Here is a 211,180-nt window from a genome sequence, read left to right on the forward strand (position 1 = left end):
AGGTTCAATGGACTCACAATTCCACGGGGCTGGGGAGGCCTCACAATCATGGTGGAAGGCGAATGAGAAGCAAAGTCACATCTTACATGTTGGCAGGCAAGAGAGCTTGTGCAGGGGAACTCTAAAGCCATCCGATCTCATGAGACTTATTCACTGCCATGAGAACAGTATGGGGGAGACCTCCCCCATGATTCAGTTATCTCCACCTGCCTCCACTCTTGACATGTGGGGATTATTACAATCCAAGGTGACATTTGGGTGGGGATGTAGCCAAATTATATCACCTGGTGTGGCAAATTCTAGATCCAAATTAGGTTCCACCATCCTGACGAGTAGCTTTCACATAGTACGAGTTCACCTTTTGTCCTGCAGGGCTGCCAGGGTGGCTCCATGGTCACCAGGGTCCCACGTTCCTCCCCACTTGTTGCTTGGCCATCCTCACATTCCAGCTAGCAGGAGAGAGGCAAGGGGAGGAGAAAAGCATGACCCCTTCCTGGAGGGGACTGCACCTGGGTATTGTACATCCTGTTGATCAGAACTTTGTCACAGGGCCATACCTACTGCAAGGAAGAAAGTAGAGGGAAGGTCATTTTTATTCCAGGAAACCATGTGCCTAACAAATTCAGGGCTTCTATCTCTGAGAAACGATAGGTTTGAGGGACAATTAGTGCTCTGCCAGCGCTCAACCCTTTGGTTGCCCTTCTACTGTGACATAGAGTCTGCTCTGTAGCCCAGGCTGGAGTGTAGTGGCACAATCACAGCCCACTGCAGCCTTGATTTCCTAGACTCAAGCAATCCTCCCACCTCAACCTCCCTAGTAGCTAAGACTATAGGTATGTGCCACCACACCCAGCTAATTTTTTTTTTTTTTTTTTTTTTGAGACAGAGTCTCGCTTTGTCACCCAGGCTGGAGTGCAGTGGCGTGGTCTCGGCTCATTGCAAGCTCCGCCTCCCAGGTTCACGCCATTCTCCTGCCTCAGCCTCCTGAGTAGCTGGGACTACAGGTGCCCGCCACCACGCCCAGCTAGTTTGTATTTTTAGTAGAGATGGGATTTCACCATGTTAGCCAGGATGGTCTCAATCTCCTGACCTCGTGATCCGCCTGCCTCGGCCTCCCAAAGTGCTGGGATTACAGGTGTGAGCCACCGCGCCCGGCCCACCCAGCTAATTTTTAAAAATTTTTGTGGAGACAGGATCTTGCTGTGTTGACCAGGTTGGTCCCAAACTCCTGAGCTCAAGTGATCCTCCCATGTTGGCATTCCCAAAGGGAGGGATTACAGGCGTAAGGCACCGCACCTGACCCACCACAGCTTCTATAGCCTGCTTACTCCTTGGGCAGTTTGTGGGGAGTCCCCAAGGTTACTTTCATGGTTCAGGAAGACCAGGCATGCAGTTTCTTAGATAATAGAATCCATCAGCTGCTCATAGCGGAAGATCTGCTCTGCTTCTGCCTCTTCGACTTAAACGTGGTTGCCTTGAGGCTGCCTGGAAGAGAAGCATTGGTGGGAGCAACACCCTTAGTCTGGTCTTTGAAGCAACCTAGTTTGCATTTTCTGGCAGAGAAGCCTTATCTGCACTAAGGCTGCAACTTCAAGGCCACTGCGCTTAATAGCTGCAGTTCGAAGGACAAAAGCAGTTGTCATTGTCAGCGCTTCAAGACTTTAATCAACTTTGAAGCTATTGACAGCACCTCTCTGAGCAAAGCAAGATTCCCTCCTGTCTTAGCCTACTTACTGTTGCTATACAGGAATACCTGAGGCTGGGCAATTTATAAAGCAAAAGAGGTTTATTTGCCTCACAGTTCTGCAGACTTTACAAAAAGCAATGCACCCACATCTGCATCTGGTGAGGGCCTCAGGCCTCATCCACTCATGGCAAAAGGTGAAGGGGAGTGAGTGTGTGCCGATCACATGATGAGAGAGGAAGCAAGAGAGAGTGGGCAGATGGGCCAGGCTTTTTTTAACAACCTGCTCTTACCGAAATGAAGAGTGAGAACTCACTTCATCCCCAGGAAGGACATTATTCACGAGGGATTTACCCCTGTGACCCAAACACCTCCCATTAGGCCCCACCTCCAACTTTGGGGAATGCATTTCAGCATGAGATTTGGAGAAGACAAACATCAACTATAACACCTCCCATCTCCGCTTGCAAGCTGGCTGGCTGTAGCCCCAGTTCATCTCACGTATACAGGACTGAGAAAAGCAATAAGGAGCAACATTCACACTTCTTGCATCCTCCCACCATTTTCTCTTGCTGTATGTGGCCTCAGTCCGAATGTAGTCCATCTTCCACATACCCAGTAGTAGATAACAATTTCATCAATGGTTAGCCATTACACAAAAGGCAATATGTGTACCTTTGCCATCTGCTGGCCCACCAATTCCACTAAGCCACTGCCACATTTTAGATGCTATTTGCAGCATTTTGTCTTCAGGTATCAAATTCTGACTCTGAAAGTCAAAGTAAAGGTGGTTCAAGCAAAACGGTTTATTTCTCTCTCACATAAACACCAGCAGCCCAGAGCTGGTACCACTCACTGGGGACCCAGGTTCCTCCAATCTGGTCACTCCACTGTCCTCAACACACAGTTTCCACATCATAGTTCAAAATGGCTGCTCCAGCTCCAACCATCACATCAACATTCCAGCAAGAAAAACAAAAGAATATCCTTTCCCTTTAAGTATACCTCCTCAAAATTGCATACACTACTCTGACTTACAAACAGTTGGCCAGAACTGAATCATATGGATACACTGTGCTGTGAGACAGGCTAGGAAAGGTAGTCTTTATCCTAGATGGCAGTACACAGCCAAAATTCAACAGGCTGAATTCAAGAGACTTTTATTGAAAAAGGAGAAATTATTATTAGGGCACAATTAGCAGCTTCCCCTGCATATTATTTGACTTCAGATCTACTAAAGGGCTGATTCATGAGGAGTTAACCTTACTCAAGACCCAGCACACAGGAACAAATGCAATTCTGTCATTTAAGCAAGACTGACCCACTTTTTTTTTTTAAGACAGAATCTCTGTCGCCCAGGCTGGTTGCAGTGGTGCAATCTTGGCTCACTGCAACCTCTGCTTCCCAGTTTCAAGTGATTCTCGTGCCTCAGCCTCCCGGGTAGCTGGGATTACAGGCATGCACCACAACACCCAGCTAATTTTTGTATTTTTAGTAGAGACAGGGTTTCACCATGTTGGCCAGGCTGGTCTTGAATTCCCTCCCTCAGGTGATCTGCCCACCTCGGCCTCCCAAAGTGCTGGGACTGCAGGTGTGAGCCACCGCACCTGGCTGTGACCCACCGTCTTGAAGTAAAGCACTGATAGCTTTTGACAGGATCAGCACCCATCCATTATGTACATGAACCATTTGAATAAGAATGGACAGATAACAAACTTCTAGAAACCCCAGAGCCCCAACCTTAATTATACAGGTCAATCCTCATCTGTGACTGCCCTTGTAACCTTTGGTGGTTAGTCTCTAAGCCTCTGGATTCCTTTTAGGGTCCGGGAAGTCTCCGGAATTTTCCTTGAGGCTGCACTGGGACTTTCAACATGATTATCCAAACCAGAGGAAGACCCAGATAAGACTTGTTGGGATGAAGCAGCAGAGGTCTCAGGAGAGATGGTGGCAGTGAGGATGGAGGTGAAGTGGTCACAACCCAGACATGATTAAAAAGAAAAGCAATGAGTTGAGACCTGGCAGGTGTGCAGGGGCAGAAACAGGCGATGAGGCCATTTCATAAGTTGGGCAACTGTGTGGATGTTGGTGCTACAAACTAGAACTAGAAATGGGGACAATGGTGAGATTGTTCTTTGGGCCTCTAACATTGGGGACATGTGTAACCAGTCTGAAGAGTCTCAGGCAGCTATGTCTGAACACAAACCTTCATTCTCAAAACGATGCAGACATTTCTGCGTCCTGAGCACTTCAATCAGCCACGGTAGATGCTTTTTCTTTTGTGCCATTCCTATTTACATTTTAATCCATTCAAATGATTTCTTTTTTTAATTAAAAAAAACAAGAGAGATGGAATTGTGCTTTGTTGTCCAGGCTGGTCTCCAACTCCTGGCTTCAAGCAATCCTCCTGTCTCAGCCTCCCAAAGTGCTGGAATTACAGGCGTGAGTCATTGCACTTGGCCTTATTCAAATGATTCTGTAATCAAATCCAGTTATTAAAATTGCCTCTCTGGGGATAAGCATGCAGTTGTCTTAATATGCTCAGGCTTCTATAACACCATAAACTAGGTGGCTTAAGAAATAGATATTAATTTCCCACAGTTCTGGAGGGAGGGAGTCCAAAGTCAATGTGCCAGTAAATTTGTTTCCTGGCCAGTACTCTCTTCCTAGATGGCAAATGGCCACGTTCCTGCTGTGTCCTCAAATGGTGACAAGAGGGACCCTGCATCTCTTCCTCTCTTTGTAAGGACGCTAATTCCATCATGAGAGCCACACCCTCCTGGCCTCATCTAACCTACCTCCAAAGCCCCACTGGGCGTCAGGGCTTCAGCATATGAATTTGGGAGGGGACATAATTCAGTCCATAGTGCAGTCGACGTCGTATTTTATCATAATTGTAAACAGAAGTCCAAGTCCTCTCTCTCGGAGGCCTTGTTGTCCCCCAGAGCCCCACAACAAGACAGGTGAGGAGGGGAGGACTGCTCATGTGGGGTCCCCAGTCTCGGACCTGTGTGGTCCTCTGCTGGCTGGTGGTCTTGGCACAGGCATTGTGTGCTTTTCTTCAGTAGTGTTCAGCTTTACCCTGGCCCTCTCCAACATGGATAAACAACCCTCTTCCTTCCTCTCAGGGGTGTGGGGAATCACGCCATCTTCCAGCCCCCACCCCAACCAGTTTCAGAGTCACGCAGCCCATCACTCAGCCAGGTGGTTCTGTGGACAACCTTATGTTCTTACCATCTCTGTTCCTCCATAGACGGCAATGTAAAGGAAGCCCCCAGAGCTATGCAAGGTAGCAGTATTGACCCTGCTTCCTCACATAGACCACAAGAACCCCTGTGCCAAATTCTACACTGCCCTGGAGCCACGCAGATATCACATCGCAGCCGATGGCTTTCTAGCCTAACCTGAAACCGGCTCCAGCTGGAACTCCATCCCCTTCCCATCTGTGCTTTCGGAAGTGGGTCCACACTTCCTGTTGTCCTTCATACTGCCCCTTTTACCACCCAACAGTCAGCCCAAGATTCTGATGGAACACTTGTTGCAAATAAGCCTCATGCCTTGGAGGCTTTAACTTGCATCTTTTCATTTAATGCCAAGTAGACAATTGTGAGTAAAGGAGGAATTCTCTCTCCCCTCCCCTCTCCCAGCTTCATACCCCAGGCAGAAATGGTGGTGCTTCGAAAGTGGTGTGGCAAAAGAACAAAAATAAAAATGAAAAATAAAGCGGTGTGGCCAGTAGCAATGTCAAAATCCCATCTCAGACCTGGTCCCTGAGAACCCCACTACCACAGCCCCTAAGCACAGAGCATGGCATGAACTGTTGACACCACTGAAGCCCACCCTGCCCTGGACCCTGACCAGATGGGGCCCTGTAACTACCACCCTCGCTATAATTAATCTACATCGTTCCTGTTTCTTGACTTCTCTGAATTGTGATTATGAGTTAGGGGCAGGCCAGATGCCGTGGCTCATACCCTGTAATCCCTTTGGGTGGGAGGTGGAAGACTGAGGCAGGAGGATCACTTAAGGCCAGGAATTCAAGACCAGTCTGGGTAACATAGCAAGTCCTCATCTCTGTTTAATAATAAAAAAAAAAAATAGAGATGATCTCTGGCAAAGCCGAGCCCGTGTGCACATGCTTAGCTGCAAGGGAGGCTGAAAGTACAAGAAGTTGGCATTTTCAGCCTCTGTAATTTGAGATGTGGGAATTGATCTCTGCCTTACATGGTGGAGATGTCTCCAACTGAGAAGCTGGATGATCAAAACAAATGTCTGCTATAGTCCACCCCTTTCAATCTCAATATTCTCCTCATACTTGTAAAATATAACAGCACCTGGCAAAGAATGACCATCCCTTATGTAAGTGAAAATGCTCACCCTTCCCCAAAAGCGGCCAAACAGAGCTCTCCGCAACTTCAGCTAGGGGCAAATCCCAGATCTCCATTTTTGTTCTATTTGGTCATGAGCCTATCTCATTTTCCCATACTCTATGGGCTAAATTGTGTATGATTTAACTATCAGCATTCCCTATAAAACAATAAAAGAAAAAGGAGGAGAGAAGTAAAATTAGGTATTTTAAATTATACATAACACAGCAAAAGAAAAAATACAATAGAACTCCCTGGTGTGACGGGGCATTGCCCACCAGGCAGGTGCTGTCTGGACTCCATCCAGAGTGTGAGTCATTCTGCCTTAGGCCTCTGGGGCTCCATCAAGAAACTGAGATTTCACTGAAGCCAGGGGTAGGGTTTTGGTTGCAGTAAGAGACCTACCCAGCAAACAAGGAAGGTGTGTGAGGGAGAACGTGCTTGATTGTGATCAAGGCCAGTAAGTCCAGTTTCTAAACAAAAGAGATGCTATTTATAAACCTCCATCAAAACTCAGTCACTTGAAACCAACAACTGAGAAAAGCCTAGAAATATACTTTCTAAAATAATGATTAAAGTTATAGTCCCTATCGTGGTCCATTTCTTGCACCAACTCCAGATTGTCCTCAATTACAGAGAGTTTGTAGGAATTCTATTTTTGCCTTGTATAGAATTGTCTGAAAGTGCAGGAGCCCGAGGGCCCAAAGAGCTGATATTTTCCTTCTAGACACCTCCCTGCAAACCTCTTTTACTTTCCTGTTTTCCTACTTTAGTAAATTGGCCTCAGGCAAATCCTCTCTGACAATTTTTTTTCAATCTTCATCTTTTCAAATCTACCTCATTCATTTCAGGAAAGCTCTCCTCTCCTTTTTCTTCATACCATCAAAAAGTGAAAAAGAAGTTCATAGCAGGATTCTTCATAATGGCCAAAAAATAGATAAAACTACAATGTCCATCAGCTAATGAATCAATAAACAAAACATGGTTGGCCAGGTGCAGTGGCTCACACCTGTCATCACAGCACTTTGGGAGGCTGAGGCAGATAGATCATTTTAGCCTAGGAGTTCAAGATCAGCCGGGGCAACATGGCCAAACCCCATCTCTACAAAAAAATACAAAAATAACCCAAAAAAATTTATCCAGGTATGGTGGTGTGCTCCTGTGGTCCCAGCTACTCTGGAGGCTGAGGTGGGAGGATCACTTGAGCCCAGAGGTCGAGACTGCAGTGAGCCATGATTGTGCCAGTGCACACCAGCCTAGGCACAAGAGTGAGACCCTGTCTCAAAAAAAACAAAGAAACACAAAGTGGTATATGTGCACAGTGGAATAATATTTGGCCGTAAAAAGGAGTGAAGTGCTGACACGTGGTAGAGCATAGATGACTTTGAAAACATTATGCTGAGCAAAGAAACCAGACACAAAAGGCCCCATATTATATAATTCCATTTGTAAGAAATGCCCAGAATAGGCAATTCCATAGAGACAGAAAGTGGATCAGTGGTTGCCAGGGGCTGGGAGGAAGAGGAATGGGAAGTGACTGCTGATGAGTTTCTTTTTGGAGTGATGAAAATATTCTGGAATTAGAGGGTGCTGATGGTGGTACAATGTTGTGAATATACTAAAAACCACTGAATTTTACACTGTGAATAGTGACTTTTATGTTATGTAAATTAAATCTCAACTTTTAACAATAGAAGGAAAAAAAAATTAAAAAGAGCCTTATCAGCCCCAGGAGAAAGAGCTTAAGTTGTTCTGAGTGGCAGTTTGTTTGCAGACATCAAAGCCCCATAACATATGGGAAACTGCCAACCCAGTAATTTCACCTCTGGGAATCTGACCTAAGAGAATAGCTTAAGGGCTTTGTTTTATGATATTAAGACAGTTTTTAATACGATTTTTACAGCAAGGTATCTTTATAATAGTGAAAATTTTGAAACCATCTCAATGCTCATTAGTCTGAATGTGGTTCAATAAACGTTGAGGTATCTTTATTATGAGATACCGTGCAACTCTGAAAGTGGATGTGGGAGCTGTAGGTGTCTATACACAGAAAATAACCATGATGGCCGAATGCAGTGACTCACACCTGTAATCCCAGCACTTTGGGAGGCCGAGGCAGCGGATCACGAAGTCAAGAAATTGAGACCATCCTGGTCAACATGGTGAAACCCTGTCTCTACTAAAAATACAAAAATTAGCTGGATGTGGTGGCGGGTGCCTGTAGTCTCAGCTACTCAGGAGGCTAAGGCAAGAGAATCGCTTGAACCTGGGAGGCAGAGGTTGCAGTAAGCCAAGATCGCACCACTGTACTCCAGCCTGGTGACAGAGTGAGACTGCATCTCAAAAAAGAAAGAAAGAAAGAAAGAAAGAAAGAAAGAAAGAAAGAAAGAAAGAAAGAAAGAAAGAAAGAAAGAAAGAAAGAGAGAGAGAGAGAGAGAGAGAGAGAGAGAGAGAAAGAAGCCACTATATTTTGATAAGTAAGAAATATAAGTTACAGAAAGGTATCACTATGTAATTCAAACTTTTTTTTGAAATAGAATCTCACTCTGTCATGCAGGTTGGAATGCAGTGGTGCTTAATCATGGCTCACTGCAACCTCGAATTCCTGGGCTCAAATGATCCTCCCACCTCAACCTCCCGAGTAGCTGGGACTACAGGTGTGAGTCACCATGTCCAGATAATTTTTAAATGTTGTGTAAAGATGGAGTCTTGCTATGTTGCCCAGGCCAGTCTCAAACTCCTGGGCTCAAGTGATCCTCCCTTGGCCTCCCTGGGATTAAAGGTCCGAGCCACCACACTTGGCTTGGATTCGAACTTTAGCTAAAGTCAGTATAGTGTGGGGGATAAGAATAGATATTATGGAGCCAAACAATCTAGATTCACATTCCAGCTTCTCACCATTTACCAGTTGTATGTCCTGGTAAGTTACCTAAAGTCTCTGGCCTGTTTTCTTTAACCCTTCGGAGCTTCAATTTTCTCATCTATAGACTGAGGATAATAATATCACCTATCTCATAGGGTTGTCATGAAAATTGAGTTGTTATGTGGCAAATTAGACCATTCGTGGTGCGTAAGTGTTCTGTTGTCCATTACTGTTTTAGATAAATAGATGATAGCTCAGTGATAGATAAATCAAAGATAGCTCATAGATTGACATGATAGATAGATCTAGATAGATAGATAGATAGATAGATAGATAGATAGATAGATAATAGCAAAAGTGGAGAAATGCCAATGTGTTAAGAATGGTGCTTGCACGCCTGTAATCCCAGAACTCTGGGAGGCCGAGGCAGGCGGATAGCTTGAGGCCAGGAGTTCGAGACCAGCCTGGGCAACATGGCAAAACCTTGTCTCTACCAAAAACACAAAAGTTAGCCAGGCATGGTGGTGCATGCCTGTATTCACAGCTATTCGGGAGGCTGAGGTGGAGGATGGTTTAAGCCCGGGAGGCAGAGGTTGCAGTGAGCCGAGATCGTGCCGCTACACTCCAGCCTGGGCAACAGAGCCAGACTCTGTCTGGAAGAAAAATAATGGTTGTCTAGTCTGGGCACAGTGGTTTACACCTGTGATCCCAGCACTTTGGGAAGCTGAGGCCAGAGGACTGCTTGAGCTCAGGAGTTCAAGAACAGCCTGGGCAACGTAGTAAGACCCTGTCTCTAAAAAAACCAAACTTGGCTGGGCGCAGTGGCTCCTGGCTGTAATCCCAGCATTTTTGGGGGCCAAGGTGGATGGATCACCTGAGGTCAGGAGTTTGAGACCAGCTGGCCAACATGGTGAAACCTTGTCTCTACTAAAAATACAAAAATTAGTCGAGTGTGGTGGCGTGCACCTATAATCCCAGCTACTTGGGAGACTGAGGCAGGAGAAACACTTGAACCCGGGAGACAGAGGTTGCAGTGAGCCAAGATTGCAGCACCGCACTCCAGCCTGGGCCACAGAGTGAGACTCCATCTCACAAAAAAAAAAAAAAAAAAAAAAAAAAAAAAAACTTGGGATGCCGGGTGGATCGCCTGAGGTCAGGAGTTCAAGACCAGCCTGACCAACATGGTGAAATCCCGTCTCCACTAAAAATATAAAAACTAGCCAAGCATGGTGGTGTGTGCCTGTAATCCCAGCTCCTCAGGAGGCTAAGGCAGGAGAATCACTTGAACCCGGAGGGCAGAGCAGTGAGCCAAGATTGTGCTACTGCACTCCAGTGTGGGTGACAGAGCAAAACTCCTTCTCAAAAAATAAATAAATACAAACAAATAAAGAATGGTTCTCTCTACAGATAGGGTTATAGATGAATTTCTTTTCCTTCTTTTTGCTAACTGGTATAGTCTGTTTCTGTAATGAACATGTGTCACTTGTATAATTTTTTAAAGGCTAAAATATGGCTACAGATACATATACATGGAAGAAGTGAAAAACATTAACCTTGGCAGTGAAATTAGATATAAGAGTCAGAGCCTCTCACTCCTTGTGATTGCAAATGACAATAACCCAACTCAGACTAGCTTAAGCCAAAAAGGGTGACTCCTGGGCAATACACGAGGGAGGTGCCAGGATGGAGGGAAGGTTTCAGGAAGTAGGGCGGCTCGATGGAAGAGTTGGATTCTTGGCTCCTTTTAATTCTGTTTCTCTCAGACTTCATTATCTTGGATGTCTTCAAATAGCCTAGTAGGTGGCTCTTCCTCACAGCTCCAAAGTCAAAAAGGAAAGAGAACATTATCTCCATTCCAATTCAGCCCTGCTTAGCAGAGCTCTCTGATTGGCCCAGCTCAGGGTATTTGCTCACCCTGAAGGCCAATTAGTGTTGACCACCCCAACAGAACTCAAGAGCAGCAGAAAGAAACATCTCCCCAGAGAGAGGAGGGGTCCATCGGGGTAGGCTAAGCTCTAAAAGGCCCCAATATTTTGGCTGGCCCCAAAATCAGCCCATCACTGACCCAAACACTTGACAAACTGGCTTCCTTCACAAGCCCCCGAAGAGAGTCCAGAGGCCACCTTCAAAGTTGCAAGGGTTACCTAGTCCCTGCCTCATGTTATTTGAATTAAAACTGTATTACTCCATAGAAATTGCGGATACGAAAGAAGAAAAGACAAAACAAAAATCAAACTGTATTACTTCAAGGACCAGCCTTTAAGAAGGAGAGAAAACCCATCATTCTGTTTCCACTTTGATTTACAACGGCACCATCCCCAAGGTATTCTAGTTAATATTGCACATATGGTGTGAACGAAGTCAATTTGGAATTCCAAACCTTCATATGAAGATGACTTGTTCTAACACAGCTCTCTTTCCACAAGCCAATCACTTTAAGGATAAGGTTTTTTTTGCCCAGTGCACACACAGTGCCTTCTTGCTCCCTCTGACAGGAATGTGACAATAACTGTTGTGTTTTTTAAAAATAGAGATGGGGGTCTCACTGCATTGCCCAGGCTGGTCTTGAACTCCTGGACTCAAGTGATCCTCCTGCCTTGGCCTCCCAAATTGCTGGGATTACAGGCACTGAGCCACTGTGTCCGGCCAGGAATATGACAATTTCTGTCCTCAGCAATTCCCTCAGCTCTGTCTTCTCCTTTCCTCATATCCACATGCCCCAGGCCTTCCCAGTTGCCCAGGTCCAGCTCAAATGCCCTCTCCTCCAGGAAGCCTTCCTTGTCTGCTCCTTTCTCAACTGGAGAGAATCATACATTGTCCATCTCTGTGTCTCTACACAGACGCACACACAGTGTTAAGTAGACATTAATAAATGCTTTTTGAATGAATATAGGCTAGTACTCTTTCCCTTACACTACCAATCTTCTTTTTTTACATGATTTAATGCCCCATCCTCATGGCAAGAAGTATTTAAGAGCCATGGGGGAGACAAAATAAAAAGATTTCTAGATCTGACCACACAAAAATTCAGAACACCAGAAACATAATAAAAAAGCAGTCAAGAAACTGAGAAAAATATTTGGAACAAATATGACAAAATAAAAAATGTGGTTTTTTTTTTTTTTTTTGTTTAAACTTGGCAAAAACTAAAAATCATGTTTTTGAAGCATATGTAGTGATCATTTTGTGAAAAATATTTAAATATAGAAAATCCTGGAAAGTCAACAACATTTTAATAGTAATTAGACCAAGATCATGAGCTTATGGGTGAGATTTATTTTTTTTTTAATTTTGCTTTATTCAAATTTTTAAATAATAAACAAGCATTACATACATAATCAGAAGAAGACAGCAATAGATGGCACCTTTTGCTGAATTTCCTACAAGACTCAATGTTGGTAAGGAAGTGGTGAGATGAAAGACTGGAGCAACTTTCTAGGGGGGCAGTTTAAGAACTTCTGGCTGGGCACGGTGGCTTACACCTGTAATCCCAGCACTTTGGGAGGCCGAGGCGAGCAGATCACAAGGCAGAAGATCAAGAATATCTTGGCCAATATGGTGAAATCCCATCTCTTCTAAAAATACAAAAATTAGCTGGGCATGGTGGCGCGTGCCTGTAATCCCTGCTACTCGGGAGGTTGAGGCAGGAGAATCACTTGAACCCGGGAGGCTAAGGTTGCAATGAGCCAAGATCATGCCATTGTACTCCAGCCTGGGTGACGAGAGTGAAACTCTGTCTCAAAAAAAAAAAAAAAAGAACTTGGAAAATATTTATGTTCTGTAACACAACTTCTGGTCATTGTTTCTAATGACTGGAATAAAAGGACTATAGAAAACTTCCAGTCATTGATTCCAATGACTAGAATACAAAATGACTAGGAAATAAAACAGAAATTGGAATGATAATTTCTGTACAGCAATATTCATTGCTGAGATGTCTAACATACAGCAATATTAGAAACTTAAGTATCTAATATTTAAGATGTGGGTTAAAATTATGGTATGGTCATATGGAATACTATGCAATCACAAAAATGCCACTTGTAAAGAATATTTAAATAACATGAAAAGGGCTATGACATATTATTCAGGGTGAAAGTCTGGATTTTTAAAAACTAGGTAACAGCATGATGTCCAAGATGTGTATGTGTACGTGTATAAAAAAAAAAAGGCTCAGATTACACCAATATATTCACAATTAATATCTCTAGGTTTATGAATTATGGGGGATCTTAGGGTTTTTCCACTGTCACCATGTGTTTTTTAATAATAAGAAAAAACTATTTTAAAATATCACAAATGCACATTACTTTGACCCAGCAATTCAACTGTCAGGAACGCATAGCCCTCACCCGTGTGAAGCAGACCACGTATCCAGTTATTCACTGTTACTCACTGCAGCACTATAATGGCAGAAGATTGAAAACGGCACGAATGCCCCTCCGAGAGATCTATCAATAACATGATTTACACATACACTGGAATATTCTGCAGTCATAGACAAGAATGAAGACACTTTTTATTACTTTATTATCATTCTATATTAATTTTTTTTTTTTGAGACAGTCTCGCTCTGTTGCCCAGGCTGGAGTGCAGTGGCACAATCTCGGCTCACTGCAACCTCCACCTCCCGGATTCAAGCCATTCTCCTGCCTCAGCCTCCCGAGTAGCTGGGACTACAGGTATGTGCCATCCACACCTGCCTAATTTTTGCATTTTTAGTAGAGACGGAGTTTCACCATGTTGGCCAGGCTGGTCACAAACTCCTGACCTCAGGTGATCCACTCGCCTCGGCTTCCCAAAGTGCTGGGATTACAGGCATGAGCCACCATGCCCAGCCAATTGTTTATTAGTAATAGTAATAGTAAATGTTCTTTTTTAAAAAATAAGTTTGGAGTGTAGTGGCACAATCACGGCTCATTGCAGCTTCAGCAAAAGCAATCCTTTTGCCCTCCTGGGCAAAAGCAATCCTCCTTGAGGTAGCTGGGACTACAGGAACATGCTACCATGATAGGGTAATTCTCCTTTTTTTTTTTTTTTTTTTTTTCTGAGACGGAGTCTCGCTCCTCTGTCGCCCAGGCTGGAGTGCAGTGGCGCGATCTCGGCTCACTGCAGCCTCTGCCTCATGGGTTCAAGCCATTCTCCTGCCTCAGCCTCCTGAGTACCTGGGATTACAGACGCCCGCTACCACACCAGGCTAACTTTTGTATTTTTAGTAGAGATGCGGTTTCACCATGTTGGCCAGGCTGGTCTCCAACTCCTAACTTTGTGATCCGCCCACCTTGACCTCCCAAAGTGCTGGGATTACAAGCATGAGCCACTGCGCCCAGCCGATAGGTTAACTCTTAAAAATTTTTTTTTGTAGAGATGGGGTGCGGGGACGTGGAGGGGGATCTTGCATTGTTACCTAGGCTGGTCTCGAACTCTTGGCTTCAAGCAATCCTCCCACCTCAGCCTCTCAAAGTGCTAGGATTATAAATGTGAGCCACTATGCCCCACCAGTAATAGTAAATATTTCACATGATTTTTATCATGATTTACTAACATACAATGCTCTCCATACTAACATACAGTGCTCTCCAAGCTAGAGTGCTAAATAAAAACAGCAAAATAGGCTGGGTGCCGTGGCTGGCGGCTGTAGTCTCAGCACTTTGGGAGGCCAAGGCGGGTGGATCACTTGAGGTCAGGAGTTTGAGCTCAGCCCGGCTAACATGTTGAAACCCCATCTCTACTAAAAATACAAAAATTAGCCGGGCATGGCAGTGGGCATCTGTAATCCCAGCTACTCGGGAGGCTGAGGCAGGAGAATGGCTCAAACCCAGGAGGCAGAGGTTGCAGTGAGCTGAGATCATACCACTGCACTCCAGCCTGGGCAACAGAATGACACTCCGTCTCAAAAAAAAAAAAAAAAAACCCAGCAAGACACAGAACAAGTTATGTGGAAGCTTTCAATTATGTAAGAAGGGAGGAAAGAATATCCATCTATGTAGACAGATGTATATAGATACTTGCATCTGTAGGCATAACAAACCTGGAAGGTTACACAAGAAACTGGGAACACAGGTTGCCTCTAGAGGCAAAGACAGTGGCAGAAGTGAAATGTCTTACTATATGCCGTTTGGAACCTCTTGAATCAGTGAATGTATTACCTATTCGGTAATATGCAATGCATGAAATTCAAATCAAAATGAATAATCACTGGTTCCTTAACATCATCGTTAAGGTGAATTCAACTTGCCCTTATTTAAATCCCAACTAAACTGCTTGGTGTTTGTGTAAACATTAAGGAACTGTCCTCATCTGCAAAGTGGAGGAGTTAATGACACCTCCCTTGAGGGTTTGTTATAAGGATTAATGAGATTATTAAACACAGATTAAACGAGATAATCCATGTTCAGTGTTTTATTTTATACGTAATAATGTATACATTTTATTATTATTCCTTGACTGTCCTGGGGATGGCCACTCCACAGGTCCATTAGAATGTCCCCTGCCCCCCCAGTAAGGAGCAATGTCACCCACTTCATTAGCTCGTGAAGACGAAACAAGTTAATACATGTTTGAAATGCCTGAAACAGTGCCTGGTTCACAGGAAAGTTACCATTCACAGAAATATCCCCTAAAAAGCCATGCCCATTTTTTTCTCACTTCTCTGAATCCACAAGTTCCCTTTATTTTAATCACTGTATTATATCATCCCTAACATTTCTGTGTAGATGTTATTCAAACCTGCCTATTCTTTTCTCATACTGCTCTGCTCTTGCCTTAAGGCCTAAAGCATCTGTTCCTTTATCTCTTAAAATTTTTTTGTTTGTTTGTGTTTGACAGTTGAGTCTCGCTCTGTTGCCCAGGCTGGAGTGCAGTAGTGTCATCTCAGCTCACTACAATCTCCACCACCAAGGTTCAAGCAGTTCTCCTGTCTCAGCCTCCCAGGTAGCTGGGATTACACGTGTATGTCACCACGATCAGCTAATTTTTTTTGTATTTTTAGTAGAGACGGGGTTTCACCATGTTGGCCAGGATGGTCTTGAACTCCTGGCCTCAAGTGACCCTCCCGCCTCAGCCTCCCAAAGTGCTGGGATGACAGGCATGAGTCACTGTGCCCAGCCAAGAAAAAAATAATTTTTAAGACAGCATCTCACTGCTGTCACCCATGCTGGAGTAACCCAATCACAGTTCGCTGCAGCCTCAACTACCTGTGCTCAAGCAATCCTCCCACCTCAGCCTCCGAGTAGCTGGGACTACAAGTGTGTGCCACCATGCCTGGAAAATCTTCAAAAATATTAACTCTGGCTGGGCATGGTGGCTCACACCTGTAATCCCAGCACTTTACGAGGCCGAGGCAGGGGGATCATTTGAGGTCAGGAGTTTGAGACCAGCCTGGCCAACATGGCAAAACCCTGTCTCTGCTGAAAATACGAAAAAACTAGCCTGGCATGGTGGCATGTGCCTGTAGTCCCAGCTACTCGGGAGGCTGAGGCAGGAGAATCACCTGAACCCGGGAGGTAGAGGTTGCAGTGAGCTGAGATCTCATCACTGCATTCCAGCCAGGGCAACAGAGTGAGAACGTCTCAAAAAAAAAAAAAAAAAAAAAAAAAAAAAAAAAAAAAAAAAAAATTAACCCTGCTTGTTTCAAAGTTTTAGTCTGTTGTATTATCTTTGGTTTGTAGGGTGCAAAGTCTCCTGTTTGTTGCAGCTGCTGACTATGTGTGGCTTATTTCCTTGTGGGTTTGTAAGCATATTTTAAGCTCATCTTCATCAGATTTCTGAGAGTCCATGATTTCAAAGACTCTCAAGTCCCCCAGTTTTACTAGTTCTGGACAAGTCTTTCTATGATTTTCTCCACTTGGAATTCTCATACCACACAGATATGAACTCAGACCCCAAATCTGCACATGGCCTAGAGCAAAGAGGTGGAGTTTTTCTGGTCCTGCTTCCACGGGGAAGCAGCCCTTTGTGACTCTTAGCTTTTTTTTTTTTTTTTTTTTTTTAGACAGAGTTTCGCTCTTATCTCCCAGGCTGGAGTGCAATGGTGCAATCCCAGCTCACTGCAGCCACCACCTCCTGGGTTCAAGCAATTCTCATGCCTCAGCCTGCGAGTAGCTGAGATTACAGGCACCTGCCACCATGCCTGGCTAATTTTTATATTTTTAGTAGAGAAGGGGTTTCACCGTGTTGGTCAGGCTAGTCTCGAACTCCTGACCTCACGTGATCCACCTGCCTTGGCCTCCCAAAGTGCTGGGATTACAGGCGTGAGCCACCGTGCCTGGCTGACTCCTAGCTTTTTTAGGCAGGCAACTCACTTTCGTCTCTGTAAGCACAGAGCCTGTGGCTGGCCTCCCTTCACAGGCAGGTATGAAATATTCCACCCTAATCACCTAGTTATAATACCCTATCAGTCCCTGCCTGTCTTAGTCCATTTGGACTCCTATAACAAAATAGCATAAACTGGGTGGCTTATAAACAACAGAAATGTATGCTTCACAGTTCTGGAGGCTGGGAAGTACAAGATCAAGGCACTGGCAGATTCAGTGTCTGGTGAGGCCCCCATAGTTGGCCACCATTTCACTGTGTCCTCATATGGTGGAAGGGAATAATTCTGGTCTCTAGCCCCTTAAATGGGCACTAATCCTATTAATGAGGACTCCAACCCCATTATTTAATCATCCCCAAAGGCCCCCACCTTCCATTGCCATCACATTGGGGGGTAGGTTTCAACATATGAATTTTGGAAGGACACAAACATTCAGACCATAGCATGGCCTTTACTTCTTCGATATTATGTGTAGTACATGATATGGAAAAAATATCCATGAATTCTGGACTATGCTGATATCTAAAGACAGAAATGGCCAGTGCAGTGGCTCACAGGTATAAACCCAGGAATTTGGGAGGCCAAGACAGGCAGGTTGCTTGAGCCCAGGAGGTCGAGACCAACCTGGCCAACATGGTGAAACCCCATCTCTATACAAAATACAAAAATTAGCTGGGCATGGTGGTATGCACCTGTAGTCCCACCTACTCAGGAGGCTGAGGCAGGAGGATCACTGGAGCCCGGGAGGTCAAGGCTACAATGAGCTGTGTTCATGCCACTGCACTTAAACCTGGGCAACAAAACAAGACCTTGTTTCAAAAAAAAAAAAAAAAAAAAGATACAGAAATGGGCCCAGAAGCATCAAGACGAGACTGGGAGAAGAAAGCCGAAAGTATCTGGCCTAAGTAACCTACTAGAAAATCAATTTCTCTCTCTTTTTTTTTTTTTTTTTTTTTTGACAGAGTCGTGTTCTGTCACCCAGGCTGGAGTGCAGTGGTGCGATCTCAGCTCACTGTAACCTGTGCCTCCCGGGTTCAAGTGATTCTTGTGCCTCAGCCTCCCAAGCAACTGGTACTACAGATATGCACCACCACACCCAGCTCATTTTTGCGTTTTTAATAGAGACAGGGCTTCACCATGTTGGGCAGGCTGGTCTCAAACTCCACATCAGGTGATCCATCCGCCTCGGCCTCCAAAGTGCTGAGATTACAGGCATGAGCCACCATGCCTGACTCTAGAAAATCAATTTTTCAAAAGCCTCTGTATCGCAAAGAGATTGTGAAGAAACATACCAAAATGTTAACTGAGCTGATTTGAGTGTTGGAGGAAAGAATGACTTTTCCTTTTCTAATTTTCTGCATTTTACACATTTTCTATCCCTTTTACCTTGGGGGACAGCGGAAATTATAAGTCATTTTGTAAAGTAGTTTTCCAATCACCCAGCAGGAGGTTGCTGTGGTGACAGGTGAGAACCATTTCCTCCTGTCAGAGGTTGGTGGCAAATCAAGGCAGCTGCAGAGAGGGGCTAAAACAAGGCCTGGCTGTGGAGGTGGAGGCTTGAGTTGGAGTCCTAGTTCTGCCAACATATTTGTTGGCACACCCACGGAATTAACTGAACCTCTCCTAACCACCTTTTCCTCCTCTGTAAATGGAGATCCAGTCATCGGTTCATTCCTTCCACAGCTGTTTATTCAACACATGCGATGTGCTCGGCAAGGTGGCAGGGGTTGGGACCACCAGAAAGAACAAGACAGACCCACACTCGAAGTTCGAGTTCTGAGGCAGCACTGTCTGACAGAACTTTCTAGATGACAAAAATGTACTGTATCTGTGATATCCAATACAGTAGCCACCAGCCACACATGGCCACTGAACATTTAAAATGCAGCTCATGTGACTGAGGAACAGAACTTTTAATTTTCAGTGTAATTTAATTAATTAATTTATTTATTTATTTGAGACAGAGTCTCGCTCTGTTGCCCAGGCTGGAGTGCAGTGGCACAATCTTGGCTCACTGCAACCTCCGCCTGCCGGGTTCAAGCGACTTTCCTGCCTCAGCCTCACGAGTCTCTTGAATAGCTGGGACTACAGGTGCGGGCCACCACACCTTGCTAATTTTTGTATTTTTAGTAGAGACAGGGTTTCTCCATGTTGGCCAGGCTGGTCTCAAACTTCTGACCTCAAGTGATCCGCTCACCTCGGCCTCCCAAAGTGCTGAGATTACAGGCATGAGCCACCGCTCCTGGCCAGTGTCATTAAATTTAAATTACCACATGAGGTTGGTGGTTACTGTGTTGGACAGTATCCTAAATAGCAGACAACGCCTCTGGGCCCACCTCAGACAGGGTGTGGGAAGATCCAAGCCATGCAAAAACAGAACTGTGAGGGGGTATAAGGATGTATCATGCCTCCCTCAGACAGAACAAGCTGTGGGAGGAAACAAGGCTGTGGGGACGTTTAAGACCCGGTGACTGTTGTAAGTGGGCACGGGGAGATGGAAGAAAACACTTGAAGTGGCGGAGCACAAAAGCTGCGGTGACTAATTCCTGGCACATGGTCTGGGAGCACCCGCCCCTCGGGCAAGCAGGGGACTCCCTGCGGAGCCCACCATGTGCAGTAGAGAACAATATCTAACTAAAGCAGGTCCAGTGACACCTGGCTGTGGACTGGCTCTCTCCTCTCCACTGTGGTCGGCTCTGATCCTTCTGCTGCTTCCTTCCCATGATCCTTCTTCTGTGATACCTGGAGTTCAAGTTCTTTTGAAACTGGGCAGGGCCGCCCCACGTGGTTTCATTCCGCACATACCCACTCCTCCCTCTGCCTCCTTGAATCCTTCATTCCAAATCAAGCCAGCTTTCTCCTTAATTAAGAACATAGGGGCCAGGTGTGGTGGCTCACACCTGTAATCCCAACACCTAGGAAGGACAAGGCAGGTGGATCACTTGAGACTAGGAGTTCAAGACCAGCCTGGCCAACATGGTGAAACCCTGTCTCTACTAAAAATAAAAATAAAAATTAGCTAGGCATGGTGGTGCATGCCTGTAGTCCCAGCTACTGGGGAGACTGAGGCAGGAGGATCAGTTGAACACAGGAGGCAGAAGTTGCAGTGAGCCAAGATCGCACCACTAAACTCCAGCCTGGGGGACAGAGCAAAATTCTGTCTTAAATAAATAAAAAACAAAACAAAACAAAAAACACAGGGCAGCAGCCCTGCCTCCTGCTGTGCCTGACATGGTGTTCTCATTACTTCCTTTCCTTTTACCTGCGTGCTCTGAAAGCATCTATAATATATGCTAGAGTCCTTGCAACAACTCCCCCACCCTGCTGAAGGTGAAACCCTAGGGCCATGAACCTCTTCCCCACTCCTTATACCCCACAGCTACTGCTGATTGGCCCAGAGGTAAACTTCTGACCCAAAGTCACCCAATCTGTAGGATCACTGGCAACCTACAAGGTGGCTTGACTTGAAAAGATGAGCTAAGCCCCTGAGATACTCTCTTACAGAAACCAGTTCAGAAATCCCCAGAGAAGGAGGGAATTAGCAATGGTAGAAAACATTGAAAAGCCTTGGCTGGGCACGGTGGCTCACTCCTGTAATCCCAGCACTTTGGGAAGTCGAGGCGGGTGGATCACTTGAGGTCAGGAGTTCAAGACCAGCCTGACCAACATGGTGAAACGCCCTCTCTATTAAAAATATAAAAATTAGCCAGGTGTGGTGGCAGGCGCCTGTAGTCCCAGCTACTTGGGAGGCCAAGGCAGAATTGCTCGAACCCAGGAGGGTGAGGTTGTAGTGAGCCAAGATCATGCCAAAGCACTCCAGCCTGGGCAACAGAGCAAAACTCCATCTCAAAAAAAAAAAAAAAAAAAAAAAAAGGAAAAGAAGTCTTAAGATGGCATCAGGGTTGCCAGAGGCCACGAAAGCTGGACTTGTCAGGAAGCACTCATGCAGAGAGGCAGAGGAGTAATGAGGGATGGAGAACAGCTGGTCTTGTTGCTCTAGTTCTGCTTCCCAGCCCTGGTGGCTGAAGACACCTGAGAATCACTTGTGAATTAATTTAGCTTGGGCTTCCTGGAAATGGCCTCTGAGATGGAGGGTTGCATGCAGAAGGTTTATTGGGGAGTGCTTTGGGGAGATACACCCTTAAGAAGGTGAGAAAGGAAGGGGTGATTTGGGGAAGAAAAATGAAATGTAGGTGCAACTGCGCCTCAGTTGATCGTTCAGGGCTCTCTGGAGCCATGGTGGGCTCTCAGAGTTGTCCTAAAATTAGGGCAAGGGAGCTGGGCTTTTTTCCCACTCATTAACCAATCCCTGGCCATGGGTCACCCTGGGAGGGGGCATAACCTTGGGGTAGGCAGTTCCCTGTTGCTGAAGGCAGTTCCTATTGAGGTGCATGGCTAGGGCTAGCAGCAGCCACACTCCCCGACATCTGGGTGTGGGTGCGGGGGCACTGAAGGGGGCCTGGGTGGAGCACCACACTACCCATGTGACACATCTCAACACACACTGAGCTCCTTGAGGGCAGACATTATGCCCTTGCCTGGGCAATATGAGGAAGCCCCATCTCAACAACAAAAAAAACACAAAAATTAGGCAAGCATGGTGGCATATGCCTGTAGTCCCAGCTACTCGGAAGACCGAGGTGAGAGGATTGCCTAAGCCCAGGAGGTTGAGGCTGCAGTGAGCCAAAATTACACCACTGCACTCCAGCCTGGGCAACAGAGCAAGACCCTGTCTCAAAAAAAAAAAAAACCAAACAACAACAACAACAACAACAAAAAGATATTATGTCCCGTGGTGTTGGAGGCCTGAGTTGGAGTCCTAGTTCTGCCAACATATGTGTTGGAACACCCACGGGATTAACCTACCTCTCCTGATCACTTTTTCATCCTCTGTAAATGGAGATTCATTCATCAGTTCATTCCTTCCACAGCTGTTTATTCAACACATGCTATGTGCTCAGCAAGGTAGCAGGGGCTGGGGCCACCAGAAAGAACAAGACAGACCCACACTCGAAGTTCAAGTTCTGAGGCAGCCTAGCATCTGGCATAGAATTCTGTTAGATTTAAATTCCACAGATTGAGAATCTATGTTGTACCAGGCATGCTGCTAGGCACATCATATAGATTATCTCACAGAATCCTCAAAATGGTTCTGTAAAGGGCAAACTTTGTAAAGTACAAATTTTTAGCACCATTTTACAGGTGCAGAAATTGAATCTCAGAAAGTGACTTGCCCAATGAGCAAGAAGGGCTAAAGTAGAATTTACATCCCAATTTCATCCGGGGCTCTTTCCATGACACTATTTATGGCCAAGACAGTTCATTGTCTACCAGATACCTATTTTCTTCTTTCTCACTAAGGGAGCCCTGATTTCATTGGAGGATGACTTGTGCCCAACTAAAAGACTATATTTCTGAGCTCTTTGTGCTTAAAATGTGGCCAGTAGAAATCATTTGACGAGAATTCCAGAAAGTTCTATGGGAGGGGGGATATTGACTCAACTTGAAGATTCACCCTCTTCCTTTCCCACTTTCTTCCTCCTACTACTTTGAAGTTGACATGATGTCTGAAGGTGCCATTTGGGGGACTTTGAAGATGGAAGACACAGTCTCAGATTGGCAGAGCAGAAAGAAGCCTAAGACACACAGAGTTTCCATACCAATCTTAGAAGGCCCACTTGTATCAGTTAAGCCCCTTGTTAGTTTAGAATCTTCAATGCCTTACATATAGAGTTTGTTTATTATTATCTTATAGATTCCGCTGAATATTGCACTTGGATTCCTTGGTCCATGAAATTGTATGCTGACAATGTATTTTTGCCACAACTGGAAATTCTAGTAGGGAAATATGATATTTTTTCTTAGGTATTATAATGCTTAGTTCCCACACTAACATATAATGTACTAAAGATTAAAGTAATGGGGCCTGGCGCGGTGGCTCAAGCCTGTAATCCCAGCACTTTGGGAGGCCGAGACGGGTGGATCACGAGGTCAGGAGATCGAGACCATCCTGGCTAACACGGTGAAACCCCGTCTTCACTAAAAAATACAAAAAAAAAAACTAGCCGGGAGAAGTGGCGGGCGCCTGTAGTCCCAGCTACTCGGGAGGCTGAGGCGGGAGAATGGCGTAAACCTGGGAGGCGGAGCTTGCAGTGAGCTGAGATCCGGCCACGGCACTCCAGCCTGGGCGACAGAGCGAGACTCCGTCTCAAAAAAAAATAAAAATAAAAATAAAGTAATGGTAGTAGCACCCTACATTTATTTAGCTCTTTGTGGAATGTGCATGATCTAATTTCGTCTTTACAAGTGTGTGAAGTAGAAAGGGAAGTGCTACTATTTCCAATTTATTAATGACAGAAACCAAAATTCGAGGAAGTCAATAGAATCATAGCATCCTCAAATCTTGGGACAATAAAGACCTTAAAGAGTTTGATCATGTTAATCTCATACTCATCAGTCTCATGTTCTCATACTCTGTAGGGAAGTTCTTCTTCCCTACAGAATAGAATCCAAACTTCCTAGATGGCATTTAAGGCTTTTAAAAATGGGATCCTAGGCTGAGCGTGGTGGCTCACGCCTGTAATCCCAGCGCTTTGGGAAGCCGAGGAGGGTGGATCATCTGAGGTCAGGAGTTTGAGACCAGCCTGACCAACATGGAGAAATCTCATCTCTACTAAAAATACAAAATTAGCGAGGCATGGTGGCGCATGCCTGTAATCCCAACTACTTGGGAGGCTGAAGCAGGAGAATTTCTTGAATCCAGGAGACGGAGGTTGCGGTGAGCCAAGATAGCGCCATTGCATTCCAGCCTGGGCAACAAGAGCAAAACTCCATCTCAAAAAAAAAAAAACAAAACAAAAAAAAAACAAAAAACAAAGGATCCTAACCTAGCTCTTCTACTTTATCCTCTCCCAACAAGGACCTTAATCAGATAGTATTACTCCCAGGTCCCAGAAAGAGAAAATATGACTGACAGTTGAGTCTTAGCCTGGGTTTCCTCCAAAAATGGAGACTGAGACAAGAACTTGAGTGCAGACGCCAGGTGCAGTGGCTTATGCCTGTAATCCCAGCACTTTGGAAGGTCTAGGAGGGTGATCTCTTGGCCCCAGGAGTTCAAGACCAGCCTGAGCAACATGGTGAAACCCCCAACTGTATGGAAAAAAAAATACAAAAACTAGCTGGGGATGGTGGCACATACCTGCAGTCCCAGCTACTTGGCAGGCGGGAGGTGGGAGAATTGCTTGAACCCAGGAGTCCGAGGCTGGAGTGAGCTCTGACCATGCCTGTGAATAGCCACTGCACTCCGGCCTGGGCAACAGAGCAAAACTCCGACTCTATAATATGTATATGTATAAAGGAGTGAGATACAAAAGCAAGTAAAACAAGGAAAGAGGAAAGGCCGGTTAAAGAGTATGTTATTATGTTAGTCATCATTGGGATAATTGGGGCTTAAGCCTACGATTCTGAGAACCCCTCTCAGAATTGTTAGTCAGGTGTGGTGGTGTGTGCCTGCAGTCCTAGCTACTTGAAAGGATTGCTTGAGTTCGGGTGCTTGAGACTAGACTGGGCAACATACCAAGACATTGTCTCTTAAAAACAAAACAAAACAACAACAACAACAACAACAAAAACTTGTCTACACTAAAAGCAATCAGAGATATTTATCCGTTGACTCCCCTTGACTCCCATTGACTCCCAGTATTTCATCGTTGCTCCCAGAAGGCTGTAACTCCCCTGGCTGTTCTGGGGGGCACCTGTGCAAACGCCTAGCATCCCACATGGCAGCATTGGAGACGTCTTGGCGCATAAAATGAAAGGTGTGTGGCTTGTCCTTGAGGTGAGATGCTGTAAGGCCAAAGCAAATTAAAAGCCCACACAGAGTTCTGTTTCCAATTCTGACTAATCTACGATCCTACTAGATGGATTATCTGACAGACAACAGCTATAACATCCTGACTTGCTATGAATAGTAAGGAGTTCCCTGAAGGCACTAGAAGGGGAACAGAAGCAGGCCAATTAAAGGAGGGAAGCTGCACAGAGTGACCTCCCGTGTTCCTGTCCAGCTGGCAGTGTAAAATGGTCCCATGTGTGATGAACCAGGAAAATAAAACATGGACTTAAGAGAAAAGAAAATCGCTGGGCACAATGGTTCACGCCTGTAATCCCAACTCTTTGGGAGGCTAAGGCAGGAGGATCACCTGAGTCCAGGATTTCAAGACCTGCCTGGGCAACACAGCAAGACCCCAACTCTACACTTTTTTTTTTTTTAATTAGCCAGGTGTGATGGTGCATGCCTGTAGTCCCAGCTACTCAGCAGGCTGAGGTGGGAGAATCGTTTGAACCTGGGACGTTGAGGCTGCAGTAAGCTGAGATCACGCCACTGCACTTTAGTCTGAGTGACAGAGTGAGACCCAGCCTCAACAACAACAACAAAAAACAAAACAAAACAGAAAAAAGAGAGAGAGAGAGAGAGAAAAGAAAATCAACTGAAAACAACTCCAAGGTAATCCAGATATTGAAACCAGAAGACAAGGGTTTTAAAATGGCTATTCTCAACATACTTTCAATACATTTTTTAAAATAGAAAATATCAACAGAGAAAGAAAAATCAAATGATTTAAAAATGAACTTGAAATTCTAGAAATGAAAGACACAATATCCAAAAAATTGTTAAATGTAGCAGATGGACTTAGGAGCCAAATGAAAGTAACCAAGGAAAGAGTAAGTAAACTTGAAGATAGTGCTATAGAAATTATATAACATGAAGAAAAAGATAAATGTTTTTTAAAAAAGGAACACAGAGTGTAACAATCTGACTCTACCAGACTATTAGATAATATCATCATGATATGTCTATCATATATGTAATTATAATATCAACATATATGTCTTACACATTTGTAATTGGAATCCCAAAAAGAAAATAAAGATAATTGAGCAGAAAAATAATTGAATAAATAATGACTGAAATATTCCTAAATTTGATTTAAAACATGAATTTACAAAGCTGGGCATGGTGGCCCATACCTACAGTCCCAACTACTCGGGAGGCTGAAGTGGGAGGATCTCTTGAGGCCAGGAATTCAAGGCTGCAGTGAGCTATGATCACGCCTGTGAGTATCCACTGCACTCCAGCTGGGACAACATAGTAAGATTCTGTCCCAAAAAAATAAATAAATGAAAACAGGCATTTACAGAGTCATAATTAATACACTACCCTTGCTCACTCTTACCACAGCTTTACCCATGGGGCAGAGATAGGATAGTTAGTGCTCACCAGGTACTTATGAGCTTCCCTGGATTTCCCAGCTTCTGCTGAAGTTAGCTTTGGCTGACTGTGTGGTCAGTTCTACTCAATGGACTATGAGCAGGAGTGATGGGTGCTACTTCTGGGTCAAGGCAGTTAATAGCCAATGTACTTCCTCCATCTCTCCTTACCCCACTGTGACTGCACTGTGTTCCGTATGGCGTGGTTATAAGAAGGAAGAAATCCTCCTAACCTATACTGGAGTTTGCACTAGCAAAGAAACAAAATAAAACAAAAATATCTTTTTTTGTGAAAAGCCACTGAGACTTAGAGATGGCGGTTTTCTGTTGCAGCACCTGCCGTTAATTACACTACTATGCCCATTCAATTGTAGGTCTATGTGGCTAATCTCTTTCATTAGAATATGATCTATTTGAGGTCACTGGCAGGTGTTCATCTAATAACTCCAGCACCAGTCCCTGTAGAGCCTGGAATATGAAGTGTGCTTATTAAATGTGTGTTGAGTGAATTACAAGTGAATGAATCATTCCGCCTAATGTTTCAAGACCTCAAGTAAACACTTACTAGAAACCCAAAGAGTTCAAAAATTTCTAGAGCTGGAATATGAACCCAGAATCTTCCAACTCCAAGCCAAGGGCTTTTTGCACATTATCATTGTGGATAAATGATGGGAACTGTGAATCACCTCCAATGTGTGGCAATTCAGCAGACAGGCAGCCTGTGTGTAGCTTTCTAGGACAATTATTCTGGAAAGTCATTTCTGGGAAAGGGCCCAAGAATCTACACACAGCAGAGGAGAAAGACTTCTTTAAACATTGACTGCTGCTGTTGATCTGGTCTTGAAACTCTGAAAGCAACGCAAGTCAGAATCCTCCTTGGGGACAGAAGAGCATCTGTCTCTTCAAAAATTTAGACATTCCTGTTAAACAATTTCTTGGGAATTAACAAAGAGGAAATTGAGCAGGGAAATTCTTAAAATCCCACAATTGGACTTGAAAAGTCAATGCGAGTTCAGAGCGGGGAAACATTTTGTGAGAGCTTATGCGAATGTCTGAATTGATAGAAAACTCAGGAATAATACAGATAAATTGCTCTGCTATCATCAGTGAGAGGAGTCTACTGCATGCCAGGCACAGAACTATATATATATTATCCTTTCCTGCTCCTTGTAATAAAGTGGTAAAGTATGTAATTCTGTTCCCACTTGGCAGGTAAAGAAAATGGGTTCAGGTGAGGCCAGGTGGCTTACACCTGTAATCCCAGAGCTTTGGCAGGTGGAGGCAGGAGGATTGCTCGAGGCCAGGAGTTTAAGACCAGCCTGGGCAACATAGAAAGACCCCATCTCTATGAAATATTTTTTTCTAATTAGGGAAAAAAAGAAAATGGATTCAGAGTAGTTGTGAAACATGCTAAAGGTCATTCAACGAGAAAATGGTTGCTAGAGGATTCAAACTCAGGCGTCTTGGACTCCAGAGCCCACGCTCTAGGCTTTTAAATGTGGTCAATACTGTGGCCAATGCAATTCTTTTATTTGAAAGTCTCAGAAACCCATGAACTGGTTTAGACAATGGGACTTTATTGGTTCGCAGAATCCAAGAAGGACTGAATGACAATCCACTGGAAAGGCCGTACTATCCTGAGCTTTTGGAAGAACTGCCACCACATGCCTGAACGCTGCAGCAGTCCCTCATCCCCCATCTCTCTGCTCCTCTCATCTGCACATTGCTCACCTCCTACCAGGAAAGAGTGTTTGATTTGCTTCCTTCCAGTTTCAGAACTCCCCAGGCAGACATTTAATTGGCCAGCTTTGGTCAGGTGCCTCCTCTATAGAAATCCATCTGGCTGGGGTGATGGGTCATCTAAGGACAAGTCCTCTCCCTGTTTTGTTTTGTTATTTTGTTTTTGAGACAGGGTGTCGTTCTGTCACCCAGGCTGGAGTGCAGTAGCACCAACACAGCTCTCAGCAGCCTCGACCTACTGGGCTCAAGCAATCCTCCTGCCTCAGCCTCCTAAGTAGCTGGGACCATAGGCACATGCCAACATTCCCAGCTAAATAAAAAAAAAAATTGTACAGACAGGGTCTCACCGTGTTGCCCAGGCTGGCCTCCAACTCCTGGGCTCAAGCAACTCTCCCACCTTAGCCTCCCAAAGTGCTGGGATTTCCGGCATGAACCACCTTGTACAGCCTGGAACAGGATAAGTGTTTAAAAAACCAAAATGATCAAAGGAACTAGAAACACTTAGCTTGAAGGAGAGGATACTCAGGGGGACATGCCTGTTATCTTCAAACATTTGAAGGACCAGCGTGAGGAAGACAGAGAATGTGCTCTGGGGTCACTATGGGACCAATAGCAAGAAGTTTCCAAGAGACAGATTTCAGGTCCACATCCAACATCCACTGAGTGCTTCCCATGTGTGGCATATTATACTGAGTTCCTTCACAGATAATCTCTCTTCATCCTCACAACAAATCTGTCATAAATGTCTTTTCTTTTTTTTTTTTTTTTTTTGAGACGGAGTCTCACTCTGTCACCCAGGCTGGAGTGCAGTGGCGCGATCTCTGCTCACTGCAAGCTCCGCCTCCCAGGTTCACGCCATTCTCCTGCCTCAGCCTCCCGAGTAGCTGGGACTACAGGTGCCCGCCACCACGCCCGGCTAATTTTTTTTGTATTTTTAGTAGAGACAGGGTTTCACCGTGTTAACCAGAATGGTCTCGATCTCCTGACCTCATGATCCTCCCATCTTGGCCTCCCAAAGTGCTGGGATTACAGGTGTGAGCCACCGCGCCCGGCCATCTGTCATAAATTTCATTACGCCTATTTCACATGTGAGAAAAGAGACCAAGACAAATAAATTGCCCAAGTGGCAGGGATCTGATTCAGGTGTTCTGTCACTTTTCCCATTACATCATTCTGCTTCTTCACATACAACTCTCTAACAATCATTTCGGTTCAAAGAGAGTTGGTATTTTTCAGGAGCAAAAGGCTGCCCATGCCTAAAGGTGCCCCTGCAAAAGTCCAGTGGCATCTTCCCAGGACTTGATCAAGGTGTGTTGCAAAATGAGAGCAACGGTTGGTCTAGAAAACCCCTAAAATCCATTCCGACTTTCATTTAATAAATTCTTTAAGCTTTTACAAACTCTTTTTAAAACTCTGTTGGGTTGGGCACAGTGGCATACACCTATGATCCCAGCTACTTGGAAGGCCGGGGCAAGAGGATTGCTTGAGCCCAAGAATTCAAGTCCAGCCTGGGCAACATAGCGAGACCCTGTTTCTAAAGACAAAACAAAACAACATCAAAAATATCTCTGCTGGATATCTTTCATATGAACACCTCCTGCCCCTAAATCACTCTCTACCCTTTTGTATTCTGCTCTGAGCCTCATAATGTGGGTCTGTATGGTTTGTATCATGATCTTCCTGCCTGCTGGCTTCAGCTGATTCTGTCTAGCGGGGATCTCCAGCAGATCAGAGAAGGGAGGCAAGTGACTCTATGAGGTCATCTTTGGTTGAGTCTTCCCCCAACCGAAGGTCATTGCTCCTCTCACTGTGGCCAGCTGTGTATCTCTTGCTCCTTCTAGGTTCTGTTAACTCCTTCCTTGTCTCTTCTCTTTAGCCTAGCAATGGTAACAGCTCTGTAGCTCCATACGAAAGACCCTGCAGCATCCCTTGTGATTTCCCCACACTCCCACACCTTTGTAATTAATCCCCTTATCAACGAACCATCCTCAAACCGTTCTGATTTTAGTGTACCATCTGTTTCCTATTGAGGCCCCGACTGATAGAATAACTTTTTCCAGATTATAAATTCCTGTATCCTAATTACACTTTCCTACAAACTCAGTGTGGGACTTGCAGATAGAGACTCAAGAAGAAAATTTAAATAACCTATAATCCCACCCCTAGAAATAGCTAACAATTGGGGACATTTCTTTCCAACATTTTTCTATGCACATATTACATACTTGTTTACATTGTGTCTATCTCAACGTACCTACAATTTCCTTAACACGATAATGTCACAAGCATTTTCCCATGTCATTAAAAAGTCTTCACAAACATCAGTGTTTCAAAGTTGCATGCCATACTGTGCCATGATTATTTTTCCACTTCCCTATTTGCGTTACTTATATTTTTTACTATAAATATTACTGGGCCGGGCACAGTGGCTCACGCCTGTAATCCCAACACTTTGGGAGGCCTAGGCGGGAGGATCACAAGGTCAGGAGCTCGAGACCAGCCTGACCAACGTGGTGAAACCCTGTCTCTACTAAAAATACAAAAATTAGCAGGGCGTGGTGGTGCGTGCCTGTAATCCCAGCTACTCAGGAGGCTGAGGCAGGAGAATGGCTTGAACCCAGGAGGCGGAGGTTGCAGTGAGCCGAGATCGTGCCACTGCACTCCAGTCTGGGTGACAGAGCGATACTCCATCTCAATAAATAAATAAACAAACAAACATCACTGATATGATGATCTCCATTCATTCATAAGTCTTAGTCCAAACATCTGGTTATTTCCTTAGGTCCCTCAAAATGTTGATGCTCAAGTAATGCCCAATATATTGAATACACTAGAGGGAGCTTGAGAGTTCCCTGAAACAATCGTTTTCTGTGCCCTGGTGAAGAATGAAAATAACCTGCCAGGACTGGCAGAGTATTAAAGGCATCTGAGGGTTTCCCTTTACCACTGGGAAAGCTATGCCTGATCTCACAGTAAAACAATGTGGGCATTCTCTTCCCAGGCCGGGTTCCCTCGTGGGTCGGGAGAGAGCTTGGTTTGTCATTTCGCTGACAACAAGTGTGGTCAGGAATCTTTAGATCTGTGGATGACCAAGAGGGTGACTGCAAAGGCCACATTCAGCTTATAAAGAAAGTCAATCTGAGACGGTTCTGAAAAAAGGCTCCACCCCAGCCTCAGGGAGCCGCAGTCCTGGGGTGAGTTCAACAGGCCAGACCTTGCTGTAGAACTCGCTGGGCAAGTTCTAAGAAGCTACTTGAGAGACTGTGGTGGTTAATTGTCCCTAACCAAGGCTCAGGGTCACCAACAAATGAGTGGGTGGCAACCCATGTGATCTGGGCTGTGCTGAGGAGGAGGAGGTGGGGCAGGGACCTGAGCTCCTGAGTCTTTAGCTCCTCTTCTGTTTCCCCTTCCACCCCTTTTGAGAGGGTTCTCACTGTGGAAGACTCTGACATGGGAACGCCTGCCAGAGCCCTAGCAGCCCATGGTAGTTGGATAAGTGCAGCTGAAAAGAGATGGAAAAACCCCTCAGCAGGTGACCCGAGAACCCTCAAGGATGAAGATGGCACCAGCTGTTCCCCTTGGGATAAGCATTCTGCCTCTTCCCCCTGGATCTGTCTTCCCAGGTATTGGCCCCTCCTGGCCCACCATACTTGACTTGCTCATTTATGCAGGAGACAAATTAAGACCCTCTTTCCTCAAAGCCATAATTACAGGAATAACTTAGACTATATGCAGAGCACTCTCATGACCTCGGAAGTCAATGAGGTTTCACAGTTAACAAAGTTGGTAAGCTTTGGAAATACCGGGTCTCAGCAGGCTCAAGGTCCATACTTTCAAATACTAAAAGCAACTCAGATAGAGTTACTGTAAGACCCGTAAGAGTTGCCCTTCAAACCCATGCACAATCTTAGTTGTGCAAAAAAAATTACTTGGGGAATTTTTTAGAGTCCTCATGCCTGGGGCAATCACAACAAAATCTCTGAGGATGGGACCCAGACTTTAGTGTCTCTTAAAACTCTACAGGTGATTTCACCGTGAGTCAAGATTGAGAACCACTGGTCTTAAAAGGATAATGAAAGAAGGCCAAGACTTTTAATACCTCAACAGGCATATACATTTTATTTATTTATTTATTTTTATTTTATTTTATTTATTATTTATTATTTATTTATTTACTTATTTATTTTGACATGGAGTCTCGCTCTTTCGCAGGATGGAGTGCAGTGGTGCTATCTCGGCTCGCTACAAGCTCCACCTCCTGGGTTCACGCCATTCTCCTGCCTCAGCCTCCCAAGTAGCTGGAACTACAGGTGCCCGCCACCACGCACGGCTAATTTTTTGTATTTTTAGTAGAGACGGGGTTTCACCGTGTTAGCCAGGATGGTCTCGATCACCTGACCTCATGATCCACTCGCTTCGGCCTCCCAAAGTGCTGGGATTACAGGCGTGAGCCACCATGCCTGGCCTAATTTATTTTTGAGACAGATTCCTGCTCTGTCACCCAGGGTGGAGTGCAGTGGCACAATCCTGGCTCACTGCAGCCTATGCCTCCCAAGTTCAAGTGATTTCTTGTGTCCCGGCCTGCCCCGTAGCTGGGATCACAGGCGTGCACCACCACAGCTGGCTAATTTTTGTATTTTTAATAAAGATTAATTTTCGCCATGTTGGCCAGGCTGGTTTCAAACTCCTGACCTCAAGTGATCCACCCACCTCAGCCTTCCAAAGTGTTGGGATTACAGGCATGAGCCACCGCATCCAGCCTCAATAGGCATATAAATGTAATGGCCATATTTCCAGTCTGTACTCAGATGTTCTCTTTCTTTGATTCTTGCTTTACGATGCATTCTGGCCTTCATTTACAAAGCCAATTAGAGATCTATAAATAAGTTACAATTTTAGTAGTTAAATTTAAGAAGAAAAAAATCTTGTGTCACTTGTACTCTGTGAGTTACCCTTGCCTGAGGAAAATGTCATTGGTTGGCAAACCCAAGGCCACCTTTTTTCACTGAGCAGGCAGAATGACTTGGCAGAATGAGAGGAAAAGTCAGAGTTCATCAAAGCGAAATCTTAAAGTGAGCAGGTGGAGAAGTTTGGGACAATGAGATATGCATCTAAGGGGCTGGGCGCAGTGGCTCACACCTGTAATCCCAGCACTTTAGGAGGGCGAGGCAGGCTGATCACTTAAGGTCAGAAGTTCGAGGTCAGCCTGGCCAACATGGCAAAACCCCATCTCTACTAAAAATACAAAAATTAGCCGGGTGTAGTGGTGGGCACCTGTAATCTCAGCTACTTGGGTGGCTGAGGCAGAAGAATCCCTTGAACCTGAGAGGCAGAGGCTGCCGTGAGCCAAGACCAGGCCACTGCACTCCAACCTAGGAAATAGAGTGAGACTTGAGGGGAGAATCTTGGAAGTTTTTTTTTCTTTTTTTTTTTTTTTAAGAGACTGTCTCACTAGGTTGCCTAGGCTGGTTCTGAAACTCTTAGGCTCAAGCTATCCTCCCATGTCAGCCTCCCAAAGTGCTGGGATTACAGACAAGAATCTTGCATTTTAAGTGCAGGAGTATGGCCTGCTGGGGCTAGAGGGTGGCAATCAGTCAGGAGCTTACCTGGGTATCCAACTGACATTCAGAAGCCGCTTGGACTGGACTTTGGTTTGTGTTGTAGTCAGGAAAGATAAGATTCGTCAAATCCTAAAGACTCAGCCCTCTAATTTCTGCATCCTCTTTTCTTTTCAGCCTCAGCCACCCTCCTCTATGGTTTTTCATGGAGTAATAAGGAATATAGAAAGAGCAGGGATCTTGGAATCAGACAGGTGTGAGTTCACAGCATAGCTCTGTCACTGCCTGGCTATGTGATGGTCATGAGACGTTTAGCATCTGAGCATTCTGTTTCACATCCATGAACTCAGCAAGTGACCTGAGAATGTGTAGTACTGGTGTTTCAGCCCTCCATCACCCATGGATTAACATGGCACCAGCTGTTCTCTTTGGATTAAGGACATTGCCTCTTCTCCCTGGGTTCATTGTCCTAAGCATTGGCCTCTCCTGGCAACACTGTTTGATTAGCTCATTTGTGCAGGAAATGAAGTCAGTAAAACCTTTAGGCTCAGGCAAGAGGGGGCCCTGCTACCATCAACCCTTATCAACCCATCAACTATAAAGCCCTATTCTGGTGTTCTTTTGCCTATACTCACCCTGCTGGGCAGGGGTTTCATGGGGCCAAAGGGACCTGCCTCTTAGAACAATTGCTTCCCTTTCTTCATTTTTTTTTTTTTTTGATAGAGTTTTGCTCTAGGCTGGAGTGCAGTAGCGCTATCTTGGCTCACTGCAACCTCCACCTCCCAGGTTCAAGCAATTCTTCTGCCTCAGCCTCCTGAGTAGCTGGGATTACAGGTGCCCGCCACCATGTTTAGCTGATTTTTTGTATTTTTAGTAGAGATGGGGTTTCACCATGTTAGCCAGGCTGGTCTTGAATTCCTGACCTCACGTGATCCACCCACTTTGGCCTCCCAAAGTGCTGGGATTACAGTCGTGAGCCACTGCACCTCGCCCAGTTGCTCCCCTTTCTAGACCACATTACAAGAGCCAGGACCCTGAAATTTCCTGTCCAAATGAGGCTGAGCCCACTTCTGGGTTCTCTGAAGGTTACTCCCCAGATCTTTCCCCTTGAGGTTGGACTATACAGCCCCTCCTAGGCCCCAAAGGAGATCAAGGGCAGTTGATGTGAAGGGGGTGATCAGAATGGAGGTGGACAGACCTGGGGCATCCTACTTCTATATGGATGTGTCCTCATTGTGGTTCAAGACAGAGTCAGGGTTGAGAAAAGAAGTGGGCAGCTCTCCCTGCCCAGCTACAGTTCAGCACAGAACACTGATGAGCCTAAGAATTCTAAATGTGAACTTGGCCTTCCAGGTCATTAAGAAGATATGTGTTAAGTTAGGAGGTCAGCGCATATTTTCGTTAATAGCTTATTAGCATAATTTTTAACTTTGAAAAATTGAGGCATATGGTATGTGGACCTCACCCCGGCCCCACAGATGTTACAGGCAGGCCTGGGGAAAATAATACAAGCATTTAGGTTGTTGTGAGAATTAAAAAAAAAAAAAAAAAGTATGAATGCAGAGTATGCAGAGAAGGTGCTCAGTAAGGATTATTCTCCTTTCTTTCTGGCTTGCCAATGTCTCTCTTTAAAAATGCAGTTGCAAAAGAGAATTCTTCTCTAGGTAGGGCCATCACCTTCCTCCCTTTTTTCTAGGGTACAGCTTCATGCTATGTTAACACTGGGGCTGGCTAACATGCCTTCAGGCCTTCCCACTAAGAGGCTGATTCAAGTTTGACAGCTAAGTCAGGAACATTTAGTTAACTGTGGCCAAAATTTTTAAAATGGCTCTTATGCCAACCAGGAAGGCCTCTGCTCCGTGTGAAGTACCTCTCCAGTGAGGCAGCCTTAGGATAGACAGGGCTTCAGGAACCCCAGGCCTTCTGGCAAGACCCATGAAAAGAGATTTCTGGGTGTGGGAAGCAGGGAGACTTAGCAGCTACTTTGGGGGCTCTGAGAGCTGCCTGCAGAAGCACACTGTCCTGAACTCAGGAACTGCACCTAGAAAACTAGCCATGCTTCTTCAAGGGCCAAGGAAAGGGTTGTTGGGGTGGGACTGATCATGGGATCAAAAACGCAACAGTTAGGAGAAGCCAGACTTCTCTGATAAGTTGAAACTAGCAGCTGGGCACAGTGGCTCACACCTGTAATCCAAGCACTTTGGGAGGCAGAGGTGGGCGGATCACTTGAGATCAGGAATTTGAAAACAGCCTGACCAACATGGTGAAACCCCATCTCCAGTAAAAATACAAAATTAGCCAGGTATGGCGGCACATGCCTGTAATCCCAGCTACTTGGGAGACTGAGGCAGGAGAATCACTTGAACCCGGGAGGTGGAGTTTGCAGTGAGCCAAGATCACGCCACCACGCTCCAGCCCAGGCAACGGAGTCAGACTCCATCTCAAAACAAAACAAACAAACAAACAGAAACCTAGCAGAACTGGTTCACTGTGCTAAGTATCTCAAATTTGGTGTTCTGTATCTACTTTTTACTTTGAAAATATCCATTTATTTATTTATTATTTTTTTATTTATTTTTTTTTTGAGATGGAGTCTCGCTTTATCACCCGGGCTGGAGTGCAGTGGCGCCATCTCGGCTCACTGCAAACTCCGCCCCCTGGGTTCAAGCGATTCTCCTTCCTCAGCCTCCCGAGTAGCTGGAATTACAGGTGTGTGCCACCACACCCAGCTAATTTTTGTATTTTCAGTAGAGATAGGGTTTCACCATATCGGCCAGGGTGGTCTCGAACTCCTGACCTCAGGTGATCCACCCACCTCTGCTTCCCAAAGTGCTGGGATTGCAGGCATGAGCCACCGCACCTGGTCGAAAATATCCATTTAATTTCTGCATTCTAAACAGCAAGTAAGAGTATGCTAAGCCGTTAGATATTGGGGCCCAGGGAAAGGAAGACACGGCAGTTTAGGTGGAGGAAACAGTATATGTAAACAGCTATAGGCGGAAGAGGTAGGATATCAAAAGACACTGAAGCATGGTCGGGCGCAGTGGCTCACACCTGTAATCCCAACTCCTCGGGAGGCTGAGACAGGAGAATTGCTTGAACCCAGGAGGCGGAGGTTCCAGTGAGCCGAGATGGTGCCACGGCACTCCAACCTGGGTGACAGAGCAAGACTCCGTCTCAAAAAAAGAAAAAAGAAAAGACAGTAAAGCATGGACCACAAAGTGTGTGGAGGGGGATGGAAGGAGAGGAGGATGGAAAGGTGATCCAGCCTTATTGAAATGACCTTGAAGCATTCTGATGTTGCTCTTGGATCATAGAGAAATATGTGCTCAAGACTCTATAAAATGATTTCCTCCTCATTAGAAAAAGGCTTCTATAAATTTTGAGAAATTAAAAAATTTTGGTTACTAAGTGTCAAGGAACGTTTAACCCATATAAACATTGGACCTCTTGTGGCTAAATTTCAAATTAATCTATTTATCTCTCATCTATCTATGTTTTTAAATCACCAGAAATAGAAACGTATTTCATATATTTAAATCAAAGACAAATTTGTTTGATAATTTAGGTATCCCACTTAGCCCTAAAAAACAGATCCCCTGAAAAAAATCACTACGAAAAATACGTTCTGGCCAAGAGGGGTGGCTCACTAGCTGTAATCTCAAGACTTTAGGAGGTCTAGGTAGGAGGATCACTTGAGCCCAGGAGTTTAACACTGGGCTGGACAACACAGACAGACCCTGTCTCTACAAAAAAAATTTAAAAATTAGCCAAGCATGATGGCATATGCCTATAATCCCAGCTACTTGGGAGGCTGAAGTGGAAGGATCAGAAGAGCCTGGGAGGTTGAGGCTGCAGTGAGCTCAGATCACATTATTGCACTTCAGCCTGGGTGACAAAGCAAGACCCTGTCAAAAACAAACAAACAAAATTCCTGAAGCCCTCCCTCAAGACCTGAAAAACAAATGTTACAAATATTTTCAACTTATTCAAATGCTAAAGAAGGCTGTCACTCTCAGAAACAAGATCTATTCAGTTATGCATCTAGGGTAGCATTGGCCCTAAAGATCAATAAATGTATACTCACATTGAGTATACATTTGTACTCTTTTGTTTCAATTTGTACTCTTTACCAGATTTTGTCTGAAGGGCCTAGTGGTTAGGGATGCAGTAAATTCACCTCCACACCGGTAGTCCCCTCCCCACAACATACATACTTTATATTAACTCCTTCTTGCCTCTCACTTTAAACCCAGGTTGGCTAACTTTGATGATGAAACAGTAGTCCTTTATACTTAAGGTTGGTATAAATGCAACATTGTTTATTTGCCAAATCCCAGAGAGGCAAGACCTAATTAATCTATTAAGGCTTCTCTTGGAAAAAAGTCAAACCTTTCAGATGGGAAACCTAGGTGACTATCATCAGGATGTTTTGCAACAGGGCTGGCTGGATTGCTCCAGACAATTCAGATGGCCTCTGCTCATGGAAGCTGTGGGTAGCTGGCAGGGAATGCAAATGAGGGGGCAACTCTGTTTGGGGATGTTCAGCTGTAAGGAGGTCCACAGCATCTGCCAGACCAATGGCCATTGCCCTCTGCAGTGGAACAACTGTCCTGTTCCTGTGCCTCCAGAACTGGGATCAGAATAAGGGAAGGTGCAGATCCAATGGGGCCTCAGGAACCCCTAGGGCATGTCCTTGGAATCTTCCAAACAGTAAACTTGAGAGTGGGGGCTCAGCTCTACTGAGTGAAGCCCTCCTCTGAGGCTTTTGTTGATGGGCATGGCCACTCTTGGTACAGAGTGAATGTGATTTCCTCAGAAAAGCTCCCAGGGAAGCCACTGTATTGCATGGTACTACTAGTTGGCCTAATGAGAGTAAGCAGAGGGAGGGAAGGTTGGTTGGTTTGTTTATGTTTAAGCTGCCCCCTTTTATATTTTCCCCAAACCTAATGACATTGAAATCCTGGAATGATTTCCCATTTCAAGACTTCTCTCCAGCCAGGTGTGGTGGCTTATGCCTGTAATCCCAGTAATTTGGGAGGCTGAGGCAGGAAGATTGCTTGAAGCCAGGAGTCTGAGACCAACTTGGGCAACAAATTAAGACCACATCTCTACAAAATATTTTAAAAATTAGCCAGGTGTTGTGGTGTGCACTTGTGGTCCCCACTGCTTGGGAGGCTGAGGCAGGAGGATCATTGGAGCCCAGGAGTTCGAGGCTTCAGCGAGCTATGATCGTGCCACTGCACTCCAGTCTGGGCAACAGAGTGAGAACTTCATCTCTAAAAAAAGAAAACAAAGACAGAAAAGGCTTCTCTCCCTTTAGGAGCATAGAAGCAGATAGCCAGCTCATTGAAATGAAGACTATGGCTGCATTGATAGAAAGGACCAAAAAGGGGGACCAATGAACCCCCCCTCCCCCGCACAGGGAGAGAAAACCGTGAGAGTTCTCCATTGAAAAGACTAGAGCCATGCAACCCTCCTCAGAGGATTTTTATTACATGGTTTTTGTGTCAGTAGATATCCAAACTGCCTGGGTGTCATTGCTCATGCCTGTAATTCCAGCGCTTTGGGAGGCCAAGGTGGGAGAATTGCTTGAGACCAGGAGTTCAAGACCAGCCTGGGCAAAAAGGCAAGATCCCAACTCTATTAAAAAAGAAAAAATCTCCAAGCACAAATACTAAACTCTCAAGAGATTTCCAAACTGGCTTTGTGACATCTGTACCCACAGGGTGGGCACAGTATGACCGACATTTAGCAGATGGGGAGCAGGGAGGGAACACAGGGACAGAGCTCTGTCCGACAGAACTCTCTGCACTGATGGAAATGGTTTTCCTCTGCACTGTCTAAAACGGTAGCGGCTAGACACATGTGGCTCTGAAACACTTGAACGTTGCTAGGGCAACTGAGGAACAGAATTTTCAAATTTTGTTTCATTAAATTTAAATAGCCACAGGTGGCTAGTGGCTGTCATATTAGATAGCACAGCAAGACGTTCGCTGGCCTTGAGATGCTGAGGGAAAGAGGGCATCTTTACCTCTGCCTGGGTTCTTCTTTTATCTTGCATCCCTGGACATTCAGGCTTCTTGTTCATCAGTCTGGCAGCTCCAATCCTGAGGTCTCTCCTTAGTTAACCCTACTGCACTGGCCAAACTTCAGCAAGAGGAAACATTACACGATCCGCTTTGAAAAGACTGTGCCTGGCCCAGTGCGGTGGCTCACACCTGTAATCCCAGCACTTTGGGAGGCCGAGGTGGGTAGATCACCTGAGGTCAGGAGTTCGAGTCCAGCCTGGCCAACATAATGAAACCCCATCTCTACTAAAAATACAAAAAATTAGCTGGGCATGGTGGTGGGCGCCTGTAATCCCAGCTACTCAGGAGGCTGAGGCAGGAGAATTGCTTGAATCTGGGAGGCAAAGGTTGCAGTGAACCAAAATCGTGCCATTGCACTCCAGCCTGGGCAAAACTCTGTCTCGAGGAAAAAAATAATAATAAGAAAAGACTGTGCATGGCTGAGGATGAGGTTGGCAAGGATCTCTGAAGCTGAGCATGATATTCCAAAGTGCTAATTTGCTGACATAATTTGGGAAAGTGCTACTTAAAACCCTGACCTGAGTGAAGGCAACATTTCTGAAATTTGTGGGAGGCCAAAGCCCATGCTACTGGCGGTTATATTTGCTAATTGTCTCAGTGGCTGTTTATTACATGGCTATGCAGTATTTATTTCTATTAGAATACTTGGTCCAGTAAGGCAGGCTGGTTCACCTAGATTTTCTACTGTGACCTAAGTTAATGAGTCAGTTGGATTTCTCATCAACTGGAAATGTGGGATGACATAATCTGCTTTTCCCCCCCCAAAGAGCTACACGATGATTTTCTGATTGCCTTTGCAACCAGAGCAAATTGTCTCTTCCATTGACCCTGCTGAGAAGACAGAGGCAGAGAGGTATAGGGGACTGTTTTGTACGAGCCTGCTCAACCATCTACAGTGGGTGGGATCAGGGCTGGGCACTGACCACAAGGCAAGCCGATTTCATAGGCTGGCCGGTGACCTGTCACTTGGCACATAAGAATATCTTCCAATCAGATTCTCCCTTTCTGGACTCTAAACTGGGAGCAGAGAGAATCTGACACTGGAAATGGCAGGTAGGGAATGGGAAGAGAGAAGCCAAATGTAGCCATTTAGGTAGAGAGCCAAAGCCTGATTTTGCACAAATGGGATACCAGCCTTGGACTCTGTGTTTTTAAAATTCCTCAGGGAATTCAAACGCACGAATACCCGCTTATTAATATTTCCCAGTGTACTTAGTCACCTCCAACAGGACCTTTCTACCTCATCTCATGCCTCTTATGTGAAACTTTAGCAAAAGAGACAGCCAGTATTTTACTATTGTCAGTGGTACTTCAGTGTAAGCTTTCTGTTCAATATTTTCTTAGGATAGACTGCTAGCAGTGGGATTACTATGTCAAAGAGATAATTATCTTTGTGATTCTTGCTACATACTCCCTTCCGATAGCTTGCGTAAATTTACACTGTCATTGTAACCACTGAAACAGACTATGTCAGTTTTACCACAACCTTTCCAGCACTAGGAATACCATTTTGCATTTCCCTCCCAACTCCCCATGTTTTTTTTTTTTTTTTAGTAAATGTCAGAAAGTGCCCCAAATGTGTTTTAATTTTCATTAACTTTGATTATTAGTGAAGAAGAACTATTTCCCATTGGCGTTTACTATCTATGTCTTTTCCCTGAGTTTCCCGAAAATAATATCTTTTAGACAGCCCCTTTTTCTGCTATTAAGTCTTTTATTCCCAATATTTTCAGAAATACAACAGAGGTTTCAACATCTCTAGTGACAGCATCCTAAAACCCCACCGGTCAAAAACGCAGCCCTTTTCCATTTTAGTAAATGCCTGACTGTGGTGTTTCCCATGGGTGTTTTATGCACAATGACTGACACACGTGCTTATCAAATATCCACATCACTCTGGTTACGTGGCCACAGTGTTCAGTGTTCATATAAAGAAGAGACAACTGGATGAAACAAAATTAAACCGATTTCTTTACTGCAAGACTGATGAGAGGCTTCAATGTTCCTTTAACAAATTCTCAGTGAAGCCTTAAGAGGAGAATGTTTGAGGCATCTTTCTGGAATCTATTCTGCTTGCCAAAGGAGTCTCATAGGCTGAAGCATGCTGAAGAAATGGTGTCGTGAAGAAGGTACTTTGAGAATTCCTGCTGTGGCATTACAGTCACCAGCACACTAAATTCAGTGTGTGGCCTACAGCAAGAAAAAACAGAGCATCCAGTTACTCCACTGCAGAAACCCACACACGGTGTCAAAATGCAAACGCGTCTTAAGAAGTACTTTAAATAATACATTTGAAAAGTCAATAAGGATGTTGGAATGGTATTTTTTATGGACTGAAAGGGAAAGCTACAACATAGCATGTGGAAAGCATCTCGTTTTTTGTTTTGAAAAAAATGTATCTGCTGTGCTCCCCAACTCCCCCATACTACTAGAATGTAAATTTCCAAGATCAGGAATGTGAAATCATACAGACTATTCTAAATTTTCCTAAAATGTTAGGATGTGTTTATATTGGTAGACTATTGCATTTGTTTATTGCACTGTCATGTTCTGTTTTATATTTTATTTAAAAATATTACACTTTTTTTCTTTACCTAAAGAATGCTGTTTACCTAATATAAAGTTATGTCTGTGTGTATGCACGTGTATGGAAATAGAAAAAAATGTCTGAAAAGGTGTATATCAAAATGATATCTGGTTTTCTTTAAACAATGGGATAGTGTTATTGCTTGTTTTTTGTTTGTTAATTTTTTAATTTTTATATTTTAGAGACATGGCTGGGCACGGTGGCTCACGCCTGTAATCCCAGCACTTTGGGAGGCTGAGGTGGGCAGATCACCTGAGGTCAGGAGTTCGAGACCAGCCTGGCCAACATGATGAAACCCCATTTCTACTAAAAATACAAAAATTCGCTGTGTGTGGTGGCAGGTGCCTGTAGTCCCAGCTACTCGAGAGGCTGAGGTAGGAAAATTGCTTGAACCCAGGAGGCAGAGGTTGCAGTGAACTGAGATCACACCACTGTACTCCAGCCTGCGTGACAGAGCAAGACTCCATCTCCAAAAAATAATAATAATAACAAATAAATAAATAAATAAAACTGTTTTAGAGACAGGGTCTCACTCTGTCACCCAGGCTGAAGTGCAATGGCACTATCATGGCTCACTGCAGCCTCCAACTCCTGGGCTCAAGCCATCCTCCCACCTCAGCCTCTCAAGTACAGGCAGCTGAGACTACAGGCCCATGCCACCTTGCCTGGCCAATGTTATGTTTTTTAAAACTTGTTTCTCTATATTAGATATTGCCTGAGAAGAATGTTTTCACAAGGAGTATGTTCATTTTACAGTCGAGCAGAGAAATAAAGCTATTTCTGTTTTGGGGAAAAAAAGGCAATAAGGGAAAAAATACTTGAGCAACTATTGTGGCCCAGGCATTTCAACTATGGGGTATCTTTAATCCTCTCAATTGTTATTCCCCTTTTAAAGTTAAGGAAACTGAGGCATAGATCACTTAATTGACTTGCTCAAGATCACACTGTAAGTGGTAGAGTAGATTTTCTTTTAACTGTGAATACAAAATTAGGCATGGTGGGGTGCACCTGTAGTCCCAGCTACTTTGGAGGCTGAGCTAGGAGGATTGATTGAGCCCAGGAAGTCAAGGTTAGTGGGCCATGATTGAGCCACTGCACTCCAGCCTGGGTGACAAAGTGAGACTCTGTCCCCCCACAAAAAAAAATTGTGGTAAAATATACATAACGTAAAAACATTACCATTTTAACCAGCTTAAGTCTAGTATTATTGGCATTAAATACATTCACAATGTTATACAACCATCATTACTATGTCCAGCAAGTTTTCATCCTCTCAAGCTGAAACTCTGTACCCACTAAACATTAACTTCCCATTCAGTCTTTCCCTATCCTCTGAGAACCTTTATTCTGCTTTCTGTGCCTATGAATTTGCCTATCTAGATACCTCACATAACTGGAATCATATAATATTTGTCCCGTTGTGTCTGATTTCATTTAGCATAATGTTTCCAAGTTTCATCCATAACACAACATGGATCAGTACTTCATTCCTTTTTATAGCCAAATAATATTCCATTATGTTAACATACCACGTTTTGTTTATCCATTATCTGTTGGTGGACATTTGAATATTTATTTCTACCTTTTAGTTATTGTGGATAATGTTGCTATGAACATTGGTATACACATCTGTTTGAGTCTCTCCTTCATTTGTGGGTATATAAACATAGGAGTGGAATTGTTGAATCACAAGATAATTCTATTACAACTTTTGGAGAAACTGCCAGACTGTTTTCCAGAGTAGCTGCGCCACTTTCTATTCCCACCAGGAATGCCTGAGGGTTCCAGCTTCTCTGCATCCTGGTCAACACTGGGTCTTTTCTGTTTGTTTGTTTGTTTGTTTTGTTTTTTTGTTTGTTTGTTTTAATAATAGTTGTCCTAATTGATGTGAAGTGGTAGAAATCACGGTTTTGATTTGCATTTTCCTAATGCCTTGTGGTGTTGAGCAACATTTCATATGTTTGTTGACCATTTGTATATTCTCTGGAGAAATGGTTACTCAAATCTGCCCATTTTTGAATTGAGTTGCTTTTTGTTGTTTAATTTTAAATTTTCTTTCTCTGTGTGTGTGTGAAAGAGAGAGAGAGAGAGAGACAGAGTCTCGCATTGTTGCTGGGGCTGGAGTGCAGTGGCTCAATCTCGGCTCACTGTAACCTTCGCCTCCTGGGTTCAAGCAATTCTCCTGCCTCAGCGTCCCGAGTAGCTGGGATTACAGGTGCCTGCCACCATGCCCAGTTAATTTTTTGTATTTTTAGTAAAGATGGGGTTTCACTATATTGGCCAGGCTGGTCTCGAACTCCTGACCTCGTGATCCACCCGCCTTGGCCTCCCAAAGTGCTTGGAATACAGGCGTGAGCCACCATGCTGTAAATGTTCTTTATATAGTCTGGATATTAATCCTTTATCATATATATATGATTTGCAAATACTTTATCTCATTCTGTAGGTTGTCTTCACTTTGTTGATAGTGTCTTTTGATGCACAAAAGTTTCTCATTTAGTTGAAGTCCAATTTATCTATGTTTTCTTTTTTTTGCCTGTGCCTTTGGCATTATATGCAATAAATTACTGTCAAATTAAATGTCATGAAGATTTTCCCCTATATTTTCTTCTAAGAGTTTTATAGCATTAGTTCTTAGGTTTATGTCTTTGATCTATTTTGAGTTAATTTTTTATATGATAGAAGGTAAGGGTCCAACTTCACTCTTTTGTATGTGGATATCCAGTTTTTCCCAGCACCACTTATTGAAAATACTATCCTTTGGCCATTGAATGATGTTGTTACACTTGTAGGAGTGGGGTTTGAAATTCAGCTCTGTTGGACTTTAAGTGGTGTGGTATGGCTTTTAGTAGTAGAGTGTATGCCCCAGATTTCCCTAAAGCAGCCTTTCTCTCTCAGACCCGGAAGGGCTGTCATAGGCCAGGCCTGGAGAGTCTCTGACAGTGCTTCCTAGGCAGGAGAGGAGGTCTCGGGCAGTGCCCAAGGGCAGTTGTACTATGGGCAGCCTTCTCCCTGCCAGATGCCAGCCTGTACCAGCTAACCCAGCCTGGCTCTGGGACTGCCCAGACCGGTTTGCAGACTTTCTGTTCCCTGGGAGCTTGTTCCCTGGCCACAGCCAAAGCTTGCTTTCTCTCTCTCCCCACCCACCACCACCCCCACCGACCCACAGCTCTTCTGCACGGTCCTTGCCAACTCCCAGACCAAAGGCTCTGGGTTGCTGACCTTACTGCTACCCTCCTACCCGAGGTTTGGGGCCCCTTTCCTCCCTGGGCCCCCTGCCAGGCTAGCCAGGCTCTGACCCAGAAAGTTTCTGTTTTTTTAGTGGAAGTAAAATTATCGATAATAACATGACCACTAATGTGAACAATAACAATTCACGCTTATTGGGTACTTACCCGTCAGAGTTGACATACTTTACATGGTTCACTCCCTACAACAGACCTAGGAGGTCACTACTATTATTATGGCCTTGTAACAGATGAGAAACTAAGGTGTGAGGACTCAAATTCTGTGCCCAAGGTCACACAGCCAAGAAGTGACACAGCCAGGATTCAAATGCCACCTCCGGACAATGCTTCTGGACTAGATTGTCTGATGTCCACTCTCTCGTGGTGACCATGGCTATGTAATGAACAGCTAGCTATATGTGCCATCCACTCTGTGTGTGTATGTGTGTGTGTGTGTGTGTGCGCGCACGTGTGTGAAGGGTTGCAGGGTGCAGGGTTGGGGGGTAGAGCTCTACCAGGGCATGAAGGCCCACAGAGAAGTGACTTAACTAAGGTCAAGGGTGGTGGGCATGGGTAGAATTAGATCTCAAAGATAGTTTTTCAAACCTCAGACTTTTTTGGGGGGGCTGGGAACAGAGTCTCTCTCTGTTGCCCAGGCTGGAGTGCAGTGGCGTAATCTCCACTCACTGCAACCTCCACCCTCTGGGTTCAAGTGATTCTCCTGCCTCAGCCTCCCGAGTAGTTGGGATTATGGGCGCCAGCCACCATGCCTGGCTAATTTTTGTATTTTTAGTAGAGACAGGATTTCACCATGTTGGCCAGGCTGGTCTTGAATTCTTGACCTCAGGTGATCCACCTGCCTTGGCCTCCCAAAGTGCTGGGATTACAGGGGTCAGCCACTGCGCCTGACCACTTTTTTGTTTGTTTGTTTGAGACAGAGTCTCACTCTGTCACCTGGGCTAGTATGGGTGTGATCATACCTCACTGCAGACTCGAAATCCTGGGCTCAAGCAATCCTCCCTCATCAACCTCCTGAGTATCTGGGACTATAGTCACGTGCCACCGTATCCCGCTAATTAAAAAAAATTTTTTGTAGAGATGGGGTCTCACTTTGAACTCCTAGCTTCAAAGGGCCCGCCTACCTGGGCCTCCCAAAGCACTAGGATTAGAGACGTGAGACAGTGCTTGGTCAAACCTCAGACTTTCTGGTGTCCACTGGGCATTGGCTCACCTATAGAAAGAGGGTGGTGGGAGGTGGGGGAGCAGGTTAGAAGCTGAGAGCCAACAACAGGAGGCAACTTGTAATGAAAGTTCTAGAACACAGCATTCACTACCCCTTGCCAGGCCTGGCTTAATTGTCTGCCTGTATTCCCCAAACCCTCCTGGCTGGACTCACTGATACTACTTTCTAGCAGGTTCAGGCCTGCCCCAGTGTTGAAGGAATTCCCTCACCCAGGTCTGCAGGGGATGAAGAAGTAAACAGACATGCTTCCACCTTCCAGGAGCTCTCAGTTTGGGAGGGAGGGAGACTCAACAGCCAGAAACCCAGGAGTCACCTGACACTAGCCTCCCACACCACCCACAGTCCCATCACCGCATCCTGTGGAGTTCCCTCCTCATTTCCTGTCAGTCCTGTCCACTGTCCTCCACTCTAGTCCACGCTGCCATTGTCTGTCAGCAGGAAGCTCTGCCACCCTTTAGCACCGAGGGGCTGCCATCTGTGAAGCAGAGGAGATGAGTGTGCATATGGCACTGTGAGAGGACAGAGAATGGAAATGACCACGTCTGTCCAGACAGTCCGAAAGGGCTTCACAAAGGAGGCTGACCTGGGTTCTGAAGGGTAAATAGGAGTTTGCAGGTGGGAAGATGGAAAAATATTTTTGAAGGGGATGGATTTTGCATATCAAGACTGGAAGGGCATCTCAGGGTGTCCAAAGAATGGCAATAACTTAGAATTTAGGATGGGAGTGAAATGACAAAACCAAGGACTTTCCCTATAGTTAATGAGTAACCCCTGAAAGATGTGCCCTCCAAGAGTGAGGGGGAGTTCTGTTTTAAAATTTGTTCAGTGGCCAGCCGTGCTGGCTCACATCTGTAATCCTAATAGTTTGTGGGGCTGAGGAGGTAGATCGCTTGAACCTAGGAGTTCAAGACCAGTACGTAGGGAAACCCTGTCTCCACCAAAAAAGACACAAAAGTTAACTGGGCATGATGGTGTGCGCCTGTAGTCCCAGCTACTCAGGAGGATTGCTTGAGCCGGGAAGTGGAGGTTGCAGTGAGCCATGATCATGCCACTGCACTCCGGCTGGGCAACAGAGCAAGATCCTATCTCAAAAAAAAAAAAAAAAAAAAAAAGAAAAGGGAAAAAAAAAAAAGTTCAGTCTCCCCAGCCTACAAATCCCTTTTTGAGACGGAATCTCACTCTGTCGCCTAGGCTGGAGTGCAGTGGTGCGATCTCGGCTCACTGTGACCTCCTCCTCCTGGGTTCAAGCGATTCTTCTGCCTCAGCCTCCTGAGTAGCTGGAATTACAGGCACAAACCACCATGCTGGCTAATTTTTGTATTTTTAGTAAAGACAGGGTTTCACCATGTTGGTAAAGCTGGTCTCGAACTCCTGACCTCGTGATCCACCCACCTCGGCCTCCCAAAGTGCTGGGATTACAGGTGTGGGCCACCACGCCCGGCCTGATCTATAAATCTTTTAAGTGAAATTTGTCCATTTAGGCAACAAAGACCACCCAGGGCCCCTTTCAGACTCCTAGAACTCTGTGTCATTTTTGCTGGCGTCCCTTGTCATCAGTCATGCTGCAAGATTGTCACTAGGGGAACTACAGGGTACATCTCCCTTTCAGGAAGGTTGTCCTGGGTGCTTCAGAGAGGCTGCAGGAGGAGGCCGGTGCAGTGGTCCAGGGGCCCAAGGGATGGCTGCGGACAAGTTTGGGGATTGGGGGTGTAGATGTTGGGTGGTGAAGGAGAGGAAGAGATGGATGTTTCTAGCTTCAACTGCTATAATGGGCAGAGAGGTCCTGCCCAACTCCCCACACTGAGCAAGTCTCCTTCCTCAGCTCTTCAGAGCAGGGAAAGCTAATCTGATTGGTCAGGTTCCAGGACAACGGTTAGGCCAAGTTTACTTGCAAGTAGGGTCACTGAGTGTAAAAAAAAAAACCTGACACACAAGAATGTGGCCTTCTCCTCCTTCCACCCACACCTAAACACACTCGCCTTTGCTTCTCCATCGAGTCTGCTACTGAACAGAAGGAGGAAACACCTCTCACAAGAGGGATCGGGCAGAAGCAGAAACCCTGTTAGGCCTGCAGATGGCCTCAGGCTCCATTCCAGTCTTAGTGGAGAGCCCTGAGCCCTGGGCAGGCCCCGCAGATAACAAAGTGCGGCCTGTATCCTGTTGCTATGGTCGGTGGCGTCTGGTCCCTTGAGAATCCCACGGGCGGAATGGGGAGTGGCAGAGCAGGATGGTCCTGTCGTGGACCCCATCTTACTATCATCAAAATGCCTGCCTTCATTTCTAACAGCTTAATCAAAAGAGAAAAAAGGCCTGGGGGAGGGCAAGATGAAGGGAGGGAGGGTATCTCAGAGCAGGAATTGAAGAGAGGGTGGAGACATCAAGGTCAGAAACTGGCTCTGAGGAGTTCAGAACAGGGGCCCCCTCCCAGTGAGTCAGTCAGGGCGGGAGCCCATGTGGCCGCCGGGCAGGGCCAGGTTTCAGTTTGAAGAGGACTTCAGTGAGGGAAGGAGGCCCAGCCAAACAGCTGTGGGATCCAGGGGTTCCGATCCATCGCAGCCCGCACTGCTGCTTCCCAGCTGTGTCACCTGGGGCATGTCCCAGGACTTCTCTGAGCCCTAGTTTCCTCGGTATAAACCGGGGATAAAACACCTCCCTGCCAGGGTTGTCATAAAGAGTAATTAAATGTGGTAATGTCTGTGACAGCACTTAATAAACCATAAATCTCTGCACAGCATAAAGAGGTGCTATCCTTTTTATTATTCCCTTGGGAATGAAAAGCAGAGCGCCTTTGATAAGCATTTGTCAATTCTCAGCTCCTCCCAGCTTCCCGGCCTCATCTTCCCTCCAGCTTCAGAAAATGCCATCTATCTAAAGCAGAAATCACCAGTTAAAAGAAAAGAAAGAAAATGCCATGTATTCCTTCTCCGTAAACCTCCTCTTTGTTCTCTGCTGCTCCTCATCCCTTTGGTCTCTCCCTCTCCACAGGCTTCTTCCTTTTTTTTTCTTTTCTTTTTTTTTTGCTCCTTATGTACATCAGCCTCCTCAATATTAAAATAAGAACCATGCCCCAGCCAGGTGCGGTGGTTCACATCTGGAATACCAGCATTTTGGGAGGTTGAGGTGGTTGGATCACTTGAGGTCAGGAGTTCAAGACCAACCTGGCCAGCTTAGTGAAACCCTGTCTCTACTAAAAATACAAAAAAATTAGCCAGGCATGGTGGTGCATGCCTGTAGTCCCAGCTACTCAGGAGGCTGAGGCAGGAGAGTCATTTGAGCCTGGGAGGTGGAGGTTGCAGTGAGTCAAGATTGAGCCACTGCACTCCAGCCTGGGCAACAGAGTGAGACTCTGTCTCAAAAAAGAAAAAAAAGAAAAAAAAAAGAACCATGCCCCTAAAACCTTTATCTAATCCCCTTACCCCTTTTAGCTACTCCATGTTTCCTTCTTCCATTCTTATATTGTTATATGATTTTACAGTTTGTAAAGTTTTTTATGCATCAGTTATGTTTTGTCATATAGTGAATGTCATACAGTAATGAAATTTTGAGGTGAGTAGTATTTGCCCATTTTACAGATGAGAAAAGTGAATGTCAGATTAGAATTCAGTCCCATGTCTTTTTTTTTTTTAAGTTATTTTTATTTTTATTTGAGACCCATGCTAAGGGTCTCACTGTGTTGCCTAGACAGGTCTTGCCCCAGTGTTGAAGGAATTCCCTCACCCAGGTCTGCAGGGGATGAAGAAGTAAACAAGACATGCTTCCACCTTCCAGGAGCTCTCAGTTTGGGAGAGAGGGAGACTCAACAGCCAGAAACCCAGGAGTCACCTGACACTGGCCTCCCACACCACCCACAGTCCCATCACCGCATCCTGTGGAGTTCCCTCCTCATTTCCTGTCAGTCCTGTCCACTGTCCTCCACTCTAGTCCACGCTGCCATTGTCTGTCAGCAGGAAGCTCTGCCACCCTTTAGCACCGAGGGGCTGCCATCTGTGAAGCAGAGGAGATGAGTGTGCATATGGCACTGTGAGAGGACAGAGAATGGAAATGACCACGTCTGTCCAGACAGTCCGAAAGGGCTTCACAAAGGAGGCTGACCTGGGTTCTGAAGGGTAAATAAGAGTTTGCAGGTGGGAAGATGGAAAAATATTTTTGAGGGGGATGGATTTTGCATATCAAGACCGGAAGGGCATCTCAGGGTGTCCAAAGAATGGCAATGACTTAGAATTTAGGATGGGAGTGAAATGACAAAACTAAGGACTTTCCTTGTAGTTAATGAGTAACCCCTGAAAGATGTGCCCTCCAAGAGTGATCCTCCTGCCTTGGCCTCCCAAGTAGCTGGGATTACAGGCATGAACGACTGTGCCTCCCCATGTTCTTTCTTTCAGAGACACCTTGCTGCCTCCCTTTGATGCTAAACTTTCTTTTCTTAAAGACAAAATCTTGCTCTGTTGCCCAGGCTGGAGTATAGTGGTATAATCATAGCTCACTGCAGCCTCAACTTCCTGCGGTCAAGCAGTCCTCCCACCTCAGCCTCCTGAGTAGCTGGGACTACAGGCACATGCCACCATGCCACATGAATTTAAAAAAATTTTTGTAGTGACAGGATCTTGCTATGTTGCCCAGGCTGGTCTTGAACTCCTTGACTCAAGCAACCCTCCTGCCATAGCCTCTGAAAGCAGTGGGATTATGGGCATGAATGACTATACCTGGTCTGATGCTAAATTTCTAAAATGATGGTCAGGATCTACCATCTGTATTGCCCTGCGTCTATTTTCTGTTAAGCCCATATAAGTCCATTCCTTCCTTGCACCACTGTACCTTCCTCAAGACCACCAGGATCACTAGCTTCAGGCCAGCTGGCTCACTTCAGAGGCCCCTCGTGGCTCTCACTCCTATCAACACTTCACTGGCAAGGCTCTGATTCTACTCATGACATTCTTCTCCAAATTTTCTTTCCTTGGCTTGAACCAGGACTTGAAGTCTCCCAAAAGAGAAGGAGGATATGGGGAGGGTTCCTTTTGTGTCTGTGGTTCCTGTATCTTGGTTGTGTAATGTTAACACAGGTGAGTCACAGGACCCCTACTTTGGAATGCTGCTTCCATGGTGAGCTCTGAGTGGCAGCAGGATTTCAACAGCACATTCCACCACCACCAGCAGCCCAGCTGCCAAGGGCTTTCCCTGAAAGAACAATTTACCTTGGTTTTGACCAGCTTGGCAGGAGCTGGGTTTTTGATTTGATGGCAAAAAGGATTGGAGGTGTCATAGCTTGTGATTTGGCCAGGCATGGGAAAGTTAGTGTCAGCAGTCTAGGACAGGGCAAAAGTTGGAACTAGACCTTCCCAAGGGGATTGGACAGGGGCAAGGGAGAGGAACCCAATTATATGTGAGGGGGTGGGAGTGATGTGTAGTCCTGCATTGTACAGTATGGTAGTCACTAGTTACATGAGATTCTTTAAATTTAAATTTTGTGAATTTAAATTTAAGTGAAATAAAATTAAATATTTAGTTCTTCAGTCTCACTAGCCATCTTTCAAGTGTGCAATGGTCCCATGTGGCTAGTGGCTGCCATATTGGGTAGAACAGATGTAAAGTGTTTCTATCATTGCAGGAAGTTCTATAGGACAGGACTGATTTTCGTCCATCAAACAGAGAAGAACAAAGGTAAAGCCGTTGGCTAAAAGAGAGTAAGGGACAGGCAAGCACATCAGGGATGTCCAGGAAGAGGGCTCATGGCATGGGCAATCCAAAGGTAAGTAATAATGGGGATCGAAGCGGCAGGGTGGGCAAGTGCTATAATAAGTACCCCCCTTCCACTCTCTGTATGCATCTTCCATATGGAAATTAGGATTATTTTATCAGAGTCACATGTGTTTCCCAAACCAGGATGCACATCCTCTGGGGAAGAAATGGGTCCTCAGATAGGAACCCATGCTAAGGCTGCCATCAGGTAAGGAGTGGACACTCCTGTTTCTCTCCAGATACTGATCTCTTGGGGTCTCAATGGAAGACCAGATAGTGGATGTTTGGAATGGAGAACTAAGGATTAGATGTTGAGGAGGAAGTCAGAAATTCCATCTGGAGCAGAGAGAAAGGATTAGCTAAGAATGTAAATTTGGGACTCAGTTGTAGTCACCAAAGAGTCCTTCCATGATTGCCACTTCTGGATCTAAAAGCTTAGATGACTCATTAATTGTCCATTTATTTCTGTACAATTCAGTGATAAGCATTGCATTCTAATTATTTGCCTGGAGATGAGTCCTTTAAATAATAAATAAAGTGAGCACCTATTCAAAATAATGTTTATGTCCTGTACTCAAGAAAGAGAACAAGAGAACAAAGAGAAGATCTGGGACCTGAACAACCATTCTAATTCTCTTGAAGTTGTAAATTCCAGGAGGTAGGTCTGGCTTCAGGAATGGCTGAATCCAGGTAGTCAAAATCAACTTGTCCTCTATGTCTCTCCATGTCTTAACTCTGCTTCTGTTTGTGTTGGTGTCTTCCTCAGGCTTTCTCCAAATTATGTCAAAGTCGGTCTTCGGCAGGCAGTTCCAGGCTTACACACTTTTCATTCTCCAATTCCAATGGAAAGAAATGGCCTAGTCCCAAGAATTTCAGCCAGAGTTAAAGGGCTGACCTTCATTGGCCTGGCATGGGTTATTGTCCATTCTTGAGCCAGTAGCAGGTCTTTGGGAAATGCAATTTTCTGATTGGCCAGGCCTGATCATGTGTCCACACCTGTGGCACAGTGCGGGGTCAGCTTCACCTAGACTGTTAGGCCTAGGTGAAATGGCTACACAAAGTAACCCATGCTCTGTAACCAAAAGAAAGAAAATGGATGCCAGCCTGGCAGAAACCACAGCTGCCTATTATATGGTCTTTAATTAACGATAGCTATTATCTTTGTGAAATGATAGAGGAAGGTTAAGCTGACATTAAACACCTATGGCAGTAGGGATGGCTTTGTGGCACATAGTAAGTTCTCAATAAATGTTTATTAAAAGAATACATTTATAAGGGAATAAATAGGAACATACATTAAAGTGTAATCCTGCTCTATGGGGAAAAAAAAATGGAGCCCAACAAAATGAGGGCACGATTTTGTTGAGTCTAGGAAATGAGCCAGGAAACAAGGGATAGAGACAAATGGCACATTTCTGAAAAGGAGTTCCTTAGAGACAGGGCTGAGGGCTGTTTAATTAACATGTAAAGTTACTGTGGAGGAAGGGAGTGCATAAGGAACTCTCCAAGGTTTGTTGATGACAAAAAACTGAGTAGTGATGAGAAGGATAATGGAAAGTTCTCCTGGAGGAAGTGGGCGAAGAGGTGGCAATTGAGCTCTAACAAGAAGGCAAGAAGGTGATTCTAGCAATCAAATTCCAATAGATGCCTATCAGACTAAGGAAGTCAAGCTACAGCTTATGACCAAGAAAAGGATCTAGAAGTTAACGTAGACTGTTTGCTGAGAACTTCGCCCCGAGATAGTTCCAGACAGAAAGGCAGGAGAAATCCTGGGTGTCTTATTCCTTCAAGCTATTCTAACAGAATACCATGAACTTGTATTATAAACAACAGAAATTATTTCTTATCGTTCTGGAGGCTGGGAAATCCAACACCAAGTTGCTGACAGATTCAGAGCTTGGTGAGGGCCTGTTTCCTGGTTCATAGAGGGTACCTTCTCACTGTGCCCTCACATGGTGGAAGTGGCAAGGAGTTTCTGGGGTCTCTCTCTCTCTCTCTCTTTTCTTTTTAAAGATTAGTCAAGTGCAGCAGTGAGAAGGGGAGAAAGAGTGGAACAGGAGTTTGATCTGTAACTGACTATGAACACTCAACTGAGATAACTCTCTACCTTTGGACTAGCCTCTGCAGTCTCTTATTTTTTAAAAATTTTTTAGAGATGGGGTCTCACTATGTCATCCAGGTTAGGCCCCAACTCCTGAGCTCAAGCTATCCTTCCCACCAGCCTCCCGAAGTGCTGGGATTACAGGCATCAGTCACTACGCTCTTTCATAAGGGCACAAATTCCATTCCTAAGGGCTCTGTCTTCATGACCTAATAAACCCCCACCTCCTACTCCCTGGGGGTTGGGATTTCAGCATATGCATTTTTGGGGGATACAGACATTCAGGCCATAGCACTGGGGGTTCTGAATAACCATTTGAAGTCAAAAAGCCCATAAAAGAGCAATGCATTGATAAACAGAAGATACGTGCAGCTCTGGCCCATTCACACTGGGCATAAAAGAAGTCCAAGAAGGAGCAATTAAAATCTTTGAAGGGCTGGTTATAGAGTTCAGATAATAAGAATAGGGAACTTTAGGTTCGAAAGACAAAGATTAAGAAAGAGCAAGAATTATTATATCTACACTATTCATTTTCGGGGCCTCAGATCTACTCTGCTTCTCAGTAATTTTCAGCTTCACTAGCCTTCTCTGTTATTTATGCAGCCTTTATCTCAATACTGGACCTGAGATCTTGAGGAAAGGTGTTTTCCTGCGTAGCATATTGGAAAAATACTTCCTCTCCTCGCCGGGCCTCAACTTCCTTATGTGGAATGAGTCCACTGGACTGGAATGACAAAGAGTCCTTCCAGCTCTGAGATTTTAAATTGACAAAACTTAAGTAGCAATTCACAAAGTTCATAATACTGTGAACAGACAAAATGCAAACTTACTCATCAAATATTGAAATTCTAAGGTTGAAACTTGACATAAAATATAGTCAAAGGAATGCCTGAGCCTTGGTTTTTCCTGTGTGGTGGAGAGAGTAGTGCTTAAATCACTATTGTGATAAGGATGGAATGAGACCATGAGGTGACAGTGCCTGACACAGGAGGTAGAGGTAAAACTAAAGCAATCTGGAGTTCCGGTGTGATTCACGATGACACAGTATTGCCAGTAGCACATGGCATCTTGAGTTAGGAGACATGAATGTGAGAGGCTCCATTCCAATCTTCATTTTCCCCATCTCTAAAAGGCAATAATAGTATCTACCCCACAGGGCTGTTATGAAGATGAAATGAGATCTTGCTACAAACATTTATTGACTGCATACTACTTATCAGACAGCAGGCTAGGTGCTGGGCGGGGATATAATGATGAATAAGAAAAAGTCCTCCAGGCCGGGCGCGGTGGCTCACGCCTGTAATCCCAGCACTTTGGGAGGCCGAGGCAGGCGGATCACAAGGTCAGGAGATCGAGACCACGGTGAAACCCCATCTCTACTAAAAATACAAAAAAAAAATTAGCCGGGCGCGGTGGCGGGCGCCTGTAGTCCCAGCTACTCAGGAGGCTGAGGCAGGAGAATGGCGTAAACCCAGGAGGCGGAGCTTGCAGTGAGCCGAGATCGCGCCACTGCACTCCAGCCTGGGCGACAGAGCGGGACTCCGTCTCAAAAAAAAAAAAAAAAGAAAAAGAAAAAGTCCTCCAGTATGGGCAATGTGGTGAAACCCCATCTCTACAAAAAATTAGCTGAGTGTGATGGCAAGAACCTGTGGTCCCATTTACTCAGGAGGCTGAGGTGGAGGATTGCCTGAGCCTGGAAGATTGAGGTTGCAGTGAGCCATGATTGCAGTACTGCACTCCAGCCTGGGGGACAGAGCAAGACCCTGTCTCAAAAGGAAGGAAGGAAGGAAGGAAGGAAGGAAGGAAGGAAGGAAGGAAGGAAGGAAGGAAGGAAGGAAGGAAGGAAGGAAGGAAGGAAGGAAGGAAGGAAGGAAGGAAGGAAGGAAGGAAGGAAGCGAGGGAGGGAGCGAGGGAGGGAGCGAGCAAGGGAGGGAGATGAAAAACCCTTGTCCTCATGTAGCTTAGAGTCTAGTGGGAGAGAATGATCATGGATAAATCACAAACCTGAATGATACCTACTAGGAGAGTGATGGCACTATGAGACTTACAAAGGAGATTATGGGAGTAGAGGAGTTTGAAATCCATAATGTACCAAACTAATATTATTCATCTTTTTTGAAACAGAGTCTCATTCTGTCGCCCTAGCTGGAGTGCAGTAGCATGACTTTGGTGCAATGCAGTGCACTGCAACTTCAAACTTCTGGGCTCAAGCAATCCTCCTGCCTCAGCCTTCCAAGCAGCAGCTGGAAACACAGGATTGTGCCACCATGTGTGGCTAATTTTTTTTTTTTTTTTTTTTTTTTTTTTAGAGACAGGGTTGCATTCCTTCTGGAATCTCTAAGGGTCAATTTGTTCCTTATCTTTTCTAGCTTCTTTCAGCTACCCAAATTCCTTGTCTCCTGGTACCGTTATGCTGACTTCTGCTGCCATTGTTGTGACACCTTCTCTGACTCTGACCCTCCTGCTTCCCTCTTATAAGGACCCTCGTGATTACATTAATACAAGATAATCTCCCTACTTCAAACTTCTTAACTTAATCACAAAGTCTTTTTGGCCACATAAAGGGACATATTCACAGATTCTAGCAATTGGTCTGTGGACATCTTTGGGTGGCTATTAGTCAGTGTGCCACAGCACTCCTGGGCTATATAGTAGGAAATGGGCTATCCTTAGAAACCAGTAAGCAGAATTGGGCTACCTGTGAACATCAGCTTGCGGCTGTATTCTATTAGATACAGTCTGGGGTGGAGTGGAGGGAGAGGAGCAGATTGGGTATCTGAAGGCCGATTGTAGATGCTCTCTCAGAGAACACTGTCACATGGGAGACCTCCGTAGTATTATAAAAGGAACATTAGACAATGAGTGAGGATACTGGCTGCTGCCACTCAAGAGCTCTGAGACCTCGGACAAGGATATTACTTAAGACCCGAACTCCACCTATGTGACTGGGGGTACATAGAATACCTGGAAAGATTGGAGTGTGGACTAATGAAAATTCCATCCATTAAATCACCTAAGACAGCGCCCAATCCTTAATAAATGTCTGTTTTAGAGTGCCTGCTAAATGCACTCTTTCATGTTCGTCTGTCCTTTTTGCTGTGGTCACTGCCTTTTCCAGGCCTCTCAGACATCTTCACTTGCCTGCCTGGCAGCAGAGGTAGTGGTTAGCAGCAACAGCTTTGGAGCTGGGTAAAAGAGCTGGTCTTAACCATGGAATCTGGAGTCTGTCTCTTAAGCTCTCTAAGCTTCAGTTTCCTCCTCTGTACAATGGGGATAAGAACGTCTATCTAACCAGGCTGTTGTGGGGATTAAGTGAGACAATGAATGGAAAGGGCTTAGCACGGTGTTTGGCACAAGATTAAGGGAACGATAAATAGTAGTGTTATTCTTCCCAAGAGGCCTGACCTCCTTTCAGCTTCATCCTCTTCCACATTCCTCATTTAGCAGCACTAGTCAACCCTCTTCACTCGAAGCGGACCTTGAACTTGTATACTGGAGGGGCACTGCTTAGAAACAATTCCTTCCCTCTCCGATATTCTCAGTGTGTCCTACACTATTCATTCTCGGGGCCTCAGATCTACTCTGCTTCTCAGTAATTTTCAACTTCACTAGCCTTCTCTCTTATTTATGCAGCCTTTATCTCAATACTGGATCTGAGATCTTGAGGAAAGATGTTTTCCTGCGTAGCATATTGGAAAAATACTTCCTCTCCTCGCCGGGCCTCAACTTCCTTATGTGGAATGAGTCCACTGGACTGGAATGACTAAAAGAGTCCTTCCAGCTCTGAGATCTTAAATTGACAGAACTTAAGTAGCAAGGACCTTGTAGATTACCTTGTTGATTACCTAGTCCACCCCTCTGCTATTCCAGAAGAGGAAACAGTGCTATTTTTCCAAGGGGGAAAACTTAGTGCTATTCTGTCTGGTCTCCGGGGCAAGTCTTCCCAGAGGGCACGCAGCCTTGTTTTCCTATCGGTGCAAGGGGGTACTCGGCACCTCCAGGGCTCTGGGAGCCGGAAACACGTGTGTGCTCACCTACGTGTACACACGTGAGCACACCTACAGCAGCAGGGGGCGCTCGGGCCGGCAGGGGGCAGCACAGACCCAGCTTGCAATTACCCGGCGCAGCCCCGAGGGAGGAGGGCGTGCTGCAGTCCCGGCGGCGGCGGCGGCGGCGGCTGGAGGTGCAGCCTCCCAGGTGGGAGGCGGGGGCTGCGGGCGCAGGAAAAGGCGCCTTGGGAGCGGGCGCTCGGCGGGGCCTCCTCGGGCCCCGGGCGCGGCGCGGCGAGTGGGAGCGAGCGCGCCAGGACCACGCAGGCGCCCTGCTCCGGCTGGCCCTCGGCCGGCGCGCGGCGCGGGAGCAGCCCGCAGCCCGCCCCCTGCGCCCCCCGCAGCCCCTGGGCCGCCCGCAGCCGCCCGTCGGGAGCAGCCCATCGGCAGCCTGCGCAGGCCGCCGGCCCGGGAGAGCGCGCGGCGGCGGCGGCGGCGGGACGGCCCCGAGCGCGCCCTCCCGCCTGCGGCCACTCTCAGCCGGAGCTGGCCCGGCCGGCGCGCCCCGCAGGCGGCCGGAGCGCGGCCTCGGCCTCGGCCCCGGCCCGAGCTAGCCCCGGGCCGTAGCCCGCGAGAGGCGGCGCGGGCGGCCGAGGGCACTGACGGCGTCGCGGGGCGCTCCCGGGCGGCGGCGCAGCGGCAGCGGCAGCGGCGGCGCAGGGGGCGGAGGCAGGGGGCGCCCCCAGCCAGGATGCTGCGGTTCCTGCGCCGGACCTTTGGCCGCCGCTCCATGCAACGCTACGCGCGGGGCGCGGCGGGGCGCGGGGCCGCCGGGCTGGGGGACGAGCGCGACGGGGGGCTGCGGGGGGGCCCGGCCGCCGCCTCCTCCTCTGCGCTGCCCGCCGCGCCCGGGGGCAGCGTGTTCCCGGCGGGCGGCGGGCCCCTGCTTACTGGCGGCGCGGCCATGCACATCTCCGCCGCCGGCGCCGCCAAGGCCACCCTCTACTGCCGCGTCTTTCTGCTCGACGGGACCGAAGTGAGCGTGGACCTGCCGGTGAGTGACGGGGCCGGTCTGGGGCACTGGCACCTCGCGCCCCTGGGAGCAGCTCCCCCTCCCCCAGTGCTGGCCTCGGGGGCGCTTCCCTTGCACCTCCCTGGGGATCCCCTCCCCCATCCCCTTCTCCGAGCACTCCTCAACTCTGTTTCTTCTTGGGCCACCCAGTCCCGGTCTCTTCTGGGGCCCCACCTTTGGCCCGCGCCCCCTCCTTGGCACATTGTGCCGCGGCGTTCCGATTTCTCTGGCGCCCACCTAGTCCTTGGGTCCTCGCCCCCTCCCCAGTACACACGGTCCCCAAGTCCCGAGACCCCGCCCCCCTGACGCGGGTGGTCGGCGCGCCCCTTTCGTCCCTAGCTTCCAGCAGGGGTCTTTCTGATACTGGGTTGTTGGGTGGAAGATGTCCAATCAATGTGAGGCCGTCCGTGGGTGTCCAGCTTGTCCCCCTTAATCTCGCCATCAGGCCTTGATGAGACAGCAGAGAGGAGATCCCCTCGCGCCCCAAGTTTGGGAGGGGGGGTTTAGAAGACCATTTCTGCTCTCTGCTGATCCCCTCTGGGTACACCCTACTCCCATTCCGTGAGCCCCATCTGCCCCGCAGCCTCGCAGCGGGTAGGGTGACTTGGGAGCTAACTCTAGAGGCGGCTCTCTCGGACCTGTCCGCCTTGCACCGACAGAGCCCTTGCTGGGGCGCTGGGAGTCGACCCCGGGGTGCCCACGGGGCCAGGCGCGCCTGACTTTCTCCCTCGGGTACCGTGCGTGGGGTCGGCGGGGCACCCCAGGACGGCGGCACCTGGGCCTGCGTCCCGGGCACCCGCCCACAGGTGGTTGCACCCCCGCCCCGCGCCAGCTGAGAGCTAGGCCGGCGCTGTCGTCCCCTGCAGGGCGTCCAGTTACCAGTGAGTCTTCCTGGCTGAAGGGGCCAGATCAGATCAAATCAAACCACACATTAACTGGGCGCCCACTGTGCACCCGGCGCTGCGGCAGACGGTGCCTTCGGGAATTTCTGGGTGTGACTGAGGACATAGCAGTAATTGAGCTTTAGATGAATGTTAGATCATCTCGAGGATGTCAAGGGAAGAAATAACATACCCGTACTTCCAAGGAAGCATATAGGCCTTCCTGGGTGCGAGAAATGTTTGGACTTCATGAGAGAACTAGGAACATGTGAAAAGGGTCTCAGATGGGAAAATCAGAGCCTGCCTGGCTTGGAGTTTAACGCTTCCCGGTGTAGGTTGAATTTCGAGACAGTTTCAATTTATGGCAATTTTATTTTTGTGGTTCTTTGTGCTCTCCATAAGATATCATTTTGCTACGAAAATACCCTTTTGGGGCCTTTTTATTGATGGAAAGGGAGCCAACATTCGGGTGCTTAGAGCTGTTGCCTTTAAAATAGCATTAAAATGTTACTGCTCCCCAAGAATGAGGCTCTCCAGCCTTTATTCAGCTGAGAGAGGAGGCCTGAAGAGCCGGGGAGGAGGAGAGGGGAGCAGGCTGCCTCTGGAGTGGGCAGCTTGTGTTAGGAGAGGATGTGGCGTAGTTTGCATCTCGGATCTGGGAAAGGAATGCTATCCTTGGGAAGTTTGACAGTGCTCCTTGCCTGTGGTTTTCTCATCTGTTCCCTGGGGATGATTCGTTTATAAAATGTATTGCTTGTCAGCTCCGTGAGACAGGCTTCAGTGGTGTGCATGGTGAATAGACCCAAACAGGTACACAAATGAACAGGTTGGGACAGGAAGGCTGACTGATTCCAGCCAGTGTAGCCCTCACTGGAGCCTGGTGGGGGAAGGGGATATTTGCATCCTAAAAGGTTTCTTCACTTTATAAAAGGCTGCTTGACAAAAGAATTCCCCCGTCCCAGGTATTCCTAGGATGGCAAATTTCTTGATTCCTTTATGATGTGACTTAGTGAAGCCCACATTTTATGTATGCGCGCGCACACACACGTATATGCCCCCTGTCCACAGGCAGATAAAAAGCAAATGCTGGCTTGTGTCACGTGAGCTCTCAGGTAGGAAAGATGAAGAAAAATTGCCAGTGGGCACAGCTCATCGATTTAAAGATTTATTAGATATTAGGACTGCATCACAGTCTCCTACATTCATCTTCCCAGATCTGAGTGTGTGTTCCTGTAATTAATTCTGAGTTACGAGGTTAATGCCAGGCAGCCAGCTCCCCAATGCGTTTGTAGCATTTGCTGCTCCTCAGACCCACTTCACTGGGCTCACTCTTTATACTGTCCTTTTTGGCATTTGGCCCCACTTGTCATTATTCTCTTTTGTGTTCCTGGATTTTTACCGCTTCCTGGGCCCTGGTGTTGCCTTTCTGCTTGTCGCAAGATAGGATTTACCTTTGACCGCGATACCCCAAGCTGGCTTCTCAGGCACCCAGAGACGTTGCCGGGCTAACTGTGTCTCCTTTGTAATTAAAACCCTCAGGCAGCGTTAGCCTTGAGAATTCCTTTGCTTAACCTCCTAAAAGTTGGCTATGTGCTGTCATAAACCTTTTTATTAGCCCTAGTTAGGACGCTTGTGTTCTGAAATTGTCCAGAACACAATAACACCCTCAGTGTGACTGTGCTGTGGCACCTCAGTCCAGTCCAGACCGCATTTATTGGGCGTCTCCCATGTGCCGAGCTCTGTGCTGCAGACACAAAGGTGAATGAGATGTGGCCTGGAGGCTCTTGGGAAACTCAGGTGAAAACAGGTTTCTTTTATTCTGGGTGATGCTAAGTGATATGACAGGCACACCCAGACAGGGTGCTGTGGCCGGATGGGATGGGGGAATTGGAAGGACTTCCAGGAGACTTTGACACTTGAGATTATAGGGTCTCAGATCCAGTGTCCCTTGGCAAAGCCATGGGCCAATTGTTATATATAATAAAGGGAAAAGCAGCTGCAATTGTTTCTTCTGATAGGACTTGGAGCCCCCTTCTCTAGTGGTAGGTTGAGTCACCTAGCATCCCTGAGTGTTCTGTTTTTGTTTTTGTTTTTTGGATATGGGGTCTCATCCAGGCTGGAGTGCAGTGGTGTGACCACAGCTCACTACAGCCTTGATCTCCTAGCCTCAATCGATCCTCCCACCTCAGCCTCTCTAGTAGCTGGGACTATGGGTGTGCACCACTACACTCGGCTAATTAAAGAATTATTTTTATAGACATGGGATCTCACTATATTGCCCAGGCTGGTCTCAAACGTGTAGGCTCAAGCGATCCTCCTGCCTCAGCCCCTAACAGTGTTGGGATTACAGGCATGAGCCACTGTGCTTGGCCCCTGGGTGTTCTTAATCTTTGCTATAGATAGTCAGCAGCTTTTCAATCTTTGATAAAATAAAATGTGAATAAAAGGATCTTTTAAAAAAAACTGTAACATGCAGTCTAAAGTGGACTTGCTGTACAAACCCAGCTTCCAGATGAGCCCTTGCTCTCCCTACCAACCAGAGTGCCAGCCTGAGCCAGTCCTCTTCAGAAACCCTGGCCGTGCCTTGGACAGCACCTCCCTCTCCTTAGCCCAGCCCAGCCCTGCCCAACCCTCAGGTGTGGTCTGGTCAGAGCAGGGCAGGGCTCCCTCCCTCAGTCTGCCCTAGACGCTTTCCTTCTATTAATGCAGCTGAAGATCCCATTAGTGTGCTTGGCAGCGGCACCCACTGTTGACTCATATTAGCTCTCTGTTGACTAAATCCCTGGCATCGCTTTTGCTCGTGTGGCTGTTGCTCAGCCCTGCCTCCCGTTGCCCTGTGTGCTCAGTGTGGAAAGCTGTTAGGACGTGTGGCCGGCCAGTTAGTACTCCCGCCATGCTTTGGAGGGAACGGCCCATTGTTGCATTTGGTGGTGCAGTTGCCTTCCCTGCATCTGGAACTCAACATCGACTCATTGTGGTCCAGTGCAAACATGGGGGATTTCAGAATTCGAAGATCTACCTTTGCATATTACACCCTGGCTCTGCAGCTTTGGACAATTTCAGCTCTCTGAGCCATTGACTTCCTGATCTTTCAAATGGGGATGTTGGGAGGATTCAGTGACGGGAAGGCCTCAAGGTGCAACAGAGTGCTGAAAGGTTGCTAGTAGGTTGTAATCTTAGAAACCTCTCCTTCCTCTACTTTGGACTCTGGAAAGATTTGAAGAAGTTTCCAGTAATAGACATTAAAAAAAAAAAAAAAATGCTTGCCAGGCAGGCTAACCATTGCTTGGCTCTTCTTTAGTGGAAATTGGAAGTTGGATGTAGTATGAGAAATGCTTTTTAAAAGTTTCACTTTGGATGTGAGAAGTGATGTTTTTTCAGCAAAAACAGGATAATGCAGGTTTTTATAATTTTAGGACTGAAACCTCTGATCTGACATAACATATGTGATACAACATAAAGGTTATATGGCTTGTTTTGGAGTTGAAAGGGACCCTGGACAGCACCTCCCCGGCCCATTGGAGAAACTGGAAAACTGTGGTCTGTGGCTATAAAGTGACTTCCCTTCAGTCAGTTAGTGAAAGAGTTGGAACGGGCTGCTTTGAGAACCCTGATTGTCAGCGTCTGAAGGTGTCAAGCATAGGGTCAGCAGTGGGAGGGAAGACTAACCCCACGTCCTAACACAGGATCATGGAAGGGGGTTGGGGTACATTCCTGGCAGTTGGAAATAGAACCGATTTTCCCAAACAGTGGAAAAACTGGATCCCTGTGGAAAATGATCCCAACTTCAGTGTTCACAAAGTTCATCTGGGACTTTTTTTCTTCCAATTAAAATTCCCAGAGCACACCCTCACAATTTCTTGATTAAGTATATCAGGAAGCTCAACTTTTAACAAGTTACTCCAGGTAATTCTGATGCAGGTGGTCTCTTCACAGCCAATGAAAAACCCTGGCTCTAGAACTGTGAGAACAGAGGCAGCTACACCATGCATTATAAACTGCTGTAGCAATGGGGCGAGGGGTGGTAGGGGGATTGGCAGTCTTTGAGCTGGGGTTTGACCTGTACTTTAGGGAGCCCATTTTTGTCACAGTGGAGTGGAGGGCTAGAGGAGGGACTGGAGACCAGTCATGCCATTGCAATTGTCAGGTAAGGGGTGGTGATGGCCTGGCTAGGAGAAGGGGGTGATGGTAGAGCAGCTCACAGGTGGAGTCAGGTGGGTGTGTCAGGGAGGGTGAAGGTTTGAGATAGGGCTGTCCTCACTCTTCACTGGTTGGGAAGAATTAAGAGATCCGCAGGAGGTCGGAGACCACAGCTTCCCATTTCTACCCTTTCCCAAGGCTCTGGCTGCCATGGGCACCCTGGCTTATCCAAGGCCTCTGGGTGGCTTGCTTTTTCTGCCCCTGTAGGGTAGGTATTGGCTAAAGGTGGCCTTCCAGTGCTTACCCCACTCACACCCCCTCAGACCTGGAATGAAGCCTTGGATATCTAGTGGGTCATGAGTTTGTGTTATTTTTGGAAACGCCTCCTTTGTTTTAAAAGGAAGACTGAGGTGGGGGGTGAGAGAGGGGTAATGAACACCCTTCCCAAAGAGGGTGTCACAATACAAGCAAGAGCACTAACTGCCCTTCTACACTTGCCGGATTTGTCAGTGTTAATAAGGGGCGGGGGTTGGCCTGCAGGGGGAAGGGGCCGCAGCCCAGCCTCTCCAGTGCCAGTAACATGACCCTACACTGGTACAGGGCTCTGAACAAATATTAACTTGCTAAGCACTTTCACGTGCATAATCTCATTGAATTCTGTTCCTAGTACACTGCAGTGGATGAAGGCACAGGTCTGTTTCATTTTGAAATAGCAGAAGGTCGATGGGGGTGGGGCCTTCCCTTAAATTCTTGCGTGGGGACTTATAAAAAATCCAGCCTGGCAACCACAGAAATTCTCCGCCTACCATTTGTCCTCAAAACACGTGTTCCATCCTTGCCCACTGCTTGACTCCCTTTGGCCAGCTGGGGGTGGGCTCCTCCCCGGGCCTCTCTGCCCTGCCTAGAGCCTTCTCCTCCAGTGGGAACTGCACTCCAGTTTCCACCTGTAGCCCGTGACTGCTGCCTGTGGGCAGGGTCAGCTGCTGATTCATCTGGGTGTGTTTCCCAGGTTCGTGTGTGTGCTCTCCTTTCATTTCTCATTTACAATGCGTTCATCAAAGACCCATTTGAAAATACAGAAAGGTTGGAACAACATCTACAGTTTCGTTAGATAAGCACTGTTAAAATTGGGGTGCCCTTTCATCTGTGCTTTTTTTTATGTTTAGATGTAAACATGTTTTTAAAATGATGAACTTATATGGGTTGATGGAAGTGTGTCTCCTCCTGACCTCACACAGTTGAATAAGGATGTTCGACCTGGAGCTCGTGTCTCTTTAGGGTGAGGCCCTTGGCCCTCCTCTCTACATTTCCTGGGACTCTTAGCTGGGGTGGGGAGCCCCCCAGTGCTGGTTAGCCATCTGCGCTGTGTGCTGCCTGTTGCCCCTGCCTTGGTAGGAAGCAAGCTGCCTGGCACTCTGACCCTCCTCACCACAATTACCTTCTCTTGCTGGCAGGTTAAAAGGTCTTGTTGATGTGACCTCAGAATCCCCTTGCATCTGAGAGTGCCTGCTATGAGGCGGTCTCAACTCCTGCCAGCCCAGGATGCCTATGACTCTGCTGCCAGCCAGAGCTGATCTGGCAGAGTGGGGCTGGAGCCTGGCAGCATCCCTGGTGTGTCCCCCACCAACCCTAATCCCTCTAATCTCACTCCTTCTGCAGCCTCCGTGGCCTCTCTCTAGAGCTGGATTAATTTTACTAGTCCCACTTGATTTTAATTTCTGGTTTATTTTAAATTGTTTTCCAAAATGTTTTTGTTTGCTCACAGTGTGTTTTCTTCAGTTAGCAAAGGCTTACTGAGTACTTACACTGCAATAAGCATGAGGGAGGGTATTGGAGAGAGAATAGTGTTTCTTCAGCTCCCAGTCTTGAGGGGCAGAGTAAACAGATGCCCATAAACCAACATGGGGTGGTGCCAGGGGTGAGCAACTGAACTGTGGGCTGGAGTTAGAGAAGGTTCTTTTTTTCTTTTTTTGGTAACATTGGGGGTCTCACTATATTGCCCAGGCTGGCCTGGAACTCCTGGCCTCAGGAGATCCTCCCACCACGGCCTCTCAAAGCTCTGGGATTACAGGTGTGAGCCACCACACCCAGGCAGTTGGAGAAGGTTTGATCCCCAGAGTGACAATGGACTTGTCCCAAAGGATGTGTAGGAGTTCAGCTATATCTGGGTGGAGGGAACAGAAGGTGCAAACGCATGGAAGATGGAGGTCAGAAAAGCCCCCATCCCTGGGCTCCAGGTTACTTGGGGTTGGGGAGCCAGATGAGCTCTGGCTGTGTCCCTGGATCTGAAAGGAGTGAGTGAGTGGGTACCCTTTGAAATGAAGATGATGTCGGGAGCCCACCTAGGTGATTATCTTGTTGAATCCTCACAAAAACTGTGGTGATGGTTACTGTTATTATTCCTGATTTGTAGAGGAAAGAATCAGGGTTTAGCAGACAGGTTAAGAAACTTGCCCAAGGTCATGTAGCTAGTAAAGGCAGACTCTAGCTTGATTTGTGGTCTGGGAAGGTCTCTGACAGCACAGCTAGGTGATGGGGGTGGGAAGGCTCTGAGCTTGCCCCAGAGGTTCCGAGCTGGATGGAGACCCCTGAGCCCCCCAAAGGGTTTCCACCTTTGTAGGCCACTTGGGATCACATTTTCTTCTTTAGTTAGACTCAATTGAATGTCATTTCACTCGAGTGCATAATGGTTTGATGGCCATAATTCAACACTCAGATCAGAAGTAGGTGATGTTTTTAAAAAGTGCTTAATAGAACTACATTAAAATTATCTCAAAGAAAAACATTTTCCTATTCCTATCCTGCTGCATAGCAACTGGTCGGTTTCACTTTGTTCCTTTCCATCTTGGTGCTTTTGTATACATGTTTATAAGCGTGGTGTATATCCTTTAAAACATTTTTTTCTTTTCTCCTCCCCATCCACATTTCTTGACAGGCTTCTCACCAGTTTGGTGCGTATTCTAGAATACTTAAATTCAACCCTTATTCTGTGCTGTGTGTGATGTGGTTTGAGTGAGTAATACCTGTCTCTGGGGGCTTGGAGGTTGATATGCAAAGCACCTGATCACTTACGCGTCAGGCAGCCCCGTCTCCAAGGCGTGCAGAATCGGTGTTGCTTCCCTTCATCGCTGCCGCCTGGGAAGGTGCACGTTATCATCCCCTTTGCAGATGGTCTTGGAGAGCAGATGGCCTCGGGCCACTCTGCTAGTAAGTACAGGAGAGCCAGATTGAATTTAGGTTTCCTGACTCATTTTCCAGTGCTCTTCCCCTCAACCCATGCTGTGCACACCCAGCCTTCCTGTGTTGAGTATGTGTTCTCTTAGAACTCCCTGGGAAGGTCAGAATTTCATGCAGTAAAATCCCGTGTCTTTTCTGAACCACTTTGCCTTTCAGCATCTCTGGCATTTGGATTCTGTCTACCATTTCTCAGCATTTTTTGCAGGTTCTTTTCCCCAAAGTCATAGCTGGCTGAGTGCCCAGCATTTTCTTCCTGAAGCTAAGAACCGGAAGATGATATCCCAAGGGTCCTGTCCCGCCCGTGGGATCTTCCGGTGCTGCCTTGTTACCCAGCTCAGCTCCCCCCGGGTGGAATGGTCTGCCCTGCAGCTGTGAGGATGCCAACTGCCTGGTTCAGCGGGTGCCTGCAGAGCTGGCATCCCTCCGCTCTGTGGTTTCTTTTCCATGCCTGTCTCATGAGCTGAGTGTTGTCTGCAGCCTAGCATTCGCTCAGGTGGGTTGAAGTCGGCCTGATCGTGCATCTCCTTTGCTCTACCTGCTCACTTGCTCAGCTGCACCTACCCTGAATTATGAATTTTTTGAAAATCGTGGTATTAATATAAATAACATAAAATTTACTATTTTAACCGTGTTTAAGTGTATGCAGTTAAGTGGCATGATGTACATTCACACTGTTTTGCAACCTTCACCACCACCGGTCTCCAGACGTTTTTCTTCTTCCCAAACTGAAACTCGGTCCCCATTAAACCCTAACTCCTTATTTTCACTTCCCCCAACTCCTGGCAACCACCATTCTACTTTTTTGTCTATGAATTTAGCTACTCTAGGTACCCCATAGAAGTGGAATCCTACAGTATTTGTTAATGTTCTCTCGTAAGAGTATACCACATACAGTTTATCCATTCATGGACTGTGGATGTTTATGCAGGTCTGGACTGTCTTATCTCGGTCCTACCCATTCACTTGTGACACTGCCACCAGAGACTTGGATGTCCCCAGCCCTCACCTCGTGGTTTTATTCTTGGATTCTGACACCTCTTCCCCGGGACTCTTCTGCGTCGTGCTGATCATCTTCCAAGGCTGTCTGGGCTTCGTTTGGGGGTGTGTGGCAGACAAGTTTTCTCCCCCTTACATTTTTGTCTGAGTTGCTCAGTGTTGGCAAGCCCTCTGTCCAGCACATTCTTTAGATTTTTAAATGATGAAATATAAATACAAAAGACTCTCTATAACATGAATAGTTTTAGCAAAATAACACAATGAACATCCTTGTGCCCACCACCCAGCTTAGGAACGAAGACCATCACCAATGCTGTGAAAGTCCCCAGATGCTCCGCCTCAGCCACATTCCCCTCCCTCCCTCCTGAAGTTTGTCTTTCATCCCTTTCTTTTCTTTATAGGTTTTCTGCATATATACCTTTTCCTAAACAATATCATGTTGGTTTTGCAGATTTGTAAACTGTATACACATGAGTTTTTCCTTCAATATTGTGTCTGTGAGAATTCGTGTCAATAAGATGACTAGAGTTCTTACTGTTCTGTAGTTATTCCATTGCATGCATATGCCGGAATTTATGCTATGTGGACATTTGGGATGTTTTCGCTTTGGAACTATTAGGGAAAAAAAATACCGCTTGAACTTTCTGAAATTGGTCTCTGGTGTACATGTGCCAGGAAGCATCTCTCCTGGGTGTGTATCTGGGAGGAAGAGTGGGCGGGGCCCTTTATAATCATACAGAATTGTTTTCCAGAGTCCCCACAGCATGTAAAAACTTTCCTAATCCATTCTTCTCCAACACTTGGCATTGTCAACTTCTTTGTTTGATTTTACCAGGATAGTGGGAGTTAGTGGGATCTTTGTGGTCTTTACTTTCCCCCAGTTGTTGATGGGGTTGAGTGTCTTTCACTTATCCATCCATCTCTCTCTCTCTCTCTCTCTCTCTCTCTCTCTGTGTGTGTGTGTGTGTGTGTGTGTGTGTGTGTCTTTTAATAATAGAGATGGGATCTGGCTGTGTTGCCTAGGCCATTCTCAAACTCCTAGCCTCAAGCAATTCTCCCATCTCAGCCTCCCAAAGTGCTGGCATTACAGGCATGAGCCACTGCACCTGGCCAGGGTTGAGTGTCTTGCACATGTTGTTAGCAATGTGTAGTTCCTCCTGGAATGCTTTGTTTCATGATTTTCACCTGTGTTTTTAGGTGGAGTTGTATTTTTCTCATTGGCCCCTGGACCCCAAGAGATTGTCTCCCGTATCCCCTTCTTCTTCTGAGGTCTTCTCGGTGGAATAAGGGAGAGAACACTGTAAGCCCCCAAATTGACAAGCTTCCCTGGCAGGTCTTTCCTCACTAAGTAGGAATTAATGTTTTGACTTCACTTTCACTGTGAATGAGCTGAAGTTGGTTGCTGCTGGTGGCTTTTTGTGAGAGCAACTACGGGATCTATAGTATTCACATCAGCTCTGCCCACTCTTTTTGAAGTTTTTATTATGGAAATTTCTAAGCATATTCCAAAGTAGCGAGAACTATATATGGACCCTAAGTACTCATCTTCATTTCTGTACTTACCAGTTTATGACCACTCTCCTTTTATACCCCTCCCTATTGCCCTTTCCTGATCATTTTAGACAAATTCTAAACATGTAATTTTTCTTTCTTTCTTTCTCTCTTTCTCTCTCTCTCTTTCTTTCTTTCAAGATGGAGTCTCACTTTGTCACCTAGGCTGGGGTGCAGTGCGTGATCTTGGTTCCCTGCAACCTCTCTGGCTCCAGGATTCAAGCGATTCTCCTGCCTCAGCTTCCCGAATAGCTGGGATTACAGGCATGCGCCACCACGCATGGCTAATTTTTTGTATTTTTAGTAGAGACTGGGTTTCACCATGTTGGACAGGCTGGTCTTGAAATCCTGACCTCAAGCGATCTGCCTGCCTCAGCCTCCCAAAGTGCTGAGATTACAGGCATGAGCCACCGTACCTGGCCTAAACATGTAATTTCAAACATGTATTTCAGTATGTATCTCTGTAAGATAAGGACCACTTTTAGAAAAATAGAGTTGGTTGTGATAGCACACACTTGTAGTCCCAGCTACTTGGGAGGCTGAGATGGGAGGATCACTTGAGTCCAGGAATTGGAGGCCAGCCTGGACAACATAACAAGACCTCATCATATATATATATGATATGTGTATATATGAGATATATCATATATATGTGTGTGTATATATATAACTATAATACATAGTTCCCTAATACTATTAAAGCTTCTTAAAATAATGAACAATTATTTTTTAGTGTCAGATATTCAGCCAGTGTTCAAATTTTCTTCTGTGATTTTCAGCAAGGTTCTGTCATTGCGTTTGATAAATATTCTATCTAAGGCTCATAACCTAAATACCTCCCTCCTCACCTTTTTGAGCCATTTATCTGTTGGAGAAGTGAGGCCACTTGTCCTATTTCAGTTTGTTACCTTCTGGGTTTTGTTGATTGCATCCTCAACATTGGTCACCGCTGAGGTACAGTTAGTACAGGGAATGGCCTTATTTCAAGCATCTGATTAGCATACACAGAGACCAGTAAGATCCTCATCCTCAAGAAGGCTGAGTGGAGATCAGCTGTTGAATGTCTTCCTCGAGCGTGGGTTCTTCCTCCCTCTAGCTCACTCCTGTTTGGGTCCCCTTCAGATACTCGGGAGGCCCTCCATGAACCCTTTCTGTCTCTCCTGGCTGGAGATGCCAGCAGACATTTTAGGGAATGCAGAATCAATGAGAAGGGAATTGGACCGAGTGTAGGGCAGCTTGAACCAGTGGGGTTCGCTGCTAAGGGAACCCTTGGAGAACACCTGGTCCAAAATCTCATTCTGGAGGCGGGGAAAGGCCTTTCCCATCTGCCTTGGAAGGCCTATGGCTGCTCACTCCAGCCTGCTGCTGCTCACCTGTGGCAAGTGAGCAGTAATGAGGGTGTAACAAGTGCAGCTTCCTGCACGTCGCCCCCCAGCTCTTACGAGTGACATCCAGTGAGCCTCTTTGCCTCTCTGAGACTCTGCCATCCCTTCTGAAAGCGACCAGAGTTCTCAACCCCGGCACATGGGGGCTGGAGCTTTCTCTAGCTCTCCTGCCCACACGATGGACGTGGGCATCATCCAGGGAAGGCCGGTAGACTGTAAAAGCCTACCGGGGTTAGTTATTAACCTGCAGCGTACTCTTGACAGCCCATTCCGTGGCATTTCACCGACCGACCGGAGTCCTTTTATTGCTCTTGCCTGCAGGGGCCTGAGACCCAAGGCCCATGTCACCTTCTGCTCAGTCTGTTGCAATCTGTATTGGGTGGCATCAGCGCTGCTTTGATGGTAGCAAGAATGGCTGGTCAAAGTCCAGGGAGGGACCTAAGCTGCCTTGGAACTGGCCCAGGTCATGCACACAGCCAGCAGTGACACATCCAATGGGATACTCCAGGGTGGAACCTGAGAAGGGAGGTCTGGGATATGAGATATTGTAATGGAAGAGCAGGAAATTTAAGATCGGAGGTATTTGTTTAGGATACCTCAGTATTCTAGAGCTGTGGGATTTATTTTGCTTTGAAGTCCAGAGGTATTTAGCTTTATTCTGAAAGCGAGAAGTTCCTCTTAATTAAAGACGTTCCTGGAAAAAAAAAAAAAAAGGAAAAATTACATGCTGTCTTTTAAAAGGAAAAGGATTGTATGTACTGTAATAGAGTTACTGTAACATGTCATTTATTAACTCACTTCAGGGAATGAGTTCTTGCACATAGGTAAGTTTTCCAGATAGTTACAGTTGCCTCCATTTACTGACAAGAACTGTTTAATTTCAGCTATTGGATTTATTTCTTGAAGAAGAAAAAAAACAACTGCAGAGCATCTAGTGTCTGTAAGGCCCTGTGCGAGGAATACAAAATGGTCAAATGTATGGGCATTGCTCTAAAGGAGCCCATTTAGGGTGGAGTGTGGATGTTAATTGCATTACCTTGACTTTGCCTTGGTGGCCCCCAGTCAGCGTGCTAAGTGCTCCAGCAGCCCCAGGCTTCTGCATCACCCGGATTCTTGGGTCAGCTCTGTATAGTGTTCCAGCCTTCAAAGCATTGCTTTATTCTGCCTTTTCAAGGGCTGGCTGATTAATAAGTTAATACAACAGTGGTTTCCGATGTTTACTGCAGGCTTAGAATCTTATGGGGAGTTTTTCAAAGTCCAGCTTCTAAGGCATACTCCAGACTACTACTACCAAGATTGCTGGGCTTGGGAGGTGGGACCTCTTCACCAGAATGTTTGTTGTTGTTGTTGTTGTTGTTGTTGCTGTTGTTTTGAGATAAGAGTCTCGTTCTGTTGCCCGGGCTGGAGTGCAGTGGCATGATCTCGGCTCACTGTAGCCTCCACCTCCCAGGTTCAAGCTCTCCTCCTGCCTCAGTCCCCCAGTAGCTGGGATTACAGGCACCCACCACCATGCCTGGCTAATTTTTGTATTTTTAGTAGAGATGGGGTTTTGCCATATTGGGCAGGCTGGTCTCGAACTCCTGACCTCAGGTGATCCACCCCCACCTCGACCTCCCAAAGTGCTGGGATTACAGATGTGAACCACTACGCCCGGCCCAGAATGTTTTAAAACTCTCCCAGTGATTCTGAGATACAGTCAGGTTTGAGAAACAATGTTTTACAGGGCTCCTTCCCTTCCTTTTGTGTAGCGTTGTAGGTTTAGATCAGGCTTTCACCTTTGATTGTTTCATTTAATCCTTGTAGCACTTCCTTGAGAGAATTTTGAGTGTTCTAATTTTACGGATAGTTCACCATTAAGATTTTGGCCCCATATCCCACAACTAGTAAATATAGAACTAGACTTGGCCGGGCGCGGTGGTTTATGCCTGTAATCCCAGCACTTTGGGAGGCTGAGGCGGGCGGATCACGAGGTCAGGAGATCGAGTGCCCGCTTCACTTCTCACCTGTATATCTGTACCCGTGCTGCCTTATTTTTTATTTTTATTTTATTTTTTCAAGACAGAGTCTCGCTCTGCCACCCAGGCTATACTGCAGTGGCATGATCTTGACTCACTGCAACCTCCACCTCCCACATTCAAGCGATTCTCCTGCCTCAGCCTCCCAAGTAGCTGGAATTACAGGCATCGGGCCACCATGCCCAGCTAATTTTTGTATTTTTAGTAAACATGGGGTGTCACCATGTTGACCAGGCTGGTCTTGAACTCCTGACCTCAGGTGATCTGCCTACCTTAGCCTCCCAAAGTGCTAGGATTACAGGTGTGAACCACCGTGCCCGGCTTTTGATTTTGATTTTGATTTTGATTTTTTGAGACAAAGTCTTGCTCTGTCACCCAGGCTGTAGTGCAGTGGCTCAATCTCGACTCACTGCAATCTTCTCCTGCTGGGTTCAAGTGATTCTTCTGCCTCAGCCTCCCGAGTAGCTGGGATTACGGGCACCCGCCACCACACCCAGCTGATTTTGTATTTTTAGTAGAGACGGGTTTTCACCATGTGAGCCAGACTGGTCTTGAACTCCTGACCACAAGTGATCCACCCACCTTGGCCTCCCGAAGTGCTGGGATTACAGGCCTGGGCCACCGCACCCAGCCTGTGCTGCCTTCTTATTGGCTGATTCTCATCCCTTAAGGGCCTAGCCATCTTTCAGGGCCTGTCTCAGATGATGCTGCATTTATGAAGCTTATCCTATCATTCCCCCCATCCTCTCCCCCAACCCCACCTTCCCCCGCTTCTCCCACGTCTCCCATATAGCATTCCCTCTCCTCCTAGGAGCTTGCAGGGCACTTCTTTGCCTTAGATGGAACCTAGCACATTTCATGTTATAGTAATTATGTAGTAATTCAAGCAATAGATAACATTATTGACCTTTTTAGTTTTTGCAAGTGATTTTTAAAATTGTGGTAAAATATACATGACACAAAATCGACCATTAGTGACATTTAGTACATTGACATTGTTGAGAAACCATCATTACTTTCTGGCTCCAGAATATTGTCATCACCCCAAAAGGAAACCCTCTACCTGTTGAGCTGTCATTCCTCCCCTATTCCTAACCCCTGACAGCCACTAATCTGTCTTCTGTCTTTCTGGATTTGCTGTCTGGATTTTCTGGATTTTGTATTTCATATAAATAGAATCATGCGATATGTGGCATTTTATGTCTGGCTTCTTTTACTCAGCGTTATGTTTTCAAAGTGGATTGACCATTTACATTGTTCCAAGCCCTTTCCATGGCTTCAGTCTGACCCCTCATCCCCCCATGGAGTAGGCAGTTCCTATTTGCATCCTCATTATATAGGAGATTGAGGCACACAGAGGTCAGGCAACTATGAGAGAACACACAGTGCCTAAGTACTCTTGGCCCCGGCACTGTCCTGCTGGTGTCTGCTGTTGACTTTGACCTTTAGAAGGGCAAAGATGAAACACCAAGGAAGAATTCCTCTATGGTATAAGAACAACATATGATACAGCTCCAGGAACAGAAACCATTAGAGGTGCGCCTCGGGACTGCAGAACAGAATTCCTGGGGTAGATTGTGCGCTTAAAGCTCTTCGCTTAATTGGAGTGAGTCAGTATTGCTGTGAATTTCCCACAAATGTTAGGGGTCAAGTATAGGATTGTGTATCTAGTATTGGAAGCCAGCTGGCGTTCTAAGACCACTGAAATGTTGAGGAATGAGTCTTAAGGACTCAGAAAGGCAGAGGTACTCCAAGTAAAGGTTTCTTTTCAAAGTAGTGCTTACTATGTGCCAGACACAGTTCTGAGCACTTTATGTATCTTTACTTGGTTAATTCTCCCAAAACCTTTACAAGGTAGCTACTGGCCTGTTTTATGGATAAGGAAGCAGAAGTGCAAAACAGCTAAATTACCTCATCAAGGTCTTGCCACTACAATGTGGTGGACCCAGGGAGTCTGGTTCCGGCATCCATCTGCTTCATTCTTTTCCCTTTAAAAATTTTTAATTTTCTTTTTTTGGTTATCACATACCTTTCCCAAGGCAGTGAGAACAGAACAGCCTAGTTGCTTAAATAGGAAGAGAAAACGGGAAAAGACATAATGGGAAAAGCACTGATTTTATTTTATTTTTTATAACAGTTATCCGGTCGTATCAGTTCTGTGCCTTTAAAAAAAATAAAAGGCTGGGTGTGGTGGTTCACAGCCATAATCCTAGCATTTAGGGAGACCGAGGCGGGAGGAGTGCTTGAGCTCAGGAGTTCGAGACCAGCCTGGACAACATTGCAAGACACCCCTTCTCCACAAAAAGAAAAGAAAAGAAAAGAAAAAAAAACCCAGCCGGGCGTGGTGGCTCACACCTGTGATCCCAGTACTTTGGAAGGCTGAGTTAGGTAGATTGCTTAAGCCCAGAAGTTTGGGAAACTTGGTGAAACCCTATCTCTTTCTCCCTCTCTCTCTCTCTCTCTCTCTCTCTCTCTCTATATATATATATATATATATATATATATACACACACACATATACACAGTAGCCAGGTGTGATGGTGTGCACCTGTAATCCCAGCTACTTAGGAGGCTGAGGTGGGAGGATTGCTTGAGTCTGGGAGGTGGAGGTTGCAGTGAGTCGAGATCATGCCACTGCACCCCAGCCTGGGAGACAGAGCAAGACCCTGTCTCAAAACCCACCCCCCAAAAGAAACCCACAACTTAATAAAAATAAAAGTAGTACATGTTTATTTTATAATGTTTAGGAATTATTGATTGAAGAAAGTTTAAAATAAAAATTGTCTATACAACTTTCACCAAGTGATCACTACTTCATTAACATTTTGGTGTATGTTCTTGCCTCTTTTTTTTAAGTATGGAGAAAAAGGTTTTTTTCAGTAAAAATGGGATCATACTATGTATACCATTTTTTTCTCCTTTTTTTCCTTTTCTCTTAGAGATGGAGTCTCAGTCTGTCACCCAGGCTAGAGTACACTGGCATGGTTGTGGCTCGCTGCAGCCCAGAACTCCTGGGCTTGAGTGATCCTCCTGTCTTAGCCTCCTGAGTAGCTGGGACTGCAGGTGCATGTTACTGTGCCCAGCTTCTTTTTTTTTTAATTGTGATAAAATGTAAACTTAATCTTTATACTAAATAAAATGTAAACTTAATCTTTAGACTATACTGTCTCTTATGTTTGAAGAAAAGCTTAGGGACATCTGGTTCTCATCATGGGAAGGAGAAATCTTATCTTTGCAACCAGGGCGGCAGCTGCACCCTGGTACAGAAGGATCCAGAATGGCCATGTTGCGAGAGGGCACATTACTGGGCCTTTATGAGTCATCATAGGCCCGAGGTTGGCCAGCAAGCTCTAAGGGCCTGTGGAGAACATTGAATCTTCGGGTGTGTTCCTAGTCTTCATGATAATCCCGTGAAGTCAGGATACCTCAGTATCCTGACAGGGATGATATGTCATGTCATGGCAGTCATGGCAGAGCAGGTTCTGCTGTTCCCACTTGGCTAAGGAGGTGGCTGCTTGGGGCTGAATTGTGGCCCCCTCCATTTTCCCCGAATTCATCTGTTGAAGTCCTAACCCCCAGTACCTCAGAATGTGACTGTATTTGGGGATAAGGTCTTCAAAGAGGTATTTAAGTTAAAAGGCCCTAATCCAATATGACTGGCGTCATCTAAGAAGAAGAAATATGGACACAGATCTGTACAGAGGGAGGACTGTGTGAAGACAGAGGAGAAGATGACCATCTACCAGCCAAGGAGAGGCTGAGAGCAACGAAGAGACAGGCATTTATTGAGGACCTGCTGTGTACACAGAACCAAGCCAGGCTCCAGGTAGATAAAGACTAAGTCAGAGATGCTACTCTTTCCCCAAGTAACTGCCACTTGAGTGAGAATATGTGTCTTTTGCATCTACAGAGAACTCTATGGTTTTTACATGCTTTTACCTAGTTTTGGTCGGCCTTGCTTCTCTGGGGATATTGAAAGTTGACTCTTGGTGGCCAGAGCTCTGGCATCATTGTTTGCTGCACTTTAGGTGCAGGAACTGGCATCTGTAACATGGGACCAAGGGAAGAAGCAGGACTTGAATAGTTTATCCACAAAAATGGTTCCGAATCCAGTTGGAGTTGTTTGTTTATTTATTTTTGAGACAGGGTCTTGCTCAGTCTCCCATGCTGGAGTACAATGGCGTGATCATGGCTCACTGTAGCCTGGAATTCCAGGGCTCAAGAGATCCTCCTGCGTCAGCCACCTGAGTATCAGTTGGGGTTATTTTTATCAGAAATATTTATCTCAACGCATTGTAGCTTACCCACATAAGATGGCACGGGAAGTATGTAGATGTGTCTACACGAGATTAGCCAAAACTGCATATTGAAATGGCTTTTTAAAAATTCATACGCATTATACTGAATGAAATTCACCTTAAAAGAGTAGCCTCTGTATGATTCCATGTACACACAGCTCTAGAACTGGCAGAACTAATCTGTGAAGAAAACAAATGAGAATAACTGTTGCCTTGGGGGTAGGGAAGCTCAGGGATTGACGAGGAAGGGGCCTCCCAGGAACTTTCTGGGGAGATGAGAAGGGGCTGAGTGGTAGAGGAGTGTGGGGTACGCCAGTCCATTTATCAAAGTAGAATAGCTTAGATTTGTATATTTCAATGCAAATGTAATTTACTACCATCCCCAAAAAAGAAGTATAAAAAAATTAATGGTGGGCCGGGGAGGAATGAATAGAGGAAAAGATGATACACAGTGTTGATCATTGTCAAACCTGAGTGACAGGCGTTTACTATACTCTTCTGTTGACTTTGTGTTTATTCGAAATTGTAATCTTTGTTGATTCCTCCTTCCGAGAAGTCAGCCTGTTGTCTCCTGGGGCAAATGCAGGATCTTAGGGCAGTAGGGCTGATGAGTGACGGTAAGAAGAGGGTTTGTTTTGTGTTTTCAGATTGCCATTTTATTTTTATGTTGTTGTTGGAAATATTGTTAGTGATATGGAATAAATTAGGCATATATAACATTACAGGTTGAGCAGGGCTATGGTGGCCATGAGTGTAGGTATAATGAGGCTATTTTTTTTTGTTAGTTCTGGAGTCATGGCTCAGTTGGGTAGAAATCCTGTTAGTGGGGGCCAGTCTTCCTAGGGATAGTAGAGTAACAAGCACTATGGATGTTAGTAGTGGTAACTTAGTCCACCTATAGGATAGTGATAATGTTGTAGCACTTATATTTGTATTGATTTTGTTATTGTTGTTTATTTCTTTGTTTTTGAGACAAAGTCTTGCTCTGTCACCCAGGTTGGAGTGCAGTGGCACAATCCTGGCTCACAGCAACGTCCACATCCCGAGTTCAAACGATTCTCCTACCTCAGCCTCTGGAGTAGCTGGGATTAAAGGCGCCCACCACCATCCCTGGCTAATTTTTATATTTTTAATAGGGACAGGGTTTCCCCATGTTGGCCAGGCTGTTCTCAAACTCCTGACCTCAAGTGATCTACCTACCTCGGCCTCCCAAAGTGCTGGGAATACAGGCATGAGCCACCACCCCTGGCCTGTGTTTGTATTGAATGATATAAATATGATTACTGTTAATGTTAGGTAAAGTAATGGATTTAAGATTGTGATGGTGGGGTCGTAGGTTAAAATTGTGGCTGTTCAACCTATATGAGTAATTGATGAATACGCTAAAATTTTTCAGAGCTGCGTTTGATTGAATCTCCCTCAACCTCCCACTGAGATGGATAGTGCTGCAGTTGTTAATAGTATATTTAGGTCCATTGAGGGAAGGATTTGGAACATGATAGAAATTTGGGCTAGTTTTTGTCATGGCCCCAGCCACCCTGGCTGTAATCTCTGGACTTGCGTATTCTCTGCCCTGTCAGTGACCGTGAACTTTTAGCTTCTTCTCTCTGGCACTTGCCACCGCCCTGTTCCTTTGCTCTCCCTTTGATCTGGGAACAGACCCTCCTCTTCGGTTGACTTTGTCCCCTGCCCCACCTAGTCTCTTCTTATCTCTGCCTCCTCCCTCCTTCTATGACTCGGAAGCCTTTCTTCACTGTGGTGAATCCACTTGGGTCTCATTTCTGTTCCTTGTAGGGTTGTGGTATGGCACTGGTGTGTCTTTGTTCATAGCTGCAAGCTCTGCTGTGAATGCGGGGATGGGGGTGAGTGGACCATCCCCACACGGCTGTAAAAGAGGCATGCTGTATGATTCCATGTGTATGAACTTCAGCACAGGCAGGAGGAATCTGTGGTACCCGTGGGAGGAAAGAAAGAGGTGGAAATTGGAAAGAGGCACACGAGGAACTTTGCGAGGGGTCAGGAGTGTTGCTGGAAATGTTCTGTATTTTCACCTTCATGGTGGTTGTGGTAATTGCTTGAGTTGTGGTAATTCTTTGAGTTGTACATGTGGTAAATCTTTGAGTTGTACATGTGCGATCTGTGCACTTTTTCTAGGTACGTGATGCTTCAATTAAAAAAAAACAAACAAAACTTGCTGCACACTGTGGCTCATGCCTATAATCCAAGCACTTTGGGAGGCCCAGGCAAGAAAGAGAATCTCTTGGGGCCAGGAGTTCGAGACCAGCCTAGGCAACATAGCAAGACCCACCACCCCCACAATCTCAACAAAAAAGAAAAAAAAATTAGCTAGGCATGGTGGTGCATGCCTGTAGTCTCAGCTGCTTAGGAGGCTGAGGTGGGAGGATTGCTTGATTCCAGAAAGTCGAGGCTGCAGTGAGCCATGATGGCACCACTGCATTCCAGCCTGGGCAACAGAGTGAGACCTTGTCTTAAATAAAAACAAAAAATCTAGAGAGCCGTACAAGGTTCTTAAAAATCTTCCCATTCTACCTAAATAAATAAATAAGTAATCAAATTTGTATATTTGCTTGAAAGATTAGAAGATCCGATAGCATGGTCTGATTTCCCATGGAGTGGAAGTTGGCTAGATCTGTGTAGTGACTGCCCACCCCCCACCTCCATTCCTCATGACCCTCTTCGCTCATTAGAATGTCCCATGTCTTTACACCATCCAGCAGGAATTCCTCAGAGTGCCTGGTATGTGGGTGGCAAATGTGTAACCCCATTGCAGAATTCCCTCCTACTTTTGCTTCTCTAGGTATCTTAGAAGGAATAGGGACGATGCGGGCGTTCAGTGTCTTGTGTGGTGGTAGTCTTGGAGAACACCTTTGGACGTGGTGTACTTTTTTTGTAAGAATACTTTTGGACAATACCTGGGACATTGGAGCCCTGTGTGCTCAATCGTTCCAGATAAATTTGTTCTGCTTGAACTGGAGAAGATAGGGGTTAGCAAAAAATTGGTCATCTCATAGCAGTTAAAAGATGATGAAACGTTACCTAGGTGTTTGATTCTGTAAATCATTTCCTATTTGTGTATGCTAAAGTAACATTTCATCATAGTACTAGTTAATGCTTGTTCCTTGCTTGGCATTCAGTTGTTGCTTTTCAAAATGCATATATGGGCCAGGCGCAGTGGCTCACACCTGTAATCCCAGCACTTTGGGAGGCTGAGGTGGTTGGATCACAAGGTCAGGAGTTTGAGACCAGCCTGAACAACATGGTAGAACCCCATCTCTACTAAAAATACGAAAATTAGCTGGGTGTGGTGGCGGTTGCCTGTAATCCCAGCTACTCAGGAGGCTGAGTCAGGAGAATTGCTTGAACCTGGGAGGCGGAGGTTGCAGTGAGCCGAGATCGCACCACTGCACTCCAGCCTGGTTGACAGAGCAAGACCCTGTCTTGGGGAAAAAAAAAAACCGCATATATGATTGGGAAATTTTCTTAGTTAATAGGTAAGGAAAGGCTAGCTTTTTGTGTGGTGAACTTATAGTTGAGATTCTTTTCACAGTAGCTCACCCTAACCACAAACCACAGACCTCAGGGAAATAATCTTGGTAATCTGTACAAATTCAAGCCTAAGGAGAGACTGTCAGCATCACACCTTTCTTTTCTCCAGTTGAACGTGTCATTCTCTGCCTTCTTCCTGCAAGTGGCAGTGACTTTTTTTTCTTAAGACTACTGACTCACCCAGAAGAAAAAGGCTGTCTATAAAAAGACAACTTTATTTGTATACTCCTCCATCAGATGAATGGATAGTGATGCCTCGGTTATAGTTTTATGGCCCTAATAGCCAAGCTCACCGTAGAGAGGGTTAAAGGAAAAAAGTTCATGTGCTTTTCCACTCGTTGACCTTTTTGAAAATCTTACACGCAGAGCCAAGTACATAGCTCTAAAGTTCTGTTCCTTATGTACAGAATACCAGGCACGAGTGGGAACCAAGGAGCTTGGGGTCCAAGACCGTGCCTTGGCCCAAGAAGCATCCAGGCTGTTAGGAATAGCTCTCACCGTCAGTTTCAGTCCAGGGGAGTACCATGCAAAGCATCCAAGGGCTGCCATGCAGTGAGGCCCCTGATCGCCGCAGGGATGCTGTGGGAAGTCCTGGGAGGGACTGTGCCACATGGCGCGTCTGCACTGGTTCTCGTTTCATCCTCATGTCACTCGGCGGCAAATGCATGCTATCACCTCCATTCACAGACAGAAAACAAGCTCAGAAAGGTGAAGGGGCTTTGTTGGGGTCATGCTGGTTGTAGGCAGTGGAGCCCAGATTCAAACCTGCTCTCTAACTTGAAGCCTGTGTTCTTGTCTCTTGCTAGTTTGCTAGGAGTGCCGTAACGAAGTACCCCAGACGGTAGCTTAAACAACAGCAATTTATTTTCTCACCATTCTGGAGGCTGGAATCCAAGATCATGGCACGGCAGGGTTGGTTTCCTCTGAAGCCTCTCTCCTTGGCTGGCAGATTCCCCCGCCCCCCGGCTGCCTCTTCTCCCTGTGCCTTCACGTGGTCTTTCCCCTGCGTGTGTGTCCCTGGTGTCTCTGTGTTCCGATCTCCTCTTTTTATAATGACACCAGTCAGATTGGATTAGGGTCATTCTAACAACTTCATTTCAGCTTAGTTACCTCTTTAAAAGCCCTGTCTCCAAATACAATCACATTCCGAGGAACCAGGGGTTAGGACTTTAACATATTAATTTGGGGTTGGGGGGTGACACAGTTCAACCCATAACACTCCCCTGTCTCTTAGCCACCATGAGCTCACCTCCCCCTTCCTTACTTTTTTTTTTTTTTTTTTTGAGATAGGGCCTCGTTCTGTCATCCAGGCTGGGGTGCAGTGGTGTGATCATAGCTTACTGCAGCCTCAAACTCCTAGGCTCAAGCAATCTTCCCACCTCAGGCTCCCCATTGACTGGGGCTACAGATATGTGCCACCATGCCCAGATAATTTTTAAAATTTTGTGTAGAGATGGAGGTCTGGCTGCGTTGCCCGTGCCAGTCTCGAACTCCTAGGCTCAAGTGATCCTCCCGCCTCCACTTCCCAAAGTACTGGGATTACAGGTGTGAGTCACTGCACCTGGCCTCACCTTGCTCTTCTGTAAACAGGCGTGCTACCTAAAATGAGGCTACCTTCATCCCCAGGCCCGTCCCATGGGTGAACCCAGGCCAAGCCCTGTTAAATTCATTATCATTTCATGTAATCCTTATAACATCCTTGCTAGGTAAGAAATTTACCAGACATCAAACTCAACCTGAGCTGAGTAATAGAGTTAGGACTCGAACTCTCACCTGCTGACTCCCGAGCCAGTGTCTTCAGTGCACTGCATCATAAGGTGTATTATGAGATTCCAGAACTATGATTTCAGGGCTGTGGAAGCTCCATGGCTTACAGGGGAACAGTCACTACAGGACTTGGGAGTTTCAGGAAGCGTCGTGTGCGAGGTAGCATTGACATGCCTTACTTTTCAAATGTTCTCACATTCCTAAGTTGCAAGGATAGGTGGGGGCAGTCATCCACCCAAAGTTAGTCCTTTCTGTTCACGTTTCTTGGCTAGATTTCCTGGGATTTGTTGCATATTTATTTATGTGGAGTTATTTGCTTTCAGAATTGCACAGAGCGGGAATCTGCAATCTGGCTGCAAAAAGTAATTTGGCAATTTATTTTCAGGGCTGCCCTTCTTCCAGCAGCTTGTTTCAGATTCAACCTCTGGCACAGAGACATCCATCATTTTAATTGCATGTTACTGTTTAGTCAGGCGCAAATTTGTTTCATTTTCTTTTTCCTTTCTCGTGTGGTAGTAGGTGGTTGTGGGTTTTTTTCCTGATTTACCATAAAAAAGAAAAAAAAAGAAAAAAATATTTACCTAAACCACTTTTTTTATGGCCAAGGAGTTTATAACACTGAGCTTTCTGGGGGTTTCTTTGGTGTTGCATATTTGGTTCTTAACCTTTCAGTAGCAGAAATGCAAGCCTTGCCTTTTCTTTTCCTGTTCAGATAGTGTCAATAATACAGTTGCCTGAACATAGTCCTAAGAAGGAAAACTGAATTGGTCTCAGGGTCAGAAGGTTTGCTTTTAATTCCTGGTTTTGCAGTGACTACCTGGCTGTGTGACCTGCCTCTTAACCTCTCTTTCTCCATCCATAAAACGAAGGACTTGAGTGTGCAGATTTCTAGAACTTTCCTACGTTCTAGTGCCTGTAATACTGAGCCCTGGCCAGGGTGGCCATCCAAGGATGTCCACTGAGGAGCTTGTCCTGTTCCATATAATGATGTTCTTATTTCTGGGTCATGGATTATGGTGCTTTAGTTCAAAGTCAAAAATCAATCCTGTATCCCTCAGCAATCTTCTAAGGGATAAAAATATTGTTTGCATAAAATTAGCTTGGGGTAGAAAGTTAGCTTTGGTGTTCAAAGCTAAAAGCTTAACTTTCATTGCTGCATTTACTTTGTTTCTTGCTGTAAAAGTATGTGGTGTCTGTGAAGTTAGGCACAAAGTCCAGGAGTGCACACCCTTTATAAGGTGCACCAAGCACTGGGGCGCAGGGACAAAATGTGACTCAACATCCGTAGGTGGGTACTGAGTTGGGTCCCAGGAGTCCTCTGTGTTGTGTTTTGTTTTCACAGTGTGGAAGAGATTAATTGTTAATAGCTTGGAGTAATTTTTTCCGTCTGCATCCTGCAACACTTTCCTCGTCACTGTGGATGTCGCACTGTTCACCCAGTGACCTGGAGTCTCCAAGTCAGGGCTCAGCCCAAACTGTGCTGACACCCTCCAATCGCCAACTCCTTTGCACGTTACAATATTTTGTTTTAAGTGTCTATTATGGAGATTTAAAAATATACAAAATATCGAGAAAGTGTGATGAAACTCTCATGTACACAACACCCGCTTATTACTCGGAAATATTTTAAAGCAAGTCCCTGGCAACTTATTGTTTAACCTGTTAATACTTAAATATTCATTAATAAATACTTATACACACACACACACAGCCACAATATCATTATTCTCCACAAAATGAACAATGATTTTTTTTTGAGGGGGTGAGGACAGGGTCTCTGTTGCCCAGGTTGGAATGCAGTGATGTGATCATGGCTCACTGCAGCTTCAAGCTCCTGGTCTCAAGCAATCCTCAGTCTTCCTCCTACCTCAGCTTCCTGAGTAGCTGAGACTACTGGCATGTGGAACTGCACTTGGCTAAATTCTTATTTTTAGTAGAGATCAGATCTCACTGCGTTTCCCAGGCTGGTCTCAAACTCCTGGGCTCAAGCATTCCACCTACCTCCGCCTCCCAAAGTGCTGGGATTATAGGCATGAGCCATCACACCTGGCCTAACAATGATTTCTTTTTTTTTCTTTTTTGAGACAGACTCTTACTCTGTCGCCCAGGCCGGAGTGCAGTGGCTCAATCTCGGCTCACTGCAAGCTCCACCTCCCGGATTCACACCATTCTCCTGCCTCAGCCTCCCGAGTAATTTTTTGTATTTTTAGTAGAGATGGGGTTTCATCATGTTGGCCAGGCTGGTCTCCAACTTCCGACCTCAGGTGATCCACCTGCCTCAGCCTCCCAAAGTGCTGGGATTACAGGTGTGAGCCACCGTGCCTGGCCAACAATGATTTCTTAATGTCATCTGATACAAAGTCCTTCATGGATTTAGTGCAGTTGTCTTAAAAACCTTTTTATAGTTGGTTTGTTTAAACCAGAAGCTACTACAGACCACACATTGCATCTAGTAGATATGTCTCTTAAATTCTTTTTATCTGTACATCCCCTTCTCAACTCTTTTCAATGCTGTTTATTGAGTTCTAATATGGAGTTGGTGATGTAGTGCAAGGCAGCCTCAGACAGTCCAATATCGTTAACATCTTTCTCCTAAATAGAGTTAGTGCCCTTCAAAAAACAGTTTTTAGTTTATCTTTTTTTTTTTTTTTTTTTTTTTTTTTTGAGACGGAGTCTTGCTCTGTCACCCAGGCTGGAGTGCAGTGGCCGGATCTCAGCTCACTGCAAGCTCCACCTCCCGGGTTCATGCCATTCTCCTGCCTCAGCCTCCGGAGTAGCTGGGACTACAGGCGCCCACCATCTCGCCCGGCTAGTTTTTTGTATTTTTTTAGTAGAGACGGGGTTTCACCGTGTTCGCCAGGATGGTCTTGATCTCCTGACCTCGTGATCCGCCCGTCTCAGCCTCCCAAAGTGCTGGGATTACAGGCTTGAGCCACCACGGCCGGCCTTTTTTTTTTTTTTTTAAAGAATGTGTATGTTTTCCAGCCACGGTGGCTCACACCTGTAATCTCAGCACTTTAGGAGGCTGAGGCAGGTGGATCACCTGAGGTCAGGAGTTGGAGACCAGCCTGGCCAACATGATGAAACCCCATCTCTACTAAAAATACAAAAAATTAGCCGGGCATGGCGGCAGTTGCCTGTAATCCCAGCTACTCAGGAGGCTGAGGCAGGAGAATCGCTTGAACCCAAGAGGCAGAGGTTGCAGTGACCTGAGATCGCACCATTGCACTCCAGCCCTGGCAACCAGAATGAAACTCCATCTCAAGGAAAAAAAAAAAAGAATGCATATGCTTATTCTGCTTCCTTGTCTTCAAGCAAATGAAACCTAAGTTAACGTCATGGTGTGGGGATGTCCTAAGAAGAAACATTTTTTAAATTATGAAAAACATCGTAAATACAAAATCTTTTATGTACACATACAATACCATGCACACACACTGCATCTGTGTATATATGTGGTTTTCATTCTGGTAATCTTTTGTTGCATAACAAACTCCCCCAATGCTTAGTGCTGTGAAACAACCACATTTATCATGATAGGTTCTGTTGGTCAAGAATTTGAGCAGGGCTCATAGCTGGGAGATTCTTCTGCTCCTCCTTGTGTTGACCAAGGGGTACTCATTTGGAAGGTGGGCTCGTGTGGAGTGTCCAAAATGGCTGCACTCACATGTCTGGTGTCTTGGAAGGGATTGCTGGAAGGCTGAGCTCACCTGGGATGGTTGACTGGCACACCTGCTTGTGGCCTCTTAAACATGGCAGTCTCAGGGTAGTTAGACATTTCACATGGTAGCTGACTCTTCTAGAGCAAGCTTCCCAGGAGAACTGTCACCTAGCCTTGGAAATCACAGAACATCATTAACACCATATTTGATTTGGTTGATGCAGTGCCAGCCTTTTCCAGATTCAGGGGAAAAGGGCAGAGACCCCCTCTCTTGGTGAGAGTGTCAGAGAATTTGCAGCCATGTTTGTAAGCTCCACAGTTTAAAAGAGTAACACTGAAACTGCCACCTTAGGTGTTTGGCCACCTGGTACTTTTAAGTCCCCATGTATTTGCTTGTCTTTTGGTGTAAGACGGAAGACACTGGGATGGGAGGCACCTGCCTTAGAGGTCATTCAGGGTATCTTCTGCCTCCCCATTCCCATTCATGAGGGATTTGAGCAGACTCTACAGGGAAAGAGCACTGTGACAGTTTACATGACTTGCCTTGCCCGATGATAATGGCAACAGTGGGAGACTCCCAGTACAAACTCTAAAAGAAGTTTGTCCAGTGGACCTTTATGTTAGGGAGGCAGCCTGATATTTTGTTAATGTCCCTGTCAGTAGGGATAGTATAGTAGCCAATGTATCTGCTAGTATTGTGACCAGAAAAAGTGATGGGTGAAACCAAGTCTCAGGGCAGCCAGAATCAAGTAACTTCAGGTATCCTTGGTTTTAGTGAGCGTCTTGAGGAATAAATGGGAAACCCATTCGTAAACTATTGAATCACTAGTGTTAGACATGTTTGGACAGTGCTATAGGTAGACAGGAATTGAGGTCCCTAGCAGATGTTAGGTATTCTATGTTGATTGAAAGAGGGTTCATAGGAACGTGACCAGTGGGGTCACACAGTCCTCATAGCAGCCCTGTGAAGGAGGTGCTGTTAAAGGGAAAAAATGAGCGCTTTGAATCTGCAGAGATCTAAATACAGCATGGCCTAAGGACAGTTTATCGGCTTGGAACAGAGGCTGATCAATAGTTGATCAATAACCCTACACAAAGTCTCGGTGTTTTAAATTGATCTCTCCATGAGTCGAAGCCAGTGCAGCTGTGGTTCTGTGGTGGAACAGTTAAGCCTAGAATCTGCCTGTCTGGCCCTCCTACAGCACATTGGAAGCTCCTTGCCCATGGAGTGAGTGAGGAGGACCCTGGTCGTCCGTGGAACCGATCATCAATGCCTCCTTTCACCGACTCGCACACCAAGATGACAGGCAGTTGCTTTCTTCTAAGATTGTTCTTACTTCCTTGTTGATCAAAATTAAGGACTGTTGTTTTGTTGCTTCCTCTGATTTCTAAGAGATTGTTAGCCAGGCAAGTCAGGAAATTAATAACATGTGCTCTGTTTTACCAGAATTGAGTTTCCAGGAGCCGCCTAGACTGTTGACGTCCCTCCTTACTAGAGTGTCTTGGCTTGTGTGTTAGTTTGTGAGCAAATAATCTGCTTTTCACTGTGCTGCAGCTTTCCTGCCCTTCAGACTAAGTGGGAATTGGGAATTGCCTCCCCACCGTGAGATCTGTTTGTTGGACTGTATGTGGCCTTGTATCCCAACCCTAGCCAAGACCACACGTGGAGTAGGCTTTCAGTATTTAAGTGTTAAATTGGGCTTAAGAAATATTTCTTGTTTGCGACGCATATTGTATGTGCTTGGAGCTAAAGAGGTGAATGAGATGGCTAGAGAGGTAGTGGGATGAGATAGAAAGGACTCTGTCCTAAAAATCAGGAAGGCCGGGCCCCTATTATAGTTCTGCCACTTACAAGTGGTATGAATTGATGATGTAACTTCCGTGAGGCTCAGTCTCCTCTGCAAAATGGAGTCATGGAACCTTTGTAACATGGAGGCACTCTTCAACTGGGAGGTGAAATTTATAAGCTGGACAGCCTGGCCGTGAGTCCAGTAGACCAGGGACACTTCTGCATGGTCTTTGCATCATCACTTTCTAGTTTTAAGTCACCAAATCTTGCTGATGGCTGAGATGGTATTTCTTACTCGTGATGAAATATAAAGATAACCTGTTTGGTAATTTCAGAGATTTGTATTTATGATGTCCAAGAGTAAACAGTTTATATTTGTTTATGACGACTTAGCAGTGTTGGCAATGGGAACTCCTGGGTCACTTAGTGGGGGGTGTGTGTGTGAGATACATATATATATATGGCTAGTTTCCTGCCAAGGCTTATAGAAAATGGCGGATTATTGGGGGGAGGGCAGAGCTGGTAACTAATCATGAAATCAACACTTCCTAGAAATAGCTAAAAAAGGCCTTGAGGTTGGTGCCTTCTGGGAACTGCTGGCTGGGAAGCCAACTGCTGATCGCAGGTGGACCTCTGGAACAGCGATTTAAACTAGGGGTGTTTAAGGACTTGGAAAAGAAGGAATTGATCTCTAGAGATGAACATGGGTTTACAAAAGTCCTCAAACTGGACTAACCTCGATTTTTCTTTCAGCGAAATTACTAAACTTCACATAGCTCTATTTTTATTAAGCATCTGACAAAAAGCACACCATGTTATTCCTGTGGACAAGTGGGAGAAATAGGTTTCGATGAAAGTCATAATAATTCCTTTGTATGGAACACCACAGTGCACAGTGTATGCTCATTTGCTATCTTGCGTTTTCATTATTAGCATGATTTAGCAAGGGTGACAGGGCAGATGAGAGTACTCCAAGACCTGGAGGTGCCTAAGGCCATGGTCATATTGCTAGAGAAGTGGTAGAACTAGTTTCCAACCCACCATTTCTGCCTCACAGAGTCCCAGGGCACAGCCCCATGTGGTACAACTGTGTGCAGTCATGCCCGCGGTTGAAGTTACCATCGGACAGGTGTCATTGGGTACTGTAGAAGAAAAGAAAGATACCCCAGCACCACCAGTCCCCACGTCAGGCCTGCTTAGCAGATTTCCCACGTGTTGTAAAACAGGGATCAATCACTGATAAGTGGAATGACAAACTGAGACTTGTAATGTTTTTAATAGGATAGATCATAGGCCAATTTAAATAGGATGCAATTTAGTTGGAACAAATGCAAAGCCTGCACTTGGGGTTAGAAACCATCGTTACAATTATTTTGGTTGTTTTTTTAACCCAGGACTTGTTAGCATTTTGTACATAAAAGGCATAGCATTTTGTTAGCCACAAGGATAGACCACAGTGGGATATGGCTTCCAAAACATCAATGTCTTAGTGTGCATTAGGAGAGACGAGGGGTCTGGAAGGGATGACAGGAATAACAGGGTTCTGCATCCAGGTCCTGGCCAGCTACAGAGAATTCCGACGGATTTGGACCAGGCAGATCAGGCTTCTGAAAAGTGAGTTGTTTGAAGACTGTTATAGGAACTGAGGATTCTCCTTAATCAACATTAGTGTTTATGTTTATTGAGCCTCAGAATGTCAGCTGGCAGAGAAGCAAATCTGAATAGGGCAGGGTGCTGCCAACAAGGAAGCTGAATAATGAAGAATGTTACTTGAAATTGGCCCTGGAGACTGGCTTGCTGCAGGTGGAGAAAGGAATGGGGGTGCGGGAGAAGGGCATCCTAGGCAAAGGAAGGACACAAGCCAAGCTTGAGAGGTGGGGCCTGCGGTGCATGGGGGCGTGGGCCTTGTATTTGGAGAACAACACGCTTCGTAGTTTGACCAGAGCCCAGGGAACATGTAGGGTCCTCTGAGGGATAAAACTTGAATTAGGTTGGGCAGGGTTGGTGGGTGCAGAGTCCCTGACACCAGGCTGGGGAACCTGCACTTCATTCCCTGGTGGATGTTTTTTGAGCAGAGAAGTGACTGAGACAAGGGCTGTGTTTACGGAAAGAGCATTCTGGCAAACACAGGGAAGATGGGCGTCAGGAGGGGCCCACTGCGGGGTGGGTGTCTTAGTCCTTCTGGGCCACTGTGACCAAATACCTTAGATTGGGTTAATTATAAACAACAGAAACTTTCTTTCCTTTCTTTTCTTTCGTTCCTTTCTTTTTCCTTCTTTTCCTTGTTTTTCTTTTTCTGTTTTCTTTTTTTTTTTTTTTGACAGGGTCTTGCTCTGTTACCCAGGCTAGAGTGCAGTGGCATGAACAGCTCACTGCAGCCTCAACCTCCTGGGCTCCAGTGATTGTCCCACCTCAGCCTCTTGAGTAGTTGGGATTACAGGCACATACCACCACACCCGCTAATTTTTTTTATTGTCTGTAGAGATGGGGTTTCCCTGTCTTGCCCAGGTTGGTCAGGAACTCCTGGACTCGAGCAATCCTCTTGCCGTGGCCTCCCAAAGTGTTGGCATTATAGACGTGAGCCACCATGCCTGGCCCAGAAACTTTTTCCTACAGTTCTGGGGCCTGGATATCCGAGATCAAGGAGCCGGCAGATTCAGTGGCTGGTGAGGTACTCGTGGCTAGCACCCTGTTGCTGCATCCTCACGCAGCAGCAGGGGCAAGGCTGCTGGCTTCAATGTCTTTTATAAAGGTGCTAGTCCCATTCCTGAGGGCAGACCCCTAGTGATGGGGCATGAAGGCCCCACTTCTTCATACCATCACACTGGATATTAGTTTTCAACGTTTGAATGTGGAGGGACGCCATTATTCAAACTGTAGCATGGGACCACTTGGGGGTCCTGTTGCTGTAGTCCAGGTACAAAGTCACATGACTTGAGCTGTGATGGAGATGGAAGGGAAGAGGCCTTCCCAAAGCTGGCCACAGAAAGACTTACCAGCCAGGATTGGTGGCTCACACCTGTAATCCCAGCACTTTGGGAGGCCGAGGTAGAAGGATCACTTAAGCCCAGGAGTTTAAGATCAGCCTAGGCAACATAGTGGGACCCCATAGTGGAGTGCACCTGTGCTCTCAGCTACTTGGGAGGCTGAGGTGGGAGGACTGCTCAAGCCCAGGAGGTCAAGGCTGCTGTTAGCTGTGATGGCACCACTGTACTCCACCCTGGGTAACAGAACAAGACCCTGTCTCAAAAAGAAAGACACGCCCATCTGATGGATGTGGGGCAGGTAGATAGAGGAGAGCCACGTTTACCCTCAAGGAGATGGTCCCTGAGATCACTTTGCCTGCATAGGCACCGTGCTTTTGCAATTCAGTTCACAAGTAGGATGTATACATCCGACTGGCATGCTCACGTACAGCTTCTTTCCTCCTTTCAAACTTGCCTGGGATGCCTGGCATCTTACGCTATTGAGACTGATGAGATTTGGATGGGTTGGCGTCTATCTTCTTTGTTCTTCCAGGACCAGATCTGACCTGTTAATGTTGCAGTTGGGTCAGGTTGCAGTCAGACCATTGTCAGCAGCATCTTATCTAAGAAGGTCAGGATAGTTCATTTATTCTGGGGGGCGGTTAAGACATCAACTGTCCAGCAGTCTCCCTTATCAGGAGCACAGCTAGGAACCAGTGAATAAGCAAAATAAGAATCTCAGGCTGGCCAGCAAAGATATCCCAATGTCCATCCCGTCTCCTGCTGGCTGCCTGCCCACCCCAGTCTTACACTGGCAACTGTGTACTCTTATTTTACACATGATTTTAATGAGCTGGGTTATTTTTAGCTCATGTCATCAGAAGGAGCTGCTGCATAGACTGACTCAAAACCACCAGTTGCTGGTCTTTGTGAAAAGTTAATGTGTTGGCAGAAAAACTAGAAAACATCGATGCAAGAACTCAAAGGTAGGAGCTCTCTGGAGGCTGCTGTGTTTGGGAACAGCTCACCATACAAGTCTGGAAGGAGCATTATTGCATTTCAGAATGGGGATCCCAACTTAGCTGTTACATTCAGTACATTCTGCTTAAGAAGGCAGGGAGGGAAGTGGCGTTGCTATCTCTGGGTTTGAGTCTCAACCCTGTTTTGGATGAGTTGGCCCCTCGAGAAGTACTTGTTCAGAGAGAACTTCCTTTAGTTCCTATAGGGCTTCCCATAGTGAACGTGAGCTTCCCATAGTGAACGTGAGCTCACGTTCCCATAGTAATGTGAGTTGCATCCGCAACACCCAGAGTGGTGGTTGGGACTTGATGAGCAATTAGCAAATATTTGTTAAATAAGTGGATGAATTCATCACAGAGAGGGAGACCTGGGTAACGATAAGGCAACAAGAAGTGGCTTTCCAGGCTTGTCACAGTAACCACCTTCTGTTATAACCACTAGACAGTGCGTTGCATAATGGCAACAAAATTATGCTTAGGTAAACAGCCTTGGCAGTGCACATGGTTCCCTCAGTGCTTGTTCATGGAATACTTAATTTGAAAAGATTTTAATGAGTGTATCCTCTTTTTTAGGCCTGCTGCTGGTAGAGCATCACCAGTCTGTTGTCAGTGTTGTAGCATGGCTCATCCAAAACATCTCTTTCTTGGCCCCAGACCTTACCCCGCTCCCCCTGCTATCCATCCTTCCATTCACATCCATCCATCCATCCATCCATCCACCCATCCACCCACCCACCCACCCACCCCTGCATAAAATAGTCATTTATGGAGCTCCTGCTGTGTGCCAGCCACGCACTGTGCTTTGGGGATAGAGGGACTAGAGATGTGGGTACTCAGATGAACACAGCTGGTCCCTGTCCTCAGGGAGTGAGCGCTCTCAGTCAGAAGTAGGATTCTGACACAGGAGCACAGGCAGCTGCAGTACAGTGTGATGAGTGTGTATATACTTAAGGCACACACCTGCTTACAGGAATGCCGAGGAGGGAGCATTTACTTCTCCGGGGGCGGGAGTAGAGTTGAGGAGGCTCCTGAAAGACGGAATGTTTGGGCTAAGCCTGAGATGGCAGTTTGTGGAATTGTAGGAGTTGCCCCAGGTGAGGTGTCCAGGCTGGCAGTGCAGGCAAAGTAAGTTACCTGGAGCTTTCTTAGTTTTGAGAGGGCACACTGCAGGCTGGGAGGAGTGAGAGATGGTGGTTTCAAGGGCAGTGACCTCAATCACCTTGTCTTCATTCTACCTGGTAACCCACTGGGATCCCCTGTTTGGAGGACCCCTCCATTCCAGCCCTCATAATTCAACCAGATTATTCTTGAAGCTGGAAAGGGCTGTTAGGAATTATCTCTTCCAGCAGAAGGTAGCAAACAAAGAACATACTTAGGGGACATATGGGGGGGGCAATTACAGATATATAAAAAAGGCATCAGAGTTGTTAAGATGGTACCTATCCCCCAGCCCCTGCTGTCTTCCACCCCGGAGGCAGCTCAGTGAGCATCTGGCATGGCAGGAGGGACCTGCCACCCCTCGAAAGATCCCTTCCCCAACCTCCACCTCGAGCCCCTTCTGCACTAAGAGCCATTTTAGAAACATCAGAAAAGTGAGATTTGGAATGACCTAGACAGAAACTTAGGCTAACCCTCTTCATTTTACATAAGTAGAACTGTGATGGTCAGTTAATACTCTGTGAGTGATGGGATGGTCAGCCCGGAACCAAAACAGAGAGACCCAGGTGGGGAACAGGTTGGATTTGGGGCCATTTGAGTTTTGGTGGCCCTGTGTATTCAGGGCACCATGGCAGATTTGCTGCTGCAGGGTAAGTCTGGGTTGGCAATATGGATTTGGGGAAATTGTGAATTGCTTAAGGGTTGCAGTTGGTGGTGCATCTGGGACTAGAGCACAGGTTTCTTACTTCCTCCTGGCCCAATTTTTCTGCCACATCCTGCTTCTAAAAGTGTTTCTTAACTAGTTCTGTCCCACTAGCAGATTCTCTAATGAAGCACTGGAGCCATGATAATAGGTATTGTGTAGAGCCAGTAGCGATGGATAGTAATAGGGAAAAAAATACCCAAAGGATAGGTTGTTAAGGTCAAGAAGGAAAAGTACCAGAATGGTGATTTTTAAGAAATTGTATTTGGTCTCTGACAACTGCCAGAAGATCACTGTTCAGACCTGGGGAGAAGCCAGGCGCGGGGGCTCACGCCTCCAATCCCAGTGCTTTGGGAGGCCGAGGTGGATCACTTTTAAGACCAGCGTGGGCAACATAGCAAGACCCCGCCTCTACAAAATATTTTAAAATTAGCCCATGTGCTGGGGTATGCCCATAATCCAAGCTACTGGGGAGGCTGAGGCAAGGGGATCCTTTGAGCCCAGGAGTTCAAGGCTACAGTGAACTATGATCCTGCCACTGCACTCCAGCCTGGGCAACAGAGCAAGACCCTGTCTAAAACAAAAAAAAAACTTGGGAACAGAGCCACCCGCGGTTTCTCTGTGCTCCGTCCTAATGTAGATGGTTTCCAATTTACAGTGATTCAACTAAGGATTCTGTGGCTTTATGATGGTGTGAAAGTAATAATGCACTCAGTGAAACCATACTTTGGGTACCTATGCGACCATTCTGTTTTTCACTTTCAGTACGTTATTCAATAAATTATGTGAGATATTCAATACTTTATTACACAATAGGCTTTGCATTCAATGATTTTTGCTGAGCACATTTAAGGTAGGCTGGGTTAAGCTGTGATGTTCAATAGGTTAGATGTATTAAGTGCATTTTTTTCTTTTCTTTTCTTTCTTTCTTTTTTTTTTTTTTTTTTTGAGTCAAGGTCGCTGTGTCACCCAAGCTGGAGTACAGTGGTATAATGCAGCTTATTGCAACCTCAAACTTCAAGTTGAAGACCCTTCTGCCTCAGCCTCCTGAGTAGCTAGGACTACAGATACATGCCACCATGCCCAACTAATTTTGTTGTTGTTGTTTTTACTTTTTTGTAGAGATGGAGTCTTGCTTTGTTGCCCAGGCTGATCTCGAACTCCTGGCCTCAAGCAATCCTCCAGCCTCAGCCTCCCGAAGTACTGAAATTACAGGCATGCGCCACCGTGCCTGGCCTTAAGTGCATTTACAACTTATAATAGGTTTATTGAGATGTAATCCCATCATAAGGAGCATCTGTACAACTATTTTCATTTTAGCAAGTTTCCTGTTTTTATCAAGCAGTCTATGTACATAACACATATGTATTTTTATTTAGTTGTAATCACAGCTTGCTTATTCCTTTAAAGTCTGTTTACCTAACATTGTCGTTAACATTTTCCTTGTTTTTTATCTCATATTCATAATTGTCTTTTATAATGGCTGAGCAGTATTCTGGAGTGTTGATGTGTCATAGTTCTGCGTCCCTGTGGTGGAGAGATGAGGCCGTCTCATCCCCCCAGCCTCCTTTCTCCAGTTGCACATCCTGCCTTCTGCTTCTGTTGACCTGTTGCCTTTGGCGGAGTATATCGAGGAAGGAAAGAGCCTGAAGGCTGTAATCCCATGGTGCAGTTTTCATTTTTTGTTTTTACTTTGTGTTATTGCTGTTGTGTGTGTCACACAAATACAGCTGCACAAAGAAAACAAAGGTACCCAGTTTACTGGGTTACGAGAAGGCAGACATCCTGGTACCACTGCACAGTCAGGGGAGAACCCTGCCCACCGCCCAGAAACCCTTAGTGTAACCTTGCCACAAGATCAACAATTACCTGACTTTATTGTGGCCACTTCCTTGTTCTTCTCTAGTTTTATCACCCAAGTGTGCATCCTTATACATCGCAGTTTCATTTAGCCTTTAAGAAAAACATGTCTTAGCTGGGCATGGTGGCTCACGCCTGTAATCCCAGCACTTTGGGAGGCCGAGGCGGGCCGATCACGAGGTCAGGAGTTCGAGATCATCCTGGCTAACACGGTGAAACCCCGTCTCTATTAAAAATACAAAAAATTAGCCAGATGTGGGCGCCTGTAGTCCCAGCTACTCCAGAGGCCGAGGCAGGAGAATGGCGTGAACGTGGGAGGCGGAGCTTGCAGTGAGCCTAGATCGCGCCACTGCACTCCAGCCCCTCCAGCCTGGGCGACAGAACGAGACTCCATCTCAAAAAAAATAAAAGGAAAAACATGTCTTTTACATCTCTTTAAATCTGTAGATATCCCCTCTATCTCTTCTCTTTCCTAAAGAAATGGGATCATTTGGCTGGGTGCAGTGGCTCACGCCTCTAATCCCAGCACTTTGGGAAGCCAAGGTGGGCAGATCACTTGAGGTCAGGAGTTTGAGACCAGCCTGGCCAACATGGTGAAACCCTACCTCTACTAAAAATACAAAAATTAGCTGGGCTTGGTGGCGCATGCCTGTAATCCCAGCCACTCGGGAGGCTGAGGCTGGAGAATCGCTTGAATCCAGGAGGCAGAAGTTGCAATGAGTCAAGATTGCACCACTGCACTCCAGCCTGGGCGACAAGAGCGAAACTCCATTTCAAAAAAAAAAAAAAAGAAAAAGAAATGAGATCATTTGTCCTGAGTGGTTCTCACAGGCCAAATCTTGCAGAGAGAGAGGTTGGGGAGCAAGGTTACATCTTAGGTGATGGGGTGTTCTTATCAGGAGGTACGTAATGTCTGGTTGTCTCCTGTCGTGATGTTAGTAGCCACTGATGTTCAGTGCTTAGAGCCTACCACCCATTAGGGGTTGCAAAGTAATGATATTGCAGTTCTGTTATTTCTTCTTCATTTATTTGTTGAAATACTTCAATAAAGAAAAACTCCACCGACCTACTGTTTTTAAAAGCTTTATTTAGATTCACATGTCATACAGTTTGCCTATCTAAAGTGTACAATCCAGCAGCTCTTAGTATATTCACAGAGTTGTGCAGCTGTCACCACAACCAATTTTAGAACATTTCATTTAAATCTCCCTTCCCCCTCACAAATAACCGTACTCCCCTTAGCTCTCATCCCCCAAACCCCTCTGCCCGAAGCACCCACTTATCTAATTTCTGGCTCTATAGATTTCCCTACTTTGGAGGTTTCTTATAAACAGATCATCCGATGTGTGGTGGCTCTTGGTATCTGGCTTCTTTCACTCAGCATAATGTTTTCTAGGCCCGTCCATGTGGAAGCGCGTATCAGCACTGCATTCTTTTTTACGGCCAAGTGATATTCCATTGTACAGTTATACTGCGTTTTGTTGAGCCATTCATCAATTGATAGATATTTGGGTTGTTTCTACTTTTGAATATGATAAATAATACTGCTGTGAGCATTTGTTACAAGTTTTTACGTGAACATATGTTTTCATTTCTCTTACCTAGAAGTAGAATTGCTAGGTCATGTGGTAACGAACTCTATGTTTAGCCATTTGTGGAACTGCCAGGCTGTTTTCCAAAGCGGCTGCACAGTTTTACATTCCCGTCAGCAGTATATGAGGGTTTCTACTTCTCCAGCATTTGTTATGATCTGTCTTTTTATTTATTTATTTATGAGACAGAGTCTTGCTCTGTCGCGCAGGCTGAGTGCAGTGGCACAATCTCGGCTCACTGCAACCTTCACCTCCCCAGTTCAAGTGATTCTCCCACCTCAGCCTCCTGAATAGCTGGGATTACAGGTGCCCATCACCACACCCTGCTAATTTTTGTATTTTTAGTAGAGATGGGGTTTCACCATGTTGGCCAGGCTGGTCTCTAACTGATGATCTCAAGTGATGCGCCCGCCTCAGACTCCCAAATTGTTGGGATTACAGGCATGAGCCACTGTGCCCGGCCTTTTTAGTTATAGCCATCCTAGTGAGTGTGATGTAGTATTTGATTGTAATTTTGATGTGCATTTACCTAATGACTAGTGATACTGAGCATCTTTTCATGTGTTTATTGACCATTTGTATGTTTGGGGGAAACTAGCTATATATAACCTCTGCCCATTTTTAAATTGGATATTTGTGTTTTTATTATTGAGTTGTAATAGTTCTTTATATATTCTAGATCAAAAGTCTAGATTTGCAAACGTGTTCTCCCATCTGGGTTGTCTGCGCTTTCTTCACATCTCGATGTCCTTTGAAGCAAAAAAGAAAAAAAAAAGGCTCACATTTTGATGACGTCCAGTTTATTTTTTCTTTTGTTGCTTGTGCTTTTAGTGTCATAGCTAAGAAATCATTGTCTAATTCAAAGTCATGAGGCTTTATGCCTATGTTTTATTCCGAGAGTTTTATAGTTTTAGCTCTTACATTTAGGTCTTTGATGCACTTTGAATTAATTTTTGCATATGCTGCCGTCTACTCTTAGGTTACCCAGTGCTGCAGTTAAAGGAAGAGTCAGTGCTGGATTCTTTCCCTTTCTTTACCAGTTTCCATAATAAGGAGTTGCCACTGGAGTCATCGTATGGAGCTGGGTTTATTATTTTTCTTTGTGATTATGGCACTTAGATTTAAACATGTTCGTGTTCGGATTCATTGACAATGATGTCGTTTTATCTGAGAAGCATGTCTGCTCTGCTTGGGTGACTTTTAGGAAGCCTTTTCATTTGTCAAAGACTTTAGTACTCTTGCAATGGTTTCTCATTCGAACTCTCTCTCAGTTTTCCCAAGGAGAGGTGGGGAGAGCAGGTATCCTGAGGCCCATTTTACAGGGTCAGGAATAGAAGCGTTAGGAGGAGTGACTTGTACGAAGTCAAGTGGCAGAGGCAGGACTTGACCCCTTGTGTCTCTGACTGCTTTCTTGTGCTCATGCCCCGTGTGTGTACCACATAGTCAAAACCTTGGCATGAACCTGGAATTTGAGTTTGAGTCCTGGTTCATGACCTGTGGCCTCCAGCAGGTCTTTGGGTGTCCCTGAGAATTGGTTACCTACTTTGTGAAATCGGAAGGCTGGAAGAGCCGATTTCAGAGGATGAGCTTTCTTTCCTAAGTAAGGTTGCCTGCATTGAGAAACAGCCCAGCTTTCACTATGCTAGAGTAAGGCCCTGTTATACCCTTCTTCAAGCATGTCTGATTTTGGCAAAGCTTATCTTCCCATGTAGGTATTCATCCAAAAAGTATTCTTTTTGTAAAAAGAGACTAGCAGAAGTTAACAGGGTTATCTAGATTCTTAACTTTATGCTATTATGTGGCATTTGAGTTTCTTTAATCATGAGTTTGTATTACACTTATAATCAAACTAATTACTAATTTAAAAATTTGTGTGTGCTGACATGTATGCAGTTTACAAAGAGAAGTGGAGTTTTTTTTAACCTTTTTTTTTCTTATCTAGCTGTCTCACCCTAAGTTTTTTCATCTTCCCAATTGTCTTTCAGAAACATGCCAAAGGCCAGGATTTGTTTGATCAGATTGTGTATCACTTGGACCTTGTGGAAACAGATTACTTTGGCCTCCAGTTCCTCGATTCTGCCCAGGTTGCGGTAAGTTATTGCTTTGATTCATTTCAGAACAGATTGGCTTTTCATTGCTAATTGCACATCCACAGTTGCTAGAAATGGGTAGAGAAAAACAGGAGTAAAACTGTGATACTGTGCCAGTAACAGGCATTGGGATGGTGGTTGTGGTGCCCAAGTGCCATGCGTCACAATGCCTGTAGGATGCCTCACCCTTGAGGTGGCCAATAACCAGGAGAGGATGTGAATGGGATGAATTAGGGATGCATTGTAAGCACATTTCTAGAAAAGGTAGAAAGAAGAAACATCATTATAGAAGTTCTTTTAGGCTGGGGGCAGTGTCTCATGCCTGTAATCCCAGCACTTTGGGAGACTGAGGCAGGTGGATTGCTTGAGTCCAGGAGTTCAAAACCAGCCTGGGCAACATGGCGAAACCTCATCTCAACAAAGAATACAAAAATTAGCCAGGCATGGTGGTGTGTGCCTGTAGTCCCAGCTACTAGGGAGGCTGAGGTAGGAGGATCGATTGAACCTGGATGATCAAGGCTGCAGTGAGCTCAATCAATCCTGCCACCTCAGCCTCCCTAGTGGCTGTATTCCAGCCTGGGTGACAGAGTAAGACCCTGTCTCCAAAAAAAGAAAAGGAAAAAGAGAAGAAAGAAACACTTTTAATGGTGCTGCTTTTGTTTTTAACCAGCAGAAGAAGCTGCGCCACCATCTTCTTGCAGAGTCTGCCTAGGTGGAGAGCAGGTGCTGTGAATGGAGCTGAATGCCAGCCAGGCTTAGTGGGGTTGGGGGTGGATGGGGTCGGAGCAGGTCTTGGTGTTGCCGGGAACCATCTTGCAGGTTCCAGGAGGCTGTGTTAGGTCAGCTCTTCACTTGCTTTGCCTGAGACAGAACTGTTCACAGTGGAGATGTTAGAATGAGTGAACTCCACACAGCTCAGACCCACTCTTTTTAAAAGCAGGAATGACTTCATAGTTCCCCTTCCCAGCAAAATCTAGCTTGGGGTTTCAAAGATAATTTATTCGACAATCTAAATCTATTTATGGAGTGCCCATTATGCACTGGGCCCTGTGCTGAGCGTTGCGGATAAAGCAGTGCACATAGATATGTCATATGCCAGATGGTAATAGGAGTCAAGAAAAATAAAGGCGAGGAAGGGGTAGCCGGGGGGAAGGGGAAGCACTATTTTAGACAGTGTATTGAAGGCTGGGTTCCCTGGTCAGGATGTTTGAGCTGGAGACCTGGAGCTCCTCATAATGGTTAAGGCTGTCTACTGGAAGATACTTACCAGATACTTCCTGATTGTATCTGGAAGTTGTCAGGTGAGATGTGACATTTGTAAGGTGAAGATGTACAAAATTGGTGCCTGGGAATTAGGTCTACTGGAGAATGTTTGTGAGATGCTGAGTCCTTAGGTGACAGATTGGAATCTGGATGGGAATGCAGACTACAGTCCTGGCTACAGTGCCTCTGGGGTGGACACTCCCACTGGGTGTCCCTGTGCAGACGTGTCCCTCAACCTCAGCCACTTCTTCTGCATCTTCAGGACTTCCTGTTATGCCACCCCACCCCACCCCCAAACTGTGTCCTCCTCAAACTGTGTCCTTCTCGAACCCTCCTGGTTCCTTCTCACTTCTCAGCCAGAGACTCTCACTCCGCCCACCCGGCCCGGGAGAAGAGCAGAACAGCTTTTCCCTTTCCACCTCTCAGTCCAGTTCTGCTTCCTATGAAGTTGGGCCGACCAGTGTCCTACCCTCTGACCTCATGACTGTCCTTCGCATCCCTCGAGGACTTTGGTGTCTCAGATTTTCTCTTCCTCTGGGTAGCCTTAGGAATGAAGTTACTGGCCCTCCTATATATTCTGGGCACTGTTTCCTGTCATTTAGGCTTCATTCGAGCAGATTGACAAGACCCTCATAGATTCCCATGGGTCCTGTCACCACCCGCACTCCAGGATCTAGAATTCTGCCAGTCCCCATTCCAGGACAACTTCCCTTGATTCCTTCCATTTTCCCAGTTCCTCTCCCTCTGGGCTTGGCCCACAGTGGTCTCCTTCTGCCCTTTCTTCCCTCCCAGCCTCCTCCTGCGCTGGCCTTCCTCCCAGCCCGAGCCAGGCCTAGGGCACCTCACCTGTGTCCTCACTTGGCCTTTGATTCTCCTGCCCCTGTGACTGTCCCCTGGCCTCCCCTTGACACGCAGGCCCATCTGTTTCCTCTGCGGCTTGTCCCAGCCTGCCAGGCGTTGCTGGAGAGAGCTACAGTCTGTGCCTTCTGGCATCAGCACCGATCACAGGTTCAGCAGAGTCCAAGCCCCCGAGCTGCTCCCTGAGCCTCAGTAGCCCCAGATTGACTCTTGGCCACCCGACAGGTCCATGTCTGGATCTGAGCACCGACCTTTAGTCCAGTCCCCACGGAGACTTTGTTCCAGCAGTTGCCTCACCTGCTGAGAAGACTGCGGTTGTTCAGCTAAAACTCCTTGAATTTTCTTCCCCTACACCTCCAATTCTGTCCATCTTTTTTTTTTTTTTTTTTTTTTTTTTTTTGGCCTTACGTGAAGAGAGCATGCCTACTTCTCCATCAACTCTCTACACCTGTAGCGGCAGTCCTATTTCCACTTGCTTCCTGAATGCCACATTTAGAGTTCTCTCTGTCCCCAGCATCCTCCACCTGTTTCCAGCATCTGCCACTCTCCAGCCCTCTTCTTCCCTGGAACTCTTCTTGATTCTGCCTTCTCCTGTGTGTCTTAAAGCATATGGTATTTTTGGCTTCAGAATATCTATGGCCCTGGACTAGAAGTCAGACTGGACCTCGTTCCTGGCTCTGCCTCTGACTCATTTGGTAGGCTTTAGATAGGCTGCCTTGCTCCTCTGGCCTCTGTTTCCTCATCTGTAAAATGGGGTACTTGGACCTGTTCTCCAAGAAAAGTTACAATTCTGATGTTCAGTCATTCTGAGTCTAAAGGGGAGGTTGGCATGTCTGCTCCAAATGCCTTCTCTAGTTAGAAAGGAGAAGGTATCTTTCATTTCTGCCATTAGAACCTATGCCTGTTGCCTTGGCAGCATGTCCTCATCCCCAGTGACCCCTCATTAGCCACTCAGATTCCCAGAAAGCCAAGTCTGTGACTCCATTATGAAGGCCTTTGCCATGAGCCTCTGCTGACTTGGCTGGCAGGCTTTCCCGCCTGCCAGTGCCCTGTCACGGTGCAGCAGGAGGGGTGTTCACAGCGGGATACAGGCGGCTTTCCCAGGCCAGACACCTGCAGATGCTCAGGCTCTCAGGCCTTTCCAGCATCCAACTCTACGAACGTGAGGCAAAAGCAGGTCGGAGGGCAGGGGTCCTCATCTGCCTCCAGCTCTGAGAATGCAAGAGCTGTGTGGCAGCAGCAGCTCCCAGGACCCTGTAGTCATTCCCGTCGTTGCTTTCTGAGCTGGACTCCTTACAGGCTGGGTCTGATGATGCCTGCCCTTACCTCTGTGCCTTTGCCTGTGCTGTTCTCCTTCTGCTGTTTCTCACCTGTTTAAACTAAAGCCATCCTTCAAGACCATCTCAGATGACCCCCCCTCACCCTTCAGGAATCGTGTCCTGAACTCCCAAAGTGTTTTTTCTTCTATGCGAATCTTATTTTGCCTTCTGTGGCCATATGACTGTTTGGCCTTGGGTTTGTTAAGTGAGTGTGTGTGTGTGTGTATATATATGTGTGTGTGTGTGTGTATATATACATACATATACACACACACATTATGTGTGTATATATATATAGATTATATATATATAAAACTTTAAAATTAGATCCTAAGACTTAGGACCTCCTCCTCTTAACTTGGTGATTCTTGGGGACAAGGCACATAATCTAGAACCTTTTTTAGCCCCAGAAAGAACCTGAGGAGAGGCATTTGTCAAATCTTTCTAGATCTTTCTTTTACCATCTTCTAGATGGTGAAACCAAAGCCCTTAGACCTTGGCAAGTCACTTAGTGAATAGCACAGCTTGGACTCAAATTCAAGTTTTGCCATTTCAAGTCTATGTGCTCTTTCTAGTACACCGTACTCTTGAGCCTCAGTTTCCTAGCTGTAAAGTGGCATAATAACATCTATTTCATGGGGAATTTGAGGAGCTCAGAGAATTAATGGAGGAGAAAAATTTTTGTAACCGGGACATGGGTATGGGTCTCCTCTTTGTAGCTGGGCAGTGTGAGGGGGACCAGAAGTCGTCACTGCCCCCGGGGTGAGCCTGCTAAAAAGGTACCGTTAGTTGATCGGAACCCGTAAGGCCCGCATTGCCTGTGGGAGAAGCCGTAGCCAATTTAAACAAGAGGCTTTGGGGAGAGCCTGCTGAGATGGCTTTTGGGGTCATTGATTTTCACAGGACCTGGGAGGTGATTGGATGTCATAGGAGGTGTTTCTGCGGACAGTAGGGTAATAGATGGACCCGGAAGGGAATGGTTCACTTGGCTATTGGCTTATTGCCCCATAATTGAGCCTCCTTCAAGCACTGGTGTTCCCACCCAGCCCCTGACATGCAGATCAGAGGGTTGGCAGCTGCAGGGCTCTTGGCATGGCGCTCTGCATACCCAGCTTATATCCCCAGCTCCCTGAAAAGAGCCAGGCCTGGTTTCCATAGTGCCCTGCCCAGCCCTGAAGCAACTGTCAAAGCCTATTGATATCACCTATTTTTAGCAGTTGGGACTAGGACCTCCTGTTTCCCTTTTCCATGTCAAAACAGGAGGCCATCCAGGAACCCACTCTGCAGATTTCACTTTGGTACAGCTCAAAGCAGGGGCTGGGAGTCTGTGTTTACGTATCAAAGCTTGCTTCTGAGAGCCAAGGGCCCAGGCCTGCACAGTCTCACTTTCCCACTGCCCGATCACGATAAGGGCTGTTTACCCAGTTCTCGCCCTGAGCCCGGCACTGAACTGCAGTCTTTGTGTAACTCTTGTTTAACATTCATCCACTGGTCTATAAAGTAGGCCATAAAACAGAACCATTTTACCGATGATGAAGCTGAGGCTCAGAGACACTAGTGTTCCTAAGAATGTTGTAAAGGTTAAAGCCAGGATTCAGAACTTGGTCTCATTCCAAAGTCCAGTACTTTCCACTTGGCTATATGACTCTGATATGCACTTGCTTCATGCGTACATACGTATATAGAAGCAAGAAAGGGAAGGTTCAGTCAGTACCATTCAGCCAACTTTGACTTGGAGCTCACTCAATGCTGAGCTCTATGGTTGCACAAATGAGCTGGATGTTGTCCCTGCCTGCCACATTCTGTTGGGAGACACAGACAAGTGATCCCCTGAACTACAGTGTATTCAGTCCTCTAAAGGACCAGTGTAAAGGTTCCTCTGTGTCTAGAGGAGGGATTGTCTACATATTATTGATAAAATGAACAAGATATCCAAGAGGAAGGGTGAACAGATGTGGGCCACAGAGAATGAGAGGACTTTGCCAGGCAGAGGAGGGGCAGGGATTTTGGGCAGTGGTAATAACAGCCCCACCAAACAGGAGCCTCCCTTCTTCTCTTGGGTGTGGGTGTCCTGGAGGGTAGATGTGGCCACCATTAAGTCCTTCCTTAAGCCGCTTTTCAACATGAAAAGGGAGCTTTTTCTGATGGTACATTTTGCAGTAAGGAATCCAAAAGAGATGATTTTGACCTTTGTCTCAAGTCTTGTCAGATGTGTGTCCTCTGGCCTTTTTAGCATAGAATCTGGCAATGAGAGGTGCAGGGCTGCATAGTGAGGCTGGAACATAGATATGGCGCCTGCTGGGAGGGTTCAGTGGCCGCTAAAGGGACTCGTGCGGCTCCTTTGGCTTTGCTTTAATGGTTGTTCTGAATGTCGTCACATTTGCCACTTGTGTGGACACTATTGGGTGCTCTTGCCATCTCAGATGTAATTATAAGAAGAAAAGAGTGACTACTAGGTATACCTGGAGGGGACATAGGAGAGTATAAATGCTAAGAGTAGAATCTGTGTTACAACTGCAGGAAATCAGACAAAACCCCTTCCTTCCACCCATTTGGTTCAGTGCGGTTTCCATAGACAGTGCTTAGGGGATAGTTCTGTTCACAGGGGCTGAAGCTGAGGCTCGGGTACCCGGGCTGTGAGGTGGGCTGGCTGGGGGCTGGTGGGCTTGCTTGTGGCCACACATCAGGTGAGTGGCAGAGCTGCGACTTGAACCCTGATCTTCTGCCTCCTTGCATGGTGGTCCAAAGAAATGTAAACTGGGCTCAAGAAATGCCAGAGGGCCTGGTGTGGTGGCTCATATCTGTAATCCCAGCATTTTGGGAGGCCGAGGCAGGTGGATCACCTGAGGTCAGGAGTTCAAGACCAGACTGGCCAACATGGCAAAATCCTGTCTCTATTAAAAATATAAAAATTAGCCAGGCATGGTGGCACATGCCTATAACCCCAGCTACATGGGAGGCTGAGGCAGGAGAATCACTTGAACCCAGGAGGCAGAGGTTGCAGTGAGCTGAGATCATGCCACTGCACTCCAGCCTGGGTGACAGAGCGAGACTCTGTCTCGAAAAGAAAAAAAAAAAAAGAAAATGCCACAGGCCTCTCTGCAGCCTGTGTCTGAATGCTAGGAGGCAGGCCGAGTGTTTTCCTGCCCATGTGCAAATACTGGTACTGAATGGGAAGCTGCTAAAGGGGTCTCCACCACTGATTTAGATGATTCCAAGGAAATCATCTCACACCAGCAGGTAGCTGGTGTTAAGTGAGTTTATAGGGCTTTGTCATCATGGGGAGCAGGAAAGATCCCCCCATAGGCAGAGAAGGCACTTTAAGCTAGTCTGTGGTGTGGAAACCTGGAGTACTGGATGCTGACACTGACAGGGCTGTGAGTTTGAATTCCAGCTCTGCTTCTTTTCAGGGCTGCACCTCCCACACCCCAGCCTTAGTCAGAGGATGGATGTGATACAGTAAACTCCAAAGGCATTCATCCCCTTGTTCCTCTTTTCATCCTTTGGGTACAATTTGATTATCTCTTCAGATTCCTTCCAGCTCTAGTTTAAACACAAACTATATATATATATATATATAAATTTATATATTTATTTATTTATTTGAGACAGGGTCTTACTCTATCACTCAGGCTGGAGTGCAGCTCGGCTCACTGCAACCTCTGCCTCCCTGGTTCAAGGGACTCTCCTATGGGTATGCGCCACCATGCCCAGCTAATTTTTGTATTTTTAACAGAGATGGGATTTTACCATGTTGTCCAGGCTGGCCTTGAACTCTTGACTTCAGGTGATCCACCTGCCTTGGCCTCCCAAAGTACTGGGATTACAGACGTGCACCATCACGCCTGGCCTGTTTTTAAAATACATAGGGTCTTGTCGTCACCCAGGCTGGAGTGCAGTAGTGTGATCATAGCTTATTGCGGCTTTGATCTCCTGGGCTCAAGTGATTCTCCCACCTCAGCCTCCTCAGTAGCTGGGACTACAGACGTATGCCACCATGCCTGGCTATTTTAAAAAGAAAGAAAAATTTGTAGAGATGAGGTCTTGCTATGTTGCCCAGGCTGATCTTGAACTCCTGGGCTCAAATGATCCTTCTGCCTCAGCCTCTCAAATTGTTGAGATTACAGGTGTGAGCCACCGTGCCTGACTTAGGTGCTCTTTATAAGCCAAGAAAATTTGCAGGTACTAGAAATCCTATTATGAGTTTCATCACTCAGACTCAATGGTGAAGGCTCAGGAGATGTTCCGGCAGAGAGTTGTTAGATGCTGTTCAACTCCTGAGCTGCTCTGAGGCCTTGTAGTTCCACTGCTCCCATGTAGATTTGAGATGATTACATTCTACAACCAGCCTTATGGGTGTCATATTTCCAGAATTGAGGTACTATTGGAACAGATGGGCCTTGCCAAGATCATCTCGCACATCTTGATTTTTGGAAAGGATTTTGCCAGATGGACTTGGATAAGAAATTCAGATTAGAAACCACCTTTCTAGCACCCGTTAGAGTATTTGAGTAAAATGTCCTGCTATTTGAACTCAGAAATGCACCTGTCTGTTTCCAGTGACTGGTTTAATGGTCTGCTAAGAGGGCCGGAGCCATTTGCCTTGGCGTTTACCCACAGGCAGCATGGCTATATTTAGCCAGGCCACAGGTGAACATCTGAGACAGGTCCCGCTGCTGCTGAATACTGTCCTCAAAGCCGAGCATAGGATACAGTTTACTAAATGCCACGTTGGGCTTTCATTGCCCCAGTGTTCAAGTCACAAGGCGGTCTTGTGGAATAAAATACGAGTGATCAGAGTCTCAAAGGCCCCTGCAGCTAAGAAGAAAGTCAGATCATTTTGAACTGGTTGGATACAAGATAGGTTTTGTCATCTTTCATTTTAGGATTGTGACTGGGTTTCTTATTGCCTCTGATGCAGGCAAGCAAAACCTGATCCCATCATCAAGGGGTCAAGGAGCTTTTAAAATGAGGAAGCCGTTTCTGATTCCATTCTCAGCTTCACTAGCCCCAGACTTTTCACAGGTGTCTATCCTGGCAGGTCCTGCTTTGGGCAGGACTCTGTGGCTGAGCAGAAAGGATGGAGCCCAGCCTACAATGGCTGAGGGGGTGCCTTTTGCAGTGTGGCCAGAGGGCAAAGCAGTCAGCCGCCCCGTACCAGCATCTGGCTGTGGTCTACCTGTGAATGCACACCAGCCACAGATGTTTGGCCGTTTCACCTCTTGGACTAGCCTGTAAAACCTGAAATTGCTTGAGATTTTGCTCAGCCCAAACAGCAGTTTCAAGAAGGGGCTGTGGATGTTTCAAGATCTCCAAGATCATCAGAGCCTCTTCCTGGGTAGGAGAGGATGTGGAAAATGTCAGTACTAAATATTTAACGGGCACACTGGAAGCATTTATGAAAACTGATGCTCTGAGATTCTGTTTAATGAGTCTTGGGTAGGACCTGAGTTTTGACTTTTTCAAAGTTCCACAAGTGATGGTAATACTAATACACAGCCAGGATGGAAAAGCACAGCTGGGGAGACTGCACAAGTTGGACTTGGCTGAAGATGAGACTTTGACAGTAGAGGAAGAGGAAAGGGAAGCCTCAGCTTGTTCTACTCAAAATAGTGGTGAGGAGACTTAAGAAAGGAAAGAAATGGAACAAGCTTCTTTAAGCGATAAGCCTCATATGGGCTAATTAGACTAGGGGATGAGTGGTGAATTCTTTTGAAAGTGAGAAGAACAGGTTTAGTCATAGCCATTAGCATGTTACTTGGTAGGAAAGTAAATATTAGGCTTAAATCAAGTCTGTATCAGCCCCCTCCAGGGGCCAAAGTTGGGGGTTTTCAGCTTGTTGGAGGGCACCAGCAGCATCTAATTCTAATGAGGTGAACTCATAAAACAACAAATGAATATGGACGTGACAACGCAGCCCAACCCCTAAAAATAATATTCTCATTAAAATAAACAATTATGCAGCAAGGTAAAAAGAAAGTAAATGGCATTCACAGCCCCACCGTCCAAAAATAACCTCTACAATTCCTTCTGGACATATCTAGATAGAAAATAATAATTTTATACAAATGAGATTCCACCGGATTTTTTTTTTTTTCTCATGTAACATTGTGCTGTGGATCTCTTGCCGCATCAATAAATACAGGCCTACATCAGTTTTAAATAGTATTTCATTATATGGATGAGCCATTTTCTAATCCATCTCTGTTGATGGACATTTAGGTCATTTCCAATTCAAAGCTATTAACAATGAGATAAAGCATCCTGCACATGTGCGTCTGAGATACGCATCCTGCTGTGGTGACATTACATGGCTACCTAGCCAGGAGTGGAGATGACAAAAGCCCCACAACCCACGTTCTCCCATTGCACTGCCCCCAGTTTATTGTGTTATAAATCATCTGTTATTCGCTTTTGTGTTTCCTTATCCCCCTCCTCCCACACAGTCATAATGGCCTCTTTGGTTAGGTGTGGAGTACACTGTCTAGGTGGAGTCCTGCCCCTCCTCATTATTATACTGTGCAGGGCGCAAGTGTGTCTGAAAGCCCATTGGCAGTCAGCAGAATGGCCTCTGACTCTGAGTAACTCGTGAGAAGCCCACTCTGCTTGTATCACCCCAGCTGTCTTGCTAGCAGGGAAGTTTCAGCATGCATTAGGTCCACATAAAGTGATGGGAACAGTCCCTACTTGCCTCACTTTAAAAAATAATTTATATTTAATATTTATTTCTCAAGAATCTAATAGGGGCCTTCTGGGTGCCATACCTTGTACCTGGCACAGGAAACAGTCACATTTAAGTGCCCGGTCCCTGGCCTCCAGGAGCTGACGTCTGCACAGAGGCGCTCAGTAGAATACTCCTAAATGCAGTTCTCCGTGGAAGTTAAGTGGCTGAGCCTCCTCAAGACAGCAGTATCAATTACTTTGACTTCATAGGGAAACTTTTATATGAGGCAGATGGTTTTGTAATCTCCTTAGATAAGACTGAAGCAGTTCTTTTGGTCAAAGCTAGAGGAACTTAAAATGCGCTCATTGACCAGAGCAAAATGATCTTAGGCAAATCCCTGCCTGCCTTTGCATTTGCAGTGTGGCTCATTTTCCTGGTGAAAGAAGAAAGGGGTTGTGAATTTTAGTTCTGTACTTCAAAGAGTTTAGGATGACAACCTCAAGACCAGTGCACGATGAGAGATTATTGGTATCCTAGATTGTGCTTTTTGCTAGATTGATGGAGACCTGGAATGCTTGGAGAAGATTGGCTGTAACTTGAGAAACTCAGAAGGAAAAGGCAGTTGGTGGCTCTGCTGATCAATTAGTTAAGGGATTTTATATTCTTTCAGGCACCACTTTGTAAAACTTCCAGAAACTAGGGAGTCCCCTCTGCAGAAAAATGCACATATATGCGTAAACATTGAATTTTTTTATACCATCCCAAGCAGTTTGCAGATTCGCAGCCTAAAAGCCCATGGTGTGATCCAAACCCTGGTTTTTATGGGTAGAATTACTAAGGTTTTTAGAGGAGGGTAACTGTGAGGGCTGAATAACCTTGCTGATGAACTATTCCTGAAGAGACTGTTTTTTCTTTCTTTCAGCACTGGCTGGATCATGCCAAACCCATAAAAAAGCAGATGAAAAGTAAGTAAGCAAAATGTAGCCCGCTCATTTAATTTCTTTTTTTCTGAGAGTAAACTCCTTTGCCAGTGTTTTGAGGTGTTATGTTTTCATTAGAACTTGGAAGCATATTAAAAATCAATTCAGTATTAAGTGGACGATTTTTAATTTCTTAAGGCTAGCCAAAGATGAGAGTTTAAAATTTGAATAAAAGTGTTCAGTGGATATTGAAAAAACCGAATGTGCTCTCATTTGAAATCAGACGCCTCTGCCAGTGAGCACTGATTACTCTGCTATTCAGAAACTCAGCTTTATACCTATTATATCTACTTTCTAATGAAGTACAACATAGTCTCAAAGGATGAGAGAGTAGGAGGGCTCTTTGATAGTCTGCTGCAGCTTTCTCAATGTACAGGTGTGGTAACCACATTTTTTAATGTTGTTTATGCTTGGGTAATTTTTAAAAATTCATATTCTCTTAGAAGTACTTTAAAGTGTTTTTACATAACAGAACACTTTGCATCACTTTCCTTTAGCCTTTGTACTTTGTACTTTATAAAAACTAGCTGTCAGTTTGGAGTATTGTGGCATCGGGGTGAAAGTAAAATGTCAGCTTTTAGGTAATCCATCTAGATCACTAGGGTTTTCTCCTGGAATGAGGTTACTAGCTAAACTATCTTAGTCAACACAAAAGTCCATCTGTCTCAGTTTCCCTGACGAGGATTGGAAAGAATTGACCAGGGTTGCGTGCCCAGTTATGCTGTCCTGATGTCGTGCTAAATGTTATAGATTTAACGTGCTTTTCCTTTTGTCCATCCTGTGATCTTCAAAACTGGGGGAAAAACATCTTCAACCTTCCATCTCCAAATGTTTAGTTGGACCTGCTTATGCTTTGCACTTTCGAGTTAAATACTATTCTTCAGAACCAAACAACCTTCGTGAGGAGTTTACAAGGTAGGCCACGATGCAGAACAATCTCCCGCCCAGCAGTGCTTGCCTTACGTGTCATTTATGACTCTTCTCAATTGTGGGTTTGCCTCTCCTTCTGTCTGCCATCTTTCTGTTTCTCAGCAAGAGTTATTAGTATTTTTCCGGTGCTTCTGTATTCCGTTAAAAATCCACAACTTGGCTTAATTTGACATTTTTCTGAGTGAACAGAAATTAGAAGATACATTTTCTTGTCACACTTCTATTTTCTTGGACCCTGGATAAATTGATTAGTTGCTCTGTGGCGTTTTATTTTTATCTCAACTACAAAAAGGGAAGGCAGATACTGGAAAAGCATTTCTCAGTCCTAAATCGCCATCTTATGTTTTAAGGGATTGCAAAATATTCTCTTGATTGTCATAATACAAAGAACCCTCTTTAAAAAAAAAACATAGTAGGCCGGGCGCGGTGGCTCACGCCTGTAATCCCAGCACTTTGGGAGGCCGAGGTGGGCGGATCACGAGGTCGGGAGATCGAGACCATCCTGGCTAACACGGTGAAACCCCGTCTCTACTAAAAATACAAAAAATTAGCCGGGCGAGGTGGCGGGCGCCTGTAGTCCCAGCTACTCAGAGGCTGAGGCAGGAGAATGGCTTGAACCCGGGAGGCGGAGCTTGCAGTGAGCCGAGATCGCGCCACTGCACTCCAGCCTAGGCAACAAAGCCAGACTCCGTCTCAAAAAAAAAAAAAAAAAAAAAAAAACCATAGTAATTGCAGCAAAGTTGTTAAAATCCCTTCATGTTATCTTTTAGCTCCCCTGAATTTCTTTATCTTTTCTTTTTTTTTTTGAGACAAAATCTTGCTGTGTTGCGTAGGTTGAAGTGCAGTGGCATGATCTTGGCTCACTGTGGCCTCTATCTACCTCCTGGGTTCAAGCCATCCTCCTGCTTCAGCCACCCGAGTAGCTGGGATTACAGTCGCAAACCATCACGCTCTGCTAATTGTTGTATATTTGATTAGAGACAGGGTTTCGCCATGTTAGCCAGGCTGGTCTCAGACTCCTGACTTCAACTGATCTGCCCGCCTTGGCCTCCAAAGTGCTGGGATTACAGGTGTGAGCCACCGTGCCCGGCCTGAATTTCTTTCATGTTTTGTTTGCCCATGTCTATGTCTTAGACTTCAGAAACAGGGAAGAAGAAAAAAAAATTTGAGTAACATTTTAAATGTGGAGTTTCCCTCTAGCCTCTCTTCCATCAGTGAAATTCTCTACAAAGTCTTTTCCTGCTTTTGATATCCCCAGAGCCTCCTTGTCATTGTTTGTGTGATGGAGTATAGTGGTGACATGTAGGCTGCTGAGTGGTTCTTAGGGAGATGACCCCTGAGTAATGCCTTAAAGACTGACGGGTTATCACCATTTCCCCTGGGCCTTTTTTTTTTTTTTTTTTTTTTTTTTTTTTTGAGACAAGGTCTTGCTCTGTCACCCAGGCTGGATCACAGCTCACTGCAGCCTCAACCTCCCAGGTTCAAGTGATCCTCCCACCTCAGCCTCGCTAGTAGCTGGGACCACAGGTGTGTGCCACCACGCCTGGCTAATTTTTTGTATTTTTAAAATAGAGACAGGGTTTTGCCCTGTTACCCAGGCTTCTGCTGGGCTGCTATGGTTAGGTTTTCCTATAGGAATCAAGAGTTCTGGCCATGTTAATACTGTGTCTCTTGTGAGATGACTATGCAAGATGGTATCCTGACGTTCAGAAGTGAAGTTCAGTGGTGGCCAAGCACCTGTCAGGAAGCAGGAACATTCTGGAATGTACTAGAACTTTCACCATGCCTGATCTTGATTTCTGGCAAACAGTCCTTCTAGTGTTGCTCCTCAGAGTCCTCTATGAATGCTGTTCCTAAATGTCATCAAAGCTGTTGGTTTGTAACCCGGGTTGTGTGAATCAGAAACACCCGGGAAGCTTTTGAACAACTCAGATTCCTGGAGGCCACTCTTGTGTGTAGGATTCTGTTTCCATAGGTAGGGAGCAGAGCACAGGCAGGTTTGGTATTTACAAAGCATTGTCAGTAGTTCTGATGCCTACATCCTCCTGGTAAAAAAACAAACAAACAAAAGGTACCCCTCTTATTTAAGCCAAGACATTTATTTTTTACCTGAGTAAACCCCATGCATGTTATTTACTGGCTTCTTTCTCATTTTTTGTTACCCCTCTAACCATTTGCAGTCCAGTGCCGGGATTTTTCTTGTTTCGTGCGTGTGTGTGCGCACGCGCGCCTGTTTTGTGTTTTAAAAGAGTCTGCAGTTACACTGCATCAGGGGGAAAGAATCCCCAAGCAGTTTCTGACTAGAATCAGCTGCAAACTTTTTGTTACGATCCATGGCAGCAGATCTGGAATGGGCTGGTGGAACTGGCTGAGAGCCAGACCCCGCGGCCCCACCCTGCCTGGGTTATTGGACATGTTGCATGTCCATGTGCCGTGTTCGGCTCTCTTCTCCAGCACTGAGGGGGTTGTGGAGGCTGTCATTGGACCGTGCCGTGTATCATGTTCCATCCTACAAGTATCTTGCGAGTTCCCCACGTGCACTCACCTTCCTAGCTAGGTTCTGGGATGCCTTCCTGGAGACCCAAGAGGAGATGCTTCCACCAAAGTTCTCATTTGATTTGGACTCCTCTTTTACAATACAAAACTCCATGCCGTGTGTGGGGTGGGGTTTGCAGTAGGAAGCTGGGGATTGGGAGCGGCTGGGAAAGGGTTACCCTCTATTGACTTTTGTATATGTTTGTCAGGTACCTGTTTGTTTTACAACTCAGGCATGACATTCTTTCTGGAAAGTAAGTATGTTTTTGTTCTGACTCTTAACCCAGGATAGATCATAGTGTATTTCAAAATAATTCACTGTTTTAACTCTTTTACCCTTGTTCCCTTTTCAAAATTCAAAAAAAGTGCACCAGGCATTGTAAAGTGAGTCTAATACTTGTATCACTGTCATTATCATCCTATTTTAAATGATTACTATATGGCTTGAAGCATTTCCAAGACCATTTAATATCTTAAGTGATGTGTATTTGGGAATAACTCTCTCCCTGATCACATCACTGTCCCATTCATAATGGCTTTTGTCGTATTTGCAAGCAAGATACGTTATTAGTATGTATACACTTACAAGTATTTGGACAGTCAAAAAGTGTCATTCATCACCATCTACATATAAGAAATGGAAAGAGGTTATGTTCTGATTCCAGTAGAAAGTTTTAGACATCTCATCTCACTTCCTTTTCTCCTCTTAAAAATGGCTTTGAAATACTAGGCCTCTGGCAACACACAGTGATCACTGAGCACGAGAAGCATTGGCACTGAAGTGGTTGATTTCGCATGCAGTATTAATTTACCATAAAGATGGGAGGTTTCAACAGGCATAGCTTTTATAACTGTGTCATTTTTCAGCATCTGTATTGAATATTTTCTATTACATGAAAAACTAAGGCTATATTGAGTCTAAAAAGTAACCCCTGCTATTGACGAGAATACGTTCTGATTTTGAATATAATCTGAAGGAAATTTAAAATGTAATTTCCGAATTTGCAAACTCTCTATAGAATATGTGCTATAAAAACCTCAGTGAAATGTACTCCATAGACCAATAGAACAAGTAGATTGTACAGTGTATACATTTGCCTTATTCAGCCATGCAATACAGACCTTTGGTTGGTGTGTGTATTATGAGTGTGTGTACTTTTTTTTAAATCCTCTCTCTCTCCATACTGTGCTCCTCATACTAAAGGCTGTGTAACTCTAGAAATTGTCCTCGGTTTGGAAAAATATTAATGGCAACACCTTGCATTTGTATAGTACTTTGTAGTTTACATGCAGTTTAGCCTGCTTTGTACTTCAAAGCAGAATGGTGTTCGAGTCCCAATATTGCTCCCTTCCAGCTGGATGACCTGGGGCAAGAGCCCTTAACACTGAGTTCCTCATCTATAAAATGGGAGATGGTTCGGGGGAGCTCACTGGCAACACCCATCCTAAAGGTTTACAAACTTGATGCATTGACCAAATTGGATAATATAAATGAAAAGGCTTTGAAAACTATGAAGTGCTATACCAATGTATGTCATTATTATTTTTCTAACCAAATTTGAAATATTACGTATGAATGAGATCACTGAATCTGCAGTAGTACTCCTCTATGGCTATGCCTTAGATAGACTTAGAATGCTGAGTGTATCCAGCCATCCTGGCAGTATTCGATATAGTGTCTCTGTGTTTATTTTTAACGCTATGACCTTGTTTCAAGAAAGATTTGAAGGCAGCTTTAAAAGATGCAGATACTATATCAAAATAAAATAAATTTAAAATATGTTTAAATATAATAAGGCAAAGGGAACACTTTTCATTCTGTTTTCCAAACTTTTCCATTCTTGCCAAATTCAGTAAAATTGTACATGATTGATAGAAGCTATATCTATGTTGGGTTATTTTGCCCTATGATAAGAATCGACTTTGGGAAATTTGTAGTGCAAATCAGCTTGTTGCATTCTTTAGTGTAGACAGCAAAAATATAAACTAAGAATACAAATCTAAATATCGCTACCTCTTGAAAAATGATTTTAATGACATTTTATATGGTTGTGAGTACTTAAGTTCCTATTTCGAATTAATTCCTTTTTTTTTTTTCAAGATTGAAATGCCCTTATGAAACAGCTGTGGAGTTAGCTGCTCTCTGTCTACAAGGTACGTTAATCTTTAGTAGTAATTAGCATTTTAATGTTACTGCTTTTTATTTCAACAAATGAGTGTCTACAGTATACCAGGCCCAGAGCTTAGCTTTGGGGATATAAATGAATACGACATGGTCTCTGTCCCCAAGTGCAGGAGGTTTGGACAAGGAAGGCCCATTGTGGGGATGAGAAGACCATGAATCAAGGAACCAAGGCACAAAAGTGCAGAGAGGTTAGCAGCAGTTGAATGGTGCTGCAGAGTGAAGTTCAAGAATTTGGACAGGTGGATGACCTTCGGCCCCATTTAAAGAGAAAGAATTTCATGCAGTCAGTAGTGACACCTTTGAAAGCTCTTAAGAGGCAGCAGGCCTGGCCGGATATGCACTTTAGAAAGGCCACGTTGGCTGTATGGGGAGAAGGGATTGGAGCAGGACCGAGACTGGGGCTGGGAGCCCAGTGAGGAGGTGCTGCTGTAACAGAAGGGAAAGGAAACTGACTAGGGCAGGGGCTTGCACGCACATACACACACACACACACACACACACACACACACACACACACACCAAGAAATAGCATTATAGCATTGGCAGTACAAGGAGAAGTAATTGGTGATTAGACTTAGGTGTTGAGGGAGGAGTTTGAGATGATTCTCAGGCCGTTTCCGGGGATGGATAGAGGTTAGAAGAAGTGAGCTCCGGTGGAGGAAATGGTCTGCATTGGGCCTCTTGGCTAAGAGATTCTAGAAGCTCCAGCAGGTTCTTGAGTACCTGAATCTGGCTCGCTCAGAGAGGTCAGGCTGGAAGCATTAATGTCAGGGCTGGCGGGGTGCAAAGGGTATTTTTGCATGTGAGTGGGAACTGGATGGTAAGAGGTCTGCCTGCATGATTGTCAGTGTTGGCTGTTTATCTGTGTGATGCCCTGGCGGTTTGTAGTTTCGGATGCAGAAGAAACACTTGCTAAAGTCTCTAGCACTAATTAAGAGAATACTAATGTGTAACTGCACATCGGGATTTCATTAGTACATCAGATAGACATATGTTGTGCACTAGTTTGCCAGCGTGTTCATCAGCTTCTACTGGATTATGGATTATGATATATTCATTCAACATTAGTAATTATTTATGAACACCATAATGAGAATTGACTTCTCACTTTTGTGTTTGGCCGGTTTTTAAAAGTGGAACTGAGAGGTTTTTTCAAACTATAAAATTAGTACATACTTATTACAGAATATCAGGACAGCAACCCACCAATCAGACAAGTAGAAGGAAGGAAAGAACCCACTGTCCTACCAGCCACAGGCAACCAGAATTTCTGTCTGTGAGTTTTGAGTGGACTTTTGAAAATGTGATTTTGATCAGTCATCTGCAAACTTTTGTATGTTTTTTTACTTGATATTTTTAGTATGTGTATTTTGTCATGTTTACACTCATAAAGATGGTTTTTAATGACCGTAGGATGCTCCCATGACCTGAAACTTCTATTCCTCAGTCACCTTTTAATTCCTGTTGTCTTGAACTCCTGGCTTCAAGTGATCCTCCCACCTCAGCCTCCCAAAGCACCTAGAATTACAGGCATGAGCCACTGCACCCAGACTCGTAATTCTTATTATCTAATGGGGACTTGGCATATAGTAGATGCTTGGTAAGTGCAGAGTGAGTTGAATGAATGAGATTGGAGAGATCTCCTCACCCCACCCCCGCCAAGAACTTTAAAGGCAGAGCCTTTAAACTGGTGGTAGAGTTGATGGTAATGTCATCTATAGCCATCTGTGCCAAATACAGTGCTTCCTATGTATTTTTCTGATATGACAGTCTTTATGGCAAGTGCTGTAATGGCAGGCATGGCTTGAAGAACATGGCAGTGACCTCTGCACTCCGGCCACTCACTCACTTAGCAAGCGGCTTTCCTCTACCCTAGAGTTCCTGAGCTGCCAGAGGTCATACCATCAGGCTTGACAGCCCAGCGGTAGATGTCAGAGTGTCGTTAGTGAGACAGAAGCATCTATGTCAGACGCAAGGCCATTAATCCACTGGAAAGGGTTCCTCTTAAAGCCATTGGCACAATATTGCAAGCTTGTACGTTGTCGTGAAAGATCAGAGGATGAGGTGCACATATTACCATCCCACCCCATTGTAATGAAGCCCTCACCATACTTAACAGAGTAGTGTAGAACCAAAACCTTGCCCCAGAGCTGAGACAGACACAAATAAGGTCAGTTCTCTGTGACCTTTCTTGGAGAAATTATCCATTTGAGCTGAAATCAAAATGTCAGTGTGATTTTAAGATACAATTGTTGGCTGGGCACGGTGGCTCACACCTGTAATCCCAGCACTTTGGGAAGCCGAGGCGGGTGGATTACCTGAGGTCCAGAGTTCAAGACCAGCCTGGCCAACATGGCAAAACTCCGTCTCTACCAAAAATACAAAAATTAGCCATGCATGGTGGTGGACACCTGTAATCCCAACTACTTGGGAGGCGGAAGCAGGAGAATTGCTTGAACCCAGGAGGTGGAGGTTGCAGTGAGCCAAGATCGCACCACTGCACTCCAGCCTGGGTGACAGAGCGAGACTCCATCTCAAAAAAAAAAAGATACAACTGTTATGTCAGATAGAAATAAAAAGACTTGGCTGGGCATGGTGGCTCATGCCTGTAATCTCAGCACTTTGGGAGGCTGAGGTGGGTGGATCGCTTGGGCCCAGGAGTTTGAGACCAGCTTGGGCAACATGGCAAAACCCCGTCTCTACAAAAAATAAAAAAATCAGCCAGGTATAGTGGTGTGCACCTGTAATGCCAGCTACAGACTGAGCTGGGAGGATCACCTGAGCCAGGGGAGGTTGAGGTTCAAGGTTGCAGAGAGCTGTGATCACGCCACTGCACTCCAGCCTGGGCAACTAAGAGCCTTTCTCAAAAAGAAAAGGAAAGGAAAGGAAAAAGGGAAAGGGAAAGGACTGAAGACTTAGACACAAGGGGAGGCTCTTGTTACATTGTCCCTCCGTGTCCCCTCTTCCCAACCCCGTTCTGTGAGTAAATGCTACAGCCTGCTTTCCACTTCAACTACAGCTGAGCTAGCTCGTCTGGGACTCCAAGGATCACTAGAGCATCTCTGCAGGTTTGAATAAAAGGAAGGGTTGTGTTTCCTCCTGTGCTTGAGCCTTGAAGACATGTCTTGCTGTGGTTGTCCTCGGTGCCTCCTGAGTTGTGATACAGTGGCCCTGCAGGGAGGCTGTGCTCTTTTGGGAACTAAATTTGTAGTAGATTTAAAAATTAAACCCGGTAAAAGGAAAAGAAGGGAGAACTAATAGGCTACTCGTCTGTTGCATGCCTGTGCTCTTGTTTCATTCTTGTAACAATTCCCATTTTACAAATCAGGCACCGGAGACCCAGAGATGTTAAGTGACTTGCCTGCAGTCACACAGATAGATTATGTTAGAGGTGGGATCCAAGCCCTCTTGTGTCTGAGCTGTTTCCACCACCCTCCACGACCTCCTAGAGCTGAGGCCTGGCTGCAGAGGTTGCAAACTGAGTAAAGTGTTAGTTGATGGGATCTGATGTGTGCAGCACAGGTTCTTAAAGTGTTTTCCAGGGTAGCCACATTAGCATTACATGGGGACTTGTTAGAAAAGCCAGTTCTCAGGCCTGGTTCCAGACCTAGGGATTCAAAAACTCTGGGGGCGGGGCCCAGTGATGTGCGTTTTAACCAGCTCGCTAGGTGATTCTGTTGCGTACCCGAGTTCAAAAGCCACTATTATAGATCAGTGATTTTTCCAACAAATGTGCAGAGCCTTTAAACTGGCAGCCTGTGACCTGGGCATCTTGTTAAAAGGCAGGTTTTGCTTGCATAGGTCTGGGGTGGGGCCTCAGGGTCTGCGTTTTGGGCAAGCTCCCAGCGGATGGCAGTACTGTTGGTGTGTGGTCCACACTCAGTGTAGCCTTGTGTTAGAGGGAACGCGAGAGGATTCCTTTTCATTCTGGGATCTGCTTTCTGAGCTGCAGGGGGTCGAGGAGAGTGGGTTTTGTCATCATGCCCTGGATCAGGGGGCCACCTGTATCCTCAGGCCCTCCATCCTGTGGGGGACTTGGCAAGGGCAGCACAAATTGGGCTTCTTGCTCGGATCCCTTGTGTGTCTGCTCCTCCCTCCTTTCTGCACAGCTGTCTCCCTCCCAGGTTCTGCCTGACTTTCCGCAGTTGCTCCTGCAGCCCTCGCACCCCTCCTCCCTGCCTCCCTCCCTCTCTCCCTCTCCCTCCCTTCCTACTTTTCCTCTGGATGCTGCATGTGCTGAATTCTTGATCCATCCTCTCCAGCACTGCAGACCCTGAGGTGCTGCTCTGACCTACCCTTAACAAGAGCCTTGTTAAATGGATGTTTCTGGGCAGATCCTCATTCCCTGCGATTGCCTTTTATTGCAAATTCAGGGTTCTGCCACTTCATGGGGAAAATGTAACTGGGGCCTCCCTGGGTGGGAACAGCAGTGGAGAGAAAGGCAGTAATAACTACGATGATGCTGTATCACCCAACAGGGAGGACATTAGAATGCTTCTAGGATTTTGAGTGTACATACGACTACCCAAGTGAGAGTTAAGTCTTCCCGAAAGGAGAGAGTTATACATTAGCGGGGGGACCTGTGCTTTAAAATCGTGCAAAATGCCTTTGGACCTGGTTGCAGCAATAACTGAAAGCATTCAATGTCTCCTGTTTTCCTCCCTTTTATGAAACGTACAGCGGAGCTTGGGGAGTGCGAGCTTCCAGAACACACACCAGAGCTTGTGTCTGAGTTTCGGTTCATTCCCAATCAGACAGAAGCGATGGAATTTGATATCTTCCAGAGATGGAAAGAGTGCAGGTACCTTGATGCAACCATCTAGCATTTTGATATATCTATTTTGTCATAAATAAGTGTTGGTTATACTCCTTTATCTACCAGTAGAATTGCTCTATTGATGGCCATAAAACTGCAGCTCCAAGTCTTCTCTCCTTGTGTCAGTCCTGTTTTTCCAAAGGCCCACATCTTGTCCTTTTTATTGTTGAGAGAGCCTCGCTCTGTTGCCGAGGCCAGAGTGCAGTGGCACTATCTTGGCTCACTGAATCCTTGACCTCCTGCCTCAGCCTCCCAAGCAGCGGGGATTATAGGCATACGCCACCATGCCTGGCTCGTTTTTCTATTTTTTGTAGAGATGGAGTTTCACCATGTTGCCCAGGCTGGTCTCAAACTCCTGAGCTCAAGTGATCCTCCACCTCAGCCTCCCAAAGTGTTAGGATTACAGGCAGGAGCCACTGCACCTGGCTGGCTGTCTCTCAAGAGATGTGCAGCAAGAACCAAACCACACTCCTTTTCTCTCTCTGCAAACAGAGCCTGGTTCTGATTTGTTTATTGCAGCCAGAGGAGCCACCGCTGTCTTAGTGACACCCCAGGGCATCCCAGACACTCTCACATACTTGCATCTCTGGGACCTCAGGGCCTGAACCTTCTGAAACAAGCACTTTAGAAACACACCCTGTTGTATAGGAACATACACATTAGAGACCTTGTGTTGTACATTTCAGGAAATGTGATCATCATACCTGAATCCAGCAGTGTCATTTATCCCTTTTGTTTTTTCCCTCCATTCCCCCTGCAGGCACCACTTTCATGCCTGCACTACCAACTCCACCCCTCACTCACGGGTTTCCTAGATGTTAACCGTTCCTCCCTCCCATCCCATCTTCCCCAAACACTGCCTCTTCCAGGTCACCCTTGGACTCGAGCTTAGCGTGACTTTCTCTTATCCCTCAGTCATTCTGAAAAGCTCGTGTGACTATTTTAGTGGAAGGTGGCATTAGTCCATTCTCATTGTGTAACACTGAAGCAATGTAAATGTCTGTGGGTATGGCACACCCCACCCACACATTTACACATCCACTGTCCTCCCTGCAGGAGGCCATCATTGGCAGTCTGTAGTCTTTTCCTTTTGTATTTACATATACAACATTGTTTCATTGTTTCCTTAAGTGATCATGTTGTAAGCACTGTTCTGTGCTCCCTTTCTTTCTTTCTTTCTTTCTTCCTTTCTTTTTTTTTTTTTTTTTTTTTTTTTTTTTTTTTTTTGAGATGAAGTTTCATTCTTTTTGCCCAGGCTGGAGTGCAATGACACGATCTTGGATCTCGGCTCACTGCAACCTCCGCCTCCCAGGTTTAAGTGATTCTCCTGCCTCAGCCTCCAAGTAGCTGGGATTACAGGCATGCACCACCACGCCCGGCTAATTCTGTATTTTTAGCAGAGATGGAGTTTCACCATGTTGGTCAGGCTGGTCTGGAATTCCTGACCTCAAGTGATTCACCCACCTTGACCTCCCCAAGTGCTGGGATTACAGGCGTGAGCCACTGTGCCTGGCCTGTTCTGTGGTCTTTCTAGTCAATTAACAGTAAGTTCTTGGGAATCTTTTTGTATTACTATAATTTGGTGTCCCTCATTGCTTTAACTGCTGCATAACGTTCCATAGTAAGGCCGTGCCCTTCAGAATCCTGTGGGCTTACAAGTCGCAGTTTACATGTATTTCCATTGATTTTTCTAAGGGGAAAGAGCCCTGCCCAGGCGGAACTCTCCTATCTGAATAAAGCGAAGTGGCTGGAAATGTATGGGGTAGACATGCACGTTGTCAGGGTAAGAACTGTGTGCATTTAAGTACTTTGGTTTTGCTGTTACTGAAAAATGTATGAACATTATGCAAACAAAATAACTTGTGGTGAGGAAACTGTTTTTGCATTTTGCATTCTGCTGTGTGACGACCTGTTAGAACCCTCTACCGATTGTCACTTCGTTTGTTTGTAGGGAAGAGATGGCTGTGAATATTCTCTTGGACTGACCCCGACAGGCATATTAATCTTTGAAGGAGCTAACAAAATAGGCTTATTCTTTTGGTAATTTAGTTTTGTCTAATATTAAAAATGTCTTTTCCTATTTTGTGGTGGAATTCTATGTGATGGATGATTATTGAGGGGTATCTGCAACACCCAGATTCATCCTCAGAGCACGTGGTGCTGCTGTTGTGGGTCTGTGGCAGTTGCACTGAAACTTCTGGATAATCACACTTGAATGAATGTTGTTTTTTTTTTTTTTCAGTCTAAGCTTTAAAAGTAGAAAGGAAACTGCTATTTGATGTGTAGATGGTTTTACTGCAGATTGTGCTTTTAAAATACTTTCTCTCTGACTAGGCCTAAAATTACCAAAATGGATTTTAAAAAGAGCAAATTGACACTCGTGGTGGTCGAGGATGATGATCAGGTAGGCCTTGCTCCCATTTCTTCCCCTTTGCTGGGAAAATCCTGTGTCAGTGTTGCAAACGCCCACTCAAGGCCCTTGTGCTTCCTCTTTAAGGGACGTGAGCAAGAGCACACGTTTGTGTTCCGGTTAGACAGTGCCAGGACCTGCAAACACCTTTGGAAGTGTGCAGTTGAGCACCACGCGTTTTTCCGACTGCGGACGCCAGGAAACAGCAAATCCAATAGATCCGACTTTATCAGGCTGGGCTCTCGCTTCAGATTCAGGTAGGGAGCCATTTCTGCAACACGCATCGCGTCTTCTGAAGGAGGACAACTGTGATTTCTTTCTTGTGTGCGAGTAGAGTGATGAATTTGTGTCCAGAAGCTTAGGTTGCATGTCCCGTCCCCACTTTTCTTAAGGTGAGTCACTGAAGCTCTTTTGATCCTCGTTGATAAAATGGAACTAATAACAAAATTGTTAATAACTGACATTTAGCCAGAGCTGTGCTATTCAGTACAGTAGCCACTAGCCACATGTGGCAATTTAAGTTAATGAATATGAAATAAATTTTACAATGTAATTCTTCAATATCGCTAGTCATATTTCAAGTGGCCAAGAAGCCACATGTGGCTAGTGGCTGCCATATTAGACAGTATCGACACAGGACACAGGATCATTGTGGAAAGTTCTGTTGGCCAGCACTGTGCCAGAACTGTTCATATACCCTTAATAAGGTAGGTTGATTATCCCCATTTTACAGGTAAGGAAACCAGGGCCAGAGCTATTACGCTTAAAGTCACACATAGCCAGGAAGTGGTAGAGCCGAGATTCAACACCGTGAACTCTGGCTGCTAAATTTCTAACTGCTACTGTATTGCCTTTTGCATGCCAGTGTCCAGAAATTTGGGATGGTTAAAAATGAGAGGAGATACCAATGTGTGTGCACGTAACCCAGGGTAGGATGAGTAGATACTTGAATCTGAAAAGAGCTTGCAAACATCGAGAGCTTATTCTGATACATTTTTGCTTATCATCCTAAGACCATTTTTCTCAGAGTGTTTGAAAACTTTCTTGGTGTTAAAAATGAGAACAGCAACCTCACCTGAGAACTTTGCAGTCAGAATCTATGGGTATGCATGTGTGTGTATGTGTAAGGCCTGGCAGTATGCATTTAAAATGTGCTCCCAGGGTTTTTGAGGCCCATTTACATTTGAGAATCACAGTTACGATATCTAAAACTTCACATGGTTTCATAACCTCTACCCACACATGGCACATCCCTGAACTCTATTTAAATGTCAAAAGATTTGCTCATTTCAAATATTTCTACTGTGCAAGGAAATGGCTATGAACTTCTGTTTAAAGAATTATTTTGTTTTAAATGCTCCAAGGGGTTGGGGGTGGGAAAACCAAGCTCTTTTTGAGAAAAAGTCAAATCCCAGGGTCCTGTGGAGGATGCAGAGGTAACCGGAGACCCTCTGCAGGATGCTGGTGTCTACTCAGGGTGAAGTGAGGCGGGAAGGCCAAGTCAGGGCAGTTGCCAAGGCAGGCTTTTCTCTCCTGGGAGGAAGCTGCCCCAGGCTTAGTCCCAGACCATGTTCCTTTCTGCTCGTCTAGAAGTGTAAGAAGGAAGGGAGTTTGGAGAAGAAGAGGTTGCCCCTTAGAGGCACGCAGAGCAGGTGACAAATGATGACTAAGAGCAACTGGAATGAAGCAGTTGAGGGGTAGATCAGACGAAACCAGCAACCTCCTGGAATCTGCAGCTGGGCATCACATTGGTTGAAACCCAAAAAGCCTTAGTGAAATCAGTAATGTTTGCCTTGGCAAAGCCTAGTTAAGTGGGTATTGATAACAGTCTTTTAAAACATGGGTTAAATGTCTATGCAGTGTGTTCCGTGAAAGGTTGTTTTATGTGAAAATCAATGTTCTCTTAATGAGATGTTTCAAACCTGCTTGGTTTGTGCAGCCAAGTGGCTGGTACCTAAATTGCAGGTTTTGTCCTTTGGTGGAAATATCTGGCTCTGGACTGTAGCCTGGACTTGGCAAAGGAGATTTTATTTCCAAATGGAAGGCTAAACTTTGTGTTTCTTTACCCAAGTGAGTTCAGGCGAAGTTGAAACGTACATTGGAGCTCTTGGAAATAAAAGTGCACTTTCAAAAACATGTAATGTACTGAGATTCTGACATTGATAACACACAAGAAAATATTTACTTCCCAGTGGGCGGACAGAATATCAAGCTACACATGGCTCCAGGTTACGAAGAACCAGCACCTTTGAGAGGAAGCCTAGTAAACGTTATCCATCCCGGAGACATTCAACGTTCAAAGGTTGTGTGTTTTTCATTCTGCCTTGGAATTTTACATTATGCTTGAGTCATTTAAGCCCTCAAGGAGCTTGGTCAAGCAGCTTATGAAGAAAGTTCCCGCAGTTCTCTAGCCTGGAGCTTTTGGAAAAGTAATCTCAGTGGTGTTCTTTTAATGGGACCTGGCCACTTCTGCCATCCCTCTGTCATTAGTGTTTCCCTTGGATGTGTTCATTAATTTTTCCCTTTCTCCATATTTCTTCCCATGTGCCTCTTAGCTTCTTTTAGACCTGGGCTCAAGCCCCGGGACCTCAGGAATATCATAGAGAAACACCTTTCTTGCCTATAGAAGATACTGTATCTCCACCATCTTGCAATTTTAAGTGCGGACATCAGGCCCATGCTAACTGGAATTCTGACCACGTACAAGTAGATGAAGAACTTTTAGATACTTGACTCAAGTCCCACAGTCAGTCCAAACTTTCCTCACACTTAAATGTAGCCAGGCCCTAGAATGCCCACCCTCTTTCCCTTTCCAAGCCCTCTGAACCTTGTCTATCAGTTACAGCTGAGGCCTCATACCTCTATGAGACCTGGAGCACAGGACAACTCAGTCAGTGAATGAGCAAGCCAGGCTCATTTCGTTGGATCCCAGCCTCCAGATCCCATCTCATAGCTCTTCTTTTTCTACACTAGATAGCTTCCCCACTTAGGATGCCCAGTTAGCACTCAGTTTTTGCTCTTTTATGGCAGACCCTCTGTACTCCCAGCCTCCTGGCCCCTCCTGTATATGATTTCCTTGTGGCCACTCCATGCATTTTTCTTGGCTCAGGACTTAGTGGGCCTCCATGGGACCTGGTACCTCTACTTGTTCCCTTCTAGAATCTGTAACTTTGTGTTCCCCACCATTCTTTCCTTTATGAACCACCAGCGCAATAGAATGACTACCTGAAATTCTTCATCACTCCCAGCTGCTTTAGTGGAGGAAAAATGCCCACAGCACAGGAAATAGTCCTGCCATTCGAGAGAGGCCAGGGGGTGGGAGCGTGTCCAGAGAAGGGCGATGGGTTGATGAAGGGTGGCCACAGCGCCCAGGAGGAAGGGGCCAGAACACTCTCTATTCTGTTCCGTGGGGAGGATTATGCTTGTGTGTGTAGTCCACTAGGTCAGAGTTGTCCAGAAATAGCCCAGTGTAAGGAACAATTTTCCAAAGATCAAAAGAGCTGTCTCAAGATAGCAGTGTGCTCCCAGCCCCTACAGGTGTATACAACACAAAGGGAGGGACCCCCTGCTGTGGCTATCACAGAGGGGAGTGGACATCCTGTGGCTTGACCCCACCAGATGGCTTTAGAGATCTTCTGGGTCCCAGGGTCTGTGATTCTCTTCCCGGTCCCTCTTTTCTGTCCCTTATTTCACTGACGTTTTTCCAGCCAGAGTTCTAGCATCTTCTTTGTGAAGCTTTTAATGATTTTCCCTGCCACATATATCCTTTTAAAAACAAAATGGAGTGTAATAGGCTAAGCTGTACCTCATCCCCCAGGCTCTGTCCATGCAGACCCTCACGGCCGCCCCGAGGCCCCTCAATCCAGACCCACGCTTGTATTTCATCCCTGATCACCGTGTGCTGTTTTCCTTTTACCCTCTTCTCTGTATCTGCCTTTCTCTGTCTCTAGACTGGGAACTTCTTGAGAGCAAAGATGTGTCTCTTTGTCCCTGCCTCCCAGAGCACCCAGCCCTGGGAACCTGCTGAGTGAATCAGAGGGAGTCATAGTTTACTCTCCCTGAGGAAAGGAGAAGTAGCCACTGCGCAGTTCTGCCTGGCTTGGGGTTGGAACGGCTCTGTGATGGTAGAAGTCTCACATGGCCATTATCTGCCATTGCATGGTGAAAGTGATAAAGTTCTCTAAGATGTCATAACTTTCTGTTTTTCTTTCACAGCAAGCAACCCAGTGATAGCAGCCCAGCTCTGGTGAGTGTCCCTGAGCTCTAGAGCACAGCTCTCCTCTCAAAGGATCGTATTTATTTGCAGTGTTGACTTTTTCCTTACTACAATGAAATCAGAAAGTACGTCATCTGGTAATTGTTTTTTCCCCTTTTTCTGCTGTCTGGCTATTCCATGCTTGTGGCTTTCAATAAGTACACAATATAATGTTCCAAGACAGTTTGGTTTTTTTGGGAAAACACAGCCGTTTTGTTTGAGTAGCTGCGTGCTTTATGATCACAGTGGGTGGGAAAGGTAGAGGCCTGTGCACAGCACCCTGTGCTCCTGGCGTGGCAGGCATTGCTGGGAGAGGAAGGCCGTACTCCCGAGCTAAAGCTGGACGAGAGCAGATGCTAGATTTGCTCAGTGACGTGCAGGTTTTACATCATAGAAGACATTAAACACCTTTACTGAAATTCCTGCAGGAAAAGGAACTTATCACAAGAGTGAAAATTGCCAGCACAGGATTCAGCAAACATTTTCTGTAAAGGGCCAGATAGTCCATATTTGAGACTTCGCAGGCTCCGCTGTCTCTTTCACAGCTGCTCAGCTCTGCTGTTGTAGCTAGAGAGCCACCGTGGAAATATGTAAATGAGCGAATGGGACTGCATTCTAATAAAACTTATAAATATCAGGCGGCCAGATTTAGCCCAAGGGGTGTAGTTTTTGCAGGCCTCTTCCCTGGCACAGGTGTCCAGGGTCTTGCCTGTATAGTAGAATGATCTGGTGAGCTATAATTATCTGAAACATCCTCCCCAGCCACACCTCGGGCTCACTGAATCAGTCTCTCAGGGTGGGACTCATATAGCTTGTTTTTAAAGCTGCCCAGGTGAGTCTGCCTGGCATATACCTCTCTTGCTCTCTCTGAAATAACTGCCTCTCTTATATGAGTTTCGGCTTGTTAAATAGACAAGCTGTCACGTGAGAGGACCACAGACTTGCGTTGTTTGGACCTTTGGTCTGAACTTCAGCCACTGGTAGGTAGCCCAGGTTCGTTAGCCTCTCAGTCATCCCAGGCACAGGTCTCAAGGCAGCTGAGAGGGTGGTCTTTGAGATGGACGCAGCTTGACTGTGCCATACACTGTCAGGACAGTTGGCAGAACGTGGCACGGGGTGGAGCGGGTTGCAGATACCCCTGTTAGCGAGGAGAGCCCTGGCTGGGGCATCAGGAGCCCTCCCTCTAGGTACCAGCTGTGTTCTAACCCAGCTCTGGAGACAGGCCTTCCTACTTCTGGGCCTCTGTCTTCTTTTTTGCAAATGAGGAGGCTGGGCTAGATCAGTGTTTTTCCAAACTGTTTTACCCTCTGATTTTCACCCTTTAGAAGAAACCTGATGTCAAAGCCCAACATACAGAACAGACAGATGTGGAGGTCCTCTGGATGAGCTCAGTGGGGAGGGAGAGACCAGTTTCTGCCTGCTCTTCTGCCACTCCTCCCACCCCATAGCTCCAGGGCACCTTCGAGGAACCCAGGGTTCTAGAGAACACAGCTGGTCCCTTGTATGACACAGCCGGAAACTCAACCTCACATCTCTGATTCCAAATCCTACTTTCAGTGTCCTTCTGCCTTTTGTCTCTGGGTTTTGTTCTCAGCATCTGATGAAGGGGCTCGGGGTCCTGTTGAACTGCTCTTCGTCGCCCCCTGCCCCGGAGGGTGGGAGGAGGTTGCAGTATTCTGGATGGGTTACGTTGTAGGTCACTAGATTCACCCCTTTTCTGGGATCCTTCTGGCAGATAGTATGCCAAATGGTATCTGTACCTTTCTTAGCCTGTCGGGGTGTCTTCCTTTTAATTCTCTGGGGCTTGTAAGTTACAGCCCCAATTTCTTTCCTTTGCTGTCTAAGGTGGTGATTGTTTTTGATTGTGTCTCCCTAATAAAATTACATTTTCCTCCTAGCATCTAGTGGAGATTATATATTGGGAACCAAAACAAACTTAAAAAAAAAAAAATTCTGCCAAAAAAAAAAAAAAGCCCTGGTAAATATACCCTTTAGGAACAAATGAGCTAATAACTGCTGTTCGCAGCTGTTCAATTGCCCTTCACAGCCTGTGGGATCCCGGGGTGAGTAGGATTGCTATGGGAGCCGTGGATGAAATTGTGCTCTGGGCTCCAGAGGTACTACTAGAAAAATAGCACCTTGCAGAACGCTTAACTTACCTGATGAAGTCCAGCCGGAGGTGATCTGGCCCAGAGCCTAGATCTGTGTACTGGTCCTCCTCGAAAACCGGAACACAGAACCATTTAGACCCCAAGCAAGACTTATAACAATGATCTGTTTGCCTCTCAGTGTTGGAGAAGCCAGCAATAACACTTGATTTCAAGCACACCTCCTGGCAATAATGACTGCCTCCTCTGTCCATATGTATATATATACACACATTTAAGATCATATCAGCCTTTCACTGTGGCTCATGCCTGTAATGCCAGCACTTTGGGAGGCTGAGGCTGGAGGATTGCTTGAGCCCAGGAGTTCAGGACCAGCCTGGGCAACATGTGAGATCCCGTCTCTTAAAACAAACAAACAAAAAGATTCCATCGAAATAGGATCATGCATGAGGAGCCCTGAGCCTTTTCTCAGTCCCTCTAAGAGCCAAGTTGGTTTAGCAGAAAGAAGACAGGCTTTAGGATTCTGCAGATGTTGATTCTAGCCCTGGCTCCCACTGACCAGCCAGGCGACCCTGAGCAGGTTTCCCAACTCTCTATTAGGCAACCGTTCCTTTATCTGTAAAATGAGGTGGTCACATTTGTTGACCTCATAGCCTAGTTGTGTGAATTAAATAATAACAGATGTGAAGTTCCCAGTACAGAGCCTTGTTTGGAGAGAACATTCCAAAGTGGTGGCCAGATTGTTGGCAGTGTTTTAATAGCAAGGGGACCCACTTGTGGCTCCCACCACAGTACCCAGTGAGAGATGCTCAGGAGGGACTTGTGCCTCCCCCTGCAGTAGGAAGAAGCTCTGCACATCACTGGAGCTTCTGGTGCCAGTGTTGTGGGTATCCCAGCAATGCCAGGGCAGGCCTGAAATGGAAGTGAAATTACTTGGTTTGCCCCAATGAAACAGGACCTCTTTTTTGCCACCAAAATAGGACATCGAGGCTGCATTCTGGAATATTTCCTACTGTTTCTGTTTGTGAGCTCTAAAGGGATGAGTGAAAGCGGCTGTCTGTGGTTTTCCTTGTTATATGTTCTTTTAAACAGCCAATATAAAAAAAAAAAAGTCATTATGTGGACGCTTCTATTAGAGTATATAGCACATAGCAATAGTTCATGATTGTTGACTAAATCAGTAATAATGCCACTTTACAACCTAAGATATTTTTCTCTTTTTTTTCTGTTTTTTTAGCTCTAAAACAAATCCAGAAGTCCATAATTACCAGGTAAGAAACTGCTTTTAAATGTTGTCTTTAAATAAGGAAAATTTTAAAAATAAAATAAAACAAAAAAGAAGATTTTCGTAAAGTTCCTACATTTTCTATAATGAACAGTCATCATATTTATAATCAGATTTTGAGGAAATAATAACAGTATTTGTTTTTTTGAGAAAATGGTAAGAAGAGAGCCCTTTCCTTCTGGCCTCTGCCGCTTCTTGGTCATCTGAACTGCCTGTTTTTCTTAACCTTGTCAACTGGCAAGCATCAGGGACGTATGTTTAAGTTTCTGGGTGGCCAGACACAGCCCCTTAGTGGCGTTCCAGTGAAGCAGCTTTTCGTCAAAACGTGTTTTAGGCCTAGGGAACGTGAGTCCCTTGAGATGCGCGTTCAGGAAAGGATGTTTTGGTCAAGTGTTTGGGAAATGTCGCATCGTTCATTCCCCTTCTTGGATTTTACAGTGTCCATTGAGGTGTGAAAGTACTGAGAAATCCTGCAAGAAAGACATGTTTTATTTTTTAAAAATTTATTGTTTCCCCAAATTATTTGCGAATTGCTCCCCTCTCACACCCCAATAATAATAATTAAAAAAAAAAAAAAAAAAAAACTAGTCTTGAGCTGGCACAGTGGTGGACATCTGTATTTGGGGAGCTATTTGGGGAGGCTAAGGCGAGAAGATCACTTGAGCCTGGGAATTCGAGGCTGCAGTGAGCTATTATCATATACCACTGCACTTCAGCCCAGATGACACAGTGAGAACTCATCTATTAAAAAAGACAAACACTAGTCTCAGCCCCTTCATATCTTTTTTAAAAAACACTGGCCTCAGCCTCTCCCATTTTTTGGTGGTGGTGAACTCATTAACACAAATAGTCTGTGGTTTCTAGAACCTTCTTTGTAAAGCACTGTGCTAGGCCCGTCGCCTGCAAGAAGGAGCACAGGTACGTTTCCATGGCTGGCATCTTGCTCTTTCTCAGGGCGGCCAACCAGGGCCTGTGCCGCCTGCCAGCTCACCCATGCCTGCTAGCATGTAAGGTGTGGTTTACAGCTCAGCCTGGATCAAGCACATTCTTCCTAAGCCACCGTGGGTGGCTCTCTCTGGCCATTCACAGCCTTGTACCACCTGGTTCCAACTTCTCTATTTATTTCTCACCACTCCCATCACGCTCCATATGTTCAGCTCACAGGGAATTGCATAATTGTTGTCCCATAATTTCTTCCCACCATTCTTTGCCCATGTTCGTCTGCCTGGAATTCCTTTGCTTCCTATCAGTATATTAAAGTGTCTGTCAAAGAGTCGGCCACGGTGGCTCATGCATGTAATCCCAGCACTTTGGGAAGCCAAGGCAAGAGGATCACTTGAGCCCAAGAATTCAAGACCAGCCTGGCCAACATAGTGAGACCCCATCTCTATTTTTAAATAATCCCAGGTTCAAGTGATTCTCTTGCCTCAGCCTCCCAAGTAGCTGGGGTTATAGGTGCATGCCACCATGCCCGGCTAATTTTTACATTTTTAGTAGAGACACAGTTTCACCATGTTGGCCAGGCTGGTCTCGAACTCCTGACCTCAAGTGATCCACTCACCTCAGCCTCCCAAAGTGCTGGGTTTGCAGGTATGAGCCACCGTGCCCAGCCCAGGGTTCTTTTTTTTTTTTTTTTTTTTTTTTTTGAGACGGAGTCTCACGCTGTTGCCCAGGCTGGAGTGCAGTGGCGCGATCTCGGCTCACTGCAAGCTCCGCCTCCCGGGTTCCCGCCATTCTCCTGCCTCAGCCTCCTGAGTAGCTGGGACTACAGGCGCCCGCCACCGCGCCCGGCTAATTTTTTGTATTTTTAGTAGAGACGGGGTTTCACTGTGGTCTCGATCTCCTGACCTTGTGATCCGCGCCCAGGGTTCTTGAATCTTCTTATTCACTGATTGTTTTTTGTTAAGGGGTTTTCAGGTGTGAGTAACTGAAAAGTTGTAGGGGACAGGTAATTGATAGGTAATCAGTGCTTGAAGGAGAGAAAAAAAATTTAGAAAAGCAAAGCAGCTCAGCCCTGCCTGTGCCCTCTCCCCATAGCCCTGGGGTGTGTTCTCACTGTGCGTTTTCTGCTTAGAGTGAACATCAAGGCAATTGTTGAAATCAGATCTACTGAAACTCATCTAGGCATTGTTTTCGCAACTTCATTGGCAACCACGGGTCCTTTGGACCTTGCCAGTCTTAGAGGTCTTGTGTTGTTCTATCAAGGGTTGGGAGTAAATTGACCGGGAAGAGAATGTCCTGAGAAGTGGCCTGATCGGCATGTGAATACCGTGAAGGGTATTCAAGAGGATGGTGTTGCAGCATTTATCTTATTTCAAGCACTGCAAGGTCAGCCAGCTGCAAAGGATAGATCTCTGCGTTCTCAATGAGGACACTGTTGGCATTTGGGGAGGGAGAGTTCTTCATTGTTTGGGACTGTCCCTGGAATTGCAGGATGATTAGCTTCCCTTTTCTCTGTTACTGTGACAAGCAAACATGCACACGTTCATTTCCCGTTGTCCTCTGAGGGATATGAGCGTACTAGTTGAGAACCAGCTGAGTTAACACTAAAATACTCCTTGACAGTTGAGAATGTGATTAAATTGCCAGAGGAGACCAAGGAAGTTTCCAAAATCTTTTTCCAGGTCTATGGCTAAGGTTCCCACATCTCTCTGATGAATCTGATTTGGCTGTGTTTAAAGCCAGAGAAAAACATGAGGGTCCAGTTCTAGGTCAGCCTTTCTCTATTGTTGAACAGCCAATGAATGGAACCTCATTCTGGGCCTGTCTATGTGATCAAAACACCTGGAACAGTTAGACTCTGGGCAGATCATCTAAACTCTGTGGGTTTCTGTACCCCCTAAAGGAGAAATATGCAGAGATTGCACCAGGGAGATGCTAAAGCCCTGGTCAGCTCCCAGATCCTGCTACTGAGGTATTTTCTCCAGATTCCTTTTCCTGCAGCATGTCCTTCCGGGGGCTGCAGAGTCTGCTTGCTGACAGGCGTCTTTGAAGGAGAAAGGAAAGGCTGCTGGAATACAGAACAGGCAGGGAGGGCATCTCAGGTCCATGCAAATGGAACGAACAGAACTGCTGAGAATTCTCTGTGCCAGAGAGCAGGCCACTGCGTATTAACCAAAGCAGCCCGAGAAGGAGGGGAAGAAATAATTAAAAGAGTAACGGTGGCAAGACTGTAGTGACTTAAATGTCAGGAAGGCCTAATTTGCCCCTTGGGAGGTTGAGCCTTGAGAAGCCCCTGACTTCTGCTGATGTCTAGGACCACTGCCCTCTGCAGGCCAGAAGTGGAATGGCAGGCTGCTACCTAGCTGGCTAGGGCTGCACCTCTGTCCATTGGTGAGTCATTGGTCAGGGTCTGTGTTCTCTTTATAAAATGGACAACTTCCTTCAAAATTAGCGGGGTGTGGTGGCAAGCGCCTGTAATCCCAGCTACCCAGGAGACTGAGGCAGGAGAATTGCTTGAACCCAGGAGGTAGAGGTTGCCAAGATCCTGCCATTGCACTCCAGCCTGGGCGACAGAGCGAGACTCTGTCAAAAATAAAAAAAAATTAAAAAAAGACAACCTTCAGCCTCCTTCCTTCTCTTCTTTCTCTTTCTTCCTTCCCTTCTTTTTCTTTCTTCTCTCCCTCCCTACTTTCCTTCCCTCCCTCCCCTCATCCCTTCTTCTCAAACTGTCTCCCTCTCTCCCTCCCGTTTTATCAGGATGATAAGCGCTCTGGATGGTTTTGTTTGTTTTGGTATTTTGTTTTGGATTGCATTTTAGAAGATTATTTTTATTGCATAAACCAGGGAGAAAGAAAAAAACCTTCACCCACGGCCCTGCTGCTTCACTTAGCATCCCTGTCCAGTCCTTGCCTGTGTGCAGATGTAACTGCTCCACATGGTCATTGTCATTTTCAGCAATGACAAAAATTGTTTCTGAAGAGAGAAATTGCCTCCCACTCTCCCCATCTCTCTGACACCTTCCGCCTCTTCCCTTGGGGAGATGAATACAGCCTGTCCCTGGTACTCCGGACGACCCCCTTCAAGGCGGGTGCTGTCACCTTCTAAGAGCAGCTTCCCAGCCCCTTCACAGGGAGCCGCCTCTGGAGAGGGCAAGAACCGGTGCTGGGTTCCAGCCCCCAGCCTTTGTCAGAGGGGGAAACATGATCATCCTGGGAAACATCCATCCCCTAGCCAGGGTCTATAGCCTTTCCGTTCATAGTCCCCCAGCCCCTCGGGTGGATGCCAGTAACAGAGAAAGGAAATGAGGACCATTGAAATTAAAAGGTCATCAAATAATCAAGTTCGGTGTTTTATTTCTAGCCTCAGTATCATCCTAATATCCACCCCAGCCAGCCCCGGTGGCATCCTCACTCTCCAAATGTCAGGTAAGTGCTGGTGCTTCCAGAGCTGCACCTTCGAAAGCTCTCCTTTCTCTAGAAAAGTTCAGATTCTGCCTAGTTTAGGAGTAGAAAGTCTGCATCAGAAACAACCCTTCAGGGGTGCATTGTCATGGCCGAGATGAATAAATTTTCAAAGCAGAGGTAGCCAGTGATGCGTGTGGATGTATCAAAGGTGTGCTTTGTGAAATAAAAAATGAATTGATTTTTAAAAATCATTCTGATCTCATATATTTTTGGTTTAGTTTTATGTTCAAGATGTTACTGAAAATTTCTAAGTAACATTTTTCTGTCCTGAGAATTTGTTTACTTCAAATGTGATGAAAGCTTGGGGATTTTTGTTGTGGTGGTTTTTTTTTTTTTTTTTTTTAAGGAGTTTTTTTTGGGGGGGGTGGGGAATGGGTTTGCTTTTTGTGGCAATCAATATTTTTTCCCTAGACTGAGGGGTCAGTTTTTCTGTAAAGGATCAGACAGTCAATATCTTCGGCTTTGTGGTCGCTGTCACAACTCCTTAACTCTGCCATTGTACTTTGAAAACAGCCCGAGACAATCCATAAATGAGAGACTATGGCTGTGCTTCAATGAAACTGATTTAGAAAAACAGTAGGATTGGGCCGAGGGCTGTCATTTGCCAACCTTGGCCCCAACCTACCATAATCCTTTCTAAGCCAACTGACATCTGCTGGACTGTGTTTATAGTGAGGCTTGAGAGGTTTTTTTTTTTTTTTAAGGCTGGCTTTGTGAAAGCAAATGCTCCTTTTAAAATTTGAATTTTAGATCAGTCTTAATTGGTGTTTATGTGTGAAGCTATTTCAGAAACATAGTTGGCAAGTTCAGTTTGCATAAAGGTGAGGTTGCTAGCCTTTCTCTGAGAAATGGAGAATAAAATGATAGAAATAAACCCACTTAGAGCAAGGCCAAAATAAAGTTTGCTGGGGAATTTTGTAACCCAACAGTGTGATTGTTTATAAACACTTGGTAGTCACTTAACTTTTTAAAGCAAATTAGGTGAGTGGAGTAATAATTCTAAATCTTGCTGTGTTTCAAAGGTACTTTATTCTTCAGACATAAGAAGCAGAAGAGATTTATAGAAATGCTATTTTAATTAACATTGTTTTTACAAAAGTTTGTGCTTATCACTGTCTGTTTTATCATGTTAGTTTCCTTCTGAGGCACGGCCTAGCAGCAGGCGTTCTGAGGAAAGCCGGAAACAGTGCCTCTCTGGGGTGGGCCTGCTACTGGCAGCTTTAGTGTCATCTGGAAGCTTGTTAATGCAGATTCTCAGTCCCACCCCAGACCTACTGGATCAGAATCTATGGGGTGGGGCCCAACATTTTGTGTATTTTCAATCTCTGCAAAGATACCCCCTGACAACAGAGTTTGTTAGTCCAACACTTTTGGCAAATGCTGCCTGAGGCATTCATGGCACACACTGGCATGATAAAACCTCCAGGCAGCCCTGTAGTAAAGGAACATTTTCCACCTTCACTTAGCTTTCTCCGGACGGACTTGACCATGAGACACCCTTTGAGAAATGATGACTTGACCATAGACAGATGCTTGCTTTGCTTGGAAGTTCATAGGTGATCTGCATCTGAACTTTTACAGTTCTCACGTAGGAAATCCATTCATTTCCACTCATAGCCATCCCCATTCACATGGCTCATGGTTCCCCCTGCCCCATTTCCTTTGTGCTTGTGTTGTTTCACTTACATTTCTGCATTTTCTTCCATTCTCCCACTAACCATTCGCTCTGCAAACAAAACAGGCCATCCTTTCAGGATGACAGGTCGCATTGGAAAGCATCGGCCAGTGGAGATGACAGCCATTTTGATTATGTCCACGACCAGAACCAGAAGAACTTAGGAGGGATGCAAAGTATGATGTATCGAGATAAACTCATGACTGCACTTTGAGAGACTGAAGCATCTCTCTTCCATTCACCTTCATAGTTCCATTGCATTCCATGAAAAGTGTCTTGGCCTCACATGGATGGATGTGTTTGGACGAGTGTCTTTAAGGAGTAGTCCTGAAGGGTGTTTTCAGTGTCCAAGATAAAACCACTATAGCTTGTTATAATTTACTGTTGACTGCATTCTCATTAAAATGAAGGTAGTTAAAGGCTCAGGAATCATTTTGATGTTCTGATTTTAAAATTGGAGTCAAAGTCTATGTTTATCATATTACTATGTACCTGATGTTCTTTGTTATTTAATTAATGGGAGCAAATAAAACCAGAAGAGCTTGGGAAGATTGCTCAGCATATATTCCTGACGTAGAAGTTGAGGTTGCTAGGGTCCAGTTTCCCTAGTGTGGCCTGGATAAGTCATTTCCTCTTCATTGACCTCATTTTCCCCATCTGAAAAGAGAGGGTTGGACTAAGTGATCTCCAAGGTCCTTTCCAACTCTAACACTCTGCAATTTGTTAACATTTCATTTTGTTTAGGTTGAGGATATACATTCAAACTAATTTTATCACAAGGAAAACTGCAATACCCACTTCCCTGACAGAGAGTTACTCCTTTCAGAAGCTAAATAAAGTATATAACTTATTAGATGTTATATAAATACAGGGGGACTTTGAGTTTCACATCTTAAAGCAGTTGAGCTACTTCGAATTTAAGCAGTTGTACTAATCTTAAATTGCATAGCATTTGTTTTGATAGAACTTGCTGCTCAAGTATGAGAATAATTTTTAATGTCTTAATGATTGGTGCTGCTAACTTGCATGATTTCAGAAGGCATAATTGTGAATACACGCTGTCAGAATTAGGGGATTGGTTTTTACCCTAGACTTCACTCTTAAAAAGCAACGTGCAGTCAGGATCATTTATGGCTCAAATGAAAGCATATAAGGTTTTCTTGAAGTTGTGCCAAAGCATTCTGTAGAGTAGGATGAGATGGGTGTTGCCCTAGTCTGTTGGTAGACCCAGAAATCAGTATGTTGTCTTAGGTTAAAGCTTGTACCAAAATATTTATTTCCCCCGTTTCAAGCCCTGAGTCAAACATTTTTTTCTCTTAATAATAGACCTGAAATGTTTTATTAGTATTTCTGTGAAATCAGTTGATTCTTGTGCCATTTTTATATATGTAATTGTAATTTTGCCCATGTTAGGCCCTCTAAAGAATGTTTGACATCCTTTGAGATATTTTGTTACTAAAATCTGATCTTTTTTGGCTACCGCAAAAATCTATTCAGCAAGAAGGTATCAGCTGCGTACCTTGCACAGTGGAGCTGACCGCCTATAAACTCTCCCTAAGGTATTTGTTTACAGGTGTATTCCATTTTAGCAGACGTTCTGATCCTCAGTGTATGTGCTGCAAACAAATAAATGCGTTCTGAATCTTTTCATCTTATTGATAGCATTTTACAAATGTGTTTCCAAAGAATAAAGATTATTCTTGCTTTTTTTTTGACTCCATCTTCATTTTTTTTTTTATTGATTCTTATTGCTATGCAGAAGTCTCATTTGTGAATGACCTTGGTAACAGAACAGGTGGCTTTTGGAAGTCTGAAGGTGAGCATTCAGTTAGGTGGGTGGAGTAAGATCATCTTAGAATGAGGCTGCTCTTGGCAAGAGTGGCTTTTATAGGCACAGCAGCTGATGCCTTTCTTCATCTGGGGCAACTCTGGCGAAGGTTGCCCTGCCTGTCACAGGTGCAGAATAGAGAGAAGTGGTGGCAGTGGGATTTCCCCAGTAATAGTCCTGTAAAGGTGGATGTTTGTCCTGGCTACTTGTGCTCTTCCTGGCAGGAAGGCATCCAAACCCTTATCTGTGGGCTCCTGGAAATTGTGTATGCCATCTGATACCCTCTATTAAATACCTCTCTGCTTAAAGTCACTTGAGTGGTTTCAGTTGTCTGCAACCAAGAAGCCTCACCAGTATGCATACTTACGACATCCTGATTGTTAAATGAAGTATACACTTTTCATTCCTTAACTTAGTGGACCTTTCTCTACTGCAGTTGACCAGTTCAGTCTTAACAGCCTCCTTTTCTGTCATTACATTGTGATGTTGTCTAAAGGTCTTTCTTCTGCTCACTGCTCTTTTCACCACAGTCTACCCAGGCCTTCTCATTCTGTCCTGATTTTATAATGCTGTAGACTCTGAAACCATCCTCTGTAACCCAGACTGTCCTGTGAACTTTTGGACTGACATTTCAACTTGGATATCCTGTGTACACCTCAAACTCCACCTATCAAAAATCAAATTGGTCATCTTTTACCCTCCTCCCACAAAACTTTTCTTCTGCCTGAATTCACTTTTTTACCCACTACTAGAATGTATACATCATCTACAGCTGTTCTGCCTGTTGCCACCCGTGTCCAAACAGTGCCTAGGTCTGTTCACCTCTGCCTTGGTATTCATACTTAGGCTGTCCTCTCTCTTCTTACTGACATGGATCCCACAGGAGCATCTCTTCTCTGGCTCAGAGGTGCCCTTCCTGATCTCCCTGACTCCAGTTGCTCCTGACAAGCTCATGCTCCTCCCAGTCACTAGAACAGTCTTTCTAAAACACGGTTGGCCTGTGCCATTGCAGTGCTTGCCATTACCCTGAGGATGAAGTCCAGTGACCTCTCTGTGGAATTCCCCACTCTGGGTCTCCATCCTCTTGCTCTAGCATATATCCCCCATTTCTCACCCTACTGTTGAAAATCCTTCAGTGCCAAATTGCTTGTGGTTCCTGGCATGCACCACACCCTGTTCTTACTCACATCTATGCCTTTGCAAATACTGTTCCTTCTGCCTAGAATTTGGTCACTCCCATCCCTTCCCCTAACTCCTCAACGTCTGCCTCTGCCCAGACATCTTCTCCTAGGGACTGTCTGATGGCCCCACCTCTGCAAACTGGGTTAATTTCTGTGTTCCAGTAATAACCCCCTCCCTTTCTACCCCCATCTATAGCAACGTCGCACTTACAGCTTTGTATTAAAATAGGCTCTTTTGTTTATCTCATCCTGGAACCTGTACACTGCATCAGCCTGAGCTTTGTGTCGTACTTGCCTTTGTTCCCTGGCCCCTGACAGAGAGCAGGTGCTCCATGAATGTCTGCTCAGCAAATGGATTATTCCACATTCATTTGAAAGGTGATGTCTAACCAGATAACAGGCAATAACACATCATCTCTGGGCTGGTCTGAAGATATCTGAACAACCTTATCCAGTATGGGGGCATCGTACTGTGCGTAGGACATTGACCACCATGCGACTTCTAGATTCAGTTTCACCATCTGAATATTACTCAGTGTGTCAACTGTGTTCTTATTTGAGGCATTGGTATCATGCTGTACAGGGCAGAAGAAAGTCCAGCCACGTGACGTTGGAAACCCCCGGTAGGTAGACATTGATCTGCACTAATATATAGGGGCTGGTCATCTAATGCTAGGCCTTGCATTCTGCATGTGTCACTTACACTTCCTGACCATTCTGTGAGATGGGTAATATCCTCTTTTTCATACATAGGAAGCTCAGGCTTAGAGTTTAACCAAGCAGCCTGTATTTCAGAGCCTGTGGTCTCAACTGCTGTGCTCTCTTGTCTCTCACCTTTCATCCCACCATTTGCAACCCTGGGGATCCACATCTCCATGAGACTGCTAGATAATGTTGAACACTTCACTCCACTGAAATCGAATTGCTCACCCAGAAACCCATCCACTCCCTCTAGCCATCGAGTAACCCCTGTCCATCTGCATTACCACCACACCGGTAGGTAGCTCACTGTCCATACACCCCCACCAGTGTGGCCTGGTAACCATGTTCCCTCCACCATCACCACCACCAGTCGTAACTGTCCATACCTCCCACACACACACCAGGGCTGGTAACCTTGTTCATCTCCATCACCTGTGATCTACGCTGTTTACTGCCTTCTGCTCACACACACCCCTCCAGTGGTCTAGTAACCCTCTCCCACACCTTACCACCCCTCCCCAAGTCTAAAAATCCTGTTCACACAGGCATCATTCAGCAGTGGTCCCATTTTCAGAGAAGCAGAGATTGGACATTATTCTTTTTTTTTTTTTTTTTTTTTTTTTTTTTTTTTTTTTTGAGATGGAGTCTCGCTCTGTCACCCAGGCTGGAGTGCAGTGGGGCGATCTCGGCTCACTGCAACCTCTGCCTCCCGGGTTCACGCCATTCTCCTGCCTCAGCCTCCCGAGTAGCCGGGACTACGGGCGCCCGCCGCCACGCCCGGCTAATTTTTTGCATTTTTTAGTAGAGACGGGGTTTCACCGTGTTAACCAGGATGGTCTCTATCTCCTGACCTCGTGATCCGCCCGCCTCGGCCTCCCAAAGTGCTGGGATTACAGGCGTGAGCCACCGCGCCCGGCCTGGACATTATTCTTAATGAACCACTGCGTATTTGAGACGATCCACTCTATGGACTTCCTTCCAAAGAGCTCACAAGTGAACAGTGTTTTCTGGAATATTACTTGACAGCAAAACCATACTCACTATTCCATAATTAATGGAATTAACTTTTACATTGTGAAGCTCAGGTATGTACTGGTTTATCATCTATTCATGTTTCTGTGGTCCCTCAAAACATCCAACAGTGTACTGACAGTTGTCATTTGATTGATGTAATTCATGCCAGAAATCTCTAAATCCTGCCAGGTAATTAATTACCTTGGTCTTCAAAACCCTTTTGCCTATTTATTGGTCTACCATTTCTGTTGAAGGTGGTTCTCTTTAACCACAAAGACGGAGGAATAAGGACAGTGTGGGAATTCCCCTTAGTCCTTCTTGCCTGTTAATGTTGCACCATCCTTCCAGGTCAGTGACTGCAGCCTCCTGTGTCCCGCTCTGAACACAAGTAATGACAGAGCCTTTTTGTTGCCCTTGACTTTACAGCTTTTAACTAGTCCTTTAAAATCTTAGCTCATCAAAGAACTCCCTGAACAGCCATATTGATCCCTTTGGATCAATATTTCTCAAACTTAGAGTTCTAAATCAATTCCCTGGCTGACCAAGTCTTCCAAACGTACCAGGAAAATACCCTACTTTGGTCCGGGGTGATTTGCTTCCACTGTCTTGCTACAGGAGGCAGTGGACAGATGCAGAGGCGAAGCGTAAGGGGGCAGAGAGAAAAAGCAAGTCACTGTTAAAGGTCCCTTGCACGTGAGAAATGGCACATTTTAAGAAACTCTGGGGGTATCAAAAGACAAACATGTAAAATAGACAATCAGCTCAGCCTTAGCAAAAGAAATCCTCAATAGTTCTGCAAATAGGCCCACTTCTCCCAAAATTAGGGAGCCAAAGAATGGCTTGGACAACTTACTAAAATATGGATTGCTGCATTCTAAATGGTCAGTGGTAAGATCCCAGACCCTGCATTTTAACAGCCCAGGACAGTCTGAATTGGGCAGTCCAGGTTTGCTTTTCTCTTTGGGAAAGCAAAGCTACTTCTCTGCTTGTATGTTCATCCTTATTATTATAATGCCTCAATTTTAACTCTCAGTAGAGGTCAACCGGTTTTTTATTTTTATTTTTTTTAATAGTCATGATGTTAAGTCAATGGATGGAGGCATTATAATAAGTAACTAGATCTGTCTGCTCAGCAAAGCTTTGCATTTCCTTAGGCCCAAGGTGAAGCAGAAGAATGTGAGCATTCTACTGGTTCTTTATATGGCTTTAATTTCATCATTAACCTGTCCCCTACAATCTATCAAACCAAGTCTGTGTTCTTGCCCTCCCTCCCCACTTCAGAAGCAAGAGACTGGTGAATTCCAGCCGTTGGAGGACAGGGCGTGTGTATACGCCAGTCTAAGCACCTGGGCTAAGACTGGAGCCCATGATTGGGAAACAGGTGGAAGTTTGCAGAAGTAAAATGGCAAGACATTGCCAGCCAGATGAGAGAAGGATTAAAGGGTCCACAGTGTGGTGGTCTGGTTTTATCAAGGGAGAAGAGCCCCATAGTTGCCTGATTAGGTGAAGTGTGGAAGCTTTGGAATCTCACACAGTTTGAATCCCAGCTTTGCCACTTACTAGCCATGGGACCTTTGACCAGTTTCTTCTGGACACCTCATTTTCCTCACCCCAGATGGAATTTACCAACATCTCACTGATAAGAGAATTATCAATAAATGACATGATATAGAAAAGACGTTTTGCGCAGCACAGTGTTTGACGCTAGCTGGTAAAAATTTTTAGTGGGTTTTGAGATGTAAGGTCGTAGCTGTGCATGTGGATGGAAACAGGCCAAAGAGGTTCAAAATAGCTCAAGGCCGGGCGTGGTGAATCACATCTGTAATCCCACACTTTGGGAGGCTGAGGCGGGTGGATCATTCAAGGTCAGGAGTTCGTGACCAGCCTGGCCAACGTGGTAAAACCCCATCTCCACTAAAAATGCAAAAACCGGCCGGGCGTGGTGGCATGTGTATGTAGTCCCAGCTACTTGGGAGACTGAGGCAGGAGAATGGCTTGAACCAGGGAGGCGGAGGTTACAGTGAGCTAAGATCATGCCATTGTACTCCAGCCTGGGTGACAATGTGAGACTCCATCTAAAAAAACAATAATAATAAAGTCTAGTTCAAGAAATTGTATATCTAATAGATTGATGGCTTGAGATGCATATTCTAAGTTTAGCAAGGGAAAGGGGTGTTTGGTGCCAAAGGAAAGATCAGATGGAAGAGCATTAACACATATATAAAGACGTGTCTCTTTGAAACTAACAAACTCAGAGCAGAAACACCATGGGGATCTTTTGAGGAAAGAAAAAAGAAATAGAAATGTATTTCTGTCCAAGAATACTAGGAAATAACTGTCCAGGCAGAATGTGGACAATGCTTTCCCATCTGCACATGGCAGAATTGGCATAGAGTAAAGAATTGGTGAGATGGCTGAGAGTCCATTCTGTTGGTACGATTGGGACTCAGAGGCTTGGAGAATTGAAACAGAGCGTCTGCTCCATTCCCTCTTTGTCTAATTTGGGACTTCATTTTAGATGAATTGGAGGAAGATTTTAACTATTAGGAGACTGAGTGGAAAGTTAGTAATAAAAGGGAACCACTGTGCTTTGTTGCCATTTTGTCTTTCTTTCTTTTTTTTTTTTTTTTTTTTTTTTTTTTTGAGACACGGTCTCTCTCTGTCACCCAGGCTGGAGTGCAGTGGTGCGATCATGGCCCACTGCAGCCTCGGCCTCCAGGGCTCAAGTGATCCCCCCACTTCAGCCTCCTGAGTAGCTGGCATGCACCACCATGCTTGGGTACATTTTTAAAAAATTTTGTAGAGATGGGGTCTTGCCATGTTGCACAGGCTGGTCTCAATTCCTGGCTCAAACGATCCTCTTGCCTTGGCCTCCCCAAATACTGGGATTATAGGGGAGAGCCACTGCACCTGGCATGTTGCCTTTTTTAAGATAGGTATTACAAACAGTAGTAAAAATCAAACACAAATAACTGGAAGTTACTTTTCCTTTCCATCTTCTTATTCCCCAGTTTTCCTTGGAAGCAAACATTGTTAGCATTTCTCTTTGTCAATCTAGAGCTACTCCATGTATAAAGAGCATATATTTATTTTACCAATCAATATTGATGGACGTTTAAGCTGCATCAACTCCCTCAAGTTTCAGTGCTGCTGCCATTCTTGTACCTTGTGTTTGTGCACTTGAACAAATCTACCTGTAGAATAAATTCCCTTGAAGTAGCATCCTGGTCAAAAGGTATGTGCATATTTAAGTTGGATATTGTCTAATGAAATTTCTCTCCAAATATATTCCACCTGTTTATACTCCCCGCAGCCCACAGGCACCCCCAGCAATTATGACAGTGTCTCTGTGACCTCATAGGAAGCGAATCATAGCCTTTGCTAGCTTTTTTTTTTTTTTTTTTTTAACTTAGTCTGATAGGTAAAATCCAAAATTTCTGTTTTAATTACATTTCTCTATGAACAAGGCTATGCACATTTTTGTCTTTCTAAACACCGTTTATTATATGTTTTCTGTGAACCATCTGAAACCCCTATTTTTGAGTCATGCTCGTTAATAAAGATCAGGCTGATGAAGTACAATTAACCATGTCATCTTAGTATTTATAATAGTGAAGAAAGGAAAGGCTTGGATGAGTTGATATTTACCAGACATTTTTTTGAAAGTAGGTTTCCAGGCCAAGTGTGGTGGCTCATGCCTGTAATCCTAGCACTTTGGGAAGCCGAGGTGGGTGGATCACCTGAGGTCAGGAGTTCAAGATCAGCCTGGCCAACATGGTAAAACCCCATCTCTACTAAAAATGCTAACAATTAGCTGGACCTGATGGCGCATGCCTATAACCCCAGCTACTCAGGAGTCTGAGACAGGTGAATCGCTTGAACCTGGGAGGTGGAGGCGGCAGTGAGCCGAAATCACACCACTGCACTCCAGCCTGGGTGACAGAGCAACACTCCGTCTCAAAAAAAAAAAAAAAGTAGGTTTCCAGAAATTCAGGTAACAATCAGCATGGTACTGCCCTGCAGAGCTGAAAAAGGGAATGTGGGCAACATAAAGATAGCAAAGGTAAAGGAATTGATTTCTAATATCTGTGTTTCCTTTCCTGTTTGGGAGAGTATTGAGAACTTTCCACTCAGGCTTCTTAGATACCCACCCAGACATCATGAATTTCCCTGGTGCATTGACCAAGGAAGGATGGATGTACTTCTAGTTACAATTAAAATTCCAATGTATTGGATCTAAAATTACAGCCACATCCCAAGAGTCACCTGTGGTTTTATTGGATGAAAGGCTGCAGAATTTAAAATATTAAAACTGCTGTAGTCTAGGCCATCCACTAAAAAAGGATTAGAATAATTAGAGGAACATCCCTGTAGGCTCATGTTATAAGAAACCCACAGAAACCTAGCTAATCGTCCCCTACTGAATGGTGAATGGTTTAAACATCCACGTTCTGCACTGAGACCTCAAAAGCAAGAGGTGTTGCTATGCTAATGCTCAACCAGCTTCATTCCCTGGCTGAATAACGGACACTGTATTAAAGGCAATTAAACCATCAAGCCCTTAAAATTCATATCAGTGTTACGGCTTCGGAGGCTTATTATGAACTAAGAATGTTCATAATAGAAACTTCTGAAAAACCTGCAAGAATTGGGGAACAGAGAGAGGATCATTTGATGAGATTTTTAAGCACTAACGAATACCAAAATAAATTAATCCTCATCTGTATTACCCTAGAAACACGTACCCAGTGTTCAGCTCCAACTCTGGCTCACACTGGTGTCTTGTGCAATTAGAATGTCTAAAACCTACTCTTAACAGATTATGCATCTTATTCATCTAACCCGAACTACATTCCGGGATGAATAATGTTTTAATTTCATTCATTCAGTGAGCCGGATGGCGTCTGGGGAGTGGAAAAGTAACACTTCCCAGCTTATTCCTGAGTCTGCCGTAGCTCTGTCAGAGTGCATAGGATGACAAAGAATCTGCTATGTGGACAGTATTTTACACTCACAGCTGAGCTTTCGTGACAATGATTATTTTGTCTTACTATCCCTTTGGGGGCTCTCATATAATACCATTAGAGGATGTATTTAAAGAAGTAGTGAGGGGCAAGTCTGTTAATGCTTTTGCCGCCTGAAAAAACAAAGAATAAAGGCAGAGGAACACAGAAATGAGAGGCCAAAAAAAACAAACAAAAAAAAATCTGTGAGAAACCCAGAAGTGACCGGGCACAGTGGCTCATGCCTGTAATCCCAGCACTTTGGGAGGCCAAGGTGGGGCAGATCATTTGAGGCCAAGAGTTTGAGACCAGCCTGGCCAGCATAGTGAAACTCCGTCTCTACTAAAAATACAAAAGTTAGCCAGGCATGGTGGCACACACCTGTAATCCCAGCTACTCGGGGGTCTGAGGCAGGAGAATCACTTGAACCTGGGAGGCAGAGGTTGCAGTGAGCCGAGATCGCACCACTGCACTCCAGCCTGGGCAACAGAGCGATCCTCCGTCAAAAAGAAAGAAAGAAACCCAGAAGGGAAAGTTCGGCTTATTAGAAGTGACTGTTGTAAGGGAAAATGACTATATTTGTATTGTTTTGTTTTGTTTTTACTTTAGACGAGAAAAATATTGAATAAACTTGGTCATGAGCCTCTGAGCAAAAACCAACTCATGAAATAGTAATTCTCTGGAATGCACACACATGACACCTATGAAGGCACACACACACAATGAGGAAGCCATTGCAAAACCTAGCAAGAATAGCATCACAACAAAACAGCCTTTCTGGAAGAAAAATGTCAGGACCTGCTTACACCTATTTATTGAAATCATTTGACAGGTGTTTGGCGAAAGAAAATTTGAGACTCAAAGATGGAAGCACATATCCTGTTCTACCTCACACAGGACTCAGACCCGGGAACTACTGAACCCCACAGGCTCTTGTCACTCCTTAGGATGTGGGATGTTACTCTGCAGTTTTGCAGAGACTACATAATGTAGTTAGGAACAAGTAGGGAATTCATGACCAAAGTGAAACTTTTATGAATGGGTATTTGATAAATTACCTAAGGAGAATTAAAATGTAATGCACTAAAACTAAGTGAATAAACATCTGCTGTGCTTCTCTGCAGTGCTGGTATGTCACAGAAGATGCCGTCTTTGGCTCCAGGTAGCTAATCATCATCAGATCAAGAGCTCCCCATCTAGCATGGGTTCATACATCAACCGTGCTAACACCAGAATTGCTTGCAAAGTTGATTGTTTGGAACATTTCTTGAACGAAATACAAATTGGAAAAGTTTTGTGCCAATTAGTCTCTATAAAGGAATCTAAACTACACCCCCCAAAAAATGCAATTTTGACCATTTCTTTTTCTTTTTCTTTTTTTTTTTTTTTTTTTTGAGACGGAGTTTCATTCATCACCCAGGCTGGAGGGCAGTGGTGCAATCTCGGCCCACTGCAACCTCCACCTCCCAGATTCAAGCAATTCTCCCACGTCATTCTCCTGGGTAGCTGGGACTACAGGCGTGCACCACTATACCTGGCTAATTTTGTATTTTTAGTAGAGATGGAGTTTCACCCTGATTGTTGGCCAGGCTGGTCTTGAACTCCTGACCTCAGGTGATCCACCTGTATTGGCCTCCCAAAGTGTTGGGATTATAGGCATGAGCCACCACGTGTGGCCAATTTTGACCTTTTCTGAAGAGAAAGATGAAGTAGAGTCAACCTTCTCACTAGACTTTTTTTTTTTTTTAGAAATAAAACCACTAAGTTGCTGTAAGAAATCATCCCTAATAGATGCAACATTCATAATGTATCATACTTCTAAGATGTCGATACAATTTTCTTTGAAAATCCATTATGAAAAAAGTACAGTGTTTCAAATACATATTGTACTTGCTGCCAAATAGTATGCTTTCCCTGAATTCAATAAGAACATGTAACAATGTATCAGTCTGTTTAGTCTCTACCAAATTAAAATTGAAATAAGCGACAGCTATTTGGGAAACCAGAATGAGTAAATTGTACTTTCTCTCATCTCTCAGTCGGACATGGCACAGATCAAATTATATCATTGAGCTGTAGTTCCTGGCATACGAATGCTTAATGTCCAAAAATGCAGTGTCTGCCACCCAGATAAGTAAAGTGAGTTACCTAAGGTCACATAGGCAAACAGCAGCAAAGCCAAAGCTAAGTGCCAATGCGTGTTCCTTTTTTGTCATTAGATTGCTCCTTTCAAACACATGGCGAAGCAATATTGTCTAGCAATTCAGAGAGCCCAGGTTACCTGGGTTCAAATCCCAGCTCTGCCATTTACTAGCTGTGTGACTTGAGGAAAGCTCCTTGGTCTTTCTGCTCCTCTTGTCCTTCCTTCAAATGGTTGTTGGAAGATTAACTAAGTTAACTGGGTACTCAAAAATGTTAGCTTTTGGGCTTTTTTCCTCTGTGAATATTTAAAGAGCATGATTAATGCACTGGTGTTCAGTCAGGAGGTATGATTCTGGCTGACACCATCTGCTATAAAAACACACTACTTGAGTGAATTCTGCTAAGAGAGTCCCAGTTGGAGAGCCACAGTTCCAGGCGAATGGACTGGGTATGGACTAGTGGCAGGGCTTCCTGACTTTTTCTTGTCCTTGGCACACACAGAAAGTGATATGTAGCACGCTGGGACAGGCAGACAAGACTGCTTGAAGCTCTAGGCTCCCCATGTCCTGTCCACTTACTCCAAGGACTGGGAGAATAAATGGTTCAGCCCACTTGAAACCCTTCTGAGGCTTACCAGTTGGAAAGCTCTACTGAGGTCCTTGTCAGCTTATCCCTGATGTGTTAGTTCTGATTAGGCATATGGAGTTGTCTCCATTGAGGCTAAAAGTAAAATAGGAACTAGTTTGTCCCAACCAGCTCCTCCAGAAGGTGTGTGGAGAACTTGTGTGCTACCTGTGAGTCTGCTGTGTGGGCTGCATAGACACCGATCCCGCCGCCAGAAACCCCAACTTGGAGTTAAGACACGTGACATAAACAGCTCATGAGTAAGTCCGAGTTCAGGCAGCACTTGATATGTGTGCACTGAGCAATCCAGATGAGATGCAGGGGACTTTGGATAGGGGATGTTTATTGCATTTCCTACTGCATCAGCTGGCACCATACCTATGGAGGACTTCTTGACCATCCAGACATGGGCATTCTGTTAAAGGCGTGGAATCTGTTGATTTCTTGGCCTGACTGACTGATGATTTGGTTGCTTAGGAGGTAGAAGAAACACTGCAGATATTACTATTGTAAATTCTGGTCAGCAAGGAGGAGTGCATTGGAAATGTGTAAGTAACAAGATCCATGGAAGAAAAAAACCCTGACATCTCAGAATCATTAACACGAAATGAGTGAAATCCAGGGCTCACATATTCTTTCTCTTGTTGTTGATGCTCTTTTTTTTTTTTTTTTTTTTTTTTTTTTTTTTTTTTTTTGAGACGGAGTCTCGCTCTGCCGCCCAGGCTGGAGTGCAGTGGCCGGATCTCAGCTCACTGCAAGCTCCGCCTCCCGGGTTCACGCCATTCTCCTGCCTCAGCCTCCCCAGTAGCTGGGACTACAGGCGCCCGCCACCTCGCCCGGCTAGATTTTTGTATTTCTTAGTAGAGACGGGGTTTCACCGTGTCAGCCAGGATGGTCTCGATCTCCTGACCTCGTGATCCGCCCGCCTCGGCCTCCCAAAGTGCTGGGATTACAGGCTTGAGCCACCGCGCCCGGCCGATGCTCTTTTTTAAAATTATTTTTTGTGGGTACATATTAGGTGTATATATTTATGGGGTATATGAGATGTTTTGAAACAGGTATGCAATGTGAAATAATCACAACATATATATATTTTACTGTTTAGAAAATCCAATTTCAAAATGTCAAAGAAAATAGACTTAAAAGGGAATATTTTTTACATGGGCTGTGAATTTAGAAAGCAAAAATAATCCGAAAGAGAAAGGCTTTACAGGCCTCTCAGATGAACCCACAATTTGTAATAGTATTTTAAAGAGTAGGAAGGTGGAACATATGATCAAAAACAAAGGGGCACAGAACTTGTTTTAAGGACTCCAAAGTTTTGTAGATGCTCACTTCAGTTGGAACAAAAAGATGAGCAATTTAATGACACCCAGTTTTGAGGATGGTACGTGAGACTAACTGGCTGAAGCAGAGCTACTCAATTTTTTTCTTTTTCAACAAGGAAGCTAGTCACTGTGCTAACTGCAGAGAGTGAAGAGAACAAACAGAAGAAATTGAAGTCCAAGATAAGAGAAAGCATAGTCAGGAAATATTTTACTGCTTTTTGATTAGCTCAAGTCTTTAGGCTCAGAAAAATGGTCTCCCAAAACACTGAGAAAATTTCCACGTGTCATTGCTGAGGCAGCATCAATACCTCTGAAAAAGTCTTGGGAAAATGCTAGATGAGTAGATGGACAATTTTTTTGGCAAATGAATTCCAGAAACCAGACTGATAAGCTGGATTGCAATACCGAGGATGGTTTGAGAACAGAGTCTTTTATAAGCACTTAGTAAAGGAAGCAGTGTTCACTTAGGAACAACACAGATTTGCTGAGAATAAGTCGTGCTAATCTTTCAAGACTTGTGGTAAGCTAAGAGTAGAAGGACTGTCTAACCTGATAAGTAGAATTTGTCAGAAACTGACATTTACTGGTGAAACACTAGATAATATATAAACTTCAGAAATAAGACAAGGATAACTGCTGATATTCAGTATTATTCTGGAGACCTTAACAATGGAATAAGCCAAGGAAACAAAATTAGGAATAACTACTGGAGAGGAAGAAACAAAATTCATGTGATTCTCTTCTTCAAATCCAAGTGAATTCCAACCAATAAGAGTTGTGCAAAGTGGTCAGAGGCAGAAATATCCTAAAGTCAGCAGCTTTGTATATCTATCTAGTCATTTAAAATTTAGGGGATACGGGCCAGGCGTGGTGGCTCACACCTGTAATCCCAGCACTTTGGGAGGCGAGGCAGCCAGATCACAAGGTCAAGAGATCGAGACCATCCTGGCCAACATGGTGAAACCCCGTCTCTACCAAAAATACAAAAATTAGCTGGGCATGGTAGTGCACGCTTGTAGTCCAAGCTACTCAGGAGGCTGAGGCAGGAGAATTGCTTGAATCCAGGAGTTGGAGGTTGCAGTGAGCCGAGATCATACCACTGCACCCCAGCCTGATGACAGAGCAAGACTCTGTCTAAAAAAAAAAAAAAAAATTAGGGGATATGTAATAATAAGATCTCATTTTCAATTGTGACAAAACTGAAAAATACCTAGGAATAAAGTTATGCTCTATACCTTAATGAAAAAGTTTAAAAATTCTAACTGAAGGACATTTTAAAAGATCTGAGTAAATGGAGAGAAATATGTTCCTTATGAATATATTCTTTCAAATTAATCCATAATATGTAATGCTTTGAATCAGAATTCCAGTGGGATTTTCTGGAAGTAACTTGAATTCTGGAACTCAAGAATTGAAGAATTCAAGTTACTATCACAAAAGGAATCTGGAAGACTAGACATGTGATAACAGCTAAGAAAAAAAAGAAAAATGATGTGAGAAAGGGAATAAGATTTATAATGTCACATATACATGTATATATTAAAACAAAAGTAATTAAGACAATCTGATACAGGGTTAGATAAGTAGAACAATAAAAGTATGAAGAGGCCGGGCACAGAGGCTCATGCCTGTAATACCAGCACTTTAGGATGAGAAGTGGGAGGATTGCTTAAGGCCGGGAGCTGAGACCAGCCTGGGCAACATGATGAGACCCTGTCTCTACAAAAGAAATGAAAAATTAGCCAGGTGTGGTAGTGCACATCTGTAGTTGTAGGCACTCGGGAAGCTGAGATAAGAGGATTGCTTAAGCCCAGGAATTCAAGGCTGCAGTGAGCTGTCATTGTGCCACTGCACTCTCACCCGGGCAACAGAGGGAAACCGTGTCTGTCACAAAACAAAAAAATATGAAGAATCCAAAAACAGGTTTATATTGTCTACAAGTAATGGGCAATCCAGAAAACTGAAACTACTCTAGGCATTTCTTACAGAGGGAATTTAATTCAGGGAATTGGTTATACAAAGGCTGCAAAAACTAAGAAACTTAATTGGACAGCAAGGCAACCTAGAAATTAGCAACAACCAGAACCTGCTTATCACTCCTAGAGCTGGAGGGACAAAGGCAGTGTTCTAGCACCCAGGAGCTAAGGCAGCAGGAAGCCAGTCTAGTGGGAGCTGGAGCCGCAGAGAACTCATGGCTGCTTTCGGAAACATCACCAGAGGCATGAAGAAATGAGGGAGAAACACCCTGACTTGTCTCCTGTGTTCACCCTCCAGTCCATGTCAGTGCCTCCCATTGGCCAAACCTATGTAAAAGCCAGAGGACAGGGAGCCTGAGAAGTAAAGGTTCCTGTAAACAGAGTAAGTCACAGGGGAGCAAAGAAAGGATCTGAGAGCACTCAGGAAAGTGGCGGACACATATGAAGATGGCATTGCAACTTCATGGAGCAAGGGTGAATGATTCTTTGGGTGATCTTGGAACAATTGACTCTCCATTTCAGAAAAAGTTAGAACTTTACTTCACAATATATACATAAACTCCTGATGAGTTCATAATCCAAAAGTGAAAAATAAAAGCTGAAAGTTCACTCTTATGCCAACGTGGAGCTCAGGCAAGTCCCCTCACCAGTTAGCATGCATTGACAACTCCAGGCCTTAGCACATGAGGTGCCTTCTGCCCAGACCACCCTGTGCAGTCCCTCCCCCAGCCACTGCCATCATCCTTCAGGAGCCAGGACCTGCTTCAAGCATCACTACTGCAGGAAGTCTTCCTTGTTGGTTCCAGTTGGGTTGGGCACCCCTATCCCATGTATCAAGGCAGCAGTGAGCCCTTTGAAGGCTGATATGGTTTGGCTGTGTCCTCACCCAAATCTCTTCTCAAATTGTAGCTCCCACAATTCCCAAGAGTTGTGGAAGGGACCTGGTGAGAGATAATTGAATCAGGGGGCAGCTTCCCCCATACTGTTCTTGTGGTAGTGAATAAGTCTCACGAGATCTGATGTTTTTTTAAGGGTTTCCCCTTTCACTTGGCTCTCGTTCTCTCTTGTCCACCACCATGTGAGACGTACCTTTCACCTTCCGCCATGATTGTGAGGCCTCTCCAGCCACGTGGAACTGTGAATGTATCAAACCTCTTTCTTTTGTAAATTGCCCAGTCTCGGATATGTCTTTATCAGCAGCGTGAAAACGGACTAATACAGGGCAAAGATAACATCTCATTTGTCTTTACCCTTGTGCATGGCACAGTACCAGGCACAAGAGTTGGCCCTCAAATGCATACCAAATGCACTGATATTTCATTTTGTTCTCTGTCTAACCAGTGTTAGTTGAACAACTGCTATGTGCTTAGTGCTTTTCTTAACACAGTGGAGGACACAAAAACATGTGATGTGATAGTCTCTGTTTCTACAGAGTTAACTATATGGCTGGGAAGACAAGATACATACACAAGGATGTCTTAGCTGGGGGGTTCTGAGGAGGACTTGGATTTTCCTGATGAGTGCACTTGCTGCCTTAAATAGAAGCCAAGACAGATGGGAAGAGGCAGCAGATGGGCAGCACTTGAGGCAGCGAGCAGAGAGGCAGGAGTCCTGGACTGTGTCCCAGGATCAGGCAGGTACCTGCTGTGTGACCTGGTCACCTCCCTCCCGATGGCGAGCCCCCATCCCCCCATATGCAAAATGAGGTTGGATTACTATAGCAATGGTTCTCAGCCCTGGCCACACATTGGATTTAGAGATAGATTATGGTGTAATTAGTCTGGGGAAGGGCCTGGGCATTGATACTTTTCAAAACCTCTCCTTGTGATATTTTTATCAGCTTTATTAAGATACACATCAATTGTACAACTTCATGTTTTTTAGTATTTTCACCAAGTTGTGCAACCATCACTGCAATATAATTTTAGAACATTTTCATCACCCCTAGAAGAAACTTCACACCCATTAGCAGTCACTCCCCCTTCCCTCTGCCCGCTATCCTCCCTATTCCAAGGTAGCCGGTAATCCACTTTCTATCTCTATGTATTTGTCTATTCTAGATGTTTTATATAAATGGAATCCTATAATACTTGGCCTTTTTGTGTCTGACTTCTTTCATGTAGCATATCGTGTTTTCAAAGTTTATCCATGTCATAGCCTGCTCAATGTTTCATTTGCTTTTGTGGCTGAATAATATTCTTTTGTATGGATAGACCATGTTCTGTCTATCCATTCATCAGTTGATGGATATTTGGGGTGTTTCTACCTGTTGGCTCTTATGAATAATGCTGCTATGAACATTCACATGTCAGTTTTTGCACGGACCTGTTTTCATTTCTCTTGGGCATATACTACAAGTAGGCTCACTCAGTCATATGGTAACTAATGTTCAACTTTTTGAGGAACTGCCAAGCTGTTTTTCAAACTGGCTGCACTATTTTGCATTCTCTCCAGCAGTGTATAGGAGTTTTCCCCTGGTTATTTTATTTTATTTTATTTTTGAGACAGAGGCTCCTTCTGTCACCAAGGCTAGAGTGCAGTGGCACAATCTCGGCTCACTGCAACCTCTACCTCCTGGGTTCAAGTGATATTCATGCTTCAGCCTCCAGAATAGCTGGGATTACAGGTGCCCACCACCACGCCTGGCTAATTTTTGTGTTTTTAGTAGAGACGGGGCTTCGCCATGTTGGCCAAGCTGGTCTCAAACTCCTGACCTCAAGTGATCTACCCGCCTCGGCCTCCTAAAGTGCTGGGATTACAGGTGTGACCCATCGTGCCTAGCCTCCCCCTAGTGACTTTAATATTTATCCAGGGTTTAAAACCACAGAACTGGATGATATCCGAGGGGCCCCATTTCTAAAATTCTGTGATTTCTTATCCAGGATTAGATCCCCAGGGCTCCCCCGGAAAGCCTATGTTGCTCAGAGCGGGGCAGAGCTGTAGAGTCTGTGATTGGCTTGTTGGAGCACTTGACCACTCAGCCTTGTTTCTGAGAGAAAGCCATGCCCAGCATTGGTCACAATTCTGACGGTGGATTCCAGGGGATACCATTATGCCATATGCAACAATTTTTTCTTTTTGAGACAGGGTCTCACTCTGTTGCCTAAGCTGGAGTACAGTGGCTCAATCTTGGATCGCACTGCAGCCTGGACCTCCCAGGCTCAAGCAGTTCTCCACCTCAGCCTCCTGCGTAGGTAGGACCACAGGTGTGTGCCGCCATGCTGGGTTTTTTGTTGTTGTAGAAATGGGATCACCCCATGTTGCCCAGTCTCGAACTCCTGGGCCCAAGCAATCCTCCTGCCTTGGCTTCCCAAAGTGCTAGAAGTACAGGTATGAGCCATCAAGCCTGGCCCAGCATGCACCAATATTGACTGAACACCACATGTTTGGTAGTCCGGCAGTCCAGGATCAGGGAGAGGAGAGGCTCTGCTTGGGGGTACATATGGGATTAGGCAGGGCTGGAAGAGCCCCTGTGACCTCACTTGTTCTGCAAGCAATAAAGTCTCTTATGACTAGGCCGCAGTAGGAACACTAGCTTTTCTGGAGTTGGAGGCCAAATGGGAAGTGGGTCTTCCCCTGAGAAAAAGGAAGAGAAGGGGGCACCAGCAGCTTCCTTGCAGGAAAACTGAAAATTAACCATTAAAGCGCCTAGCACAGTGCTAGGCACATAGCAGCCCCTTCTTCCACACTAGATTTCTTTTCAACTGCCAGCTCATGAAAGCAGAGACTGAAGCCTACATCTGTCCTCTGTCACCCACCCTGAAAACCAGGATGTGGGACCTCCTTTCCAGAATGCCAGGAGTCTCATGAACCTCAGTCTCTGGGGATGGTGAGTGTGCAGCTGGCCTCAACTCCTGGGCCTTAGACAAGGTCCCTGAGTACTGCTGGACCTTCTAGGGTAGGCTTGACCTCTGAGGTCCCTATGAAGAAGGAAGATGCACAACCTAGTGAATGTCATTTACATTGTAGTCTATGAGTGGCATCTCCAGGAGTTCCGCAGGGCACAATCCATGAAGCCATGAGCAACCCCACAAAACTTCTCCATGTTAAAATCTTCAGGATGATTCCCCAGGCGTGTGAGCTGAGAAAGCACCCAGGTCATTCTACTGCTTGCTTGGGAACTTTTGCTCTTCGAAAGACCTTTGACCTGAGCAGATTCAGGCAGCTTCAGGCAGCTTCTCTGACCCTCATCTATTTCTCTTTTCGTTTGTTTCTTTCTCTGCCTCTCTCCAAAGTAGCTATAAGATGAAGGTCACACATGCATATTTTATTTGACATATTATGAAATGCACTTTCTCACTCCCTGTATATATATCTTTTTACTGTTTTAACTCTTCACTCTGGGTTTCCTTGAAATAAAAAAGTTTTAAATACCACTCACTTTTAACTTGGAAAGACAAATGCATGATACCACTGTGCTCCTCCAAGTCCATGGCAGACATCAATAATCAATCACAGCACTCTTTCCCCCTGAGCTGGGCACAACCTCAGATTCCTTCTGAATCTTGCACTCCAAGCAGAGAGTGAGAATCAATTGGAGCTGGCATGACAGATGATATCTATTTGCCATCCCTCAGGAACTCTTACTCAAAGCTTTCCAACTCCACCTCCAGCCCTGAATGTACGCCAGATCTCTGCTACAAGACATCTTTCCCTTTGGGTGTTCATTCTCACACTCTTTGTTACCCATGTGATGCTCGATCATAATTTTCTCTGCTCAAAGCAGCTCTCATTCTCCACCTCATTTTTTTCTATTAATGACATGCCATTTGCCTGGTCCTCTAAGCTAAAAAAATTTGGAGTTTTCTGACCCTTCCATGTCTCCATGTTCTCCCTTTCTCAAATCCAGCTAGTATGCCTATCTTTTCCTTTTGATGTTTCTCTGATTTGTTCCTCCCATCTAGACAATGATGGTGTCAGACCTTTAATAGGCTGGTGGCAGCAAGGAAGAAGGGCAGGGTGGAAGATGAGCCCCTCAGTTGGGAAGCCCTCTCCAGTCCTTCCAAGCAAAGGGGAATTTTCTCTGCTCTGAGCTCCCAGTCTCTGCAGCTCCTTAGGACAGATATTATTTTCAACATATTTGCAAGACAGGAAAAATAATATTAACAGACTTTGGGGTCCACAGACCTGTTGTCAAATCACAGCTGCACAACTTCATTAATCCATCCTTTCTTTCATTCTTCCTTCCTCCCCCTCCCTCCCCTCCCTTCTCCCTTCCACCAAATATTTATGGAACACCTACTATATAACAGGTAAAGGTCTCCATGTTTTAAAAAGGGAATCTTTTCTGTAAAATAGCTAGCACAGTACCTGAGACATACAGCAAGTACTGGATAAACAGTTGGGGGAAAGGATGATTCTCAGATCCAGAAATGTGCCCAGAAATCACTTAACCCAACTCACGTTACAGTTGAGGGACTGGAGGCTCAGAGTGACTGCCCAAGCTTCTCTTGCAAAATAGGGGCATAACTAAGACTTGAGCCCAAGTTTTTCCGCTCCAACTCAGGGCACTTTTTGCTGTCTCCATGGGGCATGAAGAGGGTGGATACTCTGATTGTGTTTCAGGCTGGAGAGGCGAGGAGGGATCGTGATTCCCAGAAGCCAAAATCGTGCCTTCTTCCACATTCTTACACACACATAACGCGCGTGCACACACACGTGCACACACACATGCACACACATGCATGCGTGTGCTCACAGAACCGTCCTTGAGCAAAGTCTCCAGGAGGCAGCCAAGATGGGTCAGAGATGCAGCTCATGGGACAATGTAGGGGACAAATAGTGCCATTTCTTCTGGACTATCTTATGCATCTGCAACAGAGTCCTCAATGACACCTCCTCCCAATGTCCCCAAGTGACAGGTCTGCAAACCCTGCTTACAGCTTCAAAATATCCCAGAAGTCAGTTCACCTCACTCCATCCACCAGGTTAGTCTAGATCCCGCCCTGCGGCAGTCTCCTAACAGAGAGATACTGGAGTCTCTCCCCCACCAGCCTCTTCCACACAGTGCTCAAAACAAACTCTCCGAAATGTAACTCCCTTGCTTAAGCCCTTTCCTTGATAACCAGGCACTCTAAGCCCTTCATAACTAGCCCCAGCCTGTCTTAGTCTCCCCTCCTGTTACTTCCCTCGTCACTTCTCTTATCCAGACATCCTGCTCTTTCAACCACCCTTCCTTTGCTCCTACTATTCCTTAGGCCTGGAACAGCTGTTTCTACCTTTTCCACCTAAAAGAAATTCTACACACACAAAAAAATGACAAAATAACACACCACCTCTGATTTTGAGCATGTGGGTTATTAATTGGAAAAATCTAACTACTTCAAGCAATAAATAAATAAAGGCATTTACTAGACCTTATAATTGAAAAGTTCAGTGGTCATGCCAGCTTCAGGTGTGGCTGGAACCAGGAACCAAAATTATATACCATTAAGTTTCTTCTCTCTCTGACTATCTCTAACCTCTGCTCATCTTGTCTTTCTTTGTGCATCGGCCTCAGTCTTACTAGGCCTACTACTCTGTGTCCAAAAAAGACACTCATGAAGAGCCCCAGCTTACACCATCCTTACAGCCAGAGCCAGCTTACCCATTACACGCAGTAGGCACACAATACTTAGGCTCACAATGCTTTCAGGGACTCACAAAAAGGTTTTAAATATTTTTTAAAATAAGAAAAAAATGGATTTTCAGTTAAGGAAAATGTTTTAATATATGTTATTAACATATTTACTTTTATACAATTGTGAAATTTAATTTTTAGTTAATTTTTATAGAAAACGGACAAAGGGGCCGGGAGCGGTGGCTCACGTCTGTAATCCCAGCACTTTGGGAGGCTGAGGTGAGTGGATCACGAGGTCAGGAGATCGAGACCATTCTGGCCAACATGGTGAAACCTCGTCTTTACTAAAAATACAAAAATCAGCTGGGTGTGGTGGTGCACGCCTCTAGTCCCAGCTACTCGGGAGGCTGAGGCAGGAGAATCACTTGAACCCAGTAGGCTGAGATTGTAATAAGCCGAGATCGTGCCACTGAACTCCAGCCTGGTGACAGAGCCAGACTCCATCTCAAAAAAGAAAAAAAAAAGAAAACGGACAAAGGCGGCTGGGCACGGTGCCTCACGCCTGTAATCCCAGCACTTTGGGAAGCCTAAGCGGGTGGATCATGAGGTCAGGAGATCAAGACCATCCTGGCTAACACGGTGAAACCCCATCTCTACTAAAAATACAAAAAATTAGCCAAGCATGGCCTGTAATCCCAGCTACTTGGGAGGCTGAGGCAGGAGAATGGCGTGAATCCAGGAGGCGGAGTTTGCAGCAAGCTGAGATCGCACCACCGCACTCCAGCCTGGGCGACAGAGTGAGACTCCATCTCAAAAAAAATAAATAAGAAAGAAAATGGACAAAGGCAAAAGGGCTTGTGGCGCACAAAAGTCACAATAAGGCCCTGCTTGCCTGTCACAAAGAAAGAGAGACCCTTTCTTTCAGTTTTCGTGTGTTAAATCTTAGGGAAAACTCTGATTGTCCCTAATTGGATCACATTCCAGAACACACGCCTGAGAAGGATGCAGGACTCTGATTGGCCAGGCTCAAGTCTCAGGCCCGCCCCTGAGGAGGAAATGTCAATCGCATACAAACACAAGGAATGGGGCTTCCTATAAGAAAGAAGATTCTGTGTCAAGAATTGTCCAGCAAAACTGAACTGTCTTCCTCCGAATGCTCTTTCCCTTACAAACACCTTCCCCCAGGAGAACTGATTGCTTCCACTTCTGCATTTTCTTAGCAGTTTGTTCTAGTATGATTGTAAGTGACTGAATCACAGAGCTTCCTACTCTGGTGTGTGAGTTCCTTGAAGGCAGAGTGAAAGAGTGGGCAGTAGAGATCTGAACCACGGAAATGATGCAGAAAAAGGGATTTGCCCTGCGGGGGTGTAGGAGGAAGGGATCTTTATCTGGGTCTTGAAGGCTGGAAGTCTTCCTGGAAGAAGGGGCATTTTCACTGGGTTGACAGATGAGGAAGGACTCCAGGAGGCACCAAGAAGTGAGAGGCATCAGGATGGGAAGGAGTTAGGGTGTGAAGTAGAAGGATGTAGCAGGAGATGAGGCTGAAAAGAGAATGGGACAAGATTGTGGGGAGGTGGGGGCTGTCAGCGCCACATAAAGGATTGTGGCTTTTATCCTTCAAGCCAGGGCTCTTCACCTGGGTCCATGGAGAGGCTCTAGAGGACCTGATATTGGATGTAGAATGTTGCTTGTTGGTGTAGGGAAGGTTCATGGTATTCACCAGATTTCCAAAGGGGTTTCTGTCTTAAAGTGGTTAAGAATTATTAGTATTAGGCTGGGTGCAGTGACTCATGCCTGTAATCCCAGCACTTTGGGAGGCTGAGGCGGGCAGATCACTTGAGGTCAGGAGTTCGAAACCAACCTGACCGACATGCTGAAACCCTATCTCTACTAAAAATACAAAAATTAGCCAGGTGTGGTGGTGTACACCTGTAATCCCAGCTACTCAGGAGGCTGAGGCATGAGAATTGCTTGAACCCAGGAGGTGGAGGTTGCAGTGAGCTGAGATGGCACCACTATTCCAGCCTGGGCAGCAGACTGAGACACTGCCTTAAAAAAAAAAAGAATTATTATTATTAGAGATATATTCAAGCTCCTTGAGGAAGGAGACCATGGTCTGGAATGTAATTAGAATAGCACTCTGGCAGTTACTCTGGGAAGGATGGACTAAAGGAACAAGCAGAGACAGGGAGAGCCAGCAGGAATGTTACAGGAGTCTGGGTGGAAGATGACATGGCCTTCAAATGGGGCAATCTTAGTTTAAAAAAAAAAAAGGAGGTGATCCATTGGAATTAAAACATGTTGTAAGCTGGGCACAGTGGCTCACACCTGTAATCCCAGCAGTTTGGGAAGCCCAGGAGGGTGGACCACTTGAGCCTAGGAGTTTGAGGCCAGCCTGGGCAACATAGAGAGATCCTGTCTCTACAAAAAATTTTAAAAATTAGCCAGGCATGGTGTCGTATCCCTGTGGTCCCAGCTGCCTGGGAGGCTGAGGTGGAAGAATCACTTGAGCCTGGGAGCTTGAGGCCACAGTGAGCTGTGTTTGCACCATTGCACTCCAGCTGGGCAACACAGCAAGACCCTGTCTCAAGAAAAAGATGTAGCAGTGATGTTAACTGGAGCTTTCTGCATGTTGTGGGTGACAGAGAGGAAGGGAAAGTGACCCCAAGACTTCTACTTTACATTATGATCTTGTCATAGCATTATTTACTAATGATTTTTATTATTGTTTTTACCTCTTCCTCTCATTTAGAGAATGCCTTTAAAAAAAGAAATAAATATTATTTCATTTAATTTGAAATACTTCTTTAAGGTACAAGATTTAAAGTCTCTGATATATACAAACTTCTACTTTGTTCTTTTTCTTTAAGTATAATATTACCATTGTACATACTTCATAATAACTACGGATCTATTTATTGAATTTATTTCTTTCAGTGTTTAATGCCTAGAAAACATATTTGAAAGTACACAGAGGACTTGCAAGGCATTTTGCTTTTCTAAATCCTGACTGTGTCACCCTCCACAGCTACCCGCTCCCTTCCCCAGTGCTCAGCAGCTCAGACCGGTTACCTTTTGGCATTGAGGAGAATGGGGGCACACCGTTCCTCACCGCAGCTTCAGGAAGGCATCACCACCAGCACCAGCACCAGCATCAGCACCAGCACCACTCAAACTACAGCCTCTCACTGACCCTGGAGAACAAAGAGGGGCCTCTGAGGTCCCCAAACTCCAGCAGCAAGTCCCTTACAAGTGAGTAGGCATGGAGGGGGCAAGGCAGGAGAAGGGGGAGCAATGCTGCCGGGCATGAGACTTCCCTAGGTTCTTAAGACAGACCCTTGTGGTGCAGCACACAATGGTGGTCGTGTTATGCTGGGCTACCAGGTTTGGGCCAGAGTAGACAAGAGCCTTATGCATTTGAGTAGAAGCACTTTAGGGATTGTGGCTTACCAGTCAACTCCAATTTCATCACAGGGTCACAGTTCTCCACATCCTTTCTTTTTCTTTTCTTTTCTTTTCTTCTTTTTTTTTTTTTTTTTTTTGAGATGGAGTCTGGCTCTGTCACCCAGGCTGGAGTGCAATAGCACGATCTCAGCTCACTGCAACCTCCCCTTCCCAGGTTCAAGCAATTCTCCTGCCTCAGCCTCCTAAGTAGCTGAGATTATAGGTATGTGCCACCACACCCAGCTAATTTTTGTACTTTTAGTAGAGACGGGTTTCACTATGTTGGCCAGGCTGGTCTCAAACTCCTGACCTTAGGTGATCCACCCGCCTCGGCCTCCCAAAGTACTAGGATTACAAGTGTGAGCCACCACACCTGGTCAAGAAGTGAAGGCTTTTGAAAAGTGATTAAGTCATGAGAGTTCCACTCTTATGAATACATTAGTGCCTTACAAAAGAGCTGGAGGAAAAAAATCCCAAAGTGCTGGGATTACAGGTGTGAGCCACGGCACCCGGCCTCCACCTCCTTTCTTAGCAGTTGTCTGCCTCTGCAGTACCCAGCACTGGCTTGAGCAATGGAAAAGAGAAAGAGGGGAGGGAAGTGATGACTGGACTTTCTACTTTCTTCATTATAGAAAAACTCATTCTATCCCATTTTTGACATTTCAATTTGGACAGCAAAGTGGTATCAGATAGATCCAATCTGTCCACTGTTATGGGTCTCAGAAAGCGAAGTCACAAAAATAGAGAGTGAGCAATCAGAAATTTTATTATTTTATTTTATGACAGGGTCTTGCCATGTTGCCCAGGATGGTCTTGAGCTCTTGGGCTTAAGCAACACTCCTGCTTCAGTCTCTGAAAGTTCTGGGATTATAGGCATAAGCCACTATACCCAGCCCAGAAATACTGTTAGCAATATGATAGAATGAGTTTATATCTTTTAAATCTAATAAAAATATGGGCTTTGATTCTGCATGTTAGTTATTTTATTTTTCTAGAAACTCACTTTTAATATATGTTACCAAATAATTCATCTTTGGTAAACTGAGGGAAAAAACCTGTTGTTTATCAAATGTGGTTTGAAAAGTACTGAAGGCTGGATGCAGTGGCATGTGCCTATAATCTCAGCTATTTCGGAGGCTGAGGCAGGAGAATCGCTTGAAACTGGGAGGTGGAGGGTGTAATTACGCCTGTAATCCCAGCACTTTGGGAGGCCGAGACGGGCAGATCACCTGAGGTGAGGAGTTCTAGACTAACCTGGCCAACATGGTGAAACCCTGTCTCTACTGAAAATATGAAAATTGGCTGGGCATGGTGGTGCGCACCTGTAATCCCGTCTACTTGGGAGGCTGAGGAACGAGAATCACTTGAACCCGGGAGGTGGAGCTTGCAGTGAACCGAGATGGTGCCACTGCACTCCAGCCTGGGTGACAAAGCCAGACTCCAAAAAAAAAAAAAAAGGAAGGAAGGAAGGAAGGAAGGAGGGAGGGAGGGAGGGAGGGAGGGAGGGAGGGAGGCAGGGAGGGAGGGAGGAAGGAAGGAAGGAACTGAAGTGGAGGCTTTGATTTTATCTCTCACCCTTGAACTGAGTCCCCTCTTTGATCTTCAATTTTCTCATCCGTGAAATGGGGTAGAGGGTATTGAGATGATGACCAAGGAATCTTCCAGCTCTGATTTTGCGTGAGTCTGTGAGCTGGTGAGACAGGATGAGCCATCCAACCTTCACCTTGGGGCCACAGGGAACAACTCTGTGTCAGCTGAGCTGGTAATGGAAACTCGACACCCACTTGGTATTGAAGAATCAGAACTCTGTCCCTCATCACTATCCACACTGCCCATGCCCTAGTCCCTGCTTCATCTTTGTCTATCTAGATAACCATAACAGCCTCCTAACGGGCACCTGCTCCAGGACAATCTCCAAATAGTAGCTGCCAAAGTCATAGTTCTCACCCCATAACTCTGATCACGTGCCATAAGACTTTTCATTAGCTCTTTACTGTCTGGGGTAAAGTCCTTGCTTCTGAGCAGGGCCGTACACAGACCTGCATATCCTGACCCCTGCCAAGGTCTTCATTCTTCCCTCCACTCCTCACCATACTTTAGCTACATGGAACTACTCTCTTCTCACAAAATACTCTGCTGGGTCTCGCCTCTGTCCTTTGCACCTGCTGTTCCCTTTGACTGGAATACTTTTCCCCACCTTGGTGAACTCCTACACATCCCTTAGCATGTTTGCTTGTCAGTGAAATGTTCTTTAACACCCGTCCTCAATTCTTGGCTTTGGAGTACCTTCCATCTTGCTCTTATAGCAATTAAATAAACCTTGTCTTGGTCTTCTTCGGAATATCTCCACATGTGTCTGTCATCCCCATTAGATTAGAATTGTGTCTCGTTCACCTCTTTCTTTCAGCTCTCAGATCCCAGTTGCTAATGATACTTGGCACAAGTTTTAATATGTAATGAATATTTAATATTTAATGAATATTTAATGTATTAATGAGTAAATTCAAGCTAGAAGGAGAAGTAGTGGCAAATAAATCCAAAGTAGCACAAAAATAAAAGTCATTGGATTTGATTTTAGGAACATAACATGGCTTCTAAGGGCACATTATATGCCCGTTAGCCTGAACACCAATCTTTCCAGTTTGCATGGTGCTTTCCCATTTTTAAAGCATTTATACATAAATGACTTCATTTGATATTCACAGCAACCCTGCAAGGTAAGTAATTTTATTTTCATTTTTAAATGGCTCAGAGGGTCAGAGAGGCAAAACAACTTACCCAGGGGCATCCAGCTCATGTGTGGGGCAGTTAGACCTTGAAACCTTGACCTCAGATATTCTCATACCCTGTCAGCTGATGAGTACTCCAGGCTTGAGAGCTGCTGGAGGAGGAGGAGGCCAGCAGAAAGGGTGCTGGGAATCGGGCGCTGGCAAGTGTCCCTTTTCCCCTATATCTATCCATCCTTTCAACCTTTCCTTCTTTATTTCTCCTGGCTGCTTTGTAGAACTGAGTCCAGGAACGCCTGCCTTGTTCAGTGAAGCCGCTGCCCATCTAAAGAAGCTGGAACTGGAAACTGTGAAGGCTGCTGGACCCTGGCCTCCTCTGCACATCAACATAAACAAGGTGCCAAGGGCGGGGGCTCGGCACTGACCATGGACTTGGTGCTAACATCAAACCTCTGATTACTACCCTAGCCTGCCTGCTAAACCAAGTGCCTTTGCCTTGGAGGGATCTCTATTCCATCTTTCCTGACATTTCTGTTCAGTCTGTCCTTTAGGAGCAAATATTTACTTACCTTCCTTTTGGGTGAATTATAGCATTAGACGTCGTTCCCAGTGTTTCGCCCAACGGGCTAGATCTGTTTGTTAGTTGTCTCTCCCTCCTACTAGACCGAAAGCTCCAGAGGGAGCATCCACACTTACCGCTTTCCATTTCTAGCCCTCTGTCTCCTTCTGACAATGCCTGGCACATTGTAGATGTTCAGTAACTGTTTGCAGGAGGAAGGAAGGGAGGGATTAAGATAGGGAGGGAGAAGGAGACAGGGCAGAAGCCAGGCCCCCTTTTGGCTAGACCTATTCTTACATCCAAATGGGCAGCCTTATAAAAGCCAAATTTTATCTTAGAATGATACATACCACTGCTGGATTCAGTCGGTCATTTAGTTCAACCTTCTCAATGTCTCAGACCAGAGGAAGGGAAATGACTTTCTCAGGATTACACAGCCCTTGACAACCTTCTCAATGTCTCAGACCAGAAGAAGAGAAATTACTTTCTCAAGGTCACATGGCCCTTCACAAGGTTGCAAGGCCTTTGAATCTCCATCCAGTGTCCTTTGCACTCCAACATGCTTCCTCGTTTTCTTTGCCAGCGTTTCTCAACTTTGGCACTAGCAACATTTTGACCTGATGACTCTTTTTTGCAGTGGCAGTCCTATGCATTGTAAAGTGTTTTGCAGCCACCACACACTAAATGCCACTAGGGACCCCCATCCAGTTGTGACAACCGAAAATGTCTCCAGACATTGCCAAATGTTCTCAGAAGGGCAAAATCTCCCCAGTTGAGAACCACTGTTGTACATACATTTTAATTTTTTAAATCCCCAAAGGAAGAATCTTTTTCATTCATGGTTCCTTTCTTCCACTTTAACGCTTAGCTTTGTCCCTTTATGAGAGGGAATAGGAAGAATTTGGAAGAACTGCCCTGTGCAGCATGGGAAGGTTATACCTCCTGCCCTTCCCGTCCCTGACCTTTCCCATAATCCCTCAGCAGGGCGGCCTGTGGTTCCTTTGATTACTAATGGACCCCAACTTCAGGTTTAACCTTCAAAGCCCTGCTTATTCACTTTTTTTCTATACCACCCTCCGTGATGGCCAGCTAGAGAGAATTCCTCCTGCAGGATGGCTCTGATAGCTGTTCAGTCAACAAATCTTTATTAAGCAGGCTTACCCTAGCTGCTAGGGATTCAACCCAATGCACTGTGTGGCCCCGATTGGTCTTTTTTCTCTTAGTTGCCTGGTTTTCAACTTTTCTTCTGCAGTATACACAATAAATGGTTTTAATGGGGGCTTATCCAGAGTTTGGCAAAATCCAAAAATATTTTGCAAGGAAATACAGCATACAGTGTAGCACAGAACCCACAAGCTCTATAGTGATTTGCAGTTGCCATGACTACTGGTGCGGCATTGACAATAGTGGTTTGCTCTGGGTGAAGGCCTAGCTGAGACACCTGTGGGTTATTCCTAGAGGTCAAGTTACAACTCCCTTCCTATCTCCTCCACTCAAAGAAATTGGCGTGCATGGTGGCTCATGCCTGTAATCCCAGCACTTTGAGAGGCTAAGGCAGGTGGATCTCTTGAGGTCACAAATTCAAGACCAGCCTGGGCAACATGGCAAGACCCCATCTCTACTATAAGTATAAAAATTGCAAGATGTGGTGGCAGGCACCTGTAATCCCAGCTACTAGGGAGGCTGAGGCAGAAGAATCGCTTGAACCCACGAGGCAGAGGTTGCAATGAGCTGAGATCCTGCCACTACACTGCAGCCTGGGTGACAGAGCGAGACTCCCTCTCCAAAAAAAAAAAAGAAAAGAAAAGAAAAAAGAAAGAAAGAAAAAGGAAATGCATTAGTAATCAAGTAAGCTAGAGTGACGCAATTGTACAGATAATTTTGGCTTTGTCCTGACACACACACACACACAAAATATATTACTTCACACTTTGAGGTTTTTTTTTTTTTTTTTGAGATGGAGTCTCACTCTGTCTCCCAGGCTGGAGTGTAGTGGCATGATCTCGGCTCACTGCAACCTCCGCCTCCCAGGTTCAAGCAATTCTCCTGCCTCATCCTCCCAAGTAGCTGGGATTACAGGCACACGCCACCACACCTGGCTAATTTTTACATTTTTAGTGGAGACAGGATTTCACCATGTTGGCCAGGCTAGTCTTGAACTCCTGGCCTCAAGTGATCCACCCGCCTCGGCCTCCCAAGGTGCTGGGATTACAGGTATGAGCCACCGTGCCTGGCCACACTTTTTTGTTGTTGTTATTGTTATCATTCATGAAACATTCCTTGCAACAGACCTCACTTCTCACTTCCGATCATGGCACCAAAATTGGGAGCCATTGGCTTGGATGACTTTTAAGGTTTTTTTCCAGCCTCAAGGATCAAGAATCCTCTGATTCTTCTAAGGTTTGGATAACTTCCTGTTCTTGATTGAATGGTGAGATGTCATTTTCACTGTCCAATTCCAAAGTTTGTGCCCAAAATTAACACAAGAATTTAATTATCAGATTTTAGATGTGTAAACAATTTGTATAAACAATTTAAATATACATCTGGTCATTTCTTTATCCCCAAACAGTATCCCCAAACAAATGGACTATTTCCAACTATAATAATATCAAAGCCTAATTGTCATTCATGTCTATGTTTTGAAATCTGTAATCCCATATTGAACAATTCAAATTGACTGAACATAAAATACAAATTACAGTCACAGGAAAAGAGAAAGCACAATGTTCTTGAAGCCATCCTCTAGGCAGGAATGATACGGTCTTGGAACCCAGATGCTTGTCTCCCACAGAGATATATTTTATACAAATTCATGTAACAACGCACACATTTCCCAAAATGTATATTGACCTTCACCTGCGTCAGTTCATATAGCAGAATATTACAGGTCTTGCTTTGTCCAGCATGAACAATAACGAGCCAGGTTGAATTTTATGTCCAAAAAAGCAGTTTAGAATGAGTAAATTCAAGGGGAATATCGACGCTAATTTTTCGTTCTTATTTTAGCAGCATTCTATTTTTTGAAGTGGGTCTTCGGTCATTACTGCCAGTATAACTACTTCCCCTTAAGCAATTGTCAAAAGCCTCAAATGGGCTTTATAACCAATTTGACTCCTGGATGCCAGCATACCATTCCGAAAAATTAAATCTAATTTTAAAATTATCTCTTCATGCACCAGTGAAATATCCATTCAATTATCTTGATGTAACAGGATTTACAAACACAAGATAAATTATCTTAAGGGTATACTGTAAACCTCACCTTTCAAAATAAATGTTACTTATTTGCCCGAAGGAGAAAGTGGAGGCCCTCAGGATAATGAATCCAGTCAAATGAGCCAGATTTCTTCAAATTCAACTTGGCGGTTCAGGAACAATTGATAGCTCAGGGTCGATCATTAGTGTTCTCACATCCAATGCTCTTTTTTTTTTTTTTTTTTTTGGTTATATATGTTTGGTAACTAAAGAATCTAACCTGAAAATACCATTTATATCTGTTTTTCTCCCTTGAGCACCATAACAATCTTATGAAGAAAGAAACAGATTCAGAAAATTTAAGGGGAAGCAGTATGATTGACTAGTCAGGAGCTCTGGCTTTGGAGTAACCAACGTCACCATTTCTAGCTGTCAGTCTTGGCTCCTCTGCTTACTTCCTGTGTGACTATGGGCAAGTGACTTACCATCTCTCTGCTTTGTTTTTTGTATCTATAAAATGGGGATAATGATAGTAGCTACCTTGAAATGAGATGATTACATGAGGGGACTCGGTGAGACATGCATATGAAATGCATAGTCAGTGGCTAACCCATAGTAAGCTCTCAGTATATGTTGGCCACTGGCATTGTTTTTCTTTTTATAATCAGCATCTTTTTTTTTTTTTTTTTTTTGATACAGGGTTTTGCTCTGTTGCCCATGCTGGAGTGCAGTGGCACAATCTTGGCTCACTGCAGCCTCTGCCCCTCAGCTCAGGTGATTCTCCCGAGTAGCTGGAATTGTAGGTTCTGGCCACCACACCCTCCTAATTTTTCTGTTTTTAGTAGAGATGCGGTTTCACTGTGTTTCCCAGGCTGGTTTCCAACTCCTGGGCTCAAGTGATCCACCCACCCCGGCCTCCCAAAGCACTGGGATTACAAGTGTGAGCCACCGTGCCCAGCCCATGATCTTTTTCTTTTTTTTTTTTTTAAATGGTCCAGGTAAGTGACAAAGCTGAGATTCAAATCTGTCTCTGCCTGTCTTGCTATTACATAAAATCGGAGAGTTCTGCTTGGTCTACCAAATGCTTCTCCATATGTTCAGAGGTGCCCCTGGGAAACTCTACCTCATTTCTTTATTAAACAATGTTAGCTGGCCAGTTGCTCTATACTTCCTCTAGCTTTCATAGCACTTGGTGCGTACCAACGTGCTCACTAGGACTTCTTAATTAGTGAATAAGATTAATGTTGGAACTTGTAGAACTTGAGAGGTTTAGGGCATTTGATTCTTGCTCTGGTACATGGTGGCTGATATGTCACATTTAGTCCTAATATTACTGAACTGACCTCTAGCAATCACACAGTCCTATGCCTTTCTTATTAAACACGTCTCTTCTAATAATGACTGTATATTATCAGAATCTTCTTTAGTACGTATTTATTGGACATCTACTATGTGCTGGGTACCATATTAGCACTGGGATAAGAAATGACCACAATAGGCATGGTTAACAATAAGACCTTATTTCCCAAAATGTGGTGTGTATACCATCAAAGATGATTTCAGGTTGTACACATGGATGAGTACTTTTTATTTTAATAGTGATATAAATATCATGTTTCTTATAATAAATATAATAGTCATAAAACCTATAATTTCAAAGATATTATTGCTTTGAACACAGTTCAAATAGATGTTCCCAGGGTAATTCACCTTAACTGGATCACATGAATTATAGATATGTGTTCTGTGAATACATGAGATATGGCAAAAATTATAAAGGTTGTGCAAATTACTGAAGTGCAAGACACTCTACAATAAGGTAACAGATATAAATTTCTTGTTGAAAATCACAATTTTCTGCCAGATTTGTTGTCAAACTGCCAATGAATATTTTGTACCCTTCCCCTGGACCCAACAAGTCACAGAATTGAATCTTTCTATGTAAGAGATGGCAGTTATGGGGAAAATAGCACTGGACTGAGGTTAGGAGACTTGAACCAGGAGATGTCCAGTTCTGCCACTGGCTCTTGCCCCATGATGCTGGAAGAGCCTATTCCTTTCTTTGAATTTTTACCCTGGCTTCTGGTAGGTCCTCACCCTATTTCACAAGGGAATGAGATGCTGTGCCTGGGAATCCTTTGCAAATAGTAAAGCACTGATAAAAATATAAGGAGTTGGTGACATCCCTGTCTATGTATGTAGGTCTATGTGTTATATGCGGTTATGATTATTGGGAAAAGTTAATGCACATGTTTCTGTCTTTGTTTACAATCTGCTGTTTGTATTTTGGTTTGTCTCAGGCTGAAGAAAAGAAAGTCTCGGAGAAAACTCTTCAGACTCCACTTTTGCCTTCCCCTGTGGCGGATCATGTGAAGTGTAACATTCTGAAAGCCCAGTTGGAAAATGCTTCCCGAGTGAACATCCAGGTGTGCCGAATGCATACATTCCTTTGATTTCATGTTATAGGATTTCCTCGATGCCACAGAGAAGAAAGAGGCACCGTAGGACTGAGATGCTGTGTCAGTCAGGGTCCAGTCAGGAGATGGGAACCGGGTATGTGAACCATACCTGATATGTGAACCAAGATCTTCATATAAAAGAATTAGGTACATAAAAGGGTAAAAAGAGAACTTGAAGGCAGCAGTTCTCAAATGTTATTGTGCATAGGTCACCTGGAAAACTGGGCCCTGTGCCTGGAGATTTGGTAAATTGGGGTGGGGGCTCATGAATATTCCTCTTCTCTCCTCTCCCCTCCTCTCCTCTCCTCTTCTCTCCCCTCCCTTACCCTCCCCTCCCCTCTCCTTCCTTTATTCCTTCTTTCCTTCTTTCTTTCTTTCTCTCTCTTTCTTTCTTTCTTTCTTTCTTTGTTTCTTTCTTTCTTTTTTCTTTCTTTCTTTCTTTTTTCCTTTTTTTTTTTTTTCCTGTCTCACTCTGTTGTGAAGGCTGGGCTGCAGTGGTGGGATCATGGCTCACTGCAGCCTCAACTTCACAGGCTCAATCAATCCTCCTGCTTCAGCCTCCCGAGTAGCTGGGACTACAGGCATGCACCACCACACCTAGCTAATTTTTGTACTGTTTGTAGAGACAGGGTTTTACCATGTTGGCCAGCCTGGTCTCGAACTCCTGGACTTAAGCAATCCTCCCACCTCAGCCTCCTAAAGTGCTGGGATTACAGGCGTGAGCTGCTGTGCCAGCCTGAATATGCATTTCTAACAAGCCCACAGGACCACATTTTGGGTCACACTACTCTAAGGTGCCAGAGATAGTAACTGCAGGCAGCACTTTCCATCCCTACAGCTGAGGGAACAGAGATGCTGTCAACACTAAAATTTAGATATTTGAAGGAGAAACCCTGTGGAGACTAAACTCAGACTTCTAAGCAAGGGTCACTGTGCCTGGCGCTGGCATTTCTGAGCTCTTAAGACATGATCTGTGGGGCCTGGACTCAGACTGAGGAGGGGACATCAGCTGGCTGGTGCTGATATGTCTGAGGTGGACACCATGCAGCTGGATCTGCCGGTGTTGGAAAACTGCAAATTGTATTCAGCTGTGACTGCAGGAGGAACTGCTGCTGCCCACATGAAGCAGCAAGGCTGGGGTGACTCGCAGCAGCAGGAAGCAGACAGCAGACAGGAAGGAGCACGTTCCTTCCACGAGCACCCCATGTGGACAGAACCTATCATGGAGTCAACTGGCAAAGCAGACCTGAGGTTTGCAGGCCCTTGGGCCAGCTCCATAAAATAGATGTTTGGCAGGTGGACTTGGAGTTAAAAGTTGCTAGTTTAACAGCTGCCATAAATTCTCCCATCTGAACTCATAACAGGTGTCCCGGGTGGACCTTGACTCTTTCCCTGTGACCCTAAATGCAGCCTCGGAATCATTTTCTGCATGGTGGGTATTCCAAGGAGGTACCACCTGTTGATCAGATTTGGCACTCAGGCAGAAGCCCACTTGCCATCCTTGTCCTGGAAATATTATTAAAAAACTGCAGTCCATGATTTCATTAGAAAAATATATAACTGTCTTCTTCAGCCTGGGCACAGTGGCTCATGCCTGTGGTCCCAGCACATTGGAAGGCCAAGGCGGGTGGATCACTTGAGGCCAGGAGTTTGAGAGTAGTCTGGCCAACATGGCAAAGCCCTGTCTTTACTAAAAATACAAAACTTAAGGTGTGGTGGTGCGTGCCTATAATCCCACCACTCAGGAGGCTGAGGCAGGAGAATTGCTTGAACTCAGGAGATGGAGGCCACGGTGAGCAGAGACTGCTTCACTGCACTCTAGCCTGGGTAACACAGCAAGACTCCATCTCACAAAAAAATAAACAAATACATAAATTAATTAAATAAAAAATAAGAAATAAATGTTAAAAGTTATCTTCTTCATTCCTTATAAACCTAATGTATATGCTTATATTGCCAAGGATAAAGTAAATACTCAGTAATCTCTTCTATCATTATTTCCATTTATATATGTAGCAATCTGAATAATTTAGGTCCTTCCAGAACATACCATGAAAGTCAAGAGAAAGCTTACAAAATGCCTTTTATTTGGGGGTTGTGATATAAACAGGAGGCAGTAAGATGTAGAACACAAGTTTCAAAGTCAAATGGTCTGACTTTGAACCTTGATCTATGATTGATCAGGAATGTCACCTTAAGCTTGTTTGTCAACCTCTCTGGGCCTTAATTCTCTCATGTGAAAATGGAGATAATAACATCTATCAGGTTATTGGGACGATTACATGAGATGATCTGTGCCGAGTACCTGGTGCGACGCCTTGCTCTCCCACTGCTGAGATATTGACAGCAATGGTCACAGTTGTGGAGTGATGAAATTGCTGGGGGCACTGATTGCTTACAGATAACAGTGGTTGCCCTTTTTAGAGGATGGTGGGGTTTATTTCCCATCACAAACTCAGGAATATCAAGGTTATAGTCACAAATTCTTTATTTTCAGTCTACCTTCATTGATTTCGGGTATGCCATTTTTATACTATCACAGAACAAACAAAACTGACACGTATTTTGCAATTTACAAAGCTGTAATTATCTACATTAGAAAGTTGTAACGTATTCCCAATAACCCCATGCTGCAGGTATTATCTGCAGAGGACCCATATTTCTGCTCCATTGGAGAAGTGCAGTATATCGAAAATATTCCATTTTGTAAAGTATAGGGAAGAGATGAGAAATAGGTAAGAACACATTTCCTAGCCAAAAAGACATAGTGGAAGGGCATGAAAACAGGAAAAAAGCGGGGGAGTGTGAAGTCAGTAATTTGACAGCAGTGTTTCCCAAGATGTTGTAAGGAACACAAGCCCCACGGGATGCTCCCTGATAATTCTGGAAATGCTGCACATGAAATCCCATGGGACAGTCCCAGCGCACATCAGCTTCTTATAGGCTCTGAGAAGTCCTGCAGGAAAGAAGCATGTTTTACTTTATTTCACACCTAACTGGCCACAGGACACTTTGTAAAGTAGCTCCTACTGTTATCTGTAGAACTGAAATTCACAGGAACACAGAAGAGTGCTTTGGGAATTCATGGTTTAGAGGGTTTTGAGGGGTTGTGATGGAGGGAGAGGAGGTTGATGCACAGCCAAGTATACTGCTAGGGGTTTAAGTGTTAATCCCCTGTTGGCATCAGTGCACAGTGAGAGTATAAGGAAAGGAAGCAGAAGTCAAACAGACCAATGGTACTATCTGTTGCTAACTCTTAAAAAAGGCTTTGGGGCCAGGTGCAGTGGCTCACTCCTGTAATCCCAGCACTTTGGGAGGCTGAGGCAGGTAGATCACGAGGTCAGGAGATCGAGACCATCCTGGCTAAAACAGTGAAACCCTGTCTCTATTAAAAATACAAAAAATTAGCTGGGAATGGTGGCGGGCACCTGTAGTCCTAGCTACTCAGGAGGCTGAGGCAGGAGAATGGTGTGAACCCAGGAGGCCGTGCTTGCAGTGAGCGGAGATCTCGCCACTGCACTCCAGCCTGGGTGACAGAGTGAGACTCCGTCTAAAAAAAAAAAAAAAGGCTTTGGCTGGGTATGGTGGCTCATGCCTGTAATTCCAGCATTTTGGGAGGCCAAGGTGGGCAGATTGCTTGAGCCCAGAAGTTCAAGACCAGCCTAGGCAACATGGCGAAACCTTGTCTCTGCAAAAAAATATGAAAAAAATTAGCTGTGCATTGTGGTGTGAGCCCATAGTCACAGCTACTCTGGAGGTTGAGGCAGGAGGATTGACTGAGCCCAGGAGGTCAAGGCTGCAGTGAGCTGTGATCGTGCTGCTGCACTCTAGCCTGGGCAAGAGAACACACCCTGTCCCAAGAAATAAAAAATCAAAAACAAAAATTAAAAAGGCTGTGATTAGGATGTAAGACTGGATCTATATGTGAGCAATCTTGACAGGATAATAATGCCATGTCCTCCAAGCCAATAGGCTTGAAATCTTTACTCAACATGTATTTAGAACAGAGGCCAAACTCTGTATGTTGTGATGGGTGTGAGGGCTGCAGGCCTCTGCATGTTCCATTGACCACTCGCGTGTGGTCAGCTGGCCTGGCTGGCTGAGTGGGTGTCTCTTCTTCCCCCACCATTCTTTGTGGGACTCATCAGAGGGAGGAGGATAAGGTTTCTCTCAAAATCATATGACGTGATTCCTGCCAAGCTGTTATGGTTGTTATGCTGATGTGAAAGGACAGACTCCAAATTCCTTTGTAAACTGTAAGTGCTATGTGAACATAGAGCTGATTATTATTCCTGACCTAAACTGTGAGGTGAGGGATTAAACTGCGGGTTTGGCTTTTCCCACACTATCCCTTTCTAATTCAAGCATGAGTTGGCACGTAGCAGGTGTTCAATAAAAGCATGAATGCAAGAATTGATTGCATCTGAATGATTGTCTTAATCCCATTACTCAAGAAAACATTTTTTGTTAACATATATAAACACCAGAGCAAGATTCTCTATTGATTGAATACTTGGTGAACTACCTCTTTGGTCCACTTGCCAATTTCTGTAATCTTTTGAATGTAAGAGACTTGAAAACATTTTTTGCATGCCAACATATTCAGTTTTGACTAACCTGAATACTTTCTTTAACAGGGTGGAAAAGAGGAATCAATGTTTGTAAATATCAATAAGAAATCCAGTCTTCAGGACGCTAATGTAAGGTCTGTTGCTCCTTGTCTGAATGGGGAAATGATATTCTCTATATCATCAACATTATCCTTGAAACATTGCTCATGAGGGCATTAGCTAATAAAATCAGAGGACAAATAAAACAGAGAATACGAGCCCAAAGAGATGGAAAAAAGACTGGCTTAACCAACTTTCTGCAAGCCTCAAAAATGCTGCTTATTCTCAGTTTTAATATCTCTGCCTGCTGCGTTAACAAAGAAATCAATCACTTGAGGTTGTCACTCAAGCATGTGAACTTCACCTTGCCATCCCCTCGCTTAAAGTCCTTTAAAGGCTCCGTTTATGCTCAGAATGGAATCCCAACTCTTTAACAGAGTGCAGGAGGCCCTTCACGACCTGGCTTCTGCTCGCAACTCCAGGTTGGCCTTGGCCCAGCTTCCCTTAGCCCATTGATGTGCCCTGCCTGCTGAGCTTCTTGCCAGTGCTGGGGCCACATATGTTCCTTTAAAATATTTATTTATTTATTTATTTATTTATTTATTTATTTATTTATTTATTTTTAAGATAGAGTCTCCCTCTGTTGCCCAGGCTGGAGTGCAGTGGTACGATCTCGGCTCACTGCAACCTCTGCCTCCCAGGTTCAAGCGATTCTTGTGCCTCAGCCTCCTAAGTAACTGGGATTACAAGTACGCACCACTGTTCCCAGCGAATTTTTGTAATTGTAGTAGAGACAGGGCTTCACTCTGTTGGCCAGGCTGGTCTTGAACTCCGGACTTAAGTGATCCACCCACCTCGGCCTCCCAAAGTGCTGAGATTACAGGTGTGAGCCACCGCACCTAGCCTATTTTTTATTTGTATAAATGTATGGGGCACAAGTGTAACTTAGATCTGTGCATAGATTGCACAGTAGTGAAGTCTGAGCTTTTAGAATATCCATCACTCAAATAATGTACATTGTACCCATTAAGTAATTTCTCATCATCCACCCTCCTCCCATCCCCTACACATGTTCTTTAAAGCTTCCAGGCCACCACCACCACCCCAAACCCAGAGGAAGCCCGTCCTCCCCTGATCTCACAGAGAACAGGAGCTCTTTCCTTCTTGGCATGCTGGCAGTGGCCTCATTGCCACCCGGTGGTTTACTAACACCAGCAGGGTCTCCTTAGGGTAGTTTCCCAAAGTGGGTCCAAGGACCACTGCATCAGAGTCTCTTCTTAAAAACACAGACTCCTGGGTCCTACTCCAGACCTTTTGGATCCTTTGTGTGAATGTGTGTGGTGGGGGTTTGGTGGGTGCCAGTAGAGACAAGAATCATCATGTTAACAGGCACCTAGGTGATCTAGAACCACTGCACTGGGGAATTATTATACTTGATGCCAAAAATAAAAGCTAACATTTCTATGTATCACCTTATGATTCCCAATCTGTGTTCTTGGTATAAATTTGTCTTACTCCTGAGATACATACGCAGCTGCCTCCAGAGCTTTTCAAAAACTTAATTCATCTCTTCCTACCCCACCCCACTAATCTTCACCTGGTTTCCATTGTTAGTCAATGGTATTATTACCTACCCCTCACCCAGGCCTGCAAACTGGGAGTCCTTGCTTTTCTCCTACCTTATTCCCTCATCTAATTGGTCACCAAGTCCTGGCAATTTGACTTTCATTTTACCTTCCACATCCATCCTCTTCTCTTGACTATACCTTGAGCCCTCATTGTCTTCCGGGCTTACTGATGCCAACAATCCTCTAAGATGCTTCTGTCCTCCCTTTCACCAGGGTCCTCTTCATTGTTCTAAGGACCTTTCTAAAATGCAAATCTGACTATGCCACTCCTTTGCTTAACACCTTTAGAGAGTTGAGGTCCATTGCCTTCAGTGTAGACTCCTCAGCCTGAGGCCCCGTATGACCTGGCCTCGACTTTCCCTCCAGTCAAAACCCTCTGCTCTTCCACTGAGACCTCACCGGACAGTAGTTCTAGTGCCCTGCATTCAGCCAGGTCTTCACTCTGCCTCTCATCTTTGTGGTCTTCGCTCCATCTGGAAAGAGGAAATTCCTCCGCATAGCTTTCCCTGATGCTGACTGTTCCACCCAAGCAAATTCATGTGTTCCCTCAATAGACTACATTCTTCCAGGGACCATGTTCCCTTTACTCTGGAGTCGCAGCTTGAGGAAACCATGAGTGTAGGATGAATTGACTCAAATCCTCTATTTTCTCATTCATGTGTTTATTCAACATACTTTTTTTTTTTTTTTTTTTTTTTTTTTTTTTTTTTTTTTGAGACAGGGTCTCACTCTGTCACCCAGGCTGCAGTGGAGTAGCATAATCATGGCTCATTGCAGCCTCGACCTCCTGGGCTCGGGTGATCCTCCCACCTCAGCCTCCTGAGTAGCTGGGACTATAGGCACGCTCCACCATACCTGGCTAATTTTGTACTTTTTGTAGAAATGGGTATTATCATGTTGCCCAGGCTGGTCTCAAACTCCTGACCACAAGTGATCTGCCTGCCTCAGCCTCCTAAAGTGCTGGGATTACAGGTGTGAGCCACTGCGCCCAGCCTCAACATGCATTTATTAGGCCCTGGCCACGTACTTATCACCATAGTGAGCACTGACCCAGAAGTGTCAGCTGACTTGCCAGAGGCCCCTTTCAAGGACCTCAACTTGTTTTGATGCCTTGTTGGTCCTAGGAGGTAATGAACTGATTTTTTAAAAGATGAAATTAGTCATGACCACTACAAAAATGCATTAAACATTTTCCTTAAAATTACTATTTTGAGTAGGGTCCATTGGTTACCTGAAATAAATTCTTGAATAAAGATAAAAGTGAAACTTAATTTTTAGCATTTTCACACATACGTGGAATTAAAATGTGTTACAGCAAGTCCTAAAGGTCTTCTGATTATGCGTTTTTCACATAAAGTATAGTATGGTTCTTTATCTTTTTTTTTTTTTTTAAAAAGCAAATAGTCTGTGCTATGTTTAAAATAGAATAGCTACCAGATTACTTGGAATTAAAAACAGGTTATCCATAGTTTTCTCTTCATTTTACTGGCAAAACCTGGTTATGAGCCAAACCCTCAATCTGGTTCACCCCTCATGTTGGGGGGCAGGGATGACTATTTTGGGGCAGAGAAATTTTATTTGGTACCTCAATTATGTTTAGTTCTCCCACTTGCTATATTTTCCCTATGATTTTTTTCTTACTGTTTGGATTTTCTATGGTTTTAGAAAATAATTATAATTATTAACTAAGTAGAGTAGAATTCAAGAAGGCAAAAAAAAAAAAGGATTTCTTGATTATCAATGTTATTAAGGTGTACATTAACTGAGAAAGCAGTCCCTATGGCTAAAACAAGACCATAAACCATTTTTTGATGGTATTGTTCTGTTTTTTCGGTGTGTCTCTAGAAGTCCTATTCCTATTCGTGTGGAAACTGCCCAGCCAGCTGCGGAAAAGCCGGAAATCAAGCCTCCCCGAGTGAGGAAGTTAACAAGACAGTATAGTTTGTGAGTTCTGTACTGCAACTTTTTCAATTAAAACAACTACGATGACTAAATGTTTAGGTACAAATGCTTCTTAGCCCCTCTGACTAGCCCCAGGGAGCAGCCCCCAAATTCCATTTATTTCCAATTTAGGTAATAATGAGACTAGCCCTTTCTCCCTGAAAACCTTACATAGTTGGCATAAGGATTCATTGTTGACTACTGTGTAATAAATTACTCCCAAACTTAGTGTCTTAAAACAATCCACCTTTATCATCTCACAGTTCCTGTGGAGAGGGGGTCGGGGCATGGCTTAGCTGGGTCTTCTGTATCAGGGGCTCTTACAAGGCTGCATTCAAGGTGTCAGGGCTGCGGTCTTATCTGCAGGCTCATTCTTACGGTTGCTGACAGGGATCAGGTCCTCAAGGATTGTTGGACAGAGGTTGCCCTCAGCCTGTAGTCACATAGGTCTCTCCAGCTTTCTCCATTAGAGAAAGCACACAAGAAGAGCCAGAGGGAGTGCCAGCAAGGCAAAGGCACAGTCTTTTGTAACCTATGCACAGAACTGACATCCCATCACTTTTTTCTTTTTTTTTTTTTGAGACAGAGTCTTGCTCTGTCACCCAGGCTGGAGTGCAGTGGTGTGATGCTGGCTCACTGCAATCCGCCTCCCAGGTTCAAGCAATTCTCCTGCCTCCGCCTCCCAAGTAGTTGGGATTACAGGTGTGAGCCACCATGCCTGGCTGATTTTTGTATTTTTAGTAGAGACGGGGTTTCACCATGTTGGCCAGGCTGGTCTAGAACTCCTGACTTCAAGTAATCTGCCTGCCTCAACCTCCCGAAGTGCAGGTGTGAGCCACTGTGCTCAGCCCCCATCACTTTTGCCATATTCTGTTCATTAGAAGCAAATCCCTGTGTCTAGCCCACACTCAAGGGGAGGGATTACACAGGGGCATGAATAGTAGGTTGGGGATCATTGCAAGCTACTTAGTAGCTGCTTTCCGCAGCATATCCATGAAAAGGCAGCCCTGTCTGTCAACAGAGCCAAAGCTGATCACTGAGCTTTGACACCTGTAGGAGGCGCCATTTCCCAAAGTGTCCCAGAATCACCAGAGTCCATGTGCACCTGACTGTTCTAGGCATCGTTGGGGAATAGTAAAGTGACTTTGACAATTCCCATCCAAAGAGTCACAATTTACTGGAGGGAAAGACAAGAGTCACAAAAATTATAATCCAAAGCAGAAAGATAACTTCTGTAGTCAGGGTGGTGAGTACTAGTAATAATTGTAGTAATTATCACAATGGTAGTTCACATTTCTTTTCCCTTTTTTCTTTTCTTTCTTTTTTATTTTTTATTTTTTATTTTTTGAGACAGAGTCTTGCTCTGTCACTCTGTCACCCAGGCTGGAGTGCAGCCGCACAATCTTGGCTCACTGCAACCTCCACCTCCAGAGCTCAAGCAATTCTCCTGCCTCAGCCTCCCAAGTATCTGTGATTACAGGCACCTGCCACCACGCCCAGCTAATTTTTTTGTATTTTTAGTAGAGACGGGGGTTTCACCCTGTTGGCCAGGCTGGTTTTGAACTCCTGACCTCAAGTGATCCACCCGTCTCGGCCTCCCAAAGTGCTAGGATTACAGGCGTGAGCCACCGCGCCCAGCTTGTAGTTCCCATTTCTTGACCTTGGCTATGGCGTGGGTACTGTGCCTAGATGTGTCATTGGTCAGAGAGTAACTGCAGGGGGATCTGTGGACAAATGGAAAGCATGGGGACTTTGGAGTTGGAAAGGCTTCTGTCAGGCCCCTGGCTAGTTTACAGCTGTAAGCTCTTGGAAAAATGACTCTGTGATCCTCTCTTCCTTCCTCTGTAAAATGGGTGAGATAATACCTGCCTCTGAGGAGTTTTGTGGGGTTTAACATGAGACAATGTGGGTAAAGCCCCAATGCCCTGGCCATAGGATGAGGTCCCCTTTCTTTCTTCTCTGGGACCTGGAAGCTTCTGAGGAAAGATGGAGTTTAGGGGGTACCCAGAGTGCAAAATGTAGGACAGAAAACGGGATTCTGGATGCAATTCTCTAACAGCTGTCTCAGGTCTGCCATTCGTACATGTGAAAAGGAAAAGACATGTATGGGAGATATGAAGGGAGACATATCCTACCTCATTATCCTTCATAGAAACTTCTGGTCAGCTGCATTTCCCAGGAAAGCCAAAATGAGTAAAGTTCAAATAATTAACAGTCCTAATGATCCCTGGCGGACAATTAAGCCATGACAATTTGCTTCCCTCGAGGATAAAGCTGGCAGAACTTGCCATGCCTTTTACATTTTGAAACTCAAAATGTTATTATCACTCATTTGAGAGATATAATCACGTTTGAAACAATGACTGTCTGATACATAACCTGGAAGGAAAGAAAATTTCACTAAGTCACCAAACTCATTCCTTTGTTTTTTTTTTTTTTTTTTTTTTGATACAGAGTCTCACTCTGTTGCCCAGGCTGGAGTGCAGTGGCACAATCTCAGCTCACTGCAACCTCTGCCTCCTGGGTTCAAGAGATTCTCCGGCCTCAGCCTCCCAAGTAGCTGGGACTACAAGCGCATGCCACCGTGCCCAGCTAATCAAACTGGCTCTTTTAAGGACACTCTTTTTCAAACCTTGAACTTTACATGTGTATTTCTTAAGCTGTCCCAAAGTATTCTGCTTGGAAAATCAAAGAATGGCAGCATTTCCCTCATTGGTAGAAAATAGCAACATGCGTGGATGAAATTTTCCCCGTGTTATTGTCCCATAAAGAGTTATCGAATCCTTGACACTGGTTACCACTCATTTACCCATCTTTATTTAATATATTTTTTAAATTTTTTTGAGGTGGAGTCTTACTCCGTCACCCAGGCTGGAGTGCAATGGCGCAGTCTCAACTCACTGCAAACTCCGCCCCCTAGGTTCACGTGATTCTCCTGCCTCAGCCTCCCGAGTAGCTGGGATTACAGGTGTCCACCACCATGCCCGGCTAATTTTTGTATTTTTAGTAGAGACAGGGTTTCACCACGTTGGCCAGGTTGGTCTCGAACTCCTGACCTCAGGTGATCCGCCCGCTTCAGCCTCCCAAAGTGCTGGGATTACAGGTGTGAGCCACCATGTCCAGCCTTTGCCCATATCTTTAACTCTTTGATATGGATAAAGTTGGCACATGATCAAGGAATATAAATGGGAAAACTCAGATTTCTGATTTTCTGGAAAACATTTTTTGCATCATCATTTTTGAGATACAGATTAGTGTGCGCACATCGCCCTTTTGGCTGTTGTAATAATTCCAGTTCCTAGGCTAGAATAAGGTGTAGTCGGATTTTAGGTGGCTCCATCAAAAGCATTGTAACATTCAGGTGCTGTGAACAAGTCTTTGAACCACTGCTTTTAAAGGTACAAACAAAAATCTCAGCCACATTGTTTCCTGGAAATATGACAAGGAGGGAAAATGTGGCCACTGCATGCAGTGAGAAGGGAGAAGTAGAGGGCCTCTACAGCGAGTTTGAGTTTGAGGCAGGCGAAAAGATCTTTTTTTTTTTTGGAGACAAGGCCTCACTCTGTTGCCCAAGCTGGAGTGCAGTGGTTGATCACAGCCCACTGCAGCCTCAGGTGATTCAGCTCAGGTGATCCTCCCACCTCAGCCCAACTGGTGGGTGCCACCACGTCTGGCTAATTTTTGTATTTTTTGTAGAGACAAGACCAGACCATGTTTCCCAGGCTGGTCTCAGACTCCTGTGCTCAAGCAATTGGCCGCCTTGACCCCCAGAGTGCTGGGATTACAGACACGAGCCACTGTGCCCAGCCAAAAGTGTCATTTTTATACATACCAGCTAGTATGTTTACAAAATGATGAGCTATTTTATTTTTTTCCAGAAATATAACTTCACTGTTTATTTAAACATAGCGTAAAAGTCTTAAAAAAATTCAATAGTGCTCACTTTAGCAGCACATATACTAAAATTGGACCCATACAGAGATTAGCATAGCCCCGCTGCGCAAGGTGGACGTGCAAATTTGTGAAGCATTTCATATTTTAAATTTTTCAATTAAATAATAAAGTATAAGTTAATTAAAAAAATTAAAGAAAGGGAAAAAAAGTAAATAGGCAAGATAGAAGAGAAAAGTAGCCAGTTTCCCAGAATCCAAAATAACCAGGGTTCATAGTTGATGACTGTTACATTAGACGAGTTTCTATGCTTATATATTGTTAAATTAGAAAGAAACAACTTCAAAGCAAAAACTCATTCTGTATGTAAAATTTTACTTATTAAAGTGTTGTTTTGTGACTTTATCTTGAGTTTACCTTAGAAACAGGTAAAACTGAAGACTTGCTGAATTTTAGATATGCTTCTTGGCCATAAGCTCTGAACTAAGACAAAAGATAAAAACCATTACAAATTTGGAGTCTTTTTCAATTTTAGACAGTATCAGTTGACTCTCTTCTGTGAAAAATGAGCTGTTGTTTTTATTTTAAATGATTTTTTTTTTTTTTTTGAGACGGAGTCTTGCTCTGCCACCCAGGCTGGAGTGCAGTGGTGCGATCTCAGCTCACTGCAAGCTCTGCCTCCCGGGTTCACGCCATTCTCCTGGCTCAGCCTCCCGAGTAGCTGGGACTACAGGCGCCCGCCACCTCGCCTGGCTAATTTTTTGTATTTTTAGTAGAGACGGAGTTTCATCATGTTAGCCAGGATGGTCTCGATCTCCTGACCTCATGATCCACCCGCCTTGGCCTCCCAAAGTGCTGGGATTACAGGCGTGAGTCACTGCGCCCGGCCTTAAATGACCTTTTATATAAAACTAAATAATAATAACTATGCTCTTGAGGTGATAATTTTTTAAATGAGGTAAAAAGAAATTTTAACCCTGCTCCTCCACTTAACTAGCTATGCGACCTTGAACAAATAATTTCACAATCAGCTGCTAAATATCATCTGATTCTCTGAAAAATGGAGATGGTAATAGACAGGGTCAGCATGAAAATTAAGTGGGTGAATGAACGCATAACCGATCTGACCTATGTCATCTATGTGGATCCAAATACTTGGTGTATTATTAATTTTTCCACATACTTATTCAATTTTCACCGTTTCCCCTTTTTAGTAATGAATCCTAAGTCCTTCCCTTGAGGCTTCTCCATACACAGAATAATCTAAAACCTCTCAGGAACCCCTCAGTCAACCCCATCTGCACTGTAGCTGTGTCCCCTGGCCTTGTGTTCCCACATGGCTCCGTGCTGGGCTGAGGCCTTACCAGTGACTCTGCACAGGCTGCATTGGTGCCTGTCTGTCATGGGTCTTGTATCTATATTCTTGAGCTCAGCCATCATTCTAAATTACAACCCCTATGCAAGGGTGGCTCCAGAAGCTGTACACAGCAGATCCTTAGGGACAGTGGCCTGGAGTCCCCTTCACCACCCTTAAAGCAGAGAGTGAAACAGATGTTTGTACACCCATGTTCATGGCAGCATTATTTATAATAGCCAAAAGAGTGGAAACAAGCCAAGTGTCCGTCAACAGATGAATGGATAAACAGAATGTGGTATATCCATATAATGGAATTTTTGTATCATAAAAAGAAATGAAATTTTGATATATGCTACAGTGTGGATGAACCTTAAAAATATTATGGTGACTGAAATAAGCCAGACATAGAGGAACACAGAGTGTATGATTCCACTTATGTATGTGAGGTTCCTAGAATAGACAAATTCATTGGGACAGAAAGTGGAATTGATGTTACCAGAGGCTGCAGGGAGGGGCTTGGGGAGTTCTCATTCAATATCAATACAGAGTTTCTGTTGTCACTGATGAAAAAGTTTTGGGGACAGATAGTGGTGATGGTTGCACAATATTTTGAATGCATTTAGTGCCACTGAATTTTATATTTATAAGCAGTTAAAATGATAAATATCATATTGTGTATATTTTACCACCAAAACAAAACAAAACAACACCCTGGCAAATGACAGAAAATTCAGCCCAAATTTGTTTTGGCAAAAAAGAGTATTGGATCCTGCAAGCTGGACATCTGGTGGACATCTGTTTGGGAACCCCCAATCCCTATCCCTGGTCTTCCCACCCCTGCCCATCCTCCGTCCACTCCTCACAGCCTGTTTATTATTGTAATGAGCAGAGCTTCATGTGCTTTTAGTAACCGCAGTGATGAAGACGACCTCCCTCCAGACCTGGCCGAGGCAGTGGGAGTGACCACAGCTACAACCACAAACACCACAACTGCCGCCACACAAGTCTCCGTGCCGCTGCCGTCTCCCAAGGTCCAGAATGTCAGCTCGCCTCACAAGTCAGAAGGCAAAGGCCAGCTGTCCCCCGGGGCCAAGGTAGTGTGGGGTGGAAAGCCCTGGCAAGCAGCCACACTTGCTGGGAGTTCAGTATCAATTTACTGAGTAGCATCTGGTGCATGTATTTCATTTTTGCATAATCAAATTTAAATTTTGCATAATTAGTTGTGTGTACTCATAAAACAACAGCAACAACCAGAACATGTTTTTATATAACTTGACCCCAAAATACAAACCAACCGTTTGTGAGAGAATAAGTGAAATATAAAATCAGGTTCATTGTACTTTAATTGCAATGTAAGAGATTTATGAGGGCAATTTTCATTTAGAATCTCATCTCTATAATAAGCTATTAGTCCACTGTGAAGATAGAGAGAAATGATTCCCCCCAACCATAGTGAACAGTTTGGAGGAGCAAAAACAGAAGTGTCCCCATCCCTTTCCTTATGTCATATAGCTGGTATTTGTAGTTTGAAGATAGGAAATAGTATTCCATTTGCTGGTTTGAAATTTCAGGAAATTGCCTGAGATGTGAACGGGCTATGACAAAGGCTTTACACAAGATATTTTTCTTGGTTTTCTTTGAGAGACCTCTAGCTACAATCACTCTTTGGCAATTAGTCCAAATACAGTTGAACCTATTGCTATCCAAGTGGATACAAGTCAGAGGTTGCAGTGGTCTATGCAACTACATGGAGAAAAGGTGTGTGCATGAGGCAGGTACCCTGAAGGCAAGACCGGAGCTTCAGAGGCTGTTCTCAGCTCTTCCATTCATAAGCCACAGCACTCACTTCCAAAACTTTTATTTCTTCAGGCCTCAGTTTCTTCCTCTTAAAAATGGGAATAAGATCTGCTATCTTGCCCTGGCTGGCATCAGGTCCGGTGGAGGTTAAAGCGCTCATGCAAACTGGATGCCTGAGGCTTTTGCAGCTTCAGGTATCACAATTCCTGGTGACAGCTAAAGAATAAGGGTCCAGGGCCACCTCCTGCATTACCAAGGCCAGTCTTTCACCTGGTCCCTTCCCTAGGTGTCTCTGGAAATATCTCTGCTTAGGTGTTCTGCACAGAAACCTGGCTGGAGCGCTCAGCAAGCGACTGGCCAAGACCGAGGTTCTCTGCTTCTCTATAGATCACCTCTTGGCATCTTAGCCTGGATTATCCTCCACTGTGTGGAGCCCCCTATACAACTTTGTCTCAGGTGTGGACACAGGCTCCTGTCACATATCCCACACTGTGGTTAAAACCAGGCTGAAAGAAACATTTACAAAACAGAAGGGAGTCGGGGTGGTGTGAAGGGGACGCAAGTGGCATCCTACCAAAGGCCACAGGGCTCCCTCTCCTGGCCATCTCTCTCTTTGGGGCCTTGCTTGCACCACGTTGATGGGACTTATTTTTTCTGCCTTAAAAGACCTCGAGGCCATCCATGCAGCTAAGACCCCAGAGCAGGAGAACAAAATGTTTTCCAAAAGCAAGCAACATAATACTCCACGTGCCATCACCTGCCATGAAGACCATTGCTCTTAATGTGCAGATCAGTTTCGCTCCTGGAGGACCCTGGATTTGATCCTCTTAATCTAAGACAAAGTCTTTGGTCTCTCTTTGTATATTCAGAGGACTCTTTCAAGTGTTTTTCCTCCAAAAGACCAGTCAAACAGCACTAAGAGCACTTAAGAAAAGCTGCCTGCAGCTCCGAAAGGGACAGCTCCCCACATCATGTCTACTTCTACCAATGAAAAAATGGGGGTGCAGTCTCAACATTTGGTATACTACTTGGCTAGGGAAATACAAGGGGATTGTCACGCTAATGAGATCAGCATAGAGGAGAGACTGGGAACCTCTGTCTCTCTTTTCTGGTGAACTTCATGATTGACGCAGTGCTGTCTCTAACTGGGGGTGTTTTTGTCTGTCTCCCTAGAGCCCCTCTGACCGAGGAGGTGCCTTTACCCTGGAGCCAGGTGATCTTCTGATGGATTTCACAGAAGCCACTCCTCTGGTAAACTTCCTATTTTGCTAAAACCAGAAAAGCCACAGACCATAGAAACATCTTGGCAGTGGGACGGATGGACAGAGGTGGGCATTGCTGTTGAGGAGCCTCTTCCTCTTGTCCTGGAGGCTCAGGGATCAGCTTTCATCCAGGGGTCAGGCACTGTGGGTCCCTCCACCTCTAGAGCCCTTGAGGGAGGAAGGGGTGCTCCCTTTGCTCCGAAGGTAGTTGTGGGGGTCCTGCCCGTGCCTGTCTACTGCACTTCGAGAGTTATAGGGCTCTTCGGTGTTTTGGTCTCGGCTTCTTGGCTTCCTGGACTGCGCCCTGCATGCCCACCCGTGGGGAATCTCTTGCTGTTGCTTCTGACGATCCATCTGGTTTGAAGCACTGGCTCAAGGCCACACCCCAGCTTTCCAGGCCCCTCGCACCTCCTGCCATCTTCCATCCTCTGCGTACAGGTCTCCCCTTAGGGATGGCAGCCCTTATGGGACTCCTGCAGGTGAGAAACCCTTTTCAGGGGACAAGTAAAGGGCCTGGTGGGTCTGAGAATCAGGGTCAGTTTCCAAAAAGAATACATGGTGGCTTTGACAAGAGTGATGGGATTCCTTAGGGATCATTGTGTTGCAGGTCCAGCTTGTAGATTTAATTACTTATACATTTAAATGGTCTTTTCTTTGTTTGAACCACATAAGCTGAGATTAGAAAGGAAGCAGCATCTGGCAGAGAATCGGAGATGCTGTGATCTGAGGGGTGATGCCTGCCAAATGACTGTCCAGCCTCTGCTTGCATCCCTTCAGGAACAGGAAGCTCATTCTCTCTCCCCAAGACATGCTGCTCACATCTCAGGGTACCTCCAACTTAGCTATGAAATGGGTATAGGCCTGTTTCACTGCCCAGGCATGGGACAGCTGAGGTCCTTGTACTGCACTGAGACACAGCCAACATTTCACAGCTGAAGTTTGCAGTGAATGTGTGTCCTCAGGACAAAGCATCCTTTGAGGTGTGAGTGCATGTACTCAGGCCTTCTCTGGCTTTTTGGCAAGAGCTTCCTCCATTTTGGGCTTTCCTTGGTACCATGGGCCTTGACCTTCCTTTGTTCCAGAATCCTGTTTCCGTGAGTGCCAAAGGGTCCTAGAGGGGAAGAGGGGACTCCTGCTTCTCCCTTTGGTCCTCTTCCCTCCATCTCCTTCCCCCAGCATCAGAAATGCAAGCAGCAGCTCTCCCACCTGTTGGTAGGGTGATGGAGAGATCTCTATCTCAGGGGACCGGGCCCACCTCCACAAGTCAGTGTCTTGGATGCTGTGGATGAGGGCTACAGAGGGGCTTCCTTATCCATGGGAGGAAGGAGCCAGAAGTAGAGGGAGGCAAGGGTAACCCCCATGCCTGACTTGTGACCAGGGTTTCCTCAACTAAATGGCCCCAGCCTATCAGCTGGAACAATGCGTTGGGACCATCTCATCCAGTCCTTCACATATAGATGGGAAAACCAAGGCCCAGACAGGGGCAGACACTTGTCCCAAGTCACATAGCAAATGTGTATCAAAGCCAGTTCAGAACCTAGACCCTGGGCTGCCATTCCAGTGGCAGATGGCCCAATCCAGGATGTGTCTCTCTCTTTCCCTGTTAGCCAGTCCCCACCCTCAAAGCAGGTCAGATGCCCTGGTCTCAGCCTGAACTGTGGTGCAGCCCTGGGACAGTCTCCCAGATGTCAGCCCAGGTTTGGTCCTCCGAGTTGCTGAGTGGAGCATGAGGAGGGGAAGTGCTCGGGTACCTTGGTCTGAGAGACTCAGCCTGGATGAACTATGGTTATTTTGCCACCAGCCCTGTGCCTTTGCCTCTGGCTGCTCTCTCTGGGCCTTCCCGTCAGCATTTCCCACCGAAGAGAAAGCAGCCCTTTACAGGCATGAATGTAAGAACTTCCCGGGTGCTACTCATCACACAGGCAGTGAATTACCCCTCCTTGGTGAATACTTTTTCCATGCAGTCATTTGCCAAGCTTACAGCCTATCTCTAGCCCCCGTCTCCTACTGGCTGAGACTCCTGAGGCCCCATCACTATCCTGGTCCCTAGCCCCAGTGCTGGACTGACAGGGAACTGGAGATCTTGCCTTCATTCAGCAATGTTCCACCAGGACACTATCAGAACTAACATAACCCTAGCTGGGCATGGTAGTATGTGCCTGTAATCCCAGCTACACAGGAGGCTGAGGCAGGAGAATTGCTTGAATGTGGGAGGCAGAGGTTGCAGTGAGCCAAGGTCGCACCACTGCACTCCAGCCTGGACAACAAAGCAGGAGTCCATCTAAAAAAAAAAAAGCCAGGCATGGTGGTATTATTCCTGTAACTTCAGCACTTCAAGATGCCAAGGCGTGTGGATCACCTGAGGTCAGGAATTCAAGACCAGCCTGGCCAACATGGTGAAACCCCATCTCTACTAATAATATGAAAACTAGCCAGGCGTGGTGGCACACATCTGTAATCCCAGCTACTTGGGAGGCTGAGGCAGGAGAATCACTTGACCCCAGGAGGCAGAGGTTGCAGTGAGCCGAGATCACGCCATTGCACTCCAGCCTGGGAGACAAGAGCGAAACTCCATCTCCAAAAACAAATTAAAAAAAAAAAAAAGAACTAGCATAAGCCTTATCGCTTTTATCACTCTTGATACTTGTGGCTGGTCTCTGTGTAGAGTGGTTTTCAAAGAAGCACAGTCCAAAGGGCCCAGAGTAATAAAAAGGTTCAATCTGGAACAGGCATCTTTCAAAAAGTCATTAAAGAATATTAAATTAACACCTCCTATAACACATCTTGATCTCTCTCTGCCTTTTCTTCTATTCTCTTACATTCCTGCTTGACTCCAGGGACTTTCATTCTCAAACTCTCCGCAAAGAAACACTCTTTCCAACTTCATTTTTGTAGCTTTTCCCCCCTCCTTTTCCCAAACCTTTTCTGCTGTAATCCCCAGCTCTTTTATTAGGTAGCTCAATTTAGCAATCTTAAGCCTTAGAACCTTTGCAGCTTCACGTCTTTCCATTTCCGATTCTGCATCAGAGTTCATAATCAGATCTGAGTTTCTGCCTGGGTTGTAAGAGGTAGAGTACGTGGGTGAGAAGGGAAGGAGGCAAGTGAGTCAAGACAGCACCTGCTCTCCAGTTGGTATTTTCTTTAGGGTGTGAATGTGAGCAGGTGCTTGGGGGCATTGGCGTTGATGGAGCGAGGGGAGTTGGGGGAGGGTACATTGATGCATTAGTGATGTTGACCCTAGAATGCAGAGTCCCTACTCCAAGTCTGCCATGCTAGCTTCCCTCCCCAGGTAACACAGACCATCAACACCTATGCTTTCTGTGTTCTTGACTCTTTCTTTCTGGGGCTCGTCCCTCTCTGATCCCCATGCTTCATGAACCACTCACCCAACTGCAAAGCAGAGCCAATTAGCACCCAGATCCCTTCTGGGCCATGACATGTTAGTCAAAAGTTCATGTGTCAGGGAGTACAGGGCCCTGGCCAGAGGAAGGCTGTGTAGGGCATAGAAACAGGCCCCGGGTTGGGTGTTAGAAGGGAGTTTCCATCTGCTGCAATAACTTACTTTTATTTTGAACTTAATTTTACCAGCAGCGCTAAAGCTGAATCTCAAATCAAATTAGGGTGCCTCTTCTGTGATTTTAGCTGTGTTCCCTAGGGCACAGGGAGGTGGAGAGAAATCTACTTGGTCTATGATGTCATCTGTTCACTAATACATCTAGGCCTCTGGTTCTTTCGTGGCTGTTTTGGGTGGGTGGAGATCACTGTCCTGCCAGGACGTGTGACTCTGTACCTGCTGGACAACATTCTGTTCTGGGGCCATCCTGTCCTGGGGCTTACCATCTCCTCAGCTCTACCTGAGGGGGTTGGTGGGACTGGTTCTTGCTGCTCTTCAATCCCTGCTTCCTGGCCTCAGTGTAAGGAGAAAGTTGCACAGGGCCCCTTTGCTCAGTACTCACTAATGTCTATTCCTTCTCCCTTTCCCTCTGACTTTTCTCTCCAGCGGTCAAACTAGCCATCTCTTCTCCTATCTGGATGATGAAGAAGCCTTACACATTTTCGTCATCATTTATCAATGCCGAGAATCTTTCTGTTTCCCCAAGAGTCAGATTTTGAACTCAAAAGCCAAGCATGTACAAAAGAATGTAGCTGCTTGCCTGCAGAAAAGACCCAAGGAAGAAAGGAAATACCAGGAGAAAAAAATTAAGTGGTATTTCAAAATAGCATTCAATTCCATGTGTTATCTTATTTCCTTCTCACTTACCAACAGTCCAGAGTGTGGGAGCCCCAGGATGTTCTTTTGTTTCAATCCAATCAGATGCATATTTAGAAAGGTCAGAAAGGCTTGTGCAATGGATCAACACTTCTTTACCATGAAAGTCAAATGCTGGGCAAAGCCTTAAGGCGCTCATTATGTTCTTCAGTTGGGACCTTGGTGGCCAGGACACATTTTAACTTCTAGGCAGTGTGGCCATGTTTCTCGGTCATTTGTGCCAGCTTTTATTTTCTTCAAAAAATACCTATTGCATGCCTGCTGTCATCAGAGGAGAAAAGACCCAGTGGCCTGGGGCCCCTGACGTAGCTGGTTCTGGTTGGAGCATGGATGCCCTGGGCAGTGGTGGGAACTGTTCTTGAGGGCAGCGGGGAGAAGCGTGGATGCCCTGCGCAGTGGTGGGAACTGTTCCTGAGGGCAGCGGGGAGACCGCTTCCTGCAGGATATATCCTGAGGTCCACAGAGAACAGCAGGAGGGTTTTAAGTAGTCTGGTAAAAGTTAACTGCAGGTGATTCAGATGGATTCACTTGACTAAAAACTAGATTTAGAAACAGTCAACAAAAGGAACCACGGACCTAGACTTTGCAAACGCAATTTCTACATCTCCCAGATTTGAATAGTAAAATAGGCCATCATGAAGACCATTGTGCGATAATAGTTGTAAAAAGCCCTTTGGAAATTGTCCAAGACTGCACAATTGTAAAGAGGACAGAGTTAGATCACTTTGGAGATGGAAAAGAGGCTGGCAATTTTCTTGATCATTTTTCCATGAAACTTACCCAGGGGCTGTATTTTATTCTTCACAGCAGGATGATATCAACTATTTAAGGAAACTCTCTTGAGCTAAAAGATGTGTATATTTGTTCTCTGGAGCAAATGGTCCCTCCCTGAAACCCAAAATAACCCTGTCCGTGGTTCCCTCTCCTAACCTCAAGCATCCTCTGTCCGCCAACCTCATCCTCACCAATACAAGCTGTTTGACCTCTGCTGGGCGCATGGTGCTATTCAAGGATAAGGTGGAGAACCCTGCATATCCCAAAGGATGTGGCACTTTTTTCACAATGTTTGGTATTTTCCAGCTAAGTAGCAGGGCGTCCCAGTAATTAACGAGATGCCACGACTGGGCCCATGCATCTTGTTATGGGTCAGACAGAGTCAGTTTGTTTTCTGAACACAGATAACAAAGAGCCAAGACATATGAAATCCTAAACTATATGTTACAGCTGGGCACAATGGATCATGCCTGTAATCCCAGTACTGTGGGAGACCGAGGAGGTGGGGGTTCTCTGGAGGCCAGGAGTTTAAGACCAGCCTGGGCAACATAGTGAGACGTTGCCTCTATAAAAAAGAAAAATTAAAATATTAGCCAGGCATGGTGGCACATGTCTGTAGTCCCAGCTACTCAGGAGGCTGAGGCAGGAGGATCGCTTGAGCCCAGGATTTTAAGGCTGCCATGAGCTATGATCACACGACTGCACTCCAGCCTGGGTGACAGAGCAAGACCCTGTCTCTTAAAAAAATATGACATGGTGGCTCACACCTGTAATCCCAACACTTTGGGAGGCCGAGGCGGGTGGATCACTTGAGGTCAGGAGTTTGAGACCAGCCTGGCCAACATGGGGAGACCCCATCTCCATTAAAAACACAAAATTAGCTGGGCATGGTGGCGCATGCCTGTAGTCCCAGCTACTTGGGGGGCTGAGGCAGGAGAATCGCTTGAACCCAAGAGGCAAAGGTTGCAGTGAGCTGAGATCATGACACTGCACTCCAACCTGAGTGACAGAGAGAGTCTCAAAAAAAGAAAAGAAAGAAAAAGAAATTAAACTATATGTTTTTCCCCATGATATATTTCTTTCCTGGTGCCCTCTGTTGATATCCACTCACACAGTGTGTGCCCTTGTTCAGCAGAGTGCAGGGGGGCACTGAGCATGGAAGACAAATGCTTCAAGTGTGTGGCCACTCCTCATTTCCTCCATGGCTCACATCCCTAATTCATCCTGGCTGTCTTTCTGGCTTGGCCTGGACAATGCTTCAGAACCCTCAACCGCATGCCGAGAAACCACTACCTGTCCTATGCAGTTGGCACAGGAGACAGTCTCTACCTACCAGGCCTGGGAATGGGGTCTTGGTGTGTCATCTGCTCAGATGATGGAGAAAACTGATGAAAGACAGAAAGGAGAAAAGAAGGCTGTGAGAGAGGGTGGAGGGTGGGACCAGAAGCCAGTTGGCCAGAGGCTGGAAGTAGGCTGTGGGTGAGGCTGGCTTGAGAACAGTCTGGAGTCGCCAGATCTGTCTTGCACTGTGCTGTCTTTCTCTCCTTTCCCTTCCCCTATCTCCTCTTCCTCCTCCCCCTCTCTTGCCACCTCCTCCTCCCCTTCTCTCCTCTCCTCGTGAGCAGGCAGAGCCCGCCAGCAACCCCCACTGTGCCCACTCTCGCTGTTCTCCTCCACTCTCTCTCCCCATGAAGGAAGAGACCACTGGAGTTTGCATGTACCCTCCAATCAAAACGAGGCTGGTAGGTACCCTGGCAGGGAGAGGGGCCTGGCCAGGAGAGGTGAGGTGGGCAGGAGCCACCAGGCGAGGTGGATGCCTGGGTGGGCGTGCAGAAGCCCCAGATCTCGGGAAGAGCCCGTTGACAGGTGCCCTCACTCCAGATGGATGGAGGATTTGCAGTCCAGCTGGCCCTGGTCAGATTGGAACACGAAGCTGTGGACCCCCTTCGCCTCTAGGTCTCAAGAATCAAGAAAAGTTTGTTTTCCTAGAATTTTGATCAGCATAGATGCTTTCCCCAGAGAGAAATATATGCTTTGATACTCACCAGATGGACCCTTAAGTTGCATTTCTATTGAAAATAAAACTTCATTAAACTTGTCGTCTTCTGCTATTTATCAAGCTAATGATATAATGGGAGTGCTACCTAGCAATGTGAACGAAATTACCTGTCATCCCAATTTAGCATGATTTTTTGTCATTTTTATATATTTCCTTCTGTTCATAGCATTCATAATTTTACATAGTTAAATCATAGTAACCATATTCTCTCCTGTTTTTCTCTTTTCACTTAACACTGCTATGTTGTTTCTATCTTGTTCTTGTTGCCACATTATATGACTGTTTGTATTTCATCAAGTGAATGGTCTACCATTTACCTAACACATTCTTTACTGCAGGACGTGTGCTTTGTTCCCAGTTTGTCACTCTTCAGGAGAACACATATAGCTTTTTGCATCAGGAATTTTATTTTCTTAGGCTAGACCCTGCTGGATTAAATATTGTGATTTTGGCTTTTGCCACCTTTCTAAAGTGGTTGTGCTAACGGATAGTGCCATCAGAAGAGGGTGACTCTGCTTTTTGCAGCCTTAGCAACACAGGGTGTAATTGTTGAAATATATTTTTCTTATTTACAGCAGGTATAAAATAATTCTTTGAGGTTGTTAACTTTCACCTTTCTTTAATAGCAATAATACCACTTTCTGGCAGGGCACAATGGCTCACACCTGTAGTCCCAGCACTTTGGGAGGCTGAGGCAGGCAGATCACCTGAGGTTAGGAGTTCGAGTCCAGCCTGGCCAACGTGTGAAACCCCAACTCTACTAAAAATACGAAAGTTAGCTGGGCATTGTGGCACATGCCTGCAATCCCAGCTACTCAGAAGGCTGAGGCAAGAGAATCACTTGAACCTGGGAGGTGGAGGTTGCGGTAAGCTGAGATCACACCACTGCACTCCAGCCTGGGCAACAGAGTAAGACTCTGTCTCAAAAAATAAATAAATAAACCACTTTCCCTCTCTGCCTCATGATGGTCTGAGAATTTATCTATTACTTTCCACTAGGACATTGGTCTCAGAGCATCATGCTGACCCAATAGGCAACAAGAGGAGAATGTACCCCAAGACTTCGCCCCAAGAGTCCTTCTCACACCTGAGTCAAAAGGCAATTTCAGGCCTATTCTGGCAATTTTGAGATGTGTAAAGAGACCAAAGAAATTTGGGGGAAGGGGAGCAGGCTTGGGCTGGATGTCTCAGTACACATGGCAAGGATATTGTCATCCCCACATGGGGGAGACCTGCTTTACCCATTCAGAAAAGCTTGGCTGATTAGGGTCTGAGCTAATGTGTTCTTCCTCATCCCTGCCTCACCCTCCCATTGGAGCCACTCAAGAGCATCGAGTAGCTATCCCAGTGTCCACAGGCAAGACCTCGAGACACACAAAGCTGGCTGCCCCCTGGGCAGTGGTGGCCTCAGTGTCTTGCCTGCAGCCCTCTGCTGGCGGGTGGTATGGTATGCATTCTTCAGCAGGTGTGCAGACAGTTTCTGTGCCCCAGGAATTGGACACAAAGCTAATGCCAGAGTCATCAGGCCCCTGGGCCTGATGGCATACCCTAGGCTGGTTTGAAAAAATAAGCCCTCCAATTTCCCAAGGCCTCTAGGAGGCCAAAGACAAAATGACCAAAGAGAAAGACATGGAAGTCAAGAGTCTTTTTTGCCACCACTGCCCCATCAGCTGTTCATCTGGCCTCTTTCAGACTAGCTCAGTACCACAGGTACTCCTGGCACTGGGCATCTTTGTGCACCAAGCCTTCCGTTCCCAAAGGCTGTGGGGGCAGGATTCTCCCATGCTTCCATGGGTTTCCCTGAGGTCTCCCTCTATTGGCCAAAGCGTACAGGGAGTCCAGTAACTGAAGTGATTAGACAGGGAATATTTTCTGGCTTAATTAGCCGAGCCTTCTTGTACCCTGCTGCTGTGAGAGACTGTGTCCCAGGATGTGACCTCTCAGCAGCCTCTAGGCCATTCCCACAGCTATGGAGAAGTCATCAGAAGCCACCCCAGGCAGCTCTGACTCCCTCATTATCCACATTGATTGTGGCTTTTTATGAGTCAGGCCTGGAAGGCCAAGCAGATACCGCTGAAGGCAGCTCCAGGGCGAGGCAAGTGTGGGGGCGCGCTAGGAACACGAGACTCCAGGCTGCCATCCCTGCTAAGCCCCACCCTTGCAGTCCAACGCCAGGCACAGATACAACCACCAGCCCACACTCCTGAGGGACCCTTTGTGTGTGCCCTTATACGAGTGATGAAGGCTCCGCGGGGCACCCCTGAATCCTTCAGTTCCGTTTTAAAGGTGCTCTGCCAAAGATTGCAAAACTTTGTTTTCTAATCTGAAGGTAACCCCCTTGTCTTTCTCTCTTTTGAAGATAAAAACATTCCCGGCTGATACAATGAACCCGTTTCCTGATACTTTCACCACAGGGCCACAGTTTACTGTAAGTAGATCCAGAAAACAGATGTGCATTTTAAACCCTTGTTCCCATGTGATGTGCTTTTCTGTGGGATACCAGACAGCAAGGTCAACTGCTTCTTTTGATCACCGTTGAACTCTGTGAGGTTGGGAAGAAACTTGAATTTGCAGTCGGCCTCTATTTTATTGATGTGACATTGACATAAAATTAACCATTTTAAAGTGACAATTCAGTGATGGTACATTCATAGTGTTGTGCAATGACCACTTCTGTCAGTTCCAGGACATTTTTATTGCATCCTCCAAAAACCTCACACCCATTAAATAGTTCCTCCTCATTTTCCCCTTGTTCCTACCGGCTAGCAACCTCCAGTCTGCATTCTGTGTCTATGGATTTACCTAGTCTGCATGTTTCGTATAAATGGAATTGTATCATATGTGACCTTTTGTGACTGGCCTCTTTCACTTAGCATAATATATGTGAGGTTCATCCACGCATGTGTCAATACTTCATTTCTTTTTTTGTTTGTTTGTTTGTTTTTGAGATGGATTGAGATCCATTCTGTTGCCCAGGCTAGAGTGTGGTGGCATGATCTTGGCTCACTGCAACCTCCGCCTCCTGGGTTCAGGCGTTTCTCCTGCCTCGGCCTCCTGAGTAGCTGGGATTACAGGTGCCTGCCACCACGCCTGGCTAATTTTTGTATTTTTAGTAGAGATGGGGTTTCATCATGTTGGCCAGGCTGGTCTCAAACTCCTGACCTCAGGTGATCCACCCGCCTCAGCCTCCCAAGTGTTGGAATTATAGGCATGAGTCACCGTGCCCAGCCTCATTTCTTTTTATGATGGAATATTATTCCATTGTATCTATATACTACAATTTGTTTATCCACTCATTTTTGGGGGGTTTTGGGGTTGTTTTCACCTTTTGGCTATTGTGAATAGTGCTGTTATGCATATATGTGTACATGTATCTGTCTGAACACCTGTTTTCAATTCTTTTGGGTTGGATCTTGATACTGGTGTGGTCTTAGGTAGGTCACTTTACCACCCTGACCACCAGCAGCTTTTTCTTTTTTGCTTTTAGAGATGAGGTCTCACTATGTTGCCTAGGCTCGTCTTGAATTCCTGGGCTCAAGTGATCCTCCTACCTTGGCCTCCCAACGTGCTGGGAGTATAGGCATGAGCCACCGTGCCTTTCCCTTCTTCTTACTTAAGGTGAAAGTAGTAATAAGAATATCCTCCTCATATCCTGTTGGGGCAAGGATCAAAAGGGACCAAGAATCTGAAAGTGTTTTACTAACCATAAAACATCCCACACCTGTCAGGCATGATTGTTATTTCTCAAGGCTGGAGAGGCAGGGTGGTGTGACAAACAAGAACAAGTCGTCCTGACAACAGACTTCTTGTCACCACCTCTCTGGGTGTCACTGGGCAGCTTATTTATTCTGCCAAGGCTAGGCACAGTGGCTCATGCCCGTAATCCCAGCACTTTAGGAGGCTGAAGTGGGAGGACTGCTTGAGACCGAGATCAGCCTGGGCAACATAGCGAGACCCTGTCTCTACAAAATAATAATAATAATAATAAATTAGCCACCTGTAGTCTCAGCTACGCAGGAGGCTGAGGCGGGAGGATCTCTGGAGCCCAGGAGGCTGAGGCTGCAGTGATCTATGACTGCACCACTGGACTCCAGCCTGGGCAACAGAGAGAGACCCTGTCTTGATTTTTTTAAAAAATTCTGCCAAATGTTTAAATGCTGTAGTTTCCTCATCTGCAAAATGAGAGAGTTTGATAATGTTCATGCTTCTTTTTAGGGCTCAACTCATTCTTTAAATGAAAGCTTCTGCAGAAACTCACTGTATATTGAGTAATTAGATGGAGCAGAAGTGAGGAGTCTGGGGTCCACTCCTCCTTCCTCTCACTCTGTCCTCCTCCCAGGAACCAGAGCTTCCAATTTCCATGATCCCTGAAGCTCCTTCCAAAGGGTTTCTGTGCCATCTGGAGGATCTGTGAAGTGGGCTGTGGGTGGCTAAGGGTAGCTCTAAGTGCAGCCTTATGAGATGGATGATGGCCACTACCCCACATGGCTTCAACCACATAGGGAGGGAGAGAGCAGTGACTGATTCAAGTTTCAGAGGATGAGCAGAGGTGGGAAGGTGTCCAGCAGGGCAGGCAGAGGGAAAAACAGGTTCCTAGAACAGTCCATTTCTAGGGTCATGAGCTGCTTCCAGCATCTGCCTTTTAAGAATGAGAGGGCAGAGACACGGGGCTCTGCCAGGATGTTAGATGCTATTTCCCTGACACTCATCCTGGCTCCCTGCAGTCTTGCTGGACACAGCTCCCCAGCTGGAAGCTCCGGCTCCACCTCCCTCGGTTGGCCATAGTGGGGCACTCTGGCCTTCTGCCCAGCCTTGGCAGTGCTGTGAGACACTCAGGGAAGCCCTTCCTGAAAGCTGGGGGCCAAAATGGAGCAGGAAGCCAATGACAGAAACCACGCTGGAACTTTGAAGAACTGAGAAAGAGTGGCTCGAAGACAGCTGGAGCAGGCAGAGGGAACAGCATGAGCCAGACCCCCAGGGTGGGCGGGATCATCACACATTCAAGGGACTGAAAAGCAGGCCAGTGGGACTGGGATGCGGAAAGCAAGTGGAGCTGGGTGAGAGAGGAGGAAGGAGATGTAGGTGGTGACAAAACTGGAGGGGCACAACTATGTTGGCCTTGTAGGCCACAGTAGGGATTCTGATCTCCATCCTAGGAGCAACGGGAAATCTTTGAGGGACTTTGAGCAGGGCAGTGACAGGGCAGATGCACTTGGAAGGGATCCCTGTGATCACAGTGGGAGGACAGTGGCATCCAGGCAGAGTGGATTCAGGACAGTAGCCTGGAAACGCAGGACAGTGGCTTAAGGGAGAGAGAGCTGAGAGCTTGACCCAGAGTGGTTTTGTTGGTGGAGGTGGAGAGAAGTGCACCGATAGGGAAGATATTTAGGAAGCTGGTAAGATACAGGATTAGATGAGGCAGAGAGAGGGTCAGAAATGGTTCCCAGATTTCTGATTTGCAGAATGTGGATGGACAGTGGGTCCATTCACTGAGATAAGGAAACTTGGAAAAAGACTTGGTTGGGAGAGATGAGTTTGCCTTTGGCCATGATGGATTAGAAATGCCTTTGAAACATCCGAGTGGACACAATGAATGGGCAGTTGGAAATCTAAGTCTGTAACTCAAGAGAGTGGACTAGACTGGAAACAATGACTAGGGAGGCAGTGACAGCTGGGTGGTAACAGAAGCCAGGCTCATGGGCTTCAGCTTCTCAATTTTCTCACCCCTGTGTGTAGTGTTCTCATCTCCTTCCTGCCACGATCATGACACTTGAACTTGCTGCAGGTTTGGCCTCTCCACAGGCCTCCAGACCTATCACAGTGACAGGGGTTGTTTAGCAGCGCTGGGAAGCTCTGCGCAAAGTTGGTCTGGCCGTTGATCTAGCATTGATGGAGCTGGGTTTCAACAGCTGGGCTCTTGCTTGATCCTGAAACCAGTTTCTACTTTGTATTCAGGCCTATTAACTGGGTCTCTGCTGATACTCAGCTGAGTACATTGGTCCATCTAGGGTGGGGACCCCTGCCTGACTCTGGCCAGATTTCTGCTCCACATGCTTCTTTCTAAACTGGCTCTGTCCTTCTGTTACCTGCTTTGTTCCAGTGAAAGCTTGTTCATTCATTCACTCATTCATTTCCTTATTCAACAAATATAAAAAAGACAAGATACTTAGGGTTGAGATTTAATAATATAAGTAATTTTTACTGCTTCTTCAAGGTCATTCTTTAGTGAAGCTGGCTTTTTTTTTTTTTTCCTTGAAGTATATGGAAATGAAGAACACAATGACTACTAGTACAGTTTGGTGCCACTACCTCAATTCGTGCCAAGGCCCTGCCCCATTTACTCACTATTGCCTTTGCACCATCAGTGCAAACGTGCGTCTTTTTTCAGAAAGATTCACATCAAAGGCCAGGTGCAGTGGCTCACGCCTATAATCCCAGCACTTTGGAAGGCCAAGGCAGGTGCATTACCTGAGATCAGGAGTTCGAGACCAGCCTGGCCAACATGGTGAAGCCCCGTCTCTACTAAAAAAAATACAAAAATCAGCTGGGTGCGGTGGCGGGCACCTGTAACCAACCCCATCTACTCAGGAGGCTGAGCCAGGAGAATTGCTTGAACGTGGGAGGCAGAGGCTGCAGTGAGCTGAGATTGCGGCCTCCAGCCTGGGCAACAGAGCAAAACTCCAACTCAAAAAAAAAAAAAAAAAAAGATACTGCTCATTTGATGATCAGAGTGTCTTCTTTAGAAAGTCATATAATAAATTTCTCCAAGTTCAGGGCCAAGAACTAGCATGAGAAATCTAGTTATAAAATATATAGTTGGTATTATCAAAAATATAAAACAAACAAAAACTATGCATTGAAAAAATACTATGATGGCCAAACATGGTGGCTCACACCTATAATCCCAGCACTTTGGAAGGCCAGAGTGGGAGGATCACTTGAGACCAGGAGTTTGAGACCAGCCTGGGCAACATAGTGAGACTCTGTTTCCACAAAAGATTAAAAAATTATCCAGGCATGGCACGCACCTGTAGTGAAACCTACTTGAGAAGCTTAGGCAGAAGGATCACCTGAGCCCAGGAGGTTCAGGGTGAGGTGAGCTCTCATTGTGCCACTGCACTCCAGCCTGGGCAACAGAATGAGATTCTGTTGAAAGAAAGAGAGAGAGAGATAAAGAGAGAAAGATAGAGAGAGATAACCTATGAGGAAATATACTGATGATAACAGTAAAGAATTACGAAATTTCTTCATTGATCTACCTTTTTTTTTTTTTTTTTGAGACAGAGTCTTGATCTGTTGCCCAGGCTGGAGTGTAGTGGCACAACCTCGGCTCACTGCAACCTCCGCCCGCAGGTTCAAGTGATTCTCCTGCCTCAGCCTCCTGCGTAGCTGGGATTACAGGCACGTGCCACCACACCTGGCTGATTTTTTTGTATTTGTAGTAGAGACGGGGTTTTGCCATGTTGGCCAGGGTGGTTTTGAACTCCTGACGTCAGGTGATCCACCCACCTCAGCCTCCCAAAGTATTGGGATTACAGGTGTGAGCCACCGCGCCCAGCCTGATCTACTTTTATATATCTTCTAAGCTTTCTATATAAAAGTAATGAGCATAGTTTGCTATATATGAAAATGACAAGAATATATCATCCTCTCCAAATGAGACAGTATACTCTATACCAGTAGTTCTGAAACTTTATTGTAATTCCTCCAAAAGAATCATCTGGAGGTCTTGTTGAAACACGTATTGTTGGACTTCATCCCCAGGCATTCTTCGGTCCCAGTGGTCTTGGATGAGGCCTGAGAATTTGCATTTTTACAAAGTTTTAAGATAATGCTGATGCTGCTAGTCTGGGGCCCATACTTTGGGAACCATTGCTACAGTAATGAAAAACACCAGTTATCGTGTCAGCTAGCCCTTGTTCTGAATACTGTTCTTAACACTTACTAACTGTGTGACCTTGGGCTGTGTGACCCTTGTTCTGAATACTGTTCTTAACACTTACTAACTGTGTGACCTTGGGCAGATTACTTAACCTCTCTGAGCCTCGCTTTTCCCCATAAAATCAGTTTTCAAATACACATTTTTTTCACCTTTTAACATTTCCTGATATCAGAATGTTTACTACTGGGCATGACAAAGTTTGATAGTGGGCATGACAAAATTTAAATGGCAACATGTTTCTTTCTGTGTGGCAAATGCAAAAATGGTGCATCTTACAACTGATGGTGCCTAAGATGTGAGGAAATATGATCGCTACCTTAAAGGGTTGTCAAGAGTTAATATGTGTCAAGTACTTAGCATGGTGTCTGGCACAAAGTAAAATCACTTAAAATGACAATCGATTATAGCTGGTAGTGAAAAAGAACAGGAACCGTAGAGTAAGGCTTAGGGAGCAACTGACAGTGTGAAAATGGAACCCAAATTGAGATTGATCTCCTCTTCCCTGTTTCTTCTCCAGGCAGACTTCAGAGACAGTAAATTACAGTGCTGTCCTGGTCCGTCTTCCCCGCTGATCCCAGCAGCGACCCTGAGGCCTTTGACAGAGACCGTCTCCACAGTGCAGACCATTTACACCACCCGGAAACCTGTTTCTCTGGCAGCCAGGTAGGTCAGGTCAGCAGGTACCGACAGGTAATTCTGGTGATAGGGAAACCAGGGAGATTCTAGGTTCATTGTGTTTGTGACACCTACAGACTTTTCCTACATTCTTTCATTTATTCTGTAAGTATTTATTGAAATGTCTATAAAGGGGCCAGGCATGGTGGTTCACACCTGTAATCCCAGCATAAGGGAGGATCTCTTGAGGCCAGGAGTTCAAGACCAGCCTGGCCAACATGGTGAAACCCCATCTCTACTAAAATTAGCCAGGTGTGGTGGCGCACACCTGCAATTCCAGCTACTTGGGAGGCTGAGGCAGGAGAAGCACTTGAACCCAGGAGGTGGAGGTTGCAGTGAGCCGAGATTGCACCGCTGTACTCCAGCCTGGGCAACAGAGTGAGACTTTGGCTAAAAAAAAAAAAAAAAAAGAAAGAAAGAAAAGAAAAAGAAAGAAATGTTTACAAAGCGTAGGCTGTTAGAGGAGATAGACAACAAATGAGTGTGTGTGTGTGTGATATTGACAAGGGATAGGGAAGAACATGAAACTGTGAAAGGTGATAAGGTATTGTGGGATGGCCTCAGTGAGGTGGCATTTAAGCAGAGTCCTGAAAGGGGTTGCAGAGAAAGCTACAGATACCCGGGAGGAGTACTGCGCAGAGAGGAACCAGCCAGTGCTAAGGCTCCTGCGGAAGCATGTGCCTCACATGGTTAAGGAAGTTTAAGGGGCCAGCGTGGCCAGAGCAGAGTGAATGACAATAGAGGAGGCCTATGAAGTTGTGGGTTAAGGCCAGACTGCGTAGGGCCTTATTGGCTACAGTAGAAACTTTGTTTTCTACCCTAAATGAAATTATTAAACTTGGTTAGTGCCTTTAAAGATGTGTATTTTGCCAGGCATTGTGGCTTATGCCTGTCATCCCAGCTACTCAGGAGGCAGAGGTGGGAGGATCAGTTGAGGCCAGGAGTTCAGGAGTTCAAGTCCAGCCTGGGCAACATAGCAAGGCCCCATCTGTAACTAAAAACAATGAAAAGATGTATATTTACTCTGTGTGTGTGTGTGTGTGTGTGTGTGTGTGTGTGTGTGTGTGTGTTTAAACAGTGGAGGCAGGTTACATAGATACGCAACTGGATCTGAGGTCCAAAAAGCCAGAGGCAGCTTCTTAAAACAGCCAATTTTACTTCATTCAATTTTACTCATTAAAATATAATTAATTGGCCGGGCGCGGTGGCTCAAGCCTGTAATCCCAGCACTTTGGGAGGCCGAGACGGGCGGATCATGAGGCCAGGAGATCGAGACCATCCTGGCTAACACGGTGAAACCCCGTCTCTACTAAAAAATACAAAAAGCTAGCCAGGCGAGGTGGCGGGCGCCTGTAGTCCCAGCTACTCGGGAGGCTGAGACAGGAGAATGGCGTAAACCTGGGAGGCGGAGCTTGCAGTGAGCTGAGATCCGGCCACTGCACTCCATCCAGCCCAGGCGACAGAGCGAGACTCCGTCTCAAAAAAAAAAAAATATATATATATATATATATATATATATATATATATATATATATATAATTAATTATTTGTTACAACATTCCCTCAGATATTCATCAAATGAAAGCCTGTGAGAAAATGCATATGAAACCAATTTAAAGCATGATTTAAATAAATCTAACCCCTGGACATCTTCATTTGAAAGACTTTACCGAGGGCCAGGTGCGGTGGCTCATGCCTATAATCCTAGCACTTTGGGAGGCTGAGGCAGGTGGATTGCCTGAGCTCAGGAGTTCGAGACCAGCCTGGGCAATACGGTGAAACTCTGTCTCTACTAAAATACAAAAAATTAGTTTGGCATGGTGGCATGTGCCTGTAATCCCAGCTATGCTGGAGGCTGAGACAGAAGAATCACTTGAACCTGGGAGGTGGAGGTTGTGGTGAGCCAAGATTGCGCCACTGCACTCCAGCCTGGGCGATAGAGTGAGACTCCATCTCAAAAAAAAAAAAAAAAAGACTACCGAGTGGCTGTCATGTACCAGATACTGTGCAAGGCTCTGGAGGTTTAGAGATGAATGACATATAGTCAGTCAGGAACTCTCAGCCTGGTGGGACTGAGAAACGAATACGTAGCCAATTTCAGATCACTGTAATGCTAGCAAATTTAGGGAGTCCTCAAGGAGCCTAAAAAAGAAAGTCCAACACTGAGATCAGGAAAGAACCTGGGAGATGATACTTAAGCTGTCTGCTTCTGCAGTTTTTGAGGGATTGTCTCACTATTTTGTTATATATATTTTTTTTAGTGCGGAGACACTCCGGCAGGAACTGGAGAGAGAGAAAATGATGAAAAGACTATTGATGACCGAACTGTGAAATTCTCCCCTTGTCACCTGGAAGATGGCATGGTGCCTTCTGTCCGTCTTCTTTCTTCGGGCTTTGTGTGCTCACTCTAGCACAACATACAAATGTGTGCTCTGTTCGCCCAGGTCTCCATGGTTAGTTGAAGCCAATTTCTGGCTTGACTTTTAAGGGAAAAGTTATTTTATGTCTCCTAAGCATTAGAGTTTTTCTATTACTCTATGTAGTTGAGACAGGATTTGATAAGTCTAGGAAAAGAAAGATAGGAAAACGGGATTCCTTTTCAGAAGTACCTGTGTGTATCTGTTAATAACCACAGGGGTTAATACGATGTGGGATTCTTTACTATCAATTTCAACCATTTGATTTTGTATGATTGAAACTTGCACCGAGCTTTGACTGTTTGTTAAAGAGTCATTTTTAATGAAAGAATAATTCTTTATTGCTGGTTTTTCATTTACACTGATAAATACACAGATCTTATAAAGTCTTTAACATTCATTTGTATTCAGATGTGAGTAGATGAACTAAAAAAAGAAAGTTACATATCACTATGACTGAAGGTACTTCAGATTAATCTGAAATATAATTTAACTTGTGAACTCTTTGGATATGATATTATTTGGAATAAATAGAATTTATCATTGAACCCAAAGTAGGAAATAGTAGCTTACGTTGTCTAAAAATCCTTACAAGGTTAAGATGATTCAATATCAGGAAGATTTATTTGGGAGTTCTATCAAGGAAAATTATTTCTAAAGTTGATCAATTCATGTCCTATTGATAGAATCTTGATCAGAAGAAATTTTGCTCTTTTTATATAGTTTCAAGAAATGTGTTTTTAAATTTTTATTAATGCACTTGAACAACTTTGCAAGAATAAAGGAACCCCCTAACCACAAAATATCCCTCTAAATTAGTTCTCTAGCTTTCTCAATGAATACACACATATTTTTACATAGCTATGATCATTGTGTACATTATCTTTTGTTTTACTTCTCCGCCTAACACTTGTCTCCTTTTATCAACACAGATTCTACTCTCACCAATTTAAATGTCTTTATATCCATGTAACATGGTTAACCTCACTTCACCCCATTATTAGATATTTGAGTTATATCTAATTTTTCACTCTTATAAATAGTGCTGCTATGAATGTCTGTAAAAAAACAAAACAAAACAAACAAAAAAAACTGCTCCTTCTTTTGGATTATTCCCTTAGGAATATCTCCAAAGAGGGATTACAAGGTCAAAGAGCATGAAGTATTTTATAGCTCTTGTTTTATATTGCCAGATTGCTTTCTAGAAAGATCCAATCTTTGGGTTGGAAGGACCTTAAAGGTCATCTAGTTTAGCCTCCCTACCCCCTCTGAATGCTTGAATCCCCTTGACAATTTATGATGCCACCAGCAATGTATAAGCATTTCTATTTACCAATAGCTCTGCCAGTATTGGGTTTTGCCATTTTTATTTATTTTCGCTAGTTTAATAGGTATGTATAGTTGTTCTTGAAGAGTTGTTTTATTTCATTAATTGCTAGCAAGGCTGAGCACTTTTCCATGTGATGATTTACTAGTTGTATTTCCTTGTGTGTAAAATGTTCATTCATTTCTTCTGACCACTTGTTAAGAGGAACTGATCTCATATATTTGTATCAGAACTGTATTTTTATGTTGTATAGTTTGCTCTCCTGTCCCTCTCCTTAAAACTGAATGGTGCCAATAATTTGATACTAATGACTATAAAAAAGGTAATGCCTCATTTACTAGTATTGTTGTAAAATGAGGAATGTACGCGAATATTCAGATAACCGAGGATTAACCCTTTAAGTGCTGAATCTTTAAAATTTTAATATTTTTTTGTTTTGAGGGAGATCTTTCTAAAATGTATTACACACTTCCCTGCCTTAGTAAACAGAGTATACTGGAGAGTATTTAACCTTTTCTTGATGAGTCATGGTCACAATTATAAACATCAGCCCCTTTTGTACCTTGGTATGGTGCAGTGATATCATTAAGAGCTATCAATATGTGTAGGGCTTGGCTTGGCCTTTTATAGGATATTATGCTCTTCTGACTGATGGTTTTTTTACTGCTCTCTGCTCTATCAGTGGAGCTATCCGGGGCAATTGTAGCGTTTGGGGCCTTTTACCCCCATGTCCCCGGCTATACTTTTAAAACAGCTTTAGCTGTTCTTTATCTTGTGCACATGATACAAAATATGTTCCCGTACAATATGGGGCTGTCACTTCTTGCCAACCCAGCACCCTCTTCCTCTTCTAACCTGCTTTCTGAGGCTTCTGCTCTTCACCTCCTGCTCGCTGATGGAAACCTCCAGGGCAAAGCTGAAGGTTTCTTGGGGAAGCCAGGAAAGCCAGTATTTCATATGTGTCAGATTTGCTTGGTTTCCAAGGAGGGATGCATGGGCTTTTTGGCCAGTGTTTCCAGGAGGCTCCGGGCTTCCTGCTTCTTCCCCACTTCCCCCTGAGTTCACAGACATTGAAGTTTCTGAAGGTTGGCGTCACTGGAAGTCTGACCACAAACAAGTTGGCTGTTACTGTATTTGAAAACCCAGTACCTTTGGCAGCTCACCTCTAACCAGTAAAATAAGAGGATTCCATGGTTTCAGCAGTTGTCCTGGTTATTTGCCTATTTAAGTGAATGATGGGTGCTTGGCATTGTGACTGAGAAGATGAAATTGTACTGGATGGATTCATAGGGATGAAAATGAATTGGCACAATTGTTTCACATTTTTTATATATTTTAAACCCAAACAACAGCACCATATGGGCACACAACACACACCTTATGTCCAGGGGGAAACAATCAGCTTACTGACATAGTCATTCCAGAGCTAGGGCTCCAAACTGTAGGCTGCAGATTCCCAGTGGGTGTGGAACGTTACTGCAAGGGGTCTGGGAAACCTGCAACCCACAGCTTTATGGGTTGTAGACTGCATAGGAAATTCTATGTTTGAAGAGTTTGAGATCCTAGGGCATTCAGAAGATCCCACTTGCATGTACCCAGAATTTTATATTCCCCAGGAATATAGCAGAGGAATATTCTGATATCATATTTACCTTTCACCATCTCAGAAATTACAGTTTTAAAAACTCAAAATTCATCACTATAACCATGTTAAAGCATACAATTCAGTGGTTTCTAATGCATTCACAATGTGTGCAGACCATACCACTATCTCACTCCAGAACATTTCCATCATGCCAAAAGGAATCCTGTATCTGTTAGCAGTCACTACTGATTCTGACCCCCAGCATCACCTGGCAACCACTAATCTACTTTCTGTCTATGAATTTGCTTCTTCTGGAAATTTCATATAAACAAAATCAAACAATGTATAGTCTTGTGATTGGCTTCTTTCACTAACATAGTGTCTTCAAGATTCATCCATGTTGTAGCATGTATCAGAACTGCACTCTTTTTTATGGCTGAATAATGTGTTATTATATGGATATACCGTATTTGGCTTATCCAGTCATCAGTTGCATCAGTTGATAGATATTTGGGTTGCTTCTGCTTTTTGGCTATTATGAATAATATTGTTAGGCTGGGCGCGGTGGTTCACACCTGTAATCCCAGCACTTTGGGAGGCCGAGGCGGGCAGATCACCTGAGGTCAGGAGTTCGAGGCCAGCCTGACCAACATGGAAAAAGCCCATCTCTACTAAAAATACAAAATTACCCAGGCGTG

General features: G+C 45.3%; 1 protein-coding gene and 1 non-coding gene across 6 annotated transcripts; both read left to right on the forward strand.

Moving 5' to 3' along the window:
• Positions 1–58,938: 58,938 nt before the first annotated feature.
• On the forward strand, positions 58,939–210,825 carry EPB41L4B (erythrocyte membrane protein band 4.1 like 4B). 5 transcript variants are annotated; one of them, XM_045373597.3, is made up of 26 exons: positions 58,939–59,822; positions 100,411–100,515; positions 111,542–111,584; positions 112,436–112,514; positions 115,274–115,318; positions 117,166–117,218; positions 121,930–122,050; positions 123,761–123,848; positions 124,017–124,105; positions 124,400–124,469; positions 124,563–124,732; positions 126,668–126,777; positions 128,691–128,721; positions 132,076–132,109; positions 136,426–136,490; positions 163,590–163,813; positions 167,010–167,128; positions 172,789–172,914; positions 177,585–177,652; positions 181,031–181,129; positions 187,291–187,468; positions 189,345–189,422; positions 196,103–196,219; positions 198,896–198,964; positions 204,996–205,141; positions 207,415–210,825. In XM_045373597.3, exons 1-26 carry the CDS (start codon positions 59,520–59,522, stop codon positions 207,482–207,484), a joined length of 2,700 nt encoding a protein of 899 aa, XP_045229532.2. In that variant the 5' UTR covers positions 58,939–59,519; the 3' UTR covers positions 207,485–210,825. The 5 variants fall into 5 exon arrangements, 4 of the variants coding, with proteins under 4 accessions (XP_045229532.2, XP_015292363.3, XP_045229533.1 ...); XR_012424478.1 differs by having other exon boundaries at positions 59,519–59,822; positions 187,282–187,468; positions 189,345–189,912; positions 207,415–208,437; XM_015436877.4 differs by lacking the exon at positions 196,103–196,219 and having other exon boundaries at positions 187,282–187,468; positions 207,415–210,096.
• On the forward strand, positions 185,062–185,167 carry LOC123569238 (U6 spliceosomal RNA). The gene has a single exon (XR_006692885.2). It is a non-coding gene; the product is annotated as a U6 spliceosomal RNA (small nuclear RNA).
• Positions 210,826–211,180: the final 355 nt, after the last annotated feature.

Source organism: Macaca fascicularis, chromosome 15 (genome assembly GCF_037993035.2).
Source record: "Macaca fascicularis isolate 582-1 chromosome 15, T2T-MFA8v1.1".
Lineage (NCBI taxonomy): Eukaryota > Metazoa > Chordata > Mammalia > Primates > Cercopithecidae > Macaca > Macaca fascicularis.

Excerpts from the sequence above, each read along its gene's own strand:
- EPB41L4B (XM_045373597.3), top strand. The coding sequence starts at position 59,520 with ATGCTGCGGTTCCTGCGCCGGACCTTTGGCCGCCGCTCCATGCAACGC. Across the intron at positions 100,516-111,541 it reads TCGATTCTGCCCAGGTTGCG|CACTGGCTGGATCATGCCAA; the intron begins GTAAGTTATTGC and ends TCTTTCTTTCAG. Across the intron at positions 196,220-198,895 it reads CTCCAATCAAAACGAGGCTG|ATAAAAACATTCCCGGCTGA; the intron begins GTAGGTACCCTG and ends TCTCTTTTGAAG.